This window comes from Larus michahellis, chromosome 2 (genome assembly GCF_964199755.1).
Source record: "Larus michahellis chromosome 2, bLarMic1.1, whole genome shotgun sequence".
Taxonomy (NCBI): Eukaryota; Metazoa; Chordata; class Aves; order Charadriiformes; family Laridae; genus Larus; species Larus michahellis.
Window position 1 is genome coordinate 117,295,441 of NC_133897.1, and position 218,452 is coordinate 117,513,892.

A 218,452-nucleotide genomic window follows, 5' to 3' on the forward strand; every position below is an offset into this window, starting at 1 on the left:
CAGGTCAGTCTGTCCCTTTTCTACCTTGTGAAACACACTAATTACTCATTTCACACTGTGTTTTTAGTTCATATTATAAATGCATCCATGCTAAACATAATTGCCAAATTTAAACGGGGAAATTTCTAGAATGTTGTTCCCTTCCTTGTCTCCAAACATGCATCCTTTCATTGTCCTTCAGGATAACACTTAATACAGCAGACACCATAATAGATATACCCAGAAGCTGGCAATTAGATCAATTTTGTAAACGAACACATCAGCAATTGAAAGAAATTCCTACCAAATAAGGGAAAGAAATGCCATTTGCTTTATTTCCCTCCCAAGAGCAGTTAGAGGAGAAAGGTTTATTTTTTAGAAACCATGCAACTACACTTTATAGTTCTCATCTGATTAAGTGAACACAATATTTAAGTGCCGCCCTGTTAGCCAGCATAGCCTTCTTGGAGATGCGGTTATCAGCTGCAAGTGCATGTGTAAATTAAGAGCCTGGATTTATTTATAGCCTGGATTTACTTCTATAGTTATTTGCATATTGTACCTTTACATTTATAGCGAAAGACTAATTAACTTTGCAAAGAAATACAAACCCATTACCAAAGAAAAGTAAAAAAAACCCCAAACATATTTACCATTAATACTGAAACACCTCCTCTGCAAAATTGCTCCCCGCGTCAGGAAGGGGTCGGGCTGTGTTCTGATCTAATTGCTGGGAGTGACAGGGATTTTGCCATGTTCTACTTATCTGATGAGAAGGTACTTAATCCTATTAACGGGGCGTTTTGTCATTAGGCTGGAGGATTTTGCATGTATGGGACTTCGTGCTCATCTCTGTGGGCAAAACCACTAGGGGGAGCTTTGGGCAGAACTGGATCATTTAATGCAATTTGGATCTGCTGCTTTTCTGTAGTCGGTAGCCTTTTGTCTTAACTAGCTCTACCATCGTCTTGCTTTTTACCTTAGGAGCCATCTGCAGCTTACGTTCTTAATGAAATTGTTACAATTAGTTTGGCTAAAAATAGCTTCCAACATTTAATCTCTTCTGTGTAGTTTTAGTTTGCTGTAAAAAACACTGGATTACGTAATGGCCTTCTTCATATACCTTCTGAAGATACAGAAATCGAAAAAAAATCAGTAATCCAGATGCAGGCTGGCATATGAGTAGAGTCTGAAATGAGATAAGCAAATTTTGGCATTTTGTACATCGTTATACTTGCTAATGTTTTTGGGGTTTGGCCTCTTAAATGATTTTCTTCAGTTAATCCATGTGTGCGAAATATGTCTGGGATCTGACCTGCATGAAGTTTTAGATACTTTGAAATGAGATATTTAAATACTAGCAGATGCTTGATATAAAATATGGACAAGTATTGTTAGCAAATCATATCCCACATTGTGATGTTCAGCAATAATACTCCCTTGAAGTCAAAGAGGAGAAGGGGAAAGGAGATGCCTATAGCTCTTGGTCTGTAACAGCAGTTTTAAAACATCCCATTCTTTTTTTGTTTACCTCGTAGTTCATAACAGCCAACCGATGGTTGATGGTTAAGATCTAGCATGGTTAATGCTGCTTAGGCAAGAGATTTGAGGGTTTTATTTTTAAACATGTTCTCAGGAAGAGCGGAGAACCTGTTAGCTCTAATGGGAACTGCAAGTCTTCAATTTGCATTAAAAATGAAGATGGCTCCACTCTTATTTTCTGAAAATGATGCATGGGAGGGGAATGTGCATTTTGCTTTAATACATACGAACTGCTGGCTCACTGAAATGCTGCTAAGTCCTAGACTCATCACTACACAAAACCTTTCAAGTTCTCCTTTGTGGCAATACCAAGCAGGCACCCTTGCAGACCTTGCAGTCCCCTGGCCAGACTGGCAACCCCTGGGGCTTGGGCTGAAGTAAAAGGGGCAGTCTCTCTCTCTGGGCCTCATGCTTGGCTCAGGACAGAGAGTGAATGGAAAATACATTTGCACAAAGGAAGACAATCTATTACAGACACTTGTGAAATGCATGTTATTACCCTAAATGTGTAATGAATCCTAACAAAGACTTTAATCTTTCACTGCAAGGGTTTGCCCCCTCATTTTTGGCATTTATCTTTGCCAATATTCATTTACTAGCAAAAGTTACTGCTGGCCTTTCTGGACCTGACTCAATATAGAGAAGGCTTTACTCAATCCAGAGCAAAAAGGGCAGTTTCAACACGTCACCCACAGTTCACAGGAATTTGCAAGAGAGCAGGCGGCCTCAGCCCTGCAGGGAGGGAGAGCAGCACTCCTGCCCCAGGGTGGAGATGCTGGCGGCGGCCTCTGGCAGATCCCACTCCTTATTTTCACCCGTCTTCTGAAGGTCTCTGTGGACATCTCTGGTAAAAACAGTCTTGCACCTTGCAAAGCCAGTCCTTAAGGGAAATCCGTAGTGAAGGTAATGCCGAGACATGGAGTCCTGGTGGGTGTCAGGCTCCTTTTCTCAATTCAGTTGGTTTTGAGCATTGCAAAGCGTGTTGCATTGTCTTAGATATTATTCGTCACACTTCATTATAACCACTGTGTAACCACATGGAAATAGACATTGCTATATATATCTATCTCTTTTTACAAAAATACAAAATCCTGGTTCTTTGCTCTCATGTTATTTCATATATATCTAATGGCTGAAAGAGGAGGTCTAAGGAACCTGAGGACAAAATTGTCTAGAGCTACTGTGCCTGGTAAAGTTAATTTTGGGCTTAAAATTGACCTTTGAAGTGCACTTAAGAACCCAACGCTCTGTTCCTGAAAGGCAGTTACTAGTCATACTCACTCTGGAAATCTTTTCCTCCCTCAGTTCTCTTTTGAATTTAATTAAACAAAAATCTCACCAATTATATCTTCAGGTTTCATATAAAATATCCACTCCCTTTTAACATTCCAAATCTGATTTACAGTGATGCGGTTTGTGGAGATGTCCAATTTTTATCTCAGCTGCCATTTTGAGCAGTTTCCTCTTAATATTTTGTTTTCCTCTGAGTTTGAATGCTTTGATCAGCTATAGTACGCCATGTCATGACGTTGTGCTGACATGTTCATTTTTTCACAGTCTAATACAAGTAGACAATTCAATGCCCACTGATGCTGTTGCAAATTATAAGCTGCTCTTCTAATATTGAATCATACTGGGGACAGTCTTGAAGAAGCTCTTCTGAGAAAATTGTAGGAAGCGTCTTCTCTGCATCCCAACTGTTATTCTAGTACTGCTATATTTTAATTGAAATTAAAATGTATATATTGGAAAAAAAATAAGGAAATAGCTTGAAGAGGGGTTTCAGTAAAAATAGACTTTTTGCAACATAGTGATAAATTGAAATGTAAGTAATAGTAACGACACAGAGGGACATTGAGCTTGAACCTAGCTGAACTTGAGTGATGAGAGTTGTAGCTGCTTTGTGGAGTTTTCTTCTGTCCTGTTGGATGACCTCCGCAAATGTATAACATTTTTCCACAATGTACTCTGACTTCTCCCTTTTTGTTGATCCATTCCACCTGGCAGGATTACGCATCAAGAAATATGTTGAAATGGAATTTCCTGTGTTATACATCAGCTATAGGATTTTGTTCCAGCTATATATTTACACAATTATTTGCTGTTTGGAAGAGTTGTTTCCTAATATGTATTTTCACATCTCTTTCTGAGCTAGGCCAGTCATACAATGATCCGGTTGAAAATACCTGTGCATATTTATAGAGTCTATGAGTCACGCAAAGTGCTACATATTAACATTAAATCTCTTGATACTTTTATGAAATAGTCCCCAGTTCTACAAAATCTTAATTAGCTTTATTTGTAAGCACACCATTAGTTCCACGGCTTTCAATTGAAATTAAATCCTAGTGGGGGTTTATGGTGTAATTACATGGCTAATCTAAAGCATGCACAAAGCTTTGCTAACAGTTAGTATGGGTTTTAAAGCTATAGAATTGAACTTTTGTTCTGTGAACTGTTTTTTGGTTTGTTTTTAATCCTTTCTCCTTCAGGAGCCCCTGAGTAGTTTCTGCTTTCTCCTGTATTTCAAAGGCTCTTGGAGCCCTCCTTCAGTTTGTATTCAGTCTGTCTTTGAGCTCTACCTGAGTAGCCAAAGTTAGGAACCAAGGCTCCTTCTTTATCCCAGAGAGAGAGGCAAGCTCCTGAGACGCTCTCAGTCGTGCTGGAAGGCCTCAGACTAAGGAGCTGAGGCTGCTCTAAGTTAGATGCCTAGAGTTAGTCTGAGCTACACATCTTGCAGAAATACCAGCTCAGGCCCCAGAAGCAGCCCAGCTGTGTTAGCATGACAGTATCGCAGAGTTCATGAGCCCTGCAGCTCAGAGTCAGGCTGACACAATTACCCTGTCTGGAGGAGGCTCAGGCAGTGCCAGGGCAGGACTCCACACTGTGCTCAGCACAAACATGAAACCAGCTGAAGGCACTAAACCAGCCTGCATAATTTAGAGCATCACACTAAGATTTAACATGGCTTTATTTGGAACTGTATTGGGTTTGTCTGGACAGGGTTTGGTAGTGGGGGCCTAGAGAGGTGGCTTCTGCGAGAAGCTGTGAGAAGCTGCTAGGAGCTTCCTCTGTGTCCAATAGACCAAATGCCAGCCGGCTCCAAGATGGACCCACTGCTGGCCAAGGCTGAGCCCATCAGCAACAGTGGTAGTGCCTTTGCGATAATATATTTAAGAATGGGAGGGAAAAAAATCAACTGGGCAACTGCAGCTAGAGGGAGGAGTGAGAGTATGTGAGTGAAACGACTCTGTGGACACCAAGGTCAGAGAAGAAGGAGAGGGAGGAGGTGCTCCGGGCACTGGAGCAGAGGTTATTCTGCAGCCCATGGTGAAGACCATGGTGAGGCAGGCTGTCCCCCTGCAGCCCATGGAGGTTAACAGTGGAGCAGAGATCCACCTGCAGCTTGTGGAGGACCCCATGCCAGAGGAGGCAGATGCCCAAAGAAGGCTGTGACCCCATGGGAAGCCCACGCTGGAGCAGGTGCCTGGCAGGACCTGTGGACCCATGGAGAGAGGAGCCCATGCTGAAGCAGGTTTGCTGGCAGGACTTGTGACACCATGTGGGACCCACGCTGGAGCAGTCTGTCCCTGAAGGACTACACCCCATGGAAGGGACCCATGCTAGAGCAATTTGTGAAGAACTGCAGCCTGTGGGAAGGACTCATGTTGGAGAATTTTGTGGAAGAGTGTGAGGAGTCCTCTCCCTGAGGAGGAAGGAGCAGCAGAGACAACGTGAGATGAACTGACCACAACCAGTGTTCCCCATCCCCCTGCACCACTGTCAGGGAGGAAGCAGAGAAATCGGGAGTGAAGTGAAGCCCATGAAGAAGGGAGGGGTGGGGGAAAGGTGGTTTAAGACTTAATTTTTATTTCTCATCATCCTTCTGTGATTTGATTTGTAATAAATTAAATTCATTTTCCCCAAGTCCAGTTTGTTTTGCCCATGACAGTAATTGGTGTGTGATCTCTCCCTGTCCTTATCTCGACCCACAAGCCTTTCATGATATTTTGTCTCCCCTGTGTAGCTGAGGAGGGTATAGTGATAGTGATGAGTGATAGAGTGGCTTTGGTGGGCACCTGGCCTTCAGCCAGGGTCAACCTACCACAGCAACTATTAAGCTACAGCTTTTGAGGTCAACCATCTTCACAAGATGAAGAGTGCTTTAAAATGTATGAGTGCTTTTCTGATTTCTTTTTTCTTTTGTATCCATGGACACTCGGGATGACTATTAGGTTTGGAAAAAATCATCCACTTCACTGCTGAATTTTTTTTTCTGAACCTTCCAGGGCTTTAACACAAAGTTCTAAATACCAGTCCCAGCAGTAATGTGACAGCTGTTGTTCACAGGAGCATGCAAAGTTTCTTTGCACCTTATCCAGAGACATTGCAGAAGGGACCTATTGTGCCTATAAGTGAGACTGAGCACCATATTTGGGAAGGCAAATCTATAATGTAAAGCAATTTAATTAATTTTAAGGAACAGAGAATTAAAACCTTAAAGCTGAATGTAAGACAATACGAAGCTGAAGCCTAAAAATTATGCAGTTGTCTTCAGAATGCTTGGGATATCAGCTAACTATTGAACTTGGAGTAGCACTATTACTGATGTTGTGTTATCAGCAGGAGATATCAAAGTCAGTGCAAGGATAACAAAATCAGTTAGGAACAATTTATTATAAAGCTATGAAGCAAACCTGCATGGTACAGTTACACAAACAGATTTCAGGAAGCATTTAATATTAAAATGCTGAAGTTTTGAACCAGATGTTTTGCAAGGATTTAGTTTCAAGCTTCCCTAGGAACATTAAAACAAAAAAGTTTTATTGCATGCAGACATGTAATATATCAGCTTTCAGCCTGCAACTGAAAGGAACGGGGTTCCTTGTGTGTTTTCATCTGGTTTGCTTAAGCATATCTTCGGCATTCAGCTCTGTATCAGCTAGTTAAAAGAGTGCCTGCTTATCGGAAACAACTCCAGAGTTTAATGAAATTAAGATGACTGAATTATCAGTCAGTGAGGTGCTGAACAACTCTTGAAGATGCTGCTAACTGCCTTAATCTGTTGCTTTCTTGAAACGTAACTGCAGGCATTTAGGATGGGGCCTTGAAAATATTCAGTGAAGAAACTGGAAATTGCTTTGGTGGAGAATAATCCTCTGGCTGGTAACTTGGCCTCTTGCTTCTGCTGCATTTAAAGTGGAACGTGCTCCAGTGCCCGCAGGACAGCAAGCCCAAAGAGGGATGTCTGAAGATAAAGCGTCCTCAATATAGCCAATAACAGGACACATGCAGTCCCCTTGCTTGCAGTAGCATGGAAGTGGAGGAAGTAAAGCTGGAATGCTGCCAGACGCCGACTTTTTCTTCATTTCAAATATTAGGGACAATTTCTAAGAAGAGCCTTACTGCAATTAGAATTAATGACTTCATGCTTCTAAGAGTTCTTGCTTAATTGCTGTCGCACATGTTTTTACAGCTGTCCTTTTATATAACTAGTACACTGCCCCATGCATCTGCTTCAGTACTCAAAGCTTTTAAAGCGCTGTGAAAAAACAACATTAGTTATGGAGACCTGATGAATGGGAAGAGAATAAAAAAGAAAAACTGAGTTCAGAGCAAATGAGAATTAGAAATGAGACAAAAAAGGCAGAAAAGGGAAATGAAGGTGAGAGAGAAAAGACCACAAAGTACCAAAATGTCAGGGGTGACACCGATGAGAACAGTCTCTCCAATTGGAAGTATATGAAGTAAAATACACTTCCATATCCTCTACCAACAGCTTACTAGTTCTTGCAAACAACAAAAATGTAGGAAGTTCATGAAGATGCACATGTGGCAGAACAGGACAACTGTATAACCCTTGGCGTCCTTTCTCGTTCTTCCTGTTTCTTTCTGCTCTGGTATGAAACTGTTCTGGCAAAGACTGGGGGATTTGCCCACACTTCGAGTTGCTTAACAGATTTGCAGGCACTGCGAAATACTAAGCACTAAGAAAAGAATTACGGGACTTATCAGTCCAGCTTTGAGTGTGCACAGTGTGTGCACCTCAGCTAGTGAACGATCTAGGTTTTCTTTGTAGCCAAGGAAGAGCTCTAGGCTAAGCTGCAATTTAACTGACCTACTCTAGACCTTAACCTCAGAGTTAGATGAGCTGCACTTTGGAAGACCCATGTTTTCTCCCCTGACTAGAAAGTGAACACAGCAGACTAACCTAAATGTAAACCTCTAAACTGGGACAAATGAATCTCATTGGTATAACATGCAGTTTCAACATGACCTGGCTTGTTCGTGTTTGCCAGCAGTATCCTGAGCTGCATTAAGAAGAGGATTGCCATCAGGTCAAGTGAGGTGATCCTTCCTTTCTACTCAGCACTGGTGAGGACACACCTGGTGTGCTGGGTCCGGTTCTGGGCTCCCCAGTAAAAGAGACGTGGACACATTGGAGAAAATCCAGTGCAGGGCTATAAAGATGATTAAGAGACTGGAACATCTTTCATATGAGGAGAGGCCAAAAGATCTGGGACTCTTTAGCCTGGAGAAGGCTCAGGGAGATCTCATCAATGCGTATATATACCTGATGAGAGGGAATGAATGCAAGGGAGCCAGGCTCTTTTCAGTGGTGCCCAGTGACAGGAGAAGAGGCAATGGGCATAAAGTGAAACACATGAGATTCCATTTGAACACAAGAAAACATTTTTTTACTGTGAGGATGGTCAGAAACTGGAGCAGTTTTCCCAGAGAGGTTGTGGGGTCTCCATCTGTGGAGGTATTCAAAGCCTGACTAGACATGGTCCCGGGCAACCAGCTATAGGTGGCCCTGCTTGAGCAGGGGGGTTTGACTAGATGACCTTAAGAGGTCTTTGCCAACCACAACAGTTCTGTGATTTCCATGTTTATTCAGCTCTGCAGCCTCCAGTTCGTAAAAGACATGGATGTGGTAGAGCAGGTCCAGAGGAGGGGAACAGAAATGTTCAGGGAACTGGAACACGTCTCCATGAGGAAAGGCTGAAAGAGTTGGGGTCGTTCAGCCCAGAGAAGAGAAGGCTCTGGAGAGACCTTATTTTGGCCTTTCAATACTTAAAGGGGGCTTTAAGGAAGATGAGGAGAGATTTTTTACCATGGCCCGTAGTGATAGGACAAGGGTTAACAGTTTTAAACTGAAAGAGAGTAGATTTAGACCGGATATAAGGAAGAATTTTTTTACGATGAGGGTAGTGAGACACTGGAACAGATTGCCCAGGGAAGCTGTGGGTGCCCCATCCCTGGAAGTGTTCAAGGCCAGGCTGGATGGGGCTTTGAGGAACCTGATCTGGTGGAAGATGTCCCTGCCCATGGCACAGGGATTGGACTAGGTGATCTCTGGAGGTCCCTTCCAACCCAAACCATTCGATGATTCTATGATGTGTGTGATACAGGCCTGCTAAATATGGACACGTGCAATGTCTATCGTACATGGAAGTTGACAGGTTCTGAGTATTCACACTTAAAGCACAACCAAGTTAGAAATTATTTCAAGCTGTAGAAAATCCTGTCTGCCATTTCCTAGACAATCTGCAGTCAGCTGAGATGGCAGCTACCACATCTAAATCATCATCTTTCTGAAAACTTGAATCAAAGTGCTAAACTCATAAAAGATGAAAGCAAACTCCTACAGAGCACAATATAGCACTGTAATTTACTTAGGGTTAGACTAACACTTCAGACTCATGCTTGATTTTCACTTAGTTTTTGGGTTAGCTACATTATAATTAGTGTCCAGCAACCAGTATCATACATCCTACTTCCTGGGCAGTGGCTTGTAGGGATTCCTGATGCTGATGTGTTTATGTTGTTGCTGCAGACAAAGGATATAAAGACAATCTTGGAAGATAGGCTCATCGTGGTTATTTAGTATAATGGAGAAAATGCTGTCTCCAGATCAAGAAGTCCATGAACTTCTACCTGCTGGAAGGATATTCGGGTAGGCCCTTATTTATGCATTTACCTGGAAGGTATTTGTTTTCTCATAAAAATGCTAAAGTGAGGTATTTCACTGTTTTTCAGTGGTACAGCATTTTTTTATGGCTTTGCTTGTCTGACTCAGCAATTGCATCAAAATGTTATTCCAGAAGTTGCTGGAGTGGTGACCTCTTGGCTCATAGAGGGTCTCATTACGGTGGAGCCCTGCCTTCCCTGAGCTCTGGAAAACTAAGCTGCCTCCTATGCAAATCAAGACTATTTTGCACCTCTACATTGAGATTTTTGTAAAATTTGAAGATGTTAAAATATTCACCTCAACTCCAACTGGAAATTAGGCAGAAAAATATAACCATTTGCTCATCCAAGTTGAATTTTATTTATTTCTTTAAGAATTGGATCTCTGTTATGTACAATATAGTTTGTATATGCAAATTACTAATAGGCAATTTAATGAAAAAATATTTTACTCTGTAATATTGACAAAAATCTGGAGTACTAGGGTAGTTCTGTGTGTTAAGGAGTAGTCTCACTGTGTATTCCGAGCACCTTACAGAAGGGGTGCGGCTCCGCATCTGGTCAACAGACAAGTACAGAAACCTTCAGAAAATAATTGAAACCATGAGTTAGGCAATACTTAACTTCCTAACTTGGCTGATCTGAAACGGCCACTTTGCATTGTTTGGAGCCAGAGCCCGTGGTCACATATATGTAGGACACAAGAACGCTCAGTGATTAATACTAAAAATTCTGAAATAATGCAGATTCATTTGAAACACCTTAAGTGCTAGAAAGCTTTCAATGGTCTGTAGTACATATGTAAATATGTTGCAAACATTATTCAAAAGTATTTTGCTATTGGCACTGGGATACAATACCATATTATGTATTTTCATACCTGGCTTCAGGAAGAAATAAGCTTTCATTTCAGCGTTTTGCCATTGCGTCTCTCATATTACGTCTCATATCCCAAGAGCAGATTATTGAAGGCCTGTTCCTCTGTTCAGGGCTTATATGTTTAACTGCACACATGCACACATTTATATATTAACACAGTAGACAACAGGTCAGATCCTTGGCTGATGTAAATAAGCATAGCTCCCTCATCTCTACAGACAGCTCTGATTCATACCAGCTGAAGACCAGTACATTTTCCCTAGGTCTGGATTCAGTAAACCACACACACACAGAGTGCAAAGCAGCCTATTGTTTGAAGGAAACCTTTCTTGTTTAGGGCACTGCTGAACAAATAAACTAGGCAGCAGAGGGAATTAGCAGGAATGAAGAGCATTAGTTCCTCAGAGAAAATAACATCAAAAAAGCCCTTGGTATCCATCAGTCAGAATTCCTTCAGCACTAGACAAAAGCTGCAATGGAAATTGCTGTGTTGTAACCTACGTGATCCCATGCTGAACTATTTACTTGAAATGCTGCGCTTCCAACACATTGTACAGATCAAGTATCACGAGCAAGGAATGAGAGTAAATGAGAAATTAAAAAGAACTTAAATACTATTCAAGCAAAGCACTTAACCACGCATTTAACTTTTAACCTGAGAATAGTCCCATTGAAGTCAATGGGATTACTTACGTACTTAAAGTAAATCATGCGATTAAATGGTCCTCTGGATCAGGATTTTAAAAATCTGAGTGGCTATTACTTAAAAATGGATACAGTACAACAGGGGAAGGGAAAGAGAAAAATCTGTTTTCCATCCTCTGTTTCAAGTGTGCTGACAAAGGCTTGATAAGATCTAGCACCGGGAAGTTAGAGTTGGAAAAATCCAGCCTTGAAATAAGACATTTCCTCATAGCTGTGAGGAAAATATTGAGACAGCTTATGAGAAGGAAGTGGATTTACCCCCACATAGAATTCTTACAATGACATTAAATATATTAAAAGAGGATTGATCCAGATTCTGGGAGTAAACTCAATGCCTTAAAAAAAATCAGGCAGTTCCTGGAGAGACCCTTCCACCAGTTTATTGCAGTATACTGGTCCATGTCCAAACTCCAGTTCAAGAGATTCCTAAACCAGATTCCTAAACCACTAATTATGAGACAGATGAGTTTATATTGCTCTGCTTTTTCTATTTCTTGTGAGCATCTGCTACGTTTGGAATTAGTACTGTGCTAGACATATTTTTGATTTAACCTCATACAACCGTATTTCTTTTTGATACTGTATTATATGTACAGATACATCATGAGAGGATTCGGCTGACTGGTATTTGCAGTCTTTTCTGGCCCTAAAGTATGTCAGTCTGACTTCTGCTTGCCACCTTTGTTCATGAGTTTGATAGGAAACAGCATTGATTACGTTTTCTTCAGCAGTTCAACAATCCTCAGTTTCCTTCAGGATATGGAAAGGAAGTGGGTACTGTGCTGCACAGTCGGCTGTGTCGCAGTGGCTGGCCATGGAGCTGGCGTCACCCGGGGACATCTCACCCAAAGAGGTCCTAGCAGGCAGGATGCCACACGGTGAGGGAAGGGACCTCTGTTTCTCCTCTTCGTGGCACACACTTTCTAATCTCCTAAGGAAAAAAAGTTATTTCAGTACTGGCATATCTGGATAAAACTTGATTATCCTGTGATTAACTAGAGATCTGACCAGATGATCTCATTCATTTTTTTTTCTGGCTCCAAACACTATAAACTCTTGTCCTGGGCTACAGCCTATCAAAGGCCATCTGACTCCCTGGAAATACTCCTATTGACTTTACTCTGCATGAACAAGACTTCAACTCCATCTACAGCCTCTGTCCGAGTCAACAGGAGTTCCCAAAAGAATGCAGCTCAGCTTGCAGTAAATACATATACCTAAAAGACCACAAGCAGAGCTATTCAGAAAGGGCTAGTAATAGCATCTTCACAGAAATTAAATGTGTGAATGCTCTATTAGCTAAAGATATCTTCAGGAGGTATTATTCTCAGCTTTCTGTATGAAAGGTCTGTTGAAGTTAAAAGCTTTTAAAGTTACTTATAGGAGAGAAGTATAGCACGGGCTATAGGGCCCTGCAGGATTCAGCCACTGGAGAAAAGCAGTTTCACCACAGTTTGTCCATTTCCCAAAACAAAACTGAGATCAGCCCACATAATTTACATGAGTATTGGCTGGGTTTTAAATGAGAAAAGACTCATGCTCTGGGCCAGAAGCGCAGCTGGTATAACCCGAAGGATCTAGTTCATAGCAGTAATATTTTTCTGCAGTTTTAAGCCAGAGTTCCTGCAAGTTTCAGTATGACAGCTCTTAGCTTTAGACTTAAGACATAACAGAGTGCTGGGAGCAATTAACTGTGCACTTTTACCCAAAATATCTCAGTTTAAGACGCCTATGTATTTCACGGCAGAGAGATGATTCCAGTTTAAATGTTATGCTTTTTGCTAAATCGTAAGTTGGGATTTTTCTGTTCTTTTTCATGCAATGATATAGAATCAGTGAGAAATAGATGCATATTTGCATATAAAGTAAGTAAGTCATTATTGTCGTAAGAGAGGTGTTTATATAGCATTTATGTGTCTGCATTTAAATAATGCTATTTAAATAATAAGGTATTTAGGAATGTTAGTTCAGGAATGAGGAATATTTCACTTTTTACAAGTTGCAACAACACAAACATCTTGAAAACTTTGCTACGTTATTGTCTTTATGCGTAGTCACAAGAAGGGAGATTTGCATATGATGGTTTTGTGTCTTTGTGGATGGATTTGTTGTCTGCATTTTCCATCCTTAGAATATAAAAACTCAGGACTTTATGAGGCAAAGGTAGCTTGAGATATAACTTTGGTCTACTTGGCAATTCAAAATTCCCACAGACGAGACCAAAAATTTTAAAGCATATAAGGATTAGGGTCAGTTTTCCCAGTGTGGGTATATTAAATTAGGGAGGTAGCTGGTTAGCCAGGGATGATAACAAAGGCCCTGATTTTCAGGTGTGCTAACCACCTCAAATTTCTTTTCCAGAGTCTAAGTCTCCTTGGCTACATCTATTCTGCCACACCAAAATTTGGAGTTTAAGTTGCTGAACTGTGTCTCAAAGCGCTGGTTTCTACACTGCCTGAAGGAAAGGGCCAGTTTCTCCCTTGTTCTCGGCTTTTCTAGCTGTCAGCCTATTAACTTGCTTGGGACATCAGCCAGAGCTTGAAGATTCACATAAGCAGCGTGGACGATCTGATATTCAGACGCAAGCACAAGTCTGACCCCAGAGTTAACAAGTACTGATGGATCCAGGATTGTCTTCTGGAGCTGCCAGCCTTCTCCCTAGCAGAAGTTGAAGGTGCGTCACCTCAAATCTCGTGAATGGTTGGGGCCCCATGTAGAGCATAAATGAGAGCCCAAGGTCTTGGTCAGCCTCATGCACTGGTGAGCAAAGGAGACTACGTTGATGGCCGTTGGGTGTGCTTGAGCGAGCAGGCAGTAGAAAACGTGAAGCGCTAAGTACGTCCATGTGAGTGTAAAATGCAGTAGCTGGTCAGGCAGCAGGGCTGTGTGTGTTTGAGAGTGATGACTGACCTGGAAAATTTACTTGTGGCTAAGATAATAACGTGTTTTCGTAAGACAGGGTTGGTTTTTCTTCCCTGCTTGTTTGTGAGTTGTGCTTTGTTTGCGTTTGTTTTCAATTATTTTATTTGTAATTATTGCATTTTCCTGAAAAATTATAACTTGGGCACATATAATTGGAAACCATATTTCATCTATGTCAGAAGCATGAACTCAAGACCATTAGAAGTGATGTGTTTGCTTTTTAATAAGAAATTAACTTCCACGGGAAATTATCTTGTAAAAAAAATCCAACAAAGGCTACTTTTGCTATATGATATATTTTAGAAATGTCTTAGCAGTCTCCAAACTGCAAAAACTATGCCAGCCATTTCAAAACACTCTGGGGAAAGGCAGCTGAATCTCACTTTTAATTGTGAAATGATAGGCATAGTTTCATGCATTTGGGGGAATGTAAAATATTTCTATTATTGTTTCTTCCCTTTCTCCTGTTCCCCGCCTCCTCCATCTCTCCTTTCTCCCTCACTACTCAAAGCAACATTTGGGATGGGAGAGCCACATATCAGGAATACACATAAAAAGCTTTCACACAGAGTTTCACCAAAAATACATATTGATTAAAGGCCGGGGGAACAGACTTTTTCAAGAAAAGGCTTGAAAGGAGAAATTGAGCATTTAATACAGCTGTGTGGAGAGAAATGCTGGAACACCGCCATGGGGGTTGGCAGCTGAAGAGGGAGCATAAGGGTGTGGGGTATCACAAAGGGATCAAAGTAGCAAAAAATTATCTTAAATATAAGGGGAAATAGCCTGGCACTGTTAGACTGGAATAGAATCCAACGGGAAAATTTGGTGTCTGAAGATAGAGACTGGACAAAGGACTGGAAATGCTTCCTGGGCAAGAACTGTGCACTGACAGGGAGATGGATGTGTGTCTTTCAGCTCAAATACCATGAGCAGAGACACAGGATTAGTCATGAGCTACTAACTTCCACATGGCGATCCCAGGAGGCTGCAGCCCTGACACTGCCTGTTATAAATCTCCTGTGAAGAAGCAAGGTGCCCAAGAAAGATGTTTAGCACACAGACAAAGAGATGGGAGACCCGACTTCCATGTATCTCAATACCACATCCTTCCTGGTTGTCTTATTTGTTCGGGGGCTGAGTTTCCTCTGGAGATACTTGACTCCAGGGAGGGATATCAATTATGTAGATCACAGCTGTTTCTCAAACCAGATGTTAGAAACTGCCTCCAGCAAGCTTCTCCCAGGAGCTGAGTCGCCTGTGGTCAGCTGTGCAGACAGCTCCTCCTCTGCCCTCCTCCCCATCCCACCAGACCTGAAAGCCAGTCCCTGTGCTCCTCGGTGACACCCCACCAGACTGGTTGTTATTACAAGTCAGGACTGATAAGCCTCAGTCTGACAGTTCGGAACTGTGGTTGAAAGAGAATTAGATCATTATGGAACTATGTGTCTCTTCAGATTGATAAGCAATGTTTTCATTGCAGATGAGGATGCTCGGGCAATATGTAAGCTATCAATCAGAGCTGTGTTTCATTGCAGTTTCTGTAGTATCCAGGCTGTGCTCTGTTTCCAGACTGACATTAGATAGCAGTGTGCATCAATCAACAATCTCCACTGCCCACCCAACCCTGACATGACTGCACAACTTACACAGCTTACACAAGAGGACTGGCACCTAGGATATGTGCGTAGATGCAAGCTAAAACGCACACAGGGAAGCATGGCGTGATGTATCAGGCTGTGAATACTTGCCACAAAGACTTCCACTAATGGGGTGATGAGCCCAAGGGAGATGAGGAACAGCTGTAGAAGCTGCACAGGAACTCATCTCAGTTTGAGTTTAAGAGCCGTAGCTCCAGGGGGAACTGTCGTTCTTCTGGCCACTGTTCTGCATTACCAAATAAAAGGGCTCCTGTCTTCTTCTGCCTCAGTGACATTCCTCCATTAAGGACTTAATTGTCTCCTTAGCTGTCACTGTCTGAGGGAGGAGGATATAGCAGAGGAAAGGTCTTAGGAAACCAAGTGGAAAACAAATATCTGGCCAGTACATTTAATTCAGTAGATAAAAGGGGTTTGAATTCTTAAATGCCTTGTGTGCATCTGACCTGGATTCACATTTAGAGTTTAGGTTTTGTTTCTTCAAGTTCAAGCAACATTTAATTAAGATTTACTATACAGAGTTGCAACTTATAGTTTCCTGATAGTAGTGCAGATCCTTCCACTAAATGACATCTTTAAGAGTGAATAACACTAATTCTTTTACCTATTAAATGCATAAATAATGCTCGCTCCCTAACAACGGAATTTGGTGCTGGCTTGCCTCCTGTTACTACGTGGGTTGGGTGTTTTCACTACATCTGAGGAAACAAACCAGACAGGGGTCACTTATTCTGCAAAGTATACTTTAAAATATTTGTTTGGCACCTCTGAACTATTAATTTCCTTTCACTGCCATTACAGAAAAATACGGTTTCGTACGTAATGAACATCAGTGAGAAGCTTTCTATTCTTGCTTAAACAGAAGTAAACTTGAAGGCCTTGTCAAAACAAGTAGGTTAAGCTTGACTAATCAGCTGAACTCATTCTATTAATAGCCAAGGTGGCATCATTATTCCATTAAGCTTTGTCTGTAATATTGGGGGCAGGTAGAGAAGAGGTTAACCCAGATGAACCTTTCCAAAATTAAAATAGAATAATTGTCTTTTTTTCTATATTTCTTCAGTCTGGGAAGGAGTATTCTGCCTGGATGAACAAAACAGAACACATGAAATTGAGACTTTTTCAGAAAATTTTGTTATTTTGTATTCTGCAAACAGTTGCTTTGTTATGGCTTGGTTGAGTTTGAAGTGATGCTGCCATTCTCAAGGAATACGATCATATCTGTAGTCAAACTATGTGCATTGTTCACCCTCTATAAAGTACTTCTCAGGCAAATTATGTCTCAGCTGGGACATTAAATGCAATCTGATGCAATTAAGGTAATCAGGAAACAAAGATGCACTTTTGATTTCTGTCAGTCTCATGGTAGAAAGGTATAAAATTGAAAGAGAGGTAAAATCAGGTTTTATATTTTTAGATTAAGTACATGCAAATTTATCAGCTCCATCCAAACTATGATTGATTACCTGGAAGCTCACATTTGGGTGCTATTCACCATTTCCTTCATCCATAACATGAATCACTTAATCCAACAGTGCCTTGTGTAAAGAAGCTAAGTCAGCGCAAGGGCATCCATTGACAGCATTTGGGTTTAGTTGGGGTTTTTTTGTGACAGATTCCTCTTTAGCTCTAACTGATAAGTGTTGTCTATGGCTCCAAGAGGGAGTTGAGCTTTAGATATTTCTGTGCATATTTTCTCTAAGTGATCATCAGCACTACTGAAAAACCTGGGCACTTACTCATGAAAAATCTTCCCCAGCAGCAGTTTCTCCTTCTCATCTCTCCTAGGAAAGTGTTTCCATCTCTGAATCTTTAGCCCAACAAACAAAAATGCAACAAAATCTTTACCTAAGAGAAAAGGCCTGAGACTGATGTTTAAGCATTGCTTTTAGCCACCAGATGAGGCAACAAACTGCAACAGAGGGCTGCTATCTATATACTGCTGAAACCATACAGATAAGCAACTAGGATAAGCATCCCAAGGTCCCAAGCATCTGGGGTTTAGGGAAGAGCTGTGTAAGCCACCCCGAGTGCAGGGGCATAAGAGAAAACCCTGTGGTTTAGCCTACGTGCCTCCAAAATATTAACGCTATCACTGAAACATTTTCTCGTGTTAGTAATGTGCAAGCATCAAATGGACAAATGATCCCCATCTCTCTATCAACTGTCATAATGTTGTGGAGCTTTAGGGCGCTCAGATTTCACTGTTTCAATGAAAACATTTAATAATCTTTGTCACAGTCCTTTGTTGCCATTTCATGGCATCTATGCTTTCCCTTTAGTAGCGTAATCATTTATTGCAATGGCTTCTTGCAGATGTAAATTTCCATTACTTGAGACCTTGAGGAGATCACATAATTTATGGGAACATTGCTGAGAAAAAAACAGACTACAATTCCCCATCTGTCTGAAACATTTCTGTTAAAAGAGCGGTATGTGTAAAGGGAGAGTGGATTAATAAGAGAGATGCTATCACATAAGTAAGTTGTAGGGGCTCCCTACTTTTCTTACAGGTCATTGTGTTAGCAAAGGATTTACCACTATTGAAACCACATCTAACCTCTGTTCTTGCTACACACGACAAGTATTGTAGGGTCTAAGTCAGGCTTCAGTTCTCACATATGCAAACAGACTTAGGAATTTTTGGTCACTGAAGAAGTGTACATACTCACATGTAATTCAGAAGGGAACAGCTACCATAATAAAAAGTCATGCCCTGGGACACATAGCAGCATGAGAAAATAGTAGTTGTTTTAATTGTCAGATTGTGTCCAAACTCCACTTTCAGTTTTCTTGAAGAACAGAAGTAGTTTTAGAAATGAAATATATGTACTTCATTTTGCAACATGTTCAGAGGTACGAACATGTTCAGATTAAGTACTCTCTTAGATGTTTTCGGTATTCAGGCATAAAAAAAAATATTTCAATTTTTAAAGTGTCATGCTTTTATACCCACAATTGCTGATAGCTACTGTCTTTATTCTCTCTTTCCTTTAGATTTGATATGGGGAAGTTCTCTTTCCATTCCCTTCAGCTAAAGGAAGAGCTTCCTTCCTGTTCTAGCTTCAGAGCTAATAGATGATATTTCTTTTTTTGTTCAGAGAAATTAGTTAAAACATTTTGACAGAAACTTCCTCAACAAAATGCTTTTACTTCTGCCCAAAGGCCACGAGCAACCAGTGTGAGCTTATCTTCAATACCTGGAGAACCTTCACATGTATAACCCCATCAGAAGGATACTCTTGTGGCAATACAGTGAATGTAAGTTAAGACTGGGATAGTCGTATAAAGCGCTCACTTATCCTTCATGCATCCTGGCTTGTAACTGTTGCCAGAGCAGGGAGCAGTTTACAGAATAAAACCTTATAGTCTATTTATTTCAACATTGGTCAATATTAAAGAGAAATGTATATCAACAGTCTTCCAAGTGGGAGCAGACAGCCAGTTGCATTCACTCTCTTATGTGCACTTAAAGCAGTTGCTCTTTGCACAAAAAAACCCTTCATGTAAACTTAACTTTTGTTTGTAATGTTTGCTTGCAATTAAATACCATTTGCTGCTAAACTTAAGCCTTGATGTTTGGACTTACTGCAAAAACAGAAAAGGGATTTTTCATGTCGTGGAGAAAACAGAAAAAATATATTTTGTCAACAACTCACAACATTTATCCATATCATATGAAAAGTCCACTTCAGTGTGGACATTTGCCAGAAATACCAAGTCTATGTCCTTAGCACCCCATTTTTCTATTTCTTACTTTTCAACTGGGTCCTCTAAGGTCTTGCTCTTCCATTTCTTATTCTTTGTGTTCCAAGTAGCCGAGAAGCTGATGGTAAAATGAAAGAGATTTACTGACAGACAGCTCCCATTTTGCGATTATACAAAAACCCTATTTGCATATGCAACCGGAGGCAATTGTATTAGAAATCCAGTTATGTGGCTGTGTTTGCCAACGCAGATTTTGCAAGATATCCTCATAGCCTCCCCAGTCAAAAGTTTTCCTCAAATGTTCTCTCTAAATCATCTTGCCGTTTCGCTGGCAGATGATTCACTCCTTCACTGAGAGCTGCAGCTAATCCCTCCGAGCCAAAGGAAGCTGTGCAAAGACAGCACTGTCCAGGGAGGGAGACTCTCCTGCTGAAATCCTGGGGCTGGGAGGAGTGGTTGTGAGATCTCCTACCTTTTATAGCCCTTATAAAATGCTTTGAGTCAAGCTGGCAGCATGGTATTTAATGGTATTGGGCTGCAGTGGCGTATTACCCACTGGGTGAGACACCGTGCTGTGCTCTCACCCGTAGAGCAGCAGTCTGTCTTCACAAGGGATGAGGAGTTTTGACCAAATGCCATTACACAGGTAAACATAGCATCCTCGTCTAGCTCTTCTGGTTTCTTTCATTGAACGAGATGTTTTCTTCACTGTCCTGTCCCTAAATGCTTTCGCGTTGATGCTAGCACGCTGCAATGGCTGCATATTGCTGATATGATCACAGTAAGGTAGGTGTTGTCTATTCCACTAAAGCACTTGGTATACATTGTATTTTGTTGCATTTCATTTTTGTTTAATCGTACACCAGCAAAACACCAAGCACAACAAATCTGAGTAAGGACTAGAGGAATTTAGCCTACTGATAAGTGCCTATTAAAAGTAAATGCCTCTTCCTATCATCTGGTAACGTACCAAGCCTGAACTGGAGAAGAACAGAGGCATTCACTGTATTGTCTAATTTCTTGTTTGCTCTTCAGGTAACCCAGAGTATTTGCAGAGCCCTGGCCTGCTTTGCTTTTGCTGGCATGTTGGCCATAATACAGCAATAACTGCTTAGCATACCCAACATGTACTTAATTTTACCTTCTTCCAGGTTAGTCAGGACAGGAAACCTTAGACTGCCTAATGTGCCAGAAATAAAGGTATTTTTGCTGATTGTCACATTTTCCATAACTCCAAATATAAGGCCACCTGCTTCACTGCTTTCTTCATCACATTTTCTAAATGTGCTTTCTTTCTATCTGTTTGGATCATGGAGGTAATACATTTTGGCTGAAAACTTCTGAGCTGCTTTTCCAAAAAGCAAGATCTGCTTTTCCATTTTTTCAGTGTATATTTCAGTGTATATGTATGCTCTCTTTAACGAGAGCAACATTGCAGGGAAGTCATAAGGGAGTTTAATCCTCTGTAACCAGTTGTACAAAAGGAAGTATTTAGTGATGGGAAGTACCTATTCTCCAGGCTCCAGGCTTGGATTTCAATATATTGAGCAAAGAATATTATCGCTCCACTGTCTGGGGAATCTCCTCCTGGAGATTTCTGTGAAAATCATCTGAAACTGCAGGGTTGCACAAAAGTAGCCCTGCTATAAAAAGGCTGGTGTTTGCAGAGGGGTGGCTCACTTGCTGACCGATAACCCGCTTTCTTAGGGGAAATAACTCTTCTGCCCACTAAAGGATCCTTGAAAAATCAGAGGTGGTCAGTTCAGTCCTTGGATGGCTTGGGTGGTATTTCCACTGAGGAAAGCAAAGGCAGTCCCACACACAAGCTGTGGGGAGAAAACTTGGCTTGCAGAGTACATCCCGTAGGAGCACCTGATCCCAAGCAGCAGCCTCCCAGAGAAACCCGAGATGTTGCTCTTCAGTTCGGTCACAAACTAAATGGTGTTATTTCTGGATAACTTTGCTTCCTTTTTTTTTTCAGTCACTTTCTGAGAATTTAGTGGGATTTTACTAGTTCCTTGTTATCCACCAAGCTTGATTATCAAAACTGCTTGATATCTGTTAGCTTTTTGTTCTGCACATGTGGACGGAAGCGAGCAAGATGGCTTTGCTGCTGTCCCAAGCAGTCCTTGCAAAAACAGCCGCTATGATGTCAAAAGAAACATTAAATCTCTGGCATAACAAAAGAGAATCAAAGTGACTTAAAAAAATGTTAAAGCGGTGTTATTTTCCCAACACACACACACTCAACAGTATTGTAGAAAATTCCTTAAGCAACAGAAATGGAAAGAGAAACAAAGTTTAACATTTCAGTGTCTTACTCAGCAAAGTTTTCTGAGGAAAACAGATCAGCTGAAATAGTACACTTTGTTAGTTTTTCCATATTCTTTATTCAAATAAAGATATGTGAGCTACATATGTTCCTGTTTAATTTGAAGATTTTATTCTAAATGCCTTTGATGTACATTAACTTGATATTTTCATTTGTTAGTTATTGAAAAGAGTGACACACAGGCATAATGTTGAATGTGCTGTAAGTCAGTGCAGTATTTAGTTTGTAGAGTTTTAATCAGAAAAGCAAGATCTGTAGAGGGAGGAAATATCTTTTATTAGCCTAGCTGCCATAGTTGGGAAAAAAGGACACAAATCTAAAAGCTTTGCCCATTTTTCCAATTAAGTCTAATAGTCTAATAGAAAATAGTACCTTTCTTGTATCCCTAAACCACAAAAGCTACAGCAACAACAGTTAGATGATAGAAAAGATTAATCATTTGTGCAGACATGGCCACAAAGCTATGTAACCTCATTGTCTGCATCTTCCCCTCTGCCCAGATTATGAACTATGGTTATTGCACTCACAGCTAATGATTTTGTTAGAAAAGGAGAGGCCGTAGTTGAAGCGTTTCACGAGGGAAATGAGCTTAGGCAGGTAAGACGAGCCTGTCTCAGCCTCATGCAGCCGGCGGGAGGATGGTGCGTGTGGGACAGCTGCAGTATAGCACAGCACATGCAACCATTTCAGACCCTGAGCACTCACAACAAACCAAAAATAAATCCCATCTCTGTGATCCTTGTTTTAAGTATTGCTCAGGCTGATGAAAAGATGCAGGATTTGGTTTGAGTGACAAGTTTAACCTCCTGTTAGGGCAAAGGTTTGAAATTCCTTTACCTAATGAGTAATTGTATCATGCCACCCCTGCTGAGCTGCTAATAGCAAATGAGAGACATTTGGGGACAGAAGGAAACTAGGAGTCCTTTCTAATTAAGTGTGCCCCTCTCTGAGTCTCTAGATAAATTCCACAATACTTTTTAGCCCATACTTGCATACCACACCTTTTTCTTCCTTTGCTGTTTTTCCTGCATGCTCTATCCACTGCTCTGCAGGCAGAGAATTCCACTTGAATTCCTTTTGTGTCTGGTCATTCCATAGATTAAATCAGAGCCCCTTGGTTTATTATTAGGAATGCAATCATCTCTGGTATTGACATGTCTCTGGACCCTTCCTATTTCTATTTCCACCCTTAAGGTTCCTTCGAGTCTTTTATTTTTTGAAGTCAAAAGCCCTATTAATCTTCTTAAACTATGATCTGTGAATTTTTGCATCATCTGGTTTATCTCCAGCACTTTTTATATGCCAAGAAATACACAGAATGTCGTGAAGCGCGCTCAGTTCTGCTCTCGATGTGTCGCCACTTCTCTCAGACTTCAGCTGGATGTGTGCAAGGTTGCGCTGAGCCCAGGAGCCCTGCAATGGTTAAGATGCTCTGCAAGGGCTGGAACTGGCTTATCACAGACTTGCACCCCAAAATCTTTGTGCCTCTTGGTGAATCGTCCCATTTCTTCTTTGTGTCCTCATCAACATGCGGTTCTGCCCCATGCCTTTAGTTTCTCTGACGTCCCCCATGTATCGCGCCATTGCAATGCGGATGACCCCCTCCAGTGTCCTTCAGTGCCCCTAAATCTTCTGGACACCACAAGCTGTGGCTGCTGGGGAAGCGCGCGCGTGCCAGCCGGCCAGCTAACGTGCACATGGGGACAGGTCGGGTGGCCACTGTCAGACTGAACAAAGGCCGAGCTCTGTCTGCATTCCCTTGAGGAACAGATGCTCCTCTGGCTCTTGTTTCTCCACATGGACAAATGGTTCAATCAAACGTTTGGGAACCGAACAACTTTGAGCCCTGTGCCCTTCTGCTGAATCTGACTGAAACTGGTGAATTGCATTGCAAAGTTCTTAAGAGAAGTGTGATAGAAGACACACAGATCGTAGTACAAACAGCCTGCAAATATCACGTAGGAATCATTTTCTTGGGAAATAAGGCTAAAAATCTAATAGCCTGGGTGGAGAATGACATCAGGGAAGCTGGATTTGGCTTCCTGATTGTGAGGCTCAGCCTGTGCCTTGCCATAAATAACGTTGCTGACAGGCAGTTTTAAATTGCACAACAAATGGACCAGGGCAGGGCTACTCGATGGAGCAGAGCAAAACACATGCCCTCCTCTTTCCTGCGTTTCTGCTTGTTGCTGCCAGATGCCTCCTCCTCCCCCTTCCCTTACACAACCAAGTGTAAAGAAGAGTATCTGCACTAGCAGGCTTCTCCTGGCCTGAAGGGAAAATATGTCCTGATGGTCATTGTACCCCCCAGATCCCCTCATGCAAAATATAGCCAACTTGTAGGAGTGGATCTTGGGCAGGTTGAGATACTTTCTCATCTACAGCCAACTCTGGTGCTGGTCTGTGTCTGGTTCTTGTGTGTGGTTTAGTTCTGGTGCATGTAAAATTTCACGTGCTCCCGGTGGTGTAAATCCCTATGGTAGACAATGGCTACTTGCAAATTTTTAAAGGCCAGATACAAAAGTTGTGAGGGCACAAACTAAATAAACGGGCAAGACAAGCAAAGAGTATGCATGTGAAGGAAATTTCATAGTGTATGGGCCCTTTGCAGCAATTTTAACAGAAACTAGCAATTTTCTAGGGTCTTTGTTATATTCCATCTTCCTGGCACCTCCTCCACGATGTGAAATGGAGGTGGTTTGGCACTGGAATTTTGTCACTCTTCAGATATTCTAATTATCTGCCCTAACAGGAGCCTGGTTTCCTAGTTCACTGTTTCATTTTCCTCTCTTGAGACTATTTCTGGCATCTGTTTCCACATCATTATGTGAACACTGAGTGCAAAAATGTCTTTAATGTTTTAGCAAGACTCTACCTAGCTTGTCAAGTAAATGCAAATCTGTAAATTTGTAAGAAAACCTACTGTCTTTTTCACTGACCCTTTGTACCATTAGGATGAGCTTGAAAAGTGCCTTGTAACACGTATGAAAAACTTCTGATTTCCTCTCCCTTTTTTACCTCCTGACCTGGCACACCTAATGTGAAGCATCGCTGGCTTCATTTATCTGCTCTCATCCATTTAGAGCCCAGTCTTCACTGATGGTAATGGGTGTAGGGAGAGAGGGAAGGTGGCACCTCACAGAATTCATCTCTAAGAGGTAAAAAAGAAATACTAAAGAGATCTTGAAGTCAGATTTTAAGTCTCAGGCAAATTTTGAAAAGAGCAAGTTAAACACATTGGGATATTGTAAACAGACTTCAGGGATTTCAAGGACTATTTTTAAGCTGAGTAAGAGTGGCAACTCTCAATATTGCTTATATTTGCAGCCTCTCATACAATGAATACAGACTCCTTATTCTGCAGAGAAAATTGAAGAATGGTGGTATGGATAGACAGACAACGTAATAGCTATTTAAAACATTTTCTTTGATGACCTTCCCCTTCAAAACTTGCATCATTGTAAGATTATCTACAGCCCACATGGACCTGCAGAGCTCATACAGACATTTCATTTGGCTGTTTTGTGCAAACATATAGTGCCAAGCAGAGGCACTGAGGCCTTTGCAAGGCTGCCACGAAAAAGAGAGGCCAGGGACAGTCCCAAAGAGGAGGCAGGAGGAGCAGGGCTGGTGTGGGGAACAGGGGGGATAGCAGAGAGGCTGCTCCTGTGCAGCCAGCGGCGGGCAGGGGTCTAGCCATCGCGGCCTGGGAGAGCTGCCCCCACCAAAACTGCCTCCTCGGAAGCTGTAGCAGAAGCAGGAGTGAGTCTGTTTGTCCAGAACTGTGCTCCAGGCAAAGGAGGTGTCCAGGTCACCGTCATTTTGCCATGCGGATGCTCCGCCACAGCAGCTCTCTGCTTTGCCGCCTGCTGCCTTCCCTGGGACAGGCAAAGAGCCGCTCCATGTCTGCTTTGCCCTCACTCTGTCAGGTTACCCAAAACCAAAACCCAGCCCTTCAATGCATGCATAAAAGATGTCCAAACATCCATTTCTGAACTCCTGAGTGGGCTTTGTAGTTTCTTTGCTGTCCCTGCCCGGCTTTAAAACTATGTGCTAAGCTACGCTCTGTCCACAAAGAGAAACATGCCAACTTAGTAAAGTAGATAATTAAGATTTTATTGAAAACATACATCAGCAAGAATGTCTACTTAAAAACTGCCTTCCCGCATGTAAGCACAGGCTCTACCTTTTGCTTTCAGCTCAGGGACGGGTGAACCATGCAGCAAGGATTTACAAGGAATGCTCATTAAGAACCAGCAGTTTCAAAGAAGAGTCTGAACTGCAGCATGCAGAAATGCTAATGGTGTCATGAAGCAGATCAGAGTTGCAAAGAGACTAACTGCCTTTTCGTCTTTGGAAGTTTCACTCCTGGCAGCTGCTACTAGCCGATTCCCCGTTCTGCCCTGCCCGAGAGGTGTGTATGTGATAGGTACCAAATATGGCACAGTAAAAGGAAAAAAATAAAAAGGAAAATACTTTGATCTTAATGAGAAAATGTCTATCTCACAAGGTTTAAAATGGAGAAATTGCTCTGTGCTTTTTCCTCACAAAATATAAACCCTTGAAAATGTAGATATGTGTAAAACGGGCCCCAAAAAAACTCTTTAAAGAACAAATTAGCTAGTTCTGTGGCATGTCACCAGGCTGTGGAATTTATGAAAACCACATTCCTTGGATTCTAAAACACTGGCCATCCTGCTGCTCTTTCAAATAATGTTGATTTTGCTGACTAGTCTCTCTGAGAGCCAGCACAGTTGTCTAATTGTAAGTAAATAATCTCGGAACAAATCCGTGTTTGACATACTGTCATACTAACATTTACTGTTTTGCAAAAGGGATTTACTTCAAGGATATTGAAAAATTCCATTGGTGTTTAAGAGGAGTAGCAATTGTGACCCTCTATAAATTAAAATGCTTGACCCTGCTATATGATATAGATGATCCAAAGTATTTCACATGTTCAGATCAGTAGAGGCAGAAACAAAACCTCCTTATGAAGGTGTGGTATTATGTTCACACAAACATCCGCAAGGGCTATGAAGGTTTACAAGGGTTAGCTATTTAAAGCTGAGACTCCTCAGCTCACGTGTAGCCCCGAAAGCTTCTTTGGGAATGTATAAGGTTGATTATAAAGGTCTACCCTCGCAGATCATATTGCCATGAAAGGACATGTGGGCCACATTCAGAGCCGCTAATACAGCACTTAAGGAGGACATTGGTGCCACTGTGATGTCAAAGTTCAAGAGCTTCATGAGCCCTTCGGACCACCTACAACCTGAGGCCGCTAAATCCTAGCATCCTGTGTATTCAAGGGAAGAAAGGGTTATGAAACCCAGGCTAAAAGCCTGAAGTAGACACCCTGAGCATGGCCCATCACTGGTCTTCTGAGATCCCTGCAGGGCAGGCTGGGATCATACAGGGACTCAAGGTCCAGCAGCCCCACTGCTCCTGAATGTAATGCCATAGTAGTGGTGGCACCTAAGACAAGTGCCTGTAGCAAAGAGTTTGCTTAGCTGAGATGACACAATGCTCTTTCTAGGCCAATATAAGCCAGGACCTTGCAATCTGGCATACAGAAACACAGAATGGTAGGAGTTGGAAGGGACCTCTGGAGATCATCTAGGCCAACCCCCCTGCCAGAGCAGGGTCACCTGGAGCAGGTTGCACAGGAACGCGTCCAGGCGGGTTTTGAATGTCTCCAGAGATGGAGACTCCACCACCCTCTGGGCAGCCTGTGCCAGTGCTCTGCCACCCTCAAAGTAAAGAAGTTCCTCCTCATGTTTAGGTGGAACTTCCTATGCTCAAGTTTGTGCCCATTACCTCTTGTCCTGTTGCTGGGCACCACTGAAAAGAACCTGGCCCCATTCTTCTGACACCCACCCTTTAAGTATTTATAAGCGTTGATAAGATTCCCCCTCAGTCGTCTTTTTTGCAGACTGAAAAGACCCAAATCCAAGCTCTGAAGAGCCCATGATGCTGTTGAATGAGGACACCACAGTAGCAACATAAGCACAGCAGCCTGCATGGCCCATGGTGCCTGGGACCCCTAACCCTGCAAACCTCTGACCCTTGAGAGGATCTACAGACATGCAAGACAAGGCAGATGATGTGGTGTATCTCAATTGCAGGCTCACTTCCAGAGATTACAAATCTATACACACAAATTGAATACTGTGGCCAGTAATAGGAAGGGTGCTGGACTGGGGATTGAGGGTATCTATCTGAATTCCCACCTCTCACTCTTTGAATGAATGTAAGAAGCTGCTTTGTGTGTTGTTTTTTTCCATCACCAGCATGATGATACAGATCCATACCTCCTTTTGGGAAACTGACGTTTAGGATGTCATCATCATAGTTGCTGTTTTCTTTTCCATGGCCACTGCTTACCGTAGCTCTTGTTTAACATAGCCATGGAAAGAATGCATCCTGCACAGCCACGGTAATATCACGGTCACTGTTTGACCTGCTTGAAAAGGGGTGCAGAGCTCACACAAGTTCCAGTGATGCAAAATTCAAACCTGTGAGCAGAGTTATCCCAGCTCCGTTAAACCAGTGCACCTTAGTTAGGCACAGAGCAAATTCTGATTGCGATGCAAAATTCCCAAATTTGTGTGCTTTGGCTTCTTAGATGTAGGCTGACGTTTGGGGTTTTTTAAGAAGAAAGCTTGCCAGTTTCTCTCAGCCTTAGTCCCACTGCTGAATCCAATGTACCTCAAACCATTAAGTGTAAGAAGGCAAAAAGGTAACAGAACTTTGCTACTGACTTCAGACCAAGAACAATTTAGGATATAAGTTTTCATGTCATATTTTTACGTGGTTGAATACTTTTTTTCTTTTTACTGTGCATTTACTGTACATGTCACAGCTTTTGCCTGTGACATGTTTTAGTTCTAACCCCTTTAATATTCCCATTATAAAGAAGCAGCAAAGATGGCTTATTGTGAACAAATTTAGTAGAAATATTCATAAGAAATAACAAAAATGTTCTGTGACTAATGAAAGCATTTGAATTAGCTATCCAGATGTCTAATCAGTCCGGCTAATAACAAGTTTGCATTTGTCTGAAAACTCAAACTATTGAAGTACAGTCAGTGTGATGAAGGTGTGTGAAGTTTTGTTTAAATTCTTGGCTCCTGCAGGGAAAAACTGTCTCTTTGGATTTGTGTACATCTGTTTCTATCTGAAACTAAAATCCAAAGAAACAGGAGCTGGAACAGTTTTTGGTGTTGATTCAAATGGCGCCTGAAAAATCAGGTCAGTTCTCCCTGGATCAGTACCAATTTCACTATTTCCAGTCAAAAAAAGTTATGATGCTTGTTGTTAAAATGTTCTTGAATGGGACTGCATAAAAAAGTGCAGCGTCAAGCCCATTCTTTTGGACTTGCGTGCTACCCATGGAGAGATCGCACATAAATGCTGCTAACAAATTTGCCCTTTGCGACCTCATGCTGTGAAGTTACCACAATAATTAAAAGAGTTCCTATATCAAATAACAAAGCCCTTTTTTTGACTGTGGAATGTGTAATGTTTGTAGATTTTCCTCTCCAGTAAGCTGTCAACATTTTCAAAGGAAAACAGGAAGACGTCTAGTGGGGAGATCACAAGGTAAGGAGTCAGGAGGTCTAGGTTTATTCCTGGCCCTGTCACCATCACAGTACGTGATGCACGGCTCCTCTGTGCTTCATTTTCATCATCTGCCACCCAACAGCGCCGTTCCTTATGGACTTTGTCTGGGCTGTGCTCTGGGTGCTGGGGGCCATTGGGAAAGCACCGGTTGCAGGAGGTGTTCACAGTCATCCAGAGGTGCCGAGCACATCTAGCAGTGTGAATTTTCAGCAAACATCGACTGCCTCTGAAAAAAAAAAAAGGTCCAGTTTTTTGCCTCTCTGAAAAGTTCAGCTGCTTTGCAGGGAATATTAACCACTTTCCAATGAATGCATGTACTGGCCACGAAGGTGCCATTATAATAGTTGTCATTTAATCCAATGTTTCTCTTAAGCAATAAATTTTCAGCAACAATCCAATAATATTTCCATGGGATCCCAAATGGCTTCTTTTTTTTTTTTTTTCTTTTCTTTTTTGAGGCTGAATTAACAGTTACGTAATATAAGGAGATTTTTTTTTTTCCTTGTGCTTCATAAATGATTTTTTGTTAGGCACAGTGGAAAAAGAACACCATATAACAATTCAAAATGAAGCCATCTGTCTTTGTGTCCATCTAACAATGTTAACAAATATCCCACATCTAAAAGAAATATGAAGCACTATTTCTGTGCTGTGTTCATTTACTTTACTTTGAAGGACCATAGCACATACATACATATTTTAAGTGAGGCACATATTGCTTCATTTTTTCCGCAGCGTTTCATTGCTTCTTTGCCTGTGTCTCAGCAATCTTGCCCTCCATTGTGGTGAGCTTTAAAAAATAAAAAAGATGCACAAATTCTCCCAGCCGTGACCTTACCCAGGTCAACTACTTCACATGAGGGGAAAGTGGAAGGGAACTGCAGTTATCACCAGGATGCAGCTATGCTATAAGTTCATGCCCTTAATTTACTTCCAAGTAACTTGTTGGCTTGTCCCATACCCTGATGGGTTTATGCTTGCAGCATGCGAGTACGTTGGATGATGCAAGATAAATATGCTCTCATATGAAAAATGTCTCTCTGTTGGCATTTTGATATTGCTTGTGGGAAGAAGAAGAAAAGAGCAGAAGGGATTTCAAGCTTAAATTCATGCTACTGGGAAAGTCTTACAATTAGTCTACACCCAGTGTTCCTTAATGTGTGGTCTCCAAGACATCAGAAGGGAGACTGTGAAACAATTGTGAAAAAATTAAAAAAACACCCGCACGCACACACATTCCCACAGATGCAAACAAGGAAGCAGGCAAAAGGGGAGAAAATAAAACTAATCAATGGGTTTATGAAGCCTAGCCTTGGTATTTGGTTGTAGTGAAAACTATTTTGGCAACACTGTGCAAGGTGATCCTCGGACTTCTTTTTTCCCCCAACCCTTTAGGTGGTACTTCAGTAAGGAGACCTGATAAACACTAGCAAACACCTTTAGTGAAGACAGAGCTTTCGCCAATAAATGGAGCTTTGTGTTCACACAGTAAAAGGACTTCACAGAACAACATCACAGATTTTGTGGAGATAAATCTGTTCGTTGGGGAGTGCTTATTTTTATGCTCCTTTCTGATAAGACATAGGCCAACAGAACTTCAGTGGCCTTCCACCACAAGAAGGTAGGCCACCTTTGATGAAATAGCTGTGCTAGGAAGTGAAGATGGGCATCTCTGTAGCTGCAACTGTACTTTGGTTTGGAGGGAATTACATCCCTCTTGGATACCTCCTGGTATATAATGCAGCAAACTGCCCCTTGCGTGAGCACAGAGGACAGGCAATGTCCAAGGGCTTGTGCTGCTTGTGTGGCTCCTCCACCCCTCTGCTCCCACCTCTGAAGGAAACTGCAGGTGACAGACGGTAGGAAATACAAAAGAGCTTCTACAGGGCAGCTGTCTCACTCTCTGCACCTCTTCAGGCCCAGGACTGACACAGCTGAGCGAGCAGAAGTCCGGAGGACAGCCAAGCTTTAAGTCAAATAAATAAATAAATTAACGAAACGTTTATATTTCCAACACCTAATTTACATATAGCACCCACTTACAGAAACACTTCTGAAAAGTATCATTTGAGCCGCTCGAAGGATGAGAACAGTTTGGCATATACATCAGCAATCGCAATTTGTTGTCCCTGTTTATAAAAAAAGAAGAAAGAGTCCAAGGAGCCTCTTGCCTTCAAAGACGGGGGCCGGGGGCAGGCACCGGCAGCGGTGGGACTCCCACAGATGTGAATGGGCTGTGTACCAGGCTACAGGCTCTTGTTCTGGGGATCCCGATGTTTGCATGCACGCACACTCGTGCTTAGCTGATGCAACTCTGCTGTTACTATCAACAGCTTTGCTTCTTCTTTTTCATGACCATCTGCGATTTTGACTCATTCATTCCAAAACCGCGCAGCTAACTCTGCCCAGCTATCTAAAATTAAAGACCTTAGCTGATCTTAGCTGGCTTTTCCTTTTCTATTTTTTTTTCCCCTTACTGTGGTTTCATTAAATTCTGCCCTCCCTTCTGCTCTCGTGACTGAGAGGAGCTCCTGCAGGTGTCCTAACACAGGGGAGAAGAGCCCAAAATTCCTGTACGGTGCCATCTCTATGTAGGCTAACATGCCTGAGAGACCATTGAAATCTTCTGTGTCTCTGCCTGAGACTTTCTCTTCTCCTCAGCTGTGGTGACACAAGTGTTTTCTTTGCCATTAGCTTACCATGTGGGAATCGGTGGCTTAACATGCATAGCAGTGCAGCAAAAGTTTAGAATACGCTACAAAGCTTAACGACAAAAATATGTGTAGAATCAAATAAATCAAAATCTTACTTTTGGACTGGTTTTTGTGGGCGGAAGGTCGTTCTTGCATTTCATTTTAAAGCCTTCATTCATTCCTGCAATAGAAAGCTATCTGTTTTGTTTCTAATTTGGTCAACTTCACACAGTTCTTCACATGCAACAGTCTGTAAAAGGCAAAAACTACACTAACCATTAGACAATAGATTTAAGATATCTCATTAATATCTTGTTCCTTTATCTGAGATATTTTTTAAAATATATGATGTTTACAGTTTGACAGAAAGTAATGTCTTTTACTCATTTTACAGGGCTTAGCACCAGGGGGCCCCATCAAATGGGTGTCTCTTAATCACACAGCCAAGCAGTTAAGCTGAAAAAGATGATTCTTTTTAACATAAACGCACAAAAATATGTCTTGCCGAGGCCTCCCAGTATGATGTAATACAAAAAATATATATAAACATAGGAATTATTCAGTGAAGTTTTGCAACCTTGACAAACTATCCATCATAAGATGGATCTTTTTAGTGAGAGGGAAAGTTAATCTTCGCATGAGAACAGAGCCATTTTCAAAGTAAAATAAGTGAAAAGGGGGCTGTATTTGTTCACAAGTAGCTCAGATTTGTATAGACCTTGAAAAAGCTGCAAACAAAGCAAGCCTGTTGAATTTTGCATCAACATGTGGAGAACTGCAGTAGAAACATTAGGGCCGGTACGAATGGAGCGGGAATGGGAAGGTCAGGGTGGGCTACCACCCGAAGCAGCAGCAGGGGAAGGTTTATGAGCGCAACAGCTGCCAATGGTGGCTGGATTAGCAGCCCATGAAAGACCCCACCTGATCTGTGTGCGGTTTCCCAGGACACCCAGACTGGGAGACACAGAGGTGGGACAGTCTGGAGTAACTAATGACTCTCAGCTCCTCAATGGTAGGAAAGAGGCACATACAAAACCAGATCATTGTCACCAACCTAAGAAGAAACCAGGAGATGTGAGGAGGACTTTCATAAGTGGCATCCCTTGTCCTGCCTGACAGGGAGTCCTCACCAGACCACCTGGGTACTCACATCTGGATGCCTGAATGCATTGATTTGGGTGTATACCTCTGCTGGTGCTGGTCAGCATCAGAATATGGGCACAACTGTGTGAGTATGAATTAAATTTGTTCAGTTTTTCAAATAAAATCACCTTCTCCTCTATACAGCTTTGCCTTTATCTTTGCTAGATTGTCGCTAGTGTTGCAGCATTATTTCCTACACATGTGTGGGAATTCTGGTTTTCAAACAATGGGGCGCCTTGTTATGAATCAGCGATGACTCTGCCGCCTGCTTCCAATGAGCACGGGCAGGTTCCAGCACAATTTGCCTCTAATACGGATACAAAGAGGAGTTACGCATCCAAACCCATCATATGTTTGCTTAACTGTGTTGGATTTGTACAGCTTTCCTTTCTGCCAATAAAATACAAAAAAAAGGTAATCCTCTCAACATGCAGTGAAATCCTGGCTCCGCTGAAACGAGTGGCAGATATCCCATTGACTTCAGAAGGGCCAAGATTTCAGTGACGGCTTCTGGTCTTCCAAGCTGTTGAATGTGGAAGTTTAAAGCAAAGGATGTCCGTAAAGATGCCACCTTAGCAGGCTTTCTAGGGCTAGCACCATCAGAAAGAGCAAAAGTAGTAAAACTGCTCTAAAAAGAGCATCTTCAAGGAGCAGTTGAAGTTCAAGCAGCTATCTAATAGCTTTTAAAGAACTAAACAATACTTGCTCAAGTAAATAGGATCTTTTCCATTGACTTTAATGGCAGCTGAGTCCACCTCTCAGGAAACAAGCAGCAATATCTACATCCATGTCTGCATATGTCCTTGAAATCTGTTCATTTCCTTCACACACAGGTTTTAATAAACTGCCATCCTGTCTTAGAATAGTACCTAAAATGCTGGCTGACTTTTCCACCAAAATATTTGCTAATGAAACAGTGCTCTTTTAATCAAAATTGAAACATTTTAAAATATTTTTTCAAAAAGAAATTTAAAACATTTTAAAAAATGAACTCTGCCCCCAAATGCTTTCACAGCACAAACGCTGACTATTTCAAGAAAACAAACTGCATCATACATTATGAAACTTCGTTTTGGCATTCTGAAATTATGTTCCTATTTGTCTTGTATTCATTTTTAAATAATTTCTATAACTTATGGCATGTTATACACTACTGCAGATGGCACATGACAACATAGCATAATGTCGTACTGACTAACATCATAGCTGAACTATTTCATTCCCTTACTGGGTGGTACTATCTTTTAAAATCATGACTGTGTGCTGCTGTCTGAGACTGAATGAAACCTCTTTCCTTGATCACGGTGTCTCCTGGTTTTTTTTGCAAAGAACTGGTATGTTACTCCCGTCCAAGTATTTCCTGTTTGTATTGGACCTGAACAGTCTGATAAACTGTTTCAACTCAACAGAAACCGGGGACAGTTCCATCAAGAAGATAAAATGCTTTAATGGGTAGTAAACAGAAGCTGAACTTCATGATATTTTTCAAACAATAGAATAAAATATAGTCTCATTGAAGTCATAAACTGATTTAAAAATACTAAAACCGGTATAAAGTAATATCAATATAAAAATGTAAAAGCACAAAATAAGAAATACAGCAAACGTTTAAAAAATTTAAACCAAAATTTCAAACTCCAAAAGAAAACTTGCCATTTCCTAAATAGATAGTCTTTCTTTAATTTCTGTACCGTAGGATGTAGGGAAAAAAGATTTCAAACATAACTTCTCTTTTGATTAAGAATAAAACATTTTCAATGGCAAAATTTCCTGAACACATAAATTCCATGCTTTGATCAGGACTGGTATTTACACAAACAAGTTAGAAGAAAACTTCTCTTTCCAAAATGCACCACATGGATATAATACAGCATGAGTCCAAGCATTTAATCAAAACTGTTTAAATTCAGAGTAGTATTAATAAACCATGAAGGAATTCAGTCATTGTTCCAATATCAATTCATATATCATCACTATGTACAGTGTAAGATTATATATAGGTTTCTTAATAGCCAAAAATGCTGCCCATCAGCATAATCGGGAAGCACAAGTCAAAGTAAAGCCGTGTAATTATATACAAACTATTTCAGTTCACTCTTGCCAAGAAAAACATTAACAAAAGTATTGGCTGCATGACCAATTAATTCCTGCAGAAGGATTAGCGCATCGGACCATGAACGAGGCTCTTCACCTGTGATCTCCCAGCTCCCCAGCCCCAAGTTGGCTGCACATCTGTCCAGGCTTGGGTGTAAATGAGATCAGACATCGGTTGTTGACAGTTTATAGGACAGTTAAAGATGTTCAGTTACCAGAAAACCCACAATCACAGATTATCAGCAGCAGGAGGAGGAGAGAGTAGCTCTGAAGTCATTCAGCTGATTCTGTATCACCAGGATCTACAACCAAGTGAATACACCTGAGTATATCAGTCGTAAGGGTGTTTTGCATGACTAGCATAAAGTTGCCATAGAACTAGCAAGAACAGAGACTTTAATGTATAATTTAAAATGTCACAAAATTATCCACTCAATAGGGTTCACCTGGACACATACAGGTTATGAACTTTCAGCTTTCATGTTCGTTCTTTGCAGTTATTGGTTGCAGTCTTGTTTTCACAAGGCTTTTCAGATTCAGAGTCACCTTATAAACGCTTCAACGCTTACAAATACTTAAAGGGTGGGTGTCAGAAGAATGGGGCCACGCTCTTTTCAGTGGTGCCCAGCAACAGGACAAGAGGTAATGGGCACAAACTTGAACATAGGAAGCCCCACCTAAACATGAGGAGGAACTTCTTTACTTGGAGGGTGGCAGAGCACTGGCACAGGCTGCCCAGAGAGGTGGTGGAGTCTCCATCTCTGGGGACATTCAAAACCCACCTGGACGCGTTCCTGTGTGACCTGCTCTAGGTGACCCTGCTCTGGCAGGGGGGTTGGACTAGATGATCTCCAGAGGTCCCTTCCAACCCCGACCATTCTGTGGTTCTATGATTCTGTGTTTTGGTAAGAGCAACCCGTTACGAGAACTGCCACCACCTTGAAAAAAGCTTCCAGTGGTATAAAATGCTGCAGCCTACTTGGTTAGCACAGTGAATGACACCCCAATGCTGTATTCTTCACATTTTAGCCCCACCACATAAGAAACCCATTTCAAGATTTCTTGTCTGGTGATCAGATGCCCACATAGCTACGTCAGTGGATGAATTCATCTCCTGCATTTATCACCTCCTACAGCAGTTGTGTTTCTGGGGCAACTACCAAAGTCAGCAAAGAAGCTCCAAAGTGCAGAAAATGGAGGCCCCACAGAAGCAGTCTTCTTCTAGTTCAATGGAAATGCTGGGTCATGGCCATGCCACGTTACACAGGACTATGTATTGTACCTGGTATCAGCACAGAGAGGATTTTCAGGTTTTATGGATTTAAGGTTGAACTGGGACTGGAATCCATTCTGAGAAGACGTAACAAGAGTTACAGGCTCCCTCTTTTTCCAAACAACTTATGCAAAACTCGTGCTTGTGAGTTAGCTTAGCTCCAACAGTTCCTCACAGGCAACTAGTACGCCCAGCAAATGCATTGCCATTAGTGGAAACTGGGCTGTTACTGACTTCACTAGGATCAAGATGATATTAGTGCTCTGCTGTCTTTCTAAATGCATAACTCTCCTCACCTCAAACACTGTAACACCATTTATTTTGAATAAAAGAAAAATGGGGCTTTACTGTAATTATTTCCTTTTTTTTAAAGCTTGGAGCTACAATGTTAAGGAAGTGAATACATGGCAAGCCCAGATAAGCACCCAACTGTACAGCTAAAAAGACTGGCATTGGGGTCCCATTGTTAGTTGGGACATTTGTCAAGTACCATCCTCCAAATGCTTATACATGTTTAGAGCCTGGCTGTCCGTCAGTTCATCCCGGTTGTCACTTCTTCAGGAAGATGTCGAACACTTTTTCTGCAATTGGAGGTTGCACTTCCACCTCCCTTTCCTTCACCCCAAGGCTGCGAAAAGGTCCGAGGCATCATGAAGGATTACCCAAAAGCAGTTAGTCAGAAGGAACTCGCTCCCTGCAGGAGAGGGAAATGAGAGGTGGCTGCAGTTATGGCCAAGACTCCATTAGCTGACTGTATTTGCTGGCAGCAGCTCGGTTCCTCTCAGGCAAGGTAATGTTTGTTCCTGAGGCCAGCAAATACAGCCAGTTCTCACCCTCATCCCGGGAGGCACCAAGCTGCTGCTGAATCAGGGTTACACAAAGACAAATGGGTCCAATGGGAAGGGGCAGGAGACAGCTCACACTCATAAAATGAGAATCACAGGGTTAAAGTATTACTGAAACGATAAAAGCCAACTGCACTTTGGAAGGTCCTTCTATCAGCAGAGCCTGGGAAGCCTCCTTTCCCCCCAGTAATTCCTCTTCTATATCATCCAAACCTCAAATTCCTCTCTGGAAGTGAATGTGGATGGGGCTACATTTCCCTGTGATTGTTGCCGAATGACTCAAAAGTTTTCCCTCCCTTTTCCTGTGAGACCAAGGGGCTACATCAGCCACCAGCAAAATTTTGCATTCTGTGTTTTAGTTCTGTGAAAGAAGTAGCCAAGAGGACATGAAAATGGCTCACAAGTTTCAGCTTGCTTTAATTGCAAACACAAATACTATCAATATGTAAAATACAATACAATAACATGAAGTTAAGCTCTTTGGCTGGGTTGAGGGAGGCTTGCAGGGGTAAACAAAAATTGTACATCTCCGTAGCAGATTTATTCACATGTCCTAACTTTACTGCAATGTGTACTACTGCTTCTATGAGGCAGCAAACTGCCTTGAAGCACCGTTGCTGTATTGCCACAAACACCCCACACCTAAGGTACATTAATCTGGGCCTATCTCCAGCAGGTTCTTCTTAGGACTTGTCTGGTAAGGTCAAGGGAGAGAGGACTACTGTCAGCAGCACCCTGTAGTCTCCAAGCTGGACCCACTGCTGACTGTAGCCATGCCAGCAGATGCAAGGCTGAGCAATGACATCTTTGCCTTGGTCTTCACCAACAAGGTCTCTCAGGCCTGTGGCTAGCAGCAATGGTCAGGGAGAAGGGAAACTCAAAAAAGGGTAAAAGAATTGAGTCAGTGGTTTCTTGGGAAACTTTGATGTATACAAGTCCATGGAACTAGACAGGGTTTGTCTAAGGGTCTCAAAAGAGATAGTTTATATCATTGTATTATGTTGTTGCAAATCATCTTTGTTATCTCTGCAAGGTCATGGAGATCGGGGGAGGTTGCCAATGCCTGGGGAAAGACAACTGTCGCACCCATCTTCAAAAAGGGCAAAAAGGACAATCTGGGAAACTACAGGCCAATAAGCCTCATTTTGGTCCCTGGGAAAATCTTTGAGCAAGTCTCACTGGCTTCAGGGCAGATGAAGGAGAAGGTGTTAAGTGGGAACCAAGGGTAAATCATTGCAGACCAGCCTCGGTGCCTTGTGATGAAATGGCTGGACCTGAGGATGAGGGGGCAGCAATGAATGTCACTTACATCACTTTTAGGAATGCTTTTGATGCAATCTCCCACAGCATATTTGTATCCAAGATGGGTGTTATGGTCAAGAGAGGTGGACTATTAGATGGATGAAAAACTGGCTGGATCATCAGGCTCAAAGCGTAGTGGTTAATGGTTCCCTTGTCTGGTCTGGAGACTAGTTACAAGTGAGGTTCATCCTATTTTATCCTTTATTACTGACCTGAAAGAGGTGATGGGGTACACTTTTATTTAATCTACAGATGAAACCAAACTGGGGAGTGTAGTCACTGTGCTTGGGAGCAGTGCTGGGACCGAGGCAGGCTGGAGGAATGGGCCAACAGAAATGTTTTGAAATTCAAGAACAAACTACAGTTTTCTGCTCCTGGGATGGGCTGACCTACTGCAATGGGACAGGCTGGTTACTGAGTGCCTGGGGAGCAGCTCTGCAGGAACGGCTGTGGGGGCTGTGGAGGACAGTGAGATGAACAGGATCCAGGAGTGCACCTTGGCAGCTTGGCAGGTGATAGCAGCTTCCTACGGGGAGGTTAGGGAGAACTTGGAGCAGGGCTCTTCACAATGGTCCATGGGTGGGAGGACAAGAGACAACAGGCATGAGTTGAAACAAGAGAGGTTCAGACAGGATATAAGGAGAAACTTTTTCAGCCTGAGTACATCCAGGCAGGGGCACCAGTTGCCCAGGGAGGTTGTGCAGTCTCCATCCTTGGAGGTTTTCAAGACCCAACTGGACAAAGCACTGAGCAACCTGGTCTGCTCTCATAGCCGACCCTACTTGGAACAGGAGGGTAGACCAGAGACCTCCTGAGGTTCCCTCCAACATAAATGACTCTGTGTTATAATTTTGCTATCCAAGTGATTTTTGTTCTCTGATACTTCTGCATATATTTGGGTATTTGTTTCTTTGCAAGTACTTTGACAGCATCCATTTAACGAATAGAAAAATGTAACTTTATTACCCAGGGAAGTATCTCAAGGGGAAAAAAAGAACATTATGAGCAGACCAGCTGCCTGTTACTAATTTTAGAGCATGCTTTTAAAAGTCTAATGCAATACAAAACTAGTAAACCTCCTAAACTCAGAAAATTAAATGGCAACAGAAGAGCTAAACCCCTCCACTTAAACCTATAAACAGCCCCCAGGAACAGTGGTCAGGTGGCGCCTCTGGTGCCTTCTCTTGTTTTCCTTCCCCTGGGCAATGTTTCTTGCTTGCATTGCATAAGACACTTGGGCTGAACACAGTGTCTGCTGCTGCTCCGTGCTTCACGCTCCTCCCTGCTCTTGCAGTTCTCCATTGACCAAGAAACCTGAGATCTCCAGATCATAAGGGAAAAGTTTGAAGGAACAGGTGTTCATATACTTGGTCTGCAGCTCATGCTGATTTTGGCACGTTTTGGCCCAAAATTGCTCTGTCGACAAGCTTACCTGGTCTTTTTCCGTGAAGGAAGCAGTATTACCAATGACAGCATGAAAACTCTGCACTTTAAAGTTTTATTTTATAAATGTGTAGCAGAATCATTCCCTCTCTGTCCCAACTGTCCCTGCAGTAACAAGAGAGACAGTGAGTAATATGGAGCTTTGCTCTTGGTCTCCGTGCTTTTGCCTCTCTGGGAGGCGGAGCGCTGGCGGCCTCGCTGGGCTGTGTCAGCAGCAGCAGATGTCTTGTTGCCAGAGCATAAGGCAATTTTTTCAATCCCAATACTCCGCTGTAGCACCTGCATTGAAATGGGCTAGTAACAGCTTTTGTTTGCTGAGCTTTAAACTGAAATGCCTGGAGTATCCTTCACACAAGACCGTGCAAGCCAGCTGCGTGCTGAGCAGTCATCTTCCAAGTAGGGAAAAGGATGGTCTACATTCTGCCTTGGAAGGTCTGAGTGGCTAATGCTGAGCTTGGAAGCACCAGCTGAAGGCTGTAACTCGTTGCTCAGGAAGGCTTGTAGGTATTTTTACGTAGATCTCAGAGAGATACGGATGCACACATCTCATTTCTCATAAATTTCTCAAGTAGATAAAACTGAATTTTCTATTGGGGAAGAAACATTTGTAGGGCTTTTAGAAGACCCGACAGCCTGGAGTGACCAAAGAAAGGTCAAAATCAGCTTGTTCCCTTGTGTCCTCTCCATAGACATCTCCAATCACATTTTGGATTATATCTTCCCTTTACAGGGTTGCATGATAGATGGAAGATTAAAATCACTGGCCACCATGGTCATTCTTTCTTCATTCCTCAACTGGTTTTGGCCTTTCAGTAAAATTACCCAATACTTTCCATTATAAGGACCTTATAGCTTTGCCAAAGTTCAGTCATTCTAGCTGTAATTTCTCCTGCTGGCTGGATGCCTCTGGCTGATTTTGTTTGGACTCCTTTTGATAATTTTTTTGGAAAATTTTCAGACATTTCCAAGAAAGAACCTAGGCGGAAATGTGTATATTGTTGTCTATGTCAAAAACTTGTAGACATTTTCTTTTTAAAACTCTCGTTTCCCAGGCATTGGAGCACAGTCCTGAAATATGGTGGGTAAATGATCTTTGCGCCTGGAATGGCCTTTTCTCTTTCCCAGTGGAAATCCGCACAGTGTAGAAGCAAGATGTCAATGACAGATTTGTGTAGTGAAGAAAACTTTAAGTCTTTAAGAGTCCTGCCTCACTTGCTGTAAAGGCCAGAGAAAAGGCAAAAAAGAAATTCTTATTTTCAAAGCTGGTGGCTTCAGTACTAGAGAAGAAGACTCTGACTCTGCCAGGCAGTGGCTAGGTGGCGTGAGAAACTGCACCGGGTCTGGTTGAGGTGGAGATCTTTTTCTTCACAGCAGCCCGTTCTTTTTCTTCACAGCAGCAGCACTAAAACACAGTGCTGTGTTTTAGATTTGTGACCAAAACGGTGTTGATAGATAACACACCGATGCTTTTGCTACTGCTGAGCAGTGCTTGCACAGCATCAAGGCCTTCTCTGTTTCTCACCCTGCTGCCCCAGTGAGTAGGATGTGAGTAGGCAAGAGGTTAGGAGGGGACAGCTGACCCAAACTGACCAGAGAGATATTCCACACCATATAACATCATACTCAGCAATAAAACAGGGACGTTTTTTTCCAAAGTGGCTGCTGCTTGGAGACTGGCTGGGCATCGGTCTTCTGGTGGGAGGTGATGAGTGATTGCCTTTGCAATCCGTTGGGATTTTTTTTCTTTTAGTTTTTCTCCCTGTTCACTTATTAAACTGCCTTCATCTCGACCCACAAGTTTTTCTCACTTTTGCCCTTCCAATTACCTCCCCCGTCCGTCTGGGGGACAGTGAGTGAGCAACCGGGTGGGGGCTGAGCTGCCACGGGTTGGCCTCAACCCACCCCAGCAACTCACCAACATCCAGCTCGTCCCAGTTTGTCACTACTCATGTTTTTTTCCACAGTCCCGATAGGAACCCAATGGTATCATTTGCAGAAGGGCTGAGTACTCATCCCTGCCATGGAAGCCAATGGGATCTAACCTTCAAGCGTGGAAAATACTGTGCGTGACCGCAGCTGGATCGCCGGGTTTGTGCTATCAGCAGCACACCAAATGTCCCGACCTCTCGATCATCCGCATGCGGGATTTGGCTCAGAGTATGCCAGCATTGCCCTTTCCAGGTTTCATACACATGGAAATCGGGGAGAGGAAGGGCAGAGGCAGCATCATGGGTAGCTGAGTCTTGTGGGGCTGCGATGAGGACTTTTAGCTGGGTTTGCAAAGTGGAAAGTGGAAGGTGCCCTTGGGTATATAGTGTAAACATCAACTGTAACACTGAGAAATCACAGCACTTCAAGCGATTCACTTCTTATGAGACGATAACTTTTAACTTCAATCTTACTGTGGCTCAGTCCTATAAAATGGAGGTAATAATATTCCTTATCGCTTGCAAACTGTAATTAACATTTGTGAAATATATAAAGGCTACCCTGATGACAGGCATAGAGGAAATCAATAATTTTATCTTCAGAACAGAGTGTGCATGTTGCAGTGAATGAGACCTAGAGGAACAATGAAGAGAAGATAAAATATTGAATGGGTGCTCACTAAATGGGTTCGGTCCCTTCTCTGTTCTGAATATAAATGGAGTTACTGGAGAAAAATGAATACATTTTATAAACTAACTACATAGTATAAACTAACATTCATATTAATACTTTTTATCAGTAGGAATAACTATGTCTCATCAATAATTCCAAACGTACCCAGGTAAGTTAAGGTCCCATGGGAAATCTTTCTCCTGGCATTTCCTAGCTTGTGAGTGCTCGATTTCACCACCTCGGTAATGTTCTTTGACAACAATTATTTGTGTGTGGTATTTATGAAGTCTGACAAAATGCAAAAGACGTGGGATCTCTCCAAAGATTTCATTAATATTTCCAGTGAATATCTAATGCCCTGTAATCTACCTGAAAGAAGACAGAAATACTGCATCAGAAGCAGCTGTTGATAATATGATCTCAGAAGCAACACAAAGGGACTATTATCACTACCTACCTTTTGGTTCACTTGTTCCTTTTGAAGTCTGTTTACTCTGAAAAGCAGGACCAATGTAAACCTGGTAAAGATGACTAAAAATACTTATTAGAGTGGCTATCTTTTATTGTCATTATGCCCCCACAAGCAAAACTTCAAAGGTTCAACATTCTCCATGGACAGTAATTTACATAAATTACAGATGTGTTCCATATAGTTAGCAAAATACTTTACAATTGCAATCATGATGTTCCCTGATTTTCAAAGTTTTTTTCTGTACTTTTTGGGTCAAACTCAGAGCTGAAGGTTGTAATTTAATATTCCCCTGGACCTACTTACACCCACTTGTTGAAGCGTCAGGGAGTCCTGGTGGGTGTAACTCCCAGGCTGAAGAGCCAAAATACATTGCAATAATGTTAACTTAATGTAGGGAGGATTCACTGTCTTTTTATTTGCTTTTCTTGCTGTGCTCGTCTCCTGTGGCCAAGCAGTATATAAGCCATACTCACTTAGCCTCTGTGTGACTCTTAGGTCTGCACTGCAAAAGAAGTCAGGAAGACTAGATGACCTTTAAAGGTCCCTTCCAACCCAACAAATTCTATGATTCTATGATATATGATGCGTTTGGACTTGCCATGTTGCCGTAACTAGCAAATCTGGAGAGCTGATGCATCTGAACCAAGCTGTGTTGGTGTCTGCAAGTAGATTACACCAGCTTCCACTCCCTCTAGTGCCAGATGGCCTTATGGAGACACCTCTGTGCATCATCTTACCTCTGGGAGAAGCTGCACAGCTAGACAGGAGTGTGCAGAACATGCCCGGCTGTCCCCGAACCCCAGATGAAATGCGTGGCATGTAACAACAGCAGAAGGATGCTCCTCCGGGCTCTCAGAGCCCAACTTTGGGTTCCTGCTTGCTGGCTGCCCCTGAAGATAACTGGAAAGTGAACATCACTGGCATTTGGACAGTCTCAAAACATGGCAAGATCTTCACCTTCCCCCATCAACATGAACCAAACCCTGGCCAGTATTGTTTTGACATACTCCAGCCAAAGAGACAACCCGGTTAGACCTCAGGCAATAGGAAACTATTTCTGAGGAAACCAGAATTATTTTACTGGGTGTGTTGAAAGAAACACACACTATGAACAAACAAAATGTTACTACTAATGTATAAAAATCTACTTCTGCAAGCAGCCTAATAAAATTTGTCACTAATTATTTGGTCTTGGTTTTGCTGTCTTCAACATTTAAGCGCTCTAGCAGTAATGGAATTACTTTTCATAATGTGAAATTTTGGAGTACAAAAGTCAATGTTTTATTGGTTTAAATATTCAGCAGACACAACAGCTACAATTGTTTTAGGCAATTTTGACAAAACACTGTGCAAGGAAATTGGTCTATAAATTGCCAGAATAAAATTTCCCAAACTTTCTGAACCAGAAATAATCACTCTTCATTCAAAATAGGAATAAAACCCGTAATGATGTGCTTCATCAAATATCAAAAATATGAAACAGTGGTCCTTAAATATCACCTGCAGGTAACTGTAATAGCTGCACTTTTAATTGCATACTGGCATTTTGCTTTTCTTTAAATTTAGTTAGGACAATGTGACTGTCCAGTCTGTTCTAGAGCTGTCTTGTGTTTTCCTTCCAAGAAATCCAGTTTCTAAAAGAAAAAGGTGGCAGCAATTGAAAGACAAGAGAACTGGCGCATGGGCCTTTGCATGATCAACATCCAAACCATATCTAGAACGAGTCTGTATCTCTGAATAACTCTGGCATACTGAAAAGACAGCCAGGTGTTCTGAGGCTTTCAGAATCTCCTTCAGTTTCCCAGTTGATCACAAAATAGGAAAGGAAAACGAAAAACCCACCTCACTTGTCAGAGACAAGTCTAGCTAACTAAATACTTTCACATTATGCTGCTAATTACCCCGATTAAGAAAAGGCTCATCTGTGGATTTAACAAAATTATTAGCAAATAACTTCACCATTTGTTCAGGATCATTTACAAACTCATTACCCAGATCCAAGGATAATGTCTTCACTCTGGGCACATGTCCAAAATGGTCATTAACAACAATATGAAATTGTTGTGGAGGAAAAGATTTATCATTAAAATATGTTATAATACTCAACTCTTACTTTTCAAATGCACATTTTGTATTGAACCCAAATGGTGGTTACTTCAGACAAATGATCCTCCACATACGTTTCCCGTGTCAGAAGCAGTTCTCGTCAACGATGCATGCAATTCTTTTTCAGAATTTTAAATTTCATTATTGTCCTTTGTACTGCATGTTGTCTCAGGCAATGAGGAGGGTGCCAATCAAAAGAGAACGCCACGTGTACCTCCATGTGCGTGGACCAAGGCTTCCCGCGTCTCCAAGGCTTGCCAAATAGCCAAAGAGCTTGTGGTTGGAGAAGAGAGGAGCCATGCTGAAAAAAGCAATTGTAGGTTAGGCTGTGGGAAAGAGCCAGGTGAGGGTAATGGTCCGTTGTGAAGTGGAATCAAAGTGAACAGGAACTGAACTAAAACCTCTGGTTTTAGATCACTTCAGCAAAGTCTGCACAATTTATTCTGAAGCACATACAGGGAGATTAAATTTCCATCTTTTTCTTTTGGATTACCGCTGGCTTTGAACATGTTTTGCAGAGTAAAAGTGAGTGCGAACCATTATAAATGAGCTTCCTTGATATTCAAGAGAAGATGGTAGCAAGGAAAAAATGAACAACACACACGTCATTGGCAAGTGCTTAAAGTCACACTATAGCGCATCAACTGCAAAGCGCACACTTGGGTACCTTATTTCAGCATGTGATGAATAAATTGTAATAGCTCCATATAAACAAGCCATATTAAGCCAATATGTAAACATTTCTAAACAAGCATGATTTGTTTAGATCCTCTAGACCTTCTCTCAGTCTGAATCTGGCTGCAATGTGGGATCACTTTGTGACAGGCAGCCCGTTGCGGTAGGAAGCTGTTGTTATATTATTATTATTGGATGAAAAAACAGGCCTCACAATTTATGTCCTGAACGAGAGTAACAAAAAAGTTTGTAAAACGAATATTTCTGTAAAATTAGATTTCCCTAGAACGCAGTCTAAAGTTTCCTAAAAGTAAAAGAATATGAAAATATGCTTGAAACTTTTTCTAAGAAGATCAGTGGTTTTAACCAGAGAGGCAGTGTAATTGTGTTTGGCAAATTTCACCGTAGCTTTAAATGAAACTTGAAAAATGTAGAGTGTATAAAAAGTTCAAGCTTGTGAAGGCCCAGGACCGGACAATGCTAGTTACAAACTGCACCCTCTATTGTGTACTGTATTGCACCTTAAATATGTACTTATTCTGTGGTTTACCTAGCTAGTAGGAATATCTCTTGATCCCCATGTGGTAAGAAATGGACATGAAGTTTCAGGTCTGGGAGGTCCAACTTCATGGCGAGCTTGTACCTAAGCAGAAATAAGAGGGGGAGTCTGAAAGTAGCACCTGATTTGGTTGTCCAGGGTCAGCACCTGTCTGAAACCCAGGCAGCGGAGGGAGGCTGGAGAGTGGCTGCTCTTGTTACCCAAAATCAAGTGTGCTGTGTTATCTGCACAGTAGCCATGGATGAAATTTGGGAGAACTGAGCTCAGTTTCTTTTCAGGCCACAGGTTGTGCCTCTGGGTGATTCCCAGCATCCTTGTGCCTGCGTGTCCTTGTGGGCAGAGCTAACAGGGCATGGGAAGAGAAAGGGAGAGATGCTCAAACCACAGGACAACCACACCATCTAACTCTGAGGAGCCCCAGTAAAGTGATCTAGTTTTACCCAGAATAAGAAACAGTTCAAACCTTGGGACCTGTGATGCCACTTCCAACAAAATATTCCAGGCAAGGTGGCTGGAAGAAGTGCCACGGGGACTGCCGTGTCTCTGTCAGCATTGTCCATGGCAGCACTGTCCCCCTGTACCTTCACCGTAGCCTGCCCCAGGGGACACCGGCAGCCGTACAAAAGGCTGCACCCCACAACCCACCTCCTGCAGGTAGGATGGGGTATTGGAAACCGGGCTAAACGTAAGGCAGGTCTCCTCCAGATGTAGTGGCTCAGACCATCACTTTCAGAGTGCTCATCCAACACGAGCTGGAAATCTGGGGAGCTGTTCATAGAGGCAACTGAAACACAGAGCGCTAAATCCATTTATGGATGGAAAGGGACATGCTCTCACTGATTTTAAAAGCCAGTAATTCTAAACTATGCCTCTCAGTGGTTGGGGTGGGGGTTTGGGGGATCTAGAATTCTCCTGTTTAATCAAACAGGTTTTGATAAAGAGAGTATATGCTCGGTAACATCAATGACCCACTGATATTCAGCTCATGAAGTATGCTTGCTCAATAACCCCATCTCCATGAACCACCAACAATCTGCCTTCCCCTTCATTAATCCCAGGGTTGATACTGGTGGTGATAGTGTCTAACAGCTATACCTCCCTCTGGGGGACAGCGATGGGTCACTGGGAAGAAAAAAGGAACACTTACTTCAGAAACCAAAACATAAAATGCTTGTTTATCGAGGAAAGGTTTGACACATGAAGCAGTTCACCAGTTTCCTGAATTTCTTTACTAACACTAAATTTTTAAAGTAGTATTAGTAGAAGCTCATCAGCTCTTTAAATATATAACGTATTTATAAGAAATCCAATGTGGAATACAATTTACGCTATTAAAAGATAATACAGAAGCTCACTTTAGAAATATGAAGTGTTCCACTATGTCCACAAATTAATAAATATTTTAAAGTCACGAGAATGAAGGGAGATCTCAGGCCTAATGAATCAATAACCCTGTATGAATTCAAAATTACATTAATTAATTACATTTCTTTCAATTAGTAAGGAACATGTTTTCCGCAGACACAGAAGTTCATTCATAAGTCTCTGCAATTTTTGGTTGCCATCCTTCAGTTCACTAAGGTTGCTGCCTGAAGAATTAGAAAAGTGTTATCAATTACTGCTTTTGAGGAATTTTCTGAATTCCTGCACAGTCTGGCTCCTTGCACATTCCCTGATGACACAGGTTTAATGAAATGTTCTTCTTTTGTCTTCTTTTTTAAAGCGTTCCTTCTGCACTGTGTTTTCAAATAGAAGTACTTTTCCTTTGCAGAAATGGAGCTTCGTTATTGATTTCATCCAGTGCATGAGAATTAATGGAAAGATTCTTTCTTGGAAACATACTCATGGGCTTTGGGTCGGAGTTTTGATAGTTTTTAGTTTGGGAAACTGAATTATATTGATTCTTCAAAGCAAAAATTGTAAGTTACCTTGGGATCCAAAATAAATCACACAACGGAGAAAGCAATAAGCAAGAGCCGTTGTCCTAATCCATCCCAACACTACAGGACATCTGTAATTACCTGATGACTGTATTCAGATTTAAGTGTTTTACTCACGACTTGTATCAAAAATAGATATTCCAGTCAACTACCAGAGCGTAAACTAAAAGCTGAGTCAAGTCTCTTTGACATCTGAGCCCTGCTTTAAAGCAGCAAATGGCTACTGCAGCTGGTATTCATGTATTTTTGGCAATCCCAAACTGAAGGTATTGCCTCCGAGTCAGCGAAACGCACTCAAGCAGACGTCAACTCAAGTCATCAGACCAACGGAGAGAATTCAGATTTCTAAATCTGTTCTTTAATTTTTGCTCTACAGGGGTTACTTTTTGTGGATTTAATCCTCCGTCCCTTGCTCAGGTGAAATCGTACCCGATAAGTTTTCAATGCTTTTTGACCTGGTGTTAAACTAATGCTGTGACACTGTACTATGACCTTTCTGGTACGCTATGGTCCTTACAGGAGCCATAGGCCCCCTGAAAAGACCATGTCATAGAAACATTGCTTTGGGGATCCCCACAGTCAAAAGACTGCAATACCTCTAATTGCAAATGCAAAATTGTGCATCTCCTCTCTGTGATGGGAAAGACTCTCTGGTGCCTCCACTACTTTGTCCGTTCCCAGAACACACCAGTGCACCAGTTCTGCTTCCTCAGCACTGACGTTAATAGTCGAAGCTGTATCATAGACACTTATCACCATCTTCACTAGCATAAAAATGGGTAGGTTTGCAGAAAATTAAAGCACGCCTTTCATGAAAACGGGAGCCTGGAAACAATCCATTATTCCTGGCAACATCCAGAACTAGAGAAATAAAAGACGACTGGCCTGTATATCCCTAATCCCACAAATATTTACACACATTCTTGTGTGCGTGCACTGCGCACAATCCCATTGAATCTGATGGGACCACTCACAGCGCTTCGTTTGGTGCCAGGGTGAACTTTGCACGTCCCGCAGCCTCTTCCCAACCGGTGTACGTGCACCCACAGCTCCGGGATCTCTCGTCTGGCGTGAGGCACGCTGCCGTGGCCAGCCCGGGCCGTGCGACCCTCACGAAGACGACGGCTTTAGCCAAAAATCCCTGGGTGGGGAGGGCGGGGAGAGGGCCGTTCTCCCTGTCCGCGGCATCATGTCCGACCCAAGCTCCCCGGTCACTGGTGGGTGCCCTGCGACCCCCGCCCTGGGCTGCTCCCCACGGCCAGACCCTGCTGGCCATCCCCCCCCCCCTCCCCGCACCCCTGTAACCCCACGGGACGCGTCGGGGCGACCTGCGCGTCCTCCAGCCCCAGCCGTCGGCGGGACCCCGAGCCCTCCCCCGCCGCCCGGCCCCGGCCGCGGCCCCTTCCCCGGGGCGGAGGGAGGGAGGCGGGGCCGGGCCGCGGCTCGGCGGGGCCGGGCCGGGCCGCTCGGGGCTGGCGGCGAGAGCGCGGTGCCGCCGGCGGACTAGGACCGACGGCGAGCGGCGGCCGGGGCAGGGGCAGCGGCAGGGGCAGCGGCAGCGGCAGCGGCCGGGGCTGCGCAGCGGCGGGGGCGCGCCCGGCCCCCGGCATGGCCCGGCAGTAGGCAGGGAGCGCCGCCCGCTCGCCCGCCCGCCGCTCCCGGCGGCAGCCCCCGCCGCGCCCCGTCCCGTCCCGTCCTGTCCCGTCCTATGTGACCCGCCCCGGCGCCAAGATGAAAGGTAGGGACGGGAGCGGGGAGCCCGCTCCGCCGCCCGCACACGTGTGCCGCCGGGAACCGGGCAGGGGCGGGCAGGATCGGCAGGGTGCGGGCAGGATCGCGGGAAGAGGGCGCAGGCAGGGAGCAGACGGCGGGCAGGGTGCAGGCAAGGATGTGTAGAGTACGGGCAGGGTGCAGGCAGGATGGGTAGCGTGCGGGCAGGGTGCAGGCAGGGAGCAGACGGCGGGCAGGGTGCAGGCAGGGATCTGTAGGGTGCGGGCAGGGTGCAGGCAGGGATCTGTAGGGTGCGGGCAGGGTGCAGGCAGGATGTGTAGAGTGCGGGCAGGGTGCAGGCAGGGATCTGTAGGGTGCGGGCTGGGTGCAGGCAGGGATCTGTAGGGTGCGGGCAGGGTGCAGGCAGGATGTGTAGAGTGCGGGCAGGGTGCAGGCAGGGAGCAAACGGCGGGCAGGACAGAGTGCAGGCAGGGAGCAGCATGAGGACAGGATCTGTAGGGTGCAGGCAGAGTACAGGCAGGGTGCAGGCAGGGAGCAGATGGCGGGCAGGACAGGGTGCAGGCAGAGTACAGGCAGGGTGCAGGCAGGGAGCAGACGGCGGGCAGGACAGGGTGCAGGCAGGGCACCGTGCGGTCAGGCTGCAGCAAGGGGAGATTTTGGGCAGGGTGCGGGCAGGGCAGCGTGCGGGCAGGGTGCAGGCAGGGCAAGCCGGGTGCAGGCAGAACAGCGGCGGGGCGGGGGGGGGAGCGGCGGGAGAGGCAGAGCGCGGGTCCGGGACTCACCGCGACCCCGGGGCTCTGCGCCGCCGCTTCGGTTTGGCTTGTGTTGGTCGGTGCCGGACCGGGGGAGGGAGCGGGGTGTCCCCGGCAGTGCGTGTGGCCCATCACTTGTGCGCTCCCCGGCACGTTTTCTCTCGGCACCCAACTTTTGTCTACACACACACCCCCCGACTCCCGAGAAGAAGACTTTTTTTTTTTTATTTCTCCCTAACTTGTTTATCTTTTGCCAGCATTTTGCGATGTTCTTGGTGTTGCTTCTAAACATCTGGCAGTGATTAGGTGCCAGTAGAGGCTTAACTGGCTTGTGAAATGTATTTGGCATATTTCTCCTCAACATCCACCGACTGGAAAATATTTGGTCGTTGCTTTGCATCTGCTAAAGCTGAAACTTTGTTTCTTTTCCTTTTTCTCTCTTTTTTCCCCACCCTCCCTCTCTTTTTGTTTTAAATGGGTGAGTCGTGCCACTTACACTGGTTGACCCAGTCCTACAAAGTTGTGACAGAGGTATTAGATAATACACTTTTAAAATCAAATAAAAAAGCAGATTGCCAAATTGCTACACTATAACCTAGTAAAGATGTATTGGGGGGGCTGCAAGAAAGCCTTCTGTTTATGAAAATTGATAGCCTTACAGCAAAAGGCAGAGACTTTACATGCTGGGGAATAGTTACAATGAAGACATCAAAGGGCATTATGAAAAGTTTAGGAAGTAGTTGTGAGTTTGTGAGAGTTGAACCTAGTTTTTCTTTGGAGGCAAAAATAAACTTAAAGGGTGGGAAGGAAAAAACCATATACACACAAGAAAATTGCTTTTGGGCACCAGTGTGCCTGTGCTTGGATTGCAGAGTTTGATTCCAGATGCCAGGAGGCCAGTAAACATGATGATAGTTACACTTAGTTTCCAGAGTCTAGGACACCAAATGATGTGATTATTTATTCACTTGCCAGAGTAGCTGCCTGAAGGGAGGAGAAGCTTTTTGGGGGGGTTTGTTTTTGCAAGCCCACACACACTATTTAAGATACTTTTGGCACTGTGACATGGTGTCTCTACAGGGCCATGCAACATATTAAAAATAATGTATTTACAATGTTCTTTATTTATAGGCTGCTCGTGCCAAAAGCTTTGTCATCAGCTTGTCATTATCAGCAGAAGTGTAATGGCAGGAACAAACTGAAACAATGGAAATCCAGTAATATAAAGCCGTGCCTGTTATCATGAAAGCATTACGCTCTATTTTTGTTGGGGCTGAGGCTGCGCTGGTTTTGGGGGGAGGTGGGACGCAAAGGACTGAGGACAGCAATAACATTTTTGGGCAGCCGCATAATGTGATGCCTGACAGTAGGAACCAGATTTTGAACCCACTGAAGCCAGTGTGCGTTTTGTGTAGTTTTAAGTGGGTATAGGACGTGGCCAGGTATACTGTGACTTGTATCTCCTTGCGTTCTGCCTCCATCGCTCTTCTTTGCAAAGCGTAGAAGTGGCATTTGGAGAGAAGATGTTACTCCCGCTGGGAGCACATGTTGGTGCCCCACACTTGAACAAGAGGGAGATGCTTCACTCTGGTTGCTAGTCCTTACCCTTCCCTTTCCCTCAGAGCAATCACAGCCATCCTATTTCTTTCCCCCGCAGAGTTACAGAAATCGGTAATAAAACATGCAAAGAAGAACCCTTAAATGACTGTGCTATAAGCAAGTGAAGAGACTTTAAACAAATCATCATGTCAAGTGCCATTCCCAGTGTTATGGAAGTTAGACAGCCAAACCAAACCTTGACTCCATTTTCCTTTTCTGGGTACAGACTTGGTTTTTCATATTTTCTCTTTAAACTTGATGGTGGTGATAATTGTAGGACTTTAGAACTCAGTGTAGCTGCACATTTTTCTCAATAACAACAAAATGATCTGTTGATTGCAGCTGTCTCTGTATCTACCATCTCTGGAGAGTGGAGGAATATCTAAATAGTTACATCACTAAATATCTGTAAGGAATAAATTATAGTTTCCATTTCTGGTATTCGTAATGTGTTATGTTTTAAATCAGTAAAACAAATTGAAGTTTATGTTTAATATGCTGGCAGTTTTATTTCCAGGAAACTACACTGAGCTCACAAACTTTGTGATATTTTTTAGTAATAATTCATGTGATTTATAAAGGGTCTTGACTGCTTTAGGGTCAGATGTATCTTTATCAAATGATACTTCTAAGTTGTAGTTATTTATTGGGGTATGAAACAGTCTTTGTTGCCCAGGAAACAAGTGAAAACAGCTTCCTCATAGTCAACCACCACCACATGTTCAAAAACATTGTCCCTAATTTAAGACAGGGACAAGTGTTGTTAAAACTGAGAATTTCTTTCTATATATCTGCAATATCTTTTGTAATTATTATTTTAAACTGTATCTGTAATCACTACTGTCATGGCGGTTCTGGTGATACATATTTTTGTCTGAAATGTGGATATTGTTTGGATAATGACTTAATACTAATGCCCAAAATCAGGCAATGGCAAAGTCAAGGTGGTCATTTTGGAACTGTTGCTCCAGGATGACAGAGGAGCTCTTAATTACGATACCCAAGGTAGTTCAGCTGCTTCTTTACACTGCTTCTCCTCCTCCTCCTCCTTCCTTTCTGCCATCGCAGGCACCTCGCTGTGTACCGCTTGTATAGCACTGGTGCTGGAGGAGACATGTCTGGTGCCTTGTGCTTGAGACCTGGAATGTGACCAAACAGTGTCCTGTGCAGTTCCTCTCATTTAATAAAGAAGATGCGCAGAGTGAAGTCATAGGACGGGTTCGTCCGTGGTTGTGCTCCACTGAAATCAGTGAAACCGGCACGGCCACGGGAATGGTCTAGTTTGTAGGCCCAGCTTTCTTAGCGTGGACCAGTTTGCCTCAAAGGCAGCTCTGCGTGCTTCGTGCACAGAGTTTTCAGTACATTGAGCTTTCATGGGACATGCCAGTTCCGTTTACTTCAAGGTCGCCTTAAACAGTGCGCACTTAAACAGACAATTAGTGACGTATCACACAGATCTCTGATTTCATCCCTTCTCTGCTTTAACTTGGAGCCTGGATGTAATCAGCAGGTAAAGCCTGCATTTGCAAAAGCTGAGTGTGCATTGCAAACTCAGTTGCTCTTTCTTGGCTGCATTGAAAAGTCTTAAAATAAATAATCTATTTATATGATGTCTAACTTTTTGACAGATTTCGTCTTTCTCTCTGTTTTGATGCCACCGCTATTTTTAAAGAATAAAGGAGTAAATGATCTAATTTTCTAATACTGGAGAAATGCGTATCGCGCTCTCTAGTCTTCATGTGCACAAAATCAAACAGATGATAGTCATCTGCAAATAGGTCTTCCCTGGATAGAAACTTCAAACTGCAAATTTCAAACAAATCCAGTCCAGAGCATTTTGCAGAAGCCCGAAAGCATCTGAAAACCAAGGATTAGACGTGGAGTGACCCAGTAACCTTTACGTAGTCCAGTTATAACAGAGCTTATATGAATACAGTGACATAAACATGAAACATATGCAGGAGCTCTGAGTGGTGTGTGTTGGACATGTCACAGGACCCCACCGCAGAAGTTCAAAGGCACGAGCACTTACAATAAATGTGTGATACAACGCAGAACAAATCCCCAGCAATGCTACTATACAGTTGGCGTGTATCCTGAATCGGTTGGTAGCACAGAGGATTTTAAACAGATGGATGAGAAAGACGATCATGCGTGCATGTGTCAAAGGATATTCTTATTAACGATACAGAGGAAAGCAGAGTGTTAGAAGCTGTGAAAATACACGAGAAATCTAGTATTGCACAGATACAAATATTACTGTACAACTGCAATGGATATTGGGAAGAATTAGCATATAAGCTATTTATGACAGGAGTATTTTGTGTAAGAAGTTGTGATTGTTCGTCTTTGCTTTCAATATTCTACTTTTCCCAGCCACATAGGACTAAGAATAGCACCAGCGAGCCTACCCCTGTGAAGAAGGGAGTTGTTTAAAAATCTCTTGCGGCTCTTTCTTCTCCTACTTTGGATAACATAAATTTATTCTAGACTGGGTTTTCTGCAGCTGAGAGCTGAACAGAGCCCTTTTTTGTCGCAACCACTGAACAGTTTGCTTAGATACTCACTCAAAGACCATTGTGCCCAGGGCTTCAAACACCTTTGCCTGCTAGGATAAGGAGGGAAAGGTAATCTTGCAGAGAGAGAGCGCGAGCTGCTCAGGCCTTGCAGGCAGAGCAAAATCAGAGTAAAATAAAGAGAGAGCTGGAAGAAATGTCAAGGATGAAAGCAGTTCAGTGCTGCGAAGGATGCGTGCCCAGTTATCTTCAGCTTCACAAAACGTTCCTTTTCCTGAGGTTCTGTGTGTCAGAACAGAGATTCCCGCTTTCCAGCCCTCCCCCTTGGAAAGCAAAATAAAGACGCTTTTTACCAGACACTGAAAGTGAACCCGATCCTCCTAATAATGTGAGCGTGGTCTCTACGAGTGAGGGAGCGATCTAAGATGAATTGTCTTTGCAGCTTGACTGTTTCCACCAAAACTGCAGTCCCTTTTGGTGCATAAATTTGAGGTGAAGACTGGGACGTCGCTGGGGAACAAAGTGAATGAGTTATGGGAGGTAATGGAGACGTGCGTCGTTAGGAATGTGTATGCCATTTTAATGTTGTTGTTAATTGCCTCCTCTAACATACAGACAGGGAGGCACGATTTTTCAGTGCACTAATGAGAACAGATCTGTTTGCTCTTAAATCATTACACTGAAATACGATATGATTTAAACTTTTAACTTCTAAGGTCGACCCTCCGCACCATGCAGCTGGTCCTGACCCCAGTACTGCAGCAATGCTCTGTGGCACTTAGGTTTTGTTCAAGAAACACCCCCGTTTACTGGCTTCATTTTGTGCCTAAAAAGTAAAACTAGAGCAATCGTTCTTATACCTCTGCATTTCTTAATCTTGTGTCTTTTTTTTTTTTTGCATTCTTAATGTGGGCTCGCCCATCTTTCGGGCATAGCAGTGGGGGAGTAGATCAAGACCAGAATATTAGAATGCACCCCTTTGTCATGATTCTTTGGTTTGTTTCTTTTATGGATGTGTTAGGTGACGAGAGACACAATCCAAGTCTTAGGTTATGCGTCAAGAAAGGATCTCTGGTCTTGTGATACTGAAAGCAGATAAATTCCCAGATCAGCAGCCTGAAGGACAGAGGTGGGGAAAAGCCTCAGTCTCGTTGCCAGAATCTAGGCTCAAACGACATTCCAAAGGATGCTTTGGGATGCAGGGAGGTGGGCTGTCTTCTAGGACTGCCTCAGCTGAACCTCTGCCATGGCTCCGCTAAAGACCAGGTACTCTGCAACCGCAGAATCTGTGTAATCCCCGTCCGAAGGAGTTTACTGCGTGACGACTCGGACAAAGGAGAGGGTGGAAAATATGGCCACAACACACACACAGCCAACAGCAGTGACATTGTGAGCATGACGTGTTGGCTTGGGACCTCGTCAATAGGGAAGGGTTTTAAGCGTGGGGTAGGTTTTTTTGAGGGAGAGCCTATCAAAATAGAAGCAGAGAGAAAGACTGGAATATGAAAAGGGGCTATAAGGAAAAAGTAGTGGAGAAAGGCAGGAGGAGAGAGAGGACAAGTGGAACGAAGCATCTGTGGAGAGAGAGAGGAACAAGCAGCCCATTAGCACAAGCAGGAGACTGTCCAGAATAAAAAGCTATGAAAACCAGTGGAAACCAATTAGACTGATGAAGTCATCAGCATCTGAAGGCTGCAGCTGCTTGCTGTGCTTCTGCTGGCTCAGTTTCACCTCTAGGTCAGCACTTTGAATGTACACCCGGTTAATGGTGACCAGAAATGCATATAAATCTGGTGACTGCTCAAAAAGCTTTTGAAATGCGATATGAGAAAGATATTGGTGTTCACTGTTCTCATCTGTCTGAATGGTTGTTAATATTACAGAAACCTCACAAGTAGACAAGTTTTGCCTTTCTGTGAGAGGGCTGAGATGGAGAGAGCAGGCAGAAGTAGCTTTTTGACACTGCAAGCGGTCCCTCGGGAAGGAGATGCACTTGTTACACAGTTCTGAGCAGGGTAAAGCAGCATCCATGCTGTTTTATGGGTTAAAGAGAGGAATATCATAATTTTCAACTAATGGGCATAGCTTCTTTCCAAAATGGTATGAAAAAAATCTGTTCTTGATGATATTAAAATGAATTTTACAGAGTTGCACTGGGATATAACTATATAGTTCCCATTAAGTCAGTGGGAAAGGCAGGGCCCTAACTATGAGAGAGGGATTTATTTTAAAGGAAACTCTTACACTGGATGTCATTGTTGCTACAAATTAGTCTTACTCAGTCCTGAGTTCCCAGCGTGGTATTTAGGGGTAAGTTCTAATGTACTGTAAATTGAGTTTTCAGGGAGATTATAAAGGAACTTCTAAAATCTGAGCTGAAACTTGGCTTGACAATTTTCAGCACAGATGCCTCATTCTTTGCTGAAATAGATTTCCCCAGATTTTGAAATGCAGTGTAGAATATTGGTGTCTTTTCTTAATTCAAGACTTCAAACAAAGACTTTAAACCCTTGTTGACTGCACACGGAAGTTCTGGAGATGATTGGATACCACGCTTCTGCAGCCACCATACAACCCAACATCTCTAATGGTTCTGAGGTCTAGTTTGCTTCATTAGTTAACTATGTTTAGATGGCTGAGCGGGGTGCCCTGCTAAAAGGTGACAGCTGGACGTGTACATTAGCCGCCTTCTGTAACACCTTCCGTATGCCAACAATGACACCCCCAAAAGGAAGGGGAGAAAAATGGAAACAATTTCCCTAAAATCACCTTGCACCAAAGGCTCCTCAGAGCTGGTGCTGTTCCAGCCGAGGGACCGAGCGGTGCAGTGCTTGTAGGCCCTGTATAGTCCCGGGGCAGATTTGGCATCCTTCTTGGCTCCAGGCCAGCTTTTTCTTACTTGACCTCTGAGTGACTCATAAGTGGTCCATGATTAATTTATTTAAGATTTAAGAACAAGAACTAGAAATTACACAGTTCTACTCCACAGATTTTTGCTTTGCCTCTAGCAAATTAATCAAATGAGAGTCTAATTTGTTTTAGATTAAATGAATTCCCTCTGTTCGCTGTGTTAATCCCCAGCTGAACTGCCTTTTTATAATTTCCACTCCCTTGAAGCATTGTACTGGAACTTATTTAACTCTACAACTGTGTATTTATTAGAGGTGTTGCAGCAATAATTTATAACTGGAGGGCAAGCAGAATTTGGCATTGGTACTTGGTGGGGTGTGGGCATTGCCAAAATATCTCAAAGCCTTTTTTTTTTTTTTTTTTTTTGGACCAGAGCTCTTGCTTTGTACTGACTCTCTAAAATATTTGAGGTACTGCTGCTCCGCTACAGCTAGCCACTCATTTTTAGTGGTCTGCTGTAAGCTCCATGTGACAATCTGTTGTAGCCTCCAAGGAGACTGTTGTAAACCTGATGAAACAGGAGATCTCCGGTGGTCCTTCCCCTACACGGTTAAATACAATTGGTTGCTCACATGTGTTTCTGTTCTGCCCAAAGTTCACCTTTTTTATGGACCTTCCTTCTGCCAGAGCTCAGTAGAAGCCAGTGGAATAAGAGATCACATTTTAACTAGCTTTTCATGTTTCTTCCTCTTAGTCTTAGATTCCCTCTCTTTCAGCTCACAGCTGAGAGCTCAGCAGACCAGTTTATAACTAAATTATGGCTGGTCTTTCCAGCACTAAAGAGTTAATTCTTCTGGCTGGGACATAACAATGGGTTCTGCTTTATTGTCTGCTTCAAGGAGAAGTATGCCATTCATATTTTTCAACCAGGAAAATAAGCCTTGCCTATATATAAATGCATATGTATGTAACAGAAATATTGCATTCATTCCAGTCCTCTTTGTAACTGAGAAGGGTTGGATTTAAACTAAACTAAAGTAAAATATTTCTAACTTACGGCTTTCACGACGTCAAATAAAACCCTCTTGCACCAGTTGCAGCCCGACTTAACTGTATGGGCACCGCTGATGTAAAAATGCAAAATTTCCTTTTGTTGTATCAGCCACCAGTGCTCAAAATCCATGAATTTCTTACACTCTGATTTCTGATACTGCCTTTAAAAGCATAAGGCACAAAAACGTGCTGGAGGTTTCCTTACTATTTGTTTTCCTACTTGGTGTGTATTTTCTTAACCTCTGTAATTCATCACAGATCACATTTTCATAGTTTTCTCTAGAAAAGCTGTTCCCTTTTCAATGAAAACTTTGGTTTTCTTGTATTTCCCTGATTCAAAGATACCATGAAGTTTTAAGATTTTTGCAAAACTTGTGACAAAACTTTCATATTTTCAGCACTGGAACAGAGAGCTGAGGTCTGAGTTTCTGCCACCTCCGGTGAGCGCAATACTGCCCGAAAGGCCTGGGAGGAGCAGCCTGGGGCACACGGCTTTGCCTCAGGACTTAAACATACAGGGTTGTTTGTCAGACTCATTTTTAATATTTCAAGCACAGATTTCTTTTGAAGTAGGACTTTCAACCCGTCCTAGTCTCTTTTTTCCAAGGGATGCAGTGCTGTTCATTTCTGAACATTTAGTCTAACTTTGTTTTATTCATTCATTCTTCCCATCTTTATTTTCCTCAAACTTGTTACATTACAATTAATGTTGTAAAATATTGTATTTGCGCATGATTTGAGCATAGGACCTAGTGGCAGTTGTGACTGAAAGATGGCTGAGCTTAGTCTGTTAAATAATTTTAATAGAATTCTAAAATACATCACTGCCTGTTGCTAGATCAGCTCACCGGTATTAAAAAAGGTTTTATCTGACGTTTTAGATTTTAATGAGCAGGGAGCCAGGTCACCTGTTGACAAAACTGTCCTTGCCCATCTCCACTTCTTTGTTTCAAATGCCACAAGCGCTCTTCAAAATTAGATTAATGAATAATTAGAAAATATTAAAAGCTTGAAAAAAATGATCATCCCTAGCAAGCACAGCACACAGCGTTGCAAATATGTGTGTGTGTATATATATATATATATAAAGTATATAAATGCATATATAAACATATATAGCATATATACAATATACGGATATAAAACATATATGTATGTTGCAAATATAAAAAAATCCAGAGAAACAAAAATATGCTTACAAATGCGTGGCCAGAGGGCAATGCCTTTGGGCTAAGCGTGAAACACCAAACGACTAGGCAAGAGGCTGGCAGCCTGGGAGGAAGGTCTTGGAGATGTGGCGTAGGATGAAGCCGCAGCATTAAAACACATCCTGGCTGCATACATCAGATATGGATCGGATAAGCCAGGTTACGCTCCGGAGAAACAAAGGAGGCGATTGTGTTACGTCCCCGATAGCAGGAAAGGGCAGGAAGCTAAGGGCTCTGGAGCTGATATCTTTTTTGTGTGCAGCCTTTATCTTTTGTGCAAGAGGGGAAGATTTTTTTCCTGAGTCGTTCACTGCTGGGATGAGAAGTTTGGTTGTCGACTGTTTATGGTTCATTATTTGTCATGTTTTGTCAGGTGACCTTGTCATTAGATAACACTTGGTACAATTGTGAGGGTTTGTTGGGTTTGTTTTTTTTAAAGGAGTCTTTCTGCCTTCAAAACCAGGATGTGTTTGTTTTGCCTAAGGAGTGTCCACTGGTTCATCCATTTCTTAAATGCACCTCTGAACTGGGGGTCTAGCTTAAGATATGGACAGCAACGCCTCTGGAACTGAGCAAAATATGTGTTACCTGGTGAAGAATATGAGTTTTGAGCTGTTTTGTCAAAACTACTGTCTGAGTAAAGGATGGTGTTCTGCAAAACGATGCATTTCACAGACTCCTTTGCTGCTTCAGGCAACGTCTCCCTCAGACTTCAGTGTGTGGCACCTTGAAGGTCAGTCGGAAGAAGGCGCAGGTCACATCTGTTGCTGGATGTACACTCAAATGATTTAGACTTTGTTGAGCCTGGATGAGAACTGTATCTTTACTTCACCTTTGAATTCATCCCCCCAAGGCTCTCGTGTGGCCTGAGTTAGCTGCGGCACCAGTTAGCCCGGTTTCATGATGCAGAGCAGCCTGTTCATGTGCAGTAAGTCTGTGGACAGCAAAGGTCTTAACCAAGCACAGACCTCTCATTCCATCACGCCTGTTTTTCTGCTTTAAGCCTGCTTTTCCACCGCTGCTTATCAAATGTTCCTTTCTGGTGAATCCCTTGACTGGCCTTTGAGCTTCTGTTTCCTTCTCCCCTCGTGTCGGAGAAGGGTCTGGATGGAGAGGTTGCACATGAGTGAGCTTCCTCAGCATCCCCTGCTGGAAGGGTGGCACAAGGTGGCCAGGAGCTGCTGAAGCTCCCCAGGGTGCTGAGTCTCCCTCCCCACCACTGCGATGATACCCCAGGAGTAGCCGGGTTTCAGAAAGCGGCGACTGCTGTCAGTCCTCGGCAGCATTTTTCGCAGCATGAAGGCACTTGTGCTCGTAAACGCGGCAAGGTGATGTGGTTCCCCAGCGCAGTGGTGGGCTCAAACCACCAGCCACGACTTGGGAACCCATGTCCTATGTCCTGTTTAAAGAGAGCCCCACAGAGGCTTCACCACCGCGTGAAACAGCGCTTGAGGGAGGGGGAATGGCCCTCCTCTGTTTCCCCCCCAAGGAAATAGGGAAGTGGGAGGCGAGCAGCCTGGGCTGCGCTGCCCTCCCCGGCAGTGGGTCGCCTGGTGCAGAGTCTGGTGCTGGTGGTAAGGCAGGGCTCTCGCCTTCCCGACTCAGCAGAAAGAGGGGTTGTGTTGGTAGAAGGAGGCTGAACACAGGAACGCAAACATAACCTTTTTTTTTTTTTTTTAAGAAGTCGTGGGTGTATTCTTCTGCTGATGCCAGCCTTTTCCTTTGCTGCTGGAAGGAAGTGGGGAGAAATTAAGCTTCCGACAAAATAAAAATGTGATTATTAGCATTTTACTGCTTGCTAGCTGGTGAAGATGAGAACAAAAGGGCTTAAATGTTTTTTATTTTTCTCATCTGTTTGAGTTTGTTAGTTCTGTTTCCCATTTTTTATCGGATCTTTCCTCTGTAGGCCAAGCTAGTGCCCGTGGGAGGTGGCAGATGGACAGGCAGCCATCGCCTCTGACTCCTCTTTCGTTACTCGGCATAGCCATGTGTAGCACTTTGTGCAAACGGCCCGGCTGGTGCATGTGTAACCTGAGCCCGACGGCCTCCATGGTGCAGGCAGTGGGCTGGAGTGAGTGCCGTGGTCCGGGTGAGCCTGCCCACATGGCTTGCTGGTGACAATTGTGGCCATCATCATGAGGAGGGACATGTCTGCTCTGTTCTATACATAGGTGGCCAAGCAGGCCTCAGGATTGCTGCCAGGTGATAAACCATTTGTAGTCTGGATTTCTGCTGGAGATACTGGCTGGGGGAAAGGCTCCGATCCGCCGTTTCTACCCAGGGACAGAGGTGGGATGTAAGCAGTGGAGGGGAAGATCAGTAACATGCCTTACAAATTGATTAAACTTCCAAGTACATTAATTTATGAAAGTGCACCTGTAAAGACTTCTTTCCATCTTTTTCCAGTGGTAGTAGTTATAATTTGTTGCTGTGTCTTTCTTTCTTTCTCCAGACGATTTTGCAGAGGAGGAGGAGGTGCAGTCCTTTGGCTACAAGAGGTTTGGTAAGTGGCAGCAGGCCTTTCAGCTCGCTATTGCGTAGTGCCTAGGGTAAGTGAGACACTTGCTATGGAAACCTCCCTTGCTGGCAGCGTCAAAAATGCACAGGTACAGTCCCATTATCCACTTCATTCTAATATCTGCCCAGAGGAAAGTGTGATTTTTAGGCTTGGTTTATTTTCGTGGCAAACATAACACTTCAGAAGTGGTTTGTTCCATTATTTGGTCATTAGTGTCATGAAAATGAAGCTGACACCTGAGCAGAAATGAATGTGCTGGCTGTAGAAAAGGGTCCATGCCGCTTGCATGTCCTCTGCCCAGCTGGGCTTTCCTTCAGCCCACAGACTGATGTGCAGCGAGGTTTGTAGGCGTTCCCGAGAGTGGTGGCATGGGACCTCCTGCAGGCTCATGGGAGTTGTATTGGCGGCTGAGCCAGGACATATGCTGTGCACTCCTCTCAAAAAAGAAGTAAAAGTATATGGTAGGAATGCACTCTGATGTCAAAATCAATGAGAACACTTGGTCACTTTCTTTCCTTTTTCCCACTTTCTTTCCTTTTTTCGATGTTTGTTCACTGAAAACGGCCTTCTCATGTGAAGAAGGCGGTGCCACGCATCTCTGCGCAGGGGTCAGCAGCCTTCATGGCTCCTCTTTTCAAGGCTCTTGTGCTCTCTTCCTCTCAGGGAAACATTTCAGTCTCTGCAGCCAACAGCTTTTCCTGGGGCATGCTGACTCCTGTCCCTCTGGCCACGGGGAGGTGACACAGTGGCCTCTGAGCTCTCCCAGTGCCAACTCTGTCTTGGAGCAACCAAACGAGCTCATCACCCAAGCTGCTAGCTGCCTTTGCAACTGCAAGCCATCAGGATAGCTTGCAAGTTCACCTTGTTTTTTCTCTTCTGGGAAAGTGGCTTCAAGAAGAGTCACTTTCAACAACCCCACTTGGCAAACAGATAGGAAAAGCAGACTGAAAATCAGAAATAAGTCAACAATTCCCTCCGTCCCAAAAGGAGCAGGGGGAGGCAGCGTAAGGAGATGCGGTATTTGGGAGGTGGGGATCACATTCGCATGACCTCTCCTACCCCTTGAACTACTCCACTGCTCCCTGCTGTTGAGCTTTATTTTGGATAGATCAGCCAACCACAGAGCCAGCATCTGTGGCTTGGAGAGTCCTGCCATAAGGCTGCACATAGGGTTTTTTCCTCCCCCCTTTTTTTTTTCCTCTGGATTAGGCCCTGGAATAGCAAAAAAAGAAAAAAAAATCTTGAGAAACGGCAAGAAATGTTAACTGTTCATTTCTGTCACCTCCAGCTGAGTAAAAAATATTAGGATTCATTTAACACCTCTAACAATAGCTTCCTTCTGTGTTGCCCACTACCTAGCTATCCCTGGTCAGCATGCTCTTGCAGTGAACTGTGAAAGGTTTTAGCAAGGAGCGGATACCTAATAGGAAAGTACTATCCTTCCTACCCCAATAGTAAGTGCACTGTTGTGACATGATGGGATTTTTCCGTGTTAACCTGTGAGTTATTTCTGCCCTTAGAAACGCAAGGTTTAGCTGAGCATTTCCAGAAATGCTTGTGCACTTGCGCTTGGCGGGGCAGCGGGGAGGGAGGAGAGGGCCGGCAGTCTGGCAGTGGCAGGAGGAGGAGATTTCACCGCAAAAGGAGGAGACAGGGTAGTTCCACCCTTAGGAAACCACCATAACCCACTTCTCCTTCATGAAAACAACATTGGTGTGGTCAGGGAGGTGTCCCAGATGTCTGCAGTCCAGAAGAAGAGCTTCAACTATAGGGGGGAGTGGGGTCATGAAGCCATAGCATTGTCACTGATGAGAGTTGTGTAATTCAGTAGTGTCGTGATCCAAGAAGCCTTCTTTGTCCATGCTATTTTTGAGCCCAAACTTCCTCCCATACCCCCTTCCCCATCTTTCCCATCATCATGGGGCAGCACAGGGAGGAGCTAGGCTGGTTTCCATACCTCCCTGTGCCAGCACGCGTGCTGTTTGCCTGCAAGTGCTCACGCTTTTGTGGCTCCTGAGGGGGTTATTTCCCCTCCCTCAGAAAACCCGACTCGGTGCGTTCCCATTTCTACAGTCCTCGCTGCATTTCCAGGCAGCCTTTGAGCAACCTCTGAAGGGAGTGGGAGACACGTGCCTTCAGCAGCACTGGCTGCTTCACCTGGCACCAGGCTCCTCCATTCAGGAAGGTGACATGCACATCTTTTAACTAAAACTCCAAATTCACTGGCCAGCTGGGTTGGCATTTCCAGCGAAGGACCAGAGGTTGCTCTTGGGCCCAAAATGCAGCCGAGTAGCTCAGGCTCCTTCCTGACCAGTAGGAAGCGTTATGCCTGCTGTCCCAACTGGTTGTCCCTCTTTGCTCTGTATCCTCGCTGGTAAGAGAAGGCAGTATGGGGAAAGTCCAAGGCAAGAACCAAGTTTTATTATATAAACCCATGATAAAAGGTCATTTTGAAAGGAGCTTGGTCCTGTCTGCTGGGCAGCGCTGTAGAAATCAGTGCTGTTGGTGTACAGCCTGCTGGAGTGGGCAACGATAACAGCCGCAGTGGGGTTTTTTTGTTTCAGGAGCCATAGCGTAAGAGCAGTTGTGTAATATATTGTGACCAGAGTAGTCCCTGGATGCCCCGTTGACATGAGACGTGGTGGGAGGACCGTGACTCAGATGCCTTTGAGTCCATCGTTTGGAAGTGTGAGGCCTTGTTTGGGGCAAAACGTGCTCCAAGGGGGAGATGGCTAAAGCACGACTGGTTTGTAAAAAACATGGCTTGCGGTGAGTCACTGCTGGCAGCTGGGAACGTGTGTTGGTCAGCACTTGGCAAGCAAAGCCTTGACCAAACTGCTTTCCTAGAGTTCAGCTGAAGAGTTTATTATTAGCTGCCTTGTTGCTGGAGCCTGTAGTTTGGTTCAAGGAAGGAAGAGATCTGCGGAGGGAAGGAAGGAGGCAATCTCCAACAATTCTTGTTTTGGGGAAGAAGCTTTTGAAAAGAGGACTGAATATACGCAGTCCTGCACTGCTTCCCCTTTCTCTGAATCTTTCAGTCCCTCATCCTCGGCTAAGCTAATTTCAGAGAATTTATCATGCTTCTTTATTTTTTAGTCAGCAGAACACTAACGGGTCAGATTAAATAACAATGAATACAGATGCAGACGACTCCAAGATGCTAGGAACATACGCACCAGCATTTTTTCCCTTGTGAGCTTGGGACAAATTTGCTGCAGGGAGTCAGGGAGGTGGAGGAAGGCACTCTTTCCAGCTGACTGATGCTGTCTAATTCTTCTCAATGGATGCTACAGATGTGCAGGGACAGTGCCAGAAGTGCGATGCTCAGCTGCAATGCCTCCAGATTGCTGCAGTGAGAGAGCACGTGAGGAAGTGTGTTTCTTATCACCGTTACTTCATCATTGGTCACTGGTCAGGCTGCTTTGGAGTTATCTGCTCCAGATAACAAGCTATTCCTCTCCACTGCTTTTCCTCTACCAGATTGCCACTGATGTTAACTCTTTTGTCATTCAGTGTCATTGGTTTGCACCACCCCAGGCACACCCCACTTTGGGAAAGAATGAATGAGGAAAGGGCAAAACTTGCTCTCCAATATTACACACTTTTGGGATGCTAAATCTTGTGCTTGAGAGCTCAGACTAGTTTCTAGGTGGTAGATATCAGGATGAGATCTCTTTACGGCAGAGTTTTGACTACTTCCTATGAGATTCAGGCTCCAGGCATAGCCACAAGCAAGGGAATTGAAGGGAAAGAATGGACTCAGAGGTGGTAGATCTGATCTTCCTAACTTGTGGCATTCCCAGGTAATAGATGTGGAGATCGCTGTGAATTTTGTTTCTTTATGTTAATGTTTTAGAACTTAAAACCTGCACTTTACTACATTAAATAGAGTATTTAATGTAGAAATTTCAATGTGAAGTTATTCATTGCATGGTTTGAAGCTACAGTACAATACGGAACAGCTGAAAGCAAAGGGGGTGGTCTTTGAACTTTTGCGAAGCACATTTGTAATGTTTTAGAAAACAGCCTTCGAAGAAATGAGCCGAAAGCCCTGCTGATGAAGAGAAACCTCCCAAGGAGTCAAAAGATATGGCCAGTACTCTGTAGATAAGTAGAAGACTAAACAGCTTGTGTAAGATAATTACCCTTTGCCCTTGGGAAACGCAGCCAGAATTGGAGTCTGTAAGCCTATCCTCCATAGTAGGACCCATCTCGGTCACCCCTGTACTCTAGATCATGAGTCAGGGTCCTCCCCACCTTCACCTTCCCGCTCCCCTGCCACAGGACTGAGACATCAGTAGGGGACCAACCCTTGTGTCACCGCGTATCTGGCACTGGTCCCCTCCGGTCTTCCCCACACCCTGTAAGTCAACAGCTGACAGGAAAGGAGGGATAAAAATTACTTACTCTCAAGTAAGGCAGGTACTTTTTTAGGTACCCAGAAATGACTGGGTCAGGATCTCCCTTCTGTGCGGTTACGGCAATCTAGCTCCTGAGCATCATTCCAGGCATTAGAATTACATCTAGGAATTTCTGGACTTACATCTAGGAATTTCTGGACCAGAAATGGATGAATTATCCTGCCATGCGGTAATAAAATATGCTAGGCGAGGAGAAAAAAAAAAAAACTGGTTTAAAAACGTATTTGGAAAATATGATTTTTTTTCCCTGATGTGTGGCTTGGGAGCAGCTGAACTAGGTCCATTTAATAACTGTTTTCTCATTATATATTGTTTATAGTATTTTATGCAGTGAGAAGCTATATGTTATTTCTCCACCTTTGATAGCGTACAACTGGGGAGTTTTAGGAGTGTAACAGTTGATAAAAGCCTTCTGAATGGTTTACAATGAAAAAAGAAAACTTAGAGATAGAAAGCTTTGTTAGAAAAGGGTTTAAAAAATACAGATTTTTCTACCTATAAATAACAGTTCAAACATGATCATGGTAAGCAAAACTTATGTCTTGGGATTTTGTGATAGTTCAGGAATAGCATTTATTCATTAACACTGCACAGACAGAATTATTTTAGTCCTTATCTCTGGATAAATCCAGGCCATTGTTCACGTCTATAATAACAAGTACAAAAACCATGTCTGGCATCAGTCTGGTGGTGTGCTATATCCACACAAATCTTAAGCCCCTAACAACAAAAAAAAAAAAAATCTAAGCTTTAGGAATTTGTCAACTTTTCTTTATGGTTTGTAAACGACCAGTGAGGGATTTCAGGTGCCACAAGCCAGATCCCTCCCTGGGAATTCTTTCACATGTATGCCTGCAGCATGCAATCATATGGCTTAATAAAAAGTCACAGGGTCGCCGGTACTCACAAAGCCAGAGGAAAGTCAGGCACGTTGCTTCCAGTTCACTGATCTGGCCGTATTTATCAGATGAGGATTTTGTCTGTGTGCATCCTTGGGGGTAGTTAAATCCACACTGAATGGCAGTGCCTGTGTGGCTGTTAATTTTAGGCCAAGAAATTTCATTTGGAGCAACCCTTTTAAATGCCATGGCCAGTAAGGTGGAAAGGGGCTGAGCCTACCCTCTCCTGGGGTAAGCTCACAGCCCCCGGGGGTCCTGGGTTTCTGTTGGGGCTTCAGTCCCAGGTGTCAGGGCCTGTGTGTGGAGGGACCACCTGTCTAAGGGTTCCCCTTCCCTTCCCTTCCCTTCCCTTCCCTTCCCTTCCCTTCCCTTCCCTTCCCTTCCCTTCCCTTCCCTTCCCTTCCCTTCCCTTCCCTTCCCTTCCCTTCCCTTCCCTTCCCTTCCCTTCTTTCCTCAGAGTACTGGGGCAGTTGGCAGGTAATTGAAGTCTCAATAAATAAATAAACAAATGCTGACGTGCGTGCAGTATTGCCATTGCAGAGGAACGTCAAGGTGCTCACGAGCCGTCCAGATGCCTGCATGCCACCAGGGTGTCCCTCCTCTGGCAGTAGCTTCTGTCTCTCGCGATGTAAAAGGCATGGGTGACAAGTGGATTAGTGCTGATATATCCAAACCACGAATTTAAAACCGCCAGTCTTCCTGAAGACGGAAAATAGTTGGTGCACCCTGATAAATCCATCAGTGTCAGGCAGTATTAGTGAGATCCAGAAGTTACCAGATCTGCGTGTCCTGTGCTAACTTATTCAGGAGCTGTAAGAGCCATTCAGGTCTATGGGTTTGGAGCTGCCGCTCTCCAACCTGCCCTGCTGTGCCTGGCTAAAGGCACTTCTCCTTCTAATCCAAACCCATAAAGAGGCCTCTTAGCAGTGCCGTGGGGACTAAAGTCATTCCAGCTGTGTGCTCTTATGTAGGCAATCTATTTTCTTAGTTATGGGTTTTTCCTAGCTAGTACAATTAAAATTCTTGACATGTTTCTTCATATATTGCATTTGCATGCTTGGAGCAATACCTGTTTGATCAATCTCTGTCTTTTACAGAGGTGTGGTGAAAGGTGGTGGGGTCACCATTATGTGTGAATTTTGCTCTCTATTCTTCATTAGAGCTATAAAATAGGTGTGTGGGCTCAACAGCGTGTTGTATTTACGAATGGAATGAAAAACATTGGCTACACTGTAAGCAACACCTGGGGATTTTGTATTTATTTCCATGTAAAGTTAAAGTAGCTGGACAAATAATGATGTTTGGTAACATCAGCTTGCTGCCAAAACACCTAGGCTACATTATGGGCTGTTCACAACAAAATTACCTGTGAAATTAATGTCTTGGAAGGAAACTAAGCATTGTATTTTCAGCACTTGGTACCATTATGTTTCCATGCAAAGGAGTAACATGGGAAAACTGTGGGAGAAATGAAAATTTCAGATAAGAAGCCATCACAAGAAGGAATTAAAAATAGTTGGAGATGCCTGTTAGTGTGCTCTCCCACTGCTGCTGTGGGATTGTAGCGCACACCAGCATTAGTCCTGGGCTCCTCTTCAGCTTTATTCAAAATACAAGTCTGCATCTGTACCCAGCTGCGGCTATATTCTGCTCTTAATGGCATGCTATTAACTACAAGGTTGCAAGTGCTCAAATGTGTCTAATTGATCCTTGGATTTTCTGTACCTACTTCAGAGTCATTCCCCATCAGAAAGTTGCCATGCTGTGCTTACAGCTGGCAACACAGTTTTGAAAGAGGCACACTGGTGTCTCATGAGAAAAGAGGTACTATTTTCCCTTGAGAGTATGTTGTTAGGTATATATCTAACAACGCTCGAAAGTAAAACACATACCCGTCGGGTGCTGCTTACATTGCTATCCTAGATTCCTTTTATTTCTTCAGAATTTCCTCAAAACATCCTGGAGCTCTAAGACCGATATTAAGTGACGTGGCAGAGGTGACATCCCCGCACCTGATTCTGCAGGGCACTGAGCCCTTTGCAAGCGCTGCTCAGCATCCCATTGAGTCAGACCCCTGAACGTGCAGTCTGCATCAAGCGGTGCTGCTGCCGTTACTTCGACAGCAATTTGTGCAAGGGCATGTAGCAATAGGACAAGGGGCAATGGTTTTAAACTAGAGCAGGGGAGGTTTAGATTAGACATTAGGAAGAAGTTCTTTACAATGAGGCTGGTGAGACACTGGAACAGGTTGCCCAGAGAGGTGGTGGAGGCCCCATCCCTGGAGACATTCAAGGCCAGGCCTGATGAGGCTCTGAGCAACCTGATCTAGTTGAAGATGTCCCTGCTTACTGCAGGGGGGTTGGACTAGATGACCTTTAAAGGTCCCTTCCAACCCAACACATTCTATGACTCTATGATTCTATGAACCTATGAACAACAAGTATGCTAAGAGCGAAGAGCTGCATGTTTTAATTAGCAGCTACCATGACACATAGTTGGTACAAGATAGCTTGGCAGACAGCTTGGTAGACAGACGCACTGCCTCATACAATAAGCCCCTAGCTGTCAGCTTTGAAAGCCTTTCCTCCTTTGGCCACCTTGCTCAGAAGCCCCTGCCAGTCATTCCTGGCATCCCAGGGAAGGGGAAAGATCGGATTAAATTGTTACTATGGCATTTTGTCCACTGAACTCTCAGAAGCATTATAACAAAAAGTGCCACGATGTTTTGACGTAAGGTGTCATGTAATATTCTATCAAGCTTCCGTGCCTCTGCGTGGCTTGGTGCCTGGTTTCCCACGCTCCCAAGGGAGGTGCGAGACTTCATCAGCTTGGCTTGGACCCGAATCTGGACCTGAAACCAGACCCAGACCCATCTGTCTCTGCTGTCCCCCACCATCACACTCAGCAGCCCCGAGCCTGGGCCAGTGCCCTGGGACAGGTGACACCACAAATGCAGTACATCATGCAGTACATCACATTGTTTTACTTGGCAATTTTCTTGATGGTTTTCAGAGAGAAAATTTTACATCTGAAGATTGACTTCTGTGAGAATGTAGGGCGTAGGGTGGGAGCCATTCCACCTACTTTTAGGGAGCCTAGACACCAACCTCTTCAAAGACACCCATCCTTAAAGTGGCAGTAGCAAGGAGAGGCTAAAGCTGCATGGAGGGACTTCCATGCTGAGCCAGAGCTTTGCGTTCCTGATCATTTTGAGTTACTACATAGAGATCTTCAACTCCAGATCTCTGTATTGTGTCCAATATAAATGCTAGGGAAAGCATAGAAATGCCTAAAGAAGCCTGTGAGAGAGAATAATGGGGACAGCACAAATAAAGAATCTGTAAGTATTTTAGGCTGGTTTTGCCTGTTGCAGACACTAAGAAGGAACAGTATGTTGCTTTGCTAAGTCAAAACCAATTCAAACTCCACTGTGCTGCAGTGCAACAGATTAGCCAAAGGAAAGCTGGAAAAAAATTTTATCCAGTCTCGATTAACCTTCTGCATATGGGTAAACCTAAGCAAAGCAGCCAAGAGCCAAGAAATTTCCGTTTGTCCTGTTTCAGCTTGGGTTAAGTGAGTGGGCTGAGATTCTGGAAAGCAGAGAGGGGTCAGGAGGGAGGCGTGAGCGGGAAGGAGTTTTGCTTGGTGCCCGGAGACAGCACGGACAAGTGTTGCGCAATGGGTGCGTGGAAAGGTTTGTGTCCTGCAGATACTCTTCAGCTCAGTCAGGAATGCATCTGGAAAACCCAGCCAGCCAGAGGGAGAGATCGATGCCTTAAATAAAAAAAACGTGAATGTGCTTTTTCATGGTTCAGCTTGTGACTGTTAATGGAGGCAGCTGGAGGTTTTATGAGAGATGGAGTACAAGACACAGGGATCCACTTTGCTTCAGCCCAGTAAGGCCCGTAAGGAGATTTCATGTTAAAAGTCTTGTGCAGACATTCAAGCCTAGTGTAACAGGACTTCGTAGCATCTTTTCTGACAGCCATTTCATAATGCTATGAAGATGCAGGGCAGATTGGTGTTTTTTCAAGGATGTCTGGGCACTCGGGTCTGCTTAACAGTGTTCTGCTGCATATGTTTCAAAACCTGAAATTTTAAAAGTTTGGAAAATGCTTATTGATTTGTTTTACATAACATGTTGCTGTGTGCTTGTTACCAAGGTCTTGTCCAGGAACATGGAAAATTCTACCAAGTTTTATATTTTGAATTAGCCCAGGAATGACCATGGATGCTTTTGCTTGCCAGGCTTGTTAAGGTCAATGATACATTCATTGTGTTCAATGGCAGAAAAAATACTGGCTTTTATATTTTGCTAAGAGATTAAGGTATGTTTTCAGACCATCTGTGTATGTAGTGACAACTGGCAACTGAAAGGTTCCTTACATACATTTCTGCTTTATCATAATGTCCTCATAATGGAGGACAATGTGGTTACAAAACAATAATAATACATAGAGACAAAGGATATTTTCCTTCCTTCCTCCCTTCTCCCTAGAAATTAATTGCTTCATGTGGAAATAGGGCATATAATGCCCCATGTAACTGATTATTTCATTTTAAATCTGACCTGTAAGACTCCAGTTTGGGGTGGAAGAGCTCTTGTCCTTAATTAACATTTTGAACAGTCTGAAGCCAGAATAACCCGAACACGCAGTGTCAAAATTTCAACATAGCATCTGTGCACAGCTAAATTCACTTGTCCCCAAAAGTTATTGCATGTCACTGCGTGTGTACACAGATGTTTATATTTAAATGTATGTGCTCGGTTTCATACGAATGCATCCAAATTGGATTTCGGTCAGTGTGTTGCACTACTTAACAGCACAACCTCAAATATACAAAAACCAGACCCGTGGACATCTAGGTTGCATGTAGGATCCATCTGGAAATTTGTGCTCCAAATGCGTTCCTGGGCGTATTGTTCCCCAGGTCTGGAAAGCCAAAATTCTGAGAGGTGGTTCTTGTCCTCACCTTGTTCCAAGTCCCCCATCACAAGTCCTCTTGCTATCCTAAACAGTGACGCTTTCCTAAAACAGGCCAACTAATCATTGCTCCATAACTATTTGTCTCCTTAGGAAAACAGGTTTCTGCTTGATTAATGATAGTACGTGTTTGACCTCTTTTACAAATTTGTAAATATGACCGTATGCATTTTTCAGTGTTAGGCAAGATTTCTTTACTAAGTGCCTTGCAGAAAGCAGCAGAGGCGAGGACTGGAGAATACACAGCGTGGCTTGGTTTTAAGGGGAAACAATCAAACCAACATCTCCTTCTGCTCATTGCAGAGGAGCTGAAAAAGCTTTCCCAAATATTGAAGACTTTAAAACTGGTGCCTTTTCTGAAATAGTCAAGGTTAGCTAAAAGTAAGAAAAGACTTTGACATGTCAAAGTAATGAGTTTGGGGTGTGTGAGGGGCTGAACTGATTGAAATACTGCTGGAAAAGGAGGAGGAATATACATATCTGTTGTCTTTCTCTTGGGTCACCAAACAAAACCAAAGTAAAGACCATTTTTCAGAGATCTGTAATTCAACCTTCTCAGCTCCATCCTTCTGGTCACAGATCAGACACATCCTTTCCGCAGGATCCGGAAGAGTGCATGAAGCCACATGAATGGAAAATCCCTCTGCTTTGTGTAGCGTTCACAGTTCAAGCTTTGGTTCATCGAGGTGCAGAAAACAATGTGCTTTGTGGAGATGGCGGTCTGTGGTGCCATAAGGGAACCCCATGTTCTGCTTTTTCTTTTCAAGCAGTAGCAGGAGCAAAGCAGAGGTGGCTCCTGTCCTTTTTCTGTTTAGCTGGAAGTCTGTCCCTTATCCCCTCCATTCCCTCTGCCCATACAGGTTAGGTCTGGAGTAGTCCATCAGCAGCTAAAAAGCATGTGTCAGGCTCAGTAGTGAGCCCACCAAGAGGACGCAGCAGGGAAATGTGGTAGCTGCAGGAAATGCCTGCCATTGTCAGAGGCCGATCGGCACCCCATAAACCCCGTAAACTTCACAGCTCGCCTCTTGTTTCAGCAAACCTAGACTCCGGGCCAGGAACGGATGAAGGGGGGATGGCATGAGTTTTAATGCCCAGCGTGTTGCCCCCGTGCGTGCTGATGGGAGGGCGTCAGCTGGGGCTCACCTTTGCAGCAACAGCCACATCTGCTCCTCTGCTGCAGCTCTGCATCCCCTCTCCTGAGAAACTCATATTCTTGTCAAGCTGCTTTGTGAAATACGGCACGGTGGGGCTGGTTTTTTTCTGTCTTCTGCGCAAGAGGTTACTGTGGCTAGTTCTGTGCTTTAATACAGAGAAATGGAGCTGTATCCTCCACAACAAGCCCTTTTTTATTACCCGTGGTCTGAATAGCAACTGAGCCTCTAGTCATGCCTCCAATGGAAAGAAGACCCCTTGTGAAAGCCTTTCGTTTACTGCAGGGAATGAATTTTCACGTGCATGAAACCAGATTACCAAAAAAACCCTCATAAAATAACCGAAAGAGCTACCAAGAATATGTATGTGCCCAGTGGGTGTTCAAGGCGGCCTAGAAGAGATTAAGTGGAAGCGTGGCCTAGAAGAGATTAAAAGGAAGCAGAAGAGCTGACTGTGAAATTTAAAAGGCATCTTACGTCAAAGGAATACTTATGTCACTATAGTTCTCTTCATTTTGAGCTGGCTGATTGTGCTGATAGGGCACTATAATAATTTTAAAACAATATTTAGAAAGAAAAATAAATAATCTCTAATGTCTTTTCAGTTGTTCTTCTGGGAAGACTTGTGGTGACTTAAAAGAAAATACTCAGTGAAGCAGTGAATGGGAGACATTTCCAGGGTGGGCGTGTTTTGAGGTTTGTTTGGGTTTTTATAATCCTTGACTCCTATGTCTTTTTTTTTTTTTTTAATACTTTTCATATGCTTTTAGTACAGTGGCCACTGGATTAAGAAACTCCTCCAAATTCCACCAGTTACAGGAGCTTTGCAGGGTGATGTGTTATAGGACTATCACCACCTTTGCAGACGTGCCCTTAGGACAGCTCTGCTGGAAGGAAGCCGGGATCCCACTCTAGTCCTGCAGCCTTCACTTGGGCAAATTCACAGCAAAGATTTTTTTGGCAGGTGCTTGTCTCCCCTTTTGCGATCGGATTTGCGTATGAAATGGATTCATAACCTCTAAGCGACTGTGTTTCACTTTTTGAGATTGCTGTTTCTAGAGCTCTCAGCAGGGCCCAAGGATAGTGCTGTGCTTATTATGGTCGTGTGAGGAATGTCCTCTTTTCCCCAAACACCTTCAGTTTGGAGATTGCATAGCTTGCTCTCCCTCTCCCCCACGCTGAGCAACACCCCTTCACATCACAGGTGGGACTTCTTGTTCCTAAAACATTCTGCTGCAAAGTCAAAAACCAACACCTAGAGGCAAATCAGCACTTGGGGGAATTGGTGATGTGTTTGCACAACTCCCCTCGAACTATTTTAAAAAATATACTCCCAGTCCTGCAGACCTGATCTATTTTATGAAAGACTACCTGTCCCCTGTCCGATGGATACATTTCATTAACTCGGCTGCCAAAATCAAGCATTTGAGGGCACTGAAGTCGAGTCAGTAAAGCTGAATGAGATCAGCTGGGCTTTTCCTCCTGCCCCGTGCTGGAAGCACAGTGCCGAGAGCAGCAAAAAATGGAGAGCCAGGCTAGAAGGCGACGGAGATGCCCTGCGGCTGCAGGGAGGCTCAGGGCCCCAGCGGCAGCGTGGCAAAACCACGCAGAGCCAGCAGGGAACAACGGGGAGAAGGTCGTCCCAGAGCTCAGCCAAGGGACTCCGTCCCGAGAGTTTGGCTACTTTTACTTGGACGCCGTTCAGCAGGGTTCATATTTCTGAGCCCATTCATAGAAAGCGATGTAAAACCCTTTGGACGGCTCCGACCGGCGCCTGTTGGGGCCTTTCCTCTGCTGCCTTGAATTGCGTTTATTTTAGGTACTGGGCTTGACCTCATCAGCACAGAGCGTGCAGAGGGGGATGCATTTGAGGACAGGGTTAAAACCATCTGCAGCCGGGAAGCCGGCAATGTCCCGGGAGAGGGTGTTAAACCCAGGGAGTGCTGATCTGTTTCCTGCCTTTGTTATGATTTCTGCCCTGTAACCCAATCTCGCCCGAGAACCAGCCCCAGCCCGGCCCAGCTGTGTCAGCAGGGCACGGACCGATGCTGCCGCCGCCACTCACGCCGGCACAGCCAGCCTCCGAAATCCCAGAGCATTTAGCAATTTGCAGGTTAAACCGTGCCAGGTCTGCCCCCAGAACTGGTGGGCGCCTGCTGCCTTTGCCCGCAGGCTCGGGAAAGCGGAGGGGAAAGGAGGAGAGCGGACAGTGGAGGGGATGCTTGCCCGTCAGCTGCGTTGTGTGCCGGTCTAAAAGGGATATAGAGGGCTATAAACATAATTCATGGCTTTTTTATATGGGTCCCCACACAGCCCTTTAGGAAAATCCCATAGAAAATGAGTATGGCATTTAAGACTGGGTGGGGACTCTTTTTTTCCGTGTTCACCTCCAAGGCTTTTAGAAGGCTTCATGTTCTTAAAGGAAAAAGAGCATTATCCGTGTGCTTTTGCACATTTTTAGCACAGTGCGGTCCGTGTAGTCTCGCAAACGTGAATGAATAAAATGGCACGCGGTGCGGCGAGAGCAGGGAGAGCTGTGCCATGGCCAGACAGTGCTTGCGCTCAGTGCTGCCCTGTGGTGTTTCACCTCCCACCCTTAGAGACACCCAGGACCTACATGTACATCAGTTACCTGCCTCTGAGAAGGGCCACCATCACCCTGAACCCTATCAGCTGTTCGATAGTCGAGGTAACCCAGCGCCCAGGCTTGCTTCCCTTCCCAGGAGGGAGGTGTTCAAGGCCAGGCTGGATGGGGCTTTGAGCAACCTGGTCTAGTGGGAGGTGTCCCTGCCCATGGCAGGAGGTTGGAACTAGATGATCTTTAAGGTCCCTTCCAACCCAAACCATTCTATGAGGAGCGCTGCAAGGAAAAGCCCAGCTGCTGCCAGAATAAAGTCCGATGAATTGATTTGGGGAGCAGGATGGGGTGGAGGTGGATGGCATGGTCCCCCGCGCTCTGTGGGTCTGGGTCCGCTGGCGGAGATGCTGCGCTGTGCCCGGGAGCCCTCCAATGCAGGCAGGTAGCGCAGGGTGACAGACAGCAAGAAAAGCTCATCTTCTCATTTTGTTTGTTTTCTCCTCTTTCTTGCAAGACTGATGTGAGCTGGCCCTGCCATCCGATCCGCTTTTTGATCTTTTTCTAGCATGGCCTGTGTGTTTTGTAAAGTGTTTTGCTGCCAGAGCTGACCACTACTAAGAGAAAGAAAAAGCAGTCGGCAAACCTCCCCATTTAAAAATACTCCGGTTTAAAGCTTTGCAGATTACATTGCTTGTTTTTCAACCAGCTTATAAGGACATTGCCAGCAGATTTCCAGTAAACTAGACATTTAAGTCAAAGCGGCTTCTCTGAAATATTTGAACAGTGGTGTGGGAAAGGTTTCGGTGGGGTGGAGGGGAGGACAACCTGTAATTTATCTGCAGCTCTGCCTGGTGCAGATGAGATACCCACAGCAGACCATCGTTCTCTTCAGGTTATGTTTTGTTATGAGGATTTGGGATTTTCCATGCTGAGTTCCCAGGCCTTAAAATACTGACTGTGCATTTCATCTGTAGTGCAGTAGGCAATGAAATGTTTTTTTCTGGGATTTCTTGCTTCAGGCTCTTTTTGAAATTCATGGGAGCTGACTGTAATATCATTTTCTCATAATAATTTTAAATGGGTTTTAGAAATATGAGGAGAGACGAGAATTTTCCAACTATTTCTCACAAATGACATTCCTAGGTCACAGACAAATCTGCTGTAAATAGGTACAACTCCGCTGATTAAAGCAGTGTTGTCCCTGCCGGTGTTGAAGTGTGAAATGGCTTGACTAGGTTTGTGTCATCCCACCCCACTGTTGGAAGGCAGGGAGTTAAATGATACTTGTGCAGCCAGCTGAAAGGCCTAAATAATCACAGTAAGACCCATCATTTATTTTCATTGTATTTCGTGAATTAGAGCCCGGCTCTCGGTGAACAGGACTAGTTTCCTCTAATTGCACATGCCGTGCTGTCCATTAACACTTGCCACAGGAGCTCAGGGTGCCCCCTGCAGAAACTAAGGCATCGAAGTATGTTTTAAGATCCTAAATACCTTTGTGGATCTGTACCTGGACATTTTAATTTTGCACCTTTGTATTTTGTTCTACATATTGTAAAAATGAGGATAGTTTACATTAGTACGATATTATATCTAATAAGTCACATAGCGTCCTCTGTCCCCATGCCTTAGTTCAAGAACATGATATAAATGCATAGACAAGAGTTTGCTAAGACCTGAACACCATCAAAGTATTATTGCATCTCACTGTGAATGTTTTAAAGTTTTACGATAAAAAAGTTAGTCCTGTCATGGAGTTTTGCATCAGGTCAATACGGGTTTTATAAAAATAAATAATGTTTTGTTTAAAATCCAGTACTGGATCTTACCACTGATCAATAGCATTAAGAGAGTCTGTCTCCCTTTACTTACCTAATAATTTGGTATTTACTGCAAGCTGATCGTCATTGACCATCTCAAATGATGGACGTTCCTACATTCTCATGCTTGTATTATTAATTTTTAATGAATAAAAGAGATGTTGAATGTGGCCTTAGATGACTGGGTGAAGATGGGCTAACAGATAAACTTGGGTTTGTATTTTATGCTTCAAACAATATCCATCTTCGTCTCTATTTGGTAATATGTATTATCCCACTTTGTGTGTTTCCTTTACTGGGGAAAAAGTTAAAAGAAACCAGCCGGATAACTCAGAGTTTGCCACCTTGCAGCTCTGTTCTCTGAAAATCTTAACTTTTTGCTGTGTGTCGAGGAACCAGGTTAGTTACTTCTTGTTATGCCCCAACTGACTTGCAAATATATCGCAAAGAAGAAATAGCAAGGAGACCAGGCTTATCTTACTTCCTCTATTTTGCTCAAAAGAAGCATCAATATTCACTCAGCTCCCTTGAGGCAGCCCTCTGTCCTCATCTTGATTTTAGAAAAATGTGTGTTGCTGCTTTGATGCCAGCGGCCCGCCAGCCCATGTGCACGTAGATGAGCCTCTGCGGCCGCATCCGTGCTCCCATCCGAGCGGCAGCACCCCACCGGCCCTGCGAGGCTGGGCTGCTGGCACCTTCCCGGGGGTTTCGCTTGTGAGATTCCTTGGAGCGCTGCCCAAAATACAGAGGGCAAAAAACAGAGAGCTGAGCAAAACGGGAAGGCTTAAGCCTTGCTTTTAACACGAAATGCGGCCGTGAGTGTCACCAGCCTGTGTGAAGGGTGAGCTCATGCCCGTTCCCTCGACAGCATTTCCATTGCAAGCGGAGGGAGCGCGCTGCGAGGAGACAGGGCACCTGCTTTGTCCCCTCTGCTGCTCGTTGCAGGATCACCATGCTCTGGGCTAATCAGAACCGACAGCAATTAAGAGTAATTGAGGTAGCCTTTCTAGCTCAGTGATTTCCCTGTAGCTTTTAATAAGGAGAAATCAGAAGGAAAAACAAATGCTGTTGTTTGCTAAGCTCTCACGAGCTGTTTCTGATTGTCTCGGGATTCAACAACTCATTAGATGAAGAATTGGCTGCGCTTGCTTTGAGTAACACCAGTTTTCTGCATGTCTGTGTGATGAGATTTTTGTTTACATTCTTTAAACATGTGGAATGTTAATTTTTCAGGGTTTTTTTTTTCTTGTCTTGGTACAGGGTTCTTGGGTTATTTTGGGCCCGAGCTTGTTTTCCTCTATTATGTAAAAGAAGTGAAGATAATAGGAAGCATGATGTGCTTTCCTCTCGTGATACTGCAATTAAAGGAACTACGAAGGCAGGACTGGCCAAAACAGGATCCTTGTCACAGACTTCTGGTCACAATAAATCACTGGCTTTGGATAACATATTAACAATGTGATTTTGTTTGTTTGTTTGTTTTGTAATATTGTCTGCGTTTAGCATAATGAGGACAAATAAATACCAAACGAGTTGCAAAGGTGCAACATGTTCGTGGTGGTGGCAGCCCTGGCTGAGCAGCTGCCTCACCTGCAGCCCGTGCTGGGCGGTCTCCACTGGGACCACGTCTGACATACCAAACCCGTGAGCAGTGTCCGGCGGCTGCCAATGAAAAGAAAAAGTGTCTAGAGAAATTTTTCTCTTTTACGCCCCTGTCCCAAAATGTGGATATTTTGTTTTCTCCTTCTTTGTTTTGGCCTAAATTCAGGACCCCAGAGCAAGAATTGCAAATGGTTGGTGAGAGGGGACAAAGAAGGATCCACTTCAACTGCTCATCCTGCTGCCTACGCAGCAGAGAGCTCCTCATGCCCTCTGGTCTGAGGATGCCCTTGCCACACCATACCTGTGGGCAGATCTTCATATTCATGCATACCCATGAATTGGGGTCTTCAATAGCCTCTATTCATAAAGTGCAATGAAAATGGTGAATCCTCTGCCAAGTTCTCCTCTTAAACACCAAACATTTTTTACAATCAAGCCATTCTAGCATAACTTGGGGTCAGTGATGAGCTGTGGTAGAGCGTAGCGTAACAAAGGGGAAAATTGTTGGGAAAATTGTACCAGTAGATGCATAAGCTTTTCAGATACAAGAAGGAGGCCGCTGCTGATAAATTCTTCTATTTTACCACAGTTTCTCCTGGCATATTTCACTTTTTTGACATCAAGTTTTCACAAATAAAGGCCTATAGGCTGGCGTTTTCATCAGACACCCATCGGGCAACTCAGGGATTGTTTTAGAGGGTCCGTATGCTCTCGGCCTATCTGTAAACAAAATACGTATGTATTTAGCACATCTTCTAGAGAAAACAAATAGAATCTTATAGATAGATAGAATCTTATAGATATGGATCTTACCAGGCATGGAGGTGAGGCTGACTGGTTGGTAGTTCCCAGGGTCCTCCTTATTACCTTTTTTAAAAATGGGTGAGATATTCCTTTTTTCCAGTCACTGAGGACTTTGCCTGTCTGCCATGACTTTTCAAATATAATGGAGAGTTGCTTGGCAGCTACATCAGCCATTTCCCTCAGGACCCTGGGATGCATCTCATCAGGTCCCAGGCACTTGTGTATGTTCAGATTCATCAGGTGGTCTCAAACCTGATCTTCTTTTATGATGGGACAGACTTTATTCCCCCAGTCTCTGTCTTGAGGTTTAGGGACTTGAGAGACATGGGAAGAGTAATTATCATTGAAAACTGAGGCAAAATAATTGTTGAGTACCTCGACCTTCTCCATGTTGTTTGTCACTAGTTCTTCTGTCTTAGTTATCCAGGGAGGGCACATTTTCTTTCACACTTCTTTCATGTCAACCCACAATGTTGGCTTCACTCTGTGGGTGCCGCTCCCCTTGTCCAGCTCAGTGCAAGAGTTGCCAAAGCAGACCAAAGTCTCCATCTTGGGCAGCATCCTTTTGTTGAGTGCCACTGATGGCAAGTGACCAAATGCAATAAGGTGTAAGATACTTTGCATCAGCGAAACATGAAATAACCTGCCCCTTCTTTGGGCTGCTATGATTTAGATACTGGCCTTAATGCAAAAGGATGAAGATCTAGAGTTTCACACTGGTTGTTGCAAGTAGGTGCTTCACCTGTAGACTTCTTTTTTCTCTCTGTCATCACTTTTAGCAGTAAATTCAGGAACTTAATGAAAGACTGTGTGGAAAAGGTATTTTTTCAGTCTATTTTCACCATGATTAATGGCCCATATATTTGTGATGTGGAAGATTGTAAGCACCAGATGCTTCTATCATTTAGATCTCATTTTGGGTATAACATACCGCAAATATGATTGCATTGCACAGGGATGAATTTAATCTTAAATTCCAAGTATATTAGTTTGTTTTTACAGGGAAATACCTCTGTTCAAAGAGAATGCAACGCTGACATATTGCTCTAATATTAGACCTTGTCAAAAATTTTTGACTGTTTTGTCCCAGAGAAAACTCTGGTATTTTAGCTTTTTGTTTTGTTCCCCAGAATAAAGACAACATATGATTTGCCTCCCACTTCCCCCACCAACAAGGGGCAATTATAGAAAGGATTGTCTTGGAAAAGCCTGGACTGCTTTAATTTGAGGTCTTGAGTTGACGTGCAATTTCAGAATTCCTGAATGACTGAGCTATTCCACTTTATTCTGGTTTGATTTTAAATTCTGTCTTTTTGATTCATGGGAAAAACAGATTAGATAAATTATGTCTGAATTCTCACCAGGAGGCTGAGCTCCCCAGGCAGATATGCACGGGGTACCACAGTGATTTATTTAGAAATAGTGTCCAGTTGTTTCCTCTTTTTGTTACCTCGTAACAAACACATTTCAATTGAGTAATATGATTTTTCAGTTTTACAGAATGTTTTGATGCTTGTTCATTATAATTACTTTCTCCAGCATCTAAACATTATCCACAGCTTATTTTAGCTTTCCTGAAAGAAAAATCTGAGAATGTTTGTAAAGTTAAATCTTTCAAATCGACCTGCTTTATTCCATAGACATAATGTTCTAGTAAAAACTTCCACTCGGTTTAATTTTTTAAAAAAATATGTCAAATTCTTCACAATGGTTTAATCATCAGCACCCTGCTCTAAAAAAATATTACAGACTGTCCCTCCATTTATAGAAACTATATATTTCATATGTGCAGAAAAGCTGAAAAGTGACTAAAATGTTTCATGCTTGCAGTAAACAACTGTTCCCTTTCCAGTGTCGAGAAGGTGGGCTGTTGCTGTTACTGGTGGTGCTCATTTCAGTAGCATCTGCTGCTGACCCAAATTCATGCTAAGAACCATACAGGTACCAAAGAGCTTACGGTCTCAGTAGTTGAGATAAGCAAAGAGTGGGTAATAACCTGCAAGCCAAGGGAAGGAGGTGACAGCAGCAATTTGCACCTCCATTCTGCTGGCTTCTAGGCTTGAGATCTAAACAGCGTAAGAAATAAAAGACAGTAGAGTTCAGTGAATGTTGAGGTAGCATTTTAGGAGCATCCTTGATTCCAGGAGAGCCTCCCCACTGAATGACTGAGTCCTCAAGCCTTTATGAGCAATAAATAAATTAGTTATGCTATTAGCTGTCATATAAAAGTATACTTTCATCAATATTGCTTTCCACAAAAATTACTGTGAACGGGCAATTGCTCCTAGGCCTATTTGCAAACAGCTAGTAAACACGAGGTCGAAGTATTATCCAAGCAGATTCATAAAGGCTTTTTTCACTTGTTTGGTTTGTTTTATGTACCACATCTAGGTCTGTTGGTACAGGCCAAGGAGGGTCTTTATGTGTTGATCATATTCATCTAATTTAAACTTCATAATCTGGAACCAACACAGGGACATTTTACTAACAGGTTTCTGGTGACTTTTTTTTTTTTTTTCAGTTTTAGTATCAGAATACAATGCGAGTTTATTATGCGCAATCAAAAAATCACCAAGAGAGTATGTAGTAGTGCTAAAATTGTAGTTTCTAGATGCATCCAAAATATGCCCTGGAGAATAAAAAGCTTTCCAAAAACTTGAAGAGCCGGGGAGCGGGACGGAGGATGGGGAGGGATGTACCATTCCCATTTCTGCTGATCAGTTCAGCAATGGTTTAGCGTCAAGAGATGTGGTTGTGGCTACAAAACTGCTCAGCTTCCCACATGGATCGGGGCTGTATTTGCCCCGAGCGTCGCATGCTGCAAGAGAACTTGTTGACAGACTCCTTGTTGCAGCAGCAGCAGCGCAGAAGGTATTACAGCTAATTCAGCGTGTCTCTGGCAGGGGTTAGGCAAGTCTGAGGCTTCTGCGGTATCGCTGTGCTTCCACATCAGTGTTTGTGAGAGCTAACTCTGCCCTTTATAAGCAAATATAAACAAACCAGTTCAGGTTGTACAAATTCCAGGGGTGGTACCAGTGCTCGCAGCTGTGTCAAAGCAGGAGCGTAACCTGTCCAGAACAGAGGGACAGTGTTTTTCCTGAAAGGCTCTAAAGGCAGAGAAGATGGAACCTGCTGAAAACACATTTTTACTCTGATGAAAAAACAACCATCAAGTTACTGCATTTTCTGATATTTAATTTATTCTGTTCATTATCTGAAATGATGGCACGGGCCACTTTTTATTACAGTTTATCACTGTTCACATCAAAGAACTGACTTTCATGTGGTTATACCATTTTCAGCAGAAATAAACAAACTGAATTTTATCATGAATGGATAGAGCAGCAAGTATGATCGGACTCTCAGGCAGTTTTTCCTGACAGAAATCCGTGATATTCAATTATACCTTTGTTCTGCGACTGTGGAGACAGGCAAGGTGCCTGCTGAACCTGATGCAAGTCTTCCCTTGGATTATTCAGGCAGCTGAGTCCATCAGCTCTGCCTGGTTTTTTGTCTGAATTAGGTTAAATGGGATGTAGGCGGGTAGAGTAAAGCAAGCTGGACAGTGAGCTGCAGCGTTATGGCTGAGGTGTTGTGCACCCCAGCTCCCAAAACGTGTAATGTGAACAGGATGAGTATTTTGCTTTTTCTGGTGAAGTCTGGAAGGAGTCTGGCTGACCTGCTCTGTTCCTCTCCAAAAGCTTTTGGACGACTCAGAGGAGCTAGGGAACGGCCAGGGGGGGTCAGGAATTAAATTGCGAGGAAAGTTTTTAGAGTCGTTTTAGGGTGGGCTCACTGCTGAGGGCTAATGAAGTGTAGCTGTCCTTGGCTAATCACGGGGTAGTAAAGGAGGGGCTGATTCACCCTTGGGTAACTTGGGGGGATGGAGCTCTTCAGGGAACAAGAGCTACCCTGGGTTGATGAGGCTGCTTGAGCCTTTGCACCCTGGTTTCCACCAGCAAACGTGCTGCGGGCTTGTGCCAGCGGGTAAGAAACCTCCCTACCCAGCATGAGCACTCACAGCTCGCTCTGGCCTCGGGGCTTGCTCCTCTCCCTCCCTTCCATCTCCTCCCCAAACCTCAACAGGCTTTTTCATGGAAACCCAGTTTCCAGGCTCCTGTGACCAGCAGAGTGTGTCTCGAGTGACCCTGTTCCTGGGGTGGCTCCCTCTCTTTTGGACGGTAATACTGAGTTGTTTAGCCCATGGGCCAATTCTGTGCAAATTAAACCCTTGTTGCCTCCCCATGTGAAGGGGGGGGTGGTTTGGCATGTGTCCTTTTCTGTTTAGAGCACTTTCGGGGTGGTCATAACACTTCTGAGACTTGCACAGTGTGTGTCCCAGGCAGCATTCAGCACATGGGCCTCTTCCTCAGTTTGCCGTATCCAGCTCTGGACAACGTGCCGACAGGGTGGGTGGCAAATTGACCACCTCCTGCCCACCCCCTCCCCATGCCTGCAGTTGGTGGTGGGGGTCCTGGAGCTGTGCTTCTGGGTCTGCCCCTGTGTTCGACCTCTAACCCTGTCAAACCGGGGAATTTTCACTTGATCCATCTCACCGATGTAACTTGTCCAGCGTCAGGCACCTATTCATGACTTTTATCATGGCTAACTAAACTAGGGAGGTATTGATGAGAGAGAATTTTGTGTCCTGGATCCTCCATTAATTATTACTTAAGGATGACTGTGAGCTGCAGGCTTTCTCCACTTCTCCCCAGTTTTCACAAGGGTATCTCCATGAAGAGATTAAATAGTCTTCCTCAGGATGTGGGAAACGGGGTGAAGGAAAGGAAACAGTCTTTTGGAAGTAGGATAAAGCAGCCTGGAGAGATATGTTAACCTGGGCACTGAAAAAACTCTGGATTCTTGAAAATGTTTTGCAGGGGCCATCCCAAAGCCCATGTAGCTTCAGTAATCCATGATCTCTTCCAGCTGTTAGCATGAGCACCACAGCATAATAATCACCTCCGTGTGCATTACTCATTCTCCATTTTATGGTTTGTCTCTGTACTTATTAGATCATTGACAGAGGGAACAAGCCATCCGTTGAAGGAGACCTGGATGTAATTATGCATAGTTCAACTGGATCCTATTAGTGTTAAACAACAAAAGATGTTACACGTAATCCGAGTTAGTAAGCTACCCAGAGGAGTACAGCAGAGTCAGGAAGACAAGGACTGATGCTCAGCAGAGAGTGCTGCTTGTGGAGATGCAGTCCTGATGACATATTAGCCATGGTGCATGTTACCATGGGTCATTAATTTTGGCTTAACGTTTGTTCCAGGTATGAGAGAGAAACACTGAGATTATACAGGAGTTGACTAACAACAAATAAAACCTGACCTGGCACAGGAGAACAGGAGGCTTTTGTAGTCTATCATGAGCACATGCCCAAAATATGAGAAGACATAAAATATTTCAGCCTTGCGCCTCTGCGATATCACGGGAATGGGTGTGAAGGTCCTGGGGAATCCTCTGGACCTGTGTAACAAAACAGTAGGAGCCAGCCAGGCCGCTATCAGCAGACCCCAACAGGGACTCCTCATCGTGCAGGTGGCTAGCACTGCACTCAGAAGTCTGCCTGTCTAACTACGGTGCAGTGCAGGGACGCACAAACACATGTTAAATTATAACCAACAGCATCCAGGGTAGTGCTGCTCGCGTTCTGCAGTAGTGTCCAAGGCAGGCTGGTTAATCCCCAACCCTGCCGAGCACCAAGCCCGTTTTCTGGCTGACTTGCATCCAGTGTGTGGTTTGCACCCCGGCTCAGATTGCTAATAAATTCAGTCCACTGAGGTGCTCTTATAAAGGATCAGTTTTACGCTCTGGCTAGATGCAAGTCTTGCCAGTGTAACTGTGCTCAAGCACTTAATTTTGCACAGATTTCCTCTTAGCACTTGGAGACCTATAAATGTGGAAGTTGAAAGGTTAGAGGAGAAAATCCCTTAAAAGTGAAGCACTTGATTTGACGCTTAATGTTCTTGATATCAGCGCAATACTGTAGGCCAACTGTAGCAGTTTTATTCCACCGTAAAAATGATAAAAAGGATACAATTTTCAGTCAATTGTGCAAGCTTTTGTTGTTAGTATGGTTGTTAAACGAAGCTTTCTGATTTTAATAAGCAAGAAACAAAATAGCTGTGGAGTTTAGCTTGTACCCCACATGTTCCAACACAGTGAAACAATATAGGAGTTAGGGCCAAGAGGCACAAGTACTGAATGCGTTGATGATGAAAATAATACTAGTAGAATTAGAGAAACATCCTGATTATTATTATTTTTGTTATTATTGTTTCATCACGGGCCATTATCGTACAATTTTTCTTTCAGAACCAGATTTCAAAATTGATTAAGGGATTTTCTTTACCCAGCCATACTTCAGAAAATGCCATTCTCACAGCATATACTTACAGAAGAAGATACTTGGTTACATCTTGCGCATCCATTTGATTTATCAAAGGCATCTGAAGCCAAAGAAAATTTTTGCTAGCCGCTCCTGTTTTTATTAGAAAAAGAGAAATCACTCTGTCTTCAGCACAAATCTGTTGATTTCTCATGTGTCGTGTCATTGATAAATTGCATATTCATCAACAAGGTGAGGAGAGATGAAGAGTTTTTATGAAAATCTTTTCCTCAAAACCAGCAGGAATTCACTGGTTGTCTCAGAGGGATCATTGATCTTTTCAACAAGGGGAATACGTGTCGTCATCCTTTTGGTACCGGCGGGCAGACTGAAACCGAGGCAAGGAATTTGCTTGCAGTCATGGCACATTAGTGTTCCTGAGGAACCTGTGGAGCAATTGGCAATTCATTTGAGCCCTGATATGGGGCAGGAGGACAACCAGGACATCCTGTTGGTCTTCTAGCTCTAGTGGGAATGCCTGAGTTGTGTTGGGAATTTCAGTTAATGTCCACCTGAAAAGGTGAGGAGCAGAACACATACTTTACAGCGTTCGTGTGGTTCTCCACCTCTGAGAACCACAGAGATCAGGAGAGAGAGCTGGAGACAAAGCAAGGCTGGTGGAGTGCATCTAGTTAACTTTACCCAATATATCTGAGATCCATGATGGATGGATCCATTTATTTCCAGCATGGAAATAAAACACAAAACACATTGAACAAGTAATTTGTAACCCAAGAGATAAGTGCCAGAAGTTTTGGGATGCTTACTAAAAGTTTAGTGTTACTGTGGGAAGTTCTTAAATTGCAGCAATGGTGGGAATGGCACTGTTAGAGAAATTTGTAGATATTTCTAAAGCTTGTAAAATCCTTGGATGAAAAGCAGCATAGCAGTGCAAATTATCTTTCAAAATGTAGTTACAAGAAATAACAGAAGTACCTATATGTCCAGCTTGTGCTGTGACTAAGAAACTTCACAGGTCTTTCCAGTGTATGGTCCTTAGTAAGACTCCCCAAAAGGTCCTAGGCCCTGGAGCAGAGTTTCTTGGTTGTACTTTAATTATATCATGCAGAACAATGTATTTTAATTAAATATGTAACAGCTTCTCTGGAATACATCCTTTAGGAATTCTTCCTTCTTCACCATATTGTATTTAATCCACAACTTCGGCCGTATGTCTCAGCTAATGGCACATTCAGAAGGAGCAGATGCCAGTTGTACCAGTGATACAGATGAGTTGCATCCCAACAAAACCTGTAGGAATCCAAGCTCCACTGTGTTTCAGGAAGGAAAAATCAGAGCTCAATTGTAGATCAAATCTGACTTTGTAATCTTGGTTTTCAAGTGCTTTCACATGTCGGAGAAATCTATAGTTTGGAAAAAGTTAAAATCTTAAAATGCTAATTGTTCTAGAGAGGTGTCTGCCATTCAAAATAAGGGACATTATTTTGTTGCTTCCAAATAAAAACCTAATTTATTTGTCAATGTACCAACTTCTCCAATCATCTCTTGTAGCTGTGTCTATCTGAGGTGAAGGAAATTTTCAACTGCAGGAAGTAAGCGTAGCCCAGTTTGTTTTTTGGTTTTTGTTTTTTTTTTAATGAAACTGCAGAACAACTACACATTCTGTACCAACTCAAAAAGTCTGTGAAGAAACCCCCTGAGAGGGGTTTGCTGTTGTTTTCAGAAAATCCATAATGCTATTTTCAGATAAGAAGTTACGCTGTCGGAAATAAACAGAAACCTCCCGAGCCCTGTGTTGGAAAGATATCATCCAGATTGTAGGCCAGTCTGTTAGAAGACAATTTGATCTACCATGTAGGCCCACAGACTTTGTCCAGTAGCTGTGTGTTACTTCGCTTGTGAGTTGAGACAACTGGTGGTTCACGAACAGCTGCTGTTTTCGTTTCCAAGCCACGTTGTAGCAGGCAAGTGTGTGTTTGTGTGGACTGAGTTAGGAGCAGCCTTCAGCTGGTATTAGTACCTGCTGACAGGCAGAAAATTACATTTGCAAATGTTTTATCAACAATATCTGATGCAGAACCTTTTGTAATGGTAACAGTAGTGTATCGTCTTGTTTACTGCACTGCTGAGATTTGGTACATTGCTCTCCCCCCCTAATCATCGCACGATGCAGGGATTTGGAGAGGCTGATGAGTTCACCTGGGTGAGGAAGGCTTTTTCGAGCCATGCACTTACTGCAGCTATTGGTGAGGCAGAATTAACATCTTGTAACCCACCTCCCATATTGCTAATTTGTGCTGTTCTCCAGCCCCTTCCTGGGATCGCTGGAGCTGCATATCCATAGGATGGGAGGAGTCTAACGCATGGTCTCCAGATCAGTGGAGCAACACCCCAAGCAGGTATATACAGGATCTAGGATAGAAAAGCAGTCACTTGAGGCAGCAAGGAAGGTGCAACTCTTCTGCTGCTGGTTGCTGAGAGAATAAAGAGTAAATCTCTCTTTAGACTGGCAAGGATGAGATCCAAGCTCTTTGTCTCACCTTTGACAAGGGTAGTCCCCCTGTTTGTTAGTGTTCATGACTCTCCTTAACCTTGGAGAAGGGAAGAGAAACTTTGGAGGAGTGTTTCCTCTGATGAAACGCGTACTTGCTAAGCTGGCTGAGCAACATTTGTTGGTTGTTGAGCTCAAGATACATCTTAGGACTTCATGAACTGTTGAAAAAAATCCCTTACTGACACTGCCGAGGTGGCCATAGAAAAGCAGCATGGCTTGAAGGGCTGTCGTAATTCCTAAAATTGTTTTAAACACCCTGAGCTACTGTGGGAGAAGTAACTCTTGAAACAATGCGGGTCCTTCATGGCCGTGTAACCTGGGGAGTCTGTGCTGCAAGATGCTTTGGAGGCTGCACTTCTGCTGGAGAGGACCCTCCGGTCTGCCAAGGCCTGGCGCTGCCGTTAGCTAAACGGGAATGTCGCTGCCTGTGATGCCAACAGCCAGCCGAAGGGCTCTGTTTTCCTCTTTGAACTGAGGACCCCAGAGCAGAATTTCTTGGTTACACAATAAAATAATAAAAATGCTAGTTTAAATTTTGAATTAGTGAAGGACTATTTTTGGCTTTCTCAGAGACAGCATCTGTAAATAATCAGGCAGAAGCCTTTCCATAAAACAACACAGAAAAACCTCAAAGAGCATTTAGATTCTGCAACATTTAAACAAGATTTTTAACCCATGGGGAAGCCAAAATCAACACAATGCTTCCTGCACATAAAAGCATGGAATTTCTTAGCAGTGTGGGGGCAATAAATGACTATCACATTTCCCTCCTTTCTAAAAACTAAATATTTTTCAATGGAAATAGTAATATTAATGGAAAAAGAAAAGAGGACCGTGAGTTATGTAAGAATTGATTTAAGCCCTGAACCCCCATACATTGCAGACTGGAGGCTAATTAAAGAAAAACTTAAGCTGTTCCGTTTTGCTCTAATTGTCCTCCAAGCTCAAGAGATCAAATACGCTAGATGAGATCCTTCTTGTAATCATCCACATTCATGACCCAGGTTTCAAGTTCATTCCCGCTGCTCTCAGCCAGGTCCATCCATAATGCAAACAAAAGAGGCGAATGATATACTCTTGATTATGTCCTCTACAAAGACAGGAGAACACGATGACTAACAGTTATACATATATATGCTCCTAGCAACCTCTGACCACAGTGTTTGCCCACAGTGTCTGTGAAATCAGAAATTGATCCATAACCAAGTACATATGGATGGGATATTTGCTAAGGAAAAATGTAAGCATTGCCCAGTGTAAAAAAATTAATACTTTATTCAAGGTGCTGTTACCTTGGTTTCTTGGCTCTTGCAGGACGAGTGCTGTTGACTTAAGGGGCTGCCGAATCAGGCTCTCGTGCATTTGCGTGGAAAATTGTTTATGAACAATTGGCAACATTTCTGGTCATTACGTGCAACTGACTGAAACCCATAGATTTCCAAGCTGTGGACGAATAAACCAGTAAATAGCAAATCTGAGGGGGGACGACCCGTGCAGGCAAACAGAACTGAGAAATGTTACAGTTTAATACGGCTCCGTGAGCAAGCTGTGTGGTTTCATGAACCACCCCTGGCTTGTGAACCGCTGCTAGAGAAGGGCTGAATTAAGCATTTATTTCATCTGTGTGAAACTCTGTGTAAAGAAGCAAAAATCACAGTCTTGCAATTCCTGTTTACCAGTCTGGTTAGTTTTTAGTTGTTATTTAGAGTGACTAATTATCTATTTTCCCACAAAGGATGGATTTTTGTCTTTTCCCAGATGAGGCACGGTTATGAAAAGTTTCATAGTAAAGGAGTCAAGATAATGGCATGCCAAACTGTGCCTAAATCTGTTTTTCTCTGCTAAATGATTTACTCATTTTGATATTCTGAGAGATGCCAAAGCAATTTCCCCCCCCAAAAAATTAGTGTTTGCTTCATTGGCAGCTTTCAGAGAAAACAAAATGTTGTGGTTCAGACATAGGAAAAGATTTTCACAGAGATACTGAGCTTACCAAAGTGCATCCATTGTGATGGTTTCCCAGAACCCTCAGTAATGGGTCAGCCAGTGTTGGTGGGACCTGGGAGCCTGGCACAGTTGTAGCTCTTGGCTGAACCGTGTCTTCTGGCCACCTCCTGCTTTCTGGCTGCCCCAGGCAGGTAGCGCTGGAGCACAGGCACGTAGAGCTGTGCCCCATCCCAAACCCTGTGTGGTCTCTCTCCAGCTCAGCGCTGACATTTCCAAAGGGACAAAGGACATCTAAGCTGGTTTGCACCTTTGAAAATCCTGAAAATATCACCACATGAAAATGCTTTGACGAAAGTAAAACATAAATAGAGACTCCATCTTCTGAGGCTGGAAGGGTTTTGCTCTGTCCCACAGTAAGAATTTCTTTCTTTTTTGTTTAACTGTCAGGCTTGGGAGCACCACAGATTGGCACGCTTTGGTCATGGCACCATGTGAAAACCAAAAGTTTGTGCTGTAATTACCTTCTCAGTGTAGTTTCCTTTTCAGACCAATGTAAGCTGCCATCAGAAGAACAAAAAGCTGGCATGGGGTTTGTCACCACGAGACTGGCAGACCCGCAGGGATGAAAGGTTGTGTCACCCCCTATGTGTTTTCAGCACATTAGTTTACTTGTTAAAGTGACTCGTGGCTTTTAACATTTTTCTTGGAACTATAGCACTTATGATTTAAGAAAGATACACTGTAAGATTCTCTTAAGAAAGGTACCCTTAAGAAAGATTCCCCTGTAAGCAGGAAGGATGCTGAGCAGGGGAACTCACACAGGAGATAACTGTCAAAGTAGGGCAATCCTGCAAGTCTTCAAAGTAAAGAAAGTGTCACTTTGCTGCAATGTGGTTGTTGTAAAGGTTTGTTAACTCGGTTAACACATGTATCTGCAATATATAATGTTTCAGGTAGTGTAAGCTGGTGATGATAGATTTTTAGTACTTAAATTGAAGACATAAAAATCAGGCATATTTCCCTAAGTTAACTGACCGTACCTGTCTTATGCTGCTGCATTTTCATGCAGGTACTCCAACTTTTCACATTAAATGAAGCGCCCATGCAAGTCACAACTCCTCATGGTACTTTTCGTGAGTACAGAAAATCAAGGTAGGAACAGGGTTGATGTAGTTTCGTAGATCAAAAAACAATGAACAAGATCATGCTGTTCAAGTGTTATGAAACATTTTCCATCATCTTAATTCAATAGGTAATGAGCACAGCATGATCAACACGGAAGTAATAGTATACAATATGGTTTTGCAATTTTTGTTCATATCTTACCCATTCACTCTCTTCATACCATGTGGGTAGCAAACAGATGTATTACATTACACTACATTAAATCCTGTGGAGGCAATAGTCTTAAGTGCTGCGTCAAATATTTATAATGTGGAATTATTTTAGGACAGGAGCCAAGCGCAATATGGCATCCTTCATAGTGTCTCTCTTGTTTTTGTAAGAAGTGGAAGCTCAGCTACTGCCTTACAGTTATGCTTCTTCTCTAACCTTCAACATCCCTTTTCATTTGTCACCATCTGAATATGGTTTAATTATTATCATATATTAGTGTCTCTTTTGCTTTCTTTATTAGCTTTCTCACTTAAGCTGGGAAGGGCCAAGTTTCCAAGAGCTCCTTTCCAGCTCTACCGCTCGTCTGGGTGGGCAAGACCCCGCTCTCTCGTGCCCACGAGGCGCAGCACGCCTGCAGGGCACATACGTACTGACTCTGTGTGCTCCAGCAAGCCCACGGCTACGGACCAGGTGCTGGGAGCAGCCGGCTTGTAAGTCAACAGTGCGTGCTGGGTGCGAGGTGATGCCGTAGCCGTGGCCATGACAGGCGCCCCAGGACTCAGCTTATTGGTGCTTCTGGCCCACGGGTGAGGGTGCAGCACTCAGGGACAAGGGGAGATGTGTCGGGGAAAATAAGCTTGGCACATTGTGCCAGCCGTTTTACACTTTAGGCATTGCAGGGAGGTTATGCTTCTCAAGACTATATTCTCTTCGGTGCACAAGACACTAGTAATTTCAATTGCAAGAGGAATTTCCACCCTTAAATCTGCTTTACCTGCATAACGCTGTGTTTCTAGACAATGTCTTGCTTTTCTTTTCCTTTGCAAAAATGAAGACCCTAACCATAGCAGCCTGTCCTGAAAACTAAAGTATCTGCAGCTATTTTCTCTTTAGAAAATTGACACGTTAAAGGAGTTTGTTGTTCATTTGCGGCCACGTGTCTTCTATTTATGAGTCTGTTTAAATGCCAAACTTTTGCATGCTTCTTTTACTTCCTTTGACTTCCAAGCTTATCCAAATCACTTTTTTTATGGAACTAATTTACAGGTCAAGTTAGTCATTAGAAATTCTTCACTCGGAAATATTGGCAAGATTTTTACTCTTTATTCAGAAATATTTCTCTCTGAGCGTGTTACTCAATCAAATGTATGACTGACTTCATAACTGAATTGTTCAATTCTTTTGATTGTTTTAATGATTTACCCACACATGCAGGGTACCAGCTTCACAGTTTGACATTCAACAGGAGAACGTCCTTTTGTTTGTAGATGATTTTCTGAAGACTTAGAATGTTGTTATTTTCATGCAGATTAAAGTTTTGGAGCATCATCCTTGCCTACAGTAATTCATAGGGTTTAAGTTTGGTTGAGGCTGGAGTCTGTTGCAGTGTCCCTGTTTGTGGAGCCAGCTAGATGCTGACCAACACCCTCCAACACACTCTTCACATAGGGCCTACAAGCAACTCACTGACTGCTCTTGTGGGGGCAAGTTCAGCCTGCCTTATTCATGCCCATTTTTCTTTGCTGTAAAGATGCAGCCTTGAACAACATAAGTGTGCTTTGTCTTCCTCTTACCACCTCCTTGTGGTTGCGCGTTTCAATATTTAACACGTTGGCAGATGCATGGGAGCTTGTGGGTCAGAACTTCCAGAATAAGAGCGTTGCTTTTCATAGCCTACTGCCCTGAGCCTCATGGAGAGATTGATCCTTCCCTGTGTGTGTGGCTAATGTAGCATGGAGGATACCCAGACATCTCCACAGGGTTGTAGTGAACAACGTCAGTCTCACACGTGGACACATAAACAGGACTGTTGGCTATCACTGTATCACTTGAAGTGAGACTTTATATTGATCAGCATTGGTATGGCTGCAGCTGAAATACAAGGAAAGGTGAGAGGAGAGGAGAGGAGAGGAGATGGAAAGAGTGCAGACCTGAGTGGTGAGATATGGCTGTATTTTGTATGACAAATCTGTGTCCTCTGCCAGCTGTTTTCTGAGCTGGGCCAGTCCTTACCTCTGCAGAAGAGGGTCTGCATTCATTTCAGTGCTATCACTTTACTGGAAATTTTTGGAGAATGTATTCAGCTGCATCTTGGTATTTCATTGATATTTGCTTGCCTTAAAGCTGATTTCAAAACTAAAAAATTTCCAAACTAAAACCAACAGCTTCTCTATTCTAATGGCTATTGCAGTATGAAGGGGCGCAGCTATGAGCAGTGTGCAGCAGGGAAAACGAGGACAGCCTCCAAGTTTCTCTGTAAAGGCCCTCTTTCAATACTTCCAATCCCAAATCCTAATGTGAAAGTGCCATAATTCTTATCATGGTATCTTGACAACCTTAATCCTTTCTGCTGGCACAGGCTGTAACTCACTCTTCAGACCCTGTCTCCTGTTTGAAAATGGCTTCAAGGAAAATGGAAACTACTATCTGTTGTTACTTTAAAAAGGCAATTGAAACATAAATATCTTGGCACAGAAGTCCAAGTCAATCTATTTTTTAGTTTCTCAAATTCAGTGCGGCATTTTCTCATTCCGTAAGAAAGGAACACTCTCTGAGGTTTCCAGCTTCTCTGTGTGGGCTTATGAGCCAGTGAAATGGAGGGGTGGTTTCTACCAAACTTGGCTCAGGTCTTGTGTAGCGGCTCGGGTCTTGTGTAGCAGCTCATAAACACTGTGATTTGCATAACCTCTCCAGCATCTGAGGGAGATAGACTGTCAGTCAACACTTCTGGCATGCCAGGGTCATTCTTAACACATTTGATGTGAAAGGGCACCCACCAACAGGGTGAACTTCATCTCCTTCCACTGATGTGACCCACATACCATCTGAGATGGGGAATGATGTTTTCAATCAAGTCAAAATGAAGATGACTACAAGTTGAGACCATTCAGTCTCTGAGCCTTTTATCGATCAAACTGCATGTGTGATATTCTTGAAACTAAATTTGCAGGTCTCATTGAGACATAAAATACCCAGACTGTCAGTCTGGTTTTCATTTGCACTCCTTCCAGCTCTGCTGTAATTGAGAGCAGGCCTCATACGGTCTATCTATAGCTTCCATATACCTCTTTTAGGCCTGTTTGCTTCCTGGTTTCATACAGCATTAGAACAGCAATGAGAAACAACTTAGGAAAAAAAATAGAAACTGTACAGAATATGTTTTGCTTTGACAGACCAGATGATCCTGAAGATATTTTGCATTTTTAATTCATGTTTGCTTTCAAAGTTGCAAGGTGATGCTTTTTGCTTCTTTGATTTCAGCAGGATTTAGTTGTTGTGGCACTTTTAAAGTCACAGAAGGTTTGCATCTGCAGCTGTAGATGATACAGTGCTTTCAAGAGGCTGTGCCTGCATGACTTGCTCTGAGCCCCAGTAGAAGTCAATGGAAGGACATTGTCCATTCCAAGCCAAGGTCCTGGCTCCTGCGCTGGTATTCCTTGGCTGTACCAAGAAAAATGGGTGAGGTACAAGAGGGCAATGTGAAAAATTTAAATTAAACTATTTAAAAAAAAAATTAATTATGCAAATGACTTTGTGAAAATTGTCACATCTGGGTCTGAATCCTTTCTTAAGCCACATGGCATTTCTTGGGGCACTTAAGAGACAATTAACTGGAACTCCTGCTTTCATGCTGAGCATGTTGTTAAGTGCTATCCCTCTCCTTTCCCAGCAGGCTTGAAGGAGGGAATTCTTTTAGTCAGGCCTTCTGAGGGTTTATCCACTGCCCAAATCAATGCCTGCTATGGCAAACAAATCAGCTTCATTCTTTACATATTTCCTCACCATTTGCCTGTCGTTGTTCATTAAGGTTTTTTTCTAGTTCACTTTAGACATAATGAGTTGTTGGATGCTCTGGTATATCCTGGTATATCCCTGAAGTCCATTTAGTGTCTAGTATTTTTCCAAAGTTTTTATTTTCAGAAGCATTCAGATTCTGCCTCTGTCTTTGATAGATTTCCATCTTTCACATCCACATATGATGACAGAAGTAATATCTGAGTTGGAGATTTGTAGTTTGGTCTTTTAGCAATAGATGTTTGCTGACCATGTATTGTTTCAAGTGGTAAATGCAGCTGTTTTCCTGCCAATTTGTGGCCTCATCTCCTTTTCTCCACCTCCAGGGGAACAATATGCTGTTTCCAAGGTATGGAAATGATTTAATTTCTGGTACTCATTTCCAAGTAATATTTGTACTAAGATGTCGGCAAGGTTCTCATTAGATATTTTTTTAATAACAAAATGTCAATACTTTGTTTTCGTGATGCTAAATGCTACTTAGATACTTACATGTTGGCTGGGCTGTCACTGAGAGGGGCAGGACTATCAGCAAAACTGAGCTTATGTTGGTAAACTTTGTGATAACTGTATTATAGACCGCCACACTTTTCTTCCCCCAGGAGTGAAGTGCAAGTCAACTAATGGAGATGGATATGGGGATATTGCTCTGGAAGGTCCCAAGGTGCTGGGCTTGGGAAGACCAGGGAGGGTATGCACCCTCAGGGGAGTGCCCCACGCTCCCACGCAAGTTTGCCATGGTTTTATTGGGGAAACACTGTTACCCCAAAACATTTAGTATGATTAATAGCAAACATTGGATCGGATGTAAGGAGAAGAATGTGCTTATAAAATTAAAGCCAGATCCAAGTTTGGATCAGTCTATGATAATGCCTGCCTTTTGCAGACCTGATTGCATTAATCAATTTAAAAAGAGACTGAAACGCCATGGTGATGAACATCATTCGGAGAGAGACTGTTAAAGCAGAAGGGAGCTCAAATGCACATCCTTTCTCTTCTTCATTTTAAAGAATTTATTTTGAATAAGACCCAAATGACAAAATCAGATTAGTTTTCTAGTGTTTTTTGTCAATTGATTTTACCTCTTTTTGACAGCTGCATCCCTGCACAAATGTAAAATCTGAGCTCCCCACTGAGCCCTGAGTTTGGAATAATTCAAACCTCATCTGAAACTCTTTTTCCAAGCTTCAGTACTGCCATTCTTTGTATATATATGAAGTTCAAGCCATTTTGTTACATGAAAGTGATTGAAAGAAAATTTTTCTTAACTGAAGACTGGTTGAATAATGTTTAATGTATTTAATTCCAAACAATCGGTTCCATGTGTGATTATAAAACTCTTTGCTTTGCAAAAAAGTGGGCATCTCTTTATTACAGTTTTATAATGCAAATACATCTTTCTCTCTCTTAAGTCTTGAAGACTATATGCAGCTAGCAGGAGTACTAAAAAAGGTTCATGTATACAATGTGTGTGTGGTTTTGTGTACATATACAGAAAACACACATGAGTGTTACACATATCTATGTTAAATAGTATCCTATAGAGTTCTAGGTACGTTGTTTGCCACAATTATGTTGTTTAAGGTGATGGTAGGTTTCCAATCATATTCCACGTATGTCACACTGAGAAACAATGAGAGCTTTCCAAAATAGTTTAGATGCCATGTAATTATTTTAGCAGCTGTGGTTTCAGTTACCTTTAATTAGTTCCCCCTGCAGCTCTAAATAAAGAGAGGCTTCTGTTAGATGCAGTTATTTTCTTCTGCAGATGGCATGGTAAAGTGTGGCTACTCATAAAAGGAGGCTACTGAACACTACACGGCAAACGTGGGGCTCTAAAGAATTGTGATTATTAATTAAGGATAGTTCCTACATGGATTATTCATGATTTCCGGTCACCATGGTTTTCTGTCAGAATGATCAGCTCTAGATTTTATGCCAGCTGGCATTCTTAAAACAGTTAGCTTAGATGCTTACAAGCTGGTGAGATAACCCTCCACCACAGAAGCAAATGGTGTTTTGACATGGCCCTTCATTTTCCCTAAAGCATTTTCTTGGTTGAGTGACCCTGGCAATCCTAGAGAGCATGGCTCAATCTCTAAGAGCATGTGTTAAGCAGACGAAAAAGTCTTTCTCTTTCTCTTATGAATAGGACAAATTCTCAGACCCCATTCGGGCCAATACGGTTTTAAAACATTTCAGATGGGAACTGTAGGGCTGCATTCTGTTTCTTTGGGGCTCTATGTGCCTACCTGCATCCACAGGAGCAAACACAGGCACTACTTCTTTCCAATAAAGATGTCATGTCATCATTTCTCATAGAATCCTTTAGGTATTTCAAGTCTATCAACTTGGTGACTCTTCAGTCGTATAAACAGAAGCCACATGAAGCAAAATACGGACTCACAACAACACAACTTGAGTTTTAAGGGTTAACTTTTTAATTTTTGTTTTTAAAAGGTAAAAGTAAATATACATAAATAAATGTCTGACTTGTATTGTTCCTGATTGACAAGGAAGGCTGGTATCAGAGTCATGTCTTTATTCCCTGAGAGTGAGCTTCAGCCCAGAAGGCGCTGTGAGATGTAGCGCAGCAGGTCTCAGTGGGCAGGAGAGCTCTGTTGGCTTCACCCTGCAATTTCTGGGTTGTTTAATTAATTAACGAATTGTTTCTGTTGCAACCACAAATGTTCCAGTTTGCGCTGTTACCCAAGGTCAGAGCTCGCCTGACCTCCCTGGCAGAGGAAGAGAAGAGTAAGGAAATGGGGAAAAAAGAGAGTAAGTAAATCACTTCAAGGAAGCCTTGTTTCCCTTACCCCCAAACCCAGCAGAGCAGAAAAGGCTGAATTGAAAGGGAAAAGGGCTAAGACTGAGGTTGATTAAGAGAGGTCCAGCCTGAAGACAAGGCAAAGAATGAAACAAGTAAGACAGAGAAAAATAAACTACATTAAGAGTGAGCTCGGATGAGAGAGTCGGCCGCCGGCCAGGAGGGAGCAGCTGCGGCAGGAAGGCTCGGATCCCATTGAAAGAGAAAAGGGGCCATCTCTCTGCTGGAATGAAAGGGAAACAAAAAAATAATTCACCTTTAGAGGCACAGAAATGGGATTCGAGGCTAGGGGAAAGGCAGAGAGCAATGAGAATTTGTGAATGAGACGAGTTATTTTTTTCCAAAGAGCAAGGCAATGGCTGTTAAAATCCTCCCAGAGAGCTGCGTGATGGTGCAGATAAATCAGACCGGCCAGAGCGGGTAAGCCACTCTGAGCAGCTTCACGTTGCGTTAGGACCCTTGAATGAATGCTGAGCATCAAGCAAATTTCCTCATTTTTACCAGGGGAGATGAGGCAGATGACATACCATATTGATGACATCATGCCTCGCTCCAGATGTGAACAAAGAGGGACGAAAAGTGTAAGACGGATGTTTCACCACAAGCCAGAGTAATCCTCAGTGCTGAGGGGGACCATGAGGTTGCAAATCTCAACACACTGAGGTTCAACAAAATAAAGGACAAAAAGAGGCAAAGCAAAACCCTGGGCGATTCTGAGTGAAAATTAAAGGTTCAGGCAACGAAAAAGGGGCGTCTTGAATTAAATATTTGTGCCTTATAGAAAATACACCGTGCACGATAAGTGAATGTCACCAGTGTCACAACAAAAATTTATACTGCATTGTGTAAATCTGGTAATTTTGGCATAGGCTGGAGGAGAAGAAAGAGTGTGGAGACAGCATTTCACCTGAAAGTGTCCACAAGGAGGTTAGCTAGAAAGCGCCTGTGGTTTGGATGTGGCAGAGCACTTAGCTGCTGTTAAAAGGAAGAAGGCTGTTGATGTCCTACTTCAAGAACTGTTTCGGTCTCATGGTACCAGAACTGTAGGTTTTAGGGCCCTGCACTGGAAGGCAAGGAAAATTTTCAAGTGCACGTATCTAATGAACGTAGAAGCAAAATATCTTCTTTAAAAGTCTGCTGGACTGCAGCTCCTAACTATCACAGAGCTCTTCAAACTCCCCCTTCCTGAACTTTCCCATTGATTAGCAAGGCACCAGCAATCCAGGATGTTCCTGGAATGCACAGATGACAACTTCCTCCTCCAAATGGTAGAGGAACCAACAAGAAAAGGTGCTATGCTGGACCTCGTTCTCACCAACAGGGAAGGGCTGGTGACCAACGTGAGGCTCCAGGTTAACCTTGGCTACAGTGACCATGAAGCGATAGAGTTTAAGATCCTCGGGGCAGCTAGAAGGATGTATTCCAAGTTTACAACCCTGGACTTTAGGCATGCAGACTTTGATCGCTTCAGGGATCTGCTGGCCAAAGTGCCATGGGACAAAGCCCTAGAGGGAAGGGGGGCCCAGGACAGATGGACAGTATTCAAGGATCACCTTCTCCGTGTCCAGGAGCAAACTATACTGACAAAGAGGAAGGCAGGAAAGAATGCTAGGAGACCTGCCTGGATGAACAGGGAGCTCCTGGACACACTGTCACACAAAAAGAATCTTTACAAGGAGTGGAAGAAAGGACAGCTAGAATGGGAGACATACAAGGAAGCTGTCCGAGAAGCAAGAGACCTGGTGAGAAAAGCTAAAGCTCAGTTAGAATTAAATCTAGCCAAGGAGATCAAGGGAAACAGCAAAAATTTCTATAGGTATATTAATGGTAAGAAGAAGACTAGGGAAGGTGTGGCCCCCCTCAGAAAGCAAACGGGAGAACTGGTGACAAGTGATATGGAGAAGGCCAAGGTTCTCAACGACTTCTTTTCCTCAGTCTTCACTGGCAGCCACAGCTGGCAGTGGCACTGTCTTCACTGGCAGCTCCAGCCACACTCCTGGCGTAACAGAAGACAATGGCAGGGGTTGGAAAGAACTGAAGATCAGGTTCATGACCATCTGATAAACCTGAAAGTGAACAACTCCATGGGACCCGATGGGATACACCCACAGGTACTGAAGGAACTGGCGGATGAGGTTGCTAAACCACTCTCTATTATATTCCAAAAGTCATGGCAGTCTGATGAAGTCCCCACTGACTGGAAAAGGGGAAACATAATTCCCATTTTCAAAAAGGGAAAGAAGGATGAACCAGGGAACCATAGGCCTGTCAGTCTCACCTCCGTGCCTAGTAAGATTATGGAGCAGATCCTCCTGGAGGCACTGCTGAGGCAGAAGAATAACGAAGAGATGACTGGGTACAATCAACACGGCTTCACCAAGGGCAAATCGTGCCTGCCAAACGTGGTGGCCTTCTATGAGAAGGTCATATCATCAATAGACAAGGGGAGAGCAACTGACGTCATTTACGTGGACCTGAGCAAAGCCTTTGACACTGTCCCACATGACATCCTGGTCTCCAAGCTGATAAAATATGGCTTTGATGGACAGACAATTCAGCGGATAAAGAACTGGCTTGACAGCCACACCCAAAGAGTGGCTGTCAATGGGTCCATGTCCAAGTGGAGGCCAATGACAAGTGGAGTCCCTCAAGGATCAGTACTGGGACCGGTCTTGTTTAACATCTTCATCAGTGACATGGACAGTGGCATGGAGTGCACCCTCAGCAAATTTGCCAATGACATCAAGCTGTGTGGGGTGGCTGACATGCTGGAGGGAAGGGATGCCATCCAGAGGGACCTTGACAGGCTGGAGAGGTGGGCCCAAGCCAACCTCATGAAGTTCAACAAGACCAAGTGCGAGGTCCTCCATCTGGGTCAGGGCAATCCCAAGCACCGATACAGGCTGGGCAGTGACTGGCTTGAGAGCAGCCCTGAAGAAAAGGACTTGGGGATGCTGGTAGACGAGAGGCTCAACATGAGCCGTCAGTGTGCACTAGCAGCTCAGAAAGCCAATCGTATCCTGGGCTGCATCAAGAAAAGTACGTCCAGCAGGTTGAGGGAGGTGATTCTCCCCCTCTACTCCACTCTCATGAGACCCCACCTGGAGTGGGGTCCAGTTCTGGAGCCCCGACTACAAGAGAGATATGGATGTGCTGGAACATGTCCAGAGAAGGGCCATGAGGATGATCAGAGGACTTAGAGCACCTCTCCTGTGAAGACAGACTGAGAGAATTGGGGTTGTTCAGTCTGGAGAAAAGAAGGCTCCAAGGAGACCTTATAGTGGCCTACCAGTACCTTAAGGGGGCCTACAAGAAAGCTGGTGAGGGACTTTTTAGGATGTCGGGTAATGGTAAGACTAGAGGGAATGGATTAAAACTAGAGATGGGTCGATTCAGACCGGGCGTTAGAAGTTCTTCGCCATGAGGGTGGTGAGACACTGGAACAGGTTGCCCAGAGAGGTGGTGGAAGTCCCATCCCTGGAAGTTTTTAAGGCCAGGCTGGATGGGGCTCTGAGCAACCTGATCTAGTGGGAGATGGCCCTGCCCATGGCAGGGTGTTGGAACTAGATGATCTTTAAGGTCCCTTCCAACTTTGACAATTCTATGATTCTATGATTATTGCTAAATAAGATGCCAGACGTTTGCTTCTTCAGGTGAGCCATACTATCTCCAACCAGCTTATGAGAAGGTTGAGACTCTTTTGCGTGATCTATCAGTAAGATTGACAAATCCTGGGGAAAAAAAGGACAATTATGGAATATGTATACTAAAGTATGGGAAATACAGCATACAAACTCATCTCAGGATATCTCCAGAAAGGCCACTTGATTCTGGGAAAGAATAGAAGTAATACAGCCGTAAATTCTTCAGTGATGCAAATACTAATTGGGGACATAACCAGGAGAGTGGTGCCACCTCCTTTTCTTTTTCTTGATCTCAGAACTTTTTATACATTTTTTTTCACAATGGTAGAAGTTAATTCGTAGTGAACTTCTTTGAATATCTTGGTAGTGTTGCCTTCATCTTTGAATAGGTGATTTATCTTTTGTGCCTGATGCTACAAGAGCTCACAGCTGTACCAGAAATAGCTGTTTCTCAGCACCGCATAAATTGTCCCAGATTTATACTGACAAACTATGCAAAGACATTCTGGAGTTTTGCAATATTATAATGCCTGTTACAGCCCTCCTATAAACTATAAACATTAGCTTAAAGAATGGTTGCCATTTTTGCTATTTGAATCTTTTGCAACATTTTCCCAAATGTTCCCGAGTACTGTTGTAAACAAACAAACAAACAAAGCCACAGGAATGGCTACAACTAGGCAGTATAAACAGGCTGCATCCCAAGCAAAGTGAGGGCTAGCTAAATTCAAACAGTTATGGTTGCATTCTTATGCAAAAGAGGTTGGTTTGTAGTCTCAAAGACCCTATATCCCTGCTTAGAATCATAGAATCATTCAGGTTGGAAAAGACCCTTGGGATCATCGAGTCCAACCATCAACCCCACTCTACAAAGTTCTCCCCTATACCATATCCCCCAACACCACATCTAAACGACTCTTAAACACATTCAGGGATGGTGACTCCACCACCTCCCTGGGCAGCCTATTCCAGTGTCTGACCACTCTTTCTGTGAAGAATTTTTTCCTAATGTCCAGTCTAAACCTACCCTGTTGCATCTTGAACCCATTCCCTCGTGTTCTATTGCTAATTACCTGTGAGAAGAGACCAGCACCAACCTCTCAACAAGTAGTTGTAGAGAGTGATGAGGTCTCCCCTCAGCCTCCTCTTCCTCAAACTAAACAGTCCCAGCTCCTTCAATCGCTCCTCATAAGATTTATTCTCCAGGCCCTTCACCAGCTTCATTGCCCTCCTCTGCACTCGCTCCAGCACCTCGATATCTCTCTAGTATTGAGGTGCCCAGAACTGGACACAATACTCAAGGTGTGGCCTCACCAGTGCTGAGTACAGGGGGACAATCACCTCCCTACTTCTGCTGGTCACACTATTTCTAATACAAGCCAGGATGCCATTGGCTTTCTTGGCCCCCTGGGCACACTGCTGGCTCATGTTCGGCCGCTTGTCAATTAGAACCCCCAGGTCCATTTCTGCCAGGCAGCCCTCCAGCCACACTTCCCCAAGCCTGTAGCAATGCATGGGGTTGTTGTGGCCCAAGTGCAGGACCCGGCACTTGGCCTTGTTGAGGCTCATACCATTAGCATTGGCCCATCGATCCAATCTATCCAAGTCTCTCTGTAGAGCCTCCCTGTCCTCATGCAGATCAACGCTCCTGCTTAACTGGGTGTCATCTGCGAACTTACTGATGATACACTATGTCCTTATCAAGGTCATCAATAGAGATGTTAAACAGAAATGGTCCCAACACTGAGCCCTGCAGAACACCACTTGTGACCGGCCACCACCTGGATTTAACTCCATTGACCACCACTCTTTGGGACCGCCCATCCAGCCAGTGCTTGATCCAGCAGCTCGTACGCTCATCCAGGCCATAGGCAGCCAGCTTTTCCATGAGAATTCTATGGGGAACAGTGTCAAATGCTTTTCAAAAGTCTAGGTAGACAATATCCACAGCCTTTCCCTCGTCCAAAAATCAGGTCATCTTGTCACAGAAGGAGATCAGGTTCATCAGGCAGGATCTGCCTTTCATAAACCCATGCTGACTAGGCCTGATCCCCTGGTTGTCCATTATATGGCTTGTAATGGCACTCAGGATGATCTGCTCCATGACCTTCCCTGGTACCGAGGTCAGACTGACAGGTCTATAGTTTCCCGGATCCTCCTTTCTGCCTTTTTTGTAGATGGGCGCTACATTTGCTACCCTCCAGTCCATTGGGACCTCCCCAGTTAGCCATGACTTCAGGTAGATAACAGAAAGTGGCTTGGCGAGCATGTCTGCCAACTCTTTCAGCACTCCTGCATGTAACCCATCTGGTCCCATGGACTCATGTGCATCCAAGCGGTGTAGCAGGTCACTGATCACTTCCTCTTTAATTGTGATGACCTCATTCACCTTCCCCTCCCTGTCTCCTAGCTCATGAGGCTGGGTGACCAGGGAACAGCTAGTTCCACTGCTAAAGACTGAGGCAAAGTAGGCGTTGAGCACCTCAACCTTTTCCTCATCCTCTGTGACTATGTTTCCCTCTGCATCCAGTAAGGGAGGGAGACTTTCCCTAATCCTCCTTTTGTTGTTAATGAATTTATAGAAACATTTTTTGTTATCCTTAACAGCCGTAGCTAGGTTGAGCTCTAGCTGCGCTTTGGCTATCCTAATTTCTCCCTGCATAGCTTCACTACATCTTTATAGTCTTCATGAGAGACCTGCCCCCTCTTCCAGAGGTCATAGACTCTCCTTTTGTTCTTGAGATTCAGCCAAAGGTCCCTATTTAGCCAGGTCGGTCTCCTTCCCCGCCTACTTGTTTTTTGGCACATGGGGACAGCCTCCTCCTGTGCCTTTAAGACTTCTCTCTTGAAGTATGTCCAGCCTTCCTGGGCTCCTATATCCTTCAGGGCAGCCTCCCAAGGGATTTTGTCAAGCAGTCTTCTGAACAGGTCAAAGTTTGCCCTCCAGAAGTCTAAGGTGACAGTTTTACTAACCCCTCTCCTTGTTTCTCCAAGAATCGAAAACTCAGTCATCTCACAATCACTGTGCCCTAGATGGCCTCCAACCTTTACTTCCCCCACAAGTTCTTCCCTCTTCACAAGAAGGAGATCCAGGAGGGCACCTTCCCTGGTCAGCTCACTTACCAGCTGTGTGAGGAAGTTATCCTCCACACATTCCGGGAACCTCCTGGATTGTTCCTTCTCTGCTGTGTTGTATTCCCAGCAGATACCCAGGAGGTTAAAGTCCCCCACAAGAACAACGGCAAGTGACTGCAAGATTTCCCCCAGCTGCCTATAGAAAGCTTTATCCACCTCACTGCTTAGTTATGACAGGCTTTCCATTGTAGTGTTTACTGTGAGGTGCTGCAGTTAGATGAACTGGAGATTAGAGTACAGCCCTGAGGAGATGGATGTCCTCAGCTTTGGCTCTTCAGTGTCCAGCACAACACCTCCCAGATAACCATCACCTGCTACAGACCTTCCACCTTTTAAGGTGGTAACTTAATGCAATCACACCCGCATCCCTGCTCAGCCTGGTGCCTTCTCTGAGGTGTATCCTGATTTCCCAAGGTGAGCAATGCACATACATCCCGAGTTATGGATCAGCAGCTGCTGCTCAGTCCGACCATGCACAACACAGAGCAGAGCAGAGTGGAGGTGGCATTGGCTTGCATTTCATGCTCGTGTGGCAGGGACCGGCAAGAAGAAGCGTGAAGGCAGAGGGACACTGTAGGAGCCTGACAATGAGATCTGTGCAGAGGGAGACACCGGGATGATGCTGGAATAAAGAAGCAGGAAAGGACAGGGGTGTAGAGGAGAGGGAAGAAGCAGCGAGGTCTAGCTCTAAAAGGCTTGGGAATACACTATACCCAAAAGTGAGATGCTGCCTAAGCTTTATGTGGATCAAGCCCTTGGTTTTCCAACCTAAGCGAGCTGGCACAAAGACGCCAGCTTCCCCGCATCTCAGCTAGTCTAGATTAATGCGACTTTGAACACGAGAAATGCAAATCTGTGCAGTGTGTTGAAAGAGTTGTTGTGACACGTCGCCTGTGGTGAGCAATTCCTAGCAAGTGGGAAGCCACAGTGTGTGGCAGCTGTTGCCTCTGAGTGATCTTCAGGGGTAGCTCCAAGCTTGAGTGCATTGCAGTCATTACATCTTGAAGAAAAATTAAACAGAAGTGGAAAGCTTTGGCTAACTGTGGCAGGACCTGGGCCTGAGGAAAAGGTTGTAAAGCCTTCAGTGAAGTAAAGCCTTCAGTGAAGCAAATACTATGTGGGGACATAACCAGGAGGGTGGTGTCACTTCAAAATCATGAGCTTCTTGCGTGAGAGGAGAATGAGAGTTTTCAACAGCAGCAGAAACAACCCCTTCCAGTGCATCACTGTCTTTCCCTCTTGTACGTCAGTGATGTACACCTCTGGCATTCCATCCCAGGTCAAGCCAAGCTTCAACAAGAAGAATCAGTCCAGTCCAAGTCCCTGTGCACGCCAGAAACTGAAGAAGAAAACTGTTCTGCGCTGCTTTAATGAAGGCAAACTTGAAATACACTTTTCACCTCTGAGTAACGTAGCAGCCCCCCAGCATTTACCGAACTGGACCGGTGGCACTAGGACGGGCAAAATAAATTGCATACACATTTTTCATTTCTCATTTGATTTCTTCAAAGTCTGCTCTGTCAAACCACTGTGGAATGTTAACTAAACTTTTAATATCTATTTACATGGCTGAACAGATACTTTGTATATACTTATTGCCTCTAGACTTTTTTTCCAGTGTCACATTGTGATGCAGTTGAAGCATTTTTTTAATCCAACCCCAAATTTCCATGGTCTTCTCAAGATAAAGCCAGAAACTTTAACTACAGTCAAATATTATACTAGTTTGGTAACAGGAACATGAGAATTGAGGCATAGTTAAGATAGACTTAGCTTTGGTTTTGACCTATCCGTACCCAAGTGTTTCTCTCTAAGCTTCTCCAGTTCTCTATATTATGTTATTAAAGAACATAACGCTTGTGAGTGGCTATATAAACATCCCCCCCACAGTGTGAAACGAGGCGGCGTGCAGAACGTGTGGTTGAAGTTGTCAGCTACATATACTTCTCCACATGAAGAAATGGAAATCTCAGTGACATTCAGCTGTTTTCAATCTGCTGAAGTATTTTGGTTTGGGTTTTTTTTTTATCCTTTTTGGGTTTTAGTTAAATTAAAAAGATGACAGACACCTTATAACTTCTCTGTAGAATTTATAGTAGATGTCTCTGTCTGTAATTAGTACATCACACAGATGTGCTGCAGTAAGTAGGTTCAGATGAACTTTCACATGCGTACTGTAAGACTTGGAGTCTAGCTTTGTGGGTCCCTTCTCTGTATGTCCCCTCACAGAGACATTCTGAGATATGTCAGAATACAGTCTGAGACAGTCTGAGAGCTGCAAGACTCCCATCCAATGCTGTTACCTTTTCAAAATATTCTTTAGCAAAACAAGACAAGGAGGCAGTCTTGGGATTCTTGGTGTTTCTTGAAGTCTCTCAGAGGCTTCGAAAGAACTTTTTAATTTGTTGAAACACTTTCAGGTGAAAAAAAAAAAGCTAGAGATGGATCAGCGATTAAAGCATTCATTGGAAAGCAAAAAACACAGGGCTCTGTTTTGACTCAAAATCATGAAAAATTAAATGTAGGGCTAGCCCTGCACAGCTTTTGAAAAAGGTTAAGAAGAATAATATGAGGAGATTTCCCCTCTTTGCTCAAGGAGAAACTAATATCCTTAGCCTTTTGCTCCAGAATGGCAAAGGTCTGGATTTGATACTGGGAATTTTCTCTTTGGTATAGTAAGGAGCAGTTGCAGACTGGATACTGGCTGTGAGATCAGACCTTCAAATGGCTTTCCTGAACATCAAAAATACTGAGCAATGCTGCTGTCTCAGCGCAATTATCACATGGCCTGAGCTGGATCTGAGGCTCTGAACGTCAGCGGAAGCTTAGTCCTGGATCAAACGTCATGTCCCACAAAAAGTAGGCTTACTTTGGGCATCCTGTAGCGATGTAGTTGTTTATCCTTGTGCTAAGAGGAATACAAGGCTTGTCTTGTCATCTAAGCAGAAAGGCCCTGGCGGACTTTGTGTGCACAGTGTTCTGTGAGAAGGAGACTTTGGTCTCAGGAGAACATATCATCCTTCCACATTACTAATCAATCACAGCATTTTTCATTTTTAGATGTGAAGGCATTTGCCCAAGACCACTGGCATCTCTTCCTGGCCCCTTATTGCTTTTCATGACACATTACACTTGTAAAATGGCGTAGCTTTGAAGTTGTCTATGCAGGAAAGTGAAAGTCTTTTTATTCTCCTGAATAAGAGTAACCACGTGAGGACTTAACTTGCTTTAACTCACATGCAACGTGCTTCATATGTCTAATTGATTTATCTTAGCTTTCCCACATGTCCTCACACAAGCATGCCTCAATGCAGCTTGAAAGGAGGGAGTGCAGCCTTATGGCTGAAAAGCTGATGGTAAGTAATTAAACCTAGCAGCAGCGAGAACCCCTGAGACAAAATCTTTGGCAGTTTTCTACACCATGTAGTGAGCGTGGGTCACCAAGGGCCTGTAAATAGCATCATAATGACTGGTTCCTCAGCAGGGATAAACATGTGCTTTGAGTTTTCTAAATGATTCAGAGGCGTGCTGTGAGATAACTACTGATAACAAGCAGATGTGAAGTTTGCTTTTCAAGACAGGGAGGCTGAGGGGGAAATTCAAGTAGATTTTGGCTCATGGTCCGCTCAGAAAGCCTGATTTTTGAAGATCATTAAAGCTTCCCTTTTTTGCAGGGGAGGAACTCAGTTGTCTTTGATGAAGGTAATGCTGTTTCAAACCAGTTCTTTTGAGGGCTAGTGAGATACTGTAGGGAAAACTTTCTGTGAGTTTGAGCCTGAAGACAAAAGCGGAACATTATTTTGCAAGATTAGGAATATTGTGTCACTTTAAAATTCGTTTTACGTTATGCCAGTGTCTTTCCAAAAGCTTTCTCAAAACTTGCATGCGTGTAAGTCCTTTTTTATTTAAAGGCTGCCTAAGTGTTGAAGGATGCGTTTCATCACACCAGGCAGCAGGACACAAAACAGGGATGCTGAGCTCGTGTGCCCATACTGGTGCAGCAGTGCTGCTCAGTGGCATAGCTGCAGTAATGCCGTGGTGCTGTGAGTCCAGGGACAGGGTCAGTGTTAAACTGGGGCTCTCAGCACTGTATTTCATGTTAGCAAGATAGATACGCCAGCAGTCCTGTAGGGTGATTCCTTTGTGAGGTCTCAAAGGTCTCCCAAGTCAAAGGCTCTTACCAACAGGTCAGTCGTTCTTTCTCAGGGAGGTTTGGGGTTTCGCTAATACTGTGGAGTAAAATAATTTATTGAAAAAGCCAAAGAATATGTCAATATTTTTCTCAATTACATGAGTTATGAGCAAACTGAAAAGTGAGGTGAAAGCTGTTGAAGGAGAGAGTGACCCGTTTAGGAAGAAAAGTAACTGCAGACATCACTTATCCACAGTGGCTCCTCTGAAACATGCTGGAACAGTTGTGGGGATAGATTTTTTTAAAAAGCAATTTTTCTTTATGTTGTTTAAGAGTTCCCTTTTAGATGGCTTACCCTGATGCCTCACAATACTTTAAAAAACCTTTTCTCCAAAACAGCAAGGGAGAGGAAAAGTTTCTCCCTGCACTTTTTAGAGGTGCTGGAGGGAGAGAGGAGTGAAAAGACATCACCAAACCATATTGGAGCTCATCGGTTGCCATCCAGAGGGACCTTGACAGGCTTGAGAGGTGGGCGAGTGTGAACCTCATGAGGTTCAACAAGGCCAAGTGCAAGGTCTTGCACGTGGGTTGGAGCAATCTCAAGCACAAATGCAGGTTAGACAGGGAATGGATTGAGAGCAGCCCTGAGGAGAAGGGCTTGGGGGTGTTGGTTGATGAGAAGCTCAACATGAGCCAGCAATGTGCACTTGCACCCCAAAAAGCCAGCCACATGCTGGGCCGCATCAAATGAAGCGTGGCCAGCAGGTTGATGGAGGTGATTTTGCCCTTCTGCTCCACTCTGGTGAGACCCCACCTGGAGTGCTGCGTCCAGCTTTGGAACCCCCAACATAAGAAGGCCATGGACCTGTTGGAACAGGTCCAGCGGAGGGCCATGAAGATGATCAAAGGGCTGGAGCACCTATGCTATGAGGACAGGCTGGGAGAGTTGGGGTTCTTCAGCCTGGAGAAGAGAAGGTGCTGGGGAGACCTTATAGCAGACTTCCGGTACTTAAAGGGTGCCTACAAGAAAGATGGGGAGAGACTCTATCAGGGAGCGTAACTGATAGGAGAAGGGGTAATGGTTTTAAACTGGAAGAGGGTAGATTTAGATTAGATATTATGAATTCTTTACTGTGAGGGTGGTGGGACACTGGAAGAGGTTGCCCAGGGAAGTTGTGGATGCCCCATTCCTGGAGGTGTTCAAGGCCAGGCTGAACGGGGCTTTGAGTAACCTGGTCTAGTGGGGTTGTAACTAGATGATCTTTAAGGTCCCTTCCAACTCTAACCATTCTATGACTGTATGATTCTATGTGTCTGGTGCCTCTTCAGTTTTGCTTTGTCCCAGGTTGCCTAACAGAAATGCACGGGTTCCTCCCAAGCAATGCCTGCCAGTCTGTACTGTGACATTTACTCCCTATTTGAGGGCTGAACCTCCAAGTTCCCTGGTGATTCATGCTGCCTACATGGGAATTCTCACCTGGTTTGAGGGTGGAAGAAGCCAGCTAGGTCTTCAGGCTGGGACAGTCCAGCACAGTGGGTCTCTGGTGACACTTGAGCCCTCTGCGCCCAGCCAGTCTGAACATGACCAGCTTGACCCACCTGGCTTTGCAAACACAAGCTGCAACTTGAGGGCAGTTACCATGTGCAAGAGAGAGGTAGCCAGGGTGACAACTGATGCAATGGGAAAACTGAGTTCAGATAAAAAGCTCTTCAAATGTACAAAGGGAACAAGCATGATATATTATTAATATTTTCCCTTCTGATCTCCCTCAACCCAAAGAAGAAGCCAGCATGGCTCAGGCAGCTTCTGTGCCCTCAGGGAGTCCTTTGCACAGGCATCCATGTGGTATCTATGTGTTCACTTTTTGCAGTTGAGTCCGTTTCCTATAAGCACAGCAGCTGATTACTAGCTGTAGCGAGGTACCCTCTTCAGCCTCTCCATCTAGACAGTGACTCATTTTTATAATCCTATAGTTTGGTGCAATTAACTGTTTCAAAGAGCTTAGAGTGGTTTAAAAATGCATAGGCTCATAATTTTACAACTAGAGGGGACCATTATGATCGTGCAACCTGACCGTTTGCATAATACAAGACAGAGTAATTGCTGAATGATGGTCATAAATTTTTTTCTGGAGCTAAGGCCTATCTTTTAAAAAGACATCCAGTCTTAATTTTAAAACTTCATGTGACAGAGAGAATCCATTAAATGTCTTTTCCACCGTTTCCCACTGTTAATCATCATCTCTGATAAAAGTCATCAGCTTGTGTCTACGAGGGATATGTTTAACTTCACTGCCCACTACATTGGCTCTTATCATGACTTTGTTTACTAGATAGCCCTGTACTATCAGAAAGGGTTTCATTTACAAACAAAACATGAATAAGTCAGCTTAGCCTTGTCTTTGATAAACTCAGTAAAATGAGGCGCCTCTCGTCTTAAGGCAGGTTTTTGTCATCCTTTCGTCTGTGCCACCCGAGCCATTGCTGCATTTCAGTTTTTCGGTGAGTAGATGCAAAAATGGCATATACTATTCCGGTAGCATCACCAGACGCAGTTATATCACGTCTCTGATCTTGCTTATACACCCAGCCATTGCATTTACTCTCTCTTCAGTTACAGGGATTCCTGTTGTCGGGCTCCGGCGGTTACCCACACTGCCTTCATCGCTTGCTGAAACACAGTCACTTGTCCCTCCTACGGGATCGGGCCCTTGCTTTGTATATTTAGTTGGCAATATTCAAATAAAAAAAAAAAGACAACATTGGCCAAGTGAAGTCACTTGCCTCACAAAAAATTGAGCTGCTTTGCAGTCTGACTCATCTGTACTTTCCAAAGTTTGTGTCCTCTGGTGGGGTTTTCAGCCATGACCCACAGATTGTGGTGAACCCTGCTAAGTACCCACCGCAGTCGCCAAATATTTTATGCTGTACAGACATATTCTCCATATCCTCACGTATCTTGTTGGAGATTACATTGCCATTTGAAAGGATGTGCTGAGTACGGGTTTCACGTCAGGCTGTTTCTGGCTCGGCGCCTCTTTGATGTGTCCTCTTTCAACAGCCAGGTGGGCTTGAGGTCAGTACAAAAGCCGCTCTGACAACTGCAGCCTTCAGATAACAAGTTTATCAGCTCGGTGGAAACTGTCTTTTGATATACCGTCAACATCTGTTTCTGCCACAGCCTCCTTACATGACATGATGCGATTTCGGAAAGCAGATATTCCTCTGAGCCTCTGTTGAAGTGGGGTTGCCATGGAAATGTGTGGATTACTGTGTCTCCTGCTCTTTCAGGGAACAGGTTGGGGGGATGTTGGAGGGTTGGGTTTTTTTAACAAATTTTGTTCTGTAGTGTTTCGGAAGCCCTCCTTGTCAGATTCCAGGCAGAGTAGCTATAATACTATATTCACCAAGTCATTTATAATATACTTTAGGTTGCACCATTCAAACTGTAACATATTCAGTAGAGTCCCTGCCCAGAATTGCTTCCTAGTTAAGGACAGGGATATATGCGGCATGAGGAAACCCAGAAGGCAACCAGGTGGCAGCCACATGTGTAATGCAGCCACTGAATCTTGAGGGCACTGGGGACTTCTGCAGAGGACTAGGGGAGGGAGGAGAATGGCATGGACCAGGGCTGGGGCTCCGTGCACAAGGACTAAGTGCTGCTCCACTCACGGGAGACAGAACTTCCAGGTGCATGTTAGAAGTTTTGCAAGTGAAAGGAGGGGGGAAAAGGCCAAAGTGTGAGAAGAGAGACATGAGGAGTGGGAGGATGGCTAGGAACAGACCTCTCTGGAGCAACCAGCAGGCCCATGTGTGTGTGTTGCGGAGATGGGGAAGGGAGACCTAGCAGAGGGATGCAGGAAATACGATGGAGTCAGATGGGGAAAGGGGGGGGGTAGCAGCTGCCTCGCAGCTCTTGTGGAGGAGGTCACAAAGAAATGCAAGGAATCCAGTGGCAAGGGGATTTTACTCATTGAGTCGAGAGGTGGCCAACCTAGGGCCTAAATTCTAGGAGAAAGAAGGTGAGGAAAGCTCATTGTAGAAATTTTTAAAGAGAGAACCCGTAAGATTTAATGACAGCTTCATCCTGAGTTAAAAATCTGAGATTTATTCATAAACCATCAAGGAATGAACCACTGATGCTCCCTTTTGAAACAACATGGAAAATTAACATGTTGTTGAAAACACCTACAGGAAGGGTTTCTGGTGGCTTTAATCTCACGTTGCACAAGGCTTTAGCTATCGCAGGGAGTGCTGGAATTGCTGAGCAGGTGAGAAACATCCTGCGCAGGCAGGCGGGATACCAGCAGAAGTGGTGTGTAATATCTAGCTGTATATACGTTCATACAGGGGAAATTAGCTGTGTGATAGGTACTGTCAGTACAGTGTCAGAGACCTGCAGAGCTCTCAGGATGTTTATGAGGGGGAAAACAGGAACGTGTGAGGAAGACTGAAGATAACTGAATAGTGAGTTACTGCAACACATGCGAGTCGCTCAATTTTTACCTCATCTGGCTAAAATTCAAAGTGTGGTTTCAGAGGGCTGATTTATCCCAGCCTGGTTCCTGTGTCTCTGGTATCTACCGAATTGGCTAGCTAAATTAGAAGAGAGGCCTGAGAGTAGCAGGGAAGCTGGGTCAGGGTGGAGGCATGTGAGCTGGGATCACATTATTCTTAAAACTTTAACCTTCGTAAGAACTCACTTGGCTAAATGGTATGCTGTTAATTACGAGGTGTTCTGAATGCGGATCACTTGCTAAAGCTGTTAAGTGCGCCTCTAGAGTTTTCTCACATCCAACGTGCATAAAGGAGGAGGATAGTTTAGGTACAGGAGGCGTTACAACCGTGCATGGTGATCTTGCAGAGAGACTCTGCTTTGCATTAATTTCTCCTAATGATATTACTCCCTACAGGCCAGACTTTATATTGCATGGTTTCAGAGTCCCCGAGGGCGTTCCTGGAAGCACTGCCTTGACAGGGAACCGGGAAGGGCTGCGTAAAGATTTGGTCCTGGGAAGATATAAGCTGATTTTGAACATAATTTTTGTTCTGAATCCATGACCCCTCTTTTGAAGTCCTTTTGGATATCCCACAAAATACCTTAAAACAACAAAGCCAGAGCTTTTGGACATGACTTCTGCAGTTTATTTCAACAAGTAATATCTTAAACGCTTCAGGTGCTGTTCTGTTTTCACTTGTACCAATTTAGATCTAGTGTTACTACCCTGGAGTTATCCTGATTTGCATTGATGTAGCAGTTGAGAATTTGGTTCAGAAGAAAAGATTTGCTCAGGAAGGCAGCAAATAGCATGGAAAACCTGCGATTATGACTTTGCTCGGTGTATCTCAGCAGTACGGGACCAGGTATTTCCAACTACTACCTGCTGGGAGTCAATTTTTGTTCCTGTGCTATTTAAGGTGGACAGCATGACTGGCAGTCTGTATTTAAAGGGCAAAGGCGTAAATACAGAAAAAGATAGTAAAAAAATCTCCAACAAATGTAACAGAATACTGTAGATCTGGTGAATGTGGAATATTTTAGGGTCGAAAATTAGGTTATGCTAAAAATCTAAATTTGAGGCAGAATTTTTGTGACTAAAGTAAAGAATATTCTGTTGGAAAAATGGCAACATTATAGAAAAAAAAATTCTGTTTTCTCTTCTGTGGTTGCTGAATCATAGAATTTTTTTCTCAGTGTTTTTATCAAACATGTAGGTTTCTTTTTCTAGAGCTTTTGTTTCACTCTCTCTGCTCCGTCAAAATCAGAAACTCCAGGCACTTTTTGATTGACAAAAATAAGTAAGGAAGTGGGATTAGTCCAAAGTCTTCAAAACAGGGACCTTGGCTATGAAGGCACTTGCTAAATAGTAATAACAGACCAAACTTCAAAAGAGCCGAACCACCACCAACTTCAGTTAGCCTCCTACTCATGTATTTAATGTTAAAGTAGTTCTTTGATGAATGGTCCCAATTTCAATAAGAGCTGCCAGGTCATTTTGAAATGTAGGCTGTTTATTTAGTAACTTCCCTGAACCTGGAAGTGCTTTACATTCTTGTGGCACGAGAGCATCTCTTTTTCATATTCCACGTAGACCCGGACGGTATACCAATATTGAAGAAATGCTTGCTCTGCTGACCAGCATGTCTGAGGCAGAGGAAGATACATTTGAAAAACTGCAGGGAGGGCAGAACTAGAAAAACCCACTAATTTCCAATTTCTCCTCATTTTTACCAGCAGTGGAGTTTTGTGCTAGGTATCCTGAAACTCTGTATTATAAAACATCTTTAAATAATCTGTTCACTTGAAAGCCATAATACATTAATTGTGTCATCAAACAATTGCAGATTTAGGGACAAATTCTGCCGATTTCTGTGTGCCTACTGGTGCAAATGAATTGGCACATCTGCATGGCCGTATGAATACCAGACTTGATTTATGTGGTGAATTTGCACTAGAGAAAATTATCTTAATTCATGGTAATAATCTTCTAGAGCTGAGTTTCAGTCTGTAATAGCTGCTAAGAAACTTCAATCTGTTTAAATAAATGTACATTCACCAAAGAAAGTCTTGATCAAACAAAGTAAAAATATAAATTTTAGAACCAGTGTCTTTGGTAGTTGTCCCGCATAACCGAAGGATGGGCTGTCCTCTTTTTTTTGAAAAAGAGCTGAAAAGCAGGGAATGGACAACAATCAGCACACCAAATTTTGGTCTGAGTTTTATCTGTTTGATGGCATTAACTCCGTGAGGCGCCACTGGAGCTGGTACAAAGATAATTTGGCCTCGCTACTGTAAGAAAGTAAAATAAGTTAAATCTGCAACTTATCTTGAAGGTGGAGTGAGCCAGTGGGAATCGTAACACTGAGCCTTAATGAAAATCCAAGGCAACGTTTCTCACTTTGTAAGATTTCCAGGTACTATTCAGATGAGTTAAGAAGACACAGGGCCTCAGTCTGTCTTTTCGCAGCACATTAAGCATCCTTGTTGAAATGTAACACTGTTAATTTAAGAGGCACCCTCAGTACTACAGTGGCATTTTATCTGTTAATAGGTGTCAGGCTGGATAATATACTATGTCTGGGCGCTCAGCCTTCCACATTTTGCTGCCTACTAGATGAAAAAGGTGGAAAAAAAACCAGTAGTAGACCTACAGGCTGCAGAAAAACTCAGCTTGAGTGTGAACGTCCCTCGAGCCTGTCGCCCTGAAGCGGAGGTGGCCACATAGTCTCTGTGGCGCCGGTCCCCCTTCGATGACAAAGTCACTGCCGTGCTGCAGATTCCCAAAGGCGTCTTCGCCCCTTCTCCCGGCACGGCAGAGCCATGGCTGGGAGCAGAGCGCAGCAGCCCCCGGCTGTGACTAATGTGGTGAATGATTCAGGTTGCAGCTCACAGGGAGGCAGGTTTCTTGGCTGTAAAAGACCAATGTGCTGATTACCCGTTATGCCATGAAAAGCTGACAAAAAAAAAAATCATTTTTGTCTCTGTTCTCTTGCAAGTTGCCGGAACCATCCCAACAGATGCAGATAAAGGAAAGTTTGTAAGAAAACAGGTTTTAATGCTTAAGCCTTCATGCACAGTCGTCCGGTACTTCTAGCAGTCTTCCAGCATTTGATTTACTATATCATTCATTATACTTCTTTGGTTGTAATCAAATCATCCTGAAATGCAGCATTTCATTTTACTGCCATAAGTAAGGGGTGCAAATACAACAGAAAATATGCTCAGAATAGGGACTGTAGGAACCGGTTGGATCTCAGTAGTTTTCTGTGAATAAAAAGTGAGCTCTGTCTTAAAAAATATTTTATGAAATAGCTTCTACAAGCCTGTCAAAGTTAGCAGTTTCCAGTGTCCTAGAGAATGTTCCTGTTTCACATCCTAGTTCTAAATCTTTTAGTAGTCACTAGCACTGTTATCAAATATTCATTGATTTGTGGAATCGTGATATGTGAGATTTAGTGCTATTATCTCTTCCCAATCTGTATTAATTGACTGAAACTGAAATTGTTCTTCCCTCGTACTTTTCCATATGCTTTGTCTACGCTTCAAGGAAAAAGTTGAACTTGGACAAAACCAGTTTACCTCCAGAATTTGGTGAGCAGCTCTGAAGAAGGTCCTGCAAACCTTCTTTAGGACTTTGCTTCAGTCAAACAATGACTTTGGTTTTGGCTGAAGCATATCTTTTAAATGAGGAGTCAGGCTTGATCTAAAGACATTAAAATACAGTATGTTTATTTAAAGGAAAAAAAAAAAGAAGGGCCAAGATGAAAAATGTGTTCTTTCACCCCTAGGTAAGAGATATATAATTGCCTTGGTTGTTGTCTCTCCAGATGGGTATCCAAATGACAGGAGACCCTGGCTGAGGATGGCCAGGTCACACACTGGAGATAGTGCCCGCTCTCATGGAAAGCAACAGAGCAGTTTCTCAGCAGCAGTGTTTAGCAAACAGGACTGAAGAGAAGTCACCAAAGCTCTTTAGCATTTTCTGGCAGTATTACAGAGCCATGATTCAACATAATGGACTGTCCCTGAGCAGTTTCTCCCATTGTATTAATAGAAACAAGCTTTTAATTAGCCTTCAGCCTTTAATCCTGTTGATTCACTCTGTTTTGTTTCTCAAACAGACTTACTACATGCTTTATAAGAAAAAAAAACAATCTCTGGTGTTCCAGCGTGCAGAGCTACACTGACCCTTATCATCTGCTGTCCCCATCCAGTGCCATAAAACATCTGGGAGCATTATCTGCTTGCTCCCCGTCTTAATTCTGGGCTCAGCTGGATCCGAAAGGCACGTCCCCCTCAGGGCAGTAGGATCCCTTGTCATCACCATTAATTTCCCCTAAAGACATATATTTTCTGTGCAGCAGGCCAGCGCAGAGACACACCTATTTCCATTTGTAGGGATTAGAGCCAGAACACTTAACTACTCTGACCTCTTGTGTATGATAGGCCGTACAATTATATCCAGTTACTCCTGTACGAAGTCCAATGACATTGTTTTTGGCTAAAACATATCTTTTAAATGAGGAGTAAGGCTTGATCTAAAGACATTAACATACAGGGAATCCCCTGTGATGGTAATTTGTTCCAGTTGTAATCACCCCCACTGCTTGAATTTTTGCTTCATTTCCAAGAGGCATCGTTCTACCTCCAACTTGTAGCCAGGGGCATATGTTACTCCTTCTGCCTCTTCATAAAAGTGCCCTTCAGTGCCAGTGCTCCATTAAAACACCTAGGATCTGCAGCCAAGTCTTCTGGTTTTTCTTTTTTTCTCATGTTTTCTTCCAAGTAAGAAAAGCACTTTGTTCAATTTAAGCCTCGCACTGTCAGCCCCAGTCCCCTGGTAAGACTCGTAGTGGGGGAAAAGCCTTGCAGCCTGCCCCCTATGGACATGAGGATCATCAGCTCAACAGCAGCTCCCTCCCGTATGTCCCACCTTGCAGCTAGTGGCCCTTGAAGCTCCTGACGCCACCAGGAGCTGCCCTTGGTCACCAGCCACAGGAAACCTTTATTCTTGGCCTTTGCCTGGCCCTGAGCTGCTGAGCTTGTCCAAAGTTGTCCAGGTTCCTGGTGCTGTCTCCAGCATGAGAAGGCTGGAGAGCCACACCAGTGGGTTGCAGTTTCCGGGTCCCTGTGTTGAGCTGGGTACCCATCAATGCTGTGATGCCCAAGACCTCTCCAACTGCCAGCTCATTGCACCAAGATGGGAAGCTGGATCTGCCCTTTTTGCCCTAACATCTGCTCTTTCGTAGCTTTCTTGTCATCTCACCCCTGTTATCCTTTTTGGAGCCGCTGCTCTCCAGGCACAGCACACAGGGTTTATGCTTTTTGTTCCCACCATACCCTTAGCTACATTGACATTCACTTTCTGTAACCGGTCCCAGCTTATCCTGTGATTCAGCTTGCTTGAATGGCTGCCCTGTACTCAACATTAGTTGTGCATTAAGTTTTGTGTGCCTTTGGAAACCTTACAAAGTTTGTGTCCATGGCTGAGAGAGGCCAAAGAAGGATCTCCCACAAAGCTGGATGCCATTTTCAGACAGTACAAAATATTATGGAGCAGCTAAGCAGTTTAGTAACTAATGAAATAATGATTAAAAATGAAGTGCTCTTCTGTCCTCTGGCTTCTGTCCATGTACAGCAAAATTTTGACCTGAGTTTGCTCATGCACCTTGGCAGAACGCTTAGAGGAAATTTCCGTAAGTGCTTTTAACTTTTCTTTAACAAAGCTCTCGACAAAACACGGAGTGGAAGAGAGAAGAACCTGCATAACAAATTATGCTACCCGTACAATTTCTACAGGAGTGTAACACTTCACTGGGCATATCCTGCCTCATCTTTTGATGAAGAGCTAGCAGGACATTTATCAAGCGGTTTAATCTGGTTTAGGGTTGCATTAGCATCGTGTGCACAACTGCGCAACAAGATCTTCTAAAATTGCACAGACATTGATCTTTCCAGTAAAAATTAGCATTCATGTAATAGGATATGAAGGAGCTGAATCCATTCATTCACCTTAAAAACATTTTTGAAATTTTTTCGTTTTGCAGCACTAAAGAAAATCTTATCTAAGCTATTTAAATAGAGTAATGCATCATTCAAATGAGCAAACAGGACGCCACTTTTCTTGTGGATCAGGCCAGAAGTACAGAACAAGAAGAGTATGGAAAGTAGTGAAAACCATTAGTCTCTTACAGGAAAAGGCTACATCTTATGTGTCCAACCATTTCTTCCTTGGAGAGGCTTGAGTAGGATTCAGTCAGAGTACCAGGAGGTGATGTATGAAGTATGCTTAGCAAACAAAATACATCTTTCATTAAAAAAGAAGGTTCTCCTCATGCTTAAAGCTCTGCTTTTCATCGTCCTCTTTGTAGTGTGTGCCTTTAGCTATAGTTTATGGTTTTTCAACATTTCCAGCTCTGCTTTTCAGGAGTGTATAGTTCAGCCATGGAAAAAGTCATCCTGGGCTGAAATTTGGCATACAGGGAACCAGCCAAGAAATAAATGTTCTAAGTCAAAGAAAACTGCTGAGAAACAGACATTTTTAGAAAATACTTTCGCTCTTCATACATGAAAATTACCTTTAAGCCTATTATTTATAATTTTTAGAGCAGTACAGGGAAGTCAGTGCCTGTGGACTCCGAGGACACAAGGAAGAGTTATTTTGAAGTTTATTGGCTTTTCCTTAAATAGGTAATAGTGCTATGTGTTAATTTTTGTAATCCAAAGTTTCCACTGAGCTGCCGCTTTGGCTGCTTCACCTGCTCTTCTGTTCTATGCTTTTAGCTTAACATGGAATAAAAGACGTTTTCCAGCTCCCTGGTTGAGTGATATACCTGCACTGATATAAATTGCAGGTAACGCTGTGGAAGCCAGGGAGGTTACACTTGTGTAACTGAAATTGTGGTAAGTAACAAGAGTGTTTAGTGCAGTTTAGTGCTGAAAACATTTGACACTTGCATTGAGCAAATAAATTATAGTGGCTCCACACTTAGGTTGAAAGACTGCGGGTCAAGGGTGTGATGTTCTCCTCTGCTGGAGTTCAAAAGAGCAGCTGCAGAGTATGGCATAAATAACAGCAGATATTGACTTCTTTGAGAGTGAAAAAGCAAGAGGTATTGACCCTGAAGTTAAATATTGACCCCAGATTTGCTTCAGTCATTTTTATTTTTATTTTTTTTGCTTCAAGGACCAATAAATCTTGGTATTTGGCAAAAATTAAGAATTGAAAAACAAATTCAGGCTTGACACAAGCGTGTGCAAGTCTATTAACTTCCTAAGCATTTTCTACCTTTCACAATAATTACAGAACGGGACCATTTTTCTCGTCTTTTCAGGGCCATGTCATATCAAAATAGGGAAACTCGATTATTGCAAATATTACTTGAAGACTTCAACATTCTTCAAAAAGTGAAAGATAGGATAAATTTACAAGTCTAAAAGAACATTGGAAACCAATCGAAAAGTTATAAGGCAGATATTTAGGTTTGCAGTCTGAAAGTCTTTGGCATTACCTTCAGGAGGAATAGTTTTTCAAAATTCAAAAATTTACACATCTCTTCTGTCTGAGTTCACTCAGTTCCCTTCATTCTTTCCTGAACTGTTGCCCTCCAAAGAAGTAAACATTATTTTCAGTTACCTTGGAATTGCTTTCACTGAAACACAAGTTATGATTTGTTGTTGTTTTTTTTTATTATATAGGATTGTACCTTTCTCAAGAATTTTTAATATTATATTTACCCATAAATTAAGGAAAAAAAAACCACAGGTCTCCCTTACAACTTCTAGTCTAAAATAAAATTTTCCAAAATCCCACTTGTAGCTATAGATTTGTGTTACGCCTTCTTAATTAAAATGTCCTTTAGTACGTGGAATTTTCTCTTCATTAAAGCACGTAAAGTTTATAGTGAAAACTTCTAATTTTTTTATTTAGTCTTCTGGATAAGAAAAGCATTTCGTTCTCCTGATAAGACTTGTAACAATGAGCCTGAAATGCCTGGTAAGTCTCGAGTCCTCCATCTGCAGATGTGGAATCAGAGGAGCCCCTGGCCTCATGGCAGCCCCCTCCCCTTCGTCCTGCTCGGGAGCCAGAGACCCTAAAACTCCCCAGCTCCATTAAAAAATATTTTGCAAATGCTTAGCTTTCCTTTATTTCCTAAGCTATCAAGCAAAGGATTCTAGACATTCTTTTTAGCAAAACCAGCAAAAGGTATGTGTTTCAAGAAGATTATTATTATTGCAGGTAATATTATTACTATTATTATGGTTACTGTAGCAACATGTTTAATGCTTTGTTAGGGGGTGGGTGGTGTAGTAAATTTCCCATGATATAAAAAAATTGCAGGTTGTTACAAGGCATAGGTACACCCTGCAGGTTTAGTCGGTTAATGCTTTTAATGGATTTATCAACTTTGGTATTTCCGTGATTGCAGTAGTTTTCACCTACTTAACACGCTGACTGTATTGACATTAGGAAGGCAGCGGGTAGGTGCCATGTAAGTAGGTAGTATGTTTGCTGTACTCCTGGCTAGTTGTTTATCTTGTCTGTGACTACAGGGCTTTGCATGCCCTTCTGCATTGTTTTTTCCTCACCCATAACAAACAGATTTAATTCAGCAGTTTCCAGTGTTTGTCAAGACAGTGTAAATTTGGCTATTGCTTCATTAGGAGGGAAAACGTGAATCGCATTCATCAGCCACGCTTCCATCTCTGTGAAAGAAACTTCTTTTAGTAATTTATGGAATAAAAAATTCCTCTCGAGATACAGGTGAATAGTAAGCAGGGCAAAATCACAAAAATTGTGATGTTATTTGGTGGAAAAAATCCATTTGTCAGGACTGTTTTCTCCTTACATTGTACAGCCATTGCACAGTGGCACAACTGTGTGAAAAATGTTCTGAATACCTGAGGAATTCATCCCAAGTCTGCTTTTTATCCAGGAAATTGGACGCGAGTGAGGTGTGTATGAGCCAGGGCATGGGGAGAGCTCAGGAGACTGAGATACTGCAGGACACAGAGAAGACAGGAGAGAAAGCAAAGGGGAGAGCAGAATGAGAAAACTGAAAGCTGGTAGCTGTGCTGGGTCACACGCCTAGAAATCCAGCTTCAGAGGGGAAAGCATCTGTTTTGAAAAGATTATATTCAGGAAAAGGAGGCAGAGACTGAGATGGGTTGGGGGAGGTTAGTTAGGTTGGAGGATGGGAACAGGATTTATTGTCTCAGCCATCAAGCCTGCAATATTTCTTAAGAAAAAGCCCTACCTTTAGAAAGGGGTTTTGGAAGGGCAGCGAGGTGAAAAGTAAATCCTAGCCCTGCCAGCCCCTCTCCTTTGGAGGTGATTTAATGCCATGTTCTCGATTCGGCCGAGGGGAGTAAGGCAGCACACTTGCAGAGGAGCAGTGTTTATACCTGGACATAATTTCCCTCCTGTGGTTGAGCATGTAGCCTCAGGAGATCAGGAGTAAATTTACAGCCTGTGGATTTGTGACCGTGAGCTTCGTTCGATGCAGTGCCTGTGGGAAGCCTTTCTTCTCTGTTGGGTGATGGTGTCTCAGCCAGGCAGTCTTGATACCACCATGGACAAGGCCAGCCAGAAGTGGCAATTTGCACTCACAGCCATAATTAAATAAATTAGTATAATGGGCTTCCAAAGACATACTCTGTTTTCTGCACCCACTTTCTTCTGTGAGGCCCTACTGTGTTGGTCCTCGTGGCCCTCTTGAGTGTTTGGGTGTAAGTCCATTCACATGGTCATGTTCCAAATAAGATGCCTGTTGTTATGTATCCAGCACTAATAGAAACATCTTCAATTCTTCTTTTATGTGCACAAAAGTCTTTTCAATTCCAAATAAGGTCTTCAGATATACTTTTCAGTTGGGAAAGAGGCGATTTTTATATTAGAATGCTTCTTAATGAAGGCAACAGAAGCCTTGCCACTAAGTCTGGCGAAGGGTGGATAAAGGTCTATATATTAATTTGAGCCATCAAATCTTGATTAACTTTTTCAGTTCTGTTAATGTCAGCTTTTCATCACAGCATTATGACTGGAACATGTAACAAAGCCTATATAGAGAGATACATCTGCATTTTAATACTAAGAAATCAGAGTCTTTGTAACTTTCTCAGACTTTTGGTTTTCTACATGAGCTTGGGCATACTTGTTTATAGCCTGCAAGCAATTACTTTTTCCTGCAGAAAACATCATCAAAAGCAGCTTTGTATTTTTCCTTAACAGAAAAAGAGAAATACAGCTTTTATGTCATCAAATACAGTTGAAACTTTACTTTGTTCCACTGCACCAGGTGGTGGAGGAGAGAAAAAAAACTGATAAATGAATGAGAAGGGCACCCAGCCTGCTTCTGACTACCTGGTTAAAATTGGTTTAGATTCATACGAGTTACAAGAGTTTAAAAGCACACTGCGCAGAGACACGTGGGGCTTTATAATGCCCTTAAACGAACGACCTGCTTCGACGGCATTAGACGTGCACATGTGCACGTACGTACCCGCACGGAAACTTCCACGGAACAAATGGTCTCCAAGTATTCCTGTTTGACTTGTGCAGGCACATCAAAAAGTTTAATTTCTGTAGATAGCTGGAATAGCATTTGTGGCAGCATTGGTGAATACAGAAATGTTGCCTCGTGCAAGGCTGGAGTCTTCATTTGGTGAGGGTGAGCTATTCTTTGGTCTGTAAACCAGTGATCCAATGTTTTTAGCACTGTCCTTAGCATAATGTTAAAAGTTCCGGAATAAGTTAGTAAAACCAAAGGTGAAAGCTTCCCGTGAAGAGAATGGCTTTTCCACCTGTGTTCGTGGAGTTCACCATGTCCACGGTGAGTGGCTCTGCAGTACAGGTGTCACTGCTGGCAGTGTCGGCACCTACCACGCGCTCAGCCCCAGACAAGATCGTGTTGCCCTCTTAAAGAAACATATCTCAAAAGCCACAAGGCACAGATTTATTATTTCTTCTACCTACCGGTTGATGTAACACCGTTACTAGGGTCACTAACACCTACATCTGTGTTGTAAAAATAGAGAAATAGGGGAAACAGACACTTTAAGTGTGTTACCTTTTTTCCTCCTTTCAGTTGAATGTAATTTCAATTACGGCAAAAACACATGTACATTAATCATCAAATTATACCATCTTAATTAGGAGCTATGTTTCATTAAGAAGCTTGCTTATTTAAAAGTGGAGGGCCCAGACTTAGACAGAAATGGCATTATTTAGCCATCTGGCTAAATGCCGTAACACTGAAGGACAGATCCCTTCTGTGACTTTGCTAATGCTTTGTTCACTCTCGTTTTAATTAATTCATTGGATGGAATATCCTCAGGTTGCCTTAGGAGGCTGTTGTACAAACCAAAGATCTGGCTTTGATCTCCCTATAGATCCGGCTGTGTATCATCTTGCGAGTCAGTCTAAATTGTTCTCTATTAGGATACAGTTTGAGAGAGGCTCTTTGCTGTGATGTACTGTGGCTGTCTTGCCTGTCACTGAACAGGTCTTTAATTCATATGTGATTTTTATTTTCTTTTAACTGTTCTCGTTTTTCTCTCATCTTTGGAACAGCCTAATTAGACTTTTGGGTTTGGTTCAAAAGACGTGCACTGAGAGATCCCTTGCTTGATTTTCAGTAACTGAGGACAGACGCATCTCTCCGGTTCCAGATAGTTATTTAAAAGCACCAGCACTTGCTGGGTTTTGTTCTGGTCTGAGTTAAGCTCTAGACGTGTATTTAAATCTAATAGTCTATGGGATGTTGGACCCTCTGGTGGTGTGATATTCTTACCGCATTGCTATGGCTGGACCTTAAACTGTTGCAAATCTATGATCTTTTTTCTTAAAATTTACCACTCCGGTCCTTCAGTTCTGCTCATAATATTTGCCTAACATACAGTTCAGATACTCAGCAGTATCTGCTTAGCCTGTGTTGTGGTTGGGCTTTTTGTATCCTTTCAATTAAGATATTTAGTGTTTAATCACAGTAGGCCATTGTTTGGTAATAGTATATAATTAAATGGTGATGGTTGTTGAAGTGTGTAATTAGGATTTCTGACAATTCATTGTGAATCTCTGGTCTACTGTGAAGAAGAACAAAGCCAGAGAGAAAATGCTGGCTGGGTTATATAAATAAGTGAGAGATGATGGTCAGGCTGAAAATGAGGGTTCTCCCTTCCTTTAATGAAAGGGTTTGTGTACATTACATAGAATAAAGTATTTTTTAGGCTGAAAGCTTTCCAGAGATAATAGTGTTGGCCCTCTGAGGCTCTTTATTGTGTCAGATGTGGGATTTGGATTTACGGGAAGCGGCCGCTGCCTCCGACAGACTCAGTCTGGTGGAGGAGAATTTGCCCGGCCTCTCCTGCTTCAGGCTGCAACGTGAAGGGTTTTTCCAAGGTTTCCCAGAGAAGAAAAACACCCATTTCCACTGAAATACCCTGGGCTCTTGCGAAAAAGTGCCCACCTCACATCTGCCTCCAGCTTCAGGGGACAAGGGACATAGTAAGCCCTGCTGGTCCCAGCCCCAGAATTGCCCCCCTCAGTGGTGACAGCATGTCTTTAGGGGCAGGATTATGAAAAATCCTGTAAATGATGAATTCATCTATTGTCTTCTGACCTTCAGACTTAAGAAACAACTCCTCCTCGCTTTTCTGGTTTTCAACAGGCTAGGAGTATGCTGTTCTCCTAAAATGCAAGCTGAAAGTCTCTCACCATGATACAGCTGCAAGAAGGGGGCACCAGGGTAGAAAAGAAGTCCCATGGTGGGATGCTTAGGATAAAATCACAGGCACGGGCACCGCTGGCCCCAGCAGGAGTCACACAGCTCTTTTGAGGCATAAATTCTCAGAGCAGGCTTTCGAGGTGTGGTTTTGCCTCTCCAGAGATTATTCCTACAGGCCGTCAGCTATGTAACAGGGCGATCGGGTTATGCAGGCCACCGTTAGAAACCTGTGAGGATGGAGTGGTTTGGGGTTGGTCCATTTATTTATTAATTTATGAAGAAAGAGACTCTGTGTCTTGCAGTGTTTACTGGAAATACAGAGTGGCTGTTTCAGCCACTGTCTTGCTGCCATGTTTCATGATTTTCCACCTGGCGTAGGAAAACTGGCACGAGTTAGATGAGTACATACCCACCGCTTGGATTTCAAGTTCCGCTGCTTTAATCGCTTCCTAGTAAATAGCTAGAAACCTTTTCAAAACAAGCATAGCTTGCATTTATCCATATTTGATGACAAAACCAGAAGCAAATCTAGTAAATTCCAGAACAAATGACAGCATTTTTGTGCTAAATGTTTTTTCCAAGGGCATTGTAAAAATCTGAGAATGAAGTTAAGCAGGCTGTTGCAATCCACCTGCCCACAAGCCAGCACTGCACCACCTGGGTGAGGAGGACCATTGCCATTGCAGAGACAGGGCTTGCAAAGGCTGTGGACGTGGGAGGAAGGCTGGCACTCCTGTGCCCCCCAGGGCCAACCAGAGAGGAAATCATGGCAAAAGCCAGCGGTGCGGGGAGACAGGGAATGGGGGTTGCGGTCAGTTCATCACACATTTCTCTGCCGCTCCTTCCTCTTCAGGGGGAGGACTCCTCACACTTCACCTGCTCCAGCATGGGGTCCCTCCCACAGGAGACAGTTCTCCACGAACTTCTCCAACGTGAGTACTTCCCACGGGCTGCAGTTCTTCACTAACTGCTCCAGTGTGGGTCCCTTCCACGGGGTGCAGTCCGTCAGGGACACACTGCTCCAGTGTGGGTCCCCCATGGGACCACAAGTTCTGCCAGCAAACCTGTTCCAGCATGGGCTTCTCTTTCCACATGTCCGTAGGTCCTGCCAGGATATTGCTCCAGTGTGGGCTTCCCACAGGGTCACAGCCTCCTTCAGGCATCCGCCTGCTCTGGCGTGGGGTCCTCCATGGGCATATGAGTGGCATAGGTGGATATCTGCTCCACTATTAACCTCCATGGGCTGCAGCGGAATCTCTGCTCTGGCACCTGGAGGACCTCCTCTCCCTCCTTCTTCTCTGACCTTGGTGTCTACAGAGTTGTTTGTCTCACATATTCTCACTCCTCTCTCCAGCTGCAGTTGCCCATTTTCTTTTCCTCTTCTTAAATAAGTTCTCAGAGGTGCTACCACCGTCGCTGATGGACTCAGCCTTGTCCAGCAGCAGGCCCATCTTGGAGCCGGCTGGCATTGGGTCTGTTGCACGCAGAGGAAGGTTCTAGCAGCTTCTCACAGAAAGCCACCCCTGTAGCCCCCCCACTACCAAAACCTGTCCATGCAAACCCAGTACATGTATGATAAAGGGCCTTGATTTGCCTGGTCGATAGCTCTTCCCAACCAAGCCCTGGGGATGGATGTGCACTCGCGAGGGAGCTGTGGTGTGAGCAATGGCTCACTTTGAATGAAGGCAGCAGCGTGGCTCTCCCAAACCAGGCGCTTCACAACTGCAACCTAAGGGCTCAGCGCTCCCCTGCAGACCGCTCGTGCAATAACCATGACGTTTGCTCTTTTAGCCATACTTACTCTCCCCAAGAGGGGTTGTCCAGCAGCATTTAAGTCGCAGAGCGGGAGAGGGGCTGGGGCACTGTGCAGTGGCTAGAGGGGCGGCTGCTGGGGGAAGCCCCAGTGCATACTCTGCTTCCCATGGCTGCAGCCTCCTGCTAGATGTGCATCCCGTAACTTGGGGACGGGCATGGACCTTTAGACATTAGCTAGGAAAAAATTTAGGGCATCTGTTTATACCTAGCTCAACTTATAGCCTTTACAGTGTAAGAACATACTCTAAACTGAAAGAAGGAGATTTATCTCAAAATAATAATTAAAAAAAGCATAAACCAGTCTCAGTTCTTGCCATTTATAACCATTATAAAGAACAATTGTTTTCCGAGGTAGGTTAGTCATCGGGAGACTTTAATTCATCAGTTTTGCTGACTACAACAAAACCATTCATGGAGGATCACTGGAATTGTTTTCCTGAAGGACAGGTTAATAACCTGTAACACCACACAGAAGACAAGACAAAAATCTCACTTTTAATTTTGTGGCTGGATGGATCCAGTAATCTCAAAGCTGTACAAGGTTTATTGTTGGCAAAGAGGCGTCTGCTTTTGATTTGAGTGTGCTAATGTAATATGCTGGTTTTGTGTCAGTACAAAAGCTTCTTTGTAAAAAACATACACACATATATTTTTCTGTATATCTGAACGTAAATATGTGTGTGTGTGTATGTTCACGCTTATATACCTGAATTTTAGAATCCTCTCTGTCCTAAGAGACAGACTTACTTTCCTAATGGCTAGTCATGCATGCTAGTAAAATACTACCATTTTACACTTGGGTGCCTGAATTTAAGCACTTATGGGTTTTTCAAGGCATTTAGTTGTTTAAAACCTAGAGATGGGTTCCTCATGGGATCATCTACTTTTGCACCCACTGGGAGCTTGTTGCAGTTCTGCATGCAGAATTACCTCTCAGTATTTGATTCCTACCTACCTGTTGAATCATAGAAACGTAGAATCATAGAATGGTTTGGGTTGGAGGGGACCATAAAGGTCATCTAGTTCCAACCTGTCTGCCATCAGCAGGGATACCTTCCCATGGCAGGGGGGTTGGAACTAGATGTACATAATTTGCATTAAATATAAGATCTACTGCTCATCAGTTTTGAAAACATTAGTTTTGAGAAATCTGTCATTTGAAGGAGGCTTGCAGTCTTCCTTCCAAAGTTCAAGGGGTGTTATCTCTTTTCAATGAATCACACTGGGGAAAACCATATGTAGTTTCATTTCCTGCACTACATTTCTTCAATTATCTTATCAGTACATTTTTTTGTCAGGGTTACAAAGGGAACCTTGCATCTTTGTCAAAACTGATCCACTAGCAGAAATATTATGAGGCCACCTAAGAACCTGCAGCAAGAGCCAAGAAAAAGACACAGAGGCAAATACTTCTAAAAGAATTAATCAGCAAAAAAATGAGTGTGCATATAATGTTTGAGTGTTCAGAGATGTGCTCCTGAAGCCTAATATGGTTGAGGAGTCAGGCATTTTGTAAGGTGGTTACTCCACGTCAAAGAGCAAAGATGCTTAGTCTCCCATGAAAAAAACACGGAAAAACAACAACAACAAAACAACCAAAAAAACCCCCAGTTTCTCCTCCAGCAAAACCTCTGCTTATCTGGAGCCCAAAAGGAATCTGCAGATGTATACCCCCTGCTTGAGAACAAAGTCTTCAGTCACTGGAATGCAATGCTATAAAAACAAATACTACAAAGCCTGGTAACAGAGGGATGTCTCACTTGCATATTTTTTTGTGACCATCTTGGTTTGCAGCGAAGGGGCTCCCCAAAGCATGTGAGCCAGCAGGATCCCTTTGTACTAGGTCGCTGTCTGTTTGGCCAGATGTCTTCCCAACAGTGAGATAGAAAAACCAGAGCTCTTATTAAAATAAGTCGGGGAAAGGAATGGAAAAAAGCATGTGTCCAGCGAAATGAGGCACATTGTGTCCCATCTGATCTTTATTAAAGGTTGCTCAAATCAGCAGTGAGAAATGCACATCATGCGGAAGTGACCCTGGCTCCCTGGGTTTGCAAGTGAGTGACAAATGTCTGGGAGCAGACCAACATTGAAAACACGTGTACAGGACACGGAGAGGAGTGTGCTGCACTACGAGCAACAATAACAAACGGACAAGAGCTGACTTTAGCCCAGAACCCCCTTTTGCCGGTTTTACATGTGTTCTGTCAGTGGCATGGGTGGCTGGGGTGTTTCCCTGTACCTTTACTATACAGCTTTCTAGACGAGAGGTTGCACATCGCATGGTAGGACACTGCGTTTTGTGTAAGCCAGGGAAGCAAACAGTCAAGTGGGTAAAACTGGGGGAAGTTTTGTCAAACTAAAGCCCAAGCATGGGCTCCTTCAAGTCCTGACTCTCAGGTTTTTGATAAACCTGTATAATTTTATGCCAACCTGCTGGGTTTTGTGTAATCGCAGCATTTGAAATGGTGTCCCATCTGTTGTTGCTTAATTTTTTTGGCTGTCACATCTTTTCAGAGCAACCCTTCAATAAAATTCAGTGTTCTCACAGCACAGACTAAATGCAGCTCCTGTATCAGAATGATTTTGTTTGGGCTTGGTCCTTAAACAGGGCAGTGGGGAGAAGCAAGAGGGCAAGCTGAAGCCAGGCTCTGTGCTTCGGGAGGTTGTGGAGCCCTGATTACACTGTAATTCATGCCTATACAGAGAAGGTTGCATTCCTGGCTTTTACCTTGCCTCATAGCCTGGATTATTTAACCGCACAGAAAGACCTCAGAGTGCATCTTCCAAATCTTTTCTTCAAGGTACCTCTGTAGTAATCTTTAGTAATTTGTATATATTTAGTAAGCTAGAAAGTCAGTTGTAGAGTTAAGAGCTATGTATTTGCAATAAAGAGTAAACTTAATAGCTCTGATTTTACTGTGTCCATCTCTAGGCAAAGGAAAACAAAGGAGCCTGTTAGAGCTCCCTGGGTTTTGACTCCAGCCCTGGACCTGGGGCACATTAGATGAGGGTAGTGGGGGTTCGATATCAGTTTCAAGCTGACAGGCAGAAAGTGCCAGCAGGCAACGCAACACACCGTTTCAGCCCAGCTTAGTTAATGGAATTGCTCCTGCCTGTATGATCGCTGTAGTACACTGTGTTTATGTTATTGATACCAACAGCACTGGACTCTTAAAGGATGGAAAGGTCTGGCTTTTGCTGGGGTGCTGTTCTGATGTCAGTTTGAAATATGCTGAAAGTAAAAGTTCCAAAAAGCCAAAGTGCTGTTTTATTGAACCAGCGATAGAGAGGACTGAGGCAAGTGAAACAAGATCCTTATGAAGCACTGGAACATACATGATGTTAGATGCTGAACTGCAGTACATCCAGTGACATCAGCGACGTTCCAGCTCATTACACTACACAGGAAGCCGGAGTATGGTGACAGAAAGCAGGCCATGTCATAAAATGAGTAATCTTAATATGAGACTGTAATCAAGTGAAACTTATTCTATGTGCGGTTGCTGTCAAAGGTTTTGTTTTAATTTCTGCCTTTCTCTGTGCTTTGTACCTCTGCAGTCTATCAGTCGTCCCAGTTATGGATCTGGCCCTGCTTCCATTAACGTTAAAATGGGGAGAATCAAGCTTTCTGTTATCTGTGTGTTTAGAAGGTGAATGTGATGTGCTTTGTGCCCCCAAAATGTGGGGGATGTTCAGAGACTTACAGGATTGGAATCTGAATTTTAAACCCTTGGGCAGAGGAACCTTGCATTCAGCACACCAGGGCTCAAAGAGCCCGTGACTACCAGCTAGCAGCAGCAAAATGGTGCTCCAGACACCTCGATTTCCAACTGTGAAATAATTTCAGTCTCTGAATACCCACTACAAACCCTTAGAAAACTGCACTTTCCCTCTCCAGCTTTTTCAGCAAGCAGAGCTTCCCCTCCAGCAAACTCCTGGAGACTGTCGACAAAACTAAGAAAACCAGCCCACAAATTGGGATCCATACATAACAATAGCAAATAATAATAGCAAACTTGGCTATTGAATTACGGACTCTTCACCTTTTCTTTTACAGTGCAGGAGTTATCGGCCTTACAAATCCAAGTCACCCAATAAATGGGCTGTGGAACTGCTCGTCTCTGTGCCAGCCCCTTTCCTGCCCACCTGCACCGGCAGGAGAGACGCCTTTCCCCTCTGGAGTTTCTGTTCTTGGGTTTATGCTTACAAGTTTTGTCTTATTTTTCCCTCACATTTCTGTTCCTGAAAAAAGAACCAGTGGTTCCTAACTGATATTATGCCTAAACTCCAACGAACACAAATCTATGACATCACTTTCATCACATGGCAACGGAATGTGACATCATAGCTGAAAGTTTAGAACAAACATGAGATGACATAATGTGGAAAGTGGGCTGACGTATGAGAGATGTATTTCTGTCTTAGCCACGGCTAGTATATATGCAGAGAGAATTGAGGAAAATGCCTTGTCAAATTAACTTTGTATAAATCCTCTTCCTGAATCACTCCAGTATTGTAATCCCTCCTTCAAGTACCCTGGGCTTAAGGAAGTCACTGGAAAATGCGGTTCCTTGAAAGAGAAATACAGTTGACTTAACTTGATATGTCGGTCACCCGTCCTCCGTGAACCCATGGGAAGTGGCCCGTGCTTTTCTCTTAAAAAAATGAAAAATAAAAAAAAAAACACTCTGCAGAAGGTTGTAAGTGGGGAAAAGTAAAATCAGCCGTGGGTTAGGCCTCGGGGGAAATATAAGTTACTCATAAAAAGCTACGGAGCAAGTTTTGATTAGTTAAGTAATCTGGTACATAGAATTTATTAGAGCTTAAAGCTTTCCTGTGGGAATCCCCTAATAGTACACAAATAGAGTAAAATGTCAAAGAAATGCATTTTCTGACAGACACAGAAAGCTACATTAATCCTGGCCTGCTTAACACACATCAGAAGGAGGGATAAATCCCACCCATTCGCTCCAGCACAGTGGTCCAGTTTGCATGTTTTTACACGTTTGTGTTACTGATGAATTTCTTGGTAACTTAATCAACACTTCCAACACTCTTGAGCTGTTCCTGAGAAGCACGTAGAGAAAAAAGGAATATTGATTTCCTAACAGACTCAAAGATATCGAACCATTCTGCAAATAGCTCAAATATAAAACAGTAATGGCCTGTTTTCTCTCATCAACTTGAGGCCCTTTTTCTTAAACTTGTCCACAAGGAGAAATTCACCGGCATTTTTCTGTTGATGTAGGCATACCACTAGCTTTACCAGTATAGCACCCCTTTCTTTTCTGTGGAAATAGTATTGTCCAAACCCACAAAAAATAAGAAAAAAATCTCTCTCATTATGGAAAGAAAGTGTTCACATGGTAACCATTTGTGGTAATGGTTGCAAACCAGGGCCAGTACTCCTACCAGGTTTTCACAATGCTATTTGATTTCTGTAGTGTCCTTCTGCCAGAGCTTTTACTGTTTCCTATTGCCTCTGTAGGGAGACTGGATGCTAAGAGCGATCTGCTGCGGCGTGATGCCTGACAAAAAGGATGCTAATAAACATTTGACTTCCAAAGCTCACCATAGTCTTGTTAGCACAATCGGAAAATAGTCCTGCCTCTCAGGAAAGCCACAGGTTTTCCAGTGAAGCAGAACCTACTTCTCTTCCACATGCTAAAATCCCAAAGTGATTGTATCACTAAACTGATACTTCAACCGCCGTGGAGGCTATCTTGGCAGAATAGGCAGATATCTGTTTACGTAAATAATTTTTTCTCTAGAAAATGGAGGAGAGGAAATGGGGAGATAAAACCAGAAATGTGTTCTTTGGTGTTGTTTAAAAATTCTTAAAATCTTCTTTTGCAGGTATTCAGGAGGGGACGCAATGTACCAAATGTAAAAATAACTGGGCACTGAAGTTTTCCATCATCTTATTATATATTTTATGTGCCCTGTTAACAATCACAGTAGCCATTCTGGGATACAAAGGTATGTATGCATCAAGCCCAACATTTCATTTCAGCCAAGCATCCAAGCATATTTCCACTTATTAGATAGACAGGCAATTTATCACATTTCACCTTAAATATCAATACCTTGTCAATGTTGGCTTTTTGTACACAAATAACAACAAACTACAACCTTAGATTTTCACTTTCAAACAATTATGAAGTTTTGAAACTAGATTAGGCATTTGAAAGAAAAGAAAAAAGTTAGGACAAAATGATCGTTCTTCCACCATGAAGAAGTACTAACTGGAAGACTAAAAGCTCTGCAACATGTGCTATACCTTGATTTCACTGAGCTTTTTTACATATATCACACTTCTCCAGAATAAATGTCCTTCTTAATGGGAGAGTCAGGAGTAGTCTTACTAATGTAATATTTATCACAGGAACAAAGCGTAGTATCAGTATTACTTTGAAATATCTGGAAGAAAGATGGGACCAGGAGGTGCCAATGTATTGAGTTATCTACAATTATTTTGATGAACAAAGATGCTTAGATGCTTTTTACAGTAATTTCAAAGATTATGGTAGTTGGGCAACCCAGTAATGGAGAAAATTTCATTTGTGCAAGTCATCGGTAGGGCCCATTGGAAAGCAAAGCTTAAAATTCCCATATGTCTTGATCACTAATTACCTGTAGCCACTTAGGCATTCTTATGAATATTTTGATGTAAATGTCTGCTTGTTGTGCAGTCACAGCTATAATAAGTTAAATAAGTAAGACGTGAGTTTCTGGTAAGAAAAAGAAAGTCAGTAATGCCATTGTGAGCAGCATGTTGCAGAGAAAACCAAGCTAGCTTTAAACTAGCTGCTTGAGTATGGCTCTGAGAGTAGCTTCAGAACCCCTCCAAGAAGCTGGGTAAATATTCATGTGATTAGCACGCAGTGCGTCCTGTGCCGCCAACAGCTGCACTCATAGCAGAGCTGACATCACCTCTGGTCCTTTGCCAGCAAAAGAAAAGGAAATTGTAGAAATAGAAAGGGATAAATACTTATTTAAGAGGATTTGGTACAGTTCTGAGTGGGAAGAAAATTAAAACTACTTGGTTTAGATGGAAGATTTAGCCAGGGAGAGGAGAGAATGTGAAGGACAGATAGAAACACATAGGTATTCCTTTTTCATGGTAAAGCAGACGGAATGTGGCAAATTAAAATCAAATGTAAAGAAAAGTAGTACATATATAATTGGTCATACATTCTCCTGAAGAATGTGTAACTGGTCTCTGGAAGTCAGATTCTGAGAGAAAATAAAAAGACTTTATGGGATTCAAAAACTTGCTCTTGATCTATGAAGATAAGATAATTTGGTTATATGGACTAGGGGAGGACAAACTTAGGCCTTTTGGAGGTATAAATCTGCAGAAATCTGCTTGCAGAAGATGAGAATAGGATCCTTCTGGGCTATAACCCAGCCACTAAACACCTGGGATTTAGCAGAATTTTCGTCAAGAGAGTTTTATACCAGGCCATCAGTTGTGGGGCTCACCAGAAGACTCAGACCTCACTTGGCATCAGAAACAGCATATCAAGTTGGAGGGACCATTGCTGTATATCTTGCTTTGGCGAACGTTTGTTCATGTGTGTGTAGGAAGTAATAGCAATAAGGAACCTGTCCAAAAGATCTCTTTGGGAGAGGGAGTTTCTCCTCCTCATTTCAATCCACAGTTTTCAAGCTGCTTTCTCTATAGGGACCTCTAGCACTGTGTTTTCTCCAGGCTTTGCTCTCATCTTGAGGGCCCTTCTTTACTACTCTGATTTCTAAATCTCCTTCTTCTACTGAGTAGCCATTGGTGCCTGACCAGGGACTAGTCTTTCTGTCATAGCAATACCAAGCCACATCTATCCAAGGCAAGGACAAAAGAATTTCCTCTCCCACCCAAAAATGGGAAGAAGATTATAGGAAGGTGGATAATGCACATCTTGCTCACAGACCTTAAGACATTTTGGTGACCACTGCTCACCAACTTGGTGACTGCTCCACTTGAATGCCAAGGAAATGGCATATGGTGGAGAAAAGCCCTGTTTAGTCCAAGGTATCCCTTTTGTAATGCCAAGCAGCAAATGGTCTTATGTCAGGCATTACTTTCACCCTCTTTACCTTCAGCTCCGCAGCACCTAAGCGCTAATTTGCAGGGAAAACATGAGTTAGACAAAACCCCAGCTGGTGGTACATATTCAAAGGAATTACTGCAATATTTTTGATGATTGGGAAGGAATTAGGCCTTAAAGGAAGAACAAAACTCAAAATAAAATTTTATAGAACTCTCGAACTCTCCTCTCTGCATCACTTTGGCTTGTCTTTTTTATTGCAATATTACGCTGAAAGAAGGAATTCTGCTGGCATCAGGGATTCTTTCAGTCTCGCAGCTAAGTTTCCATTAAATTTGCCTCCCACACTTATGTTTATAAAGCCCAAAACTGCTTTTAAAACTTTCATTTCCTACGTGGTATTTAGATATCCTTTGTGATTTAAAACGTTAAAACTACTAATCAGTGGATTAAATATGGCAGGCAAAAAAATAACTCAATGGGAGGCAAAGTCAACATAGAACAAACCTCCAAACTGGTGGTAAAAATTACATAGTAGGTTGGAGAAACCTGAAACCAAAACATGAATTAAACATCAAGGTTATGAAGGAGTAACAAGCCGAGTTTACTATTAGTTTGCTTTGAGAAGACATACTAAATTATGGTTAAAAAATGTTTAAAAAGCAATCTGTAATTTTTTACGCCTATTTTCTTAAATTAAATGCAAAATACAAAGTTATAATTTTTCTGGCACCAGCCAGTGATGGATAAGCCTATTGAAGGTGAATGATCTTCCTGTGACTCATTGCAGTGAGGGAGGCTAGCGTGCGCTCAGCTTGAATTTCTGGTAGTTCTCATTCTCTGGTCAGTCCTCGTTTTTAAGTTTTTTGACTAATGCCTACCATGACTTTCATCTACTTCTATTATCTGTCTCCCAGACAGAGTTTGTCTGCCATTACCTAGGGCCAACACATCCCGGTGAGACGGTACATTTTGTCCCTGCTTCTGAAACAGTGACTCGCTTGCAGACAGTCCTCATTGTTCCGGTCAGCAACTACTTGAAATTTTTACTTCTTTTGGAGGGTCTTTACCACATTTTCCACAGTGACCTTGTCAGAAAGTGAGATGATAATGTAGAGAGATCTGACCAAACTGAGAATTAAGGTGAAGCTATCCAAGAGCAAGTTTAAGGCATAGACAGACTTTGCATTTTTGAGAGCAGCAGACTGTTGGGAGCAGCAGAGTGGCCTTCATAAGGGATGTTACGGCTGGTCTGCCTCTTTTGCCTTTACCTGTTTCTGGAGAAGATGGGAAGAAGCTCTTCAAGTAAGCCCCAGAAGTTGACTTCCAATCCTGAGCGTGCTCCACATGCTCCCCTACTACTGAAGGCTCCATCCAGAGATGGTGGTGGGAGCTACTGCCAGGGAAGGAGAGGCATTCACAATAATAGGACATCCATCCATATGACCCCTTTGGACAGCAAGAGCAACAAAACCTACTTTGGACACAGCTCTCTACTCGTTCTCCCCAGAGTTCATCTTTTCCACTTGCAGGGCGGTAGCAAGAAAGAAAATAAGCTACAACTTGCTTGGGGAAGGAGTTTGGGCATGAGATCAAGTCCCTCAGGTCCACCATTTGTTTGACCATGGAGGCTAAGATCCTGCCCCTGTACGTAGCAAGTATATGCATTGATTTGTCTATGGGGTGACAAAATTCAGCTTAGCCTGCATCACGGGGAATCCTTGAGCTAACCCTGCAGAGGGTTAATGTTTGCAGAGACCTTTACTGTTTCTGCTGCTGGAGATGGCTGGTTTGAAATTGGCTCTGGCCTCTCTCCTCTACACTTCACACGACAGGACTGACTTGCCCTCTGAGGGGAAACAGAATTAAAATACAGGAAATGGTTTGTCTGATATAGCTAATTCTGTACTTCTCATCAGTTAATCTGGGTAAGTCATCGCCAGTTTAGTGTCAAATAGACAAAAATCAATACCTTCTGTATTTGAAAGCAGCCTTCTCTTTCCAGCCTCTCTAACCCAGCATCTTCCAGCTAAGTGTCACGTCAGCCCTCTTGATCCAGGGATGCTGTCTGGCATCCAATTACACACTACAATTAGAAGCTATTACTTTCTGTAGGAGACAAGCTGCTGGGGACTGAAAGACCTTTTAACAGTGCTTATTAATGATCTCTCAGACACAGTCCAGGCGTGGTCTTCCCCACATATCAGGGCCAATTGTCAATAAGGCTTCTGATTAAAGTCCTGCTTCGGCAAATTTTTGGTGTGTTCCACACAAAGAACGCCCACAGCTACAGACCAGCTTTGGTACTTCTAGTGCAGGGCGGTGTTTTTCTTAATTTTCAGCAATGAAAATACCGTACACAGTTGTATCTTTAATTCCATTCAATCTCATCTAACTGCCAGTACAGGCTACTATAAATTGGTAGCATTTCTACGATTTTCATTTGCTTTGGACTCTTCAGGGGAATATTTTAACCCAAGTTTCCAGTGTTAGATTTCATTCAACCATGAAAACATTCTTGTTGTTATAGGACAGCATAAAATCTCAGTTTTTGAAACTTCAGATCTGAAGTAGAAACTGGCATTCATTTGAACAGCAAAAGGAAGAAACTACATTTTCCTTTCACTATTGATAATATATATTCATTTGCCAACTCCAAGTGTGTTGCATAACTGGAGAAAACAGGTGAATATTATGCTAAATCTGAATTAATGAGACCCACAGGTGATGTCACATTCTTAGTCAAGGCACAGGTCCAGCAGAAACACTTGGAGTAGGCCTGCTTTTTAAATCCGGATGCTTTCACGAGGTTCTGTCTACGTGCCCAGAGTAAACCATGTCCTTCACAATGACTATCCAGAAACAAAGCAGAACACCACAGACTGAACAAGGAGCTGCCTAGAACTAGCCAGGAGGGAAAGCCAAGTATGGTCGCCACGCTTACTGCATGTGATGCATAGGTGTATGCATGCATCAATGGAGTGTGAGAAGCAGCTGCAAGACCTTTGCTGATCTGGGCTCCAGCCTGGAAGACAGTTGGGCAGGACAAACAGAGAGTCAACTCTGGCTTCATTTTGGAAAAACAGCATACAGCATTTTGGCAAATAACTTTAATGGGCAGAAGAACCAGTGAAACATTAGTGCTACATTGTGGGGTGAAATGCTTCCTAAAGCAGAAAGCATTGAGCAATGGTCCCTCTGAAAAATCAAAGCCATTACTGTAGTCTAGATCTGGTGTTTAGCAAGCCATGTGCCATCGTCCCAAATGCAGAAAGCCGCACTCTGACACCATCTTTACGTACACGGTAGTGTCTGTTTTACTGGCTTGTTAACAGTATAGAAAGGAGAAGGAAGGGAATTCATCAAAGGGTGTCTGGTCTCTCTGAAAACCTTGAGACGACTTCTCTGTTATAACTCCACTTACCTGAGTGCAGTTGCACCAGAGATAATCTTGGCCTGCTGTTTCTCCAGTTGGCTTTGGGGAAGCAATGAAAGCCTGCTGTGTAACTGTGGTACCCCGAGTCAGAAAAAGAAGGGCAAAAGTTAATTAAGAAGGAGCACTTGGTGGACGACACTTTAAAGCTCTGGGATTCTTGTGGTTTCTCATGAGCAGCAAAAGGTCCTCTAAATTTCCACTTCTTGTAAAAACCCCAATCTTTACACAGCAACAACTTCTATGAGGCTATTTCCTAGCTGCAGATTATCTCATGGACAGAAAGAGTTAGCAGTACCCCACACAGGTTTACAGACTTGGCTTCACTATCTCACGACATGGGAAACACCTTATTTCTTCTATTTGAAACAGGGAGACTGGCACAGTAACTCCTGTAGCCTCTCCCAGGGTTGGTGCAGATCCATTCTGCTCCCAGTGCAGCAAAAGGGCTAAATAATCTGCCGATGAGAAGAAATTTCTGCCCTGTGTGTGGTTTGAATGCAGAAGCGCATTAGACTAGGTTTGGCATGGAAGCTGAAGGGTGCCTCTAACCTTGCAAGCATTTCACATTTTTGTCACTGTAAGCCACTCCAGGCTCTTTATTTGTTACTCTGCTTTTTCCATTCCCATATCAATTCCATCAAATAATCAGATTGTCTCAGTGACAAGAAAATGACTCAGACATTACAAAATAAAGAGCATATCAGCCATAAATCTGCACTTGCTGAATGACCGTCCTTTCAATCTTAATGAGGCAGAATGGTTTCAAGACCATTTTGGATGATCTGTATCATTATCAATGTTTAAAAGTTGAACCCCAAAACATTTAGTAATTGCATCTTCAGACTGCTATCACAAAACAAAGTTTGTTAGCCAGGTGGCAATTTTTAATGATTAAAAGGCATAGGAAAAAAAATGTTCTTTTGAAGGAGAAATGGCTCATAGGAAAATAAAAGGAAGTTTTCTCTCATACATGTGAACCTTTAGCAACCAGTCTGCCTTTGCCACACAGCACTGTGGTTGGAGCATGGAAATACTGTTAAAAGAAAAGGACTTGGTTCATGAGGAAAACCCACAAAGAGGGATTTCCTCATTCAGGAGAGATATTGCTCATGAGCACTGGGTAACTGGAAAAATGGTGGGTCCCACCAGCAGATAGGAGCTCATCCTTCCAACATTTCACAGAGCAACAGCAGAGTGTACTGGCAAGCCAGGCAATTCTAAGGTAGTTTCTTTTTTCTTTCGTTTGATAGTAGTGGTGGTTTTTTGGTTTGCTTTATTGTTTACTAGACTTTTTTCATAATTTCACTTTTTTTCTTTCCATAACATACTGTTCTCTTTCCCCTAGTTGTAGAAAAAATGGACAATGTGACAGGTGGCCTGGAAACATCCCACAGAAGATATACAGAAAAGCTCACAGAGGTGGAGAGTGGTCTGAAGAAATTAGGTAATCAACACACAAGCAAAGGCCTTTTGTATTATGGCTTTGGGGTGTTCTTCTGGCAGATAGTGGCAGGAAATTTGCCTGAAAAATCTCTGGCTATGACAAGATACGGCACTTCTATTCCAATTTCTCAAGTACTTGGGAAAGCACTTAAAATAGTTAAGATCAGCTCTACTTAGGACAGCATTTTAAGCGTACTTCAGTGTTTACAGTTCCCACTGAAGTCACTCTGAAATCATTTATACTAAAATAAACAGACACTTAAAGGTTGTCCTCAGGAGAGAGTCTTCTCAGTGGTAGAGATGTAAAACATAGCAGAAGTGGTTCCACAGCACAAGAGATTCTACATAAAATGAAAATCTGTCACCCAGTCATCTTGATGCTGGTTTAGCAATTAAGATTCAAACCTGAAGGCCATTTTAAGGGGCGCACAAATAATCAGCTGTTGAAAACTCCTATGTCTGAGGCAAGCTGATTACTTCCATAAAATGTTTCTTAATCATCTCAGGGAATACAGGACACAAGGTTGTTGTGAGTTCAGGTCTCCTAAGTGCTATCACAGTTCTCAGTTTGCAGGAAGATGGAAAAAGATCATGGATAAGGATTCTACTCACTAAGTGTACATTTCTACTTTTTTTCCTTGTCTGGAAAGGAAGCAGAGTTGTTTATTATAAATTTCTATATACGTAGACTTATAATTTATATAATTAGTTTTTATATAAATATTAATACGCACATACATGCATGTGCTTCTTGAAATAAGTTTTGTTTAGCTTCATAAACCGTATATTGAGACGCGTATTTCTAGGAGAAATTACTTGCTTGCAGCCTGATCATAAATTTTTACAACTTATTCCCCTCAAAAAATAGCTGGATTCTGAAGTATTTTCACGCTGCTTTTAGTTCAAAGACTGGGAGTAATTCAGTGGCATGTACTTTTAGTGATACATACACAGAAGTAAATGTTACACCTTAAAGCATATGCAACCTTTTGGGTTATATTTGGGTTATTATATTATGCTGATCAAATTTTCACAACTCGGAGCACCTTTGATTCATTCACGCCCACACCTTTTTACACGCTGCCGGATGGATGGCCAGGGAGATGCTCAGGACCATCCGTTCCCATTTAAGTGGAGGAATTGCCATGGAGGAGGTAAAAAATGTTACGAGGCAATGTGTGTGGGAGGCATAAAGGTAAGCAAACTGCTGTAAGGCCAGAAGGGTAACAGCATGTGGTGAATGAAAGACAGGCCTTCAGGGATTAGCTGTATGTGGACCTGGCAGTTGTCAGAGCTGTGTGAGGAACACAGTATAATCATCTGAGCTATAACAAAGAGGTAAACACAGAGTCAGAGCTGAGAAGATCCTGGAGTCAGACAAGTGGCAGGGAACTGTGCTCCGGAAGATGTCCATTTGCGAAAGACTCCATAAACACTTCAGACTGAAGTCTCACAAGCCACCATTTGGTGTTCACCATTGTGACTCATTCAGATACCCCAGAAGAAGGCTCCATACACAGCTGTATTCACTGTAGTTTATGAAAATCCTTCTGCCCTCTCTTGGAGTCATCTTAAATGACGGACTTCAGACCGCATAATTCATAAATATAGCTATACGTAGATGAGGACAAAAATATATGGACTGTGTGTAGGAGAGGGAAGTAATTGAGGTCAAGAAAGGGAATCTTCCCTGAGAGTGAGTGTTGACTGCTTATTTCCTTGGTTTCTATGTCCTGTCTGATGAGCTGTACAGCCTCAAAAGCTTAATCATACCCAGGCAAGCTTCCAGAAGTATACTGTAGGGCAGTGTAAGCAAGAGCGGAGATGTTCCTCTAAGATTAAAGGTTTTGCCTTCCTGAAACTCAGAACATGAGGAAACAATAATAGCAAAATAAATGTCATTAAAAGCAATAGTAGTATGTTAGAGAGAAACACAGAAATACATCATATCCTGTCATATCTGGAGTAGCCTGCTGGCAAAGCTTTTCTCTCTAACCCAGATTGTTTTAAAATAGGTATTAGAAATTTTTTAAATCTCAACACAAGAATTTAAAAAATTAAACGATACGTACTAAATCACAGTGAAGATATTCCACCTGCCAGGAAAAGGAGGAAGAAAATATGAACAGCTAAAATTTACCTCTGAGCTTTCAGCAATAGCCAGTTGTAACTTCAAAACATAAACTTACGGATAACTCTGTAATATTCTGAATTCTGCTTACCATTCAGTTTTCAGTAAGAATACAAGCACTACTTGCCTGAGTATATTCATCAATTTCTACCAGTAGCTCTTCCTGTATGTGACAACAGAATCACCATTTTGTCCTCCTCAGCAAGACACAAGGTCTTCATCTCTTTGATTTTTTGTCTCTCTTGTGGCAGAACTTTCCTTAGTGGTTTCTCTTTTCTGGAATAGATAGCATAGAAGTTCTGTTGACAGAACATTTTGACAATCTGACTGTATTAAAATGGACTGTTCTTTTTTATACTGTGTTTTAAAATACTCATCCTAAAGTCTTTCAAATTTCTTTCTGTACAACAGATGACCAAGCTGGACAAAAAGCCATGAATACTAACACTGAACTGTCTAGCTTCAGATCTGACATACTTGCTCTTCGTCAGCAGCTTCATGACATTGCAGAGAAAACTACCAGAAACAAAGATACACTGGAGAAGCTGCAAGAGTCTGGAAATGTATTAGATGATAGACAGAGCCAAATGAGAAGTGCCTTGGACAGTAACTCTTTCATGATCATCAGTGTCAATAAGACTCTTCAGGCATATACTGGCTATATCAACAATCTTCAGCAAGACACAAGTAATATTCAAACAAACTTGCAAAACCAAGTGCATTCTCATAATGTGGTCATCATGAACCTGAACAACTTAAACCTGACACAAATACAGCAAAGAAATCTTATCAGTGTCCTGCAGAAGTCAATGGAAGATACAAGCTTAGCTATTCTAAGAATCAAGAATGACTTTCAAAATCTACAGCAGGTTGTCCTTCAAGCCCGGAAGGACACTGACTGGCTTAAGGAGAAAGTACAAAATTTGCAGACTTTGGCCGCCAACAACTCAGCATTGGCAAAAGCTAACAATGATACACTTGAAGACATGAACAATCAGCTCAGCTCCTTCAGTGGGCAAATGGAGAATATCACCACAATTGCCCAAGCCAATGAACAAAATCTAAAGGATCTCCAAGAACAGCATAAAGAATATGAAAACAGAACTTCTGCCAAATTCAACCAGCTAGAAGAGAGGTTCCAGGTCTTCGAAACTGATATAGTCAATATCATTAGCAACATCAGCTACACTGCTCATCATCTACGGACACTCACTAGCAATCTCAATGAGGTCAGGACAACTTGCACAGACACCTTAAGTAAACATTCAGATGAGCTGATTTTTATGAACAGCACACTAGCCAATATTCGCTTAGATTCTGCATCTCTCAAGATGCAACAGGATTTGATGAGGTCAAGGTTAGATGTTGAAGTTGCCAATTTGTCAGTAATCATGGAAGAAATGAAGCTGGTAGATTCCAAACACGGCCAGCTCATCAAGAACTTCACTATCCTACAAGGTATGCAGCTTCTCTAGTGATGCCCATAATGGTCTATGCTGAATGCCTGCTTGCATTACTTCTTTAGTTCTGTGGAAGTTAGTTAGCGCATGCTGGTACAGAGTTTTCCATTATCTAATCCTAAACTTTGGAAATGTAAATGTAGCTTGGATATTCCTTACTAATTTTCCTGTGCCTTCTCTACATACCTAGAATGGGGATGCTATGAAAGAAGGTTCTGACTTAGCAAAATTTTATTCTGAGTGACTGACTGGATCTGCTTTTGATTTAGTTTCTAAAATAAGCTAGTGAAGGTGTGGAACCTCAAGAAACCAGTCCCTGCTAAGGAGGAAATGTCTAAAAAATATACGTTGGCCTATTCCCAGAAAGGTCCACCCTTACTGAAAAACAAGTTGCTATTTCACTTTAAGCCAGTTGTTAGTCTGCCAGAAAACATCCTACTTTGCTTAGTTTTTAATCCTGGGATATTTTATTTTCTCCAGAAATAAATAGCATCGAGTTTAGGAGGTCTCTCCCAGCCAAGTATTATCCCAGATGAAAAGAACGCTCATATTTCCAACCTGATGTGAACCAGTCAGGCCTAAAACTCCAGTCACAAATATAAATCCATTGCTCCAAATAAACTGAGGCTGATATAGAGCCAAGATTACATGTCAGTAACCTTAACTTTTCTCATTGCAGACAGGCCTAAGTGACTCCAGGTTAGGAATTTATCTCTGGAGGAGTTTAAATGATGTAGGATGGGGGGGGGGGGCAGGGGGAGGGGGCGGTATTGGCAAGGCATTTGCTCATCCGTGATCAGAATCCAAAATTATATTGTTGTTTATTGTTGTCACAATATTTCCATTTCCTATTGTGGGTATTGCTCTCTTTCCTGTTATAACTGGCCAATTAGCAAATAGTACTTCTGGTCTTTTCCACAGTTGGCCTATTGCTCGCTATCCATCATTTTGTCTCATTTTGACAACCCATTATTGACAGAGCAGCAAACAGGGTCATTGCAGGAGAAGGAGTCCTGTAGTCTAAGAGTGGAGTGATGGGGCTAGAAGGAAAAGGGAGCATAGCAGAGTGAGGGAACAAGAGCATCAATGAGCAGGACCGTGTGCATCAACAGCACGGAGTGTGTCTTGCAGGGACGGGCACCTTGGCTGGTCACCTGGAACATGGGGTCACCATCCAGTTCACAGGACAAGGTGCCTCAGATTATTTTCTTCTGTATCCTGTATTTCACGGAGACTGAGGAAAGAGCAATGGTATATAGTGCCTGAGAAGCAGGCATACTTTTACAAGCACTGCTCAAAGTAGCTCAAAGCAGCACCATTTTCACAGTGCTGAACAGCCGGTGTTGCTGGTCGAGATATATTAAACAAAGACCCGATGTGGGCCTTTTGTTTTGTTTTCTGTCCATATCCCCACTTTTCATGTTTACATTGTTTCAGGCCCTCCTGGTCCAAGGGGACCTAAAGGTGACAGAGGCCCTCAAGGTCCTCTTGGCCCCGCTGGCCTGAAAGGACAAAAAGGAGAGAAAGGAGAGCCCGGACCACCAGGACCTGCAGGTGAAAAGGGCCCACCTGGTCCAGCTGGGCCACCAGGAGAAAAAGGAGGGAAAGGTTCAAGAGGATCGCCTGGCTCCAAAGGTCAGAGAGGTTCTCCTGGCAAGACGGGTCTTCCTGGACCAAGCGGAGACCCAGGGCCACCAGGTCCACAAGGCAAAGATGGTCCACCTGGGCCACAAGGCCCACCAGGATTTCAAGGCCTGCAAGGAACTGTGGGAGAGCCAGGGGTACCAGGACCTCGAGGACTACCTGGGCTACCCGGAGTCCCTGGGCTGCCTGGTCCAAAGGGCCCACCTGGCCCGCCAGGGCCACCAGGTCCAGGGATGCCAATGGCACTACAAAGTGAACCTACGTCAGTGCCCGAGGCTAATGGTAAGCTGTCAACACACCACGTCCATCTTCTACTGAGAAACAAATATATGTAGCAGAGGGTGCTCACCGCTTAGTTACTGGTTCAAATAACCTCTGCTACCTTAGACTAAGTCTCTGCGATTTATCACAAAGAGCCCTGTTAAATGAAGCCATACCTGTTGGTCTTCCTTCTGATGACCTGAAACTCATTTAAGTTAATGTTTACGGCTAAAGAAAAAGCAGCAGTGGTAGGAGTAATAAATAATCCCCTTGACCACGCAGTTTAGCCTTGATTTCACAGAATCAGGACCCTAATGAATAAATCCCCAAACTGTATGTAAGTATTTTAGGTGGCAGCATGCTGTAGATGAGTATGGGATACTCTACTATTTAGTGGCCCTCTGCAGAAAGTTATGGCTGACCCATTGTATTATCAGTAACTGGTTTAACACAAAAAATTCACATCACAGGTTGTTCTCCTCATTGGAAGAACTATACAGAAAAGTGCTACTACTTTTCAATTGAAAGAGAAATTTTTGAAGAGGCAAAGTTATTCTGTGAAGAGAAGGCATCACGCTTGGTTATCATAAACAACAAAGAGGAGCAGGTAATTACCTTCTCCTTCTGTTTTTCAAGGAGAGAGTTTGAAGTTATTTAACATGTGGAAGCCACAAGGCAAGTGGGAAGCTGAGAGCATCATGAATTCATATAGTGAGGCAGACACAGTGATTGACTCCAGTTAGCATTTTGTCCACCCTCTGCCTGCTCAGCAGCTTCTGCATGTGCAGAAGGGCAGTGTGAGCAGGGCTGGTGCTGACCCTAATGGTGCTGGGCACAGAGCAGCCAGGAAGGCTGGCAAGAATTGTAGGAGTTTTGAACCTTTAAAGATGGAGTCCGTTATGCCTTGCGTATTATCCAAAATGTGGTTTTTGCAGTGGTGAATATAATTTAATTTTAAATTTCCTGATTCCATACATGCAGTCTGAGACTACTGTGACTCAAAGCCATTTTTAATCTAGCTATACTTTTAATAATGTTCAACAAAATTATTTGGTGGCTACATAGCAATGGGAATGTCAAGATACAACTCTTTGAGTTTTTCAGTTTGTATCTATAAGACGTTGGTTGTGACTTTATGTCAGCCTGATTTTCATGCCCAGCTCTCTACCTCACATGCAAACGCTGGTGGATTCTAAGGTGGGCAAGGGCTCACAAGGCCAAGTCCCGAAACATATCTTCAGCTTAGAAAAATTTCTCTGGCCCTTCCTATTCTGATAACCAAGATCCTCATGAAACCACAGTGGGTTATTGACTCCAAAGACAATTGTGTGTGTTTGTTATGGACTAAGATCTTTCTTCCACAGCAATGGATAAAAAGGCAGATTTTTGGGAAAGGCAGCTTCTGGATCGGACTAACGGATTCAGAGAAGGAAAATGAATGGAGATGGCTGGATGGATCCTTACCAGTTTACACGTACGTAAATAAAAAACAATGCTGTTTATTTTCTGCAGATGCTATCACTCTTGCTGACACTTCTACAAGCAGCATCTAGAAATTATCCGATAGATCCAGAGGGTTGTAGATGCCAACGAAATAATTCGTTACTGAGGGTGCTGCTGAACTGGTTTTTTTCTCTCTCTTCTCCACGCACAAGGCTTTCTTTCCTTGCCAGGAAGAAAACTGAATGTTGAATGAAAGAATCACAGAACTACATAGCGCAGTGTTTCTTGCCAGAACATTTGCTCCTGACTTTTATTACAAAGTTGAGATAGAAAGCACAGACAGTTTTGCTGTCTTGGTTTGAATTTTCCTTATTTGCATTACAACTGGCTATAAATAGAGTGCTCGTTCTGATAAAAAATGACCAGCCTTTAGATAAAGCCCAAATCCAAATGGAAAGCATTAAGCATAAGGAAAATGCATGAAACGAGGGTGTCTAAGCTCTGGCCAGCTGAGAACTGAACTGGCAGCTCTCCAGGAATCCTAGGGCTACACCTAATTTGTCCTAAATGGAACAGATTGCAACCACCCAAATTTTTAATACTGAGGAGTGGACTAAAGAGTTTATAGAGCTGAGCATGCTGTGCTCCAGAAAAACAGGCTACAGTCAGTCAGATGTTACGAAATGATTAGCTGTGATCTCATTGGTGTTCATTTTGATGAGAAACATGGAAAAACTCAGATGTATTTCCAAGGAGCCGTCATATTTTTCGCTTTTTCTCCCTCCCCGTTTTCATCTTCCTTTCTCTTTATGGCAGCACTGTGGCTGATTCCCACTTCAGCCACTGCTTTCCACTTCACCGTGATTTTAGGTGCCCTGTTGTAACCTCAGAGCTGTCAGTTACTGATTTTCAAAGTATTTTCTTACATCTGGAAAGCTGTGAGTCTTCCCAGGTGCCTGGTCAAACGGTCTGTGTCAGGCAGGCATGTTTTCAGCTGAGCACGGACCGTATCAGCCAGCAATCACAAGCTCCCTTCAACAACCTGTTTCTTCAGGAAAACGGAGCTTTCAGGTCCCGAGGTTGGAAGCGTTTCTCGCTTGTTAAACAAAAACAGGATGAGGAAACACTTGCTGCAAGCTTTTTACATGCTGCATTAGGTTTCCCCATCAAAGCTAACGATCTCAAAAAATACGTGTGTATATATACTTTATACATTCCTTGTAAGTCCAAAAGTTCACTTCCCATCCAAATATGGGTCCGTAAAACAGATAAATCTTAGCTGTGCCTCCCGCAGGCCCGCCTCGGTGCGGTTGGAGGGCTGAGCGCCTTTGCAGTGAGCGGTGGCAGGGTGCTGCCATCCTGGGCAGCACTGGAGAGCCTGCCGGCTCTTCTCAGTCCCATCTGCCGGCAGGAACGCGGTGCGCAGGCTTCGCAGGATTGGAGCAATGCACATGGAGCACTCCCACTGTATGTGCATGTACATTCAGAAACTAAAATAAAAGTTCATCGGTCTAATTTTAGGTCTCTGAGTTTTGGCAGCCCGAGGCCGAATAGATTCCCTTCTCTGTAATACATCTGTTTTCCATTTTCAGCAAGAGTCATGTATTGTTTGTTTCAACGTGTATTTCCCGTTCAGAACAGATCTCATGATGTTTTCGTTAATTTCTTGCGGTGAAAAGCTGTCATGTGTGCTGCGTTGTGCAATCATATCTCTTGCTTTTTGGTTGAAAGAAACTGGAAAACCGGGCAACCTGATAACTGGAGCCACGGGCACGGGCCAGGGGAAGATTGCGCCGGGTTAATCTATGCTGGGCTCTGGAATGACTTTTACTGTGAAGATGTTAACAATTTCATTTGTGAAAAAGACATGGACAAAGGTAAGCAAGGCGCTTGGTTTGATTATTTCACCCTACCCCTAGGAGGCCGAATTCAAGTAAATTTTCCACAGCTATAGGGGAAAAGATCCAGGCATAAGGCTAGATGCTATGGCAGTGCCTTGTTCAGGAACAAGGGGAATCACACCAGGGGCACTTCTACTCTGATTGAGCCCAACGTGGGCTTTTCTAATACTCTGCACGATGCAGATGCTGGATTTATTGCAATAAATCTTGTGCTTTTGTGTCCTTTCACCACAAGAAAAGAGCAGCCTTCAAGCTAGTTGTAGGCATAGCATGCTCTGCGTCTTGACCGTCTCCTGTAGACTTCAAAAGCGCCTAAGATTTCAAGCATGATTTGGCACGTGTGCTCCAGACCCTGGCCACACTGGAAGCTGTTTTTATAGGCTCAATGGTCATGCAAGGGGGAAAGCTGGCCTTAAGATGGCTCAGGGACCAGCCTTTGAAAACCCAAAGGACTCTGTTTTGAGAGTTTGTGCAACAGGAGGTACTTGGTGACCGCTAAGGAGATCTTAAAATCCCCACCGCTGCCAGATGTCCTGTAGGGATGAGAAGCTGGGTCCACAGGCCATAAGCAATTCATCTGTTGCAGATGGCATGGAGGACTCATAAACTGCCAATGTGGCCACGCAGTCACCCAGGTGATTGCCACGGGCCGTTTCTTTCTGGTTATACAGGCATTTCTGCAATGGCAGGGGGCAGGTCGTTCCCATGGCCGCTTAGAGCCCGGCCCCACCGTCACAGAGCTAGGTGGTATTTGTGTTTATGGTGGGGCTCTGCCCAAAACATTCTCTCCTCCATACAACCTGTTCAAACGTTGCTTTGCCTGGGGTGCCTGGCTGCTCCAGTTGCAAACACGTCGGCTGAATTTCAGGGAAGGCAGATGGAAATGTCAGCTAGAGCCAAAATCACATCCCATCCATAAAAACTGCCCCCCTAAATCAAAACAAAACAAAGAGCTGAATAAGCTTTGTGTGTGCGTAACTCTGGGCGTCCAGAGTAAAGGACTGTGTGTAACTAACAATGTAATTTGCCCTCTTTTTCCTACATACGTTTGTTGTTTTAGGAAAACTTCACAGTTTACAAATATTTATCCTCCAGGACTTACAGGATCTGAATATGAGTCCACTTAAATTTTTAACATACCTTGATCTCTGTAAGTTTTCTTTTTGGAAATGCATTTAATCTTCACAGGTTTTTAACGTGATTTTTTTTTTCTCTTTGTTTTTCTTTTTTTCCTCTCATACTGTAGGGCAAATATTTGGAGTGTAATAGGCTGTGACTGTACAGATACCTACATATTATAGAAATTTACCTGAAGAAGAAGAAAATCCTGGGAGAGAGCAACATTGCCTACTAAAATTGGGGGGAAAAAAACCAACCAAACAAACAACAAACAAAAACCAACAAAAGCAAGCACTGAAAACTGGTTTAAATGCATAAAGGAATTCAGCAGCAACTGTTCTCCAGCATCCTGCAATTATTCAAGGCCTTTCAACCCACAACATGAGGAAATACCGTTGGACTAACTCTGTTATAGATTTTCTTCCCAACCAGTAACCACATACATAAGTAACTTTTGTCTTCTGAGAAAAGACATTCTGTCAATCTGAGTAAGACTGTTGGTCACTCATATAGAAAAACATATAAAGCAACTGTGTAAACAGTATGTTTCATTTGCTAAAATCCCAAATGTAGGAAAATTATACAGATACACGAATATATAGATTTTATATAAATATATATATATAGTCCAACTCTTATCAATAATATGGAATATACTTTTAAGAGCTTTTAAAACTTTGTATTTTTGTACAAAATATTTGCTTTTTACAATTGTTCTCTTTTTTACTGACTTTTTTTACAAATATAGTGCACAGGGGCCAAAGAAAACAATAAAGGTACTAATAATTCATTAAGGTTTGCTGTCAGGCCTAGCTCAGCTATAGAGAAATATTTTTCCAGTTAGAAATATTTGTACTTTCCCAGATGATTTGTTCTGGTTAAATAACTTTTAAAGCAGATTTTAGATAGTGTTTTCCTTATTATGTGCAGTCTAGTCTGCATGTGTAACAATTAAGTTGACTAAGGACTAGATACTCATTATAGCTCTGATCACAGCCAGTGTTCCACCAGGGTACTATGCAAAGACCATGTTAATAAAAGCTTTTCCTTTTCCTTCTTTCCTTCCTTCCTTCCTTCCTTCCTTCCTGCCTTTCTTCCTGCCCTCTTTCCTGCCTGCCTTCCTTCTACTCATGAGTGCCACAGGAATAAATCTCCACATTTTTAGAATGACTCTGAAATGTTTTCATGCCTTCTCCCTTCTTGTGAGGAATTCTACCCCAGTAGGAGCTACCCACATTGCAAGTCAAGCCCAGATGAAGGATTTTATGAAAACAGAAACGAAGGAGCTGCACACACTGAAATATGTTTCTTTTTAAGAGAGATTTCAAAATTTGGTGAGAAAAACATGCCACACTCGGAAAAGTCGAATCAATTTGCACTTCTCCAAAGTGCTCTGTAAATTGATCTCTCTGTTTTCTTGGACCAGTACTTCTCTCCCAAACAAACTAGAAAATAAAATATGCTGCAAAACAGAAAGCAGTGTGGCTAGGAAGATGATATCATCACCCAGACAGTTTCCTCCACGGTCCCATGAGCCATTGTCTAGGCAGCAATGCTGCTTATCAGGAATTAAAAAATTAGCAACCAGTTGAAGTTCATTAGCAGAAGCCCTGGTTTCGGTTCCCAGTTTTTATACTCTTTCCATGGCCACACTCTATACCACGAAGAAGAGTTGTTTTTCCATTGCCTCCTGACCTGCCATTTACCTTGGCTGAACGCAGATAAGTTTGTTGAAATACTCCAGCTCTGTTGGAAAGAGACAAGATCTTGTACTTCAGATTTTCAAATATTGCTCCTAAGACCAACCAGTTAAAGCCTGCTGCTTTCCTGCATCCCACACCCCCTCCACTGTTCCTTTTTTGGGGGGATGGCTTTTAATTTTAACTATAATTTTCTTAAAGAAAATACACAAAATGTTACGTTTGGGAATCTGTCCCGTGGTCCATATTAGATATGAGACAGGAACAACATGAAAATTGCATATGTTTAGTTAAAAGTGGAAGGTCTGTGTGTTACAGCTGCAGAAACCATGTGTTGCCATCTTGGAGGCAGGGCTTTCCTTCAGGCAGTCTGGATTTCCAGAGACTTTTCTTTTGCCTTTTTCATCAGGTTTTGAATACAACATGATTCTGCCGTACACCCTGTCATGCTGTACCTAGGACTTGTTTGTAGATACACGCTGTAGTGTTTACATATATATTTACAGTGTCTGTGGAGATAATGTTAAAGTGCTATTTTTGGATAACGAGGTACAAAACTATGACTTTGCATGCCCGGAGAGCCTCACAAACCCTGGTGAGTGGAGCTTTGCAGAGCCACGCTGTGTTAGAAGCACTGCTGCCTTTGTTTGGAATGCTGGCTTATTTAGGTGAAATAAGCCCATTCTGAGCGTCTGCCATGTTCAATGAACTTCTTGCTGATGTGATAGAATTCTGTCAACAAAAAAAGTTAATGAGAAACCTCTGTGTAATCCCCAGCTGTACGGTTTCCTTGCCACGATTTAATTCCTCTCTGCCTTCAGCGATAGCAGTGATAGTACCTATCGAGGTGAGATGATCCAAGAGTCATCTAGTGTCCTCCAGTCCCTCTAAAGAGATTTTCCACTCAGTGGTGATCAAGGGCTATAGCTGCACTTATGCCTGCATAAGGTTACAGAAATGGCTGTTTATCAGTGATTGAAAATGAGCAAACGAGCACAGCAGCTATGTTAAACTACAGGCAGTTGGGTGGCCTTAGCATGGAAATAACCATTAAACCAGGAGAGTTTAAGGATGCAACATGTTTATGAAATGGAGCACCTCTCCTATGAAGACAGGCCAAGAGAGTTGGGGTTGTTCAACCTGGAGAAGAGAAGGCTCCAGGGAGACCTTATAGCAGCCTTCTTATAAGAAAGATGGGGATGGACTCTTTATCGGGGAGTGGAGCAGTAGGACAAGGGGTAATGGTTTTAAACTGAAAGAGGGTAGATTTAGATTAGATATTAGGAAGAAATTTTTCACTATGAGGGTGGTGAGGCACTGGAACAGGTTGTCCAGAGAAGTTGTGGATGCCCCATCCCTGGAAGTGTTCAAAACCTGGTTGGATGGGGCTTTGAGCAACCTGGTCTAGTGGGAGGTGTCCCTGCCCATGGCAGGGGGGTTGGAACTAGATGATCTTCAAGGCCCCTTCCAACTCTAACCATTCTATGATTCCATGATTCTATGAAATACTCATTTCAAAGTGAATATCAATGCTGGTTTGTAATTATCTATAATAATGCTCTAGTTATCCACCAAAACGTGCCTGCGCTCAAGCTATCTGTTCACAGGTTTGAGGCAAAGAGTGTAGCTGCTTGGCAAAACTGGCTGGAGAGGGACGCTGCAGTTGCACGCCTGGCGTGTTCAGTCATCCTTAAAATCTGGCCTGAGCAGCCAGGCGAGCTGAGACAGGCCATCCTTCTGACCCAGTATTCCTGGAAGAGGGAAACAGAGGTGTCAAATGGCAACAACGATTGAAATCACTGGGAGGATTGGGAGAGTGTTAAGACAGCTCAGGAACCTGTCAGAGAAAGGAGATTGGCAGGGATGCAAGCAGGACACCAGAAAGGGCCAAGAAATTATCATGAAAGTCAGAGCTGCCACACGGGGTCTGGAAAACATCCCCGTTTAATCTGCTTTCTGTATGGTTTGAGCGATAACACAGGTTGCATGGAAAGTCTTAAGTGATAGGAAATTATTTTGTCCCAGCTTGAGTTTTGGCTTTCCTTCTTATGCACAAATAGTGTAACTTGGCATACTCAGCACACATTTCCATCGCCCTTTTTCTTGTTTTACATCAAATTAAATGCAAGTTCATATACCCTGGCAAGCACTGGGACTGCTGCAGGAAAGGAAGGGAAAGGCAGAGGGGGTGCAAAGTCATTGTGATTTACATCCAGTGCTGGATTTCTTAATGTCATTTATGACTTTTTTCATTAATTTATTTGGAAACACCTTCAGCTGATTAGAGCGTATAAATCTCAAGCTCTCATCCCCTTTGATGTCTATAAATAATACCTGCAAATGTTCCAATAAAGGAAGCACTACGTGGAGACATGGAAGTGGATGTTGTTTACTCTGTGCATGCTTGTGTAACCAAGAGAGATGTGGAGATCAGAGAGATGTGGAGCCAGAGGCATTCGTTGGTATTAAAAATCAAACTGATGAAAATTATTTTCATTAAAGCCTTTCTTCTCACTTACACCGTCCTACTTCTACGTGTGACTGTAGCTATTTTATCCTTTCATTGCAGTTTCAGCATATTGTTCTTGCAGCACCTCGGTGCTAGAAACTTGGTTTTAAAGGTCTGAGCTGAACAAGACCCTTAAGAAGGTCTTAAGAAGCAAGAATTCCCTCTTGCAGTTCCCTGTCGTAGCAGAAGCACACAAAGCATCTCAGATGGGCCCCCAGGTGAAATGTCTTGACGTGAGTAGAGCAGGATCAGTCCCTAGCTTAGCCATTATTGCATCAAGCTTAAATCGGCTGTTTATAATGGCTAATCTGATCTTGCTGTTTCTCTCTCGCTCAGATGGCTGACCTCCTCTTTTAATTTTCTGTTCCTGGCAAGTAGCTCCTCTGTTTTTAGCAAGTAGCAGGAACTGGTCTCTGATCCCTGGCAAGGCGAGGAGCTGGTCAGAGGGCGGCCGCTGGCTGTCGAAGGAAAACACTCCGCCACGAGCAGGGAAAAGGCAGCCGAGTCAGTTCACGTGTGAGAAAACAAAACCGCTTTTCCCCAATGCAGCTTCCTTGCTTAAAAGCACAGCAGCTCACGCAAATGTAGCATCCAAAGGGAACAAAATGTCTCCAACCCCAGCCTCCAGACTTGCTTTGCTTTCTTCCCCCATCACTTCTGCGGGTGTCTCTGTGCACCCCGGAGATGTTTGCTCCTCTGTGAATGCCCCAGAGCGGGCTCTGCACTGGTGAGGGACCGGCAGTGGGACAGCCACCCATGGCTGTCCCCAGCTGGGACACCCCATTTCGCCCGGGGAAGGAGGCAGCTGTAGGGCTCCCGGTGCTTGCCCATGCTCACTCGGAGCCAGTTTGGGTATCTATAGATGGGAATGCATGGTGCCTTATGGACAAAACCCTTGTTCCCCAGAAACCAGGCCTTCCTAAAACCAGAGCCTATTTGTTCATTCACCATCTCCACCTCACTTTTTCCATCCTGTTTAGTGAGAAAAGAAAAAAAAAAAAAAAAGAAAAAAAAAACTTGGCTAGAAAAAATTTTTAAAGTTCTCATGTGTTTTCTTTCTTAGGGTGGAATACGTTTGTTTTTTCTTTCCATCTGGCTCCAAGATGAAAAAAACATTCTTTGATTTCTTTTTCAAAATAAACTCTCAGTGTAACGCTCCAAAACTTGTGTCGAGATTTTTTTTTTTAATACCAGAACAATAAAAGCAAATCACTAGGCAAATAGACAAATAATGCCCTTTTAAGAGAAAATCTTGCATGCCATGAGGATTTTCTTACCCAAAGGGCTTCCCAGAGTATTGCCAGCCCCATTTTGTGACTGGAGGAAAAAGGAGATTTTCAAGAATATGATTCATTTTAATGTCTCAGGTTTGAGAATTTTTGTTTTCATATGCTGGTGGGTTTTAGAGGTGATTTTTTCCAATGAAACCAACATTACTGTAGAGCAAATTAGTTTTCATATACCTCAGTGAAAGGAGTGGACTTTTCAACGCTAGATTAAACAGAATGGTGTCTCTCCCACGTCACCGTGCGTACAGGAGGTGGCCATTGCTGCTGATGCTGCTGCCGTTTAGGAGAGCTCAGTGTGATCACAGCAGAGCAACATCAGCCCAGTTGAGAGCAGTGTCTTGGGTGGGTAAGAGTTAACAAACGACACTAAATTACCAAGAGACCCTTTATCAGAGGGAAGAAGGTTAAAGGACTGCTGAGACTATTGACTCCTCTGCAGCCCAACTTCAATAAATCTTCCAAAAAACCGGACCAAGTTCTACTTTGAAAATAATTAGGGGTTTCTTTGCCCTTTTAATCATTTTGGCTGCTCTTCAAAAGCTTTATTAGGGGCGTCCTTTTAATAAGCAGCGTGTATGCAGTTATATCCAGCTTAGACACATTTGTTCTTGTTCCAGTGCCATCCTTTAGCTTAAAAAGCATCTCTCCTGGGACCATCAAGCAATTGTAGTGGTCAGTGTGGAGCCATTCATCTCAAGACGCAGTAAGGGATGGTTGGGAACAAACACATCCCTCTGACCAGCCGGGGAGCCCTGACAACAGAGCCTGGCTCGGGTCCCACTGTCCAGCCCTGCAAGGGATTATCTGAGGACACGCCGGGCTTCTGACTGAATGGTGGAAGTTTCCATACTCTTTCCTTGTTAGTACTGCTGGAGGACAGGGGGCAACAAAATGGGTATAGAGGGTGGTTTCCTGATGAATCAGAGCAGGTTACAAGTCCTTGACTTTTTATAAGGTAGTGTCACGTTTTATAAGGTATTTGAAATATAAATCTCAGTTTAAGCACGCTTATTCTGGTTTTACACCAGAGCAGAATCTAAGCGCAGGTCAGACCTAGGCCCTTGATCTTCAAGAGATTAAAATCTCCGATTCACAGATTAGCATGTGACTTCTACTTTTTCTGATCTATCTGTCCTGCCAAGGCACAAATCCACAGCTCAGGCATCGGTGTGGTTCCAGGCTCCGAGAATTGCTTCCAAAACTCCCTGCATTCGCCATCATGCTCCTGCCAGCCTTGCCAGAGGTCCTGCTGGTGGAAGCTGCAAGTCTGCAATGTGACTTTGGAAGAAGTTTGTTCGGGAATCCCTCTCATTCACAAGTCTGGGCATATTGCAAAGATGACATTTCCTTAATTCCAGCTCTATTACCCACACTCATGTAAAACAGATGAAGAATTATTTTTCTGAATGGTAACAATGTATTTTTGTCCATTTTTTTTTTATTGTCAAAATAAAAGCCTGGAGGTGGAAATCAGACAAAATATCCCTTGGCATTGCAGTATCCCACTGTAGCAGACAAATAATGTTCCTGGATTAATGCCTGTGAGAACAGCATGAACTGCTATTTGAACAGTAGACAGCTTAGTGCTACTTGCTTGTGGAAGCCAACCAAACTGCAGGTACAGCCTTGTCGCTGGTCCGTCTTCTGATGGACAGGGGCAACCCTGCATGCCTGCAGTTCCAAAGAAACTGTGGGAGATAAAAGAGAAAAAAGGTAAAGAGAGAAGAGTTGAGGACAGAAAGGGAACAGAGAAAAAGAGAAAGAGAAGGGGTCAGATAGGGAGGAGGAGAGAAATAGATGGAGAATGACTGAGGAGGATAATGAACCCTGATGTTCTCATCGTGGTTTCTAGTAAGATCAACCACAGAGGAGCTCTCTTCTCAGAAACCATATAACAGGGCACTGTTGTGGTTCTCGTAATTCCCATTCTCAGTTGTGAAAAGAATACGTCCTTGCCTTGCGAGAGAAGCATCTCATTCAGTTGGTGCCTGAAGTCGTGTACTACTTTCCCATCACAAACAAAAATTCCTGGTGGCTCCAGGTCTCCAGGGAACTGGGTTGGGGCTTTTGTTTTGGTGGTTGGTTGTTTTTTCCTACATGTCCTTTTCCTCCTACACAAGTTTTGAAACACGGAATATTTTCTAGTTTTCCAGCTGTATTAGAAGCACAGAACTCGACTTTGGAAGAAAGATTAAGCAAGAACATACAGCAGGTCTCCAAGCAACAAAACAATGTCTGCAGTGGGAAATAGGTCCACAACAGTATTTGGACTCATAACTCCTATTTCCGTACTAAACTCGCATTGGTATCTGCATTTGAACAGGTGTACTTTATGAACAGTCAAACATCCATCTTAAATAATCATAATAAACAGCAGCAGAAATGTGCACATGTTGAAAAAGAGGAATTAAAAAAGGAGGTAGTTTGGTTTTAAAAAAACAGATAGACAATTGTTGAATTTGAACAAAAAGAGTTCAATTTCAAATACCCCAGTGCTTTTCTTGGGTAGGGATTTTAAAGGTGGCATTTTTAAATGTGACCACCAGCTTTCCCCAATTTTTAACTTTAGGGGCAAAACCTGGAGCCTCCAAGGGACTCTCAACTGTCACCAGCTTGTGGTTTCAGGCAAAAAACTCATTTCAAAGTCAGATCAGATCTTTGCATACTATTTTATCCAGATTAGCCATGTTAGGAGTGGGAAGGTGGTCAAAAATCCTGGTCAGGGCTCTTCACTAGCTGAAATAATCTCTCTCCTTCTGTGTGTTTTGCAATGTTAGATTTGCAATGTTAGATAAGGAAGAAAACATTTTAAACATAAGTTTCACTTGAGTATCACTGGGAGCACTTTATTTATTTAGCAGACATCACCACGAGGTCTCCCAGTCTGCGTCTATCTCCTGGCATTTTACATATGAGAAAAGGCTAAAAATAAAATAAACCAAGAAAAAACACAGGCAGAACAGCTGTTGTTCTACCCAGACAAAGCTCTGAATGAAAGCCATTATGATGGCGCAGACTCTGCAATTGAAAATCCATTTACATTTTCAAGTCTGATTCCAACTGTAAATCTTAGGTTATATATATGACAGATTAAAAGACTCTGGCCCCACTACACTTCTCCCTGGCAAGAGAAAAACCATCTGCACAGCATCATTCGTGGTTGCTTCAACTCTGTAGGTACACATTTTTAAATGACATGGTGGTATAATTTTTCATTTCCCTTTCCCTTCATTTTCGCATGCAGCAAAATCACGTGCACGGCACTTCCCCCAACTCTGTGGTAGTTGGCACTCTGGCGAAGGAGACTGATGTCTGTTTTGATTTGCTCTTTCCCCTCAATTTGAGGGGCTACTGCGCTATTTCCTTTGTAATCGCACTAGCCAGGCTAAAAACCCTGTACAAATCTATGGCTGTGAAACCAGGTGAAAAAGCCAGGAATACTGCTTTTTTTCCAAGCACAGAGAGAGAGCGAAAAAGAGCGCACACCACGTAACAGGCTGCGCAAACCCATCTGGAGCTGACTCCCACAGCACTCTGGCTACGCTCTGGGCCCCGTGCTCCTCGTGCCATGGGTAAGGGATGAGGGATGACAGTCATTCCACATGGAGAGCCAAGAACAAGCTTCCCAGAGCCCAGACAAGCCTTGTTTTGACAGTTTAACTGCCAGCTGAGAAGTGCATGTCTCTTGCACCACAGCTGTTCGCGGGGAGCTTCCCCACCATGGCTGATGCTGCAGCCAGAGGTGTTTCCATGCCCAGAGACCCCAGAGAGCGCTGGGTCACCTATTTCCCAATGCACATGCAGCACCGTGCAAGGTTCAGTCCTAATTGTTGAACATATTAAAAGGAAGATGAAGAAACCGGGTGAAGGATCTTAAGTTCTGCTGAAAAAAAACCCCACCCTAGAAGGGGTCAATTCTTTGATCAGTTCTACGTGAAAAGTACAACTTAAGGAAAATATATTATTTGTTGTTATTTATTGTTGGCGTGATAAGGGCTGTACAGGCACTGGAAAGGAGCACACACCATGTGCTTCTCCTCCACATGAGGTAACACATCCAAGGGGTCACAAAGTGGCCTGCGGGCAAAGTCACCTGTGGAAGGGCAGAATCAGACCCATTGCCTCTGTTCAAAAGAGATCGCTGCCTGAGAAAACAGACCCAGAGAGCAAGAGATTTACTCAGGCACTTACTCACGGGCGCTTAGTGCTCGGGGCCATCTTCTCCCAATGTCAAGGGTATGGTCTGAGGCTGTGGCATGTATGCCACCCTTGCGTGAACATCTCAGCTACCCCACAGCAGCCAGTACCTGTGGTTAGGTGACATCAGGGAGTGCTCACCAAAAACACTACTAATGCCACACAGCACCACAGAAAACCTTGGCCTGGTTTAGTTTGGTTTATATAATAATAAAGAGTATAATGGCGTAAATGGATTAAATTATAGAGCATGAAGAGTGGGCACTTGAAAAAATATTAATTAAAACATCAGTTAAAGGATTTTCAAGTTGGCTTGTGATCCTGCAATTAATATAGCAGGCCAAATTATGTCATTTACATGCCAAGCAGAGAGGGAAGAAAAAAACTTATATAGAGAAGAGCGTTGCAATAAGTGTAACACTTAACTTCAGCTCTTGAATTTAATGGAGAAGCAGTTGTTTTTAGTATTGCTTATACTGTGTTTGTGAGTGACTCTGAGTGTCACCATGCAGCGGTACAGGAAAAATGACAGTGGTAAAACGTGCTCCAGACTCTTAAAAGGTGCTATGGGGTGAGCAGGGAAAGCCCCTTTCTTCCTTTGTGGAAGAGTTAAAAAGGGGGGATTTAGAATTATATTAATTTCACAGCAAATTGAGAGACCGGGTTACCCTTGTAAGTAGAAGGATGTATGTGGAAGGCACCCAGACTTACACCCAACAGACTGACTCCTAGGCCATCGTTTGTTGATGAACCAACCTAGCATCAAGGACTGGGCTTCTTGAACAGGGAAGAGTCACGTTCAACAAGCTAAAGGCATGGTGTCATTTAAGGCCATCACTAGGGCTAATTCAGAGTGAGCTAGCTGAAAGCAGTAGAGCCACTCTGAGGTTTGCATTGCCCTTTGTAGGGCTGACAGCCCTGGCTGCCACAGGAAACTTGCCAAGAATATTGGCTTCTTTTGTCCTGCTCATTGACATTTACTAGTGCAGCACAACCTTGCATTAAAACATATGCTTTAATGAAACAAAGTGTTGGTTTTAAAATAGACGGTACAACGCTTGATAGGGAAATACTGAATGCCATTGCGGTTTAGGCAACAGAAGCTAGGATATCAGAATGTTTTTCACCTTTCAGGAAATCAGGTGAAATTTGCCTCTTATTTGAAAAACTCTATAGCCTGGCAACAGAAGATTTACCCAGAAGGTGTCCATCCCTCTACTTGACAGATTCTCTGCAAACACACTCAGTCTCTAGGGTCCTTTCTCCATGGGAGTCAACCAGATAGAGTCCCACCTTGTATTGATGTCACACAAGATTTCCACGTGCAGCAGTCTATCACAAAACCTGTTAATTTTTCTTCCCAGCTCATAAGATTATTTTTTTTACTAAATTAAACAGTAATTTTCTATAATAATTAAAGCTTGAGCCTGGCAGAGCTGTAGGAGATATGGCTACTACCATCAATTTTCTGGATGACATTTGGCAAAGATTTGAAGGCCCAGCATGGTAAATCACTTACATTTGTGCATGGCTTTAAACAGATCACTGGTCCCATTGATCAACGTCTAAATGACTCTTCACCCCAGTTTCTCTCACTATTCACTACAGATACTGATGAAATTTGCCAACCAAAGACAGGTTTTGCGAGTATTACCAGAGAAACACTTCCAAAATACTTTGAGAAAATTGGCTGGAAGATGGACTAGAAATAAAAACACCCAGAAAATTCCACTAGTTCACCAGATATTTGTAATCAACTAACTCAAACTACCCTTTGCCTCTTTTACCAAGCAGACACCAGCTGACCAAACCAATTACAGACTCTCCCTAAATAAGGCAATGAATAAAGAGACTATCCTGAGTGGGTAGACAGAAGTTATGGGGCTAGATTTAGGAGAAGGACTCTTTAAGATAGACCTTACCCCTCCTTTTGGAAAAGCAGCACAAATATTATGCTATCTAAGGAGAAAACTTGAGAAAACCATGAACTTCCATTATTACTATGTATACTGTAGAACAAAGTGCCTCTGCCTGTGAAAAGAGGGGCACAGCAACAGAGAGATATGGCAACATCAGCTAGCTGCAAACAGCATCGCTGCCGCTCCAGGAAGGATGATCTCCTCACCAGCTCCTCTTGAGTTCCCCTGTGCCAAATGCTCCCTGCTTAAAAAGATGGGATAAGATTTGTGTGTACCACTTGCTCTGCTTCATGTGGCCTTTCTTGCAACACCTCTTTCCCTGATTTACACTTTACTCACATGAAGAAGACAGATGTTTTAAAACACTTTTAGATCCAGAGCTGCAGCAAGAGGGTGGCCCCACTGGCTGTAGCTGAAACAGAAATTACTCTTCCAGTGGTGGATTTTAAAGAAAGACCCCCTGTGACCACATTTAGTCTATCAACAGCCTAACAGATAGCTGAATAATCTTAGGAACCTTCAGGTGAATACTTTGATTCATTATTACTGTTCCCTTGGGTACCCCAGAGAAGTAATTTGCATGCAAAATTTAAGTAGGTATGTTATATATAACAAGAAAAAATGTGATTGATAGAAAGCTGTAGTCAGATTTTTTTTTTTTTTTTTGTCATTTGGGTATTTTATCCTCAGATTAGAAACCACACTGTTATCTGAGCATCCCTGCTGCTGTGAAGCACAGGGGTACCTCAAATTACTAATCCCACTTTAAAGAAATAAGGAGGAAACATATTTTTCACTTTTTTTCAGTGGAATGACTTTCTGTGTTTGGCAGCTCTTTGCATGTGTTTCTCCATGTAATAATGAGTTCACCATTTTCTTCTCCTACCTGCTCCAAAGCGAGAGAAAACCAACTTGAAATCAAGGAGAAAATGTGCCATAAAGTCATTTAAATTGGCAGTTAGAGTCAAGGGCAAGTAAAGAAAGTGAAACTACTTCCAGCACATCCCCCTCCCAACTTGTTCTTCACCCAGGAGCCAGAGAAACTCTTTCATGTGGTAGTGAATGCCCTCCTTTGGCTGCTTACCCAGCTCCCAGGTCCAGCAAAGCACAGGAACTTGTCTAGGAATGTTTCTTTGGAGCTACCTGCATGCTTCAGATGGCACTTAAATGTTTGCTGGTTTGCTCCAGATTCTTAGTTGCAGGCTTTAAATTTTCGTCATCCTCAACCTATTTCTGAGCAAATCAAAAACCTTAGCAGACGGTATTATTAACAGTGACCTACTGAAAACTTGTTCCTGAATTGCTTTTATGAATCTGTTGCTATCACAGCCCTGAGCACAAGCTCAAATGACTGGTTTAAAATCCAAACCCATAGATCAGTGTCTCAGAGCTTCTTATGCTGCCATACACACACTCTCATTTTAATTATGTGATTGTGAAATTCCTCAACAATAAAAAGTCCAGTGGCCAGTAGCTATGCCAAAATATTAAAATAGTTAGAGAATTTAAGTCTCATTATGGAGGAAAATAAGAAGCCAATACCAAATGTTGTGAGGAAACTGAAATTGTGAATAATACGATTGTGAATAAACAAAAAATCCAGACTTGTCAGAGAGCCTGGGGAACCAACTAACCAAGGAGAGGAATCACAGTGACACTTCAGGTACTACAGTGTTAGACATATCTCTTGTTACATGCAGTTTGCCATCAGCTTTCATGAGAAGTTCTCTGTCTCAAGACCATGACCACATCCCAGAAAAAGTGAGTAGGCTGAGCAGATATTTCTTTAGTTTTGTACGAAGCACCTGAAGCAAGCAGCCATCTGTAAAAGCAGTAGATCTGAAATTATCTTGAGCAAGTCACTTTAGCCGTTATTCCTAGGCTGCAGCCTGAAGGAAGAAGGGTGTGTGCAACAAATGAAATCATCCTGCCAGTACGCTGGTCTGCTCCACTTGCCAGTTAGGAACATTGCATGAGAGAAATTGGGGAGATCATGAACTTTATCATTCAGATCCATCCCACCTAATTTATGGTGCCTAACTGAGTGCCTAAGAGCGAAGCCTACTTGCCCTAGGCTCTCTGTAAGGAGAACACACCACCACAGCATCACTCATGCCACCTCAAACCTGACTCACCCTTGGTTTTATCAGAGGAGGTGCTCAGGAAGGCTGTGCTCTTGGCGTGGGCTCCACAGATTACCTGGATCTGGGCCTTACTGAAGGAACAGAGCTAGCTATGAGATATAAAAGTGAATACAAACAAGAAGGTCTTTTACCCCTCACCTCCTCTCCCCTCATTGTGACTGAGACTGCCATCCCCATATCTTTTGTAGGAGTGATGCTCAAGAGCCTAGTTTCAAGGCTTTTCATCTAGGAGGGACCCCAGTGGAAAACATCCTGTTTGCCACTCTCCCCAGTGATGACCAGGGAGATCTTTCGAGCAGTCTCAGAGCCAGAGAGAGCTCTGCTATCAACCAAAGCCATTTTGCCATTGTGGGTATTAGTGTTCCCTTCAGTCCTTTGTCATCACTTAGCTTGTTTAACTTGCTGGGAGACTTGGAAAGACTTTTCTTCCATAACAGAGTCCCAGCAACCTGCTCGCCATATGTCATGGTCATACGGAGTATGAGGAACCCTCAGAAAGGAGTTGGGTTGCATCACTATAGTGGGTTGCACCATGGCAATTACACTTGATCTTCTGGGTCTGGTCTGTCTTCTTACACCCAGAGAAACAGCTTGCCTTGGCAAAGCTAAGAAAACAATGTGTGGATGCACGTGCATGTGAGAGTGAGAACAAACAGCTTCAGGTTTGCTACTCTTTGCTGTCTTAAAGGACTGTGGGTCTCTCCATGAGCTTTTTCCAGTACTGTGTGACATGTGAGGCTGCCTGGAAAAAGGCGACTTCTACTAGCAGCGAGCACTCAGAGATAACCGACAAAAATGTAAACACTGCGCAGATTCCAAGCCTGTTCAGCCGTTTTGATTGAAAAAGCTATACTTCCAGACGCTTTTCCATACTTCTGTAGGTGAACTGTGCTTTAGTAGTTAGATAGAGAGTTGCATTAAGGCAATATTCAAAACAAGAAATCCTCTGGGGCATTTATTTCATGGGGAGGCATATTGACGTAGCAGGGATTTTAAAGTGATTGGATTCTCTAAAGCAATAAGAGTGACTAATTTCCCTTTCAATGAAGCCACATATGCTCAGCTTTCACGTTTTGAAAGGCAGCCAAAGCGACATTCTTTCAGGCTTTAAGTTGATATAAATAAAGTATAACAGAGAGCCCCGATAGCAAAGTTTATCAATGACACATGCCTTAGTTAGACTTTACACATGGACACGGCTGGATTTTCCACTTTGTCTTCAGCTGGCTCTTGAAGAATGTCATCAGTTGCCATAAGCTGGCAGTTTCCAGCCACAATCTGTCTGAGAGGGTAACACAAGACCCCCACGCACAGACCATCTAAAATGACATTTGGAGAGCAACAGGCTGAGGTGAAACACAGGTCCACAAAGTGCAAGGTACTTTACAAACCTCCATTTGGGCATGGTGACCTCACAGATTTTACAATATAAAGAAGAAGATAAAGTAGAAAGGCACAGACTAATGAAGTGAGCCAGGAGATGTGACACACAAAGTTAGCTAATTCCCCTTCTGCCCCTCCCCGTGGGGCTTATTTGTGTACCTTAACAAAATCACTAGCTGTAGACCTTACTTATTTTAACATATTTTACTGAATTCCACTACAGTTTTTAAAATCATGTTTTTCCATTCTTTCTTTTCTTCACTCTTTGCTGGGGAAAATCAACAGATGAGAGCAGCATGTAGTGATGATGCAGCACCGAGCTAGAGGATCCCTTCTCCTAAACTGTGTCCTGTGCTGAAGCACAGGAGAGAAGCAGCAGCTGACAGAGCAACAATTTCTGATCTAAAGACTTTGCCCAGCTAGTTTGCCTTGGTTTGGGAAGATTTTTGGATGCATTCCTGCTACACAGCCTCAGCAGGGCTTGTCCAGGCTGTATTTCTGTAGCTTGAACTACAGGAGTTGATTCTTTGTTTTCCTCTTGCCTATGCGTGTGACAGTGAGAGGTTATTTGGACTGGTCTAAACGCCGGTTAGGTATCATTTCCTCATTAACCAAGCCCACCACACAGAGCTATTTGGCAGCCAAAGGATAAACATTTGCAGCATCGTGGATTTCTTCCATTTCAGGGCAAAGCAGGCTAAATGTCTGCTCTCTCCCTGCCCTTAGCTTCTTTATTCCTCCAAGGGTTCCTTCTCTCCCTCTCCATTGAGGCCAAGCTCATCCTCCAGGTCTTCATGGCTCTGACTCTGACTCTGCCTCCTTCTTACATCTTACTCACTCCCACTCTCTTCGCCACTGTCTTTCTGGGATTCTCACTTTCCTGTCTTCTTCCATTCCACCCCAAGCCTGGACCGCTGAGCAGCTTTGTTCTCTCACTTCAAATTCAAAAAGCTCATTTGCAAAAGCTTGCCATCGGCATTAGCCGCCCACCTCTGCCACTGGCTTTTGTATTATTTTTTTATGTCTGTGTTTGAACTAAACTTCAAGTTCTTTGGGGCCGAGCTGTATTGTACCTGAATATTGACAAGGAAGGTCAAAAGGAGGATGACAAGGAAGAAGGAATGCGCTTCAGCAGTGCAATCTACAGGAACCGAATCTGCAAAAATGGTAGCATAATCCCAGAACAACAGCATACTTCAGAATTCATACCAATGGCAGATGTAAAAGTAAAGAAGTAACCCCAGGCACTCATGGTACAGAAACATAGGTATGTGGTCCAGAAAATGCCTTCCTGCATTCTTCAACAACTAAGCCTGACATTATAAAGCACTTGTGAATAAAATTAAAGGGTTTCCATATCAGAGTATGCTCAAAATGAGAGGTATGTTGCAAGGAAATTCTAGCTAAAAAATGCCCAACTAATCCATGTTCTCTGCTGAACTCACAGTAGTGTTAGTAGGTTATAATCCAAAGAATATTACTGACTGCGGGAAGGAGCTGTTGATAGCATGATTATTGCGAATAGCAGCCACATGTGTGACACTTTGCTTTTGAAAAAAGTCAGATTTCTGTAGTATTAGTGGCATAGAGATATGAATTTTAGTAAGTTATTTTGGTAACAAAAATGACACATGTTCTCTGCATTGGGATAAAACAAACAATATATGGTAACCACTTTCACAAACTGCTACTCAAGACACCCAGATCTTGATGATAAATTAGCCAAATACAAAAAAGAGACATTTAAAGGTAACAAATAATACTATCTGAAAACATTTAATGGATTTTTATTTCTGTGGAATATTAGTATTTGCATAAAAAAGTTGTGTACATTTATAATTATGATGACAACAATAAAACATAGAATCACTGCAAAGTTTTAGGCATAGGCCAAAAAATAGTCCTTTTTCCTAACTCACAACATAGAATCAATGACGAAAAAGGGAGTCATTCAGCTCCTGGGGTTTTGGGCCATTGCAGGTATCTAGCTGCAGAACGTTGCCTGATCATCATCTCCTGTTAGAACAGAATAGTTTGTGTGGCTCAATGTAGGTGGAGACAATGGATTTTAGTTTGGGCAGAATCGGCCCGTAAGTGTCCTTAGCATGCCGCAAGAGCATACTCCATGCTCTCAGCTTCCACCAACTCCCATTTTTATTCTACTCTAGGATCAAAACCCTGGTCTTGGTCATTAAAGTCACTAGTGGGTGACACCCATTGCCATTTGTGACCATATTTCCATCTATATGCAGAGTGGCAGTATTCTAGGACAACTGTGCTATTTCGGTTTTCCTGAGGGGCTACTTTTTGTGCTAATCCAGTTTCTCCTTCATCAGTCCACACATTATTAATTGTACCTCACAAACTAGTTTAACAAACTAAGGTGGCTGGCAGGATGCCACCTAAAAATTAAGTACCAAAGCTTGTGTTCATAATTGTTTAAAAGATGAAAATATCTTGTGCAACTTCCCATGACCAGTTTGGAAATAACAGCTAAGCTACTTAAACTCTGCTAATAAGGCAATTTATCCACCTTTCATGCCAGTCATTCTACACTAAATGTTGTGCAACCTTGTCCAGGGAGGAAAAGGGTTGAAAAGAAGAGCTTTTGAGCACAAGGGAGGGAAATGAAGGAGGGAGAACAAAGCACCAAGCACTAGTGCCATCAGAGATGGGAGGCTTCAGAGGCTCCAAGTATACCCTTCTGTAGGAATGACCACAGAAGTTAAAATCAAAAATCAATTTGGTCTTGGAAGAGGATTTTATTTGGAAAGATAGCATCTGGTTTAGGTGAAGTTTTTTGTAATTCAAACTACACAACCTATTGACATAAGGTAATATGATCTCTGTTCTATCAGCTGCCCTCTGATAGAATGTTCTGAGATACCATTTTTGTTAATTGCTTTCATCCATCTGGGCTTTCAGCTGGTGAAAAACTGATTTTGCTTACAATAGTTTTAAAGAAAGTAATGTTAACTCATTTGGTCCCCCCTTAGCTTCCCACCTAGCACATAGTAGAAGCCTAACTGATGCTGTACTTTTCTAACATATTGCTAGCTAATTTAGGACACTGACTCCTCTTCACGTCAAGAACAGTTGTGGCATTTTAATTTATTACTGCCTTACAGATATGCAGCACTACTCCTCTGACTGAGTTTCTGATCCCCAAAGCAGAGAGCAATTTTTGTCTGCCAGTCCAGTGCATAGTTTGGCACCTCTTCTTAAATAGTTGATGAAGATGGCTTTAAGCAAAGTAGTCGGATTTTGCACTGTGGCAACACCAAGTGGCAAGCAGAAGTGACATGCTGCTGACATTGCTGTGGGAATAGTAATCTCTGCCAGGGGTGCAGCACAGCAATTGCTGGGGTGCTGACGCCTTCAGTCACTGCAGCCAGCTTGCTAGACTCGTTTGTCAATATCCCAACACAAGCACTAACAGCTCAGCGTTGATCCCTCCTCTGCATGAAATCTATGGGAAAGTAACCAACACTGTTCTAAACAGAGAAAAAAATCAGTATCAAACAAGAGGTAGCTATAAATCACAGTGGCAACATTGTTCTTCCTCTTTATCTGCTCCTACCCCAGGAAAAAACAGTCTTTGTCTATGCTGTACTCACTAACATTTACATTGTACTGCTTTTCAGCATGTGCTTAATCTCTGGCAGTGCTACTAGCATGGCAGTGTTACTCTCTGTTCACGTACAACATCAGTCCTGGCTTAAGGAATATTTGTATTCTAAAAAAGGCTCCATTTATGTTGGCATTATCTCCTTAGCACACTTGTAATTGGCTTTCTACTGTCTTTGTAAAAGTTTAAAACCTTTTTTTTTTTACCCTATTCAGAGAGCTCTTCTCTGTTTTTCTTTCATACGGCAAGAGGTGGGGGCTAGAATAATCTCAAATGATTTATTTAGAATGGGCCTTTATTCAACTGGTAATATGGTTTAATTTATCAAAATAAGAGATGAGAAATAGTGAGAAAGCCTTGCAAAAAAAACCAAGCATGCTTTCTTCCAAGCCTGAATGGCTAATATTCATTCTGTCTCATAGTATATGTAGGTGACTCATTCAAAATGATAAATCACGTTGATCCTATTTTCAATGTTAGGAAGCCCCTTTCCCTGTGATTTGAAATGAGCTGGCATGGCTCTGACATATCCCGCATTTTTTAGGCGGTGTCAGACAATGGCTTCATGTACAGATGAAGTGATAGGCCCCGGGGCTGGCGGCATGTCCCCAGCTCCCCATTAGCGGAGTAGCCTCAAGCGCAGCCCAAACTGTCCCTCATCCTGTGCCTTCATTTTCTGGGAAAACACTCCCCTCTCCCGGTACAAAACCTAACTACAGCCACACCACACAGAAAAACACTCCCATCTATCCTTTCATACGTTATTTTAAATATTTACTTTTAATAATAACAATACAATTAATTTAAATATTATTTGCCTCTTATTTAATATTATTTGCCTCTTCCAATAGAGCAAGATATTGGATGTTTGAGCATTTTCCCACCTACGCAACAGGAGCTGGGCAGTACCTGAGCCTTTTGGCCAGACACCAAACAATGGGCTTCAGAGACCTGGGCAACCGCGTTGGGGCTTGGCTTTCTCTCAGTTTTCTGAATTAAAACACAGGTGGAAGCCATGGCAGTCCTTTACCTTACACAAACAAATTAAAAAAGGAAAACTTAGCAATGGCAGGCATTTTCTAATGCTCCCAATAATTACAGTCAGACCCTCCCCTTGCAAGCAACTTTGCTGATTCAACAGTCTTCTGCTGCCTCCTACACCTATCCTCCAGAATGCACATTTCACCCCACACTGCCTTGGCCCAGGCTGCTCTGCCACTGGGAAGGATCCTGGGAGCAATGGAGAGATGCGGAGCCTGCAGAGACCCTGAGCAGGCGTGGGTGAGCTAACCTCCTGATCCAACCACCTCAACCCAAAGCATACCCATGATCCCCTCTGCCAGCAAGGTGGTAAGGGCTCGTCCCAGCCTGGTGGTGGAGAAAAGCGGGAGCTTCCAGCCCACAAAACTGGATACAGGAAAGGCCTTTAGGTCCAGAAGAGGACTTCTTAGCCTGTTAATAGAAATCAAAGCATATACTGGAGCAGTGCATGCCATAACTCGAGAAACCCCAGCTGAGCATGTCCCCTCCAGCGATCCAGAGACAACAGCAGAAGACAACTGCTGAAATACTCATGCGAAGAGCCAGAGATGGGCAGAAGGGCTGCCGGCACATGCCATGCTTCAGATGGCACAACTGACCAAAAGCCTGAGGTTACAGTACTGGAAAAGAGGAAGATCCACAACATGGAGGGCTTCAGTGCTGAGCTGAATTCCTTGCACTCTTCTAGTGATTTAAAAGATAAATGACTACTTCAAGAAGGAAAGTTAAGAGGAGAAAAAAACCAATTGTTTGGTTAGGTATCTGCAGTGCAAACCAATTCAGCAACTTAAGAGAGTTATGAAAATGGCCAATATTTCTTTTTTCTGAGACAAAATATGACTACTTGTAACTCAAGTGAAAGCAATGTTCTTGCTTATAAACCAGCCATTTGTAAGTCATCTGAAAACAATGTTCCTGCACAAAAACTAGCCAATTATAACTCAGAAGCCCAGAAGGAAAGCTCCCACTCCACTGGGAGTTTCCTCAGTACTGTTAGGCTAGCATGGTGTTACTGTCTTCAGCGTGGTACCATACCTGGGTGGGGAAATATATTGGTTATGGTACTCTGGCCTCTGCAAGTTGTTCATGCACTGGTGAGGATGGCAAGGTCAACAGAAATAAGTAACATCTCCTCCAGCCTTCTCAGGAGACCATCATAGCTGTGTGACAAAGACGGATGACCACTGTGTTTATCATGAAATTTAGCTAAGAAAAAGCTACGGGATGAGATCATTTGTATTTGAACCAGGGCAGGCTCAGCCTCTCCTGACAGCAAAAGCAGGAAGGGACACCGGAAAATGAAAATATCTTCCATGCTATTCAGCAAAACAATTTTCTGTGCATATTTACTACGTGTTTCGCATAGTGTCAGCCCTGTGCTGTCTTTATATGCTGGTATCGTACAAAAAAGGAAAAAAACATGCCACCTGGGGTAGGATTCATCTCACCTAACCTTAGCTGTCTAAATCAGATGATTGTAGTGAATGCAGAGAAACAGGCATTGGCAGGGTCATATTCCTCCTGTACCTTACCCCAGATGCTTTAAGCTGAAATAACTCATGTCTGAGATGAGTCTAAGCCTCCCTCTCCCCAGGAAGTACAAGGGACAAGCTCAGCACAGACACCTACGGGGCACAGAGGTGAATTCGTTATGCAATTCAGATCTCTAGTACCAATTTAGATGTGGAAGGGCATCCCACCTGGTCTCCAGCTGCTGCTTCAGAAGGATGCAGGTCTCATGGCTCCCACTCTCATCTGTTGGCTCTGTGTAGATGCCTCCAGTATCCTGAGATGTTTAACATGGACAAATCACGACAAACTTTTGTTCTATTATATACTAGGGGTAGGGGGTAGAGGAGAGATTCCAAATAAATGGGACAATGCTTTCCTTATTTAAGATTATTAGGGGTCTTGTGGCTTGACTTTGAATGTTTCCAGGGATGGGGCATCTACCACCTCTCTGGGCAACCTGTTCCAGTGTTTCACCACCCGCAATGTGAAAAATTTCTTCCTTATATCTAATCTAACTCTTTTAGTTTAAGACCATTACCCATTGTCCTCTCACTACAGGCCCTACTAAAAAGCCTCTTTCCATCTATCTTATAAGCCCCTTTAAGTACTGCAAGGCTGCAATAAGGCCTCCCCGGAGCCTTCTCTTTTCCAGGCTGAACAAGCCCAACTCCCTCAGCCTGTCTTCATAGGAGAGGTGGTCCAGCCCACTGATCATCTTCATGGCCCTCCTCTGGGTTCACTTCAAGAGGTCCATGTCTTTCCTGTGCTGAGGGCCCCAGAGCTGGATGCAGCTCTCCCGGTGGGGTCTCACCAGAGTGGAGTAGAGGGGCAGAATCACCTCCCTCGACCCGCTGGCCACGCTTTTTTTGATGTAGTCCAGGGTGCAGTTGTCTTTCTGGACTGTGAGTGCACATTGCCGGCTCATGTCCGGCTTTTCATCCACCAGTACCCCAAGTCCTTCTCTGCAGGGACACTCTCAGTCCCATCATCTCTCAGTCTGTATTATTAGTGGATATGATGCTCCATACTTTCTTATAGCAATTACATATTTTTTGATAGAGCTACAGTAAACTCTTCAGATAGAAGTAATATAGGACCTCAGAGGGGCCTCATAACAATTCCCATAAGCTCAGAGTCTGTGTCCAAGGCAGTTGCCTCTAGTGAAACAGGACCTCTAGTGAAAAGGAACAGCACTTCTCCCTTTCCTGCTAAGAAACCAGTGGTTCAGCTGCTTGGGGAATCGCAACCCAAAGCAACTAGAAATGGACAGTCAAAGGGTGCTGAGAAAGAATACTGCATGCATTGGGGGATCTTCCCCTCGAAGAGCCTCCAGAGTTTCTGGCAGAAGAGCGCTCCTTGCCCAGTAAATTGGGACTGGCAGGTCTCTACACACAAGGGGAAGAAGCCTATCTTCATCAAAGAATGTAGCTTTGTCTTTTGAGGATCAAATTCGATGCTGCAACACAGACTTGTTGTGTTGAGGAATTCAGATATAAGGACAGATACACACGCAGGAACGTGGTGACGGTCTAAACAGACTGAGACTGGTTTGTTTAGTGCTGGTCAGACATCTTGAGAGACACTTATCACCAGGATGGGCTGGCGGGCTCAGCTAAGCAGCTGGTGATTGCTTAAGGAGTTCCAGTACTGCTAAGAGAAAAGGTGGGGTGGGTGGGGGTTTTTGGGTGGTTTTGGGTGGTTTTTTTCCAGAAGGAAAGGAAGGTGAGTCAAATGCTTCTGCTTTGAGAGCAGAAAGGAAAGCAGGATCAAGAAGTAGTGGGAGAAAACACTATCTCCAGTCAGTTTTGAGGTGCCCTTGAGAGTCCTAGGAGAAAGGTTGACAGGCATTATATTTGGGAGGGTTTTATGGAGGGACACGACAGACCAAGGGTTCCCAACTCACAGCTGCACTCCTGGACACGGGAATGGGAGACAAGGCATCCCAAGCATGGAAACAGACTGTCAACAGCCAAACCCGGTAACCACCAGTATTTAGGCTAGCTAGAAAATGTCATCTTTAAAGGAGCTGAGCGACAGGGAAAGTGGGGGTCTTTGCAGGGCTATTTCAGACATTTACCAGTGAATCACCGATTAAACTCCCTTTAACAGCGACTCGGAAGGAAGTATCCATAGGATATTGTTCAACCTGTGAATTGTAAGCATCGAGGCGGTTTTACCTCATTATTTTTCCTTCAGTGGTATTCTGGAAGATGGCGGTGGACTGTGTCTCTGAGGCGGCTGTCACAAGAAACCACCCCCGCACCTGCCACTCCCCCACTATAAAGTCGTTAAAAATTACTTTACCCTTGTAAAGTTATTTCCACTTTGACAACATCCGACGGCCAACCGCTACAAACCACCCCCGCCCCGCCTTCCCCACAGCGCTAGCGCCCCCCGAAAGCCGCCACCGCGCGTGCGCCCCGCCGCAGGCGGGAGGCGAAAGTGAGGCTCCGGCCCGCGCTGGGGGTGGGGCGTTTCCAGGAAGTACGTAGCGCCGTTCCGTGGAGTACAGTGTCATCGGTGCGCGCCGGTCGGTTGTAACGATGTCGCCGCCGCTCTTCAGCCTGCCTGAGGCCCGGCTCCGCTTCACGGTGAGATGGACTGGGACCGGGGGGAAGGTGGGTGGGTCGGTCTCCTCTCCCTCGGGGCCGCTCGGAGCGGGGCCAAGCGGGAGGGAGGCTGCCTCAGCGCGACGTCCGCCCCCCTTCCGCCTGAACCGCTGGGCCGGGCCGCGCCTGCACCCGCAACCTCCCGCTGAGGGGGGGGGGGGGCGGGTTCCCCTTTAACGAGCATTCAGGGCGGCTGAGATAAAGCGGTTTAAGTTGGGGGACAGGGCTTTGTACCGGCTCAGCCTGGCCCGCCAAAGGGAGGGCCTGATGTTTAGCTTTAACAAAAATTAACGTAAAATTAAAGTAAACTAAATTCTCGCTTAACCGCAGCAGCAAAACGTCGGCAGGTTATTGCGCATATCTCTTTTGCGCCTCTGTCAAATGGTGCTTTTCTGTTGCCAGAGCAGGGGAGGATGGATGTGTACCCTGGTCTCCGGGCCCTGCCGTTTGAGGCCCTGTTTGTCAGGCAAGGGGATGGGGTTTGCACAGAAGTGGTCAAGGCATAGGCACCTGCTCCATTAGATTGGTTTTGTTACAGGATTCAGTAATTTTTAGGCCACGTCGTTAGCAGGAGTCATGTCCCAAACCACCATCACCTGCCTGTGAGGCAGGTGAAGTTGTGTGCCTGGGGCTTGAGACGACTGTGGTTGCAGCATCAGTCACAACAGTGTATTCCTCTGTGTGTCACTTAAATACTGTTTTTATCACACTGTTAGCCCAGGTTTGAAGTGTGTTGCTCTACTAGCGCACGTGCCTAATTTGCTAGGCACTTATTTGCACTGCCTGTTAGAAAGTTCTTTTGGTAAACTTACTGATGGTGTGTGGCAAACAAATTCCTTAGTATTTCTGCTCACTGTTGGGTAGAGGGAGGAGGAGATCCTGGTTTTGTAACTTTTCTTTTTTTACATTTTGATAGACGTCTACCAGAGATGCTCTGATTAACAAAAGTATCAAGCCCTTGTTGAATGCATTCAACCAGATTCCTGGGAGGTAAGCAGGCGCTGTTTGATCTTTAAAAGGTGTTTATTCAGATAACTTTCAGTAATCTTGTCCCTAGTAGTTTTTACTGCCTGATGTAGAATGTTTGCATTTGCAGTGAAAATGAAAAGAAGTGTACCTTGGATCAAGCTTTTCGAGTTATTGTAGAAGAAGAAATAGTAAGTCCTTTAAGCTGCTACAGTTTATCTCTTGATAAAGCTCAAATTTCTATTTGCAAGTTAATATATTAATTTCATAGCAATTCTTTGTAAGGAAATACTGTTTATTAAAAACCTGCGTTATGTAAAAGTTACCTAATTAAACTTGAATATAGATGATTAAAAGAGATTGGTAGGTAGGACAGAATGGCAGTATTTTACAGATACCACACTACAGCAAAAGGTGTTGTCTTAGCCTTTTTCAGCAGTTCTTTGTAATGCTTATGAATGTGTACTATGTCTTAACATTGTTGTTCATAAATGTGCGTTATTCTACAACTATAATTTAAGAGTGGGGTGGAGTGGTTTATTTGTTACTAGCCTGTAACAAAGCTGCCTGTCAGCTGAAAATAATGATGAAATGAATCAAATAATGTTTTTGTTGATATTACTAGAAAGAAAGTTGAATGTGGGGTATTCATTTTCAGAGGTAAATGACGCTCCCTGTGCAGTAGGTATTGTAGGGTCGATCAAGAAACATTGCTTGCTCAGTAACAATTTTAGGTAGTTTACTGACAGGTCTGATTGAATAAGACTGTTTGAAGTTTTGGGAAGTTGAATGCCAATATTTGTTTTAAATATATCTTCTTGAAAACAAGATGTTTAGTTTTGTTAGGTATATTTAGGTCAGAATACATAAGTTTAACATTGTTTTGTTTGTTTAGATAAATAAAGCTCCATGCGAAAATCTCCTGGCAATTATTTCTCTTGCTATTAGTGGAGTCACAGAAGGTGAGCATCTTTCTCTCAAATCTGTTGGGAGTTCTAGGGACCATTTAGGGGAATTTTAAAATCTTTTTTTTTTTCTGTATGTCATCTACAGCAGTTAGCTTTGATATTGTCTGGTCCTTACGCTCGTTGTTATTATATCTGTTTCACAAGAGGAATGAAGTACAATATAATTAAATTCGTGCTTATGTGTGACATTTGTGTTTGAATTTTTATTATTTTTTTAAATGGAGGAAAATGCGTGGTTTTGATTGCAAAATAATTAGCATTTTCTATCTTTGTCCACCACTGTAAAATGTTTGGAAGTCTCCTGTTGTAATTTCAGAGATGAGACCACTGAGGCAGAGTTCTAGGTTTCACTGGCAGAACCAGAAATAACTATTCCTGAATATCTGTTCTTGTCTCCCAGTACCGACCTGTTAGTACATGGCTGTTTTTTAGATACTTGAATCTCTTTCTATTATATACATCTGAAACTGTCTTTTGTGTCAGAAATCAGTATGCTCATCTGTTCTGAAGAGGCTTTAGTGCCTCTTCCCTTTGTATATTTCTTCACATTGCACATCAAATATTTGTTTTTGTAAGTATAGCTCAACTACATATGTGTTTTATGAACTGTAGAGTAACAAGACCTGTGACTATGAGGAATGCAGGCATTACCAAACTACATAGCGTGGGTAGGCAGAGTTGGAGCACGGCTTTAGTAGTGCTTTTCTTGAGGAAAAGACTGTCAGACTTCATGGGTGTGTGTAGTGTAACTAACTGTGGGTTTAGAAGTCTTAAAGAGTTTACTTGCAGTCTGCAAAGAGGTGCGACATTGTTTCAGACTTGGAGGGTTTTAGAACGGTTATTCTTTATTATTTGTTTTATGTTAGTACGAAGTTTTTTGTAAAGCTCATCTGCATACATGTACATGTAGAAATAGCTTTAATGGAAGTTCATGCTTTAGGCCAAGCTTTTAGTTAGGATTTGTAGGAACCCAGGGGAACTTCTTTCTCTTCTTTTTGGCGTAATGTCCCTCAATTGCCATGCATCTTTATTACATTTTAGTTCATATTTGATGAATAAAATATCCCCTGTTCTTAGGTATCTGCACTGCATCAACCCCTTTTGTGCTTCTGGGGGATGTTCTGGATTGCCTGCCTTTGGATCAGTGTGACAAAATTTTTACTTTTGTGGAGAAAAATGTTGCTACATGGAAATCGGTAGGTATTTTTCTAAAATGTGATATAGTTGTCCCAAAGTTTCTGTCTGCCTGAACCATTTCTTACAAACAGATTTTAACTCTTTGTTTCTGTTGAAATAGTAGCATTGAGCATGTTTTATTTTGAGGCTTAATAGTGTCTGGGCAGCAGAGGTCAGAAAATGAATAATAAAACAAATCAATTTTGATGTTCTATTTCTGACTCCTTTTTCGACAGTATTTGTCGTGTTTAGAAACCAGAAACTTAAATTCCAATGCACAGTTTGTATGAGTAGTTTCTTTCTTGACTTACTATTCAGCCTCTTCCTCAGAGCTGCGGGAGATTCCTCCATCTCCAATTTGCAGGGAAAGAAGTCTTCTTGGTCAGTTCCTTAATGAACTTTCCATTACAGGACTATAGCAATGGTGAATACGTTGCCCTAAAATGGTTTTCCCTTTGAGGAGCAATCGGTGTTTCAAGGCCTGCATGGATGTTTTATGGTCTTGCTGTGCCGTGGTGCTGTAGCAGGAGACGAGCTGCTGTGACAGGCTGCTAAGGTTCTTGTGCTGCAGGCACTGTTAATTAAAGAGTGAATTAAGGGTCTCGGGCATAAGTTGTAAGGCGCCTGCATTTCATTCCAAGATCATAATAGACCTTGGATCTCGGTATCCTTGGTTTGCTCTTTCGTAATGCTGCTGGGACCACAAGCGTTAGCAACTCTGTAGGTAACATCTGAAAAGCATTCCAGTTTCTCTGTGTTTTCCTAAGCGGGACTACCTCCCATAGGCATTCGTTCAGGCTGTTCTGTTTCAGGTAACATTATGCCCCCTGTTTTTTCTCACAAACTGTTATTTATTGTTAATTCAAGTACCTATCAATTTCTTTCTCCTGCTGCCAAATTACTACTACTGTGAATACTCTATATCTTTTGTGTATTGCTCTTTGCGTTTGTGTATAAATAATGCATAGAATAATAAAGGCAATGAGTGTAAAAAAATTAGTGTGTTCAAGGGAAAAAAGGTGGATGTGGCTTTTGCAGTTCATGGTCACATGCAGATTTTCTGTATGGAGGCTGGATTTAAATGTTGTGTTTTATGCTTTCTTGGAATTTGCGGGACTACTTGTTTTATTTTGCCTTTTTGTGAAACCTGCCTCTTATCTAAGGGAAAACTCAAATTTAGAGTTAACAGTAGTTAACTCATACTTGCTTGTGGCTGGTGATTGATTTGAAATTCTGCTCAAGAAGGTTTTGTGTTCTTTTAATGATCTAAATACCTTTACTCTGTTTCAGAATACATTTTACTCTGCAGGGAAAAATTACTTGCTACGAATGTGCAATGGTGAGTTGTAGTTTTTCGTGGGGGGGTGGCGGGGAATTAAAGAACTCCCTCTCTCAGCAAATGAGTTTAATAATTTGATTTACATTCAGTGTGTTCAATAAGTAATAAAGTTAAAAGGCAGACCGCTCATCTGAGCAGATATTCGTGAGTCTTGCTGATTAATGTAAAAGTCATTCTGACCTGAGGGAAATCTTCTCATCAGTGGGGGTCATTATAGCAGAACATCTTAGAAATACTTATTCTTCAGCAATGACAAGGCCCATATCAGAGGCTGTATTTGAGTAGGGTTTGATTTGAATTTATTTTTTATTGCCGTTGAAGGTGTTAGGAGAATCAGTAGAATGCGTGTGGAAAAAATATGACTGATCTGAGGAAGTTACTAGCATTTAAATTTACAAATCTTAGTTTCCTGTCATTAGCTGTGTAGGTCATGTAACTGGCAAGTCTTAAATTCTAGTACATGAGAAATTGAAAGAGGGATTAATACTAATATTCTTTGCTGTTTACATTATTTAGACCTCCTAAGAAGGTTATCTAAGTCACAAAACACAGTCTTCTGTGGAAGAATTCAGCTGTTCTTGGCTAGGTTATTTCCGCTTTCAGAAAAGTCAGGTGAGATTTTTTTTTTTTGCATTTCATCACACAACATCTAACAAAGACTAAATATGCTGAATCTTTTAAGTTTCTGATGGTTGCCGATCAAATTCGGCTGGAGAAAATAACTTTGGACTTGTATCTCAGTTCTTCTCTCTACCCCCGATATTGTAAGTGACTTTCATGTGTTGTGATTTTCAAACACAAGTTTTGAATGCTGTTTCTGAGAATTTAATATCAGCATCTCATAAACAACTGAATGAACAGACTTATGAACTTCACCTCATCTAAGGCTGACCCTTTGTTTTTTACAGGACTTAACTTGCAGAGTCAGTTTAACCTGGAAAATGTCACTGTTTTCAATACCAATGAACATGAGAGCACTCTAGGACAGAAGGTGAAAATTCTTATGTCGTTTTTCTTTCAATCTGCAGGAAATATGTAAGACTGCGCAGAGATGCACTACTATGCATAATGTTCAGAACTGTATGTTCACAGTTTGATCGCCCCTCTTCAGATCAAGCTGCTGATTCTGGAAATAGGCATGTTACCTGGTACATTAAACTGTGTGGACTTTGAGGAGGGGAAAAAAGTTGATTTGATTGTGAAGGATAAGCGCTGTCACTTACTGTACTAAGTTTTCCTCACAATGTGTGGAGGATAGAGCTGTCCCTTCAGCTTTTTTTCAAGAGAAGTCAGGCTACCATTGCAAAGTGTAGTAAGGTGTTAAGACAGGAGTTTGTTGCACGCTTTACTGGAATAATACTTCAGAGATCTTTTGAGTTACCATCTTAAGCTTTCTGATCTAATGTGTAATAGAATGTTTAAAATAAAGAACATCATGAAAACTATGCAAATTATACTGGCATTTGTGTAAGTTTTTAATTATATTTTTTCCTATTAGCACACTGAGGAGAGAGAAGAAGGAATGGACGTAGAAGAAGGTGAAATGGGAGATGATGAAGCACCAACAAGTTGGTGAGCTTACAGCGATTCTGAAAGTTGAAATGAAATTTTACAAAGTGAAAGAGCTGTTTGGGAAATACCCTAAATGCTGTACTCAGAATCCTACTTATCTCCTGTTCTTTCAAGATTAGATACAACCTTAGCAGTGTCTTAATCTGTTTAAGTGGAGGTGCCTGGCAAAGGGAAGAAATCTACAGATTATTTGAAAAAGTTGCATACCCTGTCTGAGAACCACTGTTATTCTTTCACAATTTTCCCAATTACCTTGACAAAACTGCTGGCAAGATGTTTTCAGGGATTCTAAGTACCTGCTGTATATGCTTTTAGGAGAAAAAGCTGTGCTCCTTCATTCCCCAGGTAGTGAAAAACTCCTGAGATACCTTTCTCTTACTATTTGCTTTTGTGGTGAGACAGTAACAATAGACTGGATGGAAAACTCTTTTAGGGACAAATTCTGAATTACAGATTTACTGTAAGGGATTTTCTATTGACTCATTATTTCACTTACAAAATGAATGTTATTTACTGAGATTGCACATTCGTGAGAGGACTGGAATTTAATATATCACTGTCGACACTGGTTTTTTTCATATTTTTTTTTTCTCCTCAGTTCCATTCCAATAGATTATAACCTGTACAGAAAATTCTGGTCACTTCAAGATTACTTTAGAAATCCTGTGCAGTGCTATGAGAAGGTCTCATGGAAAACTTTTCTTAAGGTAATCTGAGTTCATGCTTTCAACTATTCAGCCTCAGTAAAAAGTGGCAGTTTACACAAGTAGAAGAGTGACTGCATAAACATAGAACAGTTCAGCTGCTAATGCCATTTGTCATCTGCAAAAAGCAGAGCTTGTGGGATTTAGGTTCCCCCCCCCCCCCCCCCCCCCCCCAACAAGAAAAATAGTTCTACCCAATCCTAGTTCTTACTTCTGAATAGTTATATTGATCCCAGTGGGATCCTGAAGATAAGTGTCTAATGAGACAATTCTCTTTATAGAAGCAATGACTTGAATGTCCCCTTTGGCCAACTGTTTCAATTTTGCTTAGGATGAATGTTGAGGATGATTAACTGCTAAGCTACTGTTTATTCACAATTTGCCACTCACTGTTTATTTACTAGCAGGAAGATTGTTTCTTTTCAATCTTCATTCTCTGTGCTCCGGTAATAAGAGGTAACACCTGCTCAGACATTCTAATATAAATCTAGTTAATGAGGTCTGTATTCTCAGCTTTCAAAAAAAAAAACACCAAAAAAACCCCCATGTATGGTTCAGAGAAACTGAACAAGGCCAAGCTTAAGTCTTTCAGATGAAACTTCTGAGTTTTTCTTCATTGCAGCTTTAAGGCTTTGAATTGATTCTTTTTTTTTTTTTTAAAAGCAGCACTGCAAATTTAACTGTCACTTTGAATATAGCACCATCATCACCTGTTCTTTCATAACGTCTAAACAACGAAGCATTTGTGCATTGTTCACAACCCATAACATTGTTTTTCTTAGCATGTTTTAAATACTCCAAATGATTAGATGTTCTGAAACGATAAGTAACGCTTTCACCATCATTTGTGGTATTCAGAGAAGCCCTACGTATTTGTGGTAAATTGGTCTTGTTTCAACCGGCTGATAGCAAGTTTACAAATGATTTTACTTGCTTGGCAGTAAGTCTAGTGTAGTTCTTCAGTTACAAAGTTTTTGTATCATTTTCATGTGGTAAATAACTCTGTTTTATAGTACTCAGAAGAAGTTTTGGCTGTTTTCAAAAGTTACAAATTGGATGACACTCAGGCTTCCCGAAAAAAGTTGGAAGAACTAAAAACAGGAGGAGAACATGTATATTTTGCAAAGTTCCTAACTAGTGAAAAGGTATGTGCTTTCTTTTCTCAGAATCACTGAGTAGTTGAGGTTGGAAGGAACCTATGTCCCGTTTAACCCCCTTGCTCAAGGCTCTCAGAGCAGCTTGATCAGCGCTATGTCTGGTTGGGTTTTGAACATCTCCACAGGTAGAGATTCCACAGCTTCTCTGGGTACCCTGTTCCACTGTGTGGATTCCCTCTGTTAGTTCATGATTCAGGGACTTCTATTTCTGGAATAAGAGTCTGCAGTAAAGCTGACTCTTATTTATTGTGTTGGATGTGTATTGTTACATTTAGAAAGGGAAGTTAAAAAAGAGTAAATATTTAAAGGTCTGTTGCTTTTTTTATTGCCTTTAGAATTACATTTTCAAAACGTGGCTGATGATATGTTAGTTATATTTTCTGCCTCATAAAATTGCTTCTAAAAAGATCTTCAGTGGTTTTAATGCTGTTAATATTAACTCAAAAATACAACACTACTGAATTTAATCCTAAAATTATTGTCTTCATTTTGGAATAATACATAACTTTAACTTTTAAATGCATGCATTAGTAGATGATAGAAAGGAAGTCTCAATGCAGCATGTTTTCTCTTTCTGAGATAGAAGAGTAGGTAAATTCCTCTTAAGCCTTTAATCTGTGTATTGACAACTTTAAAATACAATCTAGAAGATACAGAATTGGTTCCTTAATTTACACCCAATAGTCAAAGGTCTCTTTCTTTAAAGAATCTTCAAATGTTTCCTTTGTGTGATCTATCATGCTGTAGCACATAGGATAGAAACCAAGTAGTATATCACTGTGAGAGTGAACCCTTCTGTGGTAACCAAACCCTTATGCTCTAGCTAGTAGTTCATAGGAAAAGGGAGCAAACTGTCCTTCGGTTACTGAAAAAATTGAATTTTTTTTTTCCAAATTCTTGTTTGCTTCAAAGTGAATGTTGTAAAATCTAGGACTATGAAACTAGTTAAACAGAAATCTAAGACGACACTGTTTATTTTTACGGGCAGTTTGTCATGCTTTTAAAAAATGGATTTAATTAGAAATTTTGATAACAGTCTTTCCTAAATGACATCTTTCCTAGGTGACAGTTTATCAGTCTTAGTAGCTTATGGAGCACTGTCCTGATAAGTGATACCAAATAGAGATTCTGTAATGACTTATCTTGCTTTATGAACAGTCCCAGTCTAGTTTATCTGAAACCATTTGTTGGATTTTTTTAACTTATGCATGTTTAGTGTCTTTAAATGTTTAATTATTTTTTTTGTTTGTGTTTTTTTTGTTTGTTTAGCTGATGGATTTACAGCTGAGTGACAGTAACTTTCGCCGGCACATCTTGTTGCAGTACCTAATACTATTTCAGTATCTAAAGGGACAGGTCAAATTTAAAAGGTAATGCAGAAATACCTTGTCTTTTGGGGATGGGGAGCTAAGAACTTGGAGATAAAACAAAAAATTTTACAAGAGTTTATGTCTGCTTGTTCTATAAGGTTCTCGTGGTACTTGCAGAGCCTTGCATTGGTAAATATATGATGTGGCTGAAGTTATTTTACAGCAGGAAAGGGGAGGTCTCATTCTTGCCTTTCTCTGCTCTTCTCTGTGTGATTCTCTGCCCACCCTTGCAGATGCTCCAGTATTCATTAAACTTACTCAAATTTGTGCAGTTTACTAAACCAGCAAAAAACCTATCTGCTCACCTCTGCAGAATTAGTGTTCTGCTAAATTGGTGAGTTGAGTGGAGTCTCAGAGAAGTAGAGGCCACTAAAGCTTGTTTAAGGTGAGTGCCAGCCATGCGAGGGAGGGAGTCTGTCTCTCTGGCAGCAGCAAGTTGTTAGACCAATGCAAGCTACTTGTAGGTGGCATTGTTTTGAATGTACGTTGACTCTGTGATGTGTCGTTAGTTGCTGATTTGTTTTTTCCTGGTGTGCTACAGAATTCTGTCTAAAATAGCAAGAAATAACAGTGGTGATTATTGCTTTTATAAATTAATGTGACAGAACAAATCTTTTCCTACTCTGTACTCTAATTTTATGCTGAAAAAACCCCTGCCTCAGTTCATTTCTTGTGCCCTTGACCACATGCGCACATAATGATTAACATTTAAGGCAGCTATCTTTCATCTGCAATATACTGCTTTTTATAAACTGATCTCAAAGAACTTTGCAAACTAGATTAGGATCGTTACCCTCATTCTATAGATTATTTACTAAGGCAATGTGGTGGCAGAGAAGGAATAGAATTCATGTCTTCTGAATTGCAGTTCAGTCCTGTAGAGGTCATAGTCAGTCATTCCAATGACAATTCATTAAAGCGTTCATTAAAAGCACTACTCACTTATCATTTTTTGAGGGTGGTATGACATATAAATGGTGTAGTATAACACCTGGTGCAGTAGTAAAATAATACTAATTATTCCCTTCCTTAAAGAAGAGCTCTTTTATATCCTATTAACTAAGAGAAGCTAGTTCTAGAAGTCTTTCTCTTGTTACTGACCTAGCCGTGTCATGTTTATATTTGCTATTTAAGGTACCTAGTGCTTCATAAAAAGTTGGTTTGTGTTATATTGCTTTTGAACACTGTAAACGGAATGTTAATGGTTATGCTTCAAATGTATTCTTGAACCAGTGAAAAACAAAAATTTAAAACACATTAAAAATAAGATGAGAATCTAAAAGTTCTGGTTTCTTCTTGGCAATGAAGTGAGCCATGTTATATTTATTTCTACGTTCTTCCCTTTTCACTTCAACTTACTGATTTCATTATAATTCTATATGTACCAAACAACTTTTTTAATGACTTCAGGTTATGCTATATATAGTTCGTGTTTTCAGATATTCAGGATCTGTGTTCTGTGTTTAGCTGGTAGACAAATTGTTTCTTTTACTGTGGTTTGTCTGCAGTAGTGCTTTAGCTGGAGTTAGGAAAGGGTTTTTTGAAGTCATTTCATTGTCCCCACTTGTGCTTTGGGCCCAACATCAAGGCGTGATCTTGAAGCACACAAATGGGCTTCCTGTTGGATGAAGCTAAACCTGAAAGTCTATTCCGCAAGCACATCTAATTAACTCCACAGACTTGTAAGTGGCCAGTCTGTGGGACCGGAGCAGAGCACATTTATAGTACTTTCATCAGATCCCCTCTAACACCCCTCAAAAAGTATGTAGTGTAAATGATGTGTCCACAGCAATATTTTGATGTGTAGGAAACTCTTCAAATTTATTAAAAAAAAAAAAAAGTGAGCTGAGTTAATGACACTTTCTTTGTTGGTTTTTTGTTTTCTTCAATTCCAGTTCAAACTATGTTCTAACAGATGAACAATCTCTTTGGATTGAAGATACTACAAAAGCAGTTTACCAGGTTGGTACAGTAGATCCTTCTCTAAAAATTACATGTAAAAAATGTTAATTGTGTAATAGTGTATCAGCCACCTTTGAAGCAGTAACCATCATTTTCTTTGGGTTTTTTGTACATATTCTACTACAAATGTTATGCAAAAAGTTAACTTCTTTTTCTTCCTCCCACAGCTTCTTTCAGAAAATCCTCCAGATGGAGAAAGATTCTCGAAAATGGTAGAGGTAAGTGCCTGTCTGAACAAAGTCTATATAGAGCGTAAAAAAGCACTGTCAGTTTAAACTAGTTTTTGGAACACATCTGAGAGAACTTCTATCTCATCTCAGTAAAAAAGGTCTTATAATGTCTTTCTATTTTTGTAGTCACATTTTTCCCATGTTTTCATTAATGTGCTTTTCTTCCTTCTCCTTGGGAGAAATCGAAATGTGCGTATGTGTGCATGTGCACGTACAGGAGACATTAGTTATTGAAAAAATCAATAAATAATATAATAATATAATAATATATCTTATTATATTATTAATATAAAGTTAATTATAATAGTATATCATATAACAAACAATATAATAAGAAAAATCTAAAAGCCTTTGCAGAAAGGAGTGCTGTGCCCAAAGACATAGGGATAAGATGCTAGTGGAATTAAAAAAGAAGTTGTCTTCTTGCTTTCTTTTTTTCTTTTACTTTGCCTGCACCTACTTTCTTGTTTAGAGAAAGAGAAATAAAGCCTTTCCTGCAATTATTGAAGAGAGGAGACACACTATTTTTGAATAAACTAAATCAACTACTACTAATAATAAACTAAACCAACTAATAAAATAAAACTAATAATTTGGATAAACTAAACCAATCAGTAAGATTATACCGATGACATGGAGTAACAAAGTTTTCCCTTTAATTGTAACAACTCAATTAAAAACTTTGGGGTCAACTCTGAAGATGATTATGACCTAATAATGTGCAATATTATGTTTCTCCAGCATATATTAAATACTGAAGAAAACTGGAACTCATGGAAAAATGAGGGCTGCCCAAGCTTTGTGAAAGAAAGGTAACTATTATGTTACTTATGTTACAGCTTGCTGCTGCTTGTTCGAAATGATGGTTCAACTTCAGAATGCGTACTCATGGTGTATGTGAACATTAATGATTCACACAACTTTGAGGTTTGTGTAGCTGGGTGTCCCTTCTGTGTGTGCAGAAGGCTGCTGGATTTCTGCCAAAAGTATTAACGCTTCAGTATGTCAGTGAAGAGGTGGTTATGAATGTGCGGGGTCTCAGGAGAGCATTCCTTGCTGTCTCATGGCAATGTTTTGTTCCCTTAATACTAAGGATCTAGTGAGTGAGGAGACTGGAGCAAGCTGTCTCCCCTCATAGAATCATAGGGTTGGAAGGGACCCCTGGAGATCATCTAGTCCACCCCCCCTGCTGGAGCAGGGTCACCTAGAGCAGGTTGCACAGGAACGCATCCAGGCGGGTTTTGAATGTCTCCAGAGATGGAGACTCCACCACCTCTCTGGGCAGCCTGTTCCAGTGCTCTGCCACCCTCAAAGTAAACAAGTTCCTCCTCATGTTTAGGTGGGGCTTCCTATGCTCAAGTTTGTGCCCATAATCCTCCTCCCTTAGCAGACTCTAGGTAGAAGAAGTTAGTGCCTGACTTTCCCATATACTGTTTTGGATTTCCTCTAATGAAGCCTTTGGTGTTATGGCTTTGGTGGGGCAGTGTACCTGGAGTTTAGTGGAACAGTTTGCCTCTTATGCACTTCATTTATTAGGTTTGCCACTTGGTAGTGATCACTTACCTGAAAGGAAATTAGGATTAGGTGGCTTTCACCATTGAAAGGTTTCCTTTGTAATTAGTTACTAACTAGTGGCAAAGCTTGAATTTGGACTCCATATGTCTACATGACTGTCTTGCGTTGATGACCAAATATTCCTCTTCCATCCTTCTTCATTCTACACACAGACTGTAGCCTCTTCGTGGTGAGGAGCATCTGGGTCATCATCTCCTTACAGGTTTCCTTTTATGGGGAGATCAGGTGGAGCTACCTTGTCATGACTTCAGCTGTTTGCAAAAAAGGGAGGGGGGCTGTGAGAAGAGAGAAATGACTATTGGGGGGGGTAGGAAAGTAAAATTATGAAACTTGACTTTTATAAATGTTCTGTCTCCTCCTTTAGATCTCAGCCAGAGTTTCAGCTTGGGTAGGTCTTACCCTGACCTCAGTGGTCTGGGATCGCCATTCTCTGATCCCATGAAATCAGGTGCACCTGGGGAAAGGGAACTTGGAATCATAGAGCAGATGATCCCAGCAGCAGGGTAGATAATACTTAATATGTGCTGCTGGCACCAGTGTGATTTGCTTCTTTTTCTATATTGGGACTCTGATAGACCTTTAAATTGTGACTGAGCTAATTCTGGTGTCTGGCAAATCCCTTTCCTTATCTTTACCTTCTCTCTCCTCTTCCTTCCTTCCCCCCCTTGCCTCCTTTCGCTCCTAGAATCCCAGTCCTTCTCAATACTTTCATTATGATTTAGCTTGACACTATCTGAAGCAAAATGGCTTGATTTTGTTCTCTAAATATTACTGGTTTGATACTAAAGAGTATCTTTTTTTTTCTTTAGACCTCCTGATTCTAAGCCAATGAGGCCTGTGAGAAAGAGGCCAGCTCCAGAGGACTTCTTAGGAAAAGGACCAAACAAAAAAATCCTTATGGGGAAGTATGTTGGATTTTTTTTCATTACAGGGTTGGCTAGTTGTTTTGGGTATTTTTGCAGGGCTTTTTGCCACTGGCCGTTTTTCTACTCAGTAATGTTCAAACTTCCCCACTTTGAAACTGCCAGGAAAGAACAGCCCAGGGGCTATGTCATTCTTTCAAAACGTGCAGTAGGCTTCCCTTCCTTATAGTCATCCCTTCTAGATCTCTTTTAAATAGTTGGTAAGTTACAGGCAGAAAATCGGTGGCTTGTACTTGTTGGATCAGTCTTTATACTTTTGTCCTCTTTTTTTTTTTGCTTAAAATGTATCTGTGCCATGGGTTTTAAAATAACACCCACTAGTATTTTATGCCTGGGGCAAAGAATTCTTCTTGATATGTCGTCTCTAATAAAAGTGCCATGTTTCGTATGATACTAAATGCTGCATTTTTGCACTCCCTTCTTTAGGATAAACGGTAGTCTTTTCATTGTAACGGTTCACCTAACCTAGATGTGGAAACTTTGACCTTGTCTGCAGCTTCAAGACCTTGCACTGAGTATTTAGTAAAATGTCCCTTCTGAAAAAGAAAGTGATAAACTGTTTCATTTAGCAAAACAAAATTGCCTGACCTTAGCTAGTTTGGAAAGTGAGAGTTTATTACTGTTTCTGACTACAGATCAGCAAGAGATTATAACAGAAATTTAATACATATTTTTCCTAATTTGCAACGTCAGGTAAGATTTGTCACTTCTGGTAGTTCCTAATGTGTACGTATCAAAAGGTTTATATGGTATGCTTTATTATAAATGCGCTGGGGTGAGAATTTTTGTAGCGTTGTTTTCTGTGTCTGTCTTTGGTAAATGGTGGAATGTGGAATAACAGAATGATGAATGTGGAGTCTGATACGTGTTTATGCTTCTCTTCTCAGTGAGGAATTGACCCGCCTTTGGAATTTATGTCCTGATAACATGGAAGCTTGTAAATCTGAGAGCAGGTAGGGTAAAAAATGGTACATCATTGTCTAAAGCTAACTTTCAGCACTCTAATTACACACAAAATTATTAGAAAATTGCCATAAGGAAAGTATGTAATATGTTCTTATGCAGTATGCCATTTCACTGTGTGTCTTGGGAGAGAGGTCGGTTGTATGAATCCGTCGTGAAATCTCCTTATTTTTCTTTACTAGTGTTTATGCTGTCAGTAATTTTCATTGCTTAGGCAAATAAAATCCAAGCTAGAAACCAGATGGAAACTCCAATTTTGTAGACCATAATTGTATAATTAATTACCGTACTAATAAAGGAAGATTGCCGAGTCTGGCTGTAATGAAGTTAGCATGTTGTTTGGCTATGATTTCAACCAGGCATGTGCTTTGAACAATACTAGATAAGAGGAAATTGGCTAGCAGGCATTGTTTCACTGCATACCGGATCTACTAGTGCTGCTGATGTCGAAAAATACAATTATTGGCTATCCCTTCTGTTTGCACAATTGTAGGAAATACTGAAAATGTGCTTTGCTATGTAACTTTCTATTTGTTAAAAATAGTGTAATCCCTTTTTATGCAGACGTGTTACCTAGTATGAAAATTTGGAAAAGGAATGGGACAGTTCCCAAAGAGAACTTTGCTAGTAGTGACTGTAAGGGCTGGGTGCCAGGGAGAAGTGCTAGCTGGGCAAGTGTCCTGAGTGGAGGAATTGCTTTTCCGGGGGTTGAGAGTTCTGTGGAGGAAGTGCCCTCCTTTCTTATGAGGCCGGGATGTGTAGCAAGCCCTCTGGCAGGATACTTGCCTTTACTAGGCCATGGGCTAAAGGTGGAGTTGTGTTTGGAACCAAAGCTTTTGATTCCCTGTGCATGATTGTATTGTGCTGTAACTTCTTTAAATAAAAAAAACTGAAACTAAACAAATGGAGATAAACCAAGAAAATGCATGCTGTGGTAAAGAGGAAAGAGAAGATCCCAGGAGATCTGGATTCGGTTCCAAGTTTTATTATAGACTTTGTGACTGAATGTGGTCGCGTGACTAACTTTTTGCTTTGGTTCCTCATGTCTTCATTCAAATGGCGTAATACTTCCTTCCCTGTCATCTTTTTGGATAGCTGTTCTGGGATAATATAGCAGGATTCAAATCAGAGGGGTTTTCAAGATGTTGGCTTTGGTTCCGGTAGTCAGTGATAATACTACACTTATACCTGCATGGGGCACAGCTTTCCTGAGCAAAATGTTTTTCAAAACAAAGTGAATTTATAGACCAGTGTGCCTCCCCTCCTGCCCCAGCTGATTACTAGGTTCCCTTGTAGAAGCAGATGTCTCTGTCAAACATTAGGTAGGAGAAATACAGATCATTATGAGCTTGCTTTGCACCACTGATAACCTTGTCTCAGAGTAACCTATGGCTCTTAAGTAATCTGTGTTTCTTGCCTGTAGTCTTCAAGCAGCAAACCGGCCTCATCATTGTGAATGTTGTTTCTGTTATTTTTTCACGTCATGGTTCCTTATGTGCTGGTTTGAGTACCTTTCAGAAGCAACCCCTAGCTGTTCTAAGAGCAGAAACATCAGTCACCTTTTTAATATGTCCCCTATGAACCATAAATATTGTCTTTTAAATCACAGAAGAGTGGAGGTTGAAGGATACCTCTAGAGATCACCTAGTCCATCCCCTTGCTCAAAGCAGGGTCAGCTGGAGCAAGTTGCCTGGGACCTTCTCCACTCAGGTTTTGAATGTCTCTCCAGAGTGGAAGTTCCACAGCCTTCCTGGCTAACCTGTTCTGGTGTTTGATCACCCTCACAGAAAAGTTGGGGGCTTTTTTCTGATGCTTAAGTGGAATTTCCTGTATTTCAATAATTTGTGCCAGCTGCTGCTCGTACTTTCAGTGAGTAGCATTGAGTCTGACTCCTTCTTCCTTACTGCCTCCATCAAGTGTTTACTGCCCCTGAGCCCTCTCTTCTCCAGGGTAAACAGTCCTAGCTCCCTCCACCTCTCCTTGGATGTCAGATGTTCCTGTCCATGCGCAGCTTTTTGCATAGACCCATGTCTCTTGTGCGGGGGAGACCACAACTGGACCCAGCACTCAAGATGTGTCTTGCCAGTGCTGAGTAGAAGAGGGGAAGGATCATCTCCCTTGACCTGTTGGCAACCTTCTTCCTAATGCAGCCCAGGATGATAATGGCTTTCTTTGCCTGAAGGGTGCACTGCCGACTCACGTTCGTGGTATTGCTCACCAAGACCTTTTGTGCAAAGCTGCTTTCCAGCTGGTCAGTCCCCAGCCTGTACTGGTGCCTGGGGTTGTTCCTCCCTAGGGGCAGGACATTTCCCTTTGCTGAACTTCATGAGGTTCCTGTCAGACAGTTCCTCTGGTCTGTCGAGGTCCCTCTGAATGGAAGCACAGCTTCCACTCCTCCCAGTTTTACATTGTCTGCAAACTTGCTGAGGATGCGCTCTGTCCCATCATCAGTAGGTCAATAATGAAGGTGCGAAATAGTACTGGCCCTAATAGGGAGCCTTGGCATATGCTAGTGGCAGGCTTCCAGCTGGACTTCATGCCACCGATCACATCTCTTTGAGCCCAGGAGTTCAGTTGCTTTTCAGTCCATTTCAAATAAATCAGTTTCTCCTGAGGCCTGTAGACTTTGGACTTGAATGTACTTTAACTGCAGTACCTTCAGCAGAAGGTGCAGGGATCACCTTGGGGGGGAGGGGTGAAATGAACAGTTTGAGCCACTAAGATGGGATCATTAAGTACAACATTAAGTTGCCTAATATTTATTTTTTTTTTCCCCCTTCTAAAATTAGTGGTTGTGAATGATTGAAATTGGGGAGTAATAGTAGTCTAGCTTTCTCTGGTAGCAGATGAAACTGAAGTGGGGTGGGGTAAAGAGGCCATGTTTTACTTGTCCTGTCAAGTTGCACAAAACTAACAACCGTTACAGACTCTTCAGAGCTTGCGAGCTGTGCGAGCGGCAGCATGTTTCTGACACAACCAGTCAGTTGGCGCAGGTATTCTTATGAAAGTCTCACTTCCTTATTGCCAGATTTCTTGTCTTATGTCCCATAGTCCTTTTCCGCTGGATGCTGTTGACAGTTGTTCATGTCACCTTTTTGGTATGGCAGGTTTACATATGTGCAATAGGCAGTGCCAGCAACTGCTGGTACCCCTCAGTGCGTACGCGGTAACTGATTTCACAGCAGCATGTATCAAACGGATTCTTTGCTTATTTGCAATTGTTACGTTTGGGTAGGTTGGGCTTGGGGTGTTTTTCCTTCAGTGGATAAGCTTGAGATGTGTATAAAGGAACTGAAAACCAGCTATTTATTGTAGATTGTGAGGAGTATTAAGCTCCTTATTTTATTTTTTAGGGAATATATGCCAACGTTGGAGGAGTTTTTTGAAGAAGCTATTGAACAAGCAGACCCTGAAAACATGGTTGAAAATAAGTATAAGTATGTCAATCTTTGTGTTTCACTTTATTTTGGATCTCTTTCGTGTTTGGATTGTTAAAGAAAACAGACTGTTGTTTGCATTACTAATATCTGTGCAGGACTCCAGTAATGTACAAAAAACCTCATAAGTTTGGACAGAATTACGTTAATTAGTAAATGTCTGAGATCTTTTTCTGTGCTTTTAGAGATGCCAGGCTGTTACCAACCAAACTTGTATTTTATTATAGGGCTGTGAACAATTCTAATTATGGCTGGAGAGCATTGAGACTTCTAGCACGCAGAAGTCCCCACTTCTTCCAGCCAACAAACCAACAATTCAAGAGTTTACCTGAATATCTAGAAAACATGGTAATCAAATTAGCCAAGGAGCTGCCTGTAAGTAATATTATTGTATAATAATAAATTCTGAATTCATTTGACTTCCTGCTTGTCTCTCTGCGGTCCATTTGGGGAGGGAGGGAGGGAGTGAAAAAGGAAAAAGAAAAAATTGTACACTACAGTAAAAATTGCAAATAAAATTGGTCTAATCCATGAAGATCCCAGTAACGCTAAACTGAATAACATTCACTAACCAAGTGAGTGCTGAGCTCTGCCTGTATTCTGTGAAGAAGCAGCTGTGGCAGTCCCGTGGGTAGGCAGGAATAGGTTTGTACCCAGCTTCTTGGGTTCCGTGGTGCGTGCAGACCACTTCTATTGAAGGTGTAAGCTGGTGTCGCGGCTCAGGAATATCAGTAGCTGTGGCTGCTGGCATGGCAGTAAAAGGGGCAGGGTGTGCAGCTGGAGATACTGTGCTAAGTGTTAGCAGAGCTTTACAGCAAGATTTTACCAGAGCTCTTCTGTCGGCTGCCTGACTTTTAAAATATGTAAAGAAAAATAGACTTTGGAGCTGTAAATTTAAGGCGCTAACCCTTTGCATGTTCAACAGGACAAATTTGAGGCCAGAGAGGGGTTTTTCAGATCACTTTATACACGATGATAAGAGAGACTGGGAGTTGGGGAAGGGAGCGTTTTCTAAACCTTCGAGTTAGCACACAACACAGCAATTCCTTGTGGATATGAACCCGTGCTTCCATATTTGGGACCTTCCTTGTCTGTAATGTGAAGCCACTGAGGTGTAAAGGTTGGGTTGTAATATATAGCTGCTTTTGTTTGTTCATCCATCAAAGTTAAATAGAAGCTAATAGCAATTCTAGAAAAAATACTGGGAGGGGGAAAGCTGTTTAATTATATTAAGGTATCACTTTATGCAATATTCCTGGTGGTACGCCTGTCAGGTACCAAAAGTTACAGCAAGAAACAAATACGTAGATGAGGGTTGTGATTGAAACGTAGGAAGAGAGGAAGCCTTTTGTTCATCTTGGCTGATCAATAGCTAAATCAGAGTGAAAGTTTGTTGTTTGCATATTTGTTGGCCACCTTTAAGAAGTTTGAAAGTACAGAAAAATTTGAGGAACTCACAAGTAAGGAATAAAATTAGTGAAAAAGAATAATAACTTTAAAAAATGTTCATCAGTAGTGGTCTCAGAGAGAGTTGGTTGGTTTTTAGTGTTTTTAAAGGAAGTAATAAAGCAAGGTCTGTAATGCTTAGTTGTAGTTACTATGAAAAGGAGAGAATCCTGTGAAGTCAGTGGGTACTTCCATTAGGATTTTTAGTTAATACCGTGTTTCGTTGGAACACTTATCACTGGTGGTTTGGATACAGGAGACTGAGGGGGGAGGTTAGTTCTCATATGGGATCATGTCAGGTTTTCCATTCTGACACACATTCCAGAGACCATCACAGAGCTGTAAAATTTCTCTTTAAACACAAAATTCATCCAGTGATGTTTAGTTCTCTCATTGTAGCCTCCTTCTGAAGAAATAAAAACAGGCGAAGATGAAGATGAGGAAGATAATGATGCTTTATTAAAGGAGAACAATGAAAGTAAGGTTTGCATGTTCTCAGTTTTTTTTAGTTTCTTGATGTGTATTGTAGAAGCGGTGTTTTAACACAGCTTCTGCTGAGGGTCACCAGTCCTGGTTACCCCAGTGCTTCTGACCTGAACCCGCCTTCGTACCAAAAAGTGTGGCCCTTTCAGGACACAGGGCGCTGGTAGCAGCCTCTCAGTCTTGTGGCCTGCAGTGCTGACAGTGTCCAACTTGTTGAAGTTGGTTTAGCGCTTTCATTAGGAGCCTCTTCCACTTTTGCTGCTCCATGGTCTGTGTTTACAGTGTTAGTAGGTGTTTAGAGCTAAAATGCCAGCATTGCTGTGTAAAAACCTACCCGAGGTTCCTCACCCCGCTTGCCTGTTCTTCCTGACCCTTAATTGCCTTCCTGTAGCCCTTGTTGGGGCAGGTAGTTGTGGGACTTTCAGAAGTGGATATAGTCCAGCTCTGAGATCTTTACTCCCTCGTCATTTAAAATATCTTAAAAGACAAAAGCAGCTCTGTGAGAAGAGCAACCTTCCTGACAAACCTCATCTCTTGTTCATTCCTCTCCATGAACCAGTCCTTACATTTTTGTCTCTTGCCTGTAACCCTGATGCTTTATGCTCCTACGTGTCCTTCCCTGTCTCCTGTGTCTGTGTTTCTGCCTTCTCCCATCCTGGTTCATGCCTTCATCTCGCAGCACTGTCTCCCTCGCCTGTTGTATGTCTGTGTGCCAGCTCCTGGATCTAGCACAGGCAGATGGGGTGTGCAGGGCATGGAAGTCACACACCAGACACCCCTGGCAATTTTGTTGAAAGATTTTTCTGTTAGAGGCCCACAGGCGGCTTCCCACTGTGAATCTCATCTCTTGTGTTGCCTTTTTCCATCCAGCACCTGCCCTTTTCCACAGTCTCCTTGCCAATCGCGGGGAAGTTCTCTCCTCTTCAGCTTAATGCTGTTTCACTGTGGTGAATTTACATCTTTCTTTAAATCTTGTCTTGAAGCAAAGGTGGGGGGAGCCGTGGTCGGCTACGCACCGTTGTGCTTAGAAATAAGGGAGGTGCTCCGAGTGCTTTTGTTTTGTTGCTCACGATGTCCTATTCTTTCCCCTTGATGTAGTGAGTTTAGTTCAGACAAACGAGTGTGACTGGTAAGCGCTGGGGAGAGCTAAAGCTTCCACTCTGTGCCAACTGGCTCTTCAGGTGGCATGAAGGCGAGATATTTATTAAAAATGAAGCATAAGATTAACTTCTATGCCAAAGTAATTCGGTCTCTAGGGTTTTTTCTTTAAAAGTGTGAAATAAACATAGGTGGTAAGCCAGATTGTGGACCATCATAAGCTATAAATGTGCAAACCCACCTGTGTAATCACTGCAGCACTTGGCTTCTCGGCAGAACACAGTGTTCTGTGGGGTTTTTATCTTGATGCCAGAATGACAGAAAATTCCTTAAAGTACTGACTACATATTAAAGTTACGGTCCTATTCACACTCCTGCTGCTCATAGGAACATGAGGCTTTAATAATTCAATAAAAGGGAAGCAAATTGTTTTTTACTTGGGTTAACTCTGAGTAAAGTGGCTAAAATAAATCCAAAAGACAATTAAATGTTAAAGATCACTCTGTATTTTAATATTACAGTTGACTCATATTGAAGTCTGCCTGTCAAAATCCTTGTTTTCATCTGGAGGAGGCAGTTCTGGTGTACCAAAGGCTTTAGCAATTCTCTCCCAATCAAAGAAGAGATAACATAAAACCCAAGATTTTCTTTATCATGGGCAATAAGGGACATTGCTCTTGAAGCCCAGGTAACAGACCTGTGAAAATCCATCTGTTCTCAGAGCTCTTGAGTAGGTTTTAACAACTAAAGGAAAGGTGTAAGTCAGTCTGGTAGTAAATAAAGGGGCGGTTTAAAATGGGGCAGGTGAGGGAAGATTTACTTGCAGTACCTGGGGACGTTCCCTCTGGCTCACTGCTCTTTTTTTTTTTTTTTTTTGCTTTTTTTTTTCCCCCAGGTCCAGAGGTACAACGGGACAAAGCCATGACGGGCGAACAAATCGAGTCATTTGCTAACAGGCTTGGGGAGCAATGGAAGGCCTTGGCCCCTTACTTGGAAATGAAGGATTCTGACATCCGGCAGATCGAGTCGGACAGTGAGGACATGAAGATGAGAGCGAAGCAGCTGCTGGTGGCCTGGCAGGATCAGGAGGGTGCACACGCAACCCCCGAGAATCTGATTACCGCCCTGAACAAAGCCGGGCTGAGCGACCTTGCGGAAAGCCTGACCAATGACACAGAAAGCAGCAGCTAACGCGAGTCAGAGGCCAGCTCCTCCTTTGGTTTTGGTGGCTGTAGTCGTCTTCGTTGTTGTTAATTGTGACTGTCTGTTGTTGTTGTTGATAGGTCGCAGGTTTTTGATAGGTATTTTATGTTCAATAAATGATAAAATTTTGTAATAATATTGCTCAGTTTTCCAGATTTCTGGAGAAAAGAATTACTCATCCCAATCCAGAAACAGGGAGCTTCATCTTGGATGGTGGGAATGTAAAAGGGAGTCTGGAGGGTGAAGGCAGCTCTGCGCAGGCTGCAGCAGGAAGGTTTGGCAGCGGCAGAGCTCAGGTCATTCTCACTGGACAGAGCAGTTGATCGTCTCCGCAACTGCCCGCTGCGTCTCTGGTTTCTCAGAGCACAGGGAGGTGTGAAGGACTTACTTACAAGGCAGTGGGGAGAGCTATGAGAGCTATAGCCCATCAAAACGTACCTGTTTGTTTGTTTGCAAGTGATTCAGCTTTGAGAAAATACTAGTGTTGTGATGGAGCTCCAAGTTGTCAAATTCACTGTCGGTGAAGAACCGCTGCAGTCAGCCTGCTCGCCGGAAGAACTGGTTCTCTCCAGGCAGCACCAGTCAATAACCGGGGCCAGGGGAAGGGGGGGGTGTTATGCTCATTTTTATTAGTAATTATTAACATTAGTCTCTGTAGGCTATGCAGGAACTCGCCAAGTCATGATAAACAAGGTAATTTTTATTGTCCCAGTTCACTGTGAATTGGTTTTATTTTGGGGATATCGCTCTCTGTAGATGGGCACAAGGTGTTGTGAGGCACTTTTGTGGCAATGGTGCAGCTGCAGCTTGTTTTGTGGCCATTTCTTGTAGAACTTGTGTCATTCAGTGAAATCTCTAGTTGCTGAGTGTTTGGAAAACTAGATGCCACAGAATTCTTCTCTGCAGAGTATGGTTTCAGTTATTAAATCAATCAATCATACCTGTGGATTTTCATGGTGGTTTGCTACCAGCTCAGAGGCCGGCTCTCTTGATGAGAGCTTTGGATTTAATGTTATGAGCAACTTCATTATTGAGTCGGTGGGGGCTGATCCATGGGCAAGTTTTTGCAAATATTACGGCCCAAGTCTTGCCTCCTGCTGCAGGTACAAGGGGGTAGAAGGTGTGAACTACAAGGATTGCAGCTGATGAAGGGGTGAGCGCACTGTGAAGTGAGGGGGTGGGGGGACGACCCACAGCTCTTGCCCCCAGCCTGCCTGCCACCTTGAGGCTGGGAGAGCTGGGGCTGAGGAAGGCCCCAAGGAAGGTGACTGAAGGAAGCCACCTCCAGTGAGTTATAGTCTTGATGCTTCAGCCATGAACCATCACTTCAGCACTCGTGTTGAAGGCGTGGGGCTTGGCCACTGAGCTGTCCCCCCAGTTTAGGTTTGATCCCTTTCTCTGACCTGGCAGGAGCAGAGCCCTGTGTCATTTTGTGCATGGAGGAGTGCAGACTTACTATTTTTTTTTCTGCATCATGTGACAAGTATGACCTCATCAAAATGTGACAGCACTTCAAAGTAGACCCACCTGGGAGCAATCCCGACTGTGAGGATGCCTGTCACTGATTCAAGCCCCCAGGCCTACATAAAGGGTTTGACAGACCTGGAATAATCTCTGCTAGAAATGGAGGCTTGTAGACCCCAGCAGCAAGTGCTGCTTCTACAGGGTTTTCAGCATCCTGTGTGTTAGTTACTGAGTGTATCTTGTCCCACGGAGACAACTTGTAGCGCAGTTGCCAGATGTGATAAATGCACACGTCTCAAAATTAGGAAAAAGCAAGAGCAGCAGAAAAACGGGGCAGAACGCTTTACGGGAAGGGAAAATAGTTAACTTTTTTTGAGCCTTTAAGCATCATGCAACTCTTAAAATATGCCCTTAGGCCTTTGGGGTGCTCCCCAGGGAAGCTGTGTGGTGAAGGCAGCAGCGCAATGACCAGCAACGCGAGCTGTAGGGCAGAGAAACCACCTGGGGAGGCCATAGCTGAAGCCCGTGTCCCCAGGGGAGGGTGAAAGAGGGGTCCCTTCTGAGCGAGGCACACACAGTTAAACTCACCACACAGCCACTGTTAATGAAGACACAACTGAAGGTATTTCATATGAAGGTGGACGGGTATAGATACAGCACATTAAAAATCAGGTCCTCCACACAGAGGCTGTTCTGTTGATGGCCTACTGCTTTTCTGGCTGTAGCCAACACTGAAATACTTTTTACGGCAGCCTCCCACTAGCACACAGCTACTGTATTCCTGTGGGAAGGAACAGAAGTTACTGTAAGTAAGCAAAGCCCAGTTTTGCAGCCACCATGAGAGACTTATCTATTGAGTAAAGAATAGAAGGACAGGAAAGAAATACCTACAGCTTAAAAAAAAAAAAGTGGCTTTATTACATGACTGCTTTGAGACATTCATCAGTGGTGGCCCAAGAAGCGAAACCAGAGACATACTAAACTACACTAGCGAGACATGAACTTTTTTTTAATGGAGACACATCATTGATCACAATTTATTTTAAAATCATGAGATGCCAGCAACAGAACAGATTGAGTCAGCAGGTCAGGCTGGACAAATACTTGGTTGATTGTAGCCGTGGTTGGTGGCTGTGGGCAGCAGCACTGAGTTACGCAACAAGGCAACGGTTTCTCTTCCGCCTTCCTGACAAAGCTGCCAGGTAAGGCAAAGGATGGACAGCTACTGAACGGTGGTATAAACCATGCAAGAGTAACAAGTGTGAGAATAGGTGTGTAATAAATACTTGATGACATTAGAGAGGGAGAGTGGGGCTGGGGGGGGGGGTGGGTGGGGAGAGGCTCATTTAAAAAAAATCTTCTGCAAGACATTAAAGCTATTTTAAGTATTGTCACCACTGCAGTGGGCAGTCCAGTCCAGTAGCGACTAATTGGTACATGGATCCATTTTAAAACAATATCCCTCTTCACGTGAAAAGGTCTGAACAAATTATTTCTCCGCTTGCTAAAGCTCTGGGGTTAAAGAAGTGATCAGTAATCAACATTTATTTCACACCTAGGCAGAATGACTAAAACTGAAGACTACTGTTCAGCTTCATCTTCAATTACTTCAATTCTGCGTGGCCCGTAGAGTAGAACATAAGCTATATGCCAGTCTCCACCCCCAGATAACCTCAAAATATCTTCAGGTGTAACAATGCTGACTTTGTCATCATCAAACTTAATCCACTCATCTGAAAGAAAAACAAGAGGATTATTTGTAATTTAGGTAAGTAAAAATCTAAGTGTGCTTAACAGCCCCTTAACTGAAAGAAGCTGTGAAGGATGGGTAACAGTGCTACAATTTATTTTTTTTTTTACCTTGTTTCCTTTTAACCCAAGATACATAATGGCCAGAGGAACTTGATCTGCCTTGATGTGTTAGCACTGCCTGCAGGTCATAATAGCCGCAATTATTAGAACCAATATCTGAAGAAAGAGGGGGAAAAGAGAGTTACGTAAGTCTTATGTGAACAGTTTTAGCATTTTTAACAGCACGTAGACCAAAGATGCGTTAGCCCCGATGGCAGCACTGTAGCTGTGTAACACCCCATTTACAGCATGGTTCTAAGTCACTACGAACTAAAAGCAGGGGCTTTCAGCCAGGATAGCCCCTCAGGGAACTGGGAACGTTGTCCACTTTCACGACATAACTATGTATCCTGGATGTAATGCAAATGCAGTAAGATGAAAGCATTAAAACGATGATGCGTGGTCAGTAAAGCTTCTGGACAGGTTCAGCCAATACTTCCTTCAAGTGCCAGCTGCTGTCTGCATTCAGGGCAAGCCATGAAACAGCCGGGGCCGCTGCGCTGAGCATGGGCTGCACAGCGACGCTGCCGAGAATACTCAGGTACAGCAGATCAACTACTCTGCAGTTAGTTCAATTACACTATTCAATTTTGCAATGAAAAAAAAAAAAAAAAAGGCTAATTCCAAATGTACCGAGAAGGGTGTTACAGTCCCCAACGTGTCTTTACTGCATTTCACAGCATTCCCGACGATCCTCTTTTCACTGTCCTCTCAAGCTAGTCAACGCACCCTACCACTTTCTCACGTAGTGCATCACACACAAGCCTCAGGAAGCACCCAATGATGACAATTTGGGTAAACAGGACCTCCAAAACACCTTCTGCACAGTGTCCTCAACAGAAGGATGAATGCTTAGGACATTCAAGCTCTAAGCCCCTCAAAATTAGCAACACTAGCATCACCACAGCAGTTTTAAAAGTCCAATTTAAGTTTTTGTTTTGATTTCAGTGACAAGCCTACATTGCACATCACATGCAAATGTCTTTCAATGTGCATGTCTTTAGTATCATCCACTTGTCAGATGGATGACAATTATGCCTTTGACTATCTCAACAGCATTTTGACTTGGCTAATCTTTCGATTTCTTAAATTTCTGTCAGTTTCTGAAGATTAATTTTCAACGGCATTAAAAATAACCAGGGTTCCCAAAATATTCCTGCCACCAAGTCCACTTAAACATGAGTAAATAGAAAGTTACTTTAAAATAGATTTACTTCCCTGTACTCACCATCAGGAAAAGAAAATGGTTCATATTTAACTTCTTTCTGTGCACCATCACTTTTACTGGACTAAAGAAGAGAATATGCTGAATTAATGTGGAATGGTTTTGAGAAAGCTTTAGCGCAATCCTATCAAATACCAACTGTCCATCAATTTAAAGACATTTCTAAGCCTAAACTTTTTTTGTTGAACTTGAAACAAGTTACATTACCGTATTTCTAGCTGGACATCCAAAAGCCTTATCTAAACAAGACCGCTTTTTAAGGCAAATACATAACCATTTTAGCACATAGTGCCTAGACTGTTTACCCACCAGATTTACAGGTTTGGAGCAAGAAAACAATTCTGCAGTTAAAGATTTTATTCCTTGTTAGAGACTTGCTAGCAGCGGAAGTGGCAACAAGAAAATACCAGAGACAGGCTCTAAGCACCAATACATCATTTTAAAATACCACTCTTTCCTTGCTCCTAACCGCATAAAAAGAGATGCGACCCATATTCAACTGTTTAAATGAAACTGCTAGGAGTTAGGCCAGGAAAAGAGCAGCAAACTTTAAAAAAATTGGCCAAAACACTAGAGTTTTAGCTTATTTATTTTTTTGTCTTTGTTAAAGAAAGGCAAGTCAGTTTTAGAGTACGTAGACAGGGTAGGAGATGAAATCATTTACCAAGTTTTTCGAGTACAGTCTTTTAGCTCACTAGTATGTATATTCTGAATTGTATCAGTCAGACATGTAATACTCCCTTGTACAACCCTTTCCAGTGGTGAGCAGAAAATAGCTACCTCTACTCCACCGAACAGTGACCTGCCAGCAAGTAATAATGTTTGAAGAGAATCATTTTGTGTCATTCACAGAAAACCTTTAGGCATAATACCAGTAAGCAGAAACACTACATTTTAATACATTTTGAAATAAAAATCTAAGCAACACCTTTGTCTACAGCATTTAACATTTCTCATACCAAAGCAGATAGTGTATTTTCATTAACATACACAAAGTTTGAATCCTAAATAAGAAAACAATACTTTTAAGGAAGTCAAGTCTTTTCTAGTCCTTACTGGTATCCCAATTTCACATGTATGACTTATTTAATCAAAACATCCTTTAAGACTTACATTCTTTGGCTGTTGATTTACTTTTTTGTCTTCTAGATCTTTGAATTTTGATCGATAAGAAACCATTTTTTCCTGAAGGTCTGGAGTACATAGCTCATAGACATCCAACATAAGAGGAAATTTAACATCCTAGGAAGTAAAAAGCATAAAGATTATTAGCATAATGTGGTATTCCACATTACAACATTCTCCCACCGGAAGACAACACCAAGTCCAATTAAATGCAACTCTCATCGCATTTATCACAGCCTGATCTACGGAAATGTTGCTGACAGTACTTACCTAAAGGGCCACAATACTTTCACAGAAGAATGTCTGATTCAGTATAAACAAACCACCACAAATTAGTACATTCAGTATAAATATTTAGATTCTTTATTATCAGCTGTCATACTTTTATACTGTGGAAATACCTATGCAGGCCTAAGAAAAAAAAAATGCATGTGGAACAACTGTATGCTTACAAAAATGTCAATTTGTGTTATCCAAACAATATTCTAAAATAGTTAACGTGTGCCTTCAATCTTTATTCCTTTGCTTGTCTTGTAAGGATCAGGCATCATCTACCACGATGCCCCCTGGGCAGCCTAAGAGGTCTGCCAGCCAAGGCCAACAGAAAGCAAAACCGGAACATTGTGCTGTTTGCAGCTGGTTCCTGCATTTGTCAATCAGAAAGCCAGACAATTAAAATAACTAATACAGGAAGCGTTTGTTAGCATTAACATCTCTCATCAACTTTAGAACACTGTCCAGTGACGGAAAGCATGGCCCTCTCCTTAACTGAACATTCTTCTCTGAACCACTGGCAAAGAGAGACCCAAAAGCATCTTAACAGTACTGGAGTAAATTCACTCCTGTCCCTTATCTCCTCGCCCCATCTATTTTGGTAGTATAGTTTGCCACACATCATCACAACTGGGAACAAAGCTGCGTACGTAAGCAAAGAAATTGCACTGTTAATATTTTTAAATGCAATTTAAAAGCAAACAATTTAGTAAACAGCCTTCAAGTATTAGTTGTCACCTATAATAAAAACTCACTGAAAAGCATAAAGAGGAATTAAACATCAATATGCAGAAAACTTACCTTAAGAACTTTGGCATTCACAGATTCTTTCTCTTTGTAAAAAAATCTGACCATCTGAATAGTCAGGTACGCTGGCAAGCGACTAATTTTAGACTATAAAAAAAAAATTTAGAAAAAGCTATTACTTTAGATATTCACAGATGTTTTATACCTTAAACACGGCTCATCCTTAATTACAGGCTATTCTGGGAATGTATTTGTACACAAACACATAGGAGTATAGTAATGCCTCCTTTGAAGCTCTGTATAGTACTACACTCAAAGAAATAATTTTCAACTGGTCTTAAATTTCTTGGAATTGACAACAGTTAAAAGAATCACAAAGAGAGCAACAAAAGTACTACTCACAGATTTGATATAGAGTGCATTTCTCTGCAGCGTTGGAGAGAGTTTGGTGATTTCCTCTTGAAGACGCTGTTGAAAAAAAAAAAAGGTAATTAACACATACATTCACCAGCACAGATGAACAAGCCACAAAACTGAATCTTATTCTGCCAGTCTGTTCTGTTGCTTTCAGCCACATGCAATTCCGGAAAGACCATCCCCATTCCTTTTCTCAGCTCCAGGCTCATTCCTGAGCCCTGACAATACAAAGTGAGTAAAACTTGCAACTGGATTTAGTTACGAATGTGTCATGCCATGCTTGGAACACAACTAAGGAAAATCTGAAGTTTCTTGTGACAGGAATATTTGCACATTTCTCAACTCTCAGTCCAAAGCAGAGCGCTGCATGTAAGGAGACAGGTGGTGATACTCTGCTTCCAGGACCTTTCCAAATTTGGAAAGACTGGCCTGGTTGTTAGTGCTGTGACTCTCTTACTAGAGGCAATCTGGCATAAGAATTCTAGAAGACCTTTTTTGACCTGAAAAGCGAGGTTTCTTTTCTCATAATCTTTTTAATTTGTGAGCATTAACTATTTTATCTTACTTTTCCTTCTAGATTATGTCAAAAAAGAAAAAGCAGACACAAAGGTTATCTGAGAACCATGCAACTTGGTCCAGTCCTGTACAAATCAGATCACGGCTCCCATCCCTGCTCTTATACAAATACTCTGCAAGAGCAGTTACTACAAAGGTTTTGTAGTACCTCCTCTCCTTGCTCCTTCAGATTCTCCAAAAAACCCTGAAAACTTAGAAATATATAAATAAAAAGCACAGACTACTTTAAGAAATTCTATTTAAATAAACAGTTTAAAAATGATGTTGTGTCACGAAAAATAACACCCCCTTCAAAATCTGCAGAATTAAATTTAAGTTTAATTGTTCTATCACCTGTTGGGGTTTTTTTTCTTAGAAACTAAAATGCCACCCTATTTTAAAATCGACTTTTTGGGGAACCATTTCCAGCATGCTTAAATCATGATACTGCTCAGTCTGAAGGGAAAGGCAGCTGAATTGGCTTGCACTTGGTTACCTGCACGGGAAAGACCACATCAGGGTCAACAAAACACTCTGTTGAAGTCTGCTTTACATTAATGTACAATTCATTTTCACTGCCATCTTCCCATTGAACAGCAAAAAAAAAAAAAAATCTTGGAACTTTATAAAACTTGGACAGTAGATGTCAATTCCAAGTCATAGATTAAAAACACAGGTCATTTAGAATTTCAATTAAATAAAAGTTGCAATTGCTTACCAATTTTAGTCCTGTAAACAGATATTTCACTTCTTGATTGATAAAGCAGCTAAGCTGAAGCAGATTCTCCTTTCCTTTAGTTACTTCCTCTTCTTCAGCTTCTGTACATTTCATGCTTCACAAAATTAAGGAAAACGATCATGCACCAAGAGCTGAACTACGACTCTAGTGAAAACAACATGCTGAACAGCATGGCAATTTAAGATAATCCTGTGCTTGTACATCAATAGTACTTTTACTTCTCGCAGCATAAAAAAGAAGATCTGAAACAGCCCTTCCTTCTAACCAATCTGTTCCTTCGTGTCTGATGACAAGCGGTAGCTGAGGCACACAGCACACCAAAAAAAGCAAAATCACCATTTAAGCTTGTGAGGCCTGCTTTATTCTTTCTTCTCCCCCCACCCCCAACCCCCAGGACACAGACCATGCTAACTGGCTGCCAAGAGCAAGTTATGAAGCCCTCCTGCAACATTATGCTCCATTGTTGTTTACAATTAATAAAGTTCTACTCCTGCTGCTGGCCAGACTTCCCATTTCTTTCACCATGCACAGCCTCGTTTCCCTGCGTTGTATCTGTCCCCTTCACTGAAAATGAGTCAATTTCTTCAGCATTTTCTACATATTCTTACAATCATTCTGTCCAACCTCTACTTTTTCATACTTTTACCCCAATACTTTTCTTTCATCCACTTCCTTCCAACTAGATATTTTTCTGTCTGCATCTATTCTACAAATGCTGCCATAATCACACTTGGAAGGCTTGCAACACAACTTTTCTATCAAGCATCTTCCTCCTGCCATCGTTCCTCTTAGCTAGCTACTCATTCTGCTCCTCCCAACTATTTCAGGGATAACAAGCATCACAATACAGGGAGAGAGATGCCTGACTCTTACCTTAAAAAGACCTTTGACTCTAATTACGACCAAGCTATGAGATACAGTACCTCATCTAAGGGGATGTTTCCTTATTTCAGATGAGCAAAATGCACAGTATAGTTCTTTTTAAAAGTGGTGGTCAGTTTCATGACAGTCAGGATTTCAAGGTGAAGTGAGAAAAGAGTTCTCACTCAAGAATCTTACACTTGGCGTAAGATGTGTGCCCCATGTGGTTATATGCTTTTTGTTCTTGCTATAAAAAAAAGCTACTAGGAAGTTGTCAACTGAATTAGTTTCTTACTCATCTACCAGAGTGCATCTAATTTATTTTATAAAAAACCAAACCAAATCAATCAAGTGATCTTTTGTGCACATTTAGTATGTGAAGTATATCAACAACACTCTCTTACAAGCCAAAAAAAGGCTATTTAGGACGATAATTACTTTTATTTGGATAAAATATATCACCATCCATGAAGTAGATAACTAGCAATCTTGTCTGGGGATCTGCTTTATTCTTTCTGGTATTTAAATTCAGGGGGAGGAAATCTGGTATTTAAATTCAGTGGGTTTTTTCCTGTAAGTTTCCACTACCATTCTTCTTCCCCACATCATCCCCTCTCTCAAAGTATATCCAGTCTTAACTTTATAACTTCTGTGTACTCCTGCAATACATCATTCCCTCTTTTCCCCAACACACACCTTTATTTTCTATATTATTCTGAACAATGCTTTTCATCCTCCCTGCACTCAACACCTAAGTGTGAAATTATTATCATTCTTTATGTCTTGCCTTAGTCTTTAGGATACGCTGTTTCAAATTCAATACTGAAGAACTGATCAATTAAACTCTTCTTTTTAGAAGATGCTGCTGTTGCTCCAGAGTCTGTCTGTAAAAGAAATTCTCTTATGATGCAACTTTAAATAGCATGTAATGACAGTCAAAAATAACCCATTTATTTAAATTCTTTAAAGCCTATTCCTTCACCTTTCTATAGGTGCATTTTCTTATAGTCAGTCAATTTCCTGACACAGAATAAGAGTATAGAAGTTTCAAACCAAATGCATTTATAGCATGCTGTTAAAGCCACCTCAAAGCATATTAGCAAGCAAGATTTCAATCAGAAAGACACACCTCCCTGCCCCTCAACTTAAACCTGTCTTTAAAATTCTATCAGATTTTTGCCACGGCCAAGACTCTCCAGAGGAGTTTACAAAGAAGAGAGTTGGTCTGGTAAAGTCTACTTAAAGTTTTTCCCAGCAGGTCAATTAAGCTAGTTGTCTGTTTGAAACAGCATTCTTGTAGCCAAGTAGCAGACTTTTTTCAGAAAAGAAGCTCTTCTGTGCTAAATTCACAGGCTATCGGGGCCAGCTGCTGCATACTCATAGTCACCACCACCCTGCTCCAACACATGCCTTACAAAGCCCAAAGGGAAAGCATTCCAACAGTAGACTCCACAGCACAGCTGACATGACATAGGCAGTAGCATTATGCTGATGGGACACATCAGAAAGCAATTTCACTTACTGGACTACAGACACATGTTAAAGAACTCACAACACATACAATCCTTACCAAAAAAATATGTGAATCACAATAATATAAATCCTAACTCTGGTTAGAGTAAGACTACAATTACCTCCATAACTGTATCACCTTCTATGCCTTCCAGCTTCTGCTGTAGGACTCTCATCATCTGCACCCAGCACTCATTGGCATCCTAGGAAGGGAACAGAACGTTAAATCTGACTAGCAGCATTAAAACTTAGCAATATTAAATCCTTCAATCTGTACACTATACAACCAAACGTAAGGATTGCTTAGCTAAGAGTTTCTCCCTATTCCACCATACCTTTTCAGAGCTAATACTTGATATTATATCCAACTTTTCTACGTGATACAAAAGCAAACACTTTACTGGGATACATTATTTTCACAGGAGAAGGGAAGTTTTAAAATATTCTTGTTCTCAACTTCCAACACACTACAGTTTTCAAACAAAAAGCTAATCATCAGTCTTTACCTGTTGAAGGTACTGGCCTTGATCGCCTTTCTCTGCAAACTGTGGGAAGGCCATATGTAAAAACTGCAGGAGAATGATAGGTGGGATACTGGAGGAAGTTTTATCCATGGAATCAAACAAGTCTCTAAGAGCTTGAAGAAAAAGTAAGTGAATGCTTTGAGAAGTGGAAAAACAATTCAAACATGGCAGGAAGTTTAAAAAGAATAATGAAACAGCAGCAACATTTAAAGACAGATCATTTAACAGTGTCCAATTTGATCTTTCCAGTGCAGGACTGAATTTTCCAGGTGGTATAACAGGTGCACCTAAGATCACATTTGTGAACATGACTTTGCAAGCATAAAGATGACAATTCTGAGAGTTTGGCACAGTGTGGCACATAGTGCCTTGTCTTTCCTGGCTGATAACAGAAGGAAAAAAAACCAAACAAACAAACAAATTTTTGAGCAGTTAAGATTTCATTTGAAATACATCTGAGGAGCAATATTTTCACAAGAGGACTACACCTAGAGAAACCAAAAAGCATTCGCAATCTATCCTCTAGAGGAGCTTAAGTTTCACCAACTACTGGGAAAAAAACTTTCATTTTTCCCAACTAAAATATCTAGAAAATACTCATGCTTAATTTAAGACCCAGGAAAACAAGTAAGTGTTTGCATACGTGCAGACAGTTCATAACTATGTGCAATTCGATGAATGCTACTGATTGCATGACAATACACATGGCTTTCTTTTTTGCTCTAGACACACTACTATATATGTCTTATCTGCCCAGGATACTGCATTTTAAATGCACAAATCACTTCAGAGATACCTGTTAATCCTCACAACAACCCTGTGAGGTAGGCAACAGTCTGCATGGTCGCTAATTTACAAGTGGAGAGACTAACAAATGATACTCTTGAACAAGTGAATATAGGCAATATTACAAGGAACCAAGGTCAGTTGCTCCCTCTCTTTTAAGAAATATCTCCACTGACCTTGGTAAGAGGGACAACTGATATGACACAGCAATTAAAAAAAATGCCATAAGTGTCATGCAGGAGTTCTTGACCAGCTCAGCACCAAAGAATTAACTATGAATTACTTAAACTATTACGATTCCTAAAAAGCAGAGCTGTCACCTTAAAAAGAAAACAAGGGACACAAAGTAAAGGCAGTGAAAAGGGGAGGGGCAGGCATGGTTGTATAGAGTAACCATTGAACTTACCACCCCAAAATTCGATCAGCAGGCATACCCACAAACTGGACCTTTCCTTCCTTATATTGTTTTGTTTTTCCTTAAATGGACTGGTAGAAATCCCAGTGTCCTGGCCCAGCATCTTAGTGGGGCAATGAAATAGAGTAAAAAAAGAAAAAGTGGACAAGTAGTACCCTTGTTCAAGTGTAAGGGGTCTAACTAGAATTCTAGTTAGAACTTGGAGATACGGGGCCATCGTGAGCTCTCACATCGTGGGCACCCAGATCACCACAACAAAGACTAACTTTCCTTCTGAAGACACTACTTTCTATTTCAGTTATGAAATCTGGATCCTTAGGGTAAAGGCTAAGACCACTGATACAGCATCAGCTACCACCTTAACAATAGCGCTTAGCCATCACCTTAAAAAAATAACATAACATATATTCTAGGAGTATGGAATTAGCCTACCATTAAGTGAAACAAAGAATTGTGCACTAAAATATTTCTACACAAAATGATGAAATCAACAGATGGATGGAGTCTGCTTTAGGAAGTTCCAATTACTTTATGCCTACATGCAAAACAGTTAAGAGATACAAATGATTTCTATCTAAGCCTAAAGCACAACTGAATATATTTTTCCTAGCGTGCAATTAGGTAATATGCAGAGATGTATGCTTTGCAGCCACGGTCAGAATAGCCTTTAAAGATATTAATGACAGAGCAAAATGAATCATCCAGTGCTAGCCGATCTGAAATTCCTAAGGCATATGCACTAAAGAAAAATATGCAGTGCTCTAACTGCAATCTTCATCTGCAGTTAGCAGGAAATCACACACTAGCCTAAAACCCCGAGTTCTACTCTAAACACCAACCTGCAGTAATGTATTGAGCAGAGGCCATTTCTCCTGAAGCTCTTAAGGCACCACCATACCTAAAAGAGAAGAAAAATAATTTGTATGCAATTAAACACAATCAAGAAGAGCAGTCAGGTTTTTTTTAAAATCACAAAGCAGGCAGGAGCTAAATTTATTTAAGTGTATCAAAAGAAATCAATCACCAAAACAGAAGTAACTGAAGGTAAGATTTACTCATACTCATCTCAAAGTCTCAGCTATTTCGCAAGTGCTGCATGGAAGCAGAGGAAAACTGGAATCCTTGAGACAATAAATAAATGCAGACTGAGAAGTCTGGATACATCGCTGCTGCTTACCTAATCCACTTGCCTCAAAGACTCAACATATTTTTAAAGAAACTGAGAAAAAGTTTGAATACTAGCTACCCCATTTATGAAACATTTGGCATAGCTTCACATTTGCCACACATGGAAAAAACGACCTTCAAGGATAGATGGCAGATAAAATGCACAGAGACGGAGGGCAGGCTTGCTTCCTCTCTCCACAGCAGAAGCAAAACCATGAGAGGTGAGACATTTTTCTTGAGAAGGTATTTCCTACACAGAAAAAGTACGGGAGTCCACTCTTATTACTAGAACTTACCATTCTTCTTTGAATGATTTCTTAACTTACTAGCTGCCCGAAGAACAGATGGCCTCCTCAAAACATATAAGCATTCAAGCAAAAGGAAGGTCTCATGCGTTCTTTAGTCTCAGACTGAACTTTAAGAATTCTGCCCACTGCTAGATGACGAGCGGGAAACTTTCCCCCGTCATGCTACAAAACAGGGCGTACCCTTGCAGAGATCAATGGAGCGGCTGGTGAGAAATGAAGCCATAATAGTAAGCTTTCCCATTTGAGTCCTTTCACCTCTTTCCCACTGCCCTTCAATGCTGTCATCAAGCAGGGAAGACCAAATAAAGGCTGAGTCTCCAGGGGAAAACAGAGCGGCTGCCTGTGAATCTGACTTCCCACAGACAATAAGGCCACATCTTGTATTGCTGTTTTATAGGGTACATTTTGACATTTGGTATGTTAAATTTGTCAAATACTCTGATTCAGTGCAGTAACTCTGAGTCCTTTACATGGAAATAAATGGCCTTTCCTAAAATGATAACACTGAAAACCAAGAAAAAGCTTTAAAACAGAGTTTCTGTACTTCACAAATAGTTCTCAGTGCTAAATAATTCAAGTTCACCTCCCAGTAGAATGAAGAAAAATTTATAAGTACTTAAATACTGCGTGTTTACAGTAATCTAGAATATCCAGTTGGGTACCAAGGTTATCAAGAAAGTAGTGTATTTTAAAGGAATTAACTAAACCCTAAGATGGCAACGCTCTACCTAATCCTCACATTTTTAAAATACTGATGGTTTTCTCATTTTAACTTATCTGGAGGACAAATTCAGGCTCACATTGCCATATATTCCTTTTTCCTTCTGATCTTCAGAATTTTCAAGTTTCTCATAGATTCCTCACCAAAAAACCCAGCCATTTTCACATTTCAGTCCAGAATAACACACACACACACAAAAACTGAACAAAAACAGCAAATAAAAAAAAAACCAGAAAATTTATTCTACAATCAGAACAAATGAAACAAATTCCATAAGGGCATGTCTTCTGTTCCCTATGCATCCAAAAGGCAGTAACTCCAGGTTATTCCAGTTTGCCACCACCACAGAAACACCCATGGTCCTATCTCAGAGCTTCCTGCTGTACCTCCAAGTACCAAATGTCAATTACGTCAGAATTTCATAGCTGAAAACACATTGTGCAATAAAGCCACTGAAAAAAAAATATTCCTCAAAGGAACATGATTCCCGTGCAATTCTTTTTTACAGAACAAGACCGTACAAACTAACACCAGAAAACAGGGTTAGGAGTTCAGAAGCTTGTTTAAGCTTTTTAAACATGTCTTGATAGGAACTATTTTTTTAGCTAGGCAAAACACATTCTCTCCACTAAAAGCCAGTTCCAACAAATACATAGTCTTAAGTTCTTTAAAAAATACAGACTAACATAGCCATAGGATAAACTTTAATCGATCGTTATGTTACCCTTGAATGGATTTAAAGAGTAACAGATTGTTATGATAATCCATACCAGTATTAAGACGACTGTTCCACAAAATATCTATTTCATAAGCTAAAGAAAACATTTTAGTCATGGTATTTTTGTACTGAATCTTACCTTTTAAGGGCCTCTTTCACTTCTGGCACTGAGCGGATACACTGAACCGTAGCATTCATGTAGCAAGTGTTGCCAAGGTTTGTCAATCCACATGGTAATTCCATCTACCAAAAAATTTACAAGGGTTCTTGAAGGTCTGAGAGAGATGTGCAACTATTTTTGTATAAACGCTATAAATTGGACATCAACGTCTAAGAAAAGGAATGATCAAAGTGCATAAAACCTGGAATATTCCATCAAACTGTATGACGTTTTCAAGATACATTTTCTGATTATATTAATCATTTCACTATTCAGTGCTCTTAGGATTCAGGAATGCTTGGCATTTTTTTTCTGTGCATGTTTAGTTTAATGAACATATTCTTCAAGCAGGCAGTCATTCAGAAAGTTCAATTATAATCTCATTCAAGCTTTGACCTTAAAATTCTATTTCCATGAAGTTTCCACATGAATACATTTGTACAAAACACTGATGTTTTAATTAAAATCAGTTTTCCGTAAAACTATGAATATGATGAAGTTCATCATTAGAAACAAAAGCATTATTTAAACTCCACTCCGGAATTCTGCAACACATCATTAATTTGATCCTTTCAGACAACTTGTGAATTTCTAAAGTTTTGACAAATGTGAAGGCCAACTAATAATTAAACTAACCAGCTTCAGAAACAACTATAAATCACAAGAGAATGTTTCTTTTTTTTTTTTTTTTTTTAATCCTGCATATTTGAGTAGTTGTCAGGGAAAAGCACGTATTTTAATGAAACTGAAGTAGTACTGCATACCAATGCCACTTAATTATTTTAGGAAAAGAGAATTCATTTAGCTGTGCATTCCATTTTTAATGACTACATGCAGTACAGACAACTGAATTTTGATGTATAACAAAATTTCAATCAGAGAAATGCAATGTGACCAACTTTTTCAAAATGTTATCTGATGCTGAATCATCTCCTTGTTTGCCTCTCAGTTATCTCAAAGTCTGTGTATAGGGTTAGTCTCAAAAATACATAAATATCCTTCACCTGCTGTTGTCATGGAAACCATTAAATACTGAAGCACAAAACCAGTCCTGAACTACAGTTCCGTTTTGATATGGACATGCATAAAAGTATTACCATTCTGCATGCGCAGTTGACAACAGTCATGCAACTGTTTTAAGTATGACGAAGAGCTCCTAGTTCAAATGAGTGATGAGAAAATTAAGCCTTTCAAATTGTAAAAAAAGGAAACAACTCAAAGAGAAGTTACTTCATTAAAAAAAAAAAATGATTAATTATGCTCTTCCAGACTTTACTCCCATCAGGGAAAACATATAATCTATTCCACTAATGTCAAACTTATTTTCACTTTTCAGAAAGAAAAGTTTACCTAATGCTACTAACAAGGACAAACAAAACTCCAAACACACCCCACCCCAAACAAACCCTAGTTTCCACTCATAGATACGAAGAAGGCAGGAATCAATTTTGCACATCTAAGAGCCCTTAATTCATGCAAAGTTCAGGACACTAATACAGCAAAGGCAATATAACTTTGTCTTTAAAAACATCATCAGTGCTATTTTTTAGAAAATTTACTAAGCTGCCTGCTTAAAGAAAAAATAGCACTATTTATATAACTTATAAATTAAATTCCAGACTTCTCATCACAGCCACCAATTGGGTCATCAACATAAATTTGCGTCTCTTTGAGAAGCTGTAAGTGCTAAACAGACATTACAGTTTCAATATCCACTTTCAAGCAACTGCAAGGATTTAGAAACTTGCAGTTATTCAAAGGTTTACAAGAAAACAAAGTTTCAAATACGCTTACAGCTGAAGCCAACTGCTCCTCTGTCATGTCTTCTACAAAGACGGGTCGAGCAATTGGCTCTTCTGGAAGTGCATCTGCGGAACCCATCATTAATAAGGTCATCCCCTTGAAACACAGTAAAAAATAGTAATAAATATTTAAGGGCAGTTATTTCCACTTAAAAAAATAAAATAAAATCATTAAGCTCTTGACATATTTCAGCTATTTCCCCAAAAATAAACACAGTCTTTCTCTTAGTTTACAGAACTAATACTGCACTGTTGTTTCTTAAGGGTATACCTCAACTTTCTCATTATCTAAAAGGCACCTATTGAGAGCAATTCCACAGCATTATCCATGCTAGACGTTTCCACTGAGCCTGGTGAGCTTGCCAGCAGCTGACAATGCAAGATTCCAATCGTGACTAAATTTAACATTCATGGAATATCCCAATGGAAAGTGTTCAGAAAAGCTCCCTGCCTGAGGGATCACTAGGGATCAAGTATCTTCAACACTTCAGTGCAAATATTCCTCTTTCCCTTAAGCCCTAGAAAATACCTTGGAACCAAGGATAACTGAACAGATACATTCTGATTTGAAAGAAGATGCAACGTTTGAGCTTCTCAATCAACAGTCTCAAGTTCTCAAATGCAGGCTACTCTGAACAACAACAAAAACATCCCTCATCTTTACCCTAGAATCTGGGGAAACACTTCAGACACATGTGGGTAATAATGAGGACCACAGCTCTGAGTTCAAAATTGTTTTCTTCCACCTGAAGAGCAAGCAGGAAAGGGAAGTGGCAGGTTTGGTCTGGCAAGTTCTGAGGACATTAAACTAATTGAAAAGTGAAAAATAACCAAAATGACCCCATAAGTTTAGGCATGAGGACTCACATTCAAGGGGGAGGAAAAAAGCAATCAAGTTACCATGCGTGCTGGACTAGCCTAAGGAAAAGGAGTTTTTCAGCATTCAACGGCAGTACATCTACACAATAAGATCTATCAAAGGGGGAGAAAATGGCTATTTGGGGCCTTGAAAAATACAGCGCTAAGGAAAAGGATGGACAACGGAACGGAAAGAAACTGCTTTGACAGTGTAATTAAGTCTCTAGAACTTGTATATAGCATTATTGAAACTAATAAAGGCAGCTATTAGCCTAACAGTACACAGAAAATGACTAGAATATTACATACTGTGGTTTTTGCCGAACAACTTTGCTACAATAGCTGCAGCTATAGGCTACTAGTAGATGCTTACAAAATAATTACAAGTGTAAGAGTAATGCTACCTAATTCAATCTGCTCAGCAAAGAACCAGAGTAAAACCTGTACCAAACAGATGTTACAAGACACCTACAGAAATGAAAATGACCAAAAAAAAAAACCAAACCCAACAAAAATCTTTGGGATTCCCCATTACAATATTATATAGGTAAGAAACAGAAATAGATTCACTTTTTGTTTTCTTTTGGAACTAGTCAAAGGTATGAATAAGCTGCCCAGATGCCATACCCAAAGGTATGGTAAGCTGCCCAGAGAGGTGGTGGAGTCTCCGTCTCTGGAGACATTCAAGACCCGCCTGGACATGTTCCTGTGCAACCTGCTCTAGGTGACCCTGCTCTGGCAGGGGGGTTGGACTAGGTGATCTCCAGAGGTCCCTTCCAACCCCTACCATTCCGTGATTCTATGAATAACCATTACTAATGGCTTTGTCTTTAAACAGCAGCTATTTAGTATAGAAGAACAAATTTCATCAGCTCAATAAGAAAGGAAATAGGCAGAGCTGTAACTTCAGCATTTGTAATGCAACACTCTTCCATGCTGGGGATGTACAAGCATAACGGACTGCAGGCAGTGCCCAGGTTCACAAGCTCTTTCTAAATAACTTATTTTGCTTATTATTATAGTCACAGATAGACAACACAGAAGAACAACTGGTCTGACTCGGAACATTTCTTGTAAGAAAGAAATATATGTCCCCAAGTACT

At 42.6% G+C, this 218,452-nt stretch overlaps 3 protein-coding genes across 7 annotated transcripts in view; 2 read left to right on the top strand and 1 right to left on the bottom strand.

The window, feature by feature from the left end:
* The first annotated feature begins 49,941 nt into the window (after positions 1 to 49,941).
* COLEC12 (collectin subfamily member 12) lies at positions 49,942 to 153,183 on the top strand. Its single transcript, XM_074576795.1, has 10 exons — positions 49,942 to 50,209; positions 62,633 to 62,683; positions 135,589 to 135,711; positions 142,562 to 142,660; positions 145,202 to 146,248; positions 147,688 to 148,176; positions 148,626 to 148,762; positions 149,520 to 149,629; positions 151,330 to 151,475; positions 152,746 to 153,183. Exons 1-10 carry the CDS (start codon positions 50,203 to 50,205, stop codon positions 152,763 to 152,765), a joined length of 2,229 nt encoding a protein of 742 aa, XP_074432896.1. The 5' UTR covers positions 49,942 to 50,202; the 3' UTR covers positions 152,766 to 153,183.
* A 23,234-nt stretch (positions 153,184 to 176,417) lies between these two features.
* THOC1 (THO complex subunit 1) lies at positions 176,418 to 199,257 on the top strand. 4 transcript variants are annotated; one of them, XM_074576796.1, is made up of 22 exons: positions 176,418 to 176,531; positions 177,466 to 177,539; positions 177,646 to 177,706; positions 178,411 to 178,477; positions 179,561 to 179,679; positions 180,950 to 180,998; positions 181,515 to 181,610; positions 181,907 to 181,989; positions 182,497 to 182,570; positions 183,169 to 183,277; positions 184,288 to 184,419; positions 185,701 to 185,801; positions 187,697 to 187,763; positions 187,931 to 187,981; positions 188,735 to 188,805; positions 189,933 to 189,956; positions 190,378 to 190,473; positions 191,379 to 191,444; positions 194,808 to 194,891; positions 195,119 to 195,266; positions 196,737 to 196,815; positions 198,814 to 199,257. In XM_074576796.1, the coding sequence occupies exons 1-22, from the start codon at positions 176,484 to 176,486 to the stop codon at positions 199,107 to 199,109; spliced, it is 1,995 nt and encodes a 664-aa protein (XP_074432897.1). In that variant the 5' UTR covers positions 176,418 to 176,483; the 3' UTR covers positions 199,110 to 199,257. The 4 variants fall into 4 exon arrangements, with proteins under 4 accessions (XP_074432897.1, XP_074432898.1, XP_074432899.1 ...); XM_074576797.1 differs by lacking the exon at positions 189,933 to 189,956; XM_074576798.1 differs by lacking the exon at positions 196,737 to 196,815 and having other exon boundaries at positions 198,814 to 198,990.
* Positions 199,258 to 200,933: 1,676 nt separating this feature from the next.
* USP14 (ubiquitin specific peptidase 14) overlaps positions 200,934 to 218,452 on the bottom strand; it is a 21,414-nt gene continuing 3,895 nt past the window's right edge. Inside the window, exons 4-17 of one of the 2 annotated variants that reach the window (XM_074576801.1) lie at positions 216,484 to 216,588; positions 214,669 to 214,772; positions 212,455 to 212,513; positions 210,397 to 210,527; positions 210,013 to 210,093; positions 209,183 to 209,262; positions 207,497 to 207,611; positions 206,209 to 206,274; positions 205,861 to 205,953; positions 204,775 to 204,903; positions 203,665 to 203,725; positions 202,446 to 202,553; positions 202,141 to 202,318; positions 200,934 to 201,366 (exon numbers count right to left, since the gene is read on the bottom strand). In XM_074576801.1, coding sequence (XP_074432902.1) covers positions 202,167 to 202,318; positions 202,446 to 202,553; positions 203,665 to 203,725; positions 204,775 to 204,903; positions 205,861 to 205,953; positions 206,209 to 206,274; positions 207,497 to 207,611; positions 209,183 to 209,262; positions 210,013 to 210,093; positions 210,397 to 210,527; positions 212,455 to 212,513; positions 214,669 to 214,772; positions 216,484 to 216,588 — 1,284 coding nt within the window. In that variant the 3' untranslated portion in view covers positions 200,934 to 201,366; positions 202,141 to 202,166. Of the gene's footprint in view, positions 201,367 to 201,915; positions 202,319 to 202,445; positions 202,554 to 203,664; positions 203,726 to 204,774; positions 204,904 to 205,860; positions 205,954 to 206,208; positions 206,275 to 207,496; positions 207,612 to 209,182; positions 209,263 to 210,012; positions 210,094 to 210,396; positions 210,528 to 212,454; positions 212,514 to 214,668; positions 214,773 to 216,483; positions 216,589 to 218,452 lie in introns of those variants that run through there. The other variant, XM_074576800.1, reaches the window with a different exon arrangement.

Coding starts and splice junctions, on each gene's coding strand:
- COLEC12 (XM_074576795.1), top strand. Junction 148,177..148,625: donor GTCAGTGCCCGAGGCTAATG/GTAAGCTGTCAA, acceptor TTCACATCACAG/GTTGTTCTCCTCATTGGAAG. Junction 149,630..151,329: donor GGATCCTTACCAGTTTACAC/GTACGTAAATAA, acceptor TTTGGTTGAAAG/AAACTGGAAAACCGGGCAAC.
- THOC1 (XM_074576796.1), top strand. CDS start 176,484: ATGTCGCCGCCGCTCTTCAGCCTGCCTGAGGCCCGGCTCCGCTTCACG. Junction 179,680..180,949: donor ATGTTGCTACATGGAAATCG/GTAGGTATTTTT, acceptor ACTCTGTTTCAG/AATACATTTTACTCTGCAGG. Junction 180,999..181,514: donor CTTGCTACGAATGTGCAATG/GTGAGTTGTAGT, acceptor TACATTATTTAG/ACCTCCTAAGAAGGTTATCT.